Source organism: Python bivittatus, unplaced genomic scaffold, assembly GCF_059951505.1.
Source record: "Python bivittatus isolate LINGU-HERP-01145 unplaced genomic scaffold, Pbiv_v1 ctg000980_np1212, whole genome shotgun sequence".
Taxonomy (NCBI): domain Eukaryota; kingdom Metazoa; phylum Chordata; class Lepidosauria; order Squamata; family Pythonidae; genus Python; species Python bivittatus.
In genome coordinates this window covers 44,709,579-44,997,936 of record NW_028277125.1, presented here as the reverse complement: position 1 = coordinate 44,997,936, position 288,358 = coordinate 44,709,579, and the positions used below count along the sequence as shown (strand labels likewise).

Here is a 288,358-nt window from a genome sequence, read left to right as displayed (position 1 = left end):
ATAGAATGTTGTTAATATGGGCTACAGAACTCACAGAGCAGATTTTACTATCAATACAACTGTTTTTTCCAAGTATAAAGGGAAAACAAAGGGATGTACTTAATGTCAATATTGTCATGGAGTCTAGTGACAATTAGAATCAAGGGTATTACTGTATTGAATTGTAATCCTATAAATGCCTGAAACAGATTACCTCTTTGTTTATTTCAGTGGAGCTGCAAGTTGGAAAAGCTGATTTCTTCAAACTCTTAGTCTGAAACAGATACACTATATTATAAACAATTTCTGTTTATAAATACCTCAACATCCTTTTGTCATATCTAAAATATACAAAATGTTCAAAATCTGAAAAGAAAAGGTTTGGGGATAATTTATATTATAACTCTTGAATGTAAGAAATTAACTAAATGATAACTGTATTCCATAAAGTTTCCACCAATGTGGAAATGTCTTCATTGAACAGCATTCAAGGGGTTTTTTTGCAAAATAGAATATCTCTTTATTACAGTCCAAGACCAGTTTTCATGCGTCTTTACATAGGTGTGATACAATTAAAATGCCACAGAAGTTATCATAAAATGTATTTCTTTTATAACAAAGGTTTGTTTAAAATATATCAACAGCTTCTACAAGCCTGAACACAACATTTACTATTTTGTAAATGATATTGCTTATCCATTAAAAGAAATCAAATATTAAGCTTCTAAGTATGTAGGATGGTGTAGTAGTAGTAGTAGTAGACGTGAAATAAGTTCCATACAAAATTACTAGTAAAAGGAGCAATATAAAAGATGTCCAGTGGTTTTATCTGCTACTGATTCACAGAGGAAATTACATTCATGACACAATTTGTTGTTGAATTTGCCCTTTGGCAGAGAAAGTAGAAGTACATTAGAGTTTAAAAAAAAAAAAAAACTCCAGAATTTGAGTATAGACAAGTGTTTAATAGGTTGCCTGGGTATGCATGAGCTTTGGTTTCCATATTTGGTACTCTAAAAAGTACTAGATTGATTTGCAGTTCTATGTCTTTGATGCACTGTATAAGTAACTCTCATAGACATAGATAACTGATGCTCTGGTCCAAGTTTTGATAACAGTTATACACTGCAGTGCAAACCACCTAGATCATAGCTTATCCATAAAGTAAAGTTGAAAATTAGTACATATGCTTTTAGTCTTCAAGTCTAGAAAACAATTAGATGGCATGGTGTACATCCAATTTATCCATTTTGTTTTTATTTCCAAATGTGAAAAAAATGTTTCCTTATAATAAATAACATGCATCCCCAAACCCATCAAATTTTGCAAATTTGCATCACATCTATCCCACACTGTAATCAGCAAAAAGTCATTGTCATACACTATAACTACTTGGAATGCATTTAGTCTCACATAGTTGCAAGCTTCCTCTTTTTTTTTTTTTTTTTGGTAATGTCCATTCCATCATTTAAGTGTTTCCTCAGGTTAATAAACTTGCTTTTTTTCTCTTTCACGTGACTATAGCATTAAAGGCATGACTTTCATTTCATTTGCAGAGTTAAAGACAAGAGTTTCTATTGCTTTCAGTCACTCCTGCCACTAAATTGCCACCGCTCGGATCAATTATAAGCATAGGAAGTTGTCATTTAAATTTGAATAGTCTCACTAGTATCTGTCTTCTGATGCCAGAGTTGCTGAGCTTTCAGGCATTATTTCAGTTTGAACCAACCCAGCATTTTTTTAAATTCCAAGATTTCATAGAATTTATGAAGAATGGAAGCTACCCATCACTAATCTGTCTTTTCTGGTTCCTTTACTGTAATTTGAACTGCTTTGGAGTAAATTATATGTTTGCGATGTAATAAATAAGTTTCAGCTGAAGGCAGAAGCAAAATTACGACATCAAAGTCCACATAGGAACACACAATCAAGAGATGACAGGAAATAAAGCAATTTTGGAATTTCCTGCATAACAACAATAATGAAGATAACTCTAGTACCTAGCCTTGTCACAGTTTAATAACATTCTCAGTACTCCATATAAAGACAAACTTTCAAAATCAAAGGAAAGATTGAAGAGTTGTTACATACGTTTGTGTTGCATACATTTCTTGAAGATGGCCTGGTAATATATCTGTGAAATAGATATATATACATCTTGATATAATCAAACATGATTAGAATCAGTTTGGTACAATTAAAATCAGTTTTAACAGGTTCATGAATATAAAGAAAATTATTTTTTAAATTAAAATCCTGGACTTTCTCAATTTACATAACTGCAGTGCTCTTATAGGTTCTGCTATCATAGGCTACTTCTATAGAGTCTCAAAAGAAAATAATCAGGAAGAATTATTCAATTAATGTGTTCAAAATATTCTGAACCCTTGAAGATAACAAAATCTTGAATTCTGACACAGGCTCCTGTATCACAATGGATACTCTGGGGTGCGAATAGAAGGTTTTGTGATATTCAGATATTCTGAAAAATATTTAATCAGGAAATAGGACTTTACTATAATGGAAATGAGAGCCAGTTTGGTATAATTACTGGAGTAGAATCCAGGAGGCTGTGAATTCTAGGCCTACCTTAGGCATGAATGCCAACTGGATGACCTTGGGCCAGTCATTCTCTTTCAGCTCTAAAAAGGCAGTGGCAAACCACTTCTGAAAATCTTGCCAAGAAACCTACAGGGACTTGTTCATGTAGTAACTAGGAGTCAAGACTGACTTGAAAGCACCCACACACACAAAGCAAAAATATTTCTAAAAGTGGCTGGACAGTCCAATCATTTGCTGGGGCCTATTTTGTGTATTGGAAAATTGCTGCTGCTTGGAATATAGAAACTCTTTAAAATGTTTACAGTAAGGAAGATTGTTAGTTCAGGCTTCTTAAGAGCAATCTGAAACAAACATGGTCAAAGAAAAAAAAATGAAAATTAACTGTCTATAATTGGCGTTAGAATTAACCTATTATATATAAAGATACATGCTTATCCAATGATACTCTGGAATCTGGCGAACTTTAATTATTGAATATAAAGTTTGGATATGAGTTCAGTTCATGCTATAATTATGATTCGTTGACTTTCCTAAATATAAAATCATTAGAATACAACATTAATATTGTACACATTTTGCAGCAGCATGGTAATTTTTCAACATTTGTCATTTTTTTATGATGCCTACATTTCAGTGCCTTATACTGCCACATCATGCTGTCTGACCATAATAAATGGGGGAAAAAATGATAGCCTTATTTATTTGTTTTTACATTATTCATATAATAATAGTAATAAGTTTATTACAGTCATAGACCAATACAACTAAAAATGCACATAACATGTCTACTTAAATATCTTAGATATAATGATATCAAGTATACATTATTCATATTGGAAGTGATAAAACTAATCAATACTGTAGTACAAGTACTACCGTAGATGATTAGGTTTACTGTCTTAAATATGCAGAGCCTAAAAGAGCACTGAGCATTTGTGGGGCTTCTGCTGTCATTATATAACTCCAAGTTATCTTTTTTTTTTCGTTTGTATAATTTTTTATTAAAAATTTTTTAAAAGATAAAAACTAATACAACCTAATATCAAGTGAGGGAAAGAAAATGAAATAAAAGAGAAAGCTAAAAGTGCAAGAAAGGAAAAAAATAATAGGAAAATAGGAAAAAAAGGATACAAAGAAGTAGGTTCCGATCTTCTTTACAGCAGTTATAAGTACAATTATAAATTTACCTCTTAGTCTATGGTTACAACATAACTCTGTTCTTTCTGTAATCTATTCTGTCTAATTATCAAAACTATAAATCATAAGTTCATTTTTTTATGTTTCATGCAAAAAGTCTATAAGGGGTTTCCAGTCAGCAATAAATGTAGATGTCTTTTCTCTGATAAAGTCAATTTAGCCATCTTAGCAAGTTCCATCATCTTCACCAACCATTCCTCCATTGTGGGTAATGCTGAATCTTTCCATCTTTATGCATACAATAATCTTGCTGTAGTTATCATGTACAAAAACAAAGTTCCACAACTTCTTTCCAACTGTTTGTCCATCAGTCCCTCCTCCCCAAAAAAACCTCTGGTTTCAGTTGTATATTAATTTTTAAAATCCTCTGAATCAGTGTATGTATTTGAATACAAAATTTTCTAGCTTTTTTACAGATCCACCAAACATGATAAAATGTCCCTTCTTCTTGTTATTGTTAACGTAGATAATTGTTGTAAAAGCTTAATTTGTTGAGAAATACTTATCTTCTCTGGAAATGTCTAATTCTTCTTTTCTCTTTATTTCACCCAAAATAGCTTATATTTTTTCTTGACTCTTATTTTTAAGTTCACTGTTACGTTGTATAAAATAACCTCTAATAAAAGCTTTACTTGCATCCCAAACTTTCTTAAATCAGTGCCTTTACCTACATTATTTTCAAAAAAATTCTTTTAATTTCTTTTTACAGTCTTCCACTATTGCTTCTTTCTGTAGCAACATTTTGTTCAGTCTCCATCTAAAACAATTAGATTTTCTTTTATAAACCAAGCTCACAGGATTATGATCTGAAAAGGTATTTGGTAATATCTCTACTTTAGAAACCTTAGTAGCCAAATTCTTTGAAATCCAAATCATGTTAATTCTTGAAAAGGATCTATGTCTTTCAGAAAAGTAGGCGTACTCTCTTGAATTGCCATTTTCTGTCTCCATATATCAACCAACCCTAAATTGTCCATCACATCAAAGAAAACTTTTGGTAATTTGCCTTGAGTGATTTTAATATTTTTCTCAGAAGTTCTATCCAGTTGATCACTCCATTCCAATCCTCATCAAACACCAATTTTCATAAGAGAAACCTATTAATCTCTCCATAAATCCTTTATACAACAGTACTTTGTTCTCATTTGTGGCATAAATTCCCAGTATCAAAATCTTAGTCCCATGCAAATTAACTTTCACCCCAACAACTCTACCATACTCATCAGTCAATACAAGTTATGGTTTTAGTTGGGGATTTATATACAAAACATCTCTCTCTCCCCCCCCCTTTCCTTCCTTCCTTCCTTCCTTCCTTCCTTCCTTCCTTCCTTTTCCTGCTGGAATAAATTCTTCACCCAATTTTTTATAAATCAAATACTTTATGTCCTTTTTTTCTGATATGTGTCTCTTGTAGGCAAATTATATCTTGTTTTAATTTATTCAAATAATTTTTTTAATCTTTTGAGGAGCATTTGCTCCATTTATATTCTACATTAAGCATTTGTAATCCATAATCAAGCCAAAATTTTAGAAAAATCAATACCTGTAGTTCCTATTCAGTGTCATCCCTTTCAGTTTCCTGTTGCACCTGTTGGAGTTTTTGTGTAGTCTCCTCTGACACCTCCATTTGAATCTCCTCCAATTCTTCTTTGAATTTTTCTAGAAATTCAGTCACCTTTTGGACAGAATTCAGTTGAAACCTCTGCTGTTTAAAAGTAAAAATAACACCTTCCAATTTGTCCCATCAAAATGGGATCTTTTTCTACTTTAATCTCTCAGTAAAAAGAAAAAATACTATTTTCTCTTATGTAAAATTCTGATAGGATTTAAGGACAATTACAGTATATCTGTATTATCAGTCTTCAGTCTTGTATTAAAATGCTGCTGCGAAACTTGATCCCTTGTCTTCTTCCTGACAAAGTACACCAAAACATCCCTTGGAACATTTCTTGTTCTTGCAAATCTTGAATTTATTCAATATACTTTATCAATTTCTGCCTCAGTATCCTCCTCCTCCCAATCCAAAAAATGTGCCAAGACTTTAATAATCTTTTCTCTAATATCTTCACCAGAATCCTCTGAGATTTGTCTGTGTGTCAAACAAAATTCCTTCTCTCTCAATTCCAATAGAGCCAGATGAACTGTTTCTCTTTCCAACTCTCTATCTATAACTTCTTTCTTGCTCTCTAAAATTTTCACTTTGTCATTAATTTGTTTTACCTTTTATACTTGTTTTACAGAGCTTTCCATTTTCTTAACTTCTTTCATCTTCTTTCATCTCTACAAGTTTTTCATTCTTTTTTTAAAAGCTGTCAATTTAGTATCAAGTGATTCTAACTTATTGCCCATTTGCTCAAATAATTTCTGAAGCAAATCTGGTGTAATTCCTCTCTCTGCAGGTTGCTCTAACAATCTTCTCCTCCCCTCCATTCTTTCCACTTTTCTAGTGGTTGCCATTATGATATTATGTGATATCTTCCAAGAACGGAAGCGTCTCAAGGGAAAAAGAAAAGGCAAGCTTCCCCCCCCCCTTTTTTTTTCTTTTTTGTCTTCCTATGCCTTTAATACTTTCATCTCTAATGGCACTCCATAATTACAGTCAGCATCACAGTCAACATTTCCATAGTTATAATCAGCATCACAGTCTGGCTCATATTACCTTTATGATTTGTTTCGTAAAATCCACCAATTCTCTACACTCTTTAATAATAAACAAAAAACATTCCCATGAAGGTCCAGTTCATTTGCCTAATTTAATTCTAATTTATTCAAAAGGACTTTCACCAAAAATAATCCTTCAAAATAATTGTCCCCTTTATCCGTTTTAAACCTTCTTACATTGGGTCCCTGTTAAGCTTTTTGCCAAAAGTTTTTGTCTTTAAAACTTTTTTTCTTTATTCCTTTGTAATCCAAAAAAAAACCTTACCAAGTGGAATCTTATGCTGCCACTCAGAAAATCTCTCTTTAGTTATAAATTAATTGCATCCAAAAGTGGTTAAGAAATGGGGCTCTTGCAAACCTTGTGTCCAAATAGGCTACATTACAGCTCTGAGCTTGGTTGAAATCCCTTGACCCCCAGCCACTCAACTCATGAGCCAACTGAAAAACCCCCAGTTCCTGCAGTCTACTCACAAGGAGCAGTGGTCTGGAGTGCAAGTGGGTGAACTAGATGTCCCCAAAGGAGTGGGGACAGCATTGCAGCAGAGATCAGAAGCAAGACAGTAAATTCTGGCCAGCAAGGTCTCTCCAGAAAAACCCCAAGTAGCTTTCAAGCAAAAGAAGATGCCTTTCACAGATACAGAAAACAGGCTACTCTTGTATGCCAGCAGAATCAATCTATTAGAAAAATGGATTTGGTTATATTTACAGACTGGTTACATAGTTTTGTTTCTTGGCCACTATGAGAAAGTAGAATTTTGGAAATGAGATAAGATACAGATGAAACTGGTTAAAAGGAAGCTGAGAGGAAAAGTTAGCAAGGCCCAATTTCTTTGAAGTACATGGGACCTTTCTAAAGCAGCAACTCTGGAAGCCCAGGCAGAATGCATACCTCAGTGCAGAAAAGGAAAAAAAAAATTATTGAAGAGGTCCATATGGCTGACAAATTCAGTCGAGGGTATGAGAGTTCCTTCAGGAATTGAAAGTTGACTGCTGATTCCTTTTAGCAGTCAATTCTAAAAGTCAGAAGCAATTTATCACTTCAGTATCTTCATTGTCAATTGTTTGGTCTTCTTTATATTTAATCTTAATCCATTTTTTCACTGTGCTCTTTGGCTTTCATTACTAAAGCTTGCACATCATTTGCATTTTCAGCTATCCAAGCAGTGTCATTAGCATAGTGTAGGTTATTGATAATTCTTCCTCCAATTTTAAAACAATGCTCATCTTCCAATCCAGTTTCCCTCTATATATATTCTACATAAAGGTTGAATACGTAAGGGGAGCATTTACAATTTTGTTTCACTCCTTTGCTAATCAGCAGCCAGTTTGTTTCACCATGTTCAGTCCACACTGTGGCTTCCTAACCTGTGTATAGGTTTTGTGTGAGGACAATGAGATGTTCTGGAATTCCCATTTTTCTAAATAGATTCTATAGCTTGACAACACAATTGAAGGCCTTTCTATAATCAATGAAGCAAATACTGACTTCTTTTGGTATTCTTTGGCTTTTTCAATTATTCATCATTCATCAGCAATAATGTCTCTTGTTCTTCAGCCTTTTCTAAAGCCAGCTTGAACATCTAGAATCTAACCTATGTGGGATGATCCTAAGCATTATTTTGCTAGTGTATGAAATTAAGTATGTTGTACAATAGTTTGTACATTCTGTTAAGACTCCTTTATTTGGTAATGGTATGTAGACTAACCTCTTCCAATCTGTTGACTACCATGTCATTCTCCAGATTTCTTGGAATAGTTTGGTTGGAATCTTTATAGATTCTTCTGTTGCTTGCCATATTTCTGTAGATGTTCCATCATTTTCAGTAGCCTTCTAACTTGGTAATAACCACAATGCTGGTCTATCTTCATCTTCTAGTACTAGTACCTTCTGGGCCCAACCAACTGACACTCCTTAGCCGATGGAACCCGTTACGCACCCTTCCTACCAGATCCGATAGGACAGGTAGAAACAACTGGAGAGAGACAGTCCCATAAGTAACCCAGCTCCAAGCCAGGTGACTACCAGCACCTTGAATTGCACCTGGAAGCATACTGGTTGCCAGTGCAGCTCACAAAGCAGTGGTGTCACATGTGCCAAATAACTGATACCACTAACTGCCTGCATCATGCATCAGGGCAGCCCCATGCAGAGTGTGCTGCAGAAGTCCAGTCGGAAGGTCACAAGGGCACGAGTTTGATATATAACTGAGTTATTCTACTGTCAGCCCTTCGAAATAGTCCAGACAGATAACCAAAACCATGAGTACTAATATACCTTTATTGTAAGATTACTTTCCAGAGAACTAGGAAGGGTCCCTTCTGAGATGCTTTTCCACCCCCATCCCTCCTTTGGACTTACATTTCTCTTATCAGACCATTGTCTAGGCTGTGGCCTTTCCTCCTGTCTCCTAAGGTTATTCTTACAGCTCATTACATTCACCTCCTTGTACCAATAAAATATATATAGTCGATTTGATTTCTGTGTACTCCATTTGGTGATAACCATGTATACATAGGCATCATTTTGGTTGTTGGAAGACTGTAACCAGTGAAGTAATCATCAGATTGACAGAAATGTATGAGTCATTTTCCTGCTTCATTTTGGTTTCCTAGGCCATATAGCCCAAATATATTTTCCTCTTTAATATTTCCAACTTTGGCATTCCAGTCTCAAGCCACAAGCAGCATATCTTGCTTGCATGTTCTGTCAATTTCAAGTCAAACAGGACCATGAAACTCATCAACCTCCTCTTCTTCTGCACCAGTGGTTGGAGTATAAATTTGGATAATCATCATGTTAAAGGGATGTTCACAAAGTCTAATTGATATTATTCAGCTATTGATTACACTGTAGCCAAGTATTGTTCTTGTACCCTTCCTAACTATAAAAGCAACACTCTTCCTTCTTTTTGTGTGTTTGTCCTTAGTAAACAGTATGGTCAAATTCCAGTCCATTTCAATTTGTTGATGCCTTAAGATGTCTGTATGTCATAGATTCATTACATCTTTCACTGTATTGAGTTTTCCTATGTTCATGTTTTTTACATTATATATTCCCATTGTAATTTAACTTTTCCTGTATGGCAATATCGGCAACTAGACATCCCAAAGGCTTTCATCTAGCTATGTCATAAACATCATTACTTTAATTTAGCCATGTCATAAACATCTAAAATATCCTGAGTCTTCTTCATAGCACCCAACCTAAGGGGCTCATCATCCAGCTATATAATGTCCATCACAATGTCTATCCATGTGGTTTTCTTGGTAAAATACAGGAGTGATTTACCGTTACCTTCTCACATGCAGGATGAAATGATACTACTGCTGTTGTCACTAAACTGATCATCCACTTCCAGCATCTTCCTATATCATGTTGACCAATACAGCTGGGCATCAGGGTCCTTGATGAGATTATATATCTTGGTGTACATTCCCAGCGTTCCTCGCTCATCCCTCCCAGAAACACCCATCACTAACACAATGAGACAACATAGCAGGACTTAGAAGGTATTGAAATGTGAAGGATACTCTAAAAAAGGAACGTAAGACCCTTCCATATAATGAAACATCTCAACACTTGACTCTAGTAAAGGGTCTACAGACTGTCCATGTTTAGAATTTGTTTTTGGTAAAATACTTTAGAAGTAAATTATTAATCAGTTTATTCTCCTGTCAGATGAAACAGATAGGTCTGAATTCCTAAAACACACTTCCATGAAATATTCTGATTTTGATATGATAACTTCTTAATTTTACAGTTACGTTCATGCTGCTTGCAAATTATGGGCATTGGCATCTATCATGACTGGAGGGAACCATTTGGAAAAGGCTATTCTAACATATGCCTCCTCATACCAACCTAGTAAGCCAATCTGTTTGTAGAAAAAGCAAGTCACTCTGGCTTGTTATTGTTAAAACTTTAGCAAGGTGTTCCGCATAGAATAGACTGGATTTACTTTCTTCTATTAAGTGCATGGCTTTCACATTCTATGAGAAACAGAGAGTTATAGTTGCGAAGGGGTCAAAATTGGCACTATCCTTGACATTTAGATCATTAATATCTGGAGAAAGTAATAGGTTTGCCACACTCAGCATTATTTATTCTGATCTTTCAAGATGGAGGACAAGTTGATCTTCCGATTCATAGTCCCGTTAGCTATTCAGACATAGACAAAGGTCATTATTGATTTTTATGGAAGAAATTGATAGATGTGCAACTCAGAAGATTCCGTTTAAAAAAAGAGAAAAGGAGTACAGGATATTCTGTCCCCATCAATATAAGTGCCCTTCTTCAGGATTCAAACCATGTTATTTATTCTTCCAGAATATTGGCATGAAGGGGCTCAACCTTCCTACATCACAAGATTAGATTTTTCTTTGACAACTCACACTAAATATATTTTGGCTCATAGGCACATTCAGTCTTCATTGAATTCCCATTGGGGAGGTGGCTTGTTAGGTGTTCTAAAGCTGTTTCGTATGTTTGCAGATCTTGGAATTCCCTAAGTGTGCTGAATCCTCTTCTTTCACAAAGGTAGAACTAGACATGCCTTTTGCATTTAATATTCATATAATAGCATTAGTTGAGGAGGTAAATGAGCAGATATTTAATAGGATCAGAGAAGGCAAGAAGTGGAAATTTAGCCATTCCATACAATGATCTTGAAGAAAATTCATCTTGCAATGAGAGAAAATCCCCTTTGGTGCCATTTGGGAATTATCCCTGAGGAAATAACAGCTTTCTCCACCAAAGGGGAAAAAGTAATTAAAATTCTGTCCTGTGCTTGTCTTAATTCTGTGAATTAACAGCAAGAAATCTAGAAGTGTCTTGGTCCTTCTGACATAAGTAATGTTGGAAGAAAATTGGAATGGTCATAGAATATATTGCTCAGCCTTAGAATTATTACAGCAGTTAGAGGAAATATATGACTTTCCTCTCTCACCTAGAATAACCACCAGAGTACTATAGTCAAGAAAATTTGAATAGACAAATTCCTTCTCTCTTCTTCTGACTGGCCCACTTTCAGTCAGGCAGCTGCAAGAGCCATGTAGTTTGACTAGATGAACCCTTATATTCCATTTGGTGCTTCTGCTAAAACCAATTTCTGAAGTAATGGCAATGTGTCGATTAATGACTTGCCTCCTTCCACACAACACACAAAGCCACCATTCCCTGGTTTATGCCCCTTTTAGGCTACATTTAATTCAGCCTACCTTAGTTCAGCCTGAAGTGTTCTGCAAACCCAGCCTGTGTGATTAGTTTATGTGAATACAGTTTAAACACACTATTATGGAAAGTTAAGGTATGTAGGTAGCAATAGATGTCCATCTGCAGGGATTGGTCACACTCTGGTTTGTATATAGGTCTATGGGGTAAAAATTAAGTAAATACAAGGAGGGGGAGCCAACCTAATCAGATTTTAGATAGGAGAGAAAAATCTCAGTTATAAGGAGGAATTATCCCACTTGTGTTCTAAGTAAGTAAATACTCTGTGATAATAAGTTATTAGATCTTATGTAAATTATCTCCCAAAAATAGGTTTCTCTGGATATGTCAGTGGCTGCTCAAAAAAAAAAAAAGGACAACAATCTTTTTCTTTTAGGTATACAGGAATTTACATAGCAAGCCCTGTGTAATGCAGTACACAAGGTGGTTTGCAGAACTTCTAACAAATATTTGCCCAATTTAGTGCCTTTCACATTGTTGGGCTGAAGCTTCCCATCTTCCTAGCCAGCAGAATATGTAGTCCAATATATCCAGAGGGCACCCAGTTAGGAAAGATATTATAACCAAAAGTCACTAGGCACTATATTGAAGAATTACCTCTTCACTACCTGTCATTTTTATTTGCAGTTCATTTTTCAAAGACCTGCTCTTTATGCTGCTCAAGCTTTTTACCTCTTCAGCAAATGACACTAGCCATGCGGATGAGATTTTTCTCTTTTGTTTTTCTTTCCAGCTAACACTTTTGTGTATTCCTGAAATTCAAGACACCTCTGATACTAGTGAGGTACTTATCTGTAACGCCATCACTTTGAGGGATTAAAGCCAGTTACTTGTTACACACTTAGATCAAGAGTTATCTGAGTAGAGAGGCTGTCCTGTTAGGGTTGGGGAAATCTGGTTTTGATCTTGAGTTGTTTTGATTTTCTCTTGAGAGCAAAACCATGTTATTTTAACTCCTGAATAAGGTGGGCTACCTGGCTGAGTCCCTCTCTTCTTTGGCAGAAAGGATTAGAAACTTCTACAGAATCGGCTCTCTATTAAAGCAGAGTGCTCTCCATTGAGTGGCAAGGAATGGAATTGTTTTCAGATTATATGTGTGTGCATGCGTGTCTTTCCCACATCAAAGACTTTGATGGAAGTTGTTCACGCTATTGTCAGGAATGCAGGCATCGGCACAAAGGTGATTAGCAAAATTGCTTTTCTACTAGAGAAGCACAAAAAATTATCAAGGGATTAAGGGGGATAAAAAAGGTTGCATTGAATTTGGGGTGCAGTCTTCTCCAAATTATGCTTCATGGATTTCACTTCTCTACAGAAGTAGCAAAGCAAATCAGAGCAAGAAAGAGAGTGAGAGCTGTTCTGCATTTATGACATTTTTAAAAGTATTATTTATAGCTATCAAGATAGAAACCTGCCCCAAAGCCCAGTCCTCTGAACTGTTGAGTAACTGCACAGATCTGAGTAACTTCATTCATTAAAAAATTAAGACCATAGAGCATTTTCCTTCCATTGCAAAACACACCAAATTTGAAATCTGAAATTAAAAAACAATCATAACATTTTGACCATAAGAAAAATTTGGAATATCCCTGTAAAAGAACAACTTGGATCAATAAAAGGCACAGTAATTTTCTACTGTTGCTCTCTGAGGATCCTATTCTAGTAAGATTCTGTACCAACTAGTCCAACCAAGATATAATTTCTCTTATATGTTTACCTAATCTTTCCCAGCTATTCAGATTCTGTCTCCAGAATATACCAGCCTTAGGTATTTTCAGGTGTTTGAAATATTAAGCATGATGAGAGAATAGGACAAGCAGTGCCTGCACTCCAATTTTCTCTTCTGAATGGGAACAAAATAACCATGTTCAGCTGAATATGGCTCCAGCTTCACTTTAGATGCCACCTAACCATATTGGGAACATCCCTGTCTCCTTTCCAGACTTAACATAGAAAGAAGTAAGCATTAATAGCCTTTGAAAGATATGGAAACAGATATGTAGCAAAATCTGAAACAATAGGCTTGGTTGGTCAGTGGTCTAATGTCTGTTCCTTCCAGTAAATTCAATATTATATCTACAGTAACTTAAGATTGTCTGTAATCCACAAATCTGTTTATAGCTTGCATAAACAGACTGAAGGCCTACTATGCATTTCTGTATAAAAGAAAGTTTAATTTAGTTCAGTGAGGTTCACTCCTAAAAAATAGTTAGTAGCTGTAAATCCCATAAAATGCATCAACCCTTAGGTTTAACCAAATATGTGGTTAGACTATTTTTGTGTGCCATTTTATTTATTTATTTATTTGTACGTATGTATGTATATGTATATATATATATTTAAAATTTTTAAAAGAGAAATAAAAACTAAAAGTAACTAATATAGAGTAAAGAAAAAAGAAAAGAAAAAGCCAAAAGTGCAAAAAAGAAAAAAGAAAAATACAAAGAAGTAGCTTCCAATCTTCTTTACAGCAGTTATAAGTATAGATAGAAATTTACCTCCTACACTATGGTTACAAAAGTACTCTCTTTTCTATAATCTTTTTCTTTCTTTCTTTCTTTCTTTCTTTTTTGGTAATCAAAACCATAAATCATAAGTTCATTTTTTTTTCTGTTTCACGCAAAAAGTCTATAAGGGGTTTCCAGTTGGCAATAAGTGTAGATACTGTCTTCTCTCTGATCAAAGAGATCAATTTGGCCATCTCAGCAAGTTCCATCATCTTCACCAACCATTCCTCCATTGTGGGTAGTGTTGAATCTTTCCACCTTTGTACATGTAATAATCTCACTGCAGTTATCATATATAAAAACAAAGTTCCATGACTTTTTTCCTGTATATCCATTTAATTTTTGGACCAGAGTTCTTTGTTATCATGCAAAACTTTCAGCCCTGTTTTTGAATTTTATTTTATTGCCTCTTTTTAACCAAAACGTTCTTAAGTATCTCTTCACAAGGAGATCATTTTAACTTTAATCCAGACAATGTCATCTCTCTCTGTGCCCCAAGCTATATCAGGCTGTCACTCACCAGCCAGCTGTGGAATTCTGAAAGATTCCATTTAAAATGCTTTACAATTCCAAATGCACAATTTCTAATGCCACAGTGTGACTGCCACACAGACTGTGAAACGCCCCAACCCTTCAGGCTTCAAAGGCCGGACATCCTTGATCTCCAGAAGGAATGTGTTTGAATCCTGGGTCTTTTTAGTGGGCTCTTACAAAGATATTTATTTTAGGAGAAGCCTCCCCCCCTTCACACTTGAAGCCTGACCTTGCTTTTCTAGAAATCAATAGCAAAATCCCACCTACTCCTTTGATAGCAGAATTGGGCCCATTTCAGTGAACATTTTTTGTGGGTTGCTGAAAGCTTTTGTCATGAACAATTAGAACTTCATAGAAAGACTGCTTGAGCCTACTTTCTATTTACTGCAAAGGCAAGAGTCAAAGAAACAGTCCATAATATGTCCCCCCCACAAACACACACACAAGATCCATAGCGCTTTTAAAGCTTCTCATTTGTATTACTCTCCTTAGGCATGTCTCCTTTAAACATAAAATTATGTTCAACATTTTTTTTTCCTGCTTAATTAAACTATAAATCCCCTATATTGACAAGTAAGAATTGATTTAGTATGTTATATTCCCAGAAGTGTATATCTCAGTATAGTTTTTTTGTATTCTCCACAATAATCTTTTCTGATCAAGGTGCTTATATTACCAACTTTCTTTCCTTTTTCCTATAAACCCTCTACAGTTTAAAAAAAAAAAAAAAAGTTAACATGTTAGGATGAAAGATGGGAAACTTTTTAATTATGCCATCCTATGTATATCTACTCAGAAGTAAGGCCTATTAAATGGGGATTAATATTCAACATATTACTAGATTTACCAACATACACATACATTTAAAAGTTTATTCCATGCTTTCTATATAGTAATGAAGATTAACCTTAACATCCAGTTTTAGACTTTATGATTCATAGAATCATGTTTGCAAGATTCATTTACATTACATGAATTTATACAACTAAAATAATAAATAAATGAATAAGTTTACATTTGAGAAGTCTAAATAAAGTGTTTATTATAGAAATGATTTATATTAGTACTAAATGTAATTGTGTGATGGGATGGCACTGGGATAGAGTTATTATAAGTTACCTTTAGTAAGAGAAAGTGAGATGCAAGTTATTAAACATCAATATATCTATGCAAGCCATGACCAGAGGCCAAAAAAAGTTGCATTCCTTCTTTCATTTTTTAAATTTTGATAGAATATACAGTCTTCCTTTATAGCCATAAGATAGAGGGGGTGTGGATTAATGGAATAATCAGGTTCCTTTTCTTTATGACAGATTGTACAGATTTTATGGAACTCTCCTTCATTTGTTTGGTCCAACTTCTGAATTTTCATCAATAATATTGAAGGAATAAATTTTTGATAGTACATTTAAGAGTCCTTAATAATATATCAGTTTTGTTAGAATCATGTAATATGTCAAACCTGCCACAGAAGAAGCATGCTATTTTTGTGTTAATTTGTTTATTTGTTTAGATCAAAAAACAACCCCCATTCTTAAATAGCAAATGTTTTTCTCAGGGACTATGAGGACTGTAAACATTTCTGATGGTTTTAACATCTGTTGTCCAATGGATGGGTGGCCAGGTCACACAATTTTTTGACATATATGTGTGCAGTATGTTACTATATACATTTTGGAAGAAATGGATGAGGCTGCCTTTCCTTGTCCAGACTCAACTGTGTTAAATCTCTCTTCCGAAACAGTAAAGCATACAAAAATTCAGGGGCAGAATATTGAATTCTTTAGGGCTCCATTCCACTCTTCTGTAGTTTCTGTTCTGAATATTTGCAAAATGCTACAGATTTAGCATTGAGTCTAAACTGAATCAACTATTGATGATTAGATCAATTTCTTTATTCTTTTTGATTCCAACAATGCATGATTCTTATATACTTAAAACTATTTCACTCATTTGGATTAGTTTTGTCATGCTGTTCTTAGAAAAATAAGGTTAACAAAAGGTTAGCCTTTACAAAAAATTGTAAACAACCACTAAAATAATGTTATATTCTATGCAAGTTATATTTGGAGTGCAAAGGAAATTTCGTATTATATGATCTAGTGTAATGTTTATTTACTTATTTATTGCCTTCAAGTCAGTATTGACTCCTGGCAACTGCCTGGATTAGTCCCTGCAGTTTTCTTGGCAGGATTTCAGAAGTGGTTTACCATTGCCTATTTCCAAGGCCTAAGAGAGAGTGACTGGCTCAAAGTTACCCAGCTGGCTTTCTGCCTAAGGTGGGACTAGAACTCACAGTCTCCCAGTTTCTAGTTTGGTGCCTTAACCATTACATCAACTGGCTCTCTAATTTTTAATTAATTTTGAATAAACATTAGATAGTAGTAGCAATAACAACAACAACCGCAACAACATAAGATAATCAAAAACCTAAAGCAAATTCGGACCATACTTTTCATCAGGGAATTTAATTAATATTGGTAGGAAAACTGTACTAGTCAAAGTAAGATATTCTCCTATACAGTCTGACATTTATGTACAGACATGAAAATAACATTTTAAAATCCATTGAAATAAAATATAATTAAAATCAGTATTAACAGACAAGAAAATACGTTAGGCAAGGCTGGCCAGTTTAAAAATCCTGAGTAAATCCTACATGATATTAACATTAGAGCAATCATACCTCTCTGGGAAGAGTATGTCACAAATTGCCATAGTTACTTAATGAGCAAAAGGTACTTCTGGAAGGTCTTAAGATATGGGAAAATAGCAATAGAGAGAAGTGTTTCTTTGAATAATTAGCCTTAAATTGTTAGCATTTTAAAGATAAGCACCTGTACCATTCATTGGTCACAAAAACAAATGGGTAACAACTGCAGCTCTTTTAAATGTGGTATAATATGATCTCATCTGACCACATCTATAAATATTCCATACTACAATAGTGTGATCTTCTGACTCGTATCTTCTTAACCAGTACAGTAGGCTGGTTAAGGACATATGAAAGCATAGCTAACTATGGCCAGACAATCTCTGTTCTAGAGCTGGCATGCTTCATGAATCTCCTGAGGATAATAATGAGCACTTTGAACCTCAAAAGTCAGTTCAATCCAGGTGACAATACTGAATCTAGGAAGTCACCCAAACTCTACACCTAATCTTTTAAGGTGAATGCAAACCTGTCTAAAACATTGCACACCCAACTCCCATAAATATGAATCACAGAGCTTAAGTCTTGTCAGGATTCAGCTTCAATTCATTGGTTTAATCCGGTTCATTTCTGAAACCAGGTACCAGTGTAGCTTTTCCTGATTGTAATGATTAAAAGATACAGAATTAAGTTTCATTAGCATATTGATTATACCTCATTCTGATTCATCCAGTGGATGAAGAAGAGAAAACGAACCAGCTAATGACATAACCTTGTAAACTGAGGCATAGAGAAGTCTAAAGGAAGATGGCTATCTGTTTCAAAGAAGACCAGTAAAAAGAATAGACATTTTCAAGGATCTCAATATCTTTCAAGTGAGAAAATGGCATGAGATGTTATAGAAAGCAGATTCAATGTAAGACAGAATACTAAAACCAGAATTAGAACAGAAAAAAATTGAAATTGAAAGCCCCATAAAACTAGAGTCAAACTTTAATGTTGTCAGGGAGCTCAAAGAGAGGATAGGTTTTTAAAAAGTGTTCTAATAATGATGATTTACATATTAAATCATAATTGGTTTAGCATGATATATCAGTTCAACCAATGTGGTTTTTAAAACTGTAATTTATGGCTTAACATGATGTGTGAAACTAGCAGTTGTGGCTTTCTAAACAAGCTTAATATGTAATATTGCTTTATATCAATGCAGAAGAACTGATGATATGAGGGGGAATAATAATATAGCAGAGGGGAGAAAAGAAAGGTAGAGAGACTGCAGTCTTTACCACCTACTATAAACACTAAAGGAAAATATGGAGATCTGAATGGAAATTAAACAATGGAAGGAAAGCATGAGGTAGGCCTTAGGATAACAAAGAGAACAGGGTTCATGAACTGTGTTAATGGAATTGAATTCAACTATTTTCCTGCAACCAGTATATCACTGGAAGAAATTGTTACTACATTTTTTTGGCTCACAATTCTGCATAGTTTATAACAGCATATATCCAGCATTACAACCATAAGGGAAGGGAAGGGACATGTCTGTATGAATAAATTGAAGAAATCAAGTGACCACTGAATGAATGAAGAACAGCAACAACAATAATGGGAATGCTAAACATCAGTAGTTTGTGTTCCAATGGAGCCACTATACAGTATAAGAGTAGATAATCTATGGCTGTTTCATGCCTACTGTTACATAACAGAAAATAAGTTTATGAGGGAGATATTCGGTTGGTATATATACGACCATAAGTGATATGTTACTAATAGGCAAACTTGACCAAATCAGTTTTCCTACTGGCTTTCTCAAAGGTATCAGAACTTTTAAAGTTGCACATACAAAAAGACAAGATTGAGATCTTTATCTACCTGACTCTGCTTCACCTTTATGCCAACAAACTAATACAAAAGTTCAAGCAGATAGGTAACACTTTACACTTTTGTAAGGCATGCTTCACATCTCTCTGCCTCATCTCTCTTGCACCATCCCTCCCAACTCCACTTCAAACCCTGGGAAAAACCTCACTAAAGAGATTTGCCGCCTAAGGGACCATTTCGTTGCATTGTGTTTTCTAGCTAGACCTGAACAGACTGAAATCAATGCAGCTCCTTCCTTCTGCCCCCCTCTCTTGTGTCTATTTTTTGTTCTTAGTTTGTGCCCTCTGCCTTAAACAAGTCCAGTTTAGTTACATCCCCATAGCAATGAAGTGTCCAGCAGCTTCTGTTTCTTGTAAAAACACAAGGTCTTTTTCATAGGTTTCAAGTGCTTCATCAATTCAAAATGCTCAGAGTAGGGAGGGGCGCAGTTTGCAGAATCAGAATGCAGCTGTTTTAGGGATTTCTAATGCACTCATCACCATGGTATCTGAGTGCTTTTGTATTAATATAATACATGACACCAGGCATCCATTGTGGTACAACACTGGAGATCAGATTTACTAGAAAATTACTTGCAAAGTTACAAGAAAACAAATGTGCAACCCTGTGTATGTGTGTACTGATAGCTAGCAGTGAAGTTCAGGGGATACTTATCATGAAGTAAGCACCATTGAACTCAACTAGACTTACTTCTGAGTAAATCTGATTAAGGATTCTACTGTAGGGCTACTATTTGGGATTTTGTGTAAAATCATCAGTTACAATGGAATGGATCTTAAATTTGACTAATAGCTTGATATCACAAACATTTAAATTCACAAATGTAATATTCAAGCTTAAGAGCATTTTACAGTGAATATACAAGTCTGCTTAACCTGTGTTCAAGTGCTTTGTTCTGTATCACTTTTCTTTCTCTGCTAAATGAGTATAGTATTGTAATTTGAAGGAATTGTGAGTTTGCAAAATTCCTGTTCCTCAGTTCCTGGAAAGGAAGGAAGCAATCCCATCAACTTGATCCTGTTGATGTGGTGTTAATGCAAAAGCACATCTAATTTGTTAAAGGAGTTACCCCATCACCACCTATATATATAAACTTATTTTGTAATATTTTATTGAAATTTTAAAGATACATATTTAAAAGTTAGAAATAGAAAAGAAAGTTTGAAATACAAAATATAAAGAAAAGGAAAAGAGAAAGTAAAGTAAAGTAAAAGAAGAAAAGGTATGAAAAATAGATAACTTCCAATCTATCTCTGGTCTTAATAAGGCTATCATAAGTGCTAGTTTTTAATACATTAAATAAGAATAATTCTTTGTCTAATATATCCCGTTACATTTATAATCTAATCTTCAAATCCCCATGTAAGCTTCACCCCACCTGCATTTTGCAAATAGTCCATCAATGGTTTCCATTCTTTAAGGTAGTAATTGTCTGAGTTTTCTTTTAATAAGCAAGTCAGTTTGTCATTTTCTGCCATGTCCATCAGTTTTAACAACCATTCTCGTCTTGTTGGTAGTGTCTGGGTTTTCCCAAATTGTGCGTAAAGAAGTCTTGCTGTGGTAATCATGTACTGAGTAATTCTAATAAGATGTTTACCTATTTGAAAGTCCATTATCCCCAACAGGAATAATTCTGGTTTAAATGGAATCTGTATTTGTAATATGCTCTGCATCAACATTTGTAATTGAATCCAACATTTCTTTACAATTTTGCATGTCCACCACATATGGTAGAATGACCCCTCTTGTTGATTACATTTCCAACAAACGTTGGAAATTGTCCCATACATCTTTGATAGTCTTTGGGGTGTCATATACCATCGATACATCATTTTATCGACATTTTCTTTCAAGGTATAACATAGGATAAATTTTAATCCTTTAGACCACATATTTCCCCATTGCTGCGTATGTATATTATGACCAATATTTTTTGCCCATTTAATCATGCATTCTTTAACTTGTTCTTCAACCATTTCTTCTCTCAACAATAATTTGTACATTTTTGCTATTAAATGTTCATGTTTCACATAATTGGATTTCAGATTCCTATTTATTCTGTTCAAATCCAAATTCCTTTTTACCAATGTTAATTTTTTCTTTATATTGCATATAGGAAAGCCATTGAAAAGTATATCCTTCTAAAACCAATTGTTCTTTTGATTTAATTTTGTATTCTCCTTGTTCTTTTTCTAATAAATCTTGGTATCTCATCCATTTATCTTTATCTCTTGTTTCAGTTCTATAGAAAGCTTCTTGTGTAGAGGTCCACATTGGCATCTTAGGGCATAAAAGTGGTCTACATTTAGTCCAAACTTTTAATAAAGATCTTCTAATAAAGTGATTTTTAAAATCCACATTAACTTTATCATATCACAGATATCCATGCCATCCAAATCTCAATTCGTGGCCTTCTAAATTTAATAATCTTTCATTTCTCAAGGTTATCCATTCTTTAAGCCATATTAAACAGCAAGCTACATAGTACAATTTCAAGTCCGGAAGATCCAAGCCACCTCTTTCACATCTTATAAAACTTTATATTTTATTCTTGGTTTTTTCCCTTGCCATATAAACTTGGAATGCCACATTGCCATTGTTTAAAAGGTGCTTCTGAAGTCAATATTGGAATTGTCTGTATATAAACTTATTTTGGAATGACTAGATTAATTAGGCTGCCCTGGTTATAATTTCATATCCTTCCATTTATAAATTACATAAATGTGTTTATTATTGTTTATGCAACTATTAATGAAAAAGCAGGAAGGGAGGAAGATAAGACAGATATCATTATCCCTGCATTCATTCAGAAATGGTATGGTATTGGAGCTATGGTAGTTTCTTTCTTTTTTTTAATAATATTTTTATTAGAATTTTACATAGTTAAAAGCTAATACAGAATTAGAAATGATGTACAAACAAAAAAGAAAAGAACAAGAGAAAGAAAAAAAAAATATAAGAAGTGACTCCCCCTCCTTCCAAACAAGTGTAAGCATTTACAGTAACTTAACACCTTCTCTAATACTACAGAAATAAAAAAAAACTCTTCTTCCCATTTCTCATCACTAAACAATAAACAAATTATAGAAAGATTCATCAGCCTTACTCAGCAAAAGCATTAAGTGTACCAGTAGTAGTAACCTATATGTTTTAAGCTTAGACAAATAAAGCTATTTTGCATTTTGACTTACAACTTTCTCTAATAAGTAAGACATAAAAGATTTATCCCCAAAGGTATAAAGAATATCAATAATAGTGACATACATATTTTAAACTAGATCCAATAGGTCCCTTTTACAATCTAACCCATAACTTTCTCTAACAAGTAGGAGGTAAAAAATTTGTCCCCATATGAAAAAGTCTTTACATCGTCTTACAGTACTGGTTAAAAAAAAAAAGATTTCAATAACAACCCAAAATCAAAATTTATACAATTTAACCCTAGTCAAATAAGTCCACTTTGAACTCCTTTTTCTTCTTAAGAGGCTTAATCTTCAGTCACTTCTTCAAATAAAGTTCCACATAGTGATTTCTTATCATTTTCTCCCTGTCTGTTTTCAGAAACAACTTCAGAGATTTAGTACTTCCCTTCTATGGATCCAAAGTAAGATACTCTCCAAGTCACTCTTCTGATTTATAATCAGGATATCCCTTTTAATTGCCAAAACATCAGCCAGCATAATTATATATCCGTTACAACTTCTTTCTCCATGTCACTCTTGTCAAATATTTTTAAGTCCAAATCCACAACATATTTTTCCATATCTTCCATATCTCTTTTATGGTCTGGCAATTCTTACAGTCCATTTTAAAATCCCTATTCAAATCATCCTCAGCTTCTGTTTTATCCAATAGAATCTTTTCTTCTATAACCTCTGTTAGATCCAATTTTAAAAATAAGTCCTGAATACATGTTCCAAAACAGATTTATATTCTTCTATAGTAAAACAATGTTCCTCCCTTATGTTAGGAAGTATTTTTTCCTTTAATTGCTCTCTGGTTTCCTCTAGTTAACCTTCAATGCCTAGTCTTATCTTTTGGTTACTTTCAGAACCAAAACTTTCCCACAATAAGTTTTCTTACACCTAATTCCAAAATCATCTGCTGTATTTTCATAAAATTTAAAACAGTCCATAGAAAACTATTCTTTCAAATGTATCTGGTCCCTTAACTGTCCACAGCCAATATTCTTAACTCCCTATCACTGTTTTCCAAAGGTTAACATTTTTCTTTTTAATCTTTAAACTTACTTAAATCTTCTTTCTCCTAGGATAGAAGGAAATTCTCCCAGTGTACAGCAACTTGCCTTTCAGAAGGTTTTTAATTCCCAAGTAAACCGCTAATACTGTAAGTAACATTCCAATGGCTGGTGTGGGTCTTCCGGGCTGTGTGGCCGTGTTCTGGAAGTTTTGTTTCCTAACGTTTCGCCAGCACCTGTGACCGGCATCTTCAGAGTGCAGGAGCAGTTCTCCAGGGACACAGAGAGAACTGCTCCTGTCTGTGCTCCTGCACTCTGAAGATGCCGGTCATAGGTGCTGGCGAAACGTTAGGAAACAAAACTTCCAGAACATGGCCACACAGCCTGGAAGACCCACACCAGCCATCGTATGCCGGCCGTGAAAGCCTTCGACAATACATTAACATTCCGATGTTAATTAAAAGAGGAAGTGAACACAAATCTAGTGTCTCTGGAGGTTCTGAACCTTAGCTTGAACTCAATATTTCCTGCAACTCCCAGAGCACTCAATGCATTGGAGATTGCTAAATTGCGATCTCTTCACAGGAAGCCTCTATAAGGAGTACTTGTGAGTGATCCAGTCATCTCCTTTGTCTGGAGTTGGTTCCAAAGAACTGGATATTTCTACAGCTCCTCTTAACTGCCGCAGTTGTCATCTCCGCAAAAAACAGAGCCATCTTCAATCCGCCATTACTCCCTCGGAAGTCCGGAGCTATGGTAGTTTCCGAAGCCATGTACAACTAACTACATTATATTAATTCCTTCCTTTTCTAGGTGCACACAGACCAAAGATTTTCTATAATCAATGCAGGTATATATGATGCAGATCAGAATCAGCTTCCTGTTTTGAAAAATAGCTTGTGCAAACAAGGCAGCATTAAAACTGATGGTACAGTTTTGATTTATATTTTCTGGTTTCCCTTATTTCTAGCTTACCACATACACTACAAATATTTTTAAAAGCACAAATAATAAAATACCCCACTTATAAGCTAATTGCATAATAAGTACTACAGTTCTTAGGTTTAACCAAATCACTAAAAGCCCTCCCAGATTTCTGGATTTGATGAGTTTCCATGAGAATAATTTTCTAAAACTGTCAGAAAGATTTGTGCATACTATCATCTCTCTTAAGAGTGAAAAGATAGATATCAAAGTGCAGTAGTCTTTGCTCATCTGTAAAGATAGGGAAAAGTATAAGGAAAGAATCCCAAGCTGATAAAAGCAAATAGGAAGTAACATTACATCACATTACACTATTTACCCACCTAGCCCAGTACTGTCTTAATCTGATTAGAAGAAATTCTCCCAGGTCTTTCCCACTACCTGTTACATGGAAATGACAGTACCTAAGTTTGAGGCCTGCTGTGTATAAAATAGTTGTTCTGTCCCTGAATTACAATCATTCCTTTATATTTTCAGCAGGCTTGATGTAGAGTGCAGTAGCTTCTGTTAATAATGAGCTACCCAATGGATATTAAGAAATTACTTTAGCTCAGGAATGTGCTTTATATGCCAAAGGCCCTGGGTTCAGTCTCTAAAGCTACAGTGCAACCAATACAGGCAGCCCCACAAATGGTTTCTTCTCATAGCCTACCTTTAGTGCTAATGTTTTATTTCATCCCAGTTATCTACAGCCAAAATTATGCTATTGTGCAAACATGAGTTGTTCAGTAAATACAAATGATATATCTTCTTGGTGGAATTAAGCAAGTTATTGTCGTCAGGGAGGGTGAGATGGCTAATATTATTCATTAGATTTTGTTCTATATTTCTTATCACTGGGAGAGAAGAAAAAAGTTTGGATTTTTTGCTTCAGTGTCAAAATAGATTGGACTTGATTTGGCATCAGGCCAAAAAAGGGAAATAAAAATATTGAAAGCTAACAAAGTTAAGTAAAGGTAAATGTGGATGGAAGAACTTTTAAAACTCCAGCAAACAATATTGCAATCAAATATAAATCCTCACTATGTGGGAGGTAGAAAGGGATAACGATGATCAGAATATTCATATAGTTCAAATCCTATTCTGAGCAGCCAGGTTCTCTGTATTCCCAAAGGTAATAGTTGTAATATTCTATAATAGCTATAATAGTCCATTGTGTATGGTCTACTGATTTTTACAAGAATCCCCAAAGATACCTATTTTAAGACTTTTCTTTAAAACCTCCTGTGATGAAATGTTCAGAGTGTCCCCAGGCAATTATTTGATCCTTTTTTCACCTGTTTTCTTGATGTTAACTTTCACTTTTATTTAACACCAAGCTTTAAAATACTGGAAGGCTGCATTTTTTCTAAAGGAAATGCATTCTGCCTTTTTTATATGACAGTTACTCCCTTTTATCGGCTTTATTGTTATACTTTGAATGCTGATTTGTTAGAGATAGAAGCAAAGTTTAAAAAATAAGGTTGGGGCCGGTTTGTTGGGCCTACTGACCTTTTCCCACCCAGCAATTTCTTCTGTCCCAGTGCAGAATGACAATAGAGTCCCTCGGACCGAACCACTAGAATTAACTGTTGACACCACAGCAGATTTAGAGCCATTTTCCCAGTCCCCCAAAGCACCTTGCAGCAGAACCAGGCATAACTTCCCCACTCACTCCCTTTTCTGTTGTTGTTGTTGCAGTGGCTGTTACTGTTTGTTTCCATTCGGTCCCTTTTATTCTCTGTTTCTTTCCCCCATTCTTGACTCTGACAGGGGCTCCCTTTTGTGCACAACAAGCCCTTCTGATCTCCATGAAAGGCTAGCCCATGTCATTCTTCCAGATCATCATTGTATGACATGTTTTTATATCAGCCTGACAAAGGAGCTATTTGATCAGGGGGTATGGTGTGTGATTGTAAGAAATTCAGCTTGCTGGTGGTAACTATTGTTCCCCAAAGCGGCTCCCTGACCCCATTCTATTCAAGGGAAAACTCCCTTGGAGTGGCCCCTATTCATTGAGAAACACCAGTCCACAGTCTCACTCTGGGAGCATGTTCAATTCAGATGCATGTCACTGATATTGCCCATTGGCCAGCATTTAACCCTTTTGCTGGCATTAGATTTCCAGGACAACAACTGTTATCATAGCGATGGTCTCAAGGGGTTAGCAAAGCATTCCAGCTCACTTTGGCTCACTTTATCTTGAAGAAATTGAGCCTCCCTTTCAAAAGTCAGGTTGGAAGATCATTTGCCTGCTGCTTTCCATCCTGCCAGGCTGAGTTTCATGCTCCCACCATAATAGCTGAAGGCATTTCATGATGAATCAGCAAATGGCCCAAGAATAAGCACTGGACTAAAAAGTGATTTTAAAAATCAGTTTGTATTTCATAAAAAGAAACTCAAATATCCTGTAGAAAATGCTATTCATGTTTAAACACAGTTATCCTGATCCAGCAATCAGTAGGAAAAAGCACTCTGATCCTGGCACAAACTTTCCCACCCAAAAGCCATTCATTTCAGTTGAGGGGACAATTAATCAAATATGTTTCTCGCATTCATAGAGCTGCTCCTAACCAGTGAGGACTGTAAGGATGCAAGCACTGTATGGAGTATGGCCCACAATAGATCTCCAGATTAAAGTAAATTGAATGTCTTCCAAATATTTATTTATGCTTTTTAGACAGTAATCAAATGTATCTTCACAATATAATTTGTATGAAGACAATCCAATACTAATTTTGAATAGATAAAATATAAAAATTAAGATTTATTTATTTATATTTCAAATTTGTCACCACCCATCTCACTACAGAGCAACTCATAAGATACATAAGTACACTAACAAACAGGCAGGTAACAGTCCTATCTGTAGTGTTTTGATATTGGCTAATTATAGACTATTTAATTAATGGGCTTTTCTGTTTTCCTTGTTGCAGGACTACCTGACACAGTCACAACATAACTTATTCTTCAAAGGTAGCTGAGCAAGGGCCAAAAGCGATAGCTCCTCTCCCAAGGAACACAACTGATTCCACTTCCACTTTGGCTTATGAAGAATAGTGGCTGTACTTTACAGGGTCTAATACATGGGTCTTGGTGAAGAACAGTCTTTTTCTATTTATTGTTTAAAATGCCTGCAGCATTCGTTTCACACTCCTAGAACTTCTTATAATATCAAAAACATAAGATTGCCGTAGTAGAATTGCAATTTGAGTTCTTTTTTAATAATATGAAATTAGTTTACAAACATTTTGACTACCAACATTCTTTAGTAAGAAATCAGACAAGATATAGTACAAACAAATGGGAAAAATAATAAAATCATTAAGTATTAGCAAAGAGTAATATCTGTATTTTAAATATGTGGCATTTATTCCATATACTGTATTCAATTATTTCTCTAATCAAGTATTTTGTAAATAATAGAGTATGTGCTTCAATTCCAAGGACCAAGCTATTATGACAAACAACCCTAACTATTTTTCAGATAAAGAATATCAGCAAATTGCTGTTAATACAAAAAAACTTCTTTTGTTTTTCAGAACATTTTTCAAAGTTCATAGAAAAAGAACTGCAAGTTGAAATATAGCTTTTGTTTTAATAATAATCTGTTTTATAGTACAGCATTTTTATACCTTAAACATCTAAGTATAAAAACTTATTGTCTGTCTGAGAACTTTCTAACAGGTTTATTCCCAGAGATGCTACCAAAAAATATGATGTCCTTTTTTTGCCAGATCTACATGATATTTATCTCAGTTTACTATGGACAACCTAAAATGCTGTTTGAAACATCTACATTCTGATACTTGCCTCGTAGATTGTTTCCACCTTGACATCTACTGGGTCAAGCTGAGGAGTAATATTTGTGATCGTGTGAAGGGCCAAATATTGGAACTGGTAGAGGAAACTTACCCAGAATACCTGCACACCAGACATTCCATGGGATCAAATGACAATGTCAGTGGGGCTTATGTATCCACTGAAGATCTCTTGAGTCTGTAGTATTATTCCCAGCACTTCCTCTGAATGCTCAGTTTACAGCTGATTTTGGATCCAGTGTTGCTCTTGCAAAGTCAGATAGCAGCACTGGCCAGAAATGTCTTTGATTTAATCTGGTGCATCAGCTACATCCATTCTTGGGGTAGAAGGTTTGGCCACCTCTCATTTAGATGATTATATTGCATTTTATGGCTGCTTTCACACAACATGCTACACTAGGCTAAAATAGTGGTGGATAGTGTGTATTTCAGCATGTTGTAATAAAAAACCAGCCGTTGTCTTAGTATGTTGTATAAGCCAGGTTAACTTATTTAGTCATACATAGTTTATTTGCATATTGTGTTTTGTTAGTATTTTGTGTGATCCCATCTTATGTGGAATTTCTCTTGAAGAGTATTCAGTAAATACGTTTATTGCAAAATGCAATGGCAGGACTTTAGTCAGGAGTGATATTCTATAAATCATAGTATACTGTCTTGGGCAACTTTCACTAGCTTTTTTGTTCATTGCTAGGTACAGTTCAGTCTGTGAACTGTTAGCCAGGAGATACAAGAAACAGTTTTCCATACAAATCTGCATATAATTCAGCAATCATAATCTGAGGCCCCATTACATGTTTTACTACCTAGAGAGGCTATGTGGTAGGCCTTTGAGGCAAGTACTTTTCAGAGGTAGCTCTACGTACTATCAAGGGTCACTTTCCTAAGCATCGTGAAATCAACTGCTTGCTTTGCTTTCTGTTCCATTGGGCTTTACGAGTGTATGATAGTAAATAATTGATTTTTATTCTAAAATTCCACAATGAACCACAATTTTATTAATTTAGTTAATTAGTTAATAGATTTCTAAGGCTGTCCACTTGGCAAATGACTGGATGGCTTCCAGCGGTAAAAACAGTAAAAACCAAACATTGCATTAAAAGCTGATCATGCTGAGGAAGAAAATCAATTCCAAACAGTATACATACCTAAAGATTAGCAAGCCATATCCCATTCTAACTCAGTGCCTGCAGGAACAACCAGGTCTTAAGTATCTTTTTAAAACCAGCAAGGTTAGAGCTATATGGATCTCAGCAGGATACAGAAGGCATACCTCCTGGGTTCCATATGGTGGCATTATTTAATTGATGGGACATGAGGTGTGCTGGCCTTGTCTGATTTTCTAGGGCAGGCAGAAACAAAAGCAGGGGAGGTATCCAGGCCCTTGCTATTATAGGTGATCACCAACACCTTGAATTGCACTGGAAACCAAATGGTAACCATGTAGCTTGCAAAGTATCAGTGTTACTTGAGTGTGCTTGGGTTACTCATACCACTGCATTCTAGAGCAGCTGTAGTTTTTAATGGTCTTCAAGGGCAACTAATGTAACATGCATTGCAGTAATCCAGCCAAAATTGGAAGGTACTACAAATTAGTGGGTATTTGGCATTTTTTAAAATCCAGGACATAGAGAATATACTTTTTTCACATCAAAATTGTTTTAAATTAATTTTTTTTCCTTTACCTTTTCTGCTTCAAGTTATGGACTCTTCAGTAGATCCCATTATAATCTCAGACCGCATCTGAGTACTCTAATCCAGAAATATAAAAATTATAAATCAGTCAATTCCAGATGGCACTGACTCTTTTAAGAAACTCTTATTTTTCAGTATATCAAGAAAGAAATTTGTTCTTTTTTTCAAATACTAATATGTTAATTCTCTGGGAAGTGTTTGTGGGATCCATTCTGGGACCTATTTTGCGTGTGCAAAAAAAAGAGATTCAGAGATTCTAATTTTATATAGCTGGAAAAGATGGCTAAAGATTCAGTTGTGTTACATGCCAAAACACCACAGTCAGCCCTTTGGGGTAGACAAGATCAGGAAACAGAACCCATTAGAAGACTGGAACTATACTTCATTGAGATAGAACATAACAGAATCTTTCAAGTCAGATTGTGCTTTACCTCCCCTTCATCTTATATCCCAGTGAATCAGAGAGGTTCCCTAAGTCTTTTCTGAATATTATCTTGCTTCAGTCAAGATGATCTCCCTACTTTCTACACAGATGAATCATATCAAGCATTTTTAGCAGCAAAGCTTAAATTGGGGCCATTCGTCTCAGAAGAATGTGAATATTCTTTGAATACTTTCACTACTGAGTATCAGGAGAGAGAGAGCTGGAAAATTACTAGCTTATCATTTGAAATGGCAAAAGCAACACAATTTTATATCTAAAATTCAGGCTGCTGATGGACAGTTATTAACTGACACAGAATTTAGTAATTTTCAGTTTTATGATTGTTCTACTCAGTTATATAAATCAGGGACTTTTATAACTGGACAGCAAATTGCAGAGACAATTCAATCTATGAACTTTGGGAAACCCCTTGGCTAGATGGACTTCCAGCTGAATGGTACAGAACTTTTATAGACCTATTGGCACCTATATTGTTAGAGGTCTATAATCAATCATTTAATCTCTTATTTCCTCTATCCTTTTATGAGGCTTATATTACAGTAATATTAAAGCCTGAGAAAGACCCTACTGGATGTGTAAATTATAGACCAATATCTTTGCTCAACATGGATACTAAAATATTAACCGTAACACTAGGCAAGAGGCTACAGAAAATAATACCATCTATAATCCACCCATCTTAGTCTGGGTTTATAAAAAATAGACAAGCATCTGGTAATATCTGCCTGATGACTGATATTTTGGATATCAAAGCAGATAAAATTAGAATCAGCTGTTCTAATTTCATTATACGTTGAAAAATATCTTTGATATGATTCAGGTCAAACTTATGAAATGCATTCTAAGAAGATACAGGTTTCTACCATCTTTTTTTCACTGGATTTCAGTGTGGTATCTTCACCCAATGGCTAGAGTTATTTATTTGCTTGCTTGTTTGTTTAACGTATTTCTATGCTACTGCAATCAAAATGACTCTCAATGAATGTATCAAGTGTTATTGTGACACCTAGCAAAGTGCCTTTTGTCTCCTTTAATCTTCAGTTTGGATCATGAACCATTGGCTTCTTCTGTTAAGATAGTCTTAAGATATTAAGAGTGTACTAGTACTTGACATTGAATATAAATTATTCTTGTATGCTGATAATATGGTTATTCTGGATAATTATACAGTCTCATTACCAAAGCTTATTAAAATAGTACAATATGGTTTATTCTTATATCAGAGTTTCTGATACAGTGGCTATACCACTGTTTCTTATAAACCATATAAAAATGGTTATACCATTAAGCAGAAAAAGTCTAATTTGATGCCTTTGGGAATCTACTATATCTATAGATTACTGGAAAGATTAGACTTTACAATTTGTACAGACAGTATAAAATACTTAGGTTTATTTTTTTAAAATATATCACAGTATTTGAATTAAATATGTCTGAATGTATAGATGCAATTTAAGTAGATGTAGCTTGATAGTTAAAACTTCCATTAAGTTTCTGGGGCAATATTAATGTTTTAAAATAGATATTACCTCAAGATTAATGTATATTTTAAGATGGAATCTAATGTTAATCACCATTAAATGCTTTACACAGATAGGTAGGTTAATGAGAAAAAAATTATGGCAAGCTAAAACCCCTCAAATATCTTTGTCCAAAATGAAGAACTTATGATGGTGGGGGCTTTAACCTATCAAATTTTCAACTATATCGCTGGGCCTACTTGGACACTCAGTGTGTAACACCTCTGAAATGTTGTTAAGATTTAGGGTCCAGTATGTTAAACAAGAATCCTTGTTAATAGCCTTGAAAGCTGCTAGTCACCCTTGGTCATTAATAGGTCAGCTGTCACATTTTGGTCCCAAATCACATGAGAAATTGGTGTGGAATAATCCAAATTTGAAAATAGCTGGAAAGTTGTTTTATTGGACTGATTAGGAATAAAGATATCAATCCAAACTTTCTCACTCCCACCATAATCTACAATAATACAAAACTTAGTGGCAGTTGTACAGTATTGGTAAAATACAGCTAAAAATATAACATTAACTTGGAAGAGCTTTGAATTATTGCTGAAGAGGGGTGAGGGTTTGTCCATATAGTCACCAGGAATCAGACCCAACTTAATAATGCCTAACTATAAGGAACATTAGGAAATTCAGAACTAGAGGGAAGTTCCACGCTGTTTGGTTTCTCATAGTCTTAATTTCTGTCTTATAAACAGAGTACTGAGATGAGACACTGTGATGCTGTCTGGAGGAAATACCTAAAACAAAGGGTACTTGATCTGCATATGTTTCATTATTACTTTGACCTTGTTCTTTGTTCCATATCCACATTACAGGTGTATTATTTTTTGATCCATTAATTATTAAACTTGATAGTTTCTTGGGGACTTCTGAGGAGTTATGGCAGTTTGGGTTATTTTAAGACACCTGCATGAACTATCAATAGATTGGCTTCCTGCTCAACTCATATTTCACACTGTCAGTATTACCTCTTTGTATCCTTCTCCCTTGCATCCATCCTACTTTTAGTGCACAAAATTAGACTTTTACAGATGTCTTCTACTCATGGTCTATCTCTATTTCTCTTGCCTTTGCTTCCCAAGTTGCAAACTTCAGTGCAGAAAACAATATATTTGTTAATGATGTAGTGCTCCCTCTGCTGGCAAAAAACATAAACTATGGCCATGGTTGGCTTGGTTTCTTGCTTTTTCTAGCAGATTAACCACTGGCTAGTGTTTCTCTTCCCCGAGCATTCACCTCTACCCTCCTAGCTGTATAAGGAAAGTACCACCTGATGTATCTTTACCATTTGGTATCTGAAATTCTCACAAGATAGGAATGGTGTTTAATTAGGGGGTGCATTCATATGGAAAGCAGGGAGCATAGGGGAAAAAACCAAAACTAATAGTGGACAAAACCAAAACATAAAAGTACATGTATGTTTTGTGTGCAGTAGGTACAAAATGAAATGGCAACTTCAGTGTATCTAGACAGTCTTTTTAACCCATGTGCACTGTGCAGAAGGCGAGACAATCAGTGATCCCCACATTTATCATGAAACAACAGTAACAGAATATAGGATTTATGGATACTTAGTGCACTGAAAATTCTAGGATTGTAGGCTAGACTGGGAAGTATAAAAAAAAACATCTTGGAAGATGGCAATGGTAAACTATTTCTATACTGTGGCTCAGATATCTTAGATTTCCTGAGAATATAAAAACAAAGGCTTTTTTTTTGGTCTCAATTTCCTTTTTCAGGAAGGGATCATGTTAGATTCAGGGCTATTCTCCATTTGAGCTAATAGGATGAGGAAGGAGTCACAGTAGAGAGTGGTGGCTCTTATTTTTGCCAGATTTTACAGCTGACCCACTATTTGCACAGAAAGTAGTCCTCATTCACTCCAATGAGACCTTTTTCCCCTTTGCACAAATAGCTCCCCAGTCTAGTTTGGGACTCTAGTGAGGGGTTTAAAGACTCTCCACTATGCCCCAGTCTTGATCCATTTCTCTTTCTCTCTGTTATATACAAATATCTGTTAGCTGTATGAGAAAGAACAATTTTCTACTTAAGGACACTATGAATAGCATCATGATAATTTTGTGCAAGACCTTAAGTAATGCGCAAATAAAATACCTGAGCTTTTTTCGGTGGCATAATGAGGAGGAAGAGGAAGAAAATCACAGGACCATGTATAGGAATTTTAACCTGGAATCTCATGATCCCTGTAAGAAATTCCCAGAAATGTCCATCTTAAACTGGAGAAAGACTTCCAAACTTGGTGGGGGAAACTTAGTGTTGGAAACACTTCACGTGTTCCATCCCACCAACTTTCAAAGCTGGTTCTTTCTGACTTCAGGGAAAAGAGTGAAGAAAAGGAAAAGAAAAGAAGGCAGGTCAGACATTGGCCAAGGAGCACAGCAGGAAGCATGAGTTTTCTAGAGCCAAAGCTCACTCTCAAATACCTCCAAGCCTTTAAACAAGATCAGGAAGAGTCTCAGGAACAAGAGAAATCTCTGGGAGGGGACATAGGTTGCTTTACTCCTTGAGCTATTTACCATTTACCAAAAGGGTAAAATTTTGTATAACTTTGGACAGTAATTGGAGGTACATTTGATGAAATGGAGAAGAAAATGTTCATACATCACATATTGACCAGAAGGCTAGAATTCACCTTTAAAATACCTACATTTTTATCAAGAAGGAAATTCTTTTCCATTTTAGGGAAATAACTTTCGATCATGCACCTCTTCTCCATCCATACTGCACTCTGAAATGGTGAACTCCAGAAAGCCTTTCCCAACTTAGAATCCTTGAATGATGCTCTAGTGCTCTTTTTATATAGTTCAACTTTTTAACTAGATTAATGTGGATATTTATATTTTTAACTGTTTTGGGGTTTTATTTTAATTGTGAGCCACCCAGAGTCACCCTCTGGGGGAGATGGGCGGCATACTGTATAAATAAATGAATAAATAGTGCAACTCCCATTATCCCGAATTCTTGACACTGATGCCTGTAATCAAATAACCTTATCTGCATATCCTAGGCCTGGAAAAATTAGACTGGAAAAGATTTATCAAGTCAGTAAGAACTAGCTATCAGCAAAAGTTTCTCATCTTTCCAATAATAAACTTATATATCATTCTGGAATTGTTTAAATTTCCATAACAAAATCCATATGCATTTTGTTTACATATGTCCTAATGTGCTTTTTATAAGCACAGTTTTGTGTAAAATATACATGTTTGTATGCCTAATGCATGCACTTTGCAAGTGATTTTTGCTAGTATATTTTTGTGTGCGTTTTCCCCTTTGAATCGTGTATTTATTGTAAATTTTGGGAAAATGGCAATTCTGATATATAAATGCATAACAGCTCACATATTTATTTATTTTATTTATTTCAAGATTTATAAGGCCGCCCAACTCAGTGTGACTCTGAACAGCGTACACCATAAACACACAATAAAAATATTGTGTATTTTATATACATTATAAAAAAAACCAAATTGGGTAAATTTGCATTAAAATGTATTCCAAACACGTTTCTCCCCCATCACTAATAGGAAGTAGCTCTCTGACTTTTCATTTTACTAAGATGAAAACTAAGATAAAGTGAAACAGTTTGCATGACTGGGATCACCATGTGAGCTAAAGAACAAACCCTAAAAAGCTAAGCTGTAGCGATCAGAACTTTTCTTCCTCTGTGCCTTCCATAGATCATAGCAGTTGTGAAAGCTAATTCCAAACTCTGGGAGACATTGACTAGGTTGACACAAACCATATTAGGTTGTAATATAATGTGTTTGAGCTTAGTACAGGGATGGGGAACCATTCAACATTTATATGGGGTAGGAGGGTGAAGGCTCCAGTCACTTCATGAATCGTAACAGGCAAGGACAGGCTTACACATGTAGCAGAACTAAGATTGGCCATGTATATTGATTGCTATAAAAAATAAATATTTCTTTTTTTGTGATGGGAACGCTGGGAGTGAAAAAACCACTGTCAGTTCTTGCCAGGTATGCTAATCAATGTTGGTAATAGAGTCTGAAAGGCCCCTGACTTAGCATGATATGCAAACCTTTCTGTTGTGGTTTGGGAGCCATGATTTCTTCCTTTCTTGGGATGAATTGCAATTTAGAGCGTCACACTAAGCCCCCCGCCCCAAATGGCTTAGTATCACATGTGCATCAGATCACCATACCAAACCCTGTTTCTATACTCTTGATAATCATTAATATTCTATTTTCCAAATAAAAGAGTTCAGAGTTCTGGAAGTTCATAAATGCCTTTAAGTAAAAAAAAAACTAATGGACAATACTATAACCTGTTCCACAGTCTAAATGTCAAAAAAGTATGGTGAAATAAATGTGAGAAAGTCAAATAAACATTGATTGGAAAGGCTGCACTAAAACTGTGTAAGAGTGAAAACTCTTGAGGTCATGCATCACACTAACCCAGGAGCTGGCCATTCATGCCCATCAGCACCACGTCACTCACAACATTCTCATGTGGCATCTCTGAGACCTCAGATTAAGTTCTTTTTTTAAAAAGCTGAAATGTCACAACTTTGTCAAGTTTTGTATGATTTCAGTATTTTTGCTCAAAACCTTTATTTGGCTTGAGGCCTCTTGTGTCAAAATCTCATGAGGCTTGGCAATCCTGAATTATTTTTTTAAAAAAATTAAAGGTGCTGGTGTTACCATAGAAAATCACCAGCCATAGTTGTCTGGTTCAGACATCATGCTAAAACCAGACAAACTACATTATGACTCAGCATGATATGAGAATCCCATTTATACACCTTACAATGCACCCATTGTACTCCTGGATACCCACTGAATAAGGGGCTCACTTCCCATGTAAAGTAGCATTAGACTGCAACCTAAGGTTCTTTGGAATTTTTTTCTCTTGCAGCATAGCATATAAGCTTTTCACCTAACAAGTATTTCAATTAGTTACCAGCTGGAATTGGATGAATGGCAGAACTCATATTGTGCTGCTTATGTTCAGCAACAATACAGAAGAAAGACAATATGTAGTACAGGGTAAGGCAATGTTTTGAGTTCTTGGAGTCATACTTAATATTTCTGGGGTATCCAAGAGCCACAGGGATAATGATGCTAAGTGGGAAAAGTGAAGATGTGTAGGGAAGTTCTCAGGTTTGGAGGAAATTTGGGGATTTTCCACTATGTCAAGCCTATTGCAGAGCTTATGCTGCAGTTTTTGAGTGTTTCTAATCTCAAACTAATCTCATCAGTTTTAGCAGTTATGCCAGAGGTGGGTGCAAAACTGGCTTTGGAACCAGCCTTATGTGGTTTAGAGGTTTCAGGTTGTCCATTCCTGGATAAATAAGAAAGTTGTTAGCTTCTTTTGTTTTTTAAATCCACCTAGCACCTACCCCTCTACAGATTGTCCTTTTTCCTTTAATTGGCAAACTGTTAGATGCCAAAAGACAAGTGAAGTGGACAGTCCTGATTTCTCTGTCATTCTGTAATATTAGTGAGATAATATACATTGTACTAACTTAGAATGTGTGGCTGATTTTGGCTTACTGTGTAGTAAGAACCAAACTAATGTACTTTGTAGACCATGGTTTATAGTTTAGTACAGCAGTGTCCAACTTTAGAGGTGAGTGGGCACATATGGAATTTTGGGAACTTGTTATGGGCATTCTCATGGTGACCATGCCCATCCATGAAACACCCATTTACCACATGAAAACATTGGTGAGGTTGCTCCCTACCCACCCTCTCAATCTGCAGGATTCTCTCTCCCACCTCAGCTATTAACCCACCCCAGCCTAGAAGGCAAGCAGACTTCCTAACAGAACACTAGGCTTCAATCCTCTACCATTTTTTAAATATAAGAATGTCTCAAGGGCCCAGATGCACTCTTGGAAGTAAATATTTGCTTAAGGAAAATTATCTAATTATTAAACATTTAAAAAAATTTTTTTAACTTTTTTCCAAATTAAACCTTTAAAAAACAATTTTAAAAAATGGTGTACAGATGGCCTGGTTGAAGCCAAAGAGGCATCTATGGATACACTAGCAACTCCAGTACCCTGTTAGAGATGCAGAATTTACTGTATTTCACATTTTCACAGCCACTTATGGCTAATTCAACAAACTATGTTTAAGGAAACTATGGCTTACTGAATAAATGGTGAATAAATTCAGTCTTACAGGGTCCCATTGGAGGCATCTGGCTCTCAGTAGCTCAACTTCCAAATTTATCACCTGTAGGAATTCATTAAGTTCCAGGAGACTTTAGCACACTTGTTTATCTTTGAAGTGAATTTTCTATACTTAGTTGTTCCTGTTGTCTTTCCTCTGCTCTGCATGTAGATAACTGACTTTTTTCAAATGTTACTAGAGACCTTCCATCTCCACTTAGCACCAATCAAGAAGGAAGGATTCATTGTCTCTCTTTTTTAAAAACAGGCATTTCTCATTCTCAAAAAAATTTCAGAGGCATTTGAAAATAATATAGGGCTCCCATAAGATATATTTTATGTTATAGGTGCATGATGGATGTGTGTGTACATGTAAAAGTCAAACAATGTGTGCTCTGGGGAGTCTACCTATCTATATTGATATTAAAAAGCTGATTGATTCTTCAGAATTAAAATAAGTTCTCATTTCTATGCACCCTAATCCTACTGTAAGTTTTAAAATAGGAAATATACTTTGCTTTAAATACTTTCTTTAGAAAAAATGTTTATCTCCTTGCCAGAGTTTCTGTACCTTTCACAGACGTCTGACAAGGATAAATTCTACAAATAAAAGTTGAATAAAGCATAATTGGTTGAATTTGTCCTTGTCCTATATTTGTTGAAGACCATCTGTCGGGGAAAAAAAATGTTTTTGCATATAAACAACAAAGAATCTTATGGCATCTTTTAAAAATCAAGAAATTTATTACTACATAATTTTTTGAATTCTACCCATTTATTTTGTTGTTGTTGCAACAACCTACTGCAGATAGGAATTTGAAAGGGTTACACAAGTATGTTCTTTTGAACCGAATTTACAAAAAGTCACCAGAACTCTACCTTAAAACAAATAGAAGCTTGCAACTGTCTCTGGGAGAGAAAACCAAGTTTTTGTCCTCTCAGTAATCCAAAACAGCACCAATCAGCAACGGTTCACAATGACTCTATATGTTCTCAGTAAAATTGATAGTGATCACAACTAAGGACAGATCCACACTTTCTGCTTGACCCATCACTAGTACAGGCTACTCATTGCTTCCTGAGTGCAGGAACAGATGATGTCATACCCCTCCCACACTCAGTCCATCACAAACACAGCCTGCACCTGTGTTCAAAACTGCCGACCCGAGCCACCTTAAGCCCTTCAGGGAGAATGGTCCCCAGCACTTCATTCCATTCTAGCAGTGACCCCAGCTCTGACTGACTCTGCTGCCTGGCACACACTCTCCAGCAGCTAGTCACTGCCCTATGCAGCCATTTTGTGCTGGGGTACTGTGTTTTCTGCTGGTCAGCGGTAGCTGTTTCTTTTATAATCTTGTTATTGATCCAATAATAGCCCATTAAGACAATATCCTCAAACCTAGAAGGCCATGCTCCATTCAACCCTTACATTTCCCAGTGGGCACCTTTTCCATTTCTACACCCAAATTTTCCTGGCCCCTTCCCATAGTACTGCAGAATTTCCCTTCCCTTTTTAATTTTTTTTTAACATCTTAAATGTTGCAAAGTAGGAATGTTGCTGTATACTTTTTATAAAGCTGATTGATCAATTGTCCTTGCTATAAAGTTTACATAGATCTATATAGGAAGTAGCACCAAAAGAACAACCTCTTTCCTGTTGCTTTGAGTATTGTAGCATCAGAACTGTGATGGTACCATAAAAGAAAAAAGAGTCTGCACTGGTGTCAAAGAATATTTGGGGGGAGGGGTGGGAGGTGCTGAAGGCATCCATATGTGCAAATATCTGGGAAAGCAAAGTAAAGGCACAGGTACTAATGAGGAGGGGAGCAGTCCCCAAAAGGAAAGGCAAGCACTGGTAGACCTATCCACACAGGAGCGAAGCAGTAAGGCTTGCCTTCCCTGCACAGAACAGAAGGACCAGAAGCAAGAGAACAATAAGGTCTTGAGGTGACTGTAATCCAGACTTGGCACTAACCCAGGCCTGTTGCCAACCCATTGGAATCCAGATTGGAATTTCACAAGTTGGCTTTAAAAAACAGCTGGGAGCAGCATGGGGGACGACAACATCCTACTGTTTTCAGTATGAAACAAACATGTCTAACCTTTTCTTTTGAGCCTCCAGCACAATGTTCTCCAATGTGAAGTTGTACCTGGGACTCATAATTCCCATCCAGTAGAGACTAGCCTCTAGGATCAGCCTTAAGAACATTACACTTGGCAGGATGAGGATGCTGAGCTGCAAGGATAAAACTCCTGTCCTCTTTACGAGTGTGCATGTGATGTCCCTTAGGAAGGATTTCCCACCACTGTTTGCAGCCTGTCCTTAGATTGTGCTCTTCAATCAGTTTACTTCAGGCCTGCCTTTATTATAATTGTCATATATATGAAACATCCAACCTCAGTTCCTAAGTACCAAAAGGAAAAGAGAGAGACCTTGCCCGGAACTCAGTGTAAATAAGGAAACAAAACTGTTTGGAGGCTTTTCCAAATCTGTGGACATGTATGCAAACATGCCTTCTTCTTTCTCTGGCAGGTACCCTCACCTCAGGCACACAATATGTTTGCTTACTTATATCTTCTCCATGTCCATCTCAGGGATTCTCTGTGTCACCTTGAGATATTTCTTCTGATAAGACCAATGGCTTGCTGAGAGGAATCAACTCCTCTTTATCAAAACTTGCATCTATATAAATTAGATGAGAAAAAGAGTCTCTGCTGAGATACATTCAATTCCTCTTACATGAATGGGCCTGGGGAGTCTCAATAAAATATGAACATAGCTTTTTTTTTTTTTTTTTTTTGCCTGCATAACTGATTCTAGTGTTCAGGCTATAGCTGTTTTCATCCTAACCTTGTCCCCGGCTTTCAAGGGAGAAAGTGATGTTGCATTTCTGTCATAATTTCTGATGCTCCTGTTGATCTTGTAAACTAGAATCAACTTTAAGATTCAACACATATGTCATGGCTAGCAATGTCATTCTCAGTAGCCATCACATGAATAGCTGTGTGGAAACAAAATCTAACCAAGGGTTTAGGGGGTTCTTTTGCACTAAGTGTTTTAGTATGTGTGTGTGTATATATACACATAAACAGAGAGCGAGAGAGAAAGTGTTCTAATTCAACTTGGTGAGACACTTCACCCTAGGGAGACAACATGACTCCTCATTAAGGTGAGGAAGCACCATTGTTTTTCTTGACAAGATTCTTTGTATCAACTTGAGACCTCATTCAGCAGTTGCAGTTGCTGGCAGGAAGAATCAGAAAAGACTTCAATAGATGCACAGCACATGCACAGAAACCTCTTCTGGTAACTAGAACTCCTGGATGAAGTGCCAAAGCAAAGCAACTCAGCTGCTCCATTTAGCTTTTAAAGGTGGGGAGCCATGTTGCTTCACAAAGCAGTTTTTGAAGGATGTTTCACACAAATCGTCATCAAAGCAAAGCACCCTTTTGAAGTTTTGAAGCTATATTCCATGGCAGAAAAAAGTTGCCTTCAGGTTTACAGCAACCATCACAAAATGTTCTGTCTTTCATATGAAAAATTTCTACAATTTGGAAAAGTAGTCTAACATCTATGAGAGAGCTGCAGATCTATTGGCCAAAAATATCAATAGCTTTCAGTTATGGCAGGTGTGAAATCTCATAGGGAATAATTGGTTCACTGTGATTGGTTGGCTGGAATGCTTGACATGGTTAGCAATTGCTGACCTAATGTTCTTTCAATACATTCATGTTAAGCCAATGCATCAGTGTCCTAGTATGTGTTTTGGGCCTTTTGACACCTTGACATGGTACATACTGAGTCTTAGTGTATGTTCTCTAGCCTCTCTGGAATGATGATTTTGTGACCCATCATCACCATGTTATTTTCTGTGTGAATGCTTAAGAGGCCTTGAGGGATACACCTAATCCTTAACAGTTTGTGTCTGCAAGGCCAGCCACTGCTGTGCAGTGCTTTCAAATCCTGCAGATATATGCTTGGTATTATATGTTCTTGCCATTATTTAAGCATGTGATCGCTGAGGGATCTCTGTTGTATAGGCCATCAATTAATCTGTTCTCAGTCAAATGGTGTATGTCTGAGAAAGGTATATCTGACATCACTCTTGACAATGTATCTGTTACAAGCTTAATCTTGCCCTTTATATGTTGAAGCTGAGTGCCATATTTCTAAAATTGCATGTTGTTATTGTGGGCCCGAATCGGCTGCAGGATGAAGGCCTTTTCACTGAAGGTCATGCACCATAATAAACCATATGGGTCCAATGCCAGTTGGTAAATAGATTTTTTGTACTTCCTGGTGGGGTTGAGAGAGAATGATTGGCCCAGTCATTCACACAGCTTCCAGGCCTAAGGGAGGATTAAAACTCCTCACTCTTCTTCCAGCACTGTTACCCACTACACTACACTACACTGGCTTTTCTTTACTTATTTATTTATTTGTTTGTTTTTGGATAGGATTGGTTGCTTGTAATGGTTTGTACTCATACTGAATAGGTATCTGACACAAAATAATATGATGGAGCTTTACCATTGCAAAGAATATTGTGAAGTGCTCCTTTTGCTCTTTGTGTGCAGTTCTGCTCAGCCTTGGGAAGAGCATGGGATGCATGCTTAATGGACCTGTCTTTCTGCAGTAAGCATACCTGCAAACCATCCTTCAAGCCTTCATCTGGACTGTTAGGTTTTCTGTGGGGTCAGAGGACTGTAGAATTTCACAGAATACCATAGCAATAGTTAGTTTCAATTTATCAAGAGCAACTTGGTGTCCAGTACCACATAATGTGATTCCTCAAAAAACAAAAAATCAGTATGGACCTTTTAAATTAGATTATTATACATGTCCTGAGCCAGGTATTAGATGGTGTCTGAATCTCTTTTTGTCTTGACTAGGGAAGCAGTTTAGCAGTTGCTGTCATATATTATCTACACACATATTTGACACTAAAGAAAAGAATAAATAAGATCTATTTTTGCTCACTGAAAATTTAATTTTGTCCTTACTGAAAGCCTTTTTATCATATTCTTGTCACATCCTTCTTTGCTGCATATTGCAATTATCATATCATCAACAATGATATGAACACCTGGAATATCACCAAGGCAATTGTAAAACTTTTATTAAAAGACCTCACCAGCTGACTTGGTACCAAAGAGCAGCCTGTTGAAATGATATTTCCCTTATGGCATGTTAAATGAACATTTTCATATAAAATCATGAATAACTTCTTGCTGGGAGTATTCTTCTGCACACCTTCCACAGTAGAGATTGAGAAGTGTTGTTTGACTGCCTTGTAGAGATTCCTGAGGTCTGTGGTGTTAGGGTTTCAGTAGCAAACACCAAACACTGAGAATCACTGGCTTTATTCTGCACTTGTCCCTTTACACTCCAGAGATAAGATGTGTAAAAAACGAGAAGGTAGGGAAGCAAACCTAACCTGTGAGGAGCCTCATTTCTCAAACACCAAAGTATAAAAAGGGCCAACTTTAAAATATTTCCATCATTTTTCATTTTCACTATGTCATGCTAACATTGGCTTTTCTTCAGTTAGATTCTGGGAGCCTGCCTTCACCTCAGTAGTGCAGGAAATCAAGACAATCAGCTGAGGGTAAAGTAGTTGAAGTGCTGCTCTGCAGGAAACTGCTTTCTAAAGTAAAATTTACCAAGTCTCTGTTGTTTGCACAAGATATTTCCACTTGACCAATGGCTACAGTAGCCAAAGAACTTACAAAAAAACTTGGACATCTCACAGAGGGAAGTGAAAATCAAAGTCCTAAAAATAGAAGAAGATGAAATTATGGTTTCATTCAATCTCACAGCACCCTTTACGTCCGTAGATCTAGAACTAGTGAAAGAATCCATGGCAGCAGTAGCCCACAACACACCTGACCTAGCCAAATACACTAAGATCAAAATACCCAGAATCATAGATCTCATCAACCTCTCCCTCCCTACATACTTTCAGTCTGATGGACAAATATACCAACAAATCAGAGGAACACCCATGGGATCACCACTCTCAAAACTCATAGTAGAGACCATAATGCAATGTCTAAAAACTATACCACTCCTACACATACAACCAAAATATGGATCCGGTATGTAGATGACACAATAAAAAAGGAATAACTAGAAACAACGACATCTTCAAAGGAATAAAATTCACAAGGGAAGAAGAAAACAACACACTATCCTTCCTGGATATCCTGTTCAACAGAGAAAATGATGCCAAATTAGAAAGGCAAGTCTATCAAGAAACAACCCACACTGACCAAGTGCTTTGTTACCAAAGTAACAAGCCAACCTTCCACAAAAAGAGCTGTGTAAGAACATTATTCAGACAAGCACAAATGCACTGCAGCAACCCAGAACACCAGAAAAAGAAACAGACCACCTACATAAATCTTGCAACAAAATGGATACCCACACAACTTTATCAAAAAGTGCCTGATCCACTCAACCCACTACAGCACAACCAACATAAGTTATATAGCCCAAGAAGAAAAAAGGAGTCATCTACAACATACAGTGTAAGGACTGTAACAGCCACTATGTAGGGCAGATAGGCAGAACACTAGCAGAGCGCATCCATAATCAGCTAGCAATTAGAAGACATGATGAAAACTCCTTAATCTCACAACACATGAACAGACGCAACCATAGTTTCAACTGGGAAACTCTGAGCATGCTAGACCAAGTTAAATCCAAAAATGCTAGGGAATTCCTGGAAGCTTGGCGTTCAGACAAATCAGCCAACAATAGACACAGAAATAAACCACATTTACGGACCATTCAAAAGTGAAAATAAAAGCTAAGAAGGAAACAAAAAAGACTAGAACACATCCTCTCCAGCAGCCAACACCTAGATAATCAGGGATTAATACCAGGTAAACAATCAAGCAGAAAACAATACACTAATCAAGGAACTACCAAGGAGAAAACCACACTCCCACCAAAACTGGCAGAGCAAGCTACTGCACATAAACAGGGAGTAAACCCCTAACTCACTGGCAGTGGGGATGTTACCTAATTGGGTAATGAAATGTCTGCAAGCAAATAACCAAGCTCAGAGAGCATCAAGGACTCCACAGTTCAACCCTGAGCTACATATATTCTCTTCTATTTCTAGCCTTCCTCAAACATATATTTACAGCTCTGTTTCTGTTTCCTGACCAAGAGATCCTTTTAACTTTTGCATTCATTTCTGTAGATTTGCTTCTCTTCTGAACTGAAAAAATACTGCAGATTCATACTGAGAAAATACAAAATTCTAGCAGTTTTTTGTATAACTTTATAATTTAGATTGAGTTCCGATATTATTGGCTTATCCTTGTTTTGCAGCTGCTCTTGCTGTAAGTCAGGAGTAGAGAAACTGTGGTCCTCCAAATGTTGCTAGGTAATTCTTGTGCATTCCCCAAATCTGCTGCAAAAGTTCACTAAACTTCTCAGAACAGATTTGAGGAGGTTACATAAGAGATGTAATCCTTTCTATGTGAGATGGTCATTCTACCAGTGAATAGATACTACTGGATACAATCCTAAATATTTAAAAGATTTTCAATGGTAGCCTCATGTTTTGTTGTCAATTCTGTTTTTTTACTTTAGAAATAAATATAGTCGCTATTGTGAAAAGGAACACTTCATTCCTAAACATGGAATCCAAATAATCAGTTTATGCAGGCAGACGTTTACAAGAATCTACATAATTTTTTTCAGTAGTCCTCTTTTTCATCAGTAATGTACCCATGCAAATAAAATATGTCTAGTTTATGCCTATCATTATCAAGTGGTGATTAAAATACCAAAAGTGTATCAAAACAGTTTTAAGTACCCTTTTCCCCAACAACAAAGCAAAACAGCTCAAAAATGCTTGACCAGGATTCAGAATGTTAATCTGAATTCACAACTTAAAAAAAAAAAAAAACTCTGTTCTTCAGGTTTTTATGGCTTTGAGAGATATTGGACCACAACACTTTTTGTTGCTTTGGTTGCAATCAATTAACATAGCTACCATTCCAAAAGATGCAGGGTCTAATGGGCTGAGAATGGAAGGAGAAGGATTTTGTCCATTCCTTCACTCAGGAAGTGGTGAATGGCCTATACTGGTGATAGGTTATGCAGAAATATGTATCTATCCAAAAGGAACTCTACCTATTAAGCTTGGGGGGGGAAACTTAAATGGAAAATAGTGGTATCTAAAGATAAGGCTGAGGCATTTCTAGTCAAGATGTATGCACTAATAAGACAGATTTGGATACCCATATCCTGTTTTGATCCAAGATGAAGAATTTAAGTTATTAAAAAGTAGAAAGAACAACCAAAATTATGTTTTTTATTATTCTTTTACTGCTCTTATTTGTATCTTTTGCTGCTTGAATTTATCTCTTTCAATCAGATGTGCTTACAAGAACCTAATTGTAGCTTCATTACTGCATTATAGGTAGTCCTTGTTTAGCAACCACAATTGGGACTGCCAACTCAGTCATTAAGCAAAGCAGTCGCTAAGTGAGACCACAACTGTGCTTATTACCTTACTTCAGCTTTTCTTTGCTTTACAGACCTGTGAAAGTCATAAATGTGAAGTTTGGTCTCAAAGTTACTTTTTCTTTACCGTCACAACTGCAAATGGTCACTGTCTGAGGCAGTCACTAAACAAGTATACACAATATTATTTTCTTTTCTGAAAGTGCTTAACTATCAGGAATCCAGTCTGTTCTCTTTGCAATCATGCTTCATTCATGGTAATTGCGCAGACTCTCATTGCTCCATGGTTTTCAAGCAGATGAGCCTCAGATGATGAAAAACTGTGTATGAATTTACTTTTTTTTTTTTTTTTTGCTACTGGATTGCATTTACTTTCTCTTTCTCCAATTCATGACATAATCTGAAGCCATCCTGCTTAATTTCCTGCTCTTTCACTGTATTAGTAATGTTTCCTAGTTATCTGTGGATTGTATTATATCAGCCCACTCTCCTTCCCCAGCATATCATTACTGAATATAACAGAAAGCTGATCCCTGAGAGACTCAACTAATCCTTTCTCTGCCTGCTAGAAACATGTTTCCACAATTTGTTTGAATAATAATTTATGTTGAGTTATCAAATATCATTAAAATCCAAATGGATGCAATCCAGTAGATTTCTTTTTTCCAGGAAGAAGCCAGTTCCAGAATGAGGAGGAGGAGAAGAAAGAGGGGGTGAAGATTATATGCTTCAGAAACCTATGAAGTTTTCATGTTGTTGCAGTTGTTTCCTTTCCCTTTGACATTATCTGTCAGGACTTACGTGTTCTTGTACTGCTTCTTTTTCATCTGAGGGGTTATGTTACATAATTTCCATGTGGAAGCATTTTTAATAGGGCCAAATTAGACATCCTTTACTTGGAGGAAATCCCATTCAATTCAAAAGCATGTGTTCCCAATAATTTCATTTGGGGATGAGGTTCTCAGTGATACTTCTACATCATAGATGACCAAAGCAAAATGGGTGATAGGCACTGCAGCTCCTTTAAGTAATTATGTAAGTGATTAAGTAGTTACTTAAAGAGGCAGAAGCAGGCAAGTGACAACCACCCCAGAAGCTTACTGATTTGGACTTTACCTTGTTGCCTCAACTTGGCCATTGCTACCAACCATCCTGTGATAGGAGAAGGATCCCTCCAGAGAGATGGAGGAAAGCAAATAACAACCATCACACAGTCTGCTCATCTGGACTCTTCCCTTATGTCACCCTCAATACATAGGGCCATTACCACAAACTACCCTGTGGGAAGAATCCTGGAAGTTGGTTTGTTTTTCATTATATTTACAACATTGTATTTTGATTTACAATTATTTATATTGCTTATAAGCCAATTTGGGAAGACTATTAAAGGCATGATATAAGTAATTTAAATAAATATTATTATTGCTAGATGAACAGAGATATTGTATCCTTAAATCCATATTGAAGTTTATGCCCACAATATGATCCCATATGAGCACCAGCTCAACTGCTCGTCCATAAGTGGATTGGCATATGATTAAATAAATTCCTGTTGCCAAAACCATGTTGCAGTCAAATCATATTTTCTTAAGGGCTAAAATCCTAACTGGAAATCTAATACGACTTCAGTCAATGCTGCCATCAGAATATCTATGAATATCTAAGCCATTGGATTCTTGGACTGGGAATATGAGGAATACACAAACATAATATAAATGTAAACTTACTCTGTCTTCAGCTTAGAATGGACTTATCAGGAATTGGCACTTGATCCATACTGAATTTACACATGGATTTGCTACCATGTCATGTGTAGCACAGTTTTCAAATCTCTAACATTTTCTGCTCAAATGAAGTCACAAACTGCTTAGCGGTTTTATTCCCTTTCCCCAAGAATTACCCATAAACATGACAATATGTTGACAAAGACAGTGTCTTACAAGTCCAGTTCCTGAAACAGAAGTTGATACAGTAGTTCAAACTGCATTGTCTGCTTGCTACTCTTTCCTTAGCAAGGAAGGGTGGTATGAACATCTGGGTAGCTATATCTCTTTACATTTCACAAGGTCAGGGATATTCCATTGCTGCAGCACACTCTCTCTATTTTCTAAATATTTTCAAACAGGTGTCAGCCTCTTTCCACTCCTTTACATGCTACAGCTTGAACTAGAGGCTTTGATCATATGCGTAAGCAAAGCTCCTAAGTACCAGAAACAATGCTGTAGAGCTCACAGTCAGTCTGAGATATATCAAGTATTGCTAGAGACAAGAGAAAAGCAATAGACTTGGGCAGATTAATAGCTGACCAGAAGCTTCCTTCTTCCCTGCCCCCCATGAAAAATTCTCTTATTTGTTTTTGTAATATTAAAAGAAGATTTTTACATTTAAGTAAAAATGTGGACAATTTCTACAAATATTTTTGTCTCTTCTGAATGAAAACAAGCCCAGAAAAACAAATTACATCTGTCCCCCAAACATTGCAAGAATCTTTTGTAATAATCTGTTCTCAGTCACACAGTTTTACATTCTCACTCCAAATAAATACAGTGAAAATTGAAGCTCCCATTTTCATTTCATGGATAGTTCAATTATATTGCAAGCTTATTATGCTTAGTGCCCTGTAATGTTTTCAATGGTATATGAAAATCTGAAAAATTCACCCTATTACCCATAAAGTCTAGTTTATTTATAAATCCCTTTTTACAACAATTGTATTCAAGATGGGTTCATGATAGAGATCAATCTGTTTTACCTCTGCAAACAGAGTAAGGAAAACCTTTGATTTGTAAACATATATAAGCCTTTAATTAAATTTACCATTACTTTCAAATTCTATCAATTTCATGACATAAAGCTATTTAGCACAGAGACATTTTTGTTCACTTGATGGACAAAATTTCAGGCTCTTTCATAAAGTAGGAATTTTACAATACAATAGATAATTCAGCTGAAAGGCTGTAACACAAACATAAGAACGTCTCAGATGTCATTTTTTTTTTATTTTGTTCAAAAAGAATCATTGTCTACATTTTTAAGGGCTTCACCTAGTTTTATAGACCCAGAAGTTCAAAAATTGGAGAATTATATGGGGTTTGTGGATATTCAACTGACCCAGATGTCTGAGCACTTTCAACCCCCCCCCCCCCATGTAAAAACAAATTCATTTCAAGATCAGAGTGGAATTTTGGTTTTTTAACAAGCAAATATGTTAATGAAATATAATGGAGAGCCAGGAGCTTTGGGCTACTCAAAATTCCCCTTAACTATAAAGTTCTCCAGGAGATCTTCAGCCGATTGCTGTGTCTCAGTCTAATTGTTTTATGGGATGATTGGTAAACCAGAGTAAAGAATTATACAGGTGTTTAATCCCTTTGAAGGAAAGATGGTAAAAATAATTGAAGAAATAAATGAATATTATCTCAGGGCATTTCTATGTCAGCAAACAATGGTTATCTACTTCAGTGTCTTTTGCCTCACTTAGTATAATCTTTGGAATTATGAATTCCATACCAATTTTTGTCTTGTATTGAAATTAAGAATATCTCACTTAAAATGAGATTCTGAATGTTGAAGGCAACTGTGTATATATATCAAAAAATATAAATCTCTCTTCCAATTTTGAAAGGTCTCTCTAAAAGCTATATAGCATTCATTTAAAACTAAAATTAAACAAGCACTAATACATGCACCACAAAATGCAACATATGTAAAAATCAACTTGAATACAAATACTAAACATAAACCCTCTATTTAATGGCCATGAAGATCCCTTTTGAGAATGGGGTTCACTGTTGGTAAAAATGACTGAAGGAAGAAACCAAACATATCTTCCAAGAAGGCAATTTTCTAATATTAGGTAAACCAAAACCATAAAAACAGATTGAATGCCACAAGAAAAAGTTCTAGTCCTGGCAACAATTGCAGCATAATAATAATGCAATAAATAATGTATTTTGAGATAACTCTTAAGAGCTTTGGAATGCTACATGCTCCCTGGCCCTCATACCACTACCTATGTCCCCAGGGGAAGGGTTTGTTTTTGAATCAGTTGTCCATCACGTACAGCAGCCTTCCCCAAATTGGTGTCCTCCAACTCTGTTGAACCTCAGCTCCCATAATTCCCAGGTAGAATGGTCTAGGAATTTGGAGGCCCGCCAGATTTATTGGGTTTCAACTTCCATCATTTCCAACTATGCTGACAGGGAACTAGGGAAGTTGAAGTCCAATAGATTTGAAGGGCACCAACTCTGGGAAGATTGATTTGAAACTTGGAGCTAACTATTTTATTGATTTAGTTTCCAGTTCAAATACAGGACCTTCTTAAATGCCTTGAGATAGTAACAAAAATATGCTGACACTACTGTATCTTAGTAGAATAGTGTCTGCACAAAAATCCAGTGTATCAATAAATACTGAGATAAGGAAAAATATTTTAAAATTCAATAGAATAACCTTTTCCAATCTGTAACCCTTCATTTGTATCAGATTTTACTTCCATAACTCCCAAAAAACATGATCTGGGAATTATGTTTATGTGGATAGAAAATCCCTTAACTCCCAGCAAGACATTCATTTCATAATTCCCTTGATAATTCTGACTAGAATTATGAAACAAGGTATTTGGCAGACACAAAATTGGCAAAAACTCCATGGCCCATGTCTTCATTGTCCATCCACTTGCAACAGTTGAAGAATCAATCATTACCAGCTCCTGATGGGCTGATAGTTAACAGGCTGAACTGAAGCCAACTGGTGGTTAATTGCAATAAGGGCTGGTTTCCAGCAGTTGCTTCACAGAGACATGAGGTGCTCAGCAATTTACCTTGTGTTAAAATTAGCAGGCAGGGCTGTGATAACAGGCAATAAAGAGAAGTTCACAAGCTATTAGCAAACGGTCTCTCTCTCCCAGTTGGGTATCACTTTATGTGGACTGTAAGCAGAAAGCCAATGCCTTCAAGATAAAAGATGAATCTGGTGCTTGATGACTTTATTGTGGATTATTCAAAGTTATCAAGTAAGACCACCTTTGGGCTATCACATTCAGCTTAAGCGTTGACTCTTTAAAAAGTGTGATTTTGTCCAGCACTAGAAAAGTAATTAAATGCCCATTTTCTTCTCTGAAGTTAAACTAGTGTTGGCATGAGGCTAGGCACATGGAGGGAAGACTATACTTGGAAATCTATTAAACTACCTGTTTTTGTTTTGTCTATGTCTTCAGGAAAGGCTGGTAGCAAATAAAATATCTTATAACTAACAAGTACAGTGCCAGAGTCTTTACCCTTCATTAAACTGGTATCATCCATCTAGCCTGGGATTCTAAGAACTGGAGTCCTACCACATCTTGGACTAAACTGAAGTAGTTGAAGAGACTGAAGAGATGATTAATCACAGTTTTTATGTCTTCATCTCTCTCTCTCCCCCCCTCCCCCCTCCCCCCCCCCATATGCACCCTTTGATCGTACAGAACTGTTTTTTTGGCTAATGATAAGCTTTATATGCACCTCAGGAAAGTGCAGAGGAAAATGTAGGAGTGAGTCCAGATTGCTTGGAATATGCAGGAAAACCCACTGGAAGCAAATGAAAAATCCCAGGGTGGGCCATGCTTTGTCATCACAGAAGGTCCTAAGAGCCATTTTGAATGTCAGTGTCAGAACTACATTCCTATGAAAATCAGCTGCTTCAGTAGGATCAGGCCTAGTGTCAATCTCCAGCATTCAGACTTTTTTAAAATCTCATACTGGATTATTAGTTCACTGTAGCAACATGCTAAAAATGTAAGCAGGGTTTTTTTTTTAATTAGAAATATATGAATGATGCAGAACTGAATTATTCTGTCTGAATTATAGAACTGTCTCCATTACTGATGGCATCATATTGGTAATATCCAATAATGCCTCCAATGATGCATTGGCTGGCATAGAGAGGAAAATCCCTTTTCCAATACAAGCCATAAAATCCATATAACAGGAATACAATTTGGAGGGAAAATATCTAGAAGTTGAGCATGAAATAGGTAGAAATTAGGAACTGATTGTCTGGAAAGGATCTGCATGCCTACTTCCTTTAACTTTATTTTGCCTTCATTCTTCAAGAAGAGGGTAAAAATCATGTTAAGTAATTAGATGATGATAGCATGGCATTTTTAATTTACACTAGAAACACTAAGAATTGTTAGCAAAGTAGCTGTGAAAACACCATCATGTTCGACATCCCCAACAATCAAATCTCCTGCCTGTAATGCCTCCTGCTGCTCCACTACCATCCACAGGAAAACCCCAATCCATATCATGACAATGTTACTTTGAAGAACTAAGAGGGAGTGACAAACAGTGAAAAGGCGTTGAAAATACATTAACTTAGTCAATAAGAAAAACTGAAAGGACAAGTGAAAGATTACAAAGTATAGTCTGAGTCAAGCAGCTTCCAATATACATTGTTTGAACCCACTTCTCCCAGTCTGGATGACACCATTGCTCACATTTGTCCCCAGTCCTCCAAACGTGAATAGAGTACTGTAGTACCTTTGTAGCAGTCTATCAGGGCCAACCCACTTGTGCCAGCAAGTATGAAAATGACTTGTTTTGGCCACACAGAATGTTTGATTGGACTTTTATTTGAGCTCACTTCTTGGATCTTCCCCTCTACCACTGGTCTAGCTCCCCACCTACCCACATTACTGTTTTCACAAAGGTAGCATAAAATGCACCAAAATCAGACCAATTGTTTAAATGTTCCAAGTTATCACTTAGTGGAATGGCTATATTTTAGAGACCTATGAAGTGATACCTAGTCCTAGAGTTATCATTCAGCAATCTTTACAAAACTACAAAGGGTAGAACTTCTGGGCAGCATGATACAATCAGTTGGCAATGCAGTGGGGTGTGGGGAACAAATCTTGGATTTCTTTTGCTAAGCATGTTATCATGCAACCACCCTCCTTTACTCATGACATTTTCTGGAGGATCCACATAGCACATCATATTTGTAACTCTTCTTTGTTTCCCCAGCACTTCTTTTGTCTTTTTTCTTGACACACATACAAGTCAAGAAAAATAAAAAAAAAATCTGTTAAGGAGAAGTTGGAATAAATGCACAATATCTTTTGAGAGCTAGGGATAGAAGCACCATTGGTCATGAGTAGGATTTCAGAGAGATAATGTGGGAGCTGACCTGAATCTAAAGAATTAACAGAGAAAATACATCTTGACTGGCTAGGCAAATGTGCATTTTGTGTGTTGGGTTAAATTGGTTGCGCAACAAATCCAAACTCAGCTTGCTGTTTGTTTGTTTGTTTGTTTGTTTATTGTGGGAGAGGAGGGTAGTTTTCTTCTGAATAACAAGAGAAATGTAATGTTATGCATTCACATATTGCTCCAAATATATATCTGATTTAAACAGCTAAAGAATCTGGTCTTTAGCTTAAATGCCAGGTATATTCTGAAAGTATCCATGTATGTATGTTATAAGCTCCAGTTTAAATCCAATTCCTGTTCACCTGCCCTCCCTACCACCAAAAAAAAAACTTTGCAAAGAGAGATGTATAGGTAGATTTTTTAGGCTGCATCATTCTCAGGGCCTACTTTCTACTATTCTACAAAAGTAAAAAAAAAAACTATATGAAGTAAATTCTGGTCTCTTCCTGACTTTTGACACATGCCACTTCTAATGATGAGCTGATTTCAGATATATTTTCATAACCTTAGTTTTAATAGTGATCAGGATGAAGACAGGAACAATTTGATGGCTCCATCCTGACAGGTGCTAAGAGTATAATATGCTCTGGGAACATTCAGCAGTTAGCAATACTGGGACAAAAGTTTGCAAGTTGAGCCAGTTTGAAGTGGAGAATGGAGAAAGGGAATTAATATGGAATTTTCCAGGTGGGATTTTTACAGTGTCTCTTTTTAGCTATAAACCTCTTGAAAAGGAGGGAGGTCTTTAGAAAATCCAGCAGAAATTATCAGCAAACCCCAGGACTTCTCTATCTCCCTTTCCCTCCCCCTTCAATTGGAATTGCTCTCAAACAAATGAAACATGTGTAATTAATGGAGCAGGGGGTTGGACAAGTCCCACATGAAAGCATTTCCTGGACTTCTCCTTCATTTGCATGGCATCAGAAGCTGTTCAGAAGGTGTGACTTTTCCCACGGGGAGCCGTTGGCTCTATGGCACAATAAAGGCAGCACTTTGTAACTAGAATTAATTAAAGGACTAGGGAGGGCCAGTGGAGCAAGAGGAGGACACAAGGACTAAAGGGAAGATGTTTGAAAGCTGAGTCCTAAGCAATAAATAAATGTTCTTGGCCTGTTCTTGTAGAGTCAGGGCACCCTGGAGATTTAACTCAGGAGCTTCCATCATGATCCATTTTGTTCTGTAATGACTCCATTTTATAAAGAATAGGACATTAGGAAGAAGCTGAGGATGAGATGTTCAATGTGCCTACAAAAAGTTCTGCCTGAGAAGCTTGCATGTCATTGAACAGCAAGAGAAATTAATGGAATTACAGTATACATCTTCGCTTGCTTTGTGCTGTATGGCAGTACAGTAATCAGGGAAGGCAAGATGCCAAGAAAGGAACTGCATAAGACCTTTTCTCCTCAAAAGGAAATGAACCCTCAAAACAGCAGGAATTCCTCACAGAAAAATTGGGCTATAAGGATTCAAAGAAACCTGGAATATTATCAATGTCTGTATATGATATCAGCTGTATGAGAATCTTACAGCTTCAGCATAACATTCTGGTGGTTCTCCCCTTTCTTCCAAGTGCTGCACAACTTGTTTGATCTTGATACTTGAATATAATTCATACAGTATATTAGGGTTAGTATCATTCAAATAATTATCCATCTTGAAGGGAATTTTAAAAAAGCAGGGGGAGAGAAAAAGGGATATCAGAAAAGGAATCTTAGTAATGGCCACAGTTTATCAGCTTCTGTTAATAGTAATTATGTCAGTTTTGCTGTAATATAATGATAGTGTTCTTCCTTACACAAAGCAAAGAGATAAAATTCCTAAAAGATTTCAACTGGTCATTCATTATTTCATTTGATTTTCATTTGATTTACACTGTATCCCACCTTTCTACTGCTTTGTATAGTTGCAGGCTGGGAATTATAGGGGTTGAATCCCACATGTCTGTGTTGAATACACCAACATGGAGAAGAGTGAGCCAAACAGTCTTTGGGATATTTATAGGTTCACACTCAGATCTTAGCCTCTTTTTTCCCAAGAATTATCTACAAGGCAATGTACTGGGATTCTCTCACAGAATGTTCTTCAAAACAGCAGTACCTCTCTCTTTCTCACATGTATACATGTTGCCAGTAAACATCCTTTCACTGCCCTTCATAAATGGTGTTGGGGGGAGTACAGTGCTATACCTCATTTATCAGGGTCATATGCTAAGAATCATCAGAAAAAATCCATGGGTTCAAATGGAGAGTTATGTTAATGGAAGCACTAGTATTACTGGGTAGTGTACAATCACTTCTTTTAATGCAGCTGCAAGTAATAGCTATAGGTGTAGAGATTGTCATTGACTTCAGTGGATACAGCAAGGTTTTAAAGGAAGACCATCCTTTGAAAGGTAACTGGAACAGGAAGTGTTGTATTAAAAGGCCCTCAAGTGCTTTTCTGCAAACTGCGTATGTTAAACCTACTATATGTTCTCACTTAATTCAACTCAGCCTCAAAATTTGCCTGGTGCTTAATATTTCTAGACCCGCAGCCTATGTTTCAATGAAGTAGGATGCTTGACTTCCAGCCACTCACAGATCAATGCCTTGAGACTCAACTTTTCCTATTGGGATCTTGAAGCCTACTGGGACTTATCACACACTAACTTTTCTCAACCTTCATCCCACCCCATATCTGATATCCCTTTTTACTATATACAAAAACTTATGCTGCTAATAGAGCTATCAGATATGTTTTTCTAGTTTCATTTCAAAGCTGTCTGTCCTTCTGACAGCAAAGTCTGTAAGTTAATTATGCATGGTGGCTATATCTAACAGCGTAGATCAGAATAATAAGTAGCTTCTTTAACAGAGTAATCCAAGGCATATTTATAGAAATAATAATAACCCATTGAATTAAATAGAATTTACGTCCATGTAAGTACATGCAGGATTGCAGTTTTAAATTCGTGTAGTGCAAGCTATTAAATAATATCATTTTAAACATATTTATGGAATTAGCAGATTGACCATTCCCAATAATTGAAAGAAAAGGATTTCAAAATTAAATTGCTGAAGTTAATTTAAATCATTAGCCAACAGAACCCACTCTCAATTACTGAAAGTCGGCATTTGAAATTTTCCTGCAATTATACTTGCTACTCTTCTAAAATTCTTAAGGGTCTGGGCAGAACAGCAAACATTAAAATTAGCTCCCCAGCTGAATGGAATTGTCACAATGTCCGCAAGAAATGCAACCAAACTGGTGTGATGCCTCATCCCTGGAGACCCAAAGTCAGGAAGCAATCCTGAAAGATTCGCAGCCCAGAATTTTCTTTCCTCAACAAAGTTGTTTGCAGATTGGCTGTCCTCAGTCTCATCTTCTACTCCTAGAAGATTCTTGCCCCTGCAGTAAATCATACAGCCAGAGAGTCAAGCTCATTTGTACTAGTAGAAATTTTAATGTACACTTAAATAAATATTTCCAACAATTTCATATTTCAATTTGTATACAGTAACCTTTTTTCAAGCCCTCAAGGAGCAAAAAGAGAAAGATGTGCTGTTACAGCAAGGTTGTTCACAGCTTTCATGCTCTTTTTTAATATACTTTTTTTTCCCTATTGGTGTTATTTAAATACACTTTTCAAATCAAGTATGTGGCACAGAGTCTCATCCTTCAGAGTTAGCGAAGCCTTCTGAAGTCCTCTCTGGACACAATATGTCATCCTAGACCACTGCAGATTTGAGTACAGTATCAAGATCTGTTTTGCCCAGATAAAGAACTAAACCAGGGCACAGACAGGAAGCAGGCAACATCAGAATTCCACATAGTAATCAATTTGAAGTTCAGTCAAGATAAAATGGCAAAATAATGTTCCTTGGTAGATTATGAATGAAAAATTCATGAGCATGGTGGAAAAGTCTAATTTTGCTGCAATGCTTGCTTGGTCAGGAAAAGTTTATCTTTGTGAGAAATTAAACCCTTTGAACTTGCAATATCTCTCATGTATGATTCCACCACCACCACCACCACCCAGTTTTAACCAAATTAGTGTATAAGGGAAATATTTAAAAATGTCTAAACTTACATTACTGCCTTAAAATCCATCATTTAAAAACAGAACAGAACATAATCACAACCCTAATAGATTATTAGTATTGCTATGTTTGTTCAGTGACAACTAGCAAAGATGATCAAAACAGCAAAATGTCACTTCTAGATAGTTCTCCAGTTGACATGAATATGTCACTTGAACCCCATTTGAAGCACACACATACAAGCACCTACATATACTGTACGTGCGTGTTTGTGTTTCTAATTGGGCATAAACATTTTGACTATACTAATTGGCAGCTACAGGGAATCAGAACAACTGATTTGTGTTAACAATATGGTAAGGAAGAATAATCACTAATCAGTCCAGTTGCTAATTTTCCTCAAAGTATTTTTGAGGAAGTTGGCCTACGAATAAAATTGCAAAATTGCAAGACTAAGGAAAAACCTTCAAGGACTGAATTTGGGCCAGGGGTTCCAAGTTGCCAACCTTCTGGAAAGGAGTCTTGTTTTGCCCTTTTGATTGCCTAGGGACCGAAAGCACCCTTGGATCCCTCGTATATGAGAGAATTTTATTCAGTCTTATGGAATATCCTTAGAAATGGAAATGTAATGGGAAAAATATCATTTTTAACTCAATGGCACTTTATTGACAGGACAACAAATACAACAAATCTACAGGTTTTTGTTTTTTTTAATTCAGACCTTTGGAAAAATTATCACCATTGAAAGAACAAAGCAAATCAACACCCTTAGCATCTCCTCTGGCAAGGGCAGTCACTATGTTTTCATCATCTCCTCCCTCTTAGCAAAAATGAAAACAATGACTATGTCCCATCTGGGTAGGACCTAAAGGTCTTATTTGAACAAATTTGGCTCCAAGGAAGACCACCGTCTGCAGATATCAGAGACATCTCACACACATGCAAAAGACATACCCTCCCCCCCAAAAAAACCCACCATGTGTACAAGAACTGGGGATGGACTACATCCTCTTAAGTTACTTATTTTATCTGAGGTAGAAATTTGGACCCAAGTGTATATATTTATTGAAGAGGGCATATTCTATGCTTATGCCTAGATCAACTACCTCCTACCAATCCCTACCCCACATTAAAAACCAGTCTAACAAAACATAATGCATGCCCCCTCCCAAAGAACTCAAAATCTTCCTACGTGAAGAGCAACCCTCCATGAGTATTGGAACATTATACTGCTTTTTCTTAAAAAAGCAATAAAGTTGAAATACAAAAATAGAGCCTCTTTTTTGTTTTTTTTAAAAAAACACAAAACAATTATAAACAACTAAATCAAGTTTTGTTCCCCCTCTTCTTCCATTCCCCCTTTGTAGTCATCATCATAGGTAAGTCTCTAGTTATTGTCCATTCACTGAGTCTCTGCACAATGTCCTCCAGCAAAGGGAAAGTGGTCCTGAGTGGCACAAGGTGAGGTGGGTCAGGGCAATGGCTTTGGGCTGGAGTTTCGAGTCCTTTTACTCCTCCGGTTGAATGGATAATTAAGAAATTCGAAGCGTCTGTGAGGCTCTGTTGTTTGGTGGCCTTTGGGCAGCCTCTTCATGAAGTGCACCTCACGCTGATGCTGACGGGTCTTGGAGCCTTTGCGGGGACGTCCCTTCCGGGTGAAGGCCATATACCATCCTTCATACTTCGCATTTTGTAATGCTGTGTAGTTGTTCTCCAGCACAATCTCAGTGAAAACACAATCCTTGCCTTTGCCATTGCTCTGCAAGTGAAAAGGAGTGAATAATTTGACACTTTTCATTTTACCCATCTCTGCTGGCCCTAAAGGTTGCTTGGGCGGCATCAGCCCCACACCTAGGATAAGCCTCTTCCAATATATCATTTTAGGTGTCTCCTGCTTCCATTTGTACCAGAACATCAAACTATCAGTGCTTCATTGTGCCAAGCAGCTTGACTGAAGCAAAGACCAGAATGATCATGATACGGCATAATTTCATGACTGAAGAAAAATCTTTTCTTGGTAAGTTCTATGATCAGTTACAATTCACAGAGTCTATGGTAAATAGTGATGGCAGATATAGTAACTAACAGTTTTTGGGAATTATACAGAGATTACTCATAAGCTATGTCTTATGATTGCTTGTTCCTTATCACATTTTGACTATCCTCTTATCCATACAAACTAAGACAAGTTTTTTTTCACTATTCCCCAAAGCTCCAATTTAAATAGAAAAAGACAACCTTTTACTTACTGTTGCTCACCAAAATCACCTTGTACAATCAGAATAGCAACAATTCTATGCGTAGTGATAATATCTGCCTATACTTTGACCATCTTCTGTGCAGCTAGATGCCTTAAGAACTGGATGCCACTGAACCTGCAACACTTTATATGATCTGTACTCCCTAACGTTTTCAAACTTTTTCTCCTACTTTTGTACAATTAGGATTGGAATTCAGAGTCTATGTGAACAATTAAGCTATTAATTTTAATGCTGGGTGTATTCAGTAGCACAAATAAGTTTCATTTGGCTATCTGTTCAACACACATATTTCCAGAAATGTATAACTCCTAAGTAAGGGAAACTGAAAGAGGCATTTGATATGACCTTGTCTTTTGCTCCTTTTCCCAGTTCTTTCACTCTCTCTTACATATACATACATGCATAAATTATAGTTCGCATAAACCTATTTCCTTTCATTATGTTTTATTTAATAAAGCTGTGTCTAGATACAGTGGATCTTTCCCTGCCTTAATACTTAGACCTAAAGTGATAGAGAAGACAGAACCTCACAGAAGGTGCCAAGTGTCCTTAGCACTTATTATAAAACATGGCAGACTTGGGGTGTTGCTAATTAGTGTCACTTCATTTGAATGCAGCCTAACTCATTACAGATTTATAGGAGTGTTTGGAAGCCGAACCCTAACACTTTACACCAACTGGCAAATCCAGGGGGGGCCCAAAAGGAATCACTTTGATTGTGAATTCCTAGTCCTCCACATATACTAAACCTTCTGCCAAGAAAGAAAGCATAGGCAGCTAGAATGTGTATGATTAATATATAGTTTAGATAAAATGTTCCCCTTAAAAGTCAAAGAACTGCCACTAGAAGAATGCAGATTCATTCAGAAGATAGAATATACCACAGCATACTCATAATAGACCGAGTGGTGATGCTATTCCTGATTGATAGAGGTATTTAGGCTTCTAGGTGGACATCTCAGTGGAAGCCCCATCAATTCTGCACTCCTCTGTTGCTGATCCATTCTAACTTATTTAAGTCTGACCCCATAATTTGAGCAGGGAGAAAGCTGGAAACTTTGCTTTAAAAACCAACACATCTAGAAACCTAGAAACATGGATGGATGGATGGATGGATGGATGGATGGATGGATGGATGGATGGGTCCTATATTCTAGTGTAAGAATGTTTCAATAGGAACATGGAAAGCAACTTTATACCAGATCAGATCTTGATCCATCTAGCTGTATACTATCTTTGCTGGCTAGTAACATTAGCCAGTCTCAGGCTAAAGTCTTACCTTGGTTGATTAGAGATTAAACCTGGAATCTTCTGTGTGCAAATGCAAGGCACCACTATTGAGCTACATCTCCTCCCTACATCTTGGAAACATTGTGGAACTTTCAACAAAGAGCAGCAGTGGAGTCTATGGGGAATGTCCTTTGCAGTGGAGATGGGAAGAAAGGAATATACGTGGCAAGATATACACAACAACCTTCACTTTTACAGTGTTGAGCTGCCCCTTTTTTCATCAGCTAATATAATACAACTTTTGCATCTCATTAGCAAATACTTTTCCTGATTTCCCTCAACTATGTCATGTCACTCAAGCCTAGCTTTCAACCCACCTCTAGGTTCTGTTCCAAGAGCCTCAGATATCTTCATCACAGAGTTCTTTATAAAAATTGAGGAAATACATAGGACCAAAAATTGCTCTGAGACAGAGCACAAAAGAGAAAGGAAAACTTGCAACCTTATTTCATGCTCAATGTACAGACATCATAAACATCTCTACAGGTTGTCCTCACTTAACAACGCTAATTGGGACCAGATACTCCATCATTAAGCGACATGGTCATACATTGAAAAACCACATGATTGTGCCACTTAGCGATGGCAGTTCTGGCAATCCTGGTTGCCATCATTAAGCAAGGATTTCATGTGACCACAACTTACGACTTCCTGTTAGCTTCCCCACTGACTTTGCTTGTTGGAAGCCAGCAGGGAAAGTTGCAAATCGCGATCATGTGACCGCAGGGACACTGTGACAGCTGAAACTTTGAGAACTGGTCATAACTACCACTTATTCAGCCCCCTTGTAAGTTCGAACAGTCGCTGAAGGAGTAGTTAAATGAAAGCCACCTGTAGTTCTTAATAAATGATATTGTTACTGTAGTCAATTCCAAATCTCCCTTCCATACACAGACATTTTTTTTTTTAAGTTACAGTGACTTCTGAGTCAAAATAAACTCCTTACAGACACATCTATATAGGGTTTTTTGACACAATATGTAAATAGTTTGTCATTGCCCATTCTAGGATGTTTTCTCAACTTTCCAGTCTATCGTAAAACCCTGGTATGTCATGGCAGTCTCTCATCCAACTATTAACCAGGTCTGACCCTGGTTAGCTTTTTGAGATTACATTTCCATTTTAAAAAATTAACAAGCTACAACAGTAATTTTCTACTCTGTAGGTTTCCTATGCCACTCCCTGCCTGTGAATGAGACATACTCATATGGGATTACCTTGCAGCATTGCCATACACCACAATTAGTGCTGAAAATAGTGTTTAATTCCTTTTAGAGTAAGAATTTACCAGAATTTCCATTTTTTCCAGTAAGCAGAATAGAAAGAACTTGTTTAAAAAAAATTCAGAGAAAATGAAAGAAACTGCTTCATTCTTTCTTAATGCAAGAAAGAATGGAAATTGGGAGTTTTCATTTTTTATTCAACTGCTCAAAAGGTGAGAAAGTGCAACAGGAGTTCTCTGATCAACAAGTCCCCAGGGTGGGGAGAAATGCAGGGGGAACAGGCAGATCCCCAATGCCAAAGAAAGAAGTTTAAATCCTTTCTTTATGTAATCTAGCAGACTGAATTCTCCCACCCACAACACATCTGAATTAGGAAAGCAGAACAGGAGAAAATATTAAATCTTCCTAGGATATCTCTCCAGGACTGGAGCTGCCTTCTTCAGAGTGGCTGTACATGCAGTTGGTTTCAGCTGTGGAAAACCTTCTCATAGTTTTCATGGGAAGGAAGAAAAATCTTGGTTATTTAATTTATTGCTACTTTATTTTTACACTAGGAGAGATGACTCTGGGATTTTCTGCCTCAGGTACCAACTAACTCAGCCAGGCTTCATCTCCCCGGATGTTCTCTGGGGAAAGACTGCATTTACCCTTCTACTTCAGGCAGTAAGGTAGCTTGGTCTAGCTCTGGGGCCCAGGCCTTCCTCAGTGCTTTCTGGTGGCTGCTTGGTCATGCCCAGTGTTGTCTTTAATCCCTAAGGATCAGGATGCCGATGTTGTGTCTAGCTCCTCAGGGTTTAATTGGAAGGAACTGGCCCTACCATCAAGCAGACTGAACTAGCTGCCTCAGGCAGCCTATGCTGTGAATCTTGAAGAAAAGATCTGGGTGTGCCACTCAGCCTGTCCCCTAACTAGCCTGCTGTCTACATCTTTTGTAGATTCTCTTCTTAAAAGTATACATTTTAAAGTTTTGATTGTTTTGAACTATTTAATTTATTGTTTTAATAACATTTTAAGTTCTGTCTTAAAAAGTACTTTTGCTTTAATTATATTTCCATAAAGCATTAATTGAGTAGACAGCATGCAAATACTTCAAATAAATATATAAAAAGGGGAAAATTTAAAAACTCACATGCTTCATAATACTGTGATTTAAGATAGCTTGAAATATAATAGCTTCCAGAGTGGATAAAGGGGCTGTAAGGCTAACGTATTACTACACTCTGCAAATCACTATTTTTATAAAGGCCAGCATGATTTTCTTTTCTTAGCAAAAGATAAGCCACAGTTTTCAAGGTCTTCTTGCAAAAGGCCCTTAAGTTTTATAATCTCATGGCCAATTTATATAAAAATCAGCAGAAACACACCCCTTCAATGTTTTCACTTAAAATTCATCAGGGTACTTGTATGTACCCTAATAAAAAAAATCTCCCTCCTTCTTGTTATGGGAAGGAAAAAAGTAGAGCCCTAAATATGTGGTCTCAAAAATATGTTCCACAAAGTCCAGTGATATTTCACTTGGGTTCCTACAGGGCTCAAAGCCACAAGCCTTTCTAGAATATGAATACCCATACTCTCCAGCAAGCCTGTGCAGACTTAAGGTTAAAATAGTTGATCTTTTAAAATGAATGATCTGTGGTTTTAAAAAAAAAATCTAAAGTATCATGCTTGTGATAGATCTTATTGTGCAATAAGATTCAAATATCTATACACCAATAATAGAGGGAAGGAAGATGTGCAAGAGTGGACCGAAGTAGAAGTAGACTTTCTGTGACGGTGACATGAAGAGTAATAACTAACTAGACATCAAGTCAAAGGAGTTGGATGTTTGTCATGTCTATCCTATGTTTTCCTTTGGTTTGATAAATAAGGACTTTTTTTAAAAAACCTGAATTTAGAGGTAAAATGTTTATTTGAATCCTCCCATCCACTCATATTTTACACTGCATCTGAGGCTGATGTAACTTTTTCTTGATTGTTTTTGACCAGTGAAATCAATGACACAGTAAAGAGAAGCATGGGGGAGAACAAAATACTAAACAATTATTGGGATTATATTTTCCTTGCTAGCAAATAAGTGTTTTGTGATTGGTCACATCTGCCATGGCAACATTTTGTAAATAGTAAAGTTTCTATCCCCATATAACTATTTAGTTAGGAAATCCACTACATGTTTTCATCATTCCAAATATTCCCCTGGATTCAAAAAAGTCACCTATTACTAATTTAAATCCATTTTCTCTCTTCTCCGCCTTCTAAAAGTGGGTTTAAACTAAGTGCTTTAACTGTGTCTAGAAGCACTAGATTCTTGAGGTTAAGGAGACGCATGTTGCATGAACGTTTCCCAAACAAATGAAAGTATGCAAATGAGCAAACTTATAGCTTCAGTTACATGCCCTCCTGCTCTCACAAGGCTATTGTCCACTGCTGCATCAAAAGCCACTTTACCCACATTCTTAAAACCTTCCAGAAACTTTGCTTGTCTGTCTTCTTACCTTGCCAATCAGTTTTCCTTTCTTGTTCATGCAAATATAGAAGCCTGTCTCCGCTCCCTTGATTCTTACTCTGCTCCCAAAAGTATCAGTCTCCACAATGAGTTTAGCTGGAAAGAATAAGGCAACAAAGAAGTCAACAGAAGAAGTTACGTTACAAGATCAACATCACATAGAAGTCCCAGAGGGAAAAAAAATTGTCAAGCAGAATGACTCTTTTCTGTTGTAGCAAGGCATGCAGAACAATGAAAAGTAGTGACAGGGCATGTTATTGGGTATTCTGTACAATGACAATAGAGCCAAGAAGAATCCAGGGCTGTGCTGTTCTTGTCATGAGGAACAGAACTCTGGACTATGGATGCAAAGTCCCCTAAATTTATTTTTTAATGCACAGAGCAACTTGCATGCTAAAACTCCATCCCCACCAAATCACATTTAAGAGTCTCCGCTGGAAGCAAAGGCAAAAAGGAATATATTTTACAAGTAACCAAGAACCGTATTGTATATTACTTTTTCCCCGCTGATATGGGTGTTAATTGGAGTCAATAGAAGAATGGCATGAATAGCACCAATATGGTTTTTTTTTCCAACTTGGCACTGAACAATTGGGGAAGTTTTTATCCATGAAGAGCTTATGTGATAATAACTTGGTTAATTTTTAAGGTGTCACAAGTTTATTCTTTGCATTGGTCCTTGTTCTATTTATCCAGCAACAGAAAAAAAATTCATTTTAATATTATAACAGCAGTCTTTAATCCAAGAGTTAGAATAAAGAAAGCCCAAAATGTGACTATTCTAAATCTCCTATATCTGGATGCTCTTTCTTCTTAAACTAAGAACTCTTAGTATTTAACTAACCAGGGGAGGCAGCAGGTGGGGAGGAGGAATCTGTGTATATGATGGACAGCCTTTCATCACTGCTGAATTGAAATACTATCTACCCATCTTTGAATTGGCAGAAAACTAGACCAGCATGAAATTGGCTGTCCCCATAGCTGATCCCTATCCTGCATCGACTCTCTGTTTCAGGTCACTGCAGTCATCTGACTATCTTCCAAGGTAATAGTAACACAACCTTATAGATTTTATACACCCTGATACTGACCTTGGACAGCGTTGAAATAAAGAGAAAATACTACATTAATACTGGTACATCTAAGAAGACCTTACACCTTTCTGTCTCATAGTCTGGAGACGAGATGAAGGCAATGTCATGGGAACACAAAAAAGAAAAAGAAAATATTGGCAGCACATGCTTATGCCATGATCAGGGGCAAATGGTGAAAGCCCTATGGCACACAACATGGGGAGACAAGAAAATCAGAAGTTAATACAAAATCTAGGTCAGCAATAAATACAAAAATAATGGTATCTTCTACAGATAGCACTATGGTCTGTGCAACAATGAGGGAATTTGGAATTTCTTGCTTATTATCTTGTCTTCATTACATCTCTATTCTGTGTAGGCCATGAAGAACCAGAAGACAGTTTAAGACCCTTCTCTGCCTTCTTCTCTCCTTGCATGGATGCTGATTTTGCAAAGAGTAAAGCTAACCCTTTAATGCATTTCATCTTTGTGAGAGTTGAGAGGGCATATTGATTTAGTCTCAGTTTTTAAATGGGCATTGATTGACTTATGGAGCTGCTATGAAAATTACAGATCAATAGCTTGTCCCCTTCTTCTTGCTTTTGCATGAACCCCAAAGATCTGGAGCAAGCTGTCCTCCAAGAACTATCTCACCAATCCAACTCTGTGCTAACATTGTGCCTGAAAGAATTAAAGGATTCCATGTGAAACTTCTGTTTAGGGTGCCCAAAATTCCTATGAAGAACTGGACATTGCCATTTCTGACCTTAAAATGATGATATATCCCTAAACTGGACCCCAGACTTCTTTTTTTTTCTGATAATACTTGAGCCATTGCAAATAAGACCCTTTGCTGAAGAAGGGCAAATTCAGAGACTTTAAAACCTACAGTATTTGCACCAGTGACTGGAGTTCATTGTATCTTGTATATAGGTAAAACAGCTCTTCTTCTGTGATCCATATTTGATCCTTTCTCTTGCTCTCCCCCACCCCATTCTATCAAGGGCCTGTTTTTAGTATGAATATAAAAAGTTCTACTTTGCAGCTCAAGTCCTTTCCTATATTCATAGTTCCTACAAAATTTGTATTCCTAGCCATTGTGATTCAAAATCCTTTTGAAATAATTTTTAATAGAAGCAGGCAAGTAAGGTTTGGGATGAGTCCACAGGAGGTGCTGTTTCACATTTTTGTGACAAACCAGTTTTGCTTAAGCCAGAGTACGTCATGTTCATATTTAAAGCAGAAGTGGAGATACATGAGGAACCAAAAGGATGTACCCCAGAGCTACAATCATATAATCAGGAACAAAGGTACTGAACAAGAGTTTCAGTATTTAGTCTCTGTAAGTCTATATCTTGAATGTCTATTAACAGCTAAGACTATCTTAAGCAAGTATTTGAACTTGTTATAATAGTTTATAGTACTCTGACCCTAGCTCTAAAATCCAGAATTTGAAACCAACTGTGTCTAATGTGTTCAGTTCCCAGATGTCATAGAATGACTCACACAAGTATTATACCTTCTTGCTGTATGCAGATTGTGGCATCTGGACCTTGCCATATTCATAAATAAGAATCTAAAGTGGATATGCAGCCTAGTGTCCTCAAGATATTTCCTACTGTCCCTTGCCAATAGCCTTGATAGCTAGAGCTGAAGAAAATTGCAATCCAAATATCTGGAGAGCATGAAGTTACCTATCCCCTCTCTAAAAGGACCTTGAATGTTGCTGCAGTGAAACAGCTTTTGTGCATCACCTTTGATCCTGAATTTCTGCCCATCAATGCAAATCCTACTTCACTGAGGCTCTGCTAATCACACTAGGGCAAATATAAACACAAACAGGCTCAGCCAACCAGATGATCAGTTTTATGGCACTTCAGCCTTTGCAGAATAGCTCTGCAAGGCCCTTTCAAAAGCAGTACAATATTCACCTAGTAATGAATTTTAGGGAAAGAGAGGAATAGCATTGCAATGGAGATAAGCCAAGTGCTTTCCAAAGTATCCACTGCCCCCCCCTTTTTTTATTTTATTTTTTAGGCTGGATGTCAAGGCACTACTGTGAAAGAAGGGAAGCATTCAGAGTAGCAAAAGGCTGGTGGACTTGCAGAAACAGCTGGAACCGAATAGGCTCAGTGTAAAGTTTGGAGAGGCTTACTATTTTACCCCAAATGCTACATTCAGCTAATGTCTTCAATATAAAAGGATATTTCCATCAGTGGCACAAGAACAGAAATATACACTAGGGACAAACACAAGAGCATGAATAGGAGAAACTGCACAAATTATTTAACCCTGATTTATTCATTCTCCTCTGCTAATGATCTTTCCCTCACTTCCCTCACTTTAATCCATAATTTCTTTAATCAGTTTCCAATACCAGACATAATTCTGTATAAGGAGAAGAATAGGGCTATGATAGGGTTATCAGAGCTGGACTGCAAAAATCTAGGTGAACATTGGATGGTAAAAAAAAAAAAAAAAGTTAAGAATTCTCTGTCTCTCAGCTGCCATGTTAACATCATCTGCATTTTTGCAGTCCAGCTTTGGTAGCCATTGGGAAGAACCTGTGGGTCCTGGAGGATTAATCTCTGCCTTCTCCAATACTCTCGCATTTGGTTGCATTTGTTAACATGGGTTGAAACACCCACAGCCATACTGTCTCACTCACCATCGTGATGCCTGGGGGACAGTGGGGGAGATTGTACTTTTTTAACCAACTATTATAATATATAGCCACATTCTCCAATCACAGTTGCTCTGCTAACAGAAGAGAAATATCTCAGCCTTCCCCCAACTAGATGTGTTGGGACTACAGCTCCCAGAATTCACAACCAGTATTGGTAACTTCTAGGAATCTTAAGTGTTTGAGGAATGCTAGATTGGGAAGGATACCTTCTTTTCCTAGCAACAATAAATTACCACATCAATTTGATTATCACATCAATTATCCTATCAACTCTAAGATGATGTGATATGCTTGCCTCAAACAGAGGAAAGATCCCAGTGCAACAAGCAAGAGTGTACATTTGATAAATAACTAAGGAGAGGCTTTTTTAAAAACCTGTTTCAGGCTTGGCCTAGCCATGTACCTTCTCCACAAGCAACAAACATTTCTACAGGTACTGTAGTTTATTGCAAGCATAGAACCTTCAGTCTCTTTTTAAAAATAATTTCTGCCCTGCTTCTTGTACCTACAGCATGTGATGAGCTAAGTGTGAACCATTTCCTTTTCTCTTTTCTCAGGTAGGAGAAAGAGGGAGAAATTACATAGAATTATCAACATTTTAGTGCCCAGGCTACAATATCAATACTGAAACAATCTCTACAACTTCTGTACTTAGGAACACTCAAAATCTTTATCAAGTCTTGGGTTTTATTCACCTTATTCAGCTTGCAATGCAAGAACTTGTTTATTTGTTATATACTCCATCAATTGCTCCAAAGTCAGCATATAAGGCCTGCAATGTGACTTGTCCAGAACCTGGCCCTCTACTAGGCTAAAGAAATAAATTAATGGAAGCCAAGATACTGCCATCATTAAGCCAAGGCTCTTACACCTGCTACAATAAGTTCAGGAATGTCCTGAACCAATGGAAGCTAGTTATTACTAGAAGCTGGTTATAACACTTGGCAGGATGTTATTTCACAGGTTCCTGCAGTTCATCCCAAACCTATCCCTTCCATTTTTATGCCACAGAGTTGGACAACATATGACTTACATGTAGCCCCTTTTTATTTAATCTCTTGGACTCCTCCCTCCCCCCTGCCCCAGTTCCAATGCCAATATTATTAGTTTTCTAACAGGCAGAAAACAACATGTGAGGTTAGGCAAAATTATTTCCAGTACTCGGTTAATCAGTACTGGTGCCCCTCAGGGATGTGTGCTTTCTCCACTGCTTTTTTCCCTTTATACCAATGACTGCATTTCAAAGGACTCTTCTGTTAAAATTTTGAAATATGCAGGTGATACAACTGTCATTGGTTTAATTCAAAATGGAAATGAGTCAGCATATAGACGGGAGGTTCAACAGCTGGTCTTGTGGTGTGGTAGTAATAACCTAAAACTGAATACACTTAAGACCGTGGAGATGATTGTGGACTTTAGGAAGAATCCTTCTCCTATTCCTCCCCTTACTATACTTAACAGTCTAGTATCAGTGGTAGAGTCCTTCAGGTTCCTGGGCTCTATACTTTCCCAAGACCTGAAATGGACGTATAACATTACAGCCATTATTAAAAAGGCACAGCAAAGGATGTTTTTCCTGCGGCAACTTAGGAAGTTTAAATTATCCCAGGAGCTCTTGGTGCAGTTTTATAGGGGAATCATTGAGTCTGTTATCTGCTCCTCTATAACTGTCTGGTTTGGTTCTGCAACCAGACAGGACAGACTCAGACTCCAACGAATAGTTAAGTCTGCAGAAAGGATCATTGCAATCCATCTGCCTTCTGTAGAAGAACTATATACTGTGAGGGTCAAAAGGAGGGCAGAGAGGATATCTGCAGACTCTTCTCATCCTGGGTACAATCTGTTCCAACTTCTTCCTTCAGGACGGCGCCATAGAGCTCCTTATGTTAAAACATCCAGACATCAGAATAGTTTTTTCCCTCGTGCCATTGCTTTGCTGAATACCATGTGATCTTTTTTTTGCTCTTATCCAAACGCACCGTTGATTTTGCTGTTATCACCGAAGATAAATTCCTTGTGTATGTTTTATACTTGGCCATTAAAGTATTGGTATTAAAAAAAAAAAAAATCATCTCAGAACTGCCAAATAACAGTCCAAGTAAAGTAATTGGTGTATCAAGTCCACCTTGAGGAGATATTGTTTTATTTTAAAAATATTTTAAAAATACAGACTCTCCAAAATGAGAAGAATTCTCTTCTTCCCTGGTACAATCAATGCATCGTCATAATAACCATACCCTGTGACTCTCAACAGCCAAAGTGAAACTGTGATTCCAGTGACAAAATAGACCACGTCTTTTATAAAGCAAAGTTTGTGGGCCGGACTGAACTTTCTCCAGATCCCCACTAGGAACTTGCTACATCTTCTAGAGTCATCCAACTATTGTGGGGCCAGAAGAGAGATAATGAGGTGGCTGGGTGATGTTAGAAGATGCTACAAGTCACCAGTGTGAAAATGCTTTTAATATAGGAATGGTCTCTTTTTTGGATGAGGACACCATCCATGGAATGATGGCGGCTACTATAAGATCTAATTACTTTGTGCAGGGAGCAGTTTTTCAATAGGGTTAAAAGAACAGAAAAGAGAAGATTACCTGTTTCCTCCATCAATGACTCCCCTCCAAAATCTTCCAAATACCACTATTAAACTCTTTAATAGCCTTCCCCACCACCAGGAGGAAGCACAAAACTGGCCAAGTAGGGAATCCCTTTAGGGTTCCAACCAACCTATGGTCCTGATGTTAGCTTTCCCTATCCAAGAGATCCACATGCTTTCCTGCAGAAATATAGTCTGTTCCATAATGAAGACACATTATTCTATTTTTATTCTAATAAAAACATAGCACAATTACTGCTGGGTCTGATCAAAAGTCTGTCTAGGACAGAACCCCATTTCCCATAGTGGTAAGACATGAGTACAATAGCATCCCATTCTTGTACCATGGTATTTAGAGAATACTCTGCCCAATAATGTAATATTTAATAATAATGCAGAAACAGCTACCTTGAAATTTCTCAGCAGCTTTCTTTTCCTTTAGAAGAGTCTTCTGTTTTTCTACTTCATTCTCCAGATCCTTGAGAACTTCTTTCAAAAGAAACTATATTTTTTGAACTAAATTCTTACTGGAAATGGTAGAAGATGCTACTAGTAGAAACATTCAGGGCATTTTCTGCATGGCACCAATTCAACCACTGAGATGGATAGCCAATTTTTCCATAAACCTGATGAATCCCTTTTTGAAGCCATCTAACCTGATGTCATCACCCTCACCCTCACATCTCTCTCTCTCTCTCTCAACTCTTGCTACTTGAAACTGCGTAAGACCGGTTCTTTTCCCTGGGTGCATGTTGAGCTGTATATGGATTACAATACTGTAGCCTTTTCCAAACTAGCTTTGGACTTCACCAACCATAATCCCCAGGTTGAAAAATGCTAAATTCCAGCATCACATCACTTCTTTTTCCAACCTATTATAAGCCATTTAACTTTATTGCTTCTTTTGCCTATAAAATATTAACATCTGTAACCTCCTCCTTGCCCAAGGACAATTGGACCCCTGACTCCTTTTCATTGAGCTGCATAGACAAGGTTCCCTTATTTATCTGTCTTTGGGGGACACAAGTAAGGGAGGTCGATCAAGAGAGCAGTTAACATTTAAAGAGCATCAGTTTTCATGCTCTTCCTCTGCTGACTGGTGGAAAGGCATAGAAAAGCAGCTCCAAACACAGGCAGAAAAACCACATGCTTTTTTCTCTTCTACCTTTTCAAAGGCCTTTTTCTGATTTATTGCCTGTTGGTCAGCTTTACCACACGAGCCTCTTTAGGGACAAACCCTCCAACACTGAATTGCTGCTTGCCTGACAAACGCAACTGGTTTGAAACTCTGCTTTGGCAAAGAGATACAGATTGAAAGCAGAGCAGAAAATTCCAAAGAGCTAAAGATAACCTGCCTGCAAGAAAGCAAACCATCAGAATGCCCATCCCAACCCTAAAATAATAATAAAAATTATATAGGTAGCCCCTCTGAAGATGCAAAGTCCCCTAAGAGACACAACCTGAAATAAATGCAACAATTATCATTCACTTCTAAAACTACTTCCTCTCATAATGATATAGTGATTCAAAGTCAGATTGCAGAGACAGAAGTAGACCAAGCTTTAAGATCCATGGGCTTCACTCCTAATTAGAAAACTGAGTCAGATATTGACAATCAAGACAGATAACCAAGAAAAATGGACCTGACATTAAGTCAGCCGTTAAAATGTCACAGCAGAGAAAATGGCCATTGGTGGAAATAAATCACAAGAAAGAAAGAAAGAAAGAAAGAAAGAAAGAAAGAAAGAAAGAAAGAAAGAAAGAAAGAAAGAAAGAAAGAAAGAAAGAAAGAAAAGCCAAACAATAACTAAAAAGCAAAACAAAACAATTTGAGGTATGTTTAATATAAGGTGTGAAGGGTGTGAAAAGTTGATTTTGTTGGTGATGGGGTGAAAGCTTAACATTTCTAACTCTATTCTTTCCCTTCAGTGACAGATTTATCCCAGTAAAATTATGTTTCATGCTCAAACTTTGAAGGGAAAGCGGCTACGTAAATGCAGAAAAAATGCAGCGAGGCACACTTGATCCCCTAACTGGACTGCGAAGAGGAGAAAGTATTCAGGAAATGTTTAAAAAGGTGAAAGTAAGAAGAGTTTTAATAGCTCTTCCAGACATGGGGGTCTCTCCAGAGATTCATATAGAACAATCCTGAACCTCTATTTTAACATTTACAGACTTGCAACTCTCCTAAAACCTTACATCTGAAAAACTGCTTGTGTTCTCTTTCTTTTTAGATCACTGCTGAGTTTGCTTCTTATGCTTCAAATGCTTAACCATTTTTAATAGAAATATTTTCTTTTGCAAGTCATTCATTCCAGTCTGTCTTAATGCTGTTATTTAAATGTTAAATAACTTTTTAGAGAATTATATGATATTTAAGGAAGGGATGCACTCAGTTTTCCTTTACTTAGAATCAAACTATATATTTCCAGTTATGGCTGGGAAGTTTTCTTGAAAAGCTAAGAGGCATACCTGGATACACATGCAAACTCTGCCCTCACTATCACTGCCTGCTAAAGATTTTAATGACATCTACAGCCAGCCTAAATGTAGGCAAACCTGCATGATTCTCAGATAATGCTTTGACATGAGAAAGGAAAATTGTGGCTAATGTGAGAGGTCAATAATTGTAATCACAATACAAAAATATAGAGATTCAGCACTGGGATCTACATTACTGACCACAGATTGAAAGCAATGCAGTTGTGGATCATCTCACTTAACATTATACAGTGTTTCATAAGTATAAGAAAAGTTAGAAAGCAGAACACAGGCGTATGGTTTGTTGTATATTTCTGATGATCTGTCTGAATATAACTGACCATTTGTAAAGCTAAGTATCACTTAAAACTTTAAAACCAATCCTATATTCTCACACAGTTTTCTTTTTGGGAAAGATGTTTCGTGCATCCTAAAGGCTTATTTTCCCAGCACAGCCTTCCTGAGTTGAAGGCAAGACCTGCCTGTGATTCTAGAAAGTTGGGGGCTAGTATCACAGAATGGGGACATCTTCCAGTTTCCTTATTTCCGTTGCAATGTTAGGCTGGAGCTATACTGCAAAAAGGCACCTATTCTCCCACAGCCCCATGGTCATATTTCTTAAAATTTGCAACTCTTCCCACCATTTCAGTGGTCAGTGATCGGGTGTAAAATCAAGCCCACTCTTCTCCACAGAAGCTCTGGCTCAATCCTCAAAGGGAAAGCGTTATACTGTTATTGCAAATATTGATCCCCACGTTCTTCCGTCACAAGCTCTCTGCATTCCAAATGCTTGTAATGATTTCTGGCAAACAAAGGGGACGGAAATCATCAATTACTGGGCTGCATGCATGTCCTCCCCCCCCCCCCCGCCAGTGCTGCTGCCCACACATACAGACTTACCATGAGCATCTCCATCCTCCGCCATGGCATTGATTTTCTTGTTGTCCAGGATTTGAACGTGCTTCCCACTGGTCCGACTGTACAGCTGATAGGTCCGGACGAGTCTCCGGCTTAGTTGGTCGGTCACCAGGCTCTGCTCCCTCACATGCTGTGTAAAATTAGGTGGGGACTGAACAGTTACCTTTAGGAAATTAAAAAATATACAACGCACCATTATAATCTCTACTCCTCTGAGAAAGGCTATCTTGGCGTGCTCCTGGTGTACTTGGAGAGGGCACCAAGCAGGGCAGAGTGAAGGGTCTTATGGGTTGATATAGTAACGCCCGGCATTCTAGCAGTGACTGAAACATTGTGTGCTGCCCAGGAGTTTATCATTGGAAAACAAGCATGCAAGAGAGGAAATAAAGATGAGTCTGGACTGGAATCGAATACCAATATGGCTTGCCTTTGGTTTCAAAGAGATGACTCCAGACTTATGCAGATTTAAACTAGGTTGCAAATGTGGTGGCCTTGTTTCAGGCATAATCTCAATCCTGTTTGTGACATTTAAAATCAAGGAAGACTCAGCAGGGCAAACAGAAATAAAAACGAATGTGTCCCATCATTCATAACCACATCATGCAAGACGCTATAAATCCTGGAGTGGCTTAAATACAACCATGCAGAATACAGTGCATCCTGCTTGCCTGGAAATCATCTCAAGGCTTTCAATCCCTGGACTTGTTTCTACTGCTTTGATATTGGCTTTCCAGCTATTTCAACTGGTCCGTCTGAGGGTTTTGTCCTGCAGGGCTCAGAGCAGCTCTGTACCCTGGACCAGAGTGACCAGTGGATGGGGGTGGGGATGGGGGGAGCTATATTTTATCCCCTTAAACAGGGATCGGTTGTGTCAGCAGCCAAGGCAGTTCAGAAAGGTCTTCCTTGCTAATATTTACGAGCCCTTCCATACAGAGAGACATGCCGTGGGTTTCCCTCCCACCCACCCACATTCAAAGTTATCGTGAGCCTGTTAGCCGTAGGTTCAGCGATAGAGAGAATGATTTGAGTTCCAACTGCAAACCTGCAGTGGCTTTGCCCCAGCCCACGTCTGTTTCTCTCCTCTCTTGCGTTGCTCTTCTTCCACCCGCAATATGTCTCCAATTCCTCTTTTAAGTCTGAAGGGTTTGAGTTTGCCCCTGACATTTATAAAGATGTATTCTGAGCAAATGTTGAGGAGATTTGTTCCTTTCAACTTCATGGGGTGGTAGTGCATGAAAAAAGCCTCTTTCCTCACTGCCTTTCCGCCCCCCACCCCACCCCTCCTCAGCCCCATATCAGCTACTAAAGTTGTTCCAAAGAAACAGGGAAGCAACCCCTTCCTGAAAGATAGAGTTTATAAAAGTCTTCCCTTGATAATTTATCTCTCTTCCTTTGTGTGTGTTGTATGTGCCTGCGTGTGTACACAGAGATACCCAATATGGGTTTCCTATAGGCATTTCTTTCCATAACATCTCTAGATTGCCTTGCCTGCTCTAATGAGTAGACCATGTGGCTAACCATAAACCTCTCTGATTTCTATCTCATATCCCCAAATCTTACAACACTGTAAGTATACACCCTTTTGCATTCAGTCCCACTGAATTCAGTTTGATTACTCAACTTTATAGAATTAGGGAATCATTGCAAATTTAATTCAGAATCCTACACCTGTTCTCTTTTTCTTGCAGGGGAATGTTTCTGCAAGCATTTGGCTTTAACTCTCTGGATTTGCAATCAATACTGCACCAAAAGGGTTATAAATTCCACAGTATCAGACTGTGTTGTTCCATATGTTAATGAGGTTTCAAATTTCTAGGAAGCAAGAGTATTACTCAGGTCTTTTCTATTATTAATTTATACCTCTTAAGTATAAATTTTTTAAAAAACATAATAATGGAAGAAATGTGCTTCCTATTTAATCCTGGAAATTGGTTGGAGAAACAGTTCACTAAGTTTTAAATGAATCATCACCAATTTCCTACCGGGGATTCTTCAACACTGTACAATTTGGGGGTTCAGCGTACATCTACTCTTACTTTAACCCAATGTACGCTTTCACATTTTGCATTTTATGCTTTACTCCCTTCATTTGGTTGCTCACTTAATCATCAGGGTTCCTTTTACTGCATCACTTTTTTAAAAAAGCGAGGAAAGAGAAAAAGGCTTGGCTCTATCAGAATAAAAGCATCGCAGCTACAGTATTTAGAAAGGATTAAAACGATTCCTTACCTGTGCCTGCAAGCAGAAAGCAAACAAGTGCAGTAGCCTAGAATAATGGAAAAGGGGGGGTGGGGGGGAAAACAAAGTAGATGGTGAGATGACTTTTGCCATTGAAATGGAGCAGAAATAAAGATGGAAAATCGAGGAGACTGTTTTTCGGGGAGGGGAAGGGAAATCCAAATCAGTCAGCAAACAGCCAGCCTTAATACTTACAAATAGCTGAATATGGAAGAGAAGAGATTCATCCTGAGCGATTTTTACACGGCGACTTGATTGGCTCTCGGCGCAGAAGCAGGCGCTGGGGGCTCCGGCTTTTCCCACCGCCCCCCGGTGGCTTGTGTTACCGGCGGGGCTGCGGAGCGGGGAGGCTCTCGGCTGCTCTCCGCGCGCGTCCTTTTCCCTTCCCGAGGCGGCGCTCTGCCCGCCGGGCGGCTCGACCTCCTCGTCAGGGCGAGGGGCTCCTTCGGCGCTCCCGGCCCATCCCCTGAGGGCGTCCCGCAGCCGAGCGGCAGAGAATCCCCCGGAGCTTCGCCCGGCGCGCCTGAGGCAGCGGCGCTGGCTGTCAGAAGGCTCCGGGGCCAAGCGGAGAGGGCAGGCTGCGCTGACAGCTCCGCGCCAGGAGCAGGAGAGCTCGGCGCTTCGAGGCTGGCGGCTGCGGAGCTCGGAACGGGAGGCAGGCGCTCGGCCGGGTGGGTGTGCGCTCCTCTCTGGGAGCGCCCGAGGGGCAGTACGCACCGGCCGGCCCTGGTCCCTCCTCTTGTGTGCTGCTCGCCAATGTGCCAGCCCCTTCTCATCTGTCCGGGGATGGCCGTAGACCCGCGCCCCCTCCCCCCCACCCCCACAGACCGTCCCCCATCATCCACCCCTCGACGGGACCCGCCAGCGGCGCTTGAAAGCATCCCGCTGGCGAAGATGCGCTGCCTTCGAGAGACTCTGGCCTTCTCCCTCCTTCATTCACCCTCGCGGCTCGGCCGGGAAGAGCGTGCGAACGGGAGGCCGCTTGCAAACGCCTCGCGTGTTTCTGGGGTATGCCAGTTATTGCCTTGGTGCAGAAAGAGGCTACGGACACGTTTTGGGGTCCCATACCTTTCTCTGCCTACCGGTGTAACACTGGCAGCCGCGGCGTACAGGCACGCGAACAAGTTTGAGGGTGAAGGCCGTTTCAAGTATGCGTAGAAGCTGCCGCGATTTCCCGCTGAAGGTACTGTGCGCAGGTTGGGTAAACCTCGGGCCTCCCTTCAGCGGAAAGGTGGCACGCACATGTAATGCCGGACAAGTGTGGCCGAGCATCAGCTTCGTGTAGCCGGTTGGAGAAGTGGGCAGCAATCCAGCGGCTTGGGAGAGACGATGAGTAAAGAGGGAGGCCAGGCCATACGGAAATCCCCGCGAAAGTACCGCGCGGCGTGCGCCTGGGTGGCGCTAGGAAGCCCAGCAAGCGCGCCGGAATGCCGGCTTTCCTCCGGGGTTTCGGGGCTGTGTCTCGGAAGCACTCTCGAAGGGGCTAAAGGGGAAGGGGCTGAACAAGGAACGGCAGAGCAAAACTAGGACACTTCTGAGTTTCCAAAGAGCCGCTGAGTATTTAACATTCCCTCCATTTACATCCCACGCTGCCAGAGAAGTTCTTCAAAGCAGCAAGCTCCCTTGAGCATTGAAACGTGCATATAAACCGGAGTAGCTAAGCTGTGTGAACATGCATGCCCACCCAGTATGTGCCGGGCTAACCAATGGTGCTTTGTTAACAGGGAGCATGTGAAGAGCAATACCAAATACCCACAAAGACCGGTAGTGGCTTCCTCATCCTAGGACTCCTTGGAGAAACACACACACACACACACACAAAAACTTGCTCTTCAGCCCTGGAACTTGGACACCTGAAACCATTCAGTGCTTCCAAGCCAGGACAGACCATTTTCCCAACCAATGCATGAGTTATAGAGGGAAAGGAGTGGGCAGGAGAATAGAGGCTGAGCTTCCACACAAGCTTGAGCCCTCCTGCATTTCGGAAATTAACCACTGTGAAGATTAGAATACAGTAAGGATGGTGAAACTGCTCCTCCTCCTCCTCCTCCAGAACAAGGAAGCTTTTCTAACTGGACAGAGAAAATACAAGGTAGGGAGCAAGTGGAGCCAACTGAATTCCCTTGGCCCAAAAGGAGCTTGAAATTACCAGTAGCAAAATAATTGATTAGGTAGTAGTAAGAAAAGAAAAAAGAAAATAATTGAATTCAAGTACTTCATACAATTTCTACATTCATATATAATATTAAGCCAGGGTTTGAAAATGGAACAGATTAAAACATAGTGGCCTGGTTCACTCATGATGCTAAGTCATAGTGAGTGCATTCACACATCACACTAAGTCAAAAGCAAACTACATAATGGTTTAGTACAATGTGTGAACTGGCTTAATTCACTGTATAATGAATTAATTTCATTATCACAAAATGCAGGTAGATCTTTCAATATCCCAATTATTGCATAGGGATAGATATTCCACAGGGAAAGATGTCCTCTGAAGATCAAGTGCTGGGAACAAATGACTGGAGAAGTCTGTTGTCTTCATTCACTGCTTCTAGACTTTCTGAAGATATCTGAGCCACTGGGGTAACAAGTGAGTAGTTGGGGCACCACTTAAAGTATGTGATTCAGAAGATCGTTCTCATCTTCTTAGAAGATAAAGCAGAGAGAAGGAGGAATATATCTTGTTTCCAATGCATAGACGCCTTCCCCAACATGATTATCTCCATCAGACATGCAGATGGGAACTCTAGGAGTTGTGATCCAGTGAATTGAAGCTCACCAAGCCTGGAAAAACTACGTAAAGCAAGGGGGTGAGCAACCTGCAACTACAGCTCTCAGAGCCCCCTCTGGCCTTGACTGCTGAAAACTGCAAAATCTCCCTTCATGTTCATGTAAGAAATAAATGAAAACAGCTGGGTGAGTGCCCAGAGTTAAAAAAGAAAGAAAACACCCCAAACTCCCCCGTAAATCGAGCTCTGCCCACACCTGTAATGTGGCCCCTCACAGTTTGCAAATCTTACACATAAATCCCAATATTAAGCATGGCCTTTGGCCACCAAAAGATTGCTTATCCCTGCTCAAAAGAAGCACAGCAAATTCCAAGTAAATACTGAAACGGTTCAAAGGAACGTGGGGAAAATATCTGATTATTTCACTATTATTTCACTATTATATGCTATCTTTCCAAAACAACTGACTCACAATATTGATCCCATCACAATAAAAACAAAGCAACTCTCAAAGAGCAGAGAGTTTTACAGCATAACTAAATGGCACAAACAAGTACATGTCAGAAGAAGCTTATGCAAATAAAAATGTTTGTTTACATTTAATCTGGTGTCACCCCAGAGAAGCCCCCTGCCCCCGAAGAGGTCCTCAAGAGTTGATCTTTAAAGAGAGGTGGCTTCATATAGGAATGCCTCCAACTATATTGGTTCCAGATTGTTCTCAGCAGAAGGATGGGATGTTCTGTGGAAGATTTCTGTTGCTGTTGGACAATAGCTCTTATCAATCTGAAGCACTGGTCATGCTGGCTGAGGGTGATGGGAATTGGAATCCAAAAAGATCTGACCGCAGGTTCCCCATCCTTTCTGTTTAAAAGTTAAACCATTCATTAAGAATTACTTCCAGACATTGATGCAGTCAGTAACTTATGGTCTCCCTGCCTCCCCACTGCCCTGGCTTTACATAGCCATGCACATTACTTTGGAATACACATCATTTAGTTGTGGGAAGAAGTAAACGTATTTTTAAAATAAAAATATTAAGATGAGCATGTGCACCACTATTCATGGTGCACTTACCTATCAAGAGTATAACATAAGAGAGAGGGAGAAAGGGAAGGAGAACAGCAGCTGCCAGGATGCAACCCATCATGTCTTTGCCAATTGACATATCAGTCTGGGCATCTTTGCCCATCTCCTGCAATTCTTTTGGAAACACCCCCCTCCCCCCCCCCCAAGATTGGGAGCCCTGGACTTTGGTCCTGAGGCCCAGACTTAGCTAGATCACTGCATTCAGGAACAACAGATCTGTAAGCAAGAAGAAGATATAATTAGTTCCAAAATGATCACAGTAAGACTCTCACAAATCTAGATACGAAGCTGGGAAGGGAGACACTTGCATTCCTCCCCCCACCCCCCAATCCAACTCTAGGAAAGCAACTGTGTTTTGCTGAAATCTGATCCTATTGTACCCAAACCACAGTTTTGTCAACAGAAGGCACAAGCAGAAGGCTGTCCTGTATTAGCTGCTTGGTTGGTAGAAATAAGGATATTTGTCATGGATCAGTCCCAGAGGCTGTAGACAGTAATAAGAGTATGATCACTGATATTTTTACAATCACTTTCTCAGGTCATCCTGTGAACCTCAGCATAGAACAATGTTATATCAGAAAACAGATAAGCTCAGCACCTGTCAAAGGGACCATTCTGTAAACAGCATCTAAGAATCTGTTCACTGGATGATGAGATAATATGTTCAGATATACTGTAATTTTTCCAGGATGACTTAACAATTTCTTGTGCAACTCCTTAATTTGGAATTTAGAATGCACAGTGTTACCTTCTGGAGCAGGTGTTTTTGTTCTCCCTGTGAAATTTGGTTTCTGACAATGCCAGTGGAGAACTATTTTGGGGAAAAATGTTCATACACTGAAAATCAAATGGCTTGTCATGTTCAGTACTCACTGGCAACATCATCTGCAGTTTTAGCCCACGCCATATTGCAGGCCTCCGGCTCTAGAGGCCTCCCAGATGTTTTGAATGTTTTGGCCCAACAGATCTGCATGGCTCAAGACTAGAGGCGGCTGGGTGCTCCTATTGCTGCCCCACTGCAGAGCTGAAGCAAGGTGCTGGACTTGAATCATTATGCATAGAGCTGTGAAAATCTGGTTTTGTGGATTGAGACAGTCCATGCAAGCAAACTACAGCAAGTGGTAGACATTCAAAGGATTAGAGTAAAGAACAAGAGTTTCAGGAGAGGAAAAACATGCTACTAAACAAATAAATAAGCCACCAAACCTATTATCTTCACTAAGTCTCATTATCCGCTTACCTGACTTCTCTCACTCTACTTTTAAGGCTGGCTGAGCTAGATTTTGGGATGGGGGAGAAAACTGGTGGCATAAACACCAAGAAAACCATTAAAGTGTTCCAAAGTAATAACTCCTCTTGTCTGCGAAGCCAAGATCAAGCAAGGATACAGTTAGCTAGAGGGCTAGAAACAGCAGAAGCAGCCCAGCTTCTGTTGGAGAGGTAACTCGATCTGCTCAGCCTGCTGATAAGGCCAAAAGTGGCAGCCTTTGCTAACTTCGCTGGGAACAGAGGAGAGTAAGAGGCACGTATAAGACAGAACATTTCCTTCCACGTACCTTTGTATTTGCAGACGGCTCTGGTTTTTTCTTTATTAGTGAAAACAAAAGCCATACTTACATATTCAGTTTTAAGCGATTCAGATCGAAGCGTAACTCTTTGAAAGATCCATGGGGTCAACCTGCAACAGCCTAAAGAAGTCTTGTCACCTTAAATATTAACTTTTTTATTAATCCCAATACGTTTGATAACTTTTAAGGTTAGGATAAGACTTTGTTGTTATTTTCTCTTTACCCAGGTATCAGTTTATAAACAGCTCTCTCTCTTCACTCCAAATCAGATTATCTAAATGTTTCGTTACCCTTCCCCAGCCAGCTGGATAAATGAGTAAAGACTGAATTTGACATTGAAAGCTCTTTTCTCATTATTCTGTTCCAAAGCCAAAACTTTGGAGATATGAATCTTAGATGCAACCAAAAAAAAAAAGGGGGGGGGGACTCCACAAAAGCAGTATAATTCCAGGCAATTTGTATGTAGAGTATAGATATCTGTCAAAGCTTTTACAAAACCCAAAGAAAATGAAAAGAAAGGTATTTCCATTTAAATGAATTCGGAGCACTCAACTCTGTGTTCCATCTCCAGGGATATCCATTGTTACTTTGAGGGGGACACACTTTATGAGAACCCATTGGGCCATTAAATATATCCCTTCAAAACACTTTGTGATGTAGTATCTAAGGAGGGGTCAAAAAAGTCAAAATGGCAGCCACAACCATGCACTTGAAGTTCTGCCCCTATTTATCGTGTGACATACTGTACATAAAAGAGGCAAAGCTTCAATTGCACAGTTGTAGTTTTTGACCCCTCCCCCCAATACATGTCCCTGTTTAGTGACACCTTGAATTTTAGCTAAAACTCTTAAAATGTACATTTTCAACCAACTCCCAATAGGAATACAATAATAAGAGAATCCACATAATTTTCTTTTTAAAAACGTAACAACATTGCAGCTTTCTGTTTCCAGTTACTATTAAGATGACAGTGAAATCAGCTATTTCTTTAGAGAAAGGAGCAACAAGGAATCAGTGCTAATATTAATCGAAAATTAAAAAGAGATGTTAGAATAGCTTCTCCAATATGTACGACAGAGAACACACCCCAGCCTTCCTCCATTTAAGTATCCTCCAGATGTGGACGTTCTCAGCAATGGCTGTGCTGGCTAGAACAGCCTGGAAGTTGAAATCCACATATTTGAAGGGGGCCCTCAGTAAGAAAAGCTATCCTCCTGTACAAAGGCATAGCCTTATGTGGCTCCATACTTCCATATGGAACTACTGTACTGTATACAGGGAGCAAGCCCCACACTCCCTCGCAGTGATCGCGTTACCTCGTTGGGTAATGAAACGTCTGCAAACTCCACAACTTCCTACAGCAAGAAAGTATAGATGGCTTATCTCTGGAAGTTGTTTCAGTGATTCAAAGCGGTCTGTGTGATACCCTTCTTCACCGTCTTTCAAAAAGCAGGAGCAAATCTTCACTTCCCAAAGCTTTCAAATGAATAAGCATTGTGTGGGTTCATTTGCTCTTGTTCAGGTGCATCATTTTAAAAACTGTCTGCCTTAGTTGTTTTGTGTTTATTTATTTGTTTTTGTATTTGCAAAGGCAGGCTTTTCAGGGGTGGTGCAGAAGCACATCCTTCTTCAGAGAAACTAACTGGTGCTGTAGTTTGGCTCCTTTTTGCATGTTGTGAAGACTTTTTTTATTTTTCTCTTAAAATCTTACTTTTTAAAGATCTTGTCCAAATACAGGTACTAGTTATGGTCAGGTTTTCTGCTGTGCATTTTATCGTGTTTTGGAGTTTTGCTTCTTTTTTAGGGTATTATTTTTTTCTATTTGAGAACATAATAAAAGGCTTTTTGATATATATTGTATCCATTTACTGTAGTCAGTCACATTGTACATCATTTAGAGAGCTCTGATGGAGTGGCTAGAATAGACAGCCTTTATACTGACAAAGAAATGGGCACTAATTCAATGTACAAGGAAAACATTGTGGAAACAGGTTACCAGAACCAGTGGTATTTTCTGCTGCTAAACCAAACTGTGTGTGTATGTGTGTGTAAGAGAGCAAGAGAGACGTATAAACCTAAACAAAGCTCAAATGTCTTAGAGCATGCATTGTGGCTTGATTTCTTTCTTTGATTAGGGATGAATTTCTTCCACATATTGGTGATGGAATCATCAATCACATTACAGAGCATGGTACATACACATTGCAAGCAGCAGAAGAAATTGCACATAAATGTGGCAGCACTAGGACACATAACAGACTGTCTGATCCAATCTGAGTCTGCCTGCTCTGTAAAGGCATCTCAAGAGGACCCACTTAAGGTATTGCCTTGGCAAGAAGTGAGAGGAGTATGGACCGGAGAGCGGGCCTTCTCTGTGGTAGCCCCTGCACGATGGAGCACTCTCTTCTAGCATTGAAGAAGATACTGAAACCCTTCCTCTTTAGTGGCTTTTAGTGCTTAGGAGCCATCATATATTTTATTGTTGGGTTTTAATTGAGGCAGTTGAGATGTCACCTTATATTGTTGTACAATGCCCAGAATCTTGGGACTGAGAAATATAGAATGTTATAATAAATAGATACAGGTAGTCCTTGTTTAACAACACTAATTGGGACCAGAAACTCTGTTGTTAAGCAACACGATCGTAAGTCAAAAAAGCCACATGACTGCACCACTTAGCAGTGACAGTCCCAGCAGTCCTGGTTGCCATCATTAAACAAGGACCACGTGGGTCGTTAAGCGAGGATCTCATGTGACTGTGACTTGCGACCTCCTGCCGGCTTCCCCATTGAGTTTGCTTGTGGGAAGCTAGCAGGGAAGGTCACAAATCACAATCAATGACTGTGGAGACACTGTAACAGCTGATGGCCCTGTGCAATTGGCTATGTAAACAATAAAATAGAAGAAGCCATAGCAAAATGGCATAAAAACATTGATGTGCAAGAATATTAAGGGACACATTCTGAACAAGAACCACCACCCCCTCTCCTAAAGACATGTTAGGGTTTCAAACCAGAGAAGAGCCTTCATAGAGCTCTTTCAGAACTAAATGGCAAATGACCTCACAGGGATACGCTAAGCATTGATAATTAAAACACGTGCAAGAAATGAAATGAGAAGTAGAAGACTTAAGTGAGGTCCACACAACAAAAACATGAGAGATGTTTTTGTTACAGTGCCAGCTAATTAGCTAACTACCACTTTGATTTCAATCTTTGCCTGTTTACTTAGAAGTTAATCCCACTGAACTCAGGCAGAAATTATTGCTGAGTCAGGAACCCCAGAAATGGACTACACAGCACCAAGTCATCCTTTCAGCACTTATTCCCAGATCCTCCAGGCCTGCACTGATTTCAGAAGGTGGTGAGATAGGCATCCCATTATTAAGGCAAATTGTTCCCTTGGTTTTCAAACACAGGTTGCTCATAACAAGATAAGTCCTTGGCAGCGGAGGGGAACAAGAAAAGGAAGAGGACAGTTCTCACTCATTTAAGGAAGATTAAGGATAGCTTTCCTGAGGACATGCAGATTGCAAGTGTTACCATTGATCAGGAGGCTGTGGTGTGAGTGTCAGTGAATCAGTGAAAACTCAAGTGAAGGTCTCTCGTATCACTCAGGGAGAGAAAAAGGGGGTGAAAAGAGAGAGAGGGACCATCTATTTTCCTATCATAGGTCAGGTGTGGGGCCATTCACACCTGTGCAATAAGTGCAGAATTTGGGAAGGAAAAGAGGATTCTTCTGTGGCTAAGATGCCCTCTAGCTCTTCTACCTTATAAATAAACTATCGAGCAAAGGGTGCCCCCACTGCCCTCCTGCCGAGGGTGGAATGAGTGACAGCTGCTAATTCAGTGTAAATGGCTGGTGATGGCTCAGGACTCTCCCCTCCTCCCCTCAGAAGGCCTTATCTTATCAAGGCCCGTAATTACAACTGCTATTTTGTTTCCTCAAATCAGCAATCAGTGCTTTTTGCCACCAGGACAGCTCCTGTCAGCCTGAGCCTTGAGTGACAGATTAAAGAGCTGGTGCCCTGCTTCTCTCCCCCACCTCTCTCTCTCTCTCTCTCTCTCTCTCACACACACACACACACACACACATATAGAGGGAAAGAGAGAGAGAGAGAGAGAGACCCAAAGAGCAAAAGAAGGGCACAGCTTGCTTCAACTCTTCTTTGTTTCCTTCCTTCCACCTCCAAATAAATGCAACTTGCATTTTCATTTTGGCCTCTTATTTAAAAAAGAAAATAGAAAAGTATTTTGGATTGATGGATTTTTTTAAAGTTTCAGATTCTACCCCCTCAAGTTTTACTTTGCTTAATAAAACATTGCCTCAGATTCTTTTGAAGTTTGGAGGTAAAAGTATCCTATCCTACTGGGTATTATTACAAAACTGTTGGATATCAAAAATGTTGAACACACGAACTAGGTAAACTTTAAGGAATCTGATTGCTGGTGACTGTGATACTTATTCCAGTTAGGATTGTTTCTAACAAGGATGACGCTGGATAGACCAAAGAATTAATCCATCTGTGACATGAACTAGAGAGCCAGTTTGATGTAGTGGTTAAGATACCAGACTAGAAGCCAGGAGACCATGAGTTCTAGTCTGGCCTTAGGTACAAAGCCAGCTGGGTGACCTTGGGCCAGTCATACCCTCTCAGCCCTAGGAAGCAGGCAATGGCAAGCCATTTCCGAAATCTTGCCAAGAAAACTGCAGGGACTTGTCCAGGCAGTTGCCAGGAGTCAACACTGACTTGAAGGCGCGCGTGCGCGCACACACACACACACACACACACACACAAATGACATGAAATATGTAAATGTCCAAGGACATGCAAAGGTGTCCCTGTTCCCAACATCCTTAAAGGGAGGAGGACAGAATACTGTGTTGTTATGGGGACATCAAAGAAGAGTTAATTGGTCCATTCATCCAACCCCAAGTTTTTTAAGTGTAGCCCCAAATAGACCCAGTCATGCACAGAAGTAAACTACCTGCACTCAGTCAATCATAGTGTAGCAACTCCTAGTGCTGGTCAAGTGACAGTTTTGCCTTGCTAGTCCTCCAAGAAAAAGGGCTGGAGAAAAAGAGCGGCTGAAAAGCAAGTCTCTCTGTTACAAAATTCACTGTCAAAACCTGCCAGCAAAGGACATACCTCCCACTGTGACCACACAGTGCCTACCGTTGTCTTGTTGACCAACAGAGATGGACTACAAATGCTAGGCAGCCTTGCCAATACTCTCCTGGCACAAGAACTCATGGGATATCAGGCAAGTCCTGGAGAAAGTGGTGAGGTTCCAGAATCTCCAAAATATTTACTACTTAGTATGACTATGTGCTGGCAGAATCACTGAAATTTGACTAAATTAGCGGCTAACTGGATTGTAGTAATAGGATTTTAGAGACTCTGGCAGACTATAAAGTCTTCCAGATTAAAATGCAGTCCTGATAAGATAAGCTCCCGGATGATCGTCAGTATCACATGGGGGCTTGCAATAATGACCAGTTCTGATAAGTTTCTGTGCCAATAGCATTTATACATGTGTGGAGGAATGAGATTTCAAGGCAGCAAATGTCACTTCCTCCTACCTCCCAGTTCCTTAGATCCCACTGTAGCAGCATATGAAATACATGTGAAAAAAGGGGTGAGGTTTTGACTGCATGGTTGAGCTGCCATTTTGCCTTTTTTAATGCCCCTGTGGACACCTCTGTTGGACAGCAAGTAAAGGAGCCCAAATGCAGGAATGTTGATACATAAATACGGGAACATGCCAGCATGAGGAGGCTGAACTAGACTATTGTCCAGTTGTTGTATAACCAGTGAGCACTGGCTGGCTGGCAGTTCTTTGTGCTCAGCTATTGCCACATAGAGACAAAATACGAAATTGCAGAGACATCACACTGACAAGAAAGGTATGCCTTATCACAATGATTATTTTTCCAATTGTAATCTATGGCTGTGAAAGCTGGACCTTCACAAATGCTGAATAAAGAGAAATGGATGCCTTTGAAATGTGGTGCTGGAGAAAATTGTTGAGAATTCTTTGAACTTCAAAAAGAACAAATAACTCAATATTAAAAATAATAAAACCAGGCTGCTCACTGAAAGGACAATAATGAAGCTAAAAATATTTAAATATTAAAATTAATTTTATAGAATGAAGCAAGTGTCACTAGAGAAGATTCTGACTCTTGGGAAAAAAATTGAAGAATATAAAAAAAGAAGTTGACACAAGACAAGATGGCTAGGTATTATCACTGATAACCCAAGCATGAGCTTATAAAGACTGAAAGAAGCAATTAATGGAAGACAATCCTGGAAAAATTATGATCATACTGTAGGTCATGAAGAGTCAAAAGCAACTGAATGGCTAAACAAGAACAAATTGCCAGAAAGGGCAGGCAATGGTTAGCTAATTGTTTTCTGTGAACAAAAGATCCATAAACATATAATTGTGTCCATGCATCTTGATGCTGAAAAAGATCTTCAAATGGTCAAAAAAGCCAGAACCAAAACCAAATGCATTATCAACTGGATTGAGAAGGATTGGGAGACAGAAAGACTGGTTATCTGGAAAAGCCAGCCTCAAAATACTATCCGATATATGCAAGACAAACCTTTACAGAACCCTTGTAAATAGGACTACAGTTCCTATTATTTCCAGGTATGGCATGGCTATGGTATCTGAGTAGGATGGAAACTAATTCCACAGACATGGCGATCAGCCTGTTAGAGAAGGCTGCTCGCTGTACAATTGAGTGCCTAAGTCACCCTTGCTGTAAGCTTGGTTGTCCACAAGGTGGCACTCATGCCACTCTGAAGACATTTTACAGACCTGAAGGAAAGCAAACTCCAAACCCCAAATAATTTTAGCTCCCTTTCTACTCTTTTTGCAATATATTTCATAAGGCGTCTTCCATTACCAAACTTGTTTTGCTTGTTTGGATTTATCCATAGTCTGTTTGTTTCCCTTTATCTTTTTTTTAAACTTCCCTCTATACACACAACTTAGTTATAACATTCACTTGCCATTGGTCTTCAAGTCTCAAGACAAGCAATTTCCTTTTGAACAAACCTTTGTTCTTGGTTTTGCCCTAGTTAGCATTCATCTATTTTTAATCACACTTATTTTCATGATAACCAGAGTTAGCAGCAGCAGCAGCAGCAGCAGCAGCAGCAGCAGCAGCAGCAGTCCAACTAGGCCTACTTCATTGACACCAGAGCTGTGCTTCTTGCATCACAAAGCTAGGCCTGATATTAAAATGTACTACAATCCCTGGTGTAAAATTGCTTCAGGGTATGGCGGGTAATTAAAATATGAGACTGTTCACAGCTACTTGTCTGCTGGACGCTGATGGCGGGAAAAGCAGAGAAAGTTCATGGCCTTGGGGATGGGGCTGATGGGTGGATTGAGATGTTCCTTGACTCTGAACCTGGCTAATATTAGAATAAACCAATAAGCAATTTTCTACCTGGCAAAAAACAGAAAAGGCTTCCCCCCCCACCCCATCCAGTAATTAGCAAATGAGCAAAGGACAAACTGGAAAAGATTATCCCAATTATTAGAGGAGATTCTTTTTCCCAATTGCCTCCACATATAGAATCAGCTGCATATCCAGAGATGAGTTATTCCAGTTATCTGGAATGCATTCTACAGAATAGACCAGAATAGACGTTGTTACATAATCTCATAGGGTTGCTGGCTGTTTAAGTCAGCCCATGAGAAAAATTCAAAATTCATCCACATTTTGTGTCAACAGGGTTGGTCATAACTACTCAAATATGGATTCTGGGTGGACTGGGGCTATGCGCATCACCTTGTTTTATGTCGTGCTGCCCAGAGTGGAGCCTGTCTCTTGTCATATTTAGGGACCACAATATTTGCCAAGCTCAAGTTTACTCAGTTCATTTTAAGCACATCTGTGTAATTTCCATATCAGTTTGTTCAAGGATCTGCATGAAAGTTCCTACACACTAGCGTGCACACTTCACTGGAAGCACCATCATGGATAAACCTTTTCTTGATAAACAGTTTGGCATACTTTTCCTCGTATACCCACTTTTTGTGGATATTGTTTCTATTATACTGTATATTTGTGATTACTCCCCAACATAGACATTTTGTACATAATAGCATCCCTTTTGCCACTCTAAATAAAAATCCCTGGACATTCATATAATGAAGAAAAAAGTAAGAAATGAACATTCAAGTTCTCAGCAACAGAAAATTAATGATTATGCGATAGATACATTTTAACAGATCAAAAGAAAACACAGCAAAACGTTTTTGAAGCACTTAACCAGCCATTACTGTATATGCACCCTTACCTGAGACAATAATAATGTTCAGAATATATTGTGCAAATGTATGTACAAGCTAAATATGTTGAGTTAGTAGGGACAAATAAAAGGAAAAGCTACATAAAATTAACAAGCTATCAATAAGTGTCCTTTTCATATAAAGTGATATTAACAGCGGTTACCAAACATTCGTATGTTAAAGAATATCGTAGAACACCTTAATAAGGATTCAGTTGCTGTGAATCAGCTGTAGAACTGAGGCATCACACTGTTATTAAGGGTTTGTTACAGATTCCATGAAAATGGGAACAAGAAGTATTAGTGTTTGCTGAAATGGGGAACATACAGCTAATACACTTCTAACATAAGGAAATAATTGGGGGGGTCTGAATAGGGAAAAGCAGACCAACTCGGCACTAACAAGACTGAGTGGCTTTGAGTTTTAGGGCCTCCTGGATCCAGTAATTTTCCATCTTTAGTTCTGGATGGGGTTGCATTACTCCAGACAGACCTGGTGTGCAATCTGGAGGTCTTCCTGAACTCAAAGAGCAGGGGGCAGCTGTGGCCAGGAGGGCTTTTGCACGACCTCTGTGCTGTGCATCAATTGCGCCTCTTCCTGGATCAGGAGGCGCTGCACACATCACTCATGCTTTGGTCACCTCCTGGCCAAATTACAATGGGGCAACCCTTGCAGAACATATGGAAGCTGCAGCTGATCCAGAATACAGTGGTGCAACCAATTCTGGGTGTGCCTCAATATGTCTATGTTACACCTTTGGTTCATGAGTTGCACTGGCTCCCCATGGGCTTCCAGGTGTAATTCAAGGTGCTGGTTGTCACCTATAAAGCCCTTCATTGCATGGGACCAGGATATATGAGGGACTGACTATCTCCAATTGTTTCCACCTATCCCATTAGATCTAGCAGGAGGAGCTTGCTCCAGGTCCTGACACGTAAAGAATGTCATCTGGTGGGAGCCAGGAAATGAGCCTTTTCTCTTGCAGCTCCTGCCTTTTGGAACACCATTTCACTCAAGAATTATTGGCCCTGACCCTGCTGGCCTTCTATAAATCCCTTAAGACCTGGCTGTTTTCCCAGGCACAGGGGTTGGGAGGTAGTTGAGTTTGTGAGTTGTATGATCTTCAGATGCTGATGGGTTTACCTTCAGCTGCCATTTTTTTCTGTTGGTGAGCTACATGGGTTACCAGTAAGATTCTGGCTGCAATTTATTACCTTTAAATAAATTTATTACCTTTATATAAATTTATTACCTTTATATAAATTTATTACCTTTAAAGCCCCACATGGCATAGGGCCTAGTTATCTGAGGGACCATCTATCACTCATAGAGTCTGCCTGTCCTGTATGATACAGCAGAATCGGCTTGCTTCAGATCTTGTCAATTAAGCAGTATCATGTAGCAGGACCCAGGGAACAGGCCTTCTCTGTTGCTGCACTTGCCCTCTGGAACAGCATCCCCTAGAGATTCATATGGCCCCAGCCCTACCTACCTTTAAACAAGCCTTAAAAATCTGGTTCTTCCCCCAGGCCTTGGGTTAGCATGTGGTCAGGCCGCTTTTAGTTGGAGGATAGGATGAGGTATTTCATTTTGTTTTTAATTTTCTGTGTCTGACCAACTGTTATTCTTTTTTAATATGAAATTGTTTTCTATATGAACTTAATTGTGAACCTGCCCAGAGTCATTCTGGAATCAGATGACCTATAAATTTAGGAAGGGAGGGAGGGTGGGTGTGGAGAGATATAGTGCTGACTTTTCTCTTCTATTATCTCCTGACTTTAATTTCTTTTGCTTCTCATTTCTTACCCTTTTCCAGTTATTTCCATAATGTTACATACCTCAAAAGGAAGTAGCATGATGGGTTTGTATGTATGTATGTTTATGTCAAAGAGGAGGATTTCTTGCATGGTGTGTAAAACTACCTTGGCTGGCTTTGTTAACTTTTATTTGGGTGGCTGGGAAGGATCATTTGGGCAGCAAGACCCCTTGGCTGGCCTTGGCCTCCTAGTTCCCAAGGGCACATCTGAGAACTGATATTCAGCTGAACCCAAGACTAAACCTCTCAGGATGATGGTTGGCCATCTGGGCATTGCACCACAGCTATGCTTTCTCCCCCCTTCTCTCCTCTGCCTTCTCTCCCTTAATAAGCCAAAATGTGGAGATCAAGGTAGATCTTAGGCAAGGAAGTACCTGGGCTAGTGATGGAATTGGGTCAACAAAAACAACAATCTCAGAGTTCACAGCAAAGGCAGTGATCTCTCCCACCACCTCCACAAAGGGAGAGCCATATTAATGGAGCACTTTAGTGACAACAGCACAACTGTGCCATGGCTGGGTGACTCCTAGTTGCCGCAGGCAAGACTGTAAGACCAATTAATGTTGCCTCTCTCCCAGGCTCATAGTGTTCCCTCCCCAGCCTTCTAGGGCATGATCCATGGGAATGACTTTGTTGTTTGTACCCACAGCACAAACATGGCCCCAGGGCGGCAGCAGCCATCCATGGGAGCAAGTCTTCATTTACCTGCTTTGATTATTAGGAGGAAAACACACAATAGCCAGCATTTTCAGGGAAGGGGATCACCCCTTGAAATGTCAGTACTCCTGTATTGGCTTTGCTTATTCTGCTTGTATTTTGGATTCCAGAACAAGGGACTGACTCCAAAGTGAGCCAATATCTTTTCAGGAGCAGGATGGAGCATCACTAGGCAAGAACATTTCCTAATATCCGTTCCCAAAATAATGTAGGCAATGATGGCTTCCCTGCACACTTACCTGAAGCGAACCATGCATAAGCATCACGTGCAGGAGGTGCACTATCAAATTTCTTCTTTCATTTGCCACAGGCATGACTTCTGCATGCAGACCACAGCAATGTAGTTCTGCACAGAGGCAGTTTCCAATGACAACCTGTGTGGAAGTTCCAGAAATGAAGTAAGAGAAGCTGTGTTGATACTGCAGTAATTTTAGCTCTGCTGAGTTTAGGGGTCTGGAGATCTAGAGAAGAGGCCTCTTCTCCCCTGTTGCTATTACTTCTGTTGACTTGTCTTCTTCTTCTGGCCTAAGTGGGCCAACCTCTTACAATGACCCAGATGAAACAAGTAAGAGAAGTGAAAAATTCTTCTCGTTCTTACACAGTTAACATGCCTGGAATGAGAGAAGATGCAGTAGCAGCAGCATGAGGAGAAAGCTCCAGGGATTGGAAATGGGCCCCCTGTGGGAAGTTGGGCCTTGGCAGATGCCCTATTATGCTGATTCTTGACACCAGTCCAACATTTAGGATAAAACGCTAGCCGAACAGCAGCAGCCTTCACGCAATTGAATGTTCAAGTGGTCACTACGGGACAGATTATGTGTGTCAGTCTGGAATGTATAGGGCTCAGGTAAGGATCTGAATCAGACCATTATGAACACATGCAATTCGTGATGAATGGCTATTTGGGACAGAGATTACTAGGGTTGTGTATACTTCAAAAATGATTCAGAAGCCTGGGAGAAAAGTTGCATTTGCTTTAAGACTTGCATGTGAGTCAACTTCTTAAAGAGCAGTATCTCTTTTGCAGGCTTGTGGGGAAATATGAAAAAAGATGGACTATTTTACGGAGCAGCAGAGAGATGCTACATTTGTGCAAGGTCTGAAGCACTTCTCCAAATCATTGTTGAAGTGGTGCAGCCTTAAAGTAAAGGTTCATTTTCACAACTAGACCAATTTTCAGCTTGAAGACGTTTCCCCCCTTCATTTTTTTGCGGATGTGAGTAGCTTCATTAACTCATGAACCACAGCAGTAGTTCCTCTGAAAGCATTTTCATTAACTGTCCTCTGTAGGGACTAATTTCATAAAGGAGGAAGTGGAAGGAAGATCCACGATAATCTCTCTACCTGTATCTCTGCAGTTTCTTCCCCTTCGCTTTCTTCTCGAGCCGCTATTTTAGGGCACCTCCACTCAACTACTGACTTTATCTTGAAGGTATTTAGGAGAGCCGGCACCAGACCCTGATCAGCACTCTCCTTGTATGTGGAAAGGGACCTATCTTTACAGACACAATTTTTTAAGTGCCTCCTAATAAGTGGTTTGTATGAAGTTTGCATCTATGCAGATCCTTTCTCTCCGAGCCATAAGGCATATGCATACCACCATATGAGCATGAAAAAACAAACATGAAACAAACATGAAAGAGAGCTTTTACATTCATAAAACTATGGACAGAACCAACTGCTGAATAACCAAGGATCTCCAAGATTGGTTAGGGATCAGGGTTATTATATAAGTTAATTATACAGGCAGGGGAAACTAATGGAGTTTTTAGATTTCATTAATGCCTCCACCATCCCTTCCACCTCTGGAATACTTATAGCATATAATAGCAAGTAAAAAAAGTATACATGATGACAATTTAACCAAAAAAATCAGTCTGGAACTGTTTAGGAAGCACTTTGGATCATTATTTTAAGCCAATCTATTTCCCATTTCACAGAATTAGCCACGTGTATAGGAACTGAAGCTGTTGCCTAGAGAATCAGTTGCCTTCAGAGTGATAATGTTTGGTATGTTCAAGTCATCAAATGTAGAAGTGGGCGGAACAGAATGGTTCAGACAAATGTCACAGTGAGGGAAACTGTAACTTGAGACCTGTTTGTGTATTTAATAAGAAGCCTAAACAAACTCTATCACGTAGCCTTCAGGGCTCCTGCCACAGTTGTGGGTGAATTACTGAACACAAGAGTTAGCAAAACACTGGAGCATCACTCTAAACAACCTAGTCTGCAGGCAGTGCTGTTTCCCTTGGAAATATCCCATTGTCCATCCCAAATCACTGAGGTGTACATCTATTTCCTTACGTTAAAGCCTGGAAATTGCTGGGTTGGGAGAATGGGCAAAAATATATTCAAGATCTCCAAATTAAAAATAGTGGCAAAAATGAACTTGGTTCTTTTCTTTTCTTTTATAAGAACTTACAAGAATTCACAAATATTTACATAACTAGGATGCCAAAAAAGACATGAGATTAAAAAGAAAATTGAATGCAAGAGAAAACACAACCATTTCTACTGGGAATGTAAGTCCATTTTAGCTAAGGCTGGCTGGCTAATCCTCTGTTTTTTCTGTTTTTAACCGAGAGGAAAATGAAATTTACAGCATAGTATCCATGCTACATGTCTTATGAGAAGCTTGTTCTTGCAGATGCTCTTGTCTGGTCTGGTGGTCCATCTCTCTTAATTTGCTTATAAAGACTTAAATCAGATCTCTAATGGAGATGAGAGAAGGTGCCTCTAGTTTCATGTTATGATTTGGCCCAATATCTTCTATAAGACCCAATCAAAAATTGTACAAGGAATGCTGAAATATACTTTTTAGGGCTTTACACCATTCAAGACATCATTAAACTGGGCAATCTGGGTAGAATTAGTACGTCAAACAAAATACTTTTTAAAGCATTCTCAGATAGAAATAAAGCAAAGACACACGGCGTGTGTGTCTTTGACTCCTGGTGTCTACCTGGACTAGTCTCTGCAGTTTTTTTGGCAAGGTTTTTCGGAAGTGGTTTGCCATTGCCTCCTTCCTAGGGTGGACAGAGTGTGACTGGCCCCAAAGTCACCCAGCTGGGTGTCTATGACAGGACTAGAAATCAGAGTCTCCCATTTTCTAGCTGTATGGACTTCAACTCCCAGCATTCCCCAGCCAGCATGCTGGCTGGGGAATTATGAATGTTGAAGTCCGTACAGCTTAAAGTTGCCACGGTTGAGAAACATTGCCTTAAAGGATATCCATATCCTTTAAGAAATGTGGTTGCAATCCCAGTAACATTTCTTTATAAATCAGGAGGTAAAAATCTCTTTCACAAGTCTGTTTAAATCCTGGGATTACATTATCTTTTTGTGCTGTGACATTCATGCTAGGAGCACTTATAGAACATATTTATTTGGGAAAAAAATAGGGTTTCTGTTTGTTTTCTTAGTCCCAGTAAAGCAAGAGAAACAAATATGCCCACATGTATATCTGTTCTTCCTTGGGAAAAATAAACTAACAGCTCCTTTTCTTGGAAAGGTTTGCCAAAAGAAATCTGTGACACCAAGATCTCCTCTTCCTAGACAATCCTCTCTGTTTGCGCAAGGTATTTAAGTCTATGCTGATAGCATCATCTTTAGAGAAGAACCCATTGCCCCAGCCTGACCCTCTAATCCCATTCTTCCCCTTAAACATGGTCTGCATAAGCAATCTCTCTCTCTCTTTCCCTCATACACGCATACATATAAACACCCACACTCCTGATGACAATCTCAATATAGATGTTTGAATTTGCAAAGGTTAAATATTAACTTTAGATTCTTAATACACAAGGACTGTTGGTAAAGTGTTCATCTAGACATCAGAGTTGATACACCAGGAAATTTGCAACATTGGGATCCAGCTTCACCAATTTCATACATGAAAAGCTTTATACATTAATTCTCTGCTCCAAGGATTCATCAAACACAAAACAATGACTGCTGTAGACAATGTGGTTAAACTGATCAAAGCCCTGGACAGCATTTGAAAACAGGTGGGGTCTTGGATGGTACAATTTACCAGTTACCATTTTGCATCCTCTTCCTCCTCAAACACTTGAGCAGCTTCTTTTGTCAGCCCAGGAACATTTCCAGCCCCCTGGAAACTGGCAAAGAGCCCACAGTAACGCTGTGTAAGTTTGGTGGGGATGAGAGAGGAGGAGAGTTGCCTTTGCAAAAGTAATGGGAAGACAGAAATTAAAATTGATTTTATTCTATTTACACTTAAAAGCTGAAGTAAAAGTTATATATAACAACATGATCTTCACCCAATTGTGTATTAATAATTTCCCATTCTGTTACACAAAAAACACAATTGGGGTGAGTCTCTGGGGGCCTCACTAAGGTATTCAGGAGACATATAGGTAGGTCCTGGGGCCTCAGGAGTTCACTTCAGTCCTACATTGACAGCTGCATCTTTAATAAAACATGTTTAATAAAATATTGAAAGGAGAAAGTTTTTTAGATTTTCCAATTTTAGGGAACAGTACATACTGGGAGGATGGACAGAAAAATGACACCAAGACCTAGATCTACCCTGGCCTTGCATAAAGTATTCCCAGTGAAGTGAATGGAGTAAAGCTTGGACAGGGAGGAATAGGAAGAACAACAGCTGAAAGAGAGTGGGACAGATTTATGCGAGAAGGTGGAAGCAGCTGATTCCGCAAAGAGAAGCGGTACAATGAATTCCTCCTGCCTGTAAACAAATTATCTCAGCAATAAGAATAATTTATTCAATTTATAAGTCCACCAATTAAAAATGACTCAAGAAGTCATGCAATGGATTCAAAACATCACAAGAAAACAAAGGAAGCAAATACAGTAATAGGGCAGACTGGGAAATACACAGAAATCTCCAACAACAATTCAAGTAGGATCACATATTATTGTTTTAATGGAAGTTATAATCTTTTCTTGACCGTTGATTGATTATGCACCATCAAGCCAGCATCGACTCTTAGAGACCACCTAGATAGATTATCTACTCCTAACCTGGTCCTTTAGGTCTTCCAAAGGCGCACCCATTACCATTACAACTGAGTCCATTTACCTCACTGCTGGCCATTCACTTTCTCTTTCCTTCCACCTTTCCCAGCATTACAGCCCTCTCCAGACAGCTAAGTCTTTGCATGTCTCAACAGAAGGATAATCTGAGCCTGGTCATTTGTGCCTCGAGGGAGAACTCTGGGTTGATTTGTTTGATGATCCATTCGTTTGTTTTCTTGGCTGCCCTTGGTATTCTCAGGAGTCTTCTCCAACACTCGTATCAAGAAAACAGTACAAGGAACTGCAATATTATCAACAGTCTTTAAAGGACAGGGAACCCAATATTGTTGAAAATAGTTTATGGGAAAGGGTGTGTCACCGGCCTAGTCTTCATAAGGCTGTTCTCTAGGTTTATGAGGGAAGCTGATGATAGAAGATACATGGATAGTCCCATGTATTCAGACTGGCAGAAGCGCACCATGTGGTGCTTTGGAATTGAGGCACTCTAAGCAGCTTTTAAAAGGTTTCAAATGAACTGAGAAACAGGCAACAGTCAGTAAATGGGATGGATGTCCAAAGCAATGTAACCTACTTACAAATTTTGGCTGAAATAACCAGTAGAGATTTCTCCAAGAGTCCCTTAAGATGATGTGCAGGTAACTTTACTGCACTGGTACAATTTTTCTCACACATCCTGAACTCCATCCAAGACCTTTGAAGAACGTGTAAAACTAAATCCTTCATTCAAAGTCCCTAGAAAGAAACAAGTTTCAAGGATGTCTTTGCTGATAAGGCTGCCATCATGTGGCTGCATGAAGAATCTGCTCTTTCATGAAGAGCTACTGCTTAAAACTGAGAACTACACTCTTTTGCTTGTGGAAGAAATTCCCATGCTTTCAGGAAGTGTGTTGCTTCTGCTACCCCTCTCCCCAAATCAACTGAATCACAAACCACTTGGAGGCCTTCTTATCCTACTGTCTAGCAAAAAGGCCCTTATACAATGAAGTATATGCAGGACAGGAAACATGAAAGAAAGATGCGTTAACAATTAGAGATGGGAGAGGAATAGGCATGGAGCTGTACCATTCAACACATCTGGAGCCATCTTCCCTAGCCTGATACTAGGAATTCTGATAGTTGTTGTGCCACTTATCTAGATAAAATCAGATTGGGGGAGGCTGATTTGGAGATTGACCTAAAAACTGGTTTACACAAACTCCAGTGATCCTAATCTTCTTGGTAAGACTTCCAACACCAAGCTATCAGCATCACCCATCTAAAAATCTGTCTGACCTCATCTTTTCCCAAAGCTTTTTGTCCCAGAAATGCTGTTATGTTAGATTTGTCAGGCTTTCAGGGATATTGACAACTAGAGCAAACCACAAAACACTATATCTGATCACCCACAATACCAATGAAACTGCCCAGTCACTGTGTACACTATCATCTTGAAGTATTCAACCCAAGTCTCTAGTTAATGGAGTTAAACGTGGATTATTTCCCAAGCTCATCCTTCTTTTGCAATCTATTTCTTGGGCAAATATTCAATAGATGGTTGCATATTTGATTCAATCTTGCACTCTCTGAACGCACTGGATTACAGCCCCTATTTTCCCTCAACCAACACAACCTGTGCTGGCTGGAGATGATGCAAACTGGTAGTTCAATGGAAGCTCCAAACTGGGGACAGCCACAGTAAAGAACTCCAGCCAAGAACCAGTAAAATTTGTTTTCTCAGACCTGGAATCAGATGTAATCATTGGAAAGGGATTAAGTAGAACTATTGCTCAAAAACTATTGATTTTGTTGGTGTGTGCTTATGTATATGTGAATATATACACCCCACCCATACACATATCCAAAAGGAGACAGGGGAATTCCACACTGAAGCAATTTGTTATCTTCACCAAAAATAGAAGCCATAAATTTCAATAATAGGGTGTCATTTAATTTTAGGGACCATGTTAAGAATTCATATTTTTTCTTGATTGCTTTAATTAGAAAAAACTTCCCAATAATTCTTTGAACTGTGCAAATTGGCCATGCTGGTCCAATCCTTAGGGCCACCTGACAAGGATTGCTCCACTTCTCTCTACCAGCAGCAGATCCAGATCTTCTGGAAGCTGCAAGTCCTTCCCTGTTAAGTAGATTCAGTCATCCTAGAATGGACCATAATCTCTGTAGTGTCTCTGCCTCCCTCCCTGCCAGCCAGTGGATAGAAAGGCTCTGACAGAAGGTGCTGCTGGAGTGGGTGTGGGAACAGAAAGGAGACGAGACCCAGGAAGATGATGTAGGATAGCGAAGAAGTTGCTGTAGCATCAGGAAACCAAAAGACAGGCAAGCAGAGGCAGCTTGAAGTGGCCTGGAGAAAAGAAGCAGCAATATTGCAACCAAGCAAGCAATGAGGAAAGATAGCGCTGAAGTGGGCTACTGAGTAACTCATCCAGTAGAGACAAAAAAATGGTTGGGTAAGCGTCTGTGGGATAACAGGGCCTGAAAGTGAAAGTGAACAGAAAGAGCTGGAGCGAATGCCGCCACACTTAAGCAATAAGCCACCCATTTTGGCAGAGCCTGTTAAGAGCTTGATTCACAGGCTACTGTTTGCATTCCTCAGACAGGGCTGGAAGAGGAAAGCAGATATGGGACTCAGCACGCAAAGCTAAAGCAGCACTAGAGCGCTATGTAAATAAGCTAACAGGTTAATAGGAATAAGCCTGGGGATCAGGAATTTGGATGAGATAGCACAGGAGTAGCAAATAATTAGGATTAAAACTAAAGTTTTACTTTTGTAATTGCTGAGCGGTAAATAAATCCTTGCAAGGCTGAAACAATCCTGCTTGTGTCAGCATTATCCAAAATGAACCTGTGACAGTGACCACAGCTTTGATCCCTTTTAGAAAACACTAAAAATCTCATTAAACCTGTTACATCTATAAGGAAGGGAATGAAATGAAATCCTAGATAAATAAAGTATATTACTTAATTTTGTACTTTTCAACACTCAACATCTTTCAAGGAAAAAAAAAGCAAAACAGCACATGTATAACAAACATGTTTATTCAAAAAAAGTAGGACACTGTTAACAAGGGCAAAATATACAGGCAGCCTTCTCAATTACCTATCAAGGGGCAAGAACCTGTTTCTCTCCAGCTGGTACTGAATTATAAGTTGTAGTAACCCCCACCTGGCCAATAGTGAGCAATGTTTCAGATTTTATGAAATTAAAAAATACATCTTTATTTTTTCTCAAAAAGTGAATCCAGAAAGTATCTTCAATAACTATGAAATATATCTACTACTGCAGAGAATGTGGCTCATATAAAAGTAAGATTAGGAGTCACACAAGATTAGTAAAATGGACTCAGTAGCATTCCCTGAGAAATAGATAATGTTCACTAAAAAAAATTAACCTTAAAAACAGATATAAAAACGCATTTGGAAAAGAACAGCCCCTGCTTTTTACTTGGAGGAAATAAATACCATCAGGAGCAAAGGGCTTATAACTGGACAGTTTTCTTAGTATCAAGAAAATCTTAAGAAGCATCACAGTATTAATTTTTTTTTCAAGAGCGGGAATTATATACTTTCAGTTTTCCAGCAACTCCTCAGTTTTTTCCACAGAAGCAGCAGCATCTGTTACTTCTAACAGCCACCAGATTGAGTGAGCTTTTCAATTCAGCACCAGTTGCATCTCGATAAATTAAAATCTGTAGCAACTGTCACAAACAAAAGTCCCGATCGCGGCAGCATCCACATCCGGGACATGGGCACCCATTTCTTTAGCTCCACAGCTAACCACACCCAGGTAGCTCTACCGCCCCTCATGCCTTGGGGAGAAGCAAAGATCCCAGACCAACTTAGTCAGGCTGCTGCCATGATTGCCAGTTCTCCAAGATCGGCACATAGGTCTGTAACAGTACCATGACAAGGAGAGCTGCGCACTGGAGGGTCCCTACCGTAGTCCTGCAGATGGCTACTTTCCTCGTCTATCTGCTATAGCAAGTTCTGTTCCACACTACCATGCTAGATTATTTAGAATATAAAACCAGAGATAGGGTTAAAGAGCAAAAAGACATAGTGGTAGACCATTTCCTGCTCACAGCCTTTACTTGAAAAGGCAGTTTGATTTTTAAATGTCAGTGCCATTGCTGGGAATGGAGAACTGCTTGTGGCATCTTACGATGAGGTAACAAGCTTAATTAGTGAAAACCAGAAAAACAAAACAAAACTGCATAATACTCCACTCAGGGTGAGTATTCTCAGGCATCTGGAGAGTTACTCCCAGGGAAGCTCAGCTATGACTTCTGTTGCTTCTTAGCTGGCTTGATAGGAGAAAGCTCTTCCTCCTCAACGGATTCCTCTTCGTCATCAATGAAGTCATCATCTGAGAGATCCTTCCTGTGAACTGAGAAACAAATCAGCTTGTTTATACCATCTAGAGAATTCCTCAAGCCTCTCTCCTTCCTATCACCCATTAATTTCATTCTAAAAAGAATGAAATTTAAGTTGGCAGAGCACCCCATATTTAGTAGCATGTTCACATAATATCCTCAATGGTTTGCACTGCTCCAAACCCGATGCCAGTTCTGTCAGATACCAGTTCTCTTTTCCATGTAAATGACAACAACCAGCCTATACCCCACACCAGGAAAAGCCCCAGAATCCTCAATACTGGTCATGCTGGCTGGAGTAGCTGAGACATTTAACCTGGAATTGTTGGCTCTCTACTCCAGAAACAGCTACTATTTTTCCCCATCCCTTAATTACTATGGCACACTCATTGTATCCAACAGCTTCTTCAATCCCACTCCCAGGTTCTTACAGATTTGATGTTGTCCTGCAAGATGAACAGGGCCAGATCCTGAGCGTAGACGAAAGGTCACTGGGGGCTGGAACTCAAAATTATTTAAACACAACTGTGAAAAAATAAGGAGAAAGGGGAATTATGAAACAAGATGAGTATCTCCAGTTCTCATTTAGTTCAACAGGTTTTGAGGCTTATTCAACTGCTTTGTTACATCTGTGGCTGGCTGGTTGGCTGTCTGTCTGTCTTCCTTCATTCCTCTCTCTCTCTCTGAGCCATGCCATCCGCATACAGTTAAAGAGAAATACTGCATTCCTAATTTGCAAATTTAACTCTGGTTAACACCTTTTAAACCAGATCAATATCTCCAGAGTTATTCTAGCGATTCACTAAGTATTATGTCACGCCACCTATTTAAGCTGATTAAACAGATATGATCTAGAAGGATATGAGTCAAAAAAGATTTTCTGACCAAATATTAAATAGTATTTCACTCAGAATGAACATTTTTTGGCATACTCTAGAGAAGCCATTGAAGGCAGGTTTTGGAAAATCTGGCTGCACATCTCAATCTTTGGAGTATATCAGAGGGGCCACAGTATTGCCAACTGTGTCTGAAAGAGCAGAGAATTTTCCTATTCTTGTCAAGTCTCTCAAGTCAACATCCTAGAACCACTGCACACCAATTTTCTCCCCAAGACACCCACATTTCCAAAAGATCATTTTACCCAGGGCTGGCACGACAGCTTCAGGTTGGCCACAGGCACAGCAACCTCCTTGTTCTGATAATCACGACCTACCACCTCCACAACGTTGCATTCATCTTTGGCGCCCTCAGACAGACAAGCCTTGAAGAGGGAATGAGAAACAAAACTGAAGAGGCATGCTGAGGAATGCTTCGCTAAGAACGAAAAGCCATCTTAAGCTTTAATGCTGAACTTCTTCAAGTAAGCAGTTGGGAGCAGGATAAGTACAAAATCATCCAGTAACAGATAAACAACGAACAGAGTAAAAAAAGTAAATTAGCCAATTTGCAGGCTGGGTAACCCATCCCATTAAATAGACCCTGCAGCCTTCATGCACCTAACCTCAAAATCTGCTCAGGACAGTACAGGATGCCTCTGGTGCAGACTGAGGTACAGAGAGAAGAAACAATACATTCAACAACACTGGATTTATATAGGTTTCTAATCCTCCTGCAGCAAAGTTCCCATCAGTGCTAAATTTACCGATTACAAGAAGTGTGCAGAACCACAATACACCTAGGAGACTCCACTCTAAAAGCACAATTCTTGCTTTATGATTCTAACCAATTAACATTTGGGATGCTACAATCAGAAAAGGCAGTCTTCAGCACAAAATACTTGATTTTGTGTATGCATGGGTATGCACAGGCATGCGTTGCATTCTGTGGCATAACCAGAAAAATACAAACAAAATCAACAAAGACTCAGAGCCCTCTTGTCCAGGCAAGAGATAATATTAAAGCAGCTTTGCCAGCAAAGCATTTTATCAAATACTGCGAAGCTAACAGACTTTACTTCCAGGTTGGCCACAGAAGATGTGGATCTCCATTCATTGTAATCTGCACAGAATTCTACCTTACTAACAGGTTACTGAAAATAAAAATCTTCTGTCACCAAGTACGACAAAGACCCAGCCAGCCATCCCCTCTTCCATCAACTTTCCACATTTCCCTATTAGTTCCCTAGAAAGGGAGTCTTCTTGATCTGTAACTAGGATAGAAATCAAGGAGGTTGGCAGAAGAACTAAGTGATCCATCCTCTTCTCTCTACCACCTTTTCACTTGCTTGCATGGTTTCTTCATTGTTTCTGGCAACGAGATGGGTTTTTAAATTGTAACTCGGTGTGTCACCCAACTATTATTGAGGCCATGAAACAGTAATGAGGACCAGTTTTATTCTGCCCCAGCAATGGCTAGTGATGCTGTAAGTTACTAGTGGGGAAACAGCCTGTCGCTAGTATCCCCACTTCAGAGTGAAATCTCTTACCATATTCAGAGCTAGGAAATGATCTGAATCATCTTCTTCCGAGACTTTGAAAGTATAGGAACGGACACTGCTGTTCAGCTCGCATCCTGGGGAAAAAAAATCCAAGTGAATATTATACCAATTAATAAGGCAAATTGCAAAAAACAGCAGCAATGATTCCCTTAAATGGAAGAGGTAAGTTTCTCCAACTGCAGAAATGCTACATATTTCAGAATCTTGCATATTGCAGAAGCCAGAAATAAATCCAGCATGATCAAAAGCTGAGACCAAAAGCTTTTGGTCTCTGAGCTGAGCTTGATTTCTGCTACCTCATGGAAATATCCATCTCATTTTCTTAGCAACAATACAAAAATGGTTTGCCACTATCTTCTGCAATGCTTTTTCAACTTGCTTTGTAATGATCTCCAACTATGTTCCTCAGCTTGTAAAGATGGAGCACCATCTTTGAGTCTTCTTGTAAAGCCAAAGGAATTAAAAGAGTATTTTTGATTTTCAGAATAAACAGGAAGATCTAGAAGTTTTACCAAAACTATTTTAGCATTGTATAGAAAAACACACGTTTCTTGGTTATTGGTCTACTACTTCAAAACTGCTGCCCAGACAAAATTATCTCTTATTAAGAATTTTGGAGATAATTTTCAGTTATATGTTGTGTTTCAAATCCCCCATCAACTTCTACAGAAGCCGATTAAAAAAGATACAACAATCTCTAGTGTGCATTCACTTCAATATTCCCGCATAAAGAAAACACCACACAGCAATTTTTAACAGCTTCATTTTAGATTACCAACGTTAGAATACTTTGCTATGCAACTTCTCCAACATGAACTGGAGTTGAGCGAGACTTACAGCCTGCCCTGCTCTATTCTTTCCCGCAATTAAGTTTCACCCTGTTCAACGAAATTTGTTCCCAACGAAACAATACGCCACGTTTATTCAGCAGATAAGTTATTTGCGGTGCAGGAGGCGCAAACAGCACGTGGCTGAAGGCCTTCCCAGCCTTTCTCCAACGCAACGAGCCGAGCCGCTCGCAAGAGCCGAGCTCGGGAAAGCGAGCGGAATCGGGGCTGCGTGGCACGTGCTGTGTCCATGTGCTCAGCGTTCCAGGGTAAGACCCGAAAAAAACGGGCCCTTCGCCTAACATACCGTTGTCACTAAGCCACGATTTAAGTAACCATAATGATAAAATTAATCCATTCTTTTGAGTTCGCACAACATACAAAAGTGTAAAGTAACCAGGATTGGGTTCCCACTAGGCTAAAATGCGGTTGCTTAGTTTGCGGTTCAGGGTACCGTGCTAATACAACCATTACAAGCCCTATTTAACTGATCCCAGCGCTATCAAGTGCTCCCAAACAATACCTACTGCACGAGCAAATACCCGTCTCCATCAAAGCCCCTTATTTTGCCTCCGATCCCCCCCTCCCCCCGATTCTCAAATATGACCGCCAGCCGAAACTTCCGGCCTGCGAAGTCCCCGCACATCTTTACCAACCGAACACGAAACGGCCGGTGCAAATTGGCGGCGTAGCTTCGTCAGCCATGCTCTCCAGGTCCAAGAAAGAGGCCATGCCTAGCCAGGAAGCGCGGAGGAGAAAGGAAAAGGGGTGACAGGAAGACGCTCGCGTGGCGCCCCGCCTACTGCCCGCCCCGCCGGGGCAGCTCCGACCGGCAAAGCAGCTTTTCTCCAATTACAAGCTTGTCCGCTCAACGGCGCCTCGTTCATACGGTACTAACTGCGGAGGTCGTCTGTCCCTCTGGGCCGTTTTACTGTTTTTTTAAACCATCCTTTCTTCCTTAGAAAAGTTCCTTTTTTCAAAAAAAAAAAAGAAAAAGAAAAAGAAAAGAAAAAAACAAGTAAGAAAGATTCTGAAACTAAACTATGCAACTGTAGAAAGGAAAAAAAAAAGTAGGGGACCCTGTTGCAGGAGACAAATCTTATCTCTGCTGGGTGCATTGGCATTAGGATCCCAAAACTATGAAATCCAAAGCTCTCTAAAAGAAAGGTGATGCAAGGGCTGTAGCTGATGGAAGTTCTCAGATTCTAGCCCTTACCAATGAATGTTATCAGAGTTTCATGTAGGGTGTACTAAAGGGAGCGTGAGCGAAGTTCTCACCACACAGATCCTAAAAACAGGTCATGTCCTGGTCAGAAGGAATTTGGGAAAACTTCTTGATGCCTGTCAGTCTGGAAAAGGGGTTCCACCAATCCACATGTCAGAGATACTGTCTTAAAATGGATAATAGAGAGACAAAAGAGAAATTGAGTGGCTATCCTATCAAAATCATCCGTAAAGTCATACAGATCATGAAAATAGCATCCAAGGATCTGTAGGCCTCTTTCACTTTGACTAAAATCAGTATTCATCACTCCAACATCAGAGAAGCACTGGGTAAAAATGGGATTCATGGGAGAGTAGCAAGTTGGAAGTGATTCCTTTCTAAGAACATAGATGTTTGTCTATGATTTGCCAAAAAGCACCTAGATGACCCTCCAGATTTCTGGAGGAATATTTTTTGGACAGATGAGTCAAAAGTGGAACTTTGGGGTGTTGTTATGTCTGGCAGAAGCCAAGCCTTCAACCAAGAATCTCCTACCAACTATCAAGCATGAAAATGGTAATACCCTGGACCTGATCAACTTGTCCTCACTTAAGGAAGCATGACTTCTGCTTTGTATCAGAGACTTCTACAGAAGAGTATGAGGCCATCTGTCAGCTGAAGCAAGACAGTAATCCCAAACAAACAAGCAAATCTATAGCAGAAAGGATGAAGAAAAACAAATTCTGTGTTTGGAATGGTCAAAGTTTAGACCTAAACTCAACAGAAATGTGGCATGAACTGAAATAAACAATTATGTTATAAAACCCTGAAATATTACTGAGTTGAAGCAGTTCTGCATGGAGAAATGGGCCAGAATGTCTGTGATTTGAAAGACTGATGACTAATTACAAGAAGCATTTGACTACATTTATTGCAACTAAAAGTGCAACCAGATACTAAATCTAAAGGGGGCAATTACATCACATGTTTATACATGTTTTATAAAATAAATGAAGCAACATCAACCTTTGGTGTTATTTGTTCATCAGTGGGATCCACATGAAACTGATAGCATTCAGTGTCAAAAATTCAGACAACCCTAAAAGGGAGGATGAGCAAATAGTTTCTTACAAAACTAGTCTCTGAAGACAGACTTTTACAGGTTTGGAAAGAAGTTAATGCTGAGCTCCAAGGAGACTTTATTTCCAAGTAAAAATGTAAAGACATTCTTAACTCCTGATAAAAATCAACCAACAACAAAGGTTGTTCATAATTGCCTTCAGTATTAAAAAAAAAAAAAAAGCAAGCCAGGTAGAAGCTGCAGCTACATTTGAGAAGACTCTAAGTTATACATTCTTTTCAGTCACCTGAAAACACCAGCTAGACTGGATCAATTCTTTACTGCCATCTGGTGACTGGCAAGGTCTGAGGCCAACAACACAGGAGAAAAAGAAAGGGAGTACTTACAGATTGGTAGGAAACTATGACAGTAGGGGTCATAGTAGGGGTGCTATTCACAACCTCAGATATTTCTACATGTATTCATGGAATATGGGAAACAAAGAGAAGCTGAAATCCTAACACAGGAGGACAAATGAGATGCAACAAGCAGCTCTGAAAGCTGATGAAATGACTCCTAAGAGTGAAACTTAACCCTGGAAGGCTAGCATTTTTCAAAAAGAAGTAAGCTTAACCAAAGGGGAAGCAGTATTGTGCTGTACTTAAAAAAAATAATGTGTGGCACCTCTCAAATTGGAGCATGGAAATCATGTTAAGTGTCTCTTGGTAAGAATAAAAAGGGAAAGAAACAAATGTGATACTGTATAGGAGTTTCTTCTCGAAAGGCAGAAGATACCGATGAGAGCTTTGTCAGATGACCAGACTTTCAAAGAGGTAGGCTGTAAAGACAATGGGACATTTCAAGTATTTTGATTCTGTCCTCTCATGCTAATTTCATTTGTCTGAAGGTGGAAGAAGTAACAAGGGGATCTGTGATCTTGGATCTATTCCTGATTAATAGGGAAGAATTGACTGAGGAAATTTATTTATTTTGAAGGTGACTGGAATCTTGGAAGATAGTGACCATGTTATATTTCAGTTTATGTTGTCAACAGGAGGAGAACAAGAGTGAAGACTTGATTTCACAGGAGTAGGTTTTGATGAATTCAGAAAGCAGGTCAAGTCTAATGGCTTGAAATCATGAAGGAGAAAGGTGTCTTGGAAGGATGGAAAATACTGTAAAACAAAATACTGCAAAAAAATCCTACTGTAAAGAAAAATGGGAGATATCTAAAAAGACGACCGTGGATGCATACAGAGATTTCTAAAATGCTGAAAAGAAAAAGGGACATGTATAAGAAATAGAAGAGGCATATAAAAAAGAAACACCAGAAATTGTAAGAATTGTGTCAGAAAGGATAAAACTGAAAATGAACTGAAACTTGCGAGAAAACAAAAAAGGCCTTTTTGGGTATGTTGGAAATGAAGGGAAAGCAGCTGTAGGTCTGTCATGAGGAGAAAGAGATAAGTTGGTCATGAATTGTAACAAGAAGGCAGATTGTCTTAACTTGTATTTATATATTTCCTCTCAGAAGAGACATGAATCCATAGCTGGCCATTATTATCCCACTAGTGAAAGAAAGGAGCTGCAGTTCAGGATGGACAAGAGAGAAAGAATTATTTTAACTAATGTACATGACATCAGAGCCAGATGAATTATATTGAGGGATCTAGTACAGGTGACTGCAAAATGGCTCTCTAATCTTTGGGAACTCTTTGGGAATTGTGAGGTCCCAGAAGACTGGAGGAAAACAAATGTCCCTATCTTCAAAAAAAAAAAAAAAAAAAAAAAGAGGAAGGACCCAGGAATAACAGACTTTCAGCTTGATATCTTTATTGGACAAGGCCTTAGCAGATTTTACATATAAAAAAATGTTACCCTTGGATAGGGATGCAACAGTTAACAAGAGCCAGCATGGGCCTGTCACAAACAAGTCATAACTTAATCTAATTTTGACAGTCACTAGCTTAATAGATTCAGAGGAGTGCTGTGCCTATAGTATTGAGCTGAGTCCACAGGGTTCTCTGCTGAACAATATTCTAAATGACCTACTGTAGATGAAGAGGTTGTGTCGTGATCCCGCTGCACACACACACACAAAGGGGTCTATGATCCGATACAATCCCCAGCTTGCCTGACAGCAGCGTTGTCCAGTCCAGTCCAGTCTGGGCAGTGCAGTGCAGGAAGCAGGAGCGCAACCAGTCCAAGACAGGGCTCACAGCAGCAGTTTCCAGAGGAGACACAAATGAGACATGAGCAGTCACAAGCGAGACACAAGTGGGTAACTAGACGGTTATCATTACCGAAGACTCCCCTTCTACTCAGCCTTATTTTATGACGGCAGCCAGTGTTCCTCATTTCTGACAGCGAGGTTCCCTTCTCGCGAGCAACCTCGCTGAAAGCCTTTGCAACATTCTCTTTTCAGCGCGTCTCATTCTAGCATCAGGTGGTTTCACGCTTTCTGCCTCATTATCTGAGACTGACTCCGGTTGTTGCTCACTGTCCAATCTCGCCTCTAATGACTGCTCAGCCTGCTGTTCGTCCGGTACTTGCTCATACTCTGACTCCTAATCAGACTCAGAGCAGACCATGACAGGCTGTGGGAATAATTAACAAGTCTGCACACAACACAAAACTAGGAGTGACTAATGCTTTATTTTTCATTTGTCATTCAGTGATTAGGATGCTCTGAAAATAAGAGAAATGAGATGACAAAATGTGCTTAAAAAAAGTATTAGAGATGAAATACTCCAAAAGGATTAAGATTTCGTTTTTCACTTGCTCTGAGGAAAAGTAAGTACCTGAAAATAATTTCCTCAGAGAAAACAGAGTACAAAAATAGCCATTCTCTACATTCTGAATAAGAGTTAACAGATACCTCCCTACACAAAAACAGACTACACTCCTACGGTCACTCTGTTCCTAAATAATAACCTACACATACTGTGTTTTAGACTACATGATCTAGCCAAGACTTGGAGGAAGGTGATGGTCCATTCAGTGTTTCAAGTGGATAGTACGTTATGTGTGTTACCTTCTGCTGTTACCAGTTTTATGTTACAGAAGGTCATCTGTTGAGGCAATTAAGGTTCCTTAAGAACACTTGAGACAATTATTAACTTACCAATAATATTTCTACAGGAACATCATGGCAAGAGTTTTTGTTTCTTCTGTGTTGTTTTGAGAACAGATGAAGTTCACCTCTGGCCTTCTGGTCTTGTAGAGGCAACAGCTGTGCTAAGTTGAGCCAGGGACTTGCTGCTTTGGAGCAATTTAATAACCAATTAAGCCCAGTGATACAACTTCTCAGCGCAGCAAGAAAATCAGTTCACAAAGGTAATTTAGGAGACCTGGTAGATTTTCTAGCTATGAAGGGGTGGGGAGTGGAGTTTGCTGAATGTCATATTTATAGCATTTTATTTCTGTGGAGTAAAAACAAAAGTATTACCCCAATGAGATACGAATGAGTTTTCCTGTAGCTGGTTTATACCTTCCCATCTTAACAGATAAGAAGGGATTCCAAAATGCTTGGAATGGAGCAGTCCCAAAGGTACCACTGGCAGAAGCAGACATCATATTCTTCCTTGCAGCAAAGCAGTTTCCTTCCTGTTCTGTCAAGGAAAGTCCTGAGAGTTTTGAAGAACAAAGGAGCAGGATGTTTGCAATTGAACTTGATCTGCGTAGCATGCTAGTCTTTGTATTGTCGAAGGCTTTCACGGCCGGCATACGATGGCTGGTGTGGGTCTTCCGGGCTGTGTGGCCGTGGTCTTGAAGTTTTGTTTCGCGAAACGTTAGGAAACAAAACTTCAAGACCACGGCCACACAGCCCGGAAGACCCACACCAGCCACGCTAGTCTTTCTTCATTCTATTTTTCATCAACCTGGACTGAGAAATCTATTATATATCATTTGATATATCTATTATATATCAAATACAAATGACATATTCTCTTGTTTTTCTATCCTGCCTTATCTCCTAAGTGTTCATGGGGGGGGTCTCCCCTCATTTGATCCCTTCATTCAGTATAATGATCTAAATCAGCACAACAGCTTGAAACTGGGATACTGTACAAAAAGTCACTCTAGCCTCAGATAATCCCCTCCATTCTCCCTCCTCAGGCTGCCCTATGCTTTTTTTCGGTACAGAAATCCTCCACCTGCCCGGCTTGTTAATATTTAAAGTACATTTGTTCTATATCTAAATTTGTTCATTTTTTTTTCACTCTTCAGAATTCTTTGTTCTACTTTAAAAATGAGAAGATAACACACAGAACACAGTTGGATTATATGTCCATGTTATTTTATTCAAATATCCAAAATTGCTACTACCCTTTCTCTGAAGGCTATCAGCTTAACTCCCTATACACATTTCTCTGACCACAAAGGAAGCAATACCCTCTCCCTCTCTCCCCCTCATTTTTAAAATTTTCTATTTCATGGCAGTATAAACTACAATTCCTTTGCTATGAAGGGATTATAAATAATTTACAATTTCTGAAGACAAACAAGAAATAACTTTTTCAGTAGCCTATGTCACTCTTCCAGAACCAGCTGCCTAAAAATGTTTTGAAAAGTCCAAAATTATGCCATTGTTGAAAGTGTGACTTTGGGCCAGTCACTCTTTCTGAGCCTGACTCACCTCACAGGGTTGTTGTTGTGGGGAAAATAGGAACAGGAAGGAGTATTAGGTGTGTTGTTGCCTTGAATTACTTATAAAAATAATAAAGGTGGGATAAAAAATGTAAAAAAAAAAAGGCACTGCTGCCAAGGACATAAATGTGCAACCTAGGAAGAGGTCAAACTATTACTGTACCAATCCATTCGAATAACAGCCACTCCTAGGAAGAAGGGACAAGTGCCATTCTCCTCAGAGTAAATCTCTGTAGAACAGGAGAAGGTAGCTTAGAATTACTGTAGACTCAGTTTTCCAAATCCTTTCAAACTACTAGTTTTCAACTCTTTCTACTCTTCACTGAAAAGCATGCTAAAATGCTTGAACTGACCTCCTACCAGAGAGAGTAATTACTAGCTGACTCTTGTCATTACATTGTGTGCTAAATCTAGTCTCCTAGTACAGTGGAACCTCGAGTTACGAATTTAATCCGTTCCGTGACTCTGGTTGCAACTCGAATTGGTCGCAACACGAGGCAAATTTTCCCATAAGGTTCAATGTAATTACCGTTAATCCGTTCCGGTGTCCGCGGACCACGCATCAGGGCGGAAAAACGGCCGCGGACCATGTGGAACGGGTGGAAAATGGCCGCGGACCACGTGGAACGGGCGGAAAATGGCCGCGGACCACGTGGAACGGGAGGGAAAATGGCCGCGGATCCGGTTTGTAATTCAAGGTGGTTCGCAACACGAGGTAAATTTTTGGGGCCGGAGCTGGTCGTATCTCGAAAAATTCGTAAGGAGGGGCGTTCGTAACTAGAGGTACCACTGTACCTTCCTTGGTCCAGACCTACAGTACAGAAGGAAGACATTCAAGGAGTAAATACTTGGGCAGGTAAGAAATACCTATTCAACCCCCAAGTTCCAAGTCAAATATTTTATTAAGCTTAGGAATAGGAACTAAAATATAGAACATGAAAAAAACAGACAAATGACAAAAGAGCAACAGTTGACAGTTTCAATTTTATATAACCCAATTAGTACTTATCTCCAACCTTTATAAAGTCCAAGAAGGCAATTTTCTACAAGAAATGGTTTTCTGTTCAAACAGTATGAAATTGAGAGAGAAAAAGTATGATATATATACAGCTAAATCTGGAAAAGTGAGCAACTGACGCACTTGGGATCCAAACAAGGAGGCAACTGGAATTTCAGTTTGATGCCTTAATTGGCTAAGTCAGCTTCTATTATCCAGATGTGTTAAGGCTACAATTTCCATAATTCCCAACCAGCATAGCTAATGAACTGACCTGCATAGCAAAGCTTATTGTTTATCACACTGTCCACTGTACTGCAGCAGGATAGAAATGGTACCAAAATGACATATATCATGACTATGTTAATTCATATGTAACACATTTTTACTATCTGAATAGAAATTTAATCCCATGATAAGATCTAACCATTAAGCATTCTGTTCATCATGCTACAGATGCTTCTTAATTCTAGGGTGAATTAAAAAAAAAAAGACCCAGACATATTAAATGAAGTTTTTTTTCCTCTCTCTCTCTAGAACAAATATCTAATAATTATGGAATCTGAGGATTTGAAAACATATCACTAAAATGGAATCAAAAGGATGGTACCATTGTTAAAATTCAGGTCCCTACATAGTTCCCCCCACCACTTTCTTTTTCTTTCAGCTATCTAGAACTGTCAGCCAAAGAGATGTAATCTTCAACAAAGAGCTGTGGTCAGCTTTTGACCAGCATACAAGGGTCCACATTATTTGGAGCAAGACAAAAGTAGGACTCACTTTAATTTAATTTAATTAAATTAAAAAAACATAACATTATTACTCCCACTTTCCATTCTGCCACATTGAAAATTACTAATTGGTGGGTTTCTTGGAGCTTTTCTTAGGGCTTTGGAGGGGTACAAGTTATACACTCCTGCTGTGAGCCGTAAGTGGCCTTGATCACATATAGTGGTAAAGGGCCATTATTACCTGGAATTACTATTCTCTTTTAAATCAGAAGATATTGTTTGTGAATTCTGAATATGAATAAACACCTACTCAAATAAGCCTTCAGTAACACCCATCCATTTTCTTTCCGTTACTAATTGTATTTACAAAACAGTATGCCCAAGAGAAATGAACACAGGAGGCAAATTTGCTATACCCAAACCTGCAAAGTGGAGCCAAAATATGAACTACCCACTGCTACCACACATTCATTAGAGTTATAAAACACAACAGGAAGAGTATTCTTGTCCACTTACTTTCCTCATTCTCTAACATTATACCAAAACATGCCTTCACATTGACTTTGCAATTTATTCTATTTTTCACATGGTCTCCAAATACAGTTTTACAGTCCGTTGTTTTGCTACAGATACAGTAGATCTAAAGACAGTCATGAAAGTGGCATTCCAACTGTATGCAATGAAAACTGATACTGTAACTCTGAAAGTTGTGTCAGTGCTACACTTTACACACGCAGAACAAGCAACTGACTCAAACTTTCAAGATTCACACAAGTAACTTAAAACAGTGATAAATTTATAACAGTTTGTGTTAACAGTATAAAAAGCCAGATGCCCTCTCCCCACAAAATTGTTATAAATCCAACTATTGTATACACGCACTGTGCCTAGTCAAAACTAAATGAAGTGGCTAGCTGCTTAGCATTCACTCAAAACCATAAAAAAATTCATGAAAGTCCATCTGTTCATTGTTTTGCTCCTCAAATGAAATGTATTTGCTGCAGCTGAACTTTTCTGCTTTTAAAAATTCACAGTGAAAATCAAATATCAATAAGCAACTATAACCAAGGCCAAACACCAGCTTCTATGAAATGGGTACAAATTAAAATGGCAGTAAACCGCCATATGAAACGGTATATGAAATTTCAGATTGTTTTTTTTTAAACAGGATCAGTGCAATTTCCATTCTTACTAAAAAGAAATAGTTTCAAAGGAACCAGAAGTGATTAATTGTAATAGGTGAAAATAATGAAGCATTATGTTGGCTAACAGCCTGCTTAGAACAAGGCAATAATAGTGCATCCGACATCCTTCCTACAAGTCCTAGCCATACAGATTCAGTTTGTCAGACTGAAGTAAAAACCTTAAATGTTTGGAACAGGCAGTAATATTAAAATTAGGTAACAAATAATACATAAAATGTGCTTTTTGTTATTCCCCCCAGAAGTCTGTCACAAATATGTATGACTTGAAGACCCTGATTTAATCAGACTGAACAGGGAAGAATGAGGAGCTATGAGTCACAGTATTTTTCCATCCACCATCATGGGTGAGCAATTCACTGGCTATCATTGAAGTGACTGTCAACAAGTTGTTTTTTTTCCTTGGTAGGAAGCAATATCTACCCATTTTCTGAAAATGCATTCTCTAAAGGATTGACCCATCTAGATCAGCACTCTTTTTATTCAAACTGGCATTCTAACAAAGGGCATGAAACATAGCAGAATAGACCAGAAGTAATGTGGGCTTCAGCCTCTCTGTTTTTTGAAATTATTCAAAGGTGCTGTCTCAGAATACCGCTTTGCTTTGGAAAGCAAAATAAGTACAAAACAATTAAACACAAAGTGTCAGCATACAGCAAGTTTATATATATTTACACACCGAAATGTACACTTCTGCCACTGAGTGACTTTGCCACAGACAAATGCACAGTTTATCCCTACAAAGCACAAAGCTTAACCCATTTTCTTTAGAGGTGATGGCCATTTCCCTACTAAGCAAAACAGCCAACAAAACCATGAGTTATCATTCATCTTTCATAAAATGACCTGCACAGGTACCCTGTGTTTCTCTATACAAGATCCCACTTCCATTTTGCATCCCACTTCACAATACAGAGGAGACGGCCATTCTGCTGCATAGAGATGGAAGAGCCCCCAGTCCTTCTTTGAGAATTGGTGTGAATCTTTTCCCGAAGCTACATCATTCGCAGTATCCCTTGGCACTTTGTGTAAGACCAGGAAACGATGACCAGTATCCATTCTCGAAACTGTTTTGAGCAGCATATGAGAAAGTGTAATGGGTGATTCTTTCCTGTCAGGCCAGCTGACTGCTGCCTTTGAATGGGCAGACAATAACAAACCTCAGGCTCACTACTCTCCAACCGTTAGATGGCTCCAGTCTCACAGGTTCACTAAAAAATCTCTTACAAACTTCTTCCAAGGATAACAACATCTTTTGGAAAACCTTCCATTTTGGCTATTTCAAAGCATCCCAGCTTGCTGTAAAATTCCAGGATTCTTTTATCATCTGGTCTCACCTCACAGAAAGCCCCACGGGAGCCTAAAAAAGAAGAAATGGGAGACATTTGCAAACTGAGTAAAAGCAGAGGAAGACATTTGGGAAGGGAGTAGGAGCAGGGAGAACCAAGATTGATGAACAAACACAGAATGGCACAGATCATTTTGTATGTTCCATCCTACAGTTTGATCCACACACCAAGCATGCACAGCAGAATGATCAGCTTTTCAGTCAGCATGAAATTGCCTAGCATTCAAAGAGCCACTTTAAGCATGTTCTGGAACTTTTCTCAGGGTTTTCTGGGAATCACAAAGTTCAAGCTCTTGGGCATATGGAACTAGCTGTAACTGGACTAACTGTGGGCCTCACCTAGGCTTTCTCAAAAGCTGGAGAAAAAATGTGAAACACAGCTATTCAGGACATGCACAGGTGATGTGTATTAATTCCAACCTGCAAAGAGTCACACCTTTATAGAGTCCTTGGGGTTCTCTCAGCTTGGTTGTTTTCTTGCAGATGTTTCACTATTTGACTAGGTAACATCTTCAGCTAGAAGGGACTGGGGTTGGCTCTCTGTTTATATACAGTAACTTGTCCTGTCAGTGTTGGATGGGGTGTTTTTTTTTCTTGGTAGTTCCCAGATTAAGCTGTTGTTTACTGCTTGATTCTTTGTCTGAGTTTGTAGTTATCAAAAAACACCTGACCACTCAACCCACTACAGCACAACCAACACAAGCTATGAAAAGGATAACACTGCCATACATCAGAAACATATCAGAAACAACCAACAGACTATTACAACCACATGGCATCACCACAGCACACAAACCAACTAAAGCCCTCCAAAACATCTTAAGTAAACCAAAAGACCAAGTACCCACAAAGAAAAAACCAAACTCATCTACAACATACAGTGTAAGGACTGTAACAGCCACTATGTAGGACAGACAGGTAGAAGACTAGCAGAGTGCATATGTGAACACCAACTAGCAGTCAGAGGACACAATGAAAACTCCTTAATCTCACAATACACAGACAGACTCAACCATAGTTTCAACTGGGAAACTGTTAGCATCTTAGACCAAGCTAAATCCAAAAACATGAGGGAATTCCTGGAAGTCTGGTATTCAGACAAGTCAGCCATCAACAGGCACATAGAGCTAAACAACATTTACACACCATTCAAAAGAGACAATAAAAAGGTAACAAAAAGACCACACCACCTAGCCAGCAATCAACACCCAGATAAACAGGATTAACACCAGACAAAACAAGCAGTAAACAATACCCTAATCAAGGAACTCAGACAAACTCAGACAATCAAGCAGTAAACAGCCTAATCTAGGAACTACCAAGGGGAGGGGACAACACCGTCTCCAACACTAATAGGGCAAGCTACTCTATATAAGCAGAAAGCAAACCCTACTCCCTTCTAGCACTGATGATGTTATCTAGTTGGGTAATGAAACATCTGCAAGAAAACAACCAAGCTCAGAGAACCCCAAGGACTCTACAGTTCAACCCTGAGCTACAATATATTCTCTTCTATTAGTCACAACTTTTTCTGTGTTTAAACAGGGTATCGAAACATTGATGACTCTCTGTTTTTAATCCTCAAATCCTTGTATTTGGTAATATGTATATGTCCCTGATAGCTTCTCTGGAGGATTTCCCCCCCTTTTTGATACATTAAAAGAAGCAGTAACCCAAAGATAATGCATAGTTAAATTGTCCAGCCTTACTACCTGCAATGATTCAGCACTAGATTGCTACAGATTAGAGATATTCATGTTTGTGAATGGAAACATAATATGCAATTTATTCTATTGCAATGCTATATGACAAAAGGTCAATAAAAATGAATCTTCCATAAGCTCATTAGCAATACTACTATAGGTGCCTTTTAGTATTTACAACTCCAAAGGAAGTTAAGCAGCCAAAAGTCCATATGAACCAAGATATTTAAGGAAACTGGGCAAAGTGTTCCACATAAAAGTTATAACCACTGATCCTTTCTTGATAATCTCATAGAACTTCAGATGCAAATGGATTAGTAGGCTTTCCAAGATGGATTTTAAGACCTTGTGATGGAGAGGCACACAATAATAAGTCTTCCTTATGATACTGATATCAAGCATCAAGTAAGAAAGTGAACTGCTGAGGAGCAGCTGCTATTTCTAAACACTTTTGGAACGTAGTTTCATGTGAAACTCATTACAATAATTTAAACATAGATAATACTGCATATCACTCCTAGATTACAAATTTGACCTCTGTACTCTATACTGGAAGTACCAATAAGAACGAACATGGTTTGCACATTCCTGATTATTTACATACCCCACCTGATATTAAAGTTTGTAAAGCTATTTCCAGAACTGCAGAATGTGATGATTGCCCTCCATATCTCAGTAACTTGAAAAGCAACAACAGCAGCTTACCATTTGCCTTGAGAGACGACAGCAGACAGGCCATCATGCTTTTAGCAACACTTGGATCTGTCACTTTTTTATGAATATCTATCTTTATCAGTGATGGGAAGTTGGCAAGGAATGTTTCTGGCAGGACTTCTTGCTCCTCATGAAAGCTCAGCATGATTTTCTATAATATACAAAATAGAAACATGTTTTTACTATTAACAATGTACATTAGAAACATTATGGACACTTGCTGAACAAGGGCCTTCAGATGATCTTATGGTTAGCCCAAACACTTGACCAAACTCCACAGAAAAGATGCTACACTAACTAAATGCTATGAATGCTGAGCTGTCCCTTTCTTCATTTGATCTATGTTTTAGATTAAGTGCTCAGCACTAGAAAAACAGCAGGAGCTTTCCTGTGAAAAATGTTTACACTTAGGAAGAATGTTTTTCCTCCAAATAATTACTTGTGAATGGATAGAGTGGAGGAATCTGCTTATAAAAATGGAAGAAACTATTGAAAACAAAGCAAGCAGTATAAAGATGTAAATGCTTGCAAACCTCATTGCTGTAAAATATGGATGCCTTTAACATTAGCTGCTACTAGTGTGGTTTGTTTAATCCTTTTTGTAAGGCTTTAAGGAGCTTATCATTTTTTGCCCATCTATCCATATTCCCATTATACATTCTCATTCCCAACTTCCTTTCCAGTGCAGTTCAGTTCTGCTTTCTCTTTACCCATTTTCTGTATGTTTTCTTCTTATGATTTTGTTGGAAGGAAGGAGGGAGAGGTATGTATGTGGGCAGGAATTGTTTTAATGGTGAAATGGCTAATCTAAAACATGTCCATATGCAGATATCTAAACATAAATGTCATAATAAAAACATCCCTATAAAAAGGTTGCTATGACAGGCAACAGTTCAAGGTAATTTGTAAGGATAAAATTTAACCTTTTCAATTCAAATTCAAACAGTGCAACTGGAGATATATTAATGGGGATTTCTTGAGGCAAAGAGCAAAATGATTTTTAGTAACTTTTTATCATATACATTATACATTCTGTAAATTTAAAATTTAACACTGGAAAGGACCCGCACAAATTGCTCCCACTTTTGTCATCTAAGGATGAAGTGGAACTGAAGCATGTACTCATATTATTGTTCAATTAATACATAAGCTGGCATGACTAACCTCCGCCTCTGATAGTTCCTTATCGCCGCTTGGCTTGCTATATTTCTCCTGCATGAAAGGAATCCAGGCAATTTTACATTTCTTAATGAAAGGGGTTACATCAACAGTACCCAGTGCATAACCACAGATGCCATCTTCATCTTCCAGAACAAAGCAGTAATCTGGACTGAGGGAAAGCAAGCCACCTACCAACCTGACAGAGAAGGAATAGTGAACCTGAGACCAGAAGCAACAAAAATCTGATTCATGAAAGCTACATTAGATAATAGACAATAGTTACAAAATACATCTACAGAAAAGCAAAACCAGTATGAGAAATAAACCTGGAAGACATGAATTAATGAATTAAATCGATAAAAACTGTGCATATTATACAACAACACTTTCAACCTAAGAACATGTTTATTACTATGATTAAGGGCCAGGAGGATATGTATTATGCATTCTAGTGAAACTGCATCTTTAAAAAGTTAAAGTAACTGGTAATATGTGATGGGAAATTTGAAAAGACTGTACAGGTAGTCCTTGCTTAGCGACTGTTCGTTTAATGACAGTTCGAAGTTACAATGGCCTTAAAAAGTTATTTATGACCTATATTCGGACTTACGACCATTGCAAACCACCACCACCGCCCACGGTCACGTGATCATGATTTGCAACCTTTTTTTTATGATGGTGTTAAGCGAATCACTGCAGTCGTTAAGCAAATCACATGGCCATTAAGTGAATTCCAACAAAAAACGTCCATCGGGGAAGCTGGATTTGCTTAACGACCATGGTGATTTGCTTAACAACCGCCATAAAAATGGTCACGAAATTGGGTCTGGTCATGTGGTGACTCACTTAACAACTGCTCTGCTTAACAACTAATTTTCCAGTCCCTATTGTGGTCATTAAGTGAGGACTTCCTGTAGAGGTAATGGCAGAAAAAAGAAGATGAGGCCATGTCAGTTCAGGAAAATCCATGCCAAAGTGGGATTTAAAGAGCATTTGGAAAAGGCTGCCTTAGTGAGAAAAGAGATCTAAATTAGTCATTTCTTGAACTTGGAGCTCTAGACTGAGCATGAAGGGTGAAAGGACAAGTAAAACAGTAAAGCTGGATCTACTAGGAAATAGCACAACAATCTCTTCCACCTAAATTATAACACTGAATGAAAGAAATTTCTGATGAACAATTTTGATAGGATATCTGCCTTTTGTACCAATATCTTCATTGATCTCAGCATTCTAGTATTAAGACCTTGAATATGATGTGGAACAGATATAGAAGATTTGAACAATTATAATGACAAGATACACATACTATCCTAGCAGACATTCCACTTGAAGAAAAGCATTCAGCAGAAAACCAACAAAGCAATAGTTAAGGTATTAGTTGAGACAAACCTCAAGTGGTTCCAGTTAGGGACTAACACCAATAATCCTATTTAAGCTAAATGGCTTAATAATGAAATAACTTTTTTTGTATGATATTTCAGAAACCAAACCAACTTAATAATATGGATCTTTCTTTGTTATCAGGACCTGTAGACATCTATACATCCATACAAAGTCCTCCTAGCTCCCTCTGGTAATTTGACTTCTTTTCTGACACGGCTCCTTCACATTGTTACTCAGTAGTTAATATTGTAAGTTAAACTAATGTAGCAGCAAGAATAACCTAATGAGGTGAGATTCAATGAATCAGGGGTCTGCATGACATGGGAAATGTGTTTTGTTTCAAACACAAAATATACTGTATCTCGGAAATTTGGCTGAACTGCTTAGCCAAACTGAAACCCAGAACATGTCAGATTTTTTCTGAAAAAAATAAATCTGGATGGGTCTTAAAGGACGAGTAAAACAAGGACCTCTCTTCTACCCACTGCTGCGTGCCACATGCACAAGTTCATCCACCTATCTTTCCAGCATCTTCCTTTCCCCACCGTCTCCACTGCTGCTCCTGAATTCAAGTGCAGCATATCCAACCAGCTTGCACACCTCTTCCTGCTTCCCAGCACTTTTCTTTCCCATCACCCTTTAGCCACAAGCTGATAGCTTTGCCTTTATCCTGCTCTTCCCACCCTAAAACACTTCTGCCTGGAAAATGGATGTTTGGGGTCCATGTCTGGACCAAATACATTTCAATCCAGACACAGACTGGGCTACAACTGGTTGCTACACGCAGATAACATTTTGCATGTCCCTACAATGACTGTATATCTCTGCCTCAACTTAGCAATAAATAAATAGTCCTCTCTAAGTTAACTGTAGTATTAGCCTTTGCAAGATATCCAAAGTTTATTAACTTCAGGGCAGATGTTTACTGTGTATATTGTATTCATAGTCCATGTTACATGAATCTGTTTGCTTCTAACTCCACAACCATTTCCCAATAGTCAGATACATGACTTCAACTTTTAGGGCTATTTCCCTGAGATTTTTAGTTACTTTTAGAAACGAGTGTCTTAGACATTTCTAAAGTATGATCAATAGTTAGATTATTTAACCCCATGTCACCATGGCTGAGAAAACTACAGAAATGTCACAATGTACAAATGCAATATACAATGAATTATACAGTAATACCTCAGTTCACGAACGCTTCTGTTCACGAACAATTTGGTTCGCGAACAGCAGCGTTCGCAAAATTTTGCTTCCATTCGCAAATTCTGCATCGGGTGATGAACATGACCCACGGCCATCTTCCCTGCTCTGACACGTGGTTGTGGCTTCCTCTAGGCGAGATTGCAGTCGCAGACAGACACTTGCTATGAAGCTTTTTGGTGTCTCCTCAAGCAAGGTTAGTGTTCTCTCTCTTCATGCTGTACTGTACTGTACTTTGTTTCATATTTTTGTGGTTAAAAAAAAAATACATATGGTTCAGAACGGATTAACCTTATTTACATCGAACCTTAAGGGAAAATTTGATTTGGTTGGCGACCAATTCGGTTGGCGACCACATTCGTAGGGGTCAGAACGGATTAACCTTATTTACATTGAACCTTATGGGGAAATTTGATTCGGTTCGTGACCAGAATCGTGGAACAGATTAAGTTCGTGAACCGAGGTACCACTGTATTACATTTCTAGATAGCAAGAGGTATAGTAATGCTATACAAATAGAATATATCAATTGAATTTCTGTCAAAGTAATACATACTTGTCTCCAATTAGGTCTGGTTGACTGTGAAAAGGCTGATCAGTTCCATCATCATACATTTCTCTACAAATCTTGTACACTGATGCCTAAAGACACACAGTACATAAAAAATTACATTTAACTTCCCATGACAGCATGTTATTTTTCTTTGGGAGTCATTCCAAAATGAAACAGGCATGCTCATTTATTAGAACCATTGCTCCATAACAGTTCATATTTCATAGATACTGCAATTACTGACAATGGGATGTAGTGAAAATTAAGTTGGATTTGTAGTCAGAAAATTACTCTTCAAAACCCCACTCAGCAATGAAATCCATTGGACAGAACCGGAAGGATATTAATGTACAACTCTACATTAGTTTCCCAGATTACAGAACTCACAATTAGTTCAGACATGGATAGTTTTCAGACATATTAGAGGTATGTGAAGCTCTGATTCAGGCATCTGTTTCAATCAGATATACAAATTTTGAATTGATTCAAATTACTAGAAGAAATGATTATCTGAATTGGGTAACAGTTGATATGCATGCTGTATGTATACAAACACCTTTTCATGTTTATGTGTGTTTACATGTGCATGTGCATATATATGTATAAAATCATTATTTGGTGCTATCAATATAAAACAATTACACAAAATGCAATATTTTTCTTGGAATCAATTGGCTTATTAAATGAAACTATTTGAAATTTGAATTTATTCATATACCTATAAAGAAGCATATTACATTCAATATTAATATTCCTTCTTCAACATTAATTCAGGTCTTATTTGTCAAAAAAAGAACTTGAGTTCAGCACATTCAGTGTCCCTGTTTAACTTCAAATATTATCAAGGTCAAAAGTATGTTAGTTATTTACAATCTTTTTAGAAATAATAGCAAGCTAACTATATTCTACAATTTGGGAAAATATTGATTTAAGTAATGCCAGGGCTACATGCGATTTACAATGAACCTGGAGTGAATTACTGAAACTTACTTCAATAATAACCTTTCCTATTTGAGTCACATCTTTCCCAGGCATTCAAAAGATTGACTCTTGAAAAAGGAAAGGAAACAGCTGTTTTGACCAAGATACTCTCTCAAACATCAAGTTTGCATAAGACCACCAAAGAATTTAGGTTACCTCATCTTTAGGAAAATAGGGTCTGATGGTGTAGACTTTGGAAGTAGGAGTCAGAGGAGGGGGCTGAAAGAAGAGGTCATTTGCTCCTTCAATAGGCAGCAAACGCTGTGAAAATAAAAAGTTAATGTAAGTGAGAAGCAAGATGCAAAACATTCTTGGGTGTGCACTGCAGACTCCCAAGATAACTTTTGGTACTGCAGGCACCCCAGAGGAAGATAGGGTTTTGCAGGCTTTACATACGTAAGGACCATTTTATCTGAATAGAAGTTTAAGATACACAACTGTTACAGCACTTAACATTAAACTCATTTTTTTCTTTAGCATTATCTTGCCAAATCTCATCTATGTTCTCAGCATAAGATAGCCATGTGTCAGGAGGAAAGGTTTGGTCTGAAGAGGGTTAACTGGCCAGAGACACTAACCCAAAACAACGTGCTGACTCAATTGGCTGTGCGCAGAGAGCACCTGTGAGGGGGAAGAAAGTAAGCCCCTGAAAAATCCATGAGCAAATTCAAACACAGAACAAATCAACTTTTAAAACTGATTCGCCAATTGATTTATCAAGTACACAAACAACGTTTGCTTTGAAAGAGTTCTTAACTACACTGTATCACAATCTCTTTGCTCATGGAGTTCTCACTGGAAGACAAGCAGGCGCGCATTGTGCAATTGCGGGCGCAGATAAAAACGCTGTGCGACCTGCAAAGAAACAATGTGAAATGTACAACTAAAGCCGCTGCGCTTCGCAGGCGCGTGGGAATGGCAGCATCTCCTTGGGATATTACTGTAGAAATGGGAGGAAAATTATTTTAAAACAAGCTGTCGGGCTATTTGGGTTTTGAACCAGAAAGCCTTCGGCAGACCAAGCCTTCCAGCCCTCCGATGCGCAATAAAAGATTTCTCAAACAAAGACAATGTCATTCAGTTGCGAATTCATATTGATACCTGGAACTCTCCTGCTAGACCACCTCTAAAGGCCCAGGGTTCTTGGTCTCCACTTAAGAACTGTGCTGAAGATTGACTACGACACCCTGTGGAGATCAGATCCAAGCGGAGAACGTTACGAGAAGGGGGATTGTCCTGAGATACTAAAATGTCCAACAAGCTAACACACACTTTGTGGGAAAAGCTCTCTAACTGAGCTATAATCCAAGAGCTTGCTGGGCTGTAATAATGTTGCACAGTACATAGCTTCCTACTCATATGGTGCTTGTGTTCTTATTAATAAAATCAAAAGAATGTTACAACGATAGCCTTAGAGCGCAGACAGTTTACTACTGCTAAAAGCTGCTAAGATGCTCCATTTCATACAGGTACATGAAATATACAACATATAAGGAAACAAATGCCTAGTTTCACCCAGTAAGGGATGTACAGTAACTAGCCATTACCACAGCCCTTTAAAAATACTTGGACCTGTCTGAAGTCACATTTTCATGTGGTTTGAATCTTGCCAGAAAACTAGGTCTGGTATGGGATAATATAGCCCAAACAGCTATGTGGAAGAAAAGCCTCTTTTTCAGAGATTAGAGACCAACACTATCTACTTCTGCAACCACACAACACGACATATAACTCATTACCAAGAAAGGCAACGATGGCTTCAGTTACAGTCAGAACATTTTATTTGACACACCCACAGTTATGTCAGAAATGCCACAATTTCTGACAGCCAGCTTTTAAATTTTCTGCACAATTAAGGAGGAGGCTGTAAATTTTAAATGATGACTCAACTCTGAGGACAATTCTGTTTACTAATTAGAAAACCAATCAGTATAATTAAGATTTTAAAGAGGAGATAAGGCAGCTGAATAATTGATGCGAAGAGTACATGACCATCTAGTTTTCTGATAAGATAAGCTGCGCAAGTTTGTTTCTTCTTGTGGACAGCGATCTACTTCCTGTTCAAGTAACAATCTCAGATCAGTAGTCACACACATCATGCTAGCCAGGCAGTCTCAAAGCGAATAAAACTAGATATTGTTGCTTGGTATCAAATTATAAAAGCAAGCCTTTAACACAGCAAGCTTGAAGTGACCCAAAGAGCCCAGTTTGAGCTTCAACTGCTTCTATTTGCCAGTCTCTCATATACAGAGACTTTATACGGTACCCTTTCACAGGTAACTTGAAATATTTCTCCTTTGAGATTACGCTGTAACTAGCACTTCAACTATTGTACATTTTATAGAGCTGCATGAATGAAGAGCTGTATGAATGAAAATCAAAAGTTAATGCCTAAGTCGCTGCGCAAATGTGACTTCAGCCCATGCCTACTACCCTAATCTGAACTGCCTCACAATCAGAACTTTCCCATCTTAAATTTATTAATCACGACACGCTGAAAGCATCTGGCGTGGTCCATCCAATAGCAGTAGACACTTGTGCTGAAGATTCTCCCATCTGCACACATTGGGGAAGAAGACAGTAGAAGGCATTAGTAATCCATAGTAGTATTATCTACGCTAGTTATATAAACTGAATGCTAGCTGGATTGCAAGAAAAAGTAAGGAAATCAGCCTTCAGTGGACCACTAAGCATTTTAACATTTAATGATACTAAACTGTTCTGATTTAAATTTGTATATTGTATTTTATATGTTGTTATATCTAATAATGTATGTTTTATTATACAAATCATATCAACTAAAAATCATTATTTCAACCATCAGTATCAGTCAGAATTCACTATCTTTGAAGAAACTGTGGGGTTAAAGTGTACAGTAGAACATGAAATGCACTGAACTGATGATCAATTACTGTCAAGGGAGCACCAAGTGAAGCAATTTGTATGGCTAAAATATAAAATATGTATATTTTAGTGGATTTCATTTATTTATTTTAAATTTTGTTTATTAAGCTTTTGGATTTAATTTAAAAGCAAAATTATTTCAAGAATCAATTAATGGCTTGAAAACCTATGTTACTTGCTATTACAAGTATACAACTCTCAGTCTGGCTGAGTTCCACAGAAAAATAGGACAACATACTTAGTTCATTGAGAAAATGACTGCTAGGTAACTTTAGAGTCTTGATTTAATGACCACGCAGCCTCCCAGCTCCTCCTATTTAGAAGGTAATGTGTACTTTTCAGTTACTTCAAATATGGTAAGCAAGCTGCCTTATATTTTGGAATCCTATGCTCATTCCACTGATTTCTACCTCAAATTCTGCCCTATGGAAACAATGTCACTGTTTCCATATTACATAGTGATACCATGACTTGTTGTATGCCTGTATTTGTACTTATGAAATACAATATGCTATGAGCAGCATAGATTTGCCAGCTTAGATAAGGTATACAAGTTAATATTGTAAGGTTTAAAGTTTTGTAAAGTTAAAGCAAACAAGGCAAACAAAACTGAATATTCAGTTTAAGCAACTGCCCACTCCTACCACCAGGAGATACATGTTAAACTCCTAATTGTTTACTTTGTATTTCTGACAATTTAGAAGCTGAAACAGTCTATCTGTGGAGGCTGTGGGTTCACCATCCCTGGAGGTTTTAAAGAAGAGGCTGGACAGCCATCTCTTATAGATGGTTTCACTGATTTTCCTGCACACAGCAGGGGGTTGAATTAGCTGATCTATGTGGTCCCCCTCAATTATACAATTCTGTATGGAAATTTTATATTTCTAGTCCCGTATATGGGCCTTTGTTATATTTGTAGAAAAAGTTTGGCTTTTATCTTTGGTTTAACTGGTCTACTCTTTTGACTTGGTTAGTTTGTCACTGAATCCAATAAAATGATTGTAGAGACACTTTAAACTTCAGCTTGAACAGAAATCATAACTTTAGTTTACATAACCATGCAGTGCTGTTCTTGCCCTAGCAAGCTAGCTGACAACGTTTAATGAGTGGTCAAAGGATAACTTTGTTTATCCAGCTGTGTAGCTGGAACTATTTCTAATGTGTATATCTCTTTTTGACTTTATAATAGGAGAAATACTCTTGAAGTCAATAAGGATTGCCTGATGCTATTTTTTTATTCTTGTCCTGGAAGTTACCAATGACCTCTAAGCATAGTCCACAAAGAAAGTGGAAGCAAAAGATGACAAACTCATCATAAAAAAATTATTCATAGCTGTAGACAACATGCACTATTCTAATGCTCTAACTTGGAATGATTCCCTTTTTTATTTGAGAAAAGTTACTTCCATTACAAAAACTCTACATACTATTGCCCCAACTCTCAAACTTTTGCTAAAAACTCTAGGTGTTGGCTATCTTAACAATCAACCCAAGATTCTATTTTATATGACCATTTGTACAATCTTAATGACTTATGTGATCCAAGAACTGTAGGTTGATCCACTACTGAGCAGTGGGCTTATGAAGACATTTGTGACTACTACAGAAATGGTGACAGGAAACCATCAGTTTTGCTGCCTGCTGTGTACATCAAACAAGTCCACAGCATATTCCTTACAGCTGGATTGAAACCTGAAAGTGAAATGAGGTCACTAGAGGAACCCAGGCCATGCTGGTGCTATTCCCAAAAATATTTAATTTTTAAAAAGCTGCAGACAAAAAAAAAAAAAAAAAAAAAGCTCTTGGTTTTGGCTTCAGAGACCATCAGTCTAGCATAAAAGCAGACTCCAGAGCTCTGTAATTTCTTACCCTTGCCCAAAATTAGGCTCCTTGCAAGTGTCAAAGCAAATCACTTTTGCACCAGAATAGCCTTATGCTAAAGCTCGCATGCGCAGAGAAAGGCTAGAAGGCTCGGCTCCCTCTTGGCCAAGCCCAGTGAAAGGTCACATCTGCAACTGTTCTGTTGAAGACAGCAATAACATTATTGAAACAGAGCAAGCAGCAGATAGCTGAGGTATGGTCACATTTCATAGTGTCATTTCCAATTTTGCTATAAGCTTGAAAATACTAAATGATGTAGTCCAGTGTGCATTCAGTCTGAGTCAACACTCATATTTCAGAGATAAACTTTTAGATTAATTAGCCCAAGAAAAAAAAAATCTAAATCAAGAGATATTCAATATATGTTCCCTTGTGCTTTTATTACCAGTTTTATATTAAATCATAAATAATGCACAAGAATAGAACTAGGAAAAGAATTTAAGTTCAAAATGATCCCAAGATTATATTCAATAGACTGTCTTTTTCCCGTGGGCTAATTGAAGACAATCATATATGCTAGTTGCCACTATAATTGGTTCCTAAAGAACATACCTAGCCATTGCACAAAAGATTTCACCATTGACATGATGCTCTTGATGTCCCAGACATATGAGTACATATCATAAAGGATTGTCCGGTTGGCACAGTTGGAAAGACGAGTGAACATTCCCATCACCAAGCTACACATCTCTTCAAACTTTGCTGCTCGAGCACGCCATTCTTCAATCTAACAAAAGATTTTAAAATTTATTCAAGTATTTACATTCCATTTTTATCAAGTAACTAAATATATATACTTAATTCCATCCATTTTGCTATTTTTCCCTCAAGATTCATTCAATGTTCATCTAACTCTTCCATATCTATCAACAGTTAATCAAGGTTTAGGGATAACCAAGGAGATGGCAATTCATGCAAAGTGTGACAAACTCGTACAGGCTTTTCTAACTGGACATATTGGTTTGGAATTGAACATAATAGCTGGGAATTCTGGGAGTTGTAGGCTCAATGTATTGGAGCACATCAGGTTGAGAAAGAGAATTACAGGACAAGGCAATGGACATCCATCTGTCTGCATGCACATTTTCCTAAATCTTTATACATCGAGTTCACCTCAGAAGTTTTCTTTAAAGTTGCCAGATATATTTTCTTTGTTATTGTGTCATACACAATACTAAAAGATAATAAAAGAGTCACTCACTTTTTCAGAATCCTTTCCTTTACAATTCACACTGACAACACTGCTATTTGCTCTAAGCCACTGGAATTCCCGCAACATTTGAGCCCCTTTAGGTCCATGTTCATAGGGCAGATAGAACAAATCTGCAAGTAACTGTAGATCTTCTAGAGTCACTGGCTCAATAGCATATAATGGCTTCTCATGGGGACCGGGCACAAACTGCTCCTTGTTAATCTGCTCATCTGTCTGCATTGGTGCAATATCACTACCACAGTCATCCTGCATCGACATCTCTGGAGATTTTGATTCAGCTATGCTCTCTTTATCAGTATCCATTGGTTTTAACTCCTCTGACATTTTTGCTTCAGCAATGTCAGTCAATATTTGGCTGATATTCTTGTCAGCATCCTCTTGCTTTTCCACCACCATGTCCATTGGCTCCTCATCTAACTGCTTCTTCTCTTCCTCCTCCTTCACCAGAGTCTGTGACTCGCTGCTTAGTGTGGCTCCTTGACTCATTATGGGCTCCTGATAAACAGTAGTAACCACCGTGGTAGAATTTAAAGAGGATGGTGCAATTAGAGGTACATCAACAACGCTTGTTTTAGCTCCACTGTGGGCCACTTGCCTACCTGTGAACACAAAGCAGACGGGCAATTTTTATTCTTAACTATTCAACTATTTCACAGAAATATTTTCCTTCATATATTTAACCTCTACAAAAACAGGCATACAGTATGTAGTGTTCATTTTGTCATAGAGATTTCCTGAAATGTCCCAGTTATTCAATTTCCACAATATCATGCACATTTTCTTATCTCTTTATATAAAAGTAAGAATGCAATATGATCCTTTTGGAACATTGTAACTTAAAATCTGAGCCCTCTGACATCAAAGCACTCAAGCTTTCTCAGAAACATAGAAATAGGAAGAAATAATGTACTTCTTTATTCACCCTCTTCCTGGCCTTAAATAAAGCATTTCCCTTCTACTGCATATAATGGGAGGGGATATATTTAGACTTCCCCATAGGTCATGTGTGGCAAGAGCTTGTGGAACAGGGGTCTGCAGCACCTTCCCTCCAATAGTCTTTTGGGGTGTTCAAGGACTGCATAGCCTGACTTCAGAAAGAATCAGCCTGACAAGCAAGCAGGCTAGGGTAGGAAAATCTGATGTTTTATTCATTCTTGCTATGACAGAGTCAGACCCGAGAAGCCAGAAAAGCAAGCAACAATGACACACCTAGAGAAGACTGCATGTTAAGAGACAGCCCCACTTCAAACTGTTCAAATAAAGTTCAGTTGCCCATTCATTTGAGGAATATCAATTCCGTATTTGTATCGAATCTATTAAATATTTAGGCATGTCTATACCAAAGGATATAACTCAGGTAGCAACATGTAATATAAATAAAATATAGAGAGAGGTTTCTTCAGATATCGATAGACGGGAGTCATTAAACCTCACCCTTTGGGGAAAGGTGAACACTCTCAAAATGGGTATTATTTCCAAATTCATTTATATTCTGAGAGGAATTCCAGTTTTTAAATCTGGAAAATATTTTCAGAAAATAAATTCTTTGTTTAGAAAATTTCTATGGGGTTCTTCAATTCCGAGAATACCTTTACAGAAAATGCAATTACCAATTAATGAGGGAGGATTCGGTCTTCCAACTCTGGAGCTATAGCACCATGCTTATTTAGTGACAAGTGTTAAATACTGGAAGCCAACAAGTGGTGCTAATTTTCTGATTTGGGCAACTTTGGAATCTACATATATAACACCTTTGGTCGGATGGACAGTATTAGGATCAAAATACACTAAAGCTCTAATATCTCTGGAAAATACTAAAGGTATTCTGTATTGCCTAGACAATGGGAGAGTGTCTTAATTTCTATAGCAAGAGTGTCAATGGATCTTAAACTATGAGCTATATAACAAAAAATAATATTTAGAATTTATAGGACTCCATTACGTCTATACAGAAAAGGATTGTCAAAAACAGCATTTTGTTGGAGATATAATAAGGACAATGCCTCTTTAAAACATATGTTCTTACAATGTCCTATACTTATTAAGTTTTGGGATAAAGTACTGGACTATATAAATATGATTGTGCAACAAAAGTTAAATTTTCAGAAGATAATATTCTTTTGAACTATATACCTAGAATATAGAATATAGGTATATAGTTGAATTTGACAACCGGACAATGTAAATGGATTCTCTGTGCCCTTACTATGGCCAAAATACTGATATTGCAACACTGGAAAGATAAATGTATGGCCCCATTTAGTCAATGGATTGAAGACCTGATTGCACTTGCCATCTATGAGCGGATTGCCTATAGACGTAGACTTTGTATGGACAAGTACAGTGGTACCTCGGGTTACGAACGCCTCTGTAAACGAACTTTTCAGGTTACGACCAGCTCTGTCCGCAAAAATTTACCTCGGTTTGCAAACTCCGCCTCGGGGTATGAACAGGATACGCGGCCATTTTCCCTCCCGTGACATGGTCCGCGGCCATTTTTCCGCCCCTGACACGTGGTCGGCGGCCATTTTTCCGCCCCTGACACGTGATCGGCGGCCATTTTTCCGCCCCTGACACGTAGTCGACGGCCATTTTCCGCCCGACACATGGTCAGCGGCCGTTTTTCCGCCCCTGACATGTGGTCTGTGGCCATTTTCCGCCCCTGACACGTGGTCAGCGGCCATTTTCCCGCCCCTGACACGTGGTCCGCGGCCATTTTCCACCCCGACATGTGGTCGTAGGGAGGGGGACTCTCCCTCCAAGCAATAGCCGCCTCCCTGTCCTGCACGCCAGAACGGATTAACAGTAATTACATTGAACCTTATGGGGAAATTTCCTTCAGGTTGCGACCAATTCGGGGTGCGACCAGAGTCACAGAACGAATTAAGTTCATAAACCGAGGTTCCACTGTATAATGAAATAAGGGACTAATTTATACAAAATACACTGGGTTAAACAAAACAAAACAGGATAGTCATATAATTCTATTAGAAATATATATGTACTTGAATAATATTTGTATTAGATAAGCATATAAAGAATTGGAACTGTGTACTATTATGATGTACTTTTTGCTGTTGCTATATTCACTTTTATGTTAAAGCACTTTTATGTTTTTCTTTCCTTTTTTAATTAATAAAAAATTAATAAAAAAAACCCCAGTTCAAATAAAATTCAAAATATTTTGCATGGTTCTACCATAGAAAACAAGGGCAACTCAAAACAAACTTCCTCACTGTTTGTCCTTGGACTGCAAAGTCAAGTGTTTCTATCTCTAATTCTGCAGAAACCTTACCAAAGATATATTTTTAAACAAAATGTAAACATTTTTAGAATTCCCAGACCAACAGTGTTAGAAACAGCTGAGCAGTTTTTGCAGCCAGCACCTGTATAAACAGCTGCAGAACTGGGTCCAGCAAAGAAGCTGTAACCATTTCAATGATGACCTTCAGTAATATGGTAACAGCAGAACTACATTTCTCTGGTTGTTTGCTTGAAGCTTTTTCCTCATGCATATTCTTACACAGTGCCTACTTTCTGCACTTAGCCCTGCCTACAAAGGTGAACTAAAAAAACACCATACTGCTTATTTTTGCATTTGGCTACCTGCCCAAAAAAGAAAGCACAACACAGAGAAGACTAAAGGATCATTATATTACAACCCATAAACCCGTTATCAGGAAAGTTATTGTGGTATACATGTGGTTATAATTTCAAACTAGGATTGGGAACACCCAAGTTCCCTTGAGCCCCAGAAACTCACTAGATCTCCCAGCCCATCCTATCTCATAGAGCTGCTATTGTGGGGATAAAATGAAGGACGATCCTCACATAAGCCGCCTTGAACTTTTGAGGGGAAGGCAGGATATAAATCTATCAAACAAAAGTACCAGATAGATAGAAGTCTTTTTCTTAGAATAAAACTGCTTAACTGAATCTCCTTTGCCTCCACACTCCCTTCAACTAGTTCTGGGGCATGGCAGCATTGACATAACCTGTTTAAATCAAATCTTTGTGTCTCAGTGGCTTGGAAAAGTTAAGGTTTGGATAAAATTAAGAATACAGAACACACACAACACAGCACACCCCAAGCTGGTGTTCTGAGCTCAAAGTATTTTGCAAACTGCAACAGGTTACAATAATACATATGTAAATGATATGGCTTTAAATCTGAGTCTAGATAACAATACTTGGATTTCTAATCTGGGTTTTAGTTGAAAGACTAAGTACTAAGGAGTTTGAGGACATATTTTAGTTCATCTATTTAGTATTTGTTACTTTTTTTTCTCTGGAGTGGTAGACATAATTTTGAGACAAAGAGTGAAGTGCCCACTTGAACATGTAACTCACTAGATGACTTTAAATCATTCACTATATCCCAATCAAACCTTTCTTAACCGTGTTGTTATGAGATAAAGTGAAAGATCTCCATGTATGCTCCCTTAAGATTCCCAGTGGGAAAACAGGATATAAACATAATCCAAAATAAATAATTTATCATTTGAAACTAAAATAGCAGCAGAGGAATTTCCTTTAGCATTTTTTTCCCGAGAGCATGGAAATCATAGTTCATTTGAAGTACATTCTTCATTCCATCCAATGCTTCAAGCTGTAACAAAACTATAAATCTTTCTTACTGCTATATTGATGGGGTACTGCAAATTCCTGCAGCCATTCTGTTAATGACAACTTCAAAGCCATCTGTGGGCTATAAAGAACATCTGTTTCAATATCTTCATCACTTCCTTCATTTTCCAGTTTAATCTGGATTGATACTGTACTGTCTTCAGTGTCAGCTGCAGAAAAGAACAGGAAACAGCATATTAAATAGTGAAAGCAAGAATCAAAATTGCCATGTTTGGGTTTAAATAGAACTGCTTTAATCATTGTTAATACCACCCACTATTTTAAGAAGATTAATATAATTCTGCATTGAAGTAACATAACTAGAAATTATTCTGAAGTCTGACCTTGCCATTAAAATGATCAAAACTGGTCATGCAAGATGTCCTACAAGCAGCTAGGAGATGAGGTTTGCTTCAAATTAATAATTCCAGAACACACACAATTAATTTGGTGTTTTGCACAAAAATCAATTCTTGATCACTTTGGTTAGAAATCCCAGCTGGACATTAGAAGCCTAAGAATTTTCTAAACTGCACCTTTGTCAAATGATTGATCTAATAAGAAACCAGTATCTAAACTGTAATCATGATCACCAACAGCATTTAATCTATTCTTTTCTTTTGCTTTTTTTCCTTTCATTATTCTTTTCTGTCAACATTTGAAAGCTCCATTAATATTGGCTGTGGGGAACCACTATACTTCAGATGTTATGTACAATTTCAAGCCAGTATGGCCAGGTGATGCTACGTATTTTAATTCAGCATTACCTGGATGGTCAGATTCCCCTTTCTGATCTTTGTATTTCACTCTTTACCATAACCTTCAGTATTTCAAAGTTAGCAATCCTTTTAATTATTAACTGTATTGCAAAATTCTCCCTGATGACTATTGACAATATGCTATCATGTTAGATAATGCATCATATTTCCTAAGGAAAGCAATTTGATTTGGATGTAAATCTTCCTATAAACATTATTCCATAAGACAGTGTGCATTATCCAATCAACTCACTCATCACAACATCTTTCCTCACTCCATTCATGTTGGATTTGTACCAAGTTGCAAGAGTGTGAATTGCAACAAAATTAGCTTCAAATTCACAATTCGGATTGGTCAGGACCCCTTTTAAGCGTGGGATGAGTTCCGTTGATCGGCCTTTATACGGCCCAAGGAACAGTCTTTTCTGATCATAGTCATTAGCGTGAATGTTGTCCCAGATAACAGGAGCTCTGCGAATTATTTTTGAAACCTCTTCAATAGACTCCACTGAAATTTCTTTAGATACCACTTTGGGACCTATAATGGAAATAGATGGATTCAGAAATGTGCATACAGATTATTCAAAAGTAAGAATAATCTAAAAGAATTAAGAATTGCACTAAAACTTTCATTTAAAAAGGCTGAATTAAGATGGTGATCCTTGCTCAAATTAGACTGGAATTCTGATGCTCACCTGTCCATAGTACATCAATTGCAGGTAGCAGTTTTTCTCCTACAGTTCGTAAATAAGGAGACTGAGAAACATTTGGATAACAGAAAGTGCCACAATATTCTGGAAGAGAGAAAAAATAATTTTAGGTTGAAAGCCCAAAACAGACAGACAGCCCTTTCAGGCACTGATAGATATCCTTGCCGATAGAATTACTGTAGGTCTTGGAAACCAGCTATATAAACTATGTATCTATATCTTAATATCTCCTCATAATTATTGAAGCAGCATTTATAATATACAGACGAAAAATATGCATCAAAATAAAACTGCCTTATGGATTGAGGACCTACTACACCAGTGTTTCTCAACCTTGGCCGCTTGAAGATGTGTGGACTTCAACTCCCAGAATTCCCCAGCCAGCCTGCCTGGGGAATTCTGGGAGTTGAAGTCCACACATCTTCAAGCGGCCAAGGTTAAGAAACACTGTACTACAGGAATAGGCTAGACTTTCTAGCTATTATGTTAGCATGCTAAGAGAGTCCACAAGGATTATATTCTCAGAATTCTTGGAGAATTCTTACACAATACAGCATAGTTAAAGATGTTTTATCATCAGCTGTGCTCTCTTTAGCTTTTTATAGGCTGAAAAGGATTTTCAATATATCTATATATATCTCCAGTCACTTTTACCTTCTCTAGCTTTTTCCAAATCCAATAAAACTATCCAGTACAACTTCCTTCCGTCCTTCCCTCCATCCCTCCCTTACATATATAGACCATCTTATGAAATACAGCTCAACACAACTCTGGGTGGCTCAAAACAATAAAAAAACCCAACACAGTAAAAATGTAAAACCTCACACCTAACCAACAATCTCCAATCCATCAAACAACACAATCCTCAGGCTCCAACCTCACCTTATCCAATGCCCCGGGGGTGGGGGGGGGAGCCAACCTTTTACAGCTTGCCAGAATGCTAAAAGGTTGGGGGCCTGCTGGATCTCAGGGGGAAGGGAGTTCACAGGACAGGGGCTGCTATGGAAAAGTCATGCTTCCTAGGTCCCACTGGATTTAAGGGAAGGGAGCTAGAACATGCCCATCCTATCTAACCTGATGGGGCAGGCAGGTACCCTCATGGAAAGGCAGTCCCACAAATAACATGGCCCTGTGCAATGTAGAGCTTTAAAGGTAATAACCAGCACTTTGAATTTGAGAACTGACTGTCTGAACATTAGAACAAATCTCTAACTGACTGAGTCAAACACCCTCTTTTCTCTACAAGGCTATTCCAATAGCCCCAAAATTGCTCTAGGTGCCAATCCGCCTAATGATTCCTGGAGTAAATTTGATATCATTTCTGTTGGTTTGACCACTTTGCCTAGGTCACCATTGAAATATCTGTACTGCTGATCCTATTTACCCCAGCAAATGCATCTCTGACTACCTCTGAAAGGAAAAGGATTGGTAGCCCACTCTCTGGGTCAAAAAGAAGCTGCTGGCTTCCTTCCTTCTTACTTACTGAAGGCCGGTATTTAGCAGGATCTTGATCAATAATACAATCATTTATTATCCTCTAAGAAGGGACTATAGTATATACTGAATAGGTTACTGCAATTAATGATGTTCAGGCTTCAACATACTACTGCATCTATGGCTCATATCAGCCTACAGATTTGTGGAACTTCCAGAGGGTGGCTAAGGTTAAAGGTAAGTCTATGACCTACTGGATGGCTCCTGTCAATCATGCTACTATTGAAAAGGCTCTCCTTGTGGCTGTTCTACCACCTAAAGTGATTTTGTACAGGATCTCTGACAGAAAATGTACACCAACTCAATACAGCAAAAAGGGTAAAGAAAAGGAGCCAGCCAGGTTGGGAGTGGAGAGAGCAAAAAGCAATATCACCATCTACTTTAGAGACTGATAAAGCTGCTCCCCTCTACCCTCTGCTCCTTGTTGTTATTTCCTAATTAGATCTCAATCTTTGTCAAATGAGGGTGAAGTCTACTACCTTTTGACTGAAATGAAGCTGAGAGGAAAGAAAAGCCTCTCCTCATTATCAGAACACAAAGCTGAGTCAAGACAGGCTACCTTCCAAGATGCAGGAGTCTTAATGCATTTGTTGTCTGCTCCATCTTCAGTGGATAACCAGCCTTCCATTAAAATTATAATAAAAGCCCTCCCATAGGAACCACTCCAATGGCATTGGAGATTAACTGCTCTTTGTAAACATTCTGTTTTCAATGTCTTCCAAAAGGTCAATTAGTGAATATAGTTAGTGGAGTGAGTAGGGAAAAGATCTTTGCCCCCAGTTTGGGGATTCAATGTTAGGGGGTCAATCTCATAACATATTGTATGTTTCTAATATTAATCAAAGACAAAGAGACAAAAACTGTGATTTTATAAAGCACTGATTTATCAAGAGCATAAATAACTCCAGAAAGAGATTAAAGGGGTAAATAAAACAGGGTAACTGGCCATACCATTTTTATTAATTTATATATTGTATTTAATTGCAATCACAAGACTCTCAGAGATTCACAACTATAACAAGCGACAAAGCATTTAATTAAAATGTCTGTGGTAGGAACTAGAAAAATTAAGTTCTAAAACCATAAAATCATAAAAAATCAACTGGATGTTCACCAGAGGCTCTCCAGAATAACTTAGTTTTCAAAAGCTTCTGGAAGGCCAGGATAGTGGAGGCCAACCTAGTTTCTGAGAGGAGTTTGTTCCATAAAATAGCTGCTGTTACTGTGAAGCAGCACCTACAAGCCTCCATATACACCTTGTATCTTTTGGAAATGATGGATCTTCAGTAGTTCCTTTCAGGACATATGGGTCAGGTAAGTCAATTCCGATTGGAAGAGGCAGTCCTGTAAGTACTTCAGTGCCAAGTCACACAGGGCTTTATAGGTAATAACCAGCACTCTGAATTGTACCCAAAAATTAATAGGAAGACAGGGCAGGGCCAGCATAGGTATAAGACCTTCATGGTGACAAGTGCCAACTAATGCCTGGGCTGCTGTGTTATGCACTAATTGAACCTTCAGAAGCAGCCTCAAATAGAGAACACTGCAGTAATTCAAGTGAGTGGTGACAATGGCATGAATTATTGTTACAAGCTCCTCTTGCTGCAGGTAGGGTCATAACTGGTATACCAGTTGGAGCTAGGCAAAGTCCCATGTCAGGCCTTCAACTGTCCATCCAGAAGCAACTGAGTCCAGGAGGACCCCCCTCCCCAACAAGTCACAACCTCCTCCTTCAGGAACAGCACTACCCCATCAAGAGACAATCATGGTTGACAGTATCAAAGGCTGCTGCAAGGTCTAAAAGGATGAGAAGTGTGATGGACTGGAATGGTGGGAGGGGAGTAAAGAATGTGCTCTCATCTCCAGAGGAGCGAGGAAGAGATAAGCAGAGGAAATTGGCACTTCCCTAAGAAATCCCATCGGTGTGAACTGACTGAGCCTGGGAACTGGGCTTCAGTCTGGGAAGATTCTTGTAAATGGGTTGTAGCTAATAAACCTTGCTGGATAATTTCTGTATAGTCTCCTGGATTTCCTTGGGGTAGGCCTGACAAGAAGGGCTATACTATCTCCATCTAAGGACCAACAAATCATTCACAAAAACAACCAAGGGTGCCAAGCCTGCACCCTGACTGAAAAGGATCCAGATATTCTATTTTCCCTAGAGTGCTCCATAGCTGTCTAGTGACCACAGTCTCAATAACGTGTCCCCCAAAAGCAAGATTAGAGATAGGGCAGGAATGGCTGGGTCTGGGGAGGGCCAATTAATGAAGTACCTCTCAAGGCTGCAGATAAAATCCTTCTTGAAATGAGGCACTAATAATCTCCTAGCAGCCAGCCCATCATGGATCTCAACCCCTGAGGGAACCAGGAAGGGCATGGATCCAAGCCACAAGTGGCTAAGTATGCATCAGAGAGTACCCTATTCATTTTCTTGGAGTCCACAGGTCATAATGAATTCCAAGTAACATGTCAAGGTGCTGCCCTTGTCACATCAGAATCTGTCCATGAAGAAACAAGAGGTTGGCCAATCTGAATAACTATCAACCAGGAAACATGTAAACTGGTCAGAATTCAGGCAAGAGCTCTGCTTGATGCCCACTCCTCAAAAGGGAGTTGGCTTCCCTAAATAATTCAGAATTTGACTTAGTAGCTTACCTGTTGGGCAGAAGAGGAATGTTTCTGGTTCTCCTAGATACTGATAGATTTCATTGGTGATTGAAACTTGAGCATGGGCAAAGGAGCTGAACACTTCTTTATCTGCTGCACACATGTTGTGATCAATGTCATCAAACAACAATGCAAAAAATTTGCAACCAAACTGAGAAACCTAAAAGAAAGACAAAAGGCTGAGCTCTGGAATTAAGAATCAGCAAATCTATCCCATAGGTAATTTATTTTATTTTTAACTCTATCCTTTAGGTAAAAAGACTCACCCCTTCCCCCAAATACTCTTTTTTTCCCATTACAATTGTACACAGGTTTACACAGGAGGAATAAGGGATGAGGAGCAAAGGAGAAAAATGAGAATATATACATCTCACCTCATTTCATACAAGGCACCTAATACTATGTCACATTATTTCTGCTTAAGCAACTTCTATGTTTGATAAAGTACAGTTCTTACTAATCAACAAAAAAGTTTGAACAAATGTTTCTACTTCTTCCATAAAATCAAAGATGGAAACATTTTTAGTAATAACAATACTGGACTTGTGTACATTCAATAACAATAGTTCATTAATTTTGTCAGCTATTTCTCAATTATAGCATGAAGCTGAAAACTAATTTGAGTAAGTTACAAAATTCTCCAGACCCAAGCCACAAAATGATGTTGATGCTGCATTTTTACAAAAGCAACTGGACTGTGAGGCTGACAGCTTCCTTCAGTAGCTCATGGATATTTTTTTATTTTTCAAAGAGAACTCTTTTGACATATATTTATAGAGAAATACAGGAATCACATAACACATATTTTGACAGTGTATGACACTGTTATATCACTGTATGTCTCAAACATTCTTCAACTATTATATCCTGCTTTTTTTCTTCCTGAAGATTAAAGCAATGCACAAACTCCCTCCCTCAATTTTATCCTTACAAAAACCCTGAGGTAAGCACATAGTACAAAAATAGTGCTGAAAAACTTGGGCACATAGTAAAAAATCAGAAAAATCCTTCATAATATCTAATGAGCACATACAATAAATTTCAACTGTCAGCTATAAAAAATAAATACAATTGTTTTAATTCTTTGATTCATGTCAGATTTCCATTGTTGCAACAATGAGCCTAGATTACAACCAATGATCCATATTACAAGTTAGCAACATAGTGCCCAGTATCTCAAACAACGTTGCCCATGAATAATTATAATTATATAATAACTATTATATTTTAATGGTGATCTCATTAACATTTTAAACTACATAATATGGATAAATGGTCAATACCTGATCCAGCTTGCGTTTCAATGTAGATACTTCTTTGGGGTTTGAGAAAGTAATATCAAGTCCAGGGGAAATGGCATAAATAAATTCTATCTCATATTCTTGAGCTGCTGCAATCAGAGTCATGAGTTGTTCTAAAAATAAAAACCAATTATTTTAGCAAGAATTGACCATAAGAAAGTCAATCTATTTCATCAAATTAAATACATTATGAGAATATATACACATATATAAAGCATATAATGGATTTAAATACATTATATTCATCATGTTAAATGTATTATAATGAATTGTAGGTGACTAGTTTTATTTTTTATATATTTTTAAAAGGGATTAAGAAGCATATTAATTGGGGTTTATATCATGTTTGTGTACATTATGCAGAGTCTGGATTGGGGAGGTATATAAATAATGCTTTGCATGGACTTTACTAGTTTGTGAACTAGTTACTACAGATGGCTGAAAGAGTCTATTGGTAGGTACCGAAACACATTTGATATAAGGGAGTGCAATCCTTTTGGTAGATTATGATGTTTGTGTTATATTCAGTTGGGTGAACATGCACTTTCTGATGTAGTAGTGTGGGTATCTGTTGTGTTAAAGGAAGTCTTGCAGTAATTAATTCTGCTTTTTGTAGTTCTGCTATGCTGCAGTATATTATAGCTCATCTTAATATGGTTTTAATGCAACTTTTTAAATGTGCAGTGCAGTTAAGTTGTAACTGTTACAGTTGAGGATCTGACTTGGATGGGTAACTTTCCTGTAGACTTTAGTCTCAAGTATGCTGTTTTCTTTGCTGACGAGGACATCAAGGAAATATAGTTTGTTATTTGCTTCTTTTCGGAAAACAATTCTATCAAATGTGTGGTTCATTAGGTTATACGTGCTTTCTGTCTGTTCTTTTTGGATTATGATGTAGGTTGATTGTATTAACAGAAGGGTTAGGGTTTGCAAAATTTTCAAAATATTTTTGTTTTGTATATTTCAATTTTGTCTCTCTCTCTTTTACAGTTAACATAGATAGTTGCTGTTGTAAAAGCTTAATTTGATACAAGATGTCAGAATCTGTTGATGCTTTTTGTAAACTTTCTTCTTTTCTCTTTATTTCATCTAAAATAGTTTGAATTTTTTCTTGATGCTTCCTTTTAAGCTCACAATTATATTGAATGAAATAATCTTTTATCACTGCTTTGCTGGCATCCCAACAATTTTTAAATCTCTTTGTCTAAATTATTATCAAACTATTCATTTAACTTCTTTTACATTCATTTACTACCAATTCTTTTTGTAATATTGATTCATTAATCTCCACCTAAATGTTGTAGATTTCCTCTTGAGTATCAATTTAACCAGATTATCATCAGAAAATCTTTGCTGACGAGGACATCTAGGAAATATAGTTCGTTATTTGCTTCATTAAAACGATTCTATCAAATGTGTGATTGATTAGGCTATATGCGTCTTCTATCTGTTCTTTTTGGATTATGATGTAGGTTGATTGTGTTAATGGAAGAACTAGTTTCTACCTCTTGCATTACTCTTTCTGCTATACATCTTGAGAGAAGGGGGTCCAATCCAAGTCCCTCTGATCTGTTTTTAAATTTAACCACTGAACTGAATATACGTGGTGAGGTATAAGTCAATGATTTTGGGTATTTTGATTTTTGTGTATTCTGTTAGATTGGGTGGGTGTGGAATAGTACTGTGATCCCTTCATTAGCTAGATTAAGATCAACTGATGTAAAGAGAGCAGCAACACTGAAAGATACCATGATTTTGTCTTTTGCTACTGTCAAGTATTTTTATTTTCCCAAGACATTGTACTAGTGAGCCGATGGAGTGTTTGCAGCTATCTACTACAGATAGGCTTTGCTTACCAACTACCTTGTTCAGCAACCGCTCAAAGTTACAACAGTGCTGAAAAAAATAACTTTATGACCAATGCCTGCATTTATGACCTTTGCGGCATCCCTCAGTCATGTGATCATCCCTACAGTCAGTACATGTTGACCTGTACCTGACTTTTTCCCTTTTTCCCCTCCTTGCAAAGCGAACAGATAGGAGAGGAAGAGATGTTTTTTGTAAGTCGCCCAGAGTCCCCTATTGTGGGGGAGATGGGCGGGGGAGAAATCCAACAAATAAATAAAATAAATAAATTACAGGAGAGTAAGCAGGCACACAATGGGGAATACACATTGAAAGGAATGTAGTGGCACCAGCAGCCCTGAGCATGCTCAGGGCTGGGAGCCACAAGCATACTATGCAAACAGCCCAGTGTATTCCTCATTGTGTGCCTTATTCTCTTGTAATCCCTTCCTCTCCAACCTCTCTGCTCTGGTGGGGGGGGTGGAGGGAAGAAGAAAAAAATGGATCAGGCACAGGAGAGATTGCCTACAGATCATTCCAGGGTGAGCATTCCAAAGGGCGGGGGGCAGACCAATCTAATGGGTCCAGCCTCCCTGCAGTGGATAGTGGTACTAGAGAATCCCATGGAAATCAGGGCATGATCTGACCATGACAAGCTCTTTCACTCCATCCTCTTCCCCCTCCACTAGCTCAGCAGTGAATGGAGCACACCACTGAGAGAGGGAAGGGGAAAGAAAATGAAGCGAAAGAAAGAGAATGGAGCGAAAACTCCCCCAATTTCAGATCATACAGCCACTACTCTGAGAGGAACATCAACTCCAGAGTGTGATCACTGTCCCATGTTGGGCTTTGGTTGACCTGGGATAGGCCCATGACTGTCATGGTGGCCATGAACTCCCAAGCCACCTCAGACCCCACTCCCAGAGAAGGCAGACTGAAGCCTCCCAGAATCATAAGTCTGAGGAACTCCACTACCCCAAGATGGAGTCAAGGAGCTCAGGCAGGGAGGTTGCTATGCAGCATGGAGGCTGGTACAACAGCAACTGTCCCAACTGATCCCTAGAGCCCAATTTAATGAACAGGGTCTCACATCTGGGGACCTGTGGGGCAGCATTCCTGAAAGACGTAAGGGGTTCCTGGATGACAATCGCCACACCCTCATCCCTGCCCCAGAGTTTCAGGTGATGCCACACACCCAATATCCCCACTAAGCACATCAGAAAGGGCTACCCTCCCTTCCAGACCCAGCCAGGTCTTGGTAATACATGCCAAGTCGGCCCTCCCATCAATGATTAAATCATGAATGATGGAAGCCTTATTGCATACACGCCCCAAACAGGGGCAGCACGAAAAATGTGGCCAGCCAAGCATTCCAAAACTCCACAAAACACTGCAACAATGCCGAAAAGCAGCAAGTGCAGCAACCAACAGGCGTGGCTGTCCTCTGCTCTGCTTCACTCCATTCCACTCCAGCTCCACTTGTCCAACCCATGCCACCACTCTCCAGCCCAAGCGGTACCAGACAAGCACCCCCAGCAGCATCCTTAGGACACAAACGACACAAACAGCAAACAGTGACAGCCCGAGAGCTCCCTCTCTCGCCGCCATCCTAACTGCCATCTTATACAAGTGTGTCTGTTTGTATATGATACAAAAACCCAAGTAGGCCTGACTAGTGCCAGAATAATAACTGAACAAAGGGATGGGAGAATGAATAATGAAATACAGGTAGTCCTCGACTTACGACCATTTGTTCAGCAACTGTTCAAAATTACAACAATGCTGAACAAATGTTACTTACGACTGGTCCTCAGAGCTCTGGCCATTGCAGCATCCTCAGGGTCACATGATCACGATTTCTAACATTCCCTGTTGGCTTCCCAGAAGCAAAGTTAATGGGGAAGCCAGCAGGAAGTTGGAAGTTGCGGTCACGGGAGGTCCCCACTTAAAAAGCTGCACAGTCCTCCCTTAATGATGGCAACTGGGACTTCTAGAACTGCCACTGCTAAGTGGTGCAGTCACATGACATTGCACTTTACAACCACGTTGCTTAGCAATGGTAATTCCAGTCCCAATTGCCATCAGAAGCTGAGGACTACCTGTAAATAATGTTCATTTACTGTAACACAACATTGTTCTTTCATTATCACTTCTCACTGAAGAACTTTGAAAACACAAAGAGGTTAATTACCAGCTTCCTCTACAGAGTACATTTCTCGCCAAAACATACGGTGCTTGTAGTCATCTTTTGGAGCGTATAAGTAAGTATTTAGTCCCCATTTCTGAAGTCTACAAAGTAAAAAGCAGATAAAAATGTCATTAGGAGAATATTTGTACAAATCTAGAAAAGGATGACAAAGCCAGATAGGCAACTGTTTTAAGAAAGATAGGAGGCCCAAATAGACAAAACAACAATTCACTGACCTTATTGTTCTGTAATTTTCATTTTCTTTTTACATATGGGCCCTTTCCTCCACTTTTCACATTGTAGAAACATAGGAGCACAATCCTAAGTTTCCTTACTTAGAGGACACAGGGATATGGTACCGCTTCTAGTGGCACAATTACACATCAAACTTGTTTGAAAGCTAATACTCAGTCAATTTGGAATCAACCACATTCGGCAGTACAAAGTTGAGAATGCAACTGCTCATCAACTATGCTAAATTGTACACTATTAATTGTAATAATATTTATATAATACTATTATATAATAGTATAATACTAGTATAATACTACTAGTATAATAGTATAATACTATTATATTATTACTATATAATGTAGATCTACACATGCTGTTTTTTGAAAACTCAACAAATCCACTGCCACTGAGCATCACTGCCACCATCTAGTTTTTCACTGCAACCAATGCGAGAGGCACACTGCTGAACGCCTCCAAATCTTACCAACACTGTCAGCTCCATCGCTGCTGCTACACTGCTAGCTGCCAAACAGCTGATTGGTGCATCAGCTATTCCTCTGTGGCCCGTGATTATTTTTAATGTATCAATGTGGCCCTTTCCCTTCTATGAGTTGTGTCGGCCTGCTATGTATGTTTCTCATGTAATGTACTGATGTAAAATACAATAAAACATATTATACAAAACAATAATAACAAAAACCGAGATAATAAAAGGCCAAAAAAAATTATCAGTTTGCAAAATGAAAAAATAAATTTTTCACAAATCTTTTGAAGGCCAGGATGCTGAATAAATATTGTGGAAGCAAGTTTCATAGTATCACAGCTGCAGCAGGAAAAAATCCTGTTCTTACATCAACTACTGTAAATATAATGTTGAAAAATACTCATTAGAAAAATTAGGAAGAAGGCTCTAGTTAGATCTCCTGATATAATGAAGTCCCAGACTATGAGCTTTAAAAACCAACAACCAGTGAAATGGGATGAAAATTATAGTTTCAAAAGGAACCCCCCCCCCAGTATATTAAACAGACTAATCTGGAAGTTAGAACAATACGATTAATAGCAGTCAAGGATACATAGACAATTTATGAATTGGAGCTGAATAAAAACATTCTGGACAATAGAAGTCACTTTAAATTACTGAGCCATTCCAAGTCTGGCAGTATTGCCATCCTATTTACCTAACATTGCAAAGAGAGAACTTTGTCCCTAACAGACATTTCTACAACCAGTTTAACATACTGATACTTACATTATGATCACCTTATCTTGCTAAAGCTTGTGTTTGGATTTGTCAAAAAGGAGAAACATAGCTTAATCAGATTCTATTTCAGCAGAATATCCCCAAGAAGGATGTTTATGAGCGCAATCAAAACAATTAAAGGCAAAATACATCCTTCTCACCAGTTCAAGCTATATTACTATAGCAGCATGTTTGGCTTATTTGTGGGTGGGGGCAATCAAATGAATAATGTATATCACATCAGTGAGGGATGGGTCAGGCAATTCCTTTATTTATTCCTCAATCAGATATTCCTGTCCCCTCCTTGTAAAATTAATGTTCTTACTACTGATAATGCTAGTGGCTGGGTCAAAACAATGTTGTGGGTGGAACTTCATTCAGAATCATGTTCCTAGTATCAACAGAATTACCCAACTTTCCCCAAACCATTAGGTTCAAGCCAATGTAAATGTGAAATACAATACTGAAGCATAAGGAGCAACATTGCCTTAACTCCATATGCTGCAACCTACTCTTACTAATATTTAAGGGAAGAAAAAAAAAAAAAATACCTGTATGTTTTTTTAACCACAAATAATAGATTTATTAATCTTAAAGAGAGGTCCACTTATAAGCAGTTTGGAAAACTTATTGCAAGTAAATAAAGGCAAGAACTACATGATTTTGTAATAACTTACTATTTATTATTTGGTTCTTTACACTTATGCTTTAATTGAATTTTGGACAATCAAACAATTACATAGCATAAAACTGCAGAACAAACACTATGTCATATACCTTCTAAACAGCTCCTTCCTCTGTTCCATAACCCAGGGTCTTCCATAAAAACCTGTGGGAAATATTGAACGTATAAATTTTAACTATTAAAATTAGTTTGAAATAATCAACTTTCAGAATATAAAAGCTTTGACTAAATGCATGTTTTGTTTCAGAATATTCTGATCAAATAGAATTTAAAACCCTGTCTTGTCTACCAACCCACCTACCTTCTGCACCTATGGGAAATAGTTAAAACAGAAATCCTATGTGAGCAGATGTAACAGCAGATGGAGTGTACTACTTTGAAGAACAAGAGTGGAGTTTACGAGTTCTCCTGGACTAAATGCTACTTAAGGTGGCTCAGATTACAGCAGCAGCCAAGAATTATTGTCACCCTGTTATGACTATATGCTAAAGTCTCATTTGGAGATGTCTGATCTTAGCCTCAGTTACCCATGCATATCTGGTAGGAATGTTTTAATATGCTCTATGACCACAAAGCTTTTGCTAGTTTGGTCAGGACTACACTATTGCTCTTTAACTGTGCCATTTGAATTGTTTGCCAGAAGTGACTGAATTATTATTGAAGTCTTAAGCAGTTTTTAACAAGTTATTTGAAAGACTGCTTCACCCATATTAACCTACCAATGGTTTAAGATTCACAACAGTATTCTTTCTCACATGCCCATATTATGAAGTAATTAGGTTAGATGAGAGAAATACAGTGGGGCAAAAAAGTATTTAGTCAGCCACCAATTGTGCAAGTTCTCCCACTTAAAAAGATGAGAGAGGCCTGTAATTTTCATCATAGGTATACCTCAACTATGAGAGACAAAATGGGGGAAAAAATCCAGAAAATCACATTGTCTGATTTTTAAAGAATTTATTTGCAAATCATGGTGGAAAATAAGTATTTGGTCACCTACAAACAAGCAAGATGTCTGGTTCTCACAGACCTGTAACTATTTATTGAAGAGGCTCCTCTGTCCTCCACTCGTTACCTGTAGTAATGGCACCTGTTTGACCTTGTTATCAGTATAAAAGACACCTGTCCACAACCTCAAACAGTCACACTCCAAACTCCACTATGGCCAAGACCAAAGAGCTGTCGAAGGACACCAGAAACAAAATTGTAGACCTGCACCAGGCTGGGAAGACTGAATCTGCAATAGGCAAGCAGCTTGGTGTGAAGAAATCAACTGTGGGAGCAATAATTAGAAAATGGAAGACATACAAGACCACTGATAATCTCCCTTGATCTGGGGCTCCATGCAAGATCTCACCCCGTGGGGTCAAAATGATCACAAGAATGGTGAGCAAAAATCCCAGAACCACATGGGGGGACCTAGTGAATGACCTGCAGAGAGTTGGGACCAAAGTAACAAAGGCTACCATCAGTAACACACTATGCCACCAGGGACTCAAATCCTGCAGTGCCAGACGTGTCCCCCTGCTTAAGCCAGTACATGTCCGGGCCCATCTGAAGTTTGCTAGAGAGCATTTGGATGATCCAGAAGAGGATTGGGAGAATGTCATATGGTCAGATGAAACCAAAGTAGAACGTTTTGGTCTAAACTCAACTCGTGTTTGGAGGAGAGAGAATGCTGAGTTGCATCCAAAGAACACCATACCTACTGTGAAGCATGGGGGTGGAAACATCATGCTTTGGGGCTGTTTTTCTGCAAAGAGACCAGGACGACCTATCTGTGTAAAGGAAAGAATGAATGGGGCCATGTATTGTGAGATTTTGAGTGAACACCTCCTTCCATCAGCAAGGGCACTGAAGATGAAACATGGTTGGGTCTTTCAGCATGACAATCATCCCAAACACACCGTCCGGGCAACGAAGGAGTGGCTTCATAAGAAGCATTTCAAGGTCCTGGAGTGGCCTAGCCAGTCTCCAGATCTCAACCCCATGGAAAACCTTTGGAGGGAGTTGAAAGTCCGTGTTGCCCAGCGACAGCCCCAAAACATCACTGCTCTAGAGGAGATCTGCATGGAGGAATGGGCCAAAATACCAGCAACAGTGTATGAAAACCTTGTGAAGACTTACAGAAAACGTTTGACCTCTGTCATTGCCAACAAAGGATATATAACAAAGTATTGAGATGAACTTTTGATATTGACCAAATACTTATTTTCCACCATGATTTGCAAACAAATTCTTTAAAAATCAGACAATGTGATTTTCTGGATTTTTTCCCCCATTTTGTCTCTCATAGTTGAGGTATACCTATGATGAAAATTACAGCCCTCTCTCATCTTTTTAAGTGGGAGAACTTGCACAATTGGTGGCTGACTAAATACTTTTTTGCCCCACTGTACTTTCTTCAGTAATAGCCCCCTATTTGAGAAATGTATTACCAACTAGAATTTAAAAGGTTCCATCATTTCAGTTTTTTAAAAAAAACTTAAGTGATTCATTTTTCGTTGGGGGGTTTCATTAGATTGCCGAATTGCTGCTTCTTAGCATGGATTTTGAGCACACTTAAGTTGTTTTTATCTTGGAAATATAAAAGCAGCTTGAAGATATTTAGCATTTTAAAAAATTATAACATTAAATATATAATAGCAATCACAAATTATGGGAAAAATTATTTTAAAAATAGAGCTAGTTTTGCCCTAAGTTTAGAACTTTATAAATAAATTGGATTACAAGGCAACTGTGAAGTCAGTAAGGCTAATTCAAGACTGATGTTTTACAGTCCTGTAAAATATATATCAGACAACAATATGGCCCCCATATTTTGCATTAGCTGTACTTTCCAATCACTTTAGGGAAGCCCTACATAACAAACATAAAGACTTAAGATACATGAAGGAATACCAAGCTTCCACCCGATGTTCCAAGAGCAGCCTCAGATCCAAGAGTATTGCAAAGCTGCACACACAATAAAATATAAAATTATAATCTTTTACCATTACTGAAAAAATGTATGTTCAGGAATTATATAAAATTGGGGAGTTGTGCCATATTTGTAGCAAATTCAGTGAAAAAAGTGAGGGCTACAAAACTGAACTATCAGCACAAATTTGCTCTACACTTTAAGCTGCACTTAAAGATTTTAAAAATTAGACCACTAATCGTAAGGTTAAAAAGTTTAAGAGATACCGGAAGTAATCTATATATATTAGTACAATTACACATGAACAATCTCCAACTTTTCTTGTATAAAAAAATATACACTAGGACTTGTCCCAATGTATTTGAGTAAAAGTCAATAAGCATTTTAAATAATTAAATATAATTTCTAATTAAATAATTTCTAGTTGAAAATCTGTTCTAATGCATATTCTAATATATCTTCATAGTGACATTGGTATTAATTATCATAGCCACATCTTCTGCCACAGGCAACCATGTGGCTACTCAAATTGCTAGTAAGAATGAGTCAAATTTTTTGACATTACATGGTTACAAGTCTTGACAGAACTCTCTCAGAGATTACCTCTCTTGCTTTGATCCTATTCCGATACTAAGTCCTCCAGCAGATATCCATTTAAAGATGGAAGCCTCTAGCATTTTGAGGCTTCTCTGATGTGAAAGTGGAAGAGTATCTTCTCTGTGATTCCAAAACCACAGATTGTGCTTCCTTGGGTACTGCATTTGGTCCTGACTGGATCCATGAAGACAGTTTGCTTCAACCAGTCTCTTTTCAACTATTAATCTCAGAAATGTGAATATTCAAAAAGTAGGATCGCTATCACTAATCATAAGGTGCTCAATTAAAATAGCTAAGGAGACAACTCCATCTGTCTAAGCTGGGAGGAATATCTATTTCTACATTCATCAGCTCACCAACAAAACAATGTGTGTTTTTATTATTCACCATCCTTTTTGTTAGTAGCCATTGTGAATCTGTTCTGCATTTTATTTTTCTCCATTGTTTATAATCATTACCACCATAACTCAGAATAACATGCTACATATAACCCAGAATGCTTATACTAAAATAGTTTGAAATCTTTAAGGTACTACAGTTATAAGCCCAAAAACTTCAACAATTGACAGTATGGAAAGCTGTTATACTCCTCTCTGGTTGCCAAAACCATCTATTTGGCATTTTTTTTATTAAAAGTTTTTTATTACAAGATAGGGCAGGGGGAGGGATTAAATCTATCCAGCCTAGCTATGATTTAGCACAAGTGGAATCCAATAAGCATGACATATATTACAGCCTCAATTGTTTAATAATAATAGCTTTCAATAATAGTTTGAAATATACTGTGACTGATATAATATTTACTGCACACCTGGAAATATCTGCTAATCATCTAAATTACCGCATTCCTGAAGTTTGCACAAAGCAATTATTAATCTAGATGCATCTTCAAAATCCTCCATATTATGACTGAACATAAGCTTATTTTTCATCTTTATATATCACTGCTTCTCTGTTTTGATACATATATTCTGCTACAGCATGAGCCAATAAAGCAAAGTGTTACTTCAGCCAATATGGTTACTATGTGGGTGGAAAGAAAACCAATCCCAGGTTTGAATGATATCCTTAGTGATGTTTTTTACACTCACTCCAGAATAGAAAATGGTACAATGGCTAAAGAGAAATACTGTATTTCCTAAGCCTGCAATAGTCTATTTTTGTAGGGAACGGTAATTCCAGTAATTATATAATGTGGGCCTTTACTATTAAAATAACCAATTATCTATATTATATATTAAATGAAAGCACCTTGAGTTAGTCACTTTAAAAATAATTTTATTGCTTCCAATGTATAGAAAAGATAAAAACCAAAGATAACAAAATAAAAAGGATAAATACATACACATATACTAGAATTCACAAATAAGAAAATCTCAGTATTTTTAATAATTGATTAAAACAAACACACAGAAGATTATCGGTCAACGTTTGCTCAGTGCTGACAAAGGAAAAAGTCTGTGAGAATGAGCAGACACAATCAATTTAAGCCTCATAGACAATCATGAGGTGGGCACAAATCTACCTATATCAAACATCTGTTTATTAGGTGCAGTTAATACTACAGCCTAGTGGGAACAATCTGCTAACACTCCCAGAAAGTCTGTAGCTCAGATAATTAGACTTTAGAGAGAGATGACTCTGTTGCTTGGGTGCACATACTTCTGTAATATTGTTTTGTGCGTTCATCCAACCCCCTTCAACATGAACCTCCGAAGCTGACAGAGTTTGGTTTAAGATGATCATCAGCATAACTCATCTGACCTATATTGCTGCAACATTTTTTTAAAAAAAAGCTTATACACAAAAAGCGTTTCACAAACGATGCAATCTGTGACTGCTTTTAAAGACTTAATTTCACGCCTGATATTATGTTAATCACCAGGCTTCTACCCCACAAGTTTACAGAAAGCGATCAACTGAAACTGGGGAGAAAATGAACCAAATTAACCTCCCTCCACCGTCAGATTTGACTGCTAGGGCGGAGTCAGACGCTACACAAAGAGGTAAAGAGCAGGGAAGGCACGGCGGCAGGAGGGGGAGCAACGCTTTGTTCAATGGCGGGTCCTCTTTTTCAGCGCTCTTTATCCTGACCAGCCCCGGGTCCCTCCCGTTTCCGAGATCTCCCCATTACCTTCCACAACGCCGCAGAGGAATCGCCGTGCTCCCCCACTGCCCACAGCTCCGGCGCCACTCTCGGGAACCGTTTCTGGGCCCGAGGGGTCCGGTCTTGTAGGGGGCGACTCACTTCGAGGTGAGGAAACGGTCGTAGAACTAGGACCGGATGCGCTCTGAGATTCCCCCCGCGTCTCAGCGACCATCCCGGCCAGATCTGCTCCAGGACTACCGTCCGCCGCCATCGCCCTTCCCCGCACTCTAACCGGGATAGGCTGCGCTTGCGCGGAGAAAACCAGCCCCAACTGGTCCAAGCCGGAACCAACCGCTCTGTTCGCTTGATTGCCAACCGGGACCGCGGTTGCTGATCACGTGCAGCTCCACCTCCCTTCCTCCGCGCGCCAGCCAGAAACATGAAGCGAGAGCAAACCAGTCAACACATCACTGGCTTCAGAGAACGAACGGACTAATTGTAAGGGTGGGGGAGAATGACAGAAAAACTCTACAGCGCAGGCGTGAGGGGCTGGCAGACTATAAACTGCGCATGCTTAACAGGGTCAGAGGAGGAGGGGCACGCCTGTACGCACGCGCAAAAATTAAACGGTTGTCTACTGCGCATGTGACCGGCGTTGGCTTCGTCTCAAGGCGTTATGGCGCATGCGTAGTTACTGTACTGATGCCGGCAGCGGGTACGGCCCAAGTAAGAAGGGAAATAAACAAAGTAGCGGGTGTTAAAGCGCAAGCGCAGAATTTAAAGCGCGAAAGGGAATGATAATTTTGTTTAAGCTAACGTTGCGCAAGGGGGTGGAGTTTTGTGTAGGCCGAAAAGTTCAGCGGCTTCCTTCCGCCTGAGTTTCGTTTCATTACTTGTGTAAAAGAGAAGGAGGAGCTTTACTTTCCTTATTTTGTTTCTGGGTTGCTGAGCAACATTGAGGGCGCCTAAGGGAGGTACTGCATTCCGTCAGCCATCTAACCGACAAGATAAAAACGAAATAACTCAGCAATACATACTAGAAAAGTTGTATTTCACCGATAAACCAGAAAGGATCTCTTTTCGATTGCCGTATTTCTAAGCGGTAAAAATCCTGTCCTAAACCCTGGAGAATTATCGGCAGTCAGGCAGCCCTGAGATAGAATGGGGCATTAATTTGGTTGGCTTATTCAGTAATTGTCCTGTTTCTAATTTTCACCGGAGAATCTCGTCTTTCCAGTATCAGCTGGCTATATTGCCTAAATATATTACTTCTTGGCCAAAGCGGGAAAAATGTAAGCCTTCCGACTCCAGCTCGACTGCTGATAACTCCTGGATGATCTTGGCAACTTCGCAATTGCCGCCTTCCGTGATGTTTTTTGGACTTCGCAGGCTCTGAGTTTCCTCGCACGAGAGAAAGGGTAATGCCGGTGAAGTCTGCAGCGGATTTGGTGGATTATGAGGAACGAGGAGTGAATCTTGGATTTAATTAGTAGAACCGTGCCAATCTAGCTAATTTAATACTGTTAATTTGATAATCGTTTTACACCTAGAATGGTAAAATACTTGGCAGCATTGATATTGTTTATTTACATCTGCAGTAGCTTTATATATTTACCAAGGTTTAATGGAGCAGGAAATACAAATGCTTTTAAATAAAATAAATATTACCCAGTGTCAAATACTGATATTAATGGGATAGTAATTGACAGAAAAAATATTAAAAATAACCAGTCGTTTGAAAAATTGATTGGAAGGATACACTAAAGAATTGATGGGTAATCTGAAGATAATGTGGCATTGGCCTAATTAAAAAAAAAATCCAAGTTTGGTTGCTGTTTTCTTACAATTTGGTGTGAGATTTGTGTTGAGTGTGTAGCTTTGGATTCACGGATCCAAAGTTCTTCTCCATGTCCCCCACCTAAATTCATGCAATCCTTTTGTGACTTTTCAAGGTTGAGATTTCAGAACAGGTTAAAAAAAAACCTGGAGTCTCATAGCATCTTTTCCAACTAACACATTTTATTAAAAGGCATAAGCTTTCATGAGCTGCAGCTCACTTCATCAGGTGCATAGTGCATCCTACATAATTTATGTAGGATTTAAATTTGTAGGTGGAAAAGTTAAATTTTTCTTCTTTGAGACTGGTACTTCTTTTCCAGTTCTGAAAAGGAAAATCGGAAAAAAATCTCCTGGGTTCCTAGGGTCGCAATCAAACAACTCCAGAGTATCAGAATTACTTGAAAGTTTGTAGTTGTAGTTTTGAAAATAGAGCTGGCTGTCAGTTTTTATAACAACATAGATTTCACCAGCTTGTGGGTTCACAGCATAGCTATTTTGTTGTTGCATTCCCTGATCTTAACATATAAAACAAGAACTTGCAACCTATTTTTTTTTAGATATTTGTTAGAGAACCCTCATATTTCAGTTCCTTTTTTAAACTTAGCAATTCCAATTATTTGTAAATGAAGGAAATATTACAATATCACAAATTTTATCATTCTAGGCTTCTTTGCTGATTGTTACATTTTGTCATTTCTGCACTTAGCAAGACACTTAGGAAGTAAGAAAGTGATGTGAGACCTGTTGTCTCACAAACACGCTGCATTGCCAGTCAGGTAAACTCCTGTTTTAACCACCATTTTGGGTCAACCTTTTTTTCCTCTGTACCTGCAGCACAGATAGGAAGGTCCAGTTGCAATATTGTCAAATAGTTTGGGCAACATGTTTGCAGTAGAAGCAGGGATAGTACATTATTAATTATTGCTGTCATTGACAAATATAAGGATCTTTAAAATTGAACATCTTTACTATTAGTTGTCTTTCTCTTCAAGGAAGACGATTTTTCACATAAGAAATAAAATGCATGGCAGCCTAGCAACATTTCTACTTTGCTGGCTATCCATTCAACAGGCATGGGGAAAGGATTACAGGAAGATATTTTCTATATCAGTAAATCTACTTATAAAGACCTCATAATTGGCACTTTGAGAAATACCCCCCCACACACACACACACCTATACATGAGCAATAGGGTATTGGACAGGGCCTTGGAAACCAATCTTCAGATTGCCATGAAGCTACTTAGATACCTTACATTGAATCAATCTCAGCCTAATCTACCTCATAGTTTTGTAAAAATAAAATGTGATTTTGTGGCATGGAGAATTTAACAGAACCATGTATTCTGCCCTGAGTTTCTAGAGGACAGCCGGGGTATAAATGTAAGAAAGAAAACAAATTCCAATTCAGAAATTGTTTACTAGTACTTCAAAAGCTAGCTGATCGTGGTAAGTTTTAGCAATTTAATTAGACAAAACCCAGGCCAGCAACATATTTCACAAAAATGGGATGTAAATGTACTTTTAAAGGAAATAAAAGGTTAAAAATTTATTGGAGGAAAAGAATAATTGAAGCTTGAACATCTGCAGAGTTTATGCAGTTGGGATTCAATGCATAGAAAGTGAAATGACAGAATATTGAATTGTATTATGAAATAAAGCTTCACATCCTTTAATGAACCCAGGCAAAAGAGAAATAGAAGCTGTGGCTGCATAGTTTGCACATTTTTTGTTATAGAGATCATATGTATATTTGCATAAATTTACATAATACATTCACCTAGGAAAACTTAGATATTCTGAGATGTGTTGAACCTAAATGTTTACTGTTTCTGCAGACAAATTGTGAGAGTGGTTATACCTGAACTGATAATGTCTAAAAGTACAAAATAGATCTGAGTTTCATCAGGCATTAGATGTGTTCTAATTATGATTGTAATTGGCAGCACTACAGTTGTAAGCAAAATATAGTTAGGACCTATTAGCATCTAATTTGGAGAACCAGAAGTTTCACTAGTCAGAAGAATCAGTATCAAATATTGAAATAGCTACTTATTCCTCACAAAAGGGCAAAGGGAACAATCAATACAGCCAACAAGTTTTAAAGAGATTTTATATAGAATCTGTAAAATTTATTATAATTGTGGAGTCCTTGGGGTTCTCTGAGCTTGGTTCTTTTCTTGCAAACATTTCATTACCGGGATATATATATAATATATCTATAAATGTATATATATTATTGATAGATAGATAGATTATATATATTGATTATACTGTATTGTGCTATACTTTTGAAAGCAGACTTTTTATTAGAAAATCTCACGACCTTATACTGAAACAGGGAGATGAGCTAAGGTGGAAGTAACCATGTTTCAATGGAAGGGACACTGAAGAGTAAAAGGGAAGAGCATATATTCCATTTGAAGCACATTATATCCCAAAACTCATTGTGAAAAGAACATAGCAAAGCAACAGTAGCAGAGGCCATGGTGTTTGTGCATAGCCATTGGGGGTGCATTTTATTGTCATATCTGATTGTTATTGTACAAAATATACACAGATGAAAATGCAAAGCTGATAGCAGAGCTCGTGCAGTGGAATTAGGCTGTTTGGCCCCCACTATTGATTGTAATGACAGCACAGGTAGAAGGAAGCAGCTGGTATATGAGTAAGGAAGGAACAATGAACAGCATCATCAGTCTCCAACTTCTAGAATTGAATATAGCCTCACCCATGTATTTAATATCTGCTCAAGGCATAGTGTAATTGCAGTAATCAATAAATAGGACGGAGACATATTGAACCAATATGTCAAGATGAAAGATAGATTAGAGCAGACTTTTCCAAACTAACCCCTCCAGATATGTTGAACTATCAATCCTATCATCCCTCTCTAGTCTAGCGGACTGCTGACTGGCAGTGATAAAACCTGAACACATCTGGAGGCACCAAATTAGGAAGGAATTATATAAGTTTTGCAGAGTCAAGTTATGAATCAAATCAAGCCAATATGATCGGAAAAATAGCAAATGTAATGCCAAATGAGAAGGGCACCTGACATCATGTTTTATAGAATAATTGGTTCATGTAGTCATAATCTCTAAAGCAAATTGAAACTCTTTATTTTACCCATAAACATGCATTACAGGAGCGATAGTGGGTAAATTTATAAATTGTACCATCTATAATTGTGAAAACTTACTTTAATTGGATGTTAGGAAGACAATCTGCATTCAAACTGAAATGTCATATATAGCCCAAGACATTATTTTCAAATGTAAAATACCCTTGCATGGGGAATTGCTTCCTCAGAAAGGGTATAGAAGCCCTTATTTTAACATTATGGTAAAAGATCTGGGTTGACTGTAGAGTTCCTTGTGATGAGAAAATTTGTGTGAAGTTCCTTATTTGCTCCCAGGATAATTTCCCATGGGTCTAAAATTGCATCTGAATTAAGAGAAAATAGAGGAATTAGCTCACCTGTGTGTGCAACAAACTGTGATGATGCCAAAATGATGACAAGTGCATAGTGGTGTCATCACATAAATCTTGCAATTATGTACTTAAGGTCCAGTATCTGACACAAGTTGTGGTATTTGCATTATGACATCACAATGCACATTACTTCATTACCCCCTCTCTATCTATGAATAGGATACGTATTTTAAAAGTCCAGATTTGTTTTTAGTTATAGGATTTTTATTTCCTTGGGAGTGGAAAAATATCTCCTGCTGAATTGATAGAGAAGGCAAGACTGTGATGAGTTGGATGGGGAACTGGGCTTTATATGTATTGGCCATCTTGAGTGTTTGTGAATAAAAAGCATATGCTAGTTTAGGCAAAATAAGCATAAATTATTTTGGTGATAGTATTATAAGGGAATGATATATAGCAGCCATGCTTCTATCTATCTTGGTTGAGGAATTCCTCTCACCGAAATGTCATTTGGCTGTTATACTGAAAACTGTTCTGTGGGAACAGCCAGAAAGGCTACTCATCTGATTTTGCCCCAGGTATATTTATCAGCACCAATTTAAATATCCTGCCCCCCACATGACATTTCTCCATGTTGAGCATAGAGCATAAAGTGTACATTTCCCCCATACTATGCTGAGCTTCCATACCACAGCAAGACATTTCTGTCCATAGCAGTATGGAAAACTTATGTATGATGGTAATATACTGTGCATATTAAGTTGAATGGTCACTAGACAGAACCAGCTATTTCCAATGGCATCACATACCAATTTTAGCAACATATATCTCTTTAGGCAACTGTTGTAAGGAGACAGAGAATAGTAAGGCAATACCAATTATTTTGGCTGACCTGAGTGGCCATTGGGGATAGTCTGGGGACTGAAGTGATTTTTTCTCCCCCACCTCTGCTCTTTCTGCAGGCCTTTGGGAATTAAAAGACAGTATTTGAATAGCCTTCCATTTGAGGTTAGTTGAACAGAAATGTTGAAGATTGCAGAAATGAAGTATGGAAGCTAAGAAAATGTGTTGTAAGCAAAATAGATTTTCTCACAAGAGAAAATTACATAATATTAAGAAACTGTTTCTTTGAAGAAAATCCCTTTGTGGAAGGAATGTTCTTGAGGAGAATTAAAGTAAGGTGGGACTAGTTACATTCATTTGGAGGCACAGGTGGAAGTATATATATGCCAAAGTAAAATAACCTTTTAAAATGATGGAATAGTCTATTATTTAGTCCCACATAAAATAAAACATCTAATGGGTGATACTGAATCTGCCCTAGTCTTCAGAACTAGATTTAAGTGATCCTTAACAATATACATAAAAGAGGATCTAGAAATGATGGCATAATGGATTAGCAAAATGTAAAATAGCAAGGGGAAGAGCCATATCTGGGCTACAGTGCACATGGGAGTCTGTTTGCATAGCTAATAAATCCTGAGCCAGCCAGTTCCATTTCTAGACTCACTCCATTATTTCCTGTACTTCTGTTGGAGTCCTGAAATATTTACTCCACTTGCAGTTCCTATAGTAGAAAGCCTTGGATCTTGCTTTGTGTGACAAGGTACCTTAATGCTTACTAAGAGCTGAAAAAAAAATCTGAAACTGAAAAATAAACATCAGAAGTTACCAGGGCTGGTTATTAAGAGGAGATATCAGAGCAGAGTATAATTCAGACTGCCATTAAAGAAGAAATGTGGATTAAATTTAATATTTGTGTATTAGAACAAGCTGTTTATTTCAACGGAGCTAAGATGAAAAATAGTCATCTGTGCCATCTAGCTATTAGCTGTTGCATCCTTCCCAACCTAGTGCCTTTCATATGTATTAAGACTGCAACTTCTATAATTTGGCCATGCTGACTAGGAGTTCTTAAGAGCTGCAGTCGTAACACTTCTACAGGGTACCAGGCTGGGGAAGGTTAGCATGTCTCTTCCATTAGATTTTTACTTGATCTCTTGAGATGCAACAGTATTTCCCAAAACACTATTTTCAGATGTATCGTAGCCCAGCCAATTTGTGGGCATCATTTTGGGGGAAGGCTAGTATGTATCGATAACACAGTATATTTTGGTATCTTCTTTGTCTGTTATGATTCAGCTTTGCCTCTGTTAGAATTTTCATGGTTGCTTTCATGTTGTTTGGTTTCATGGTTGTTTTCTTTTTGAATTTAAATAAAGCCTGCCTATTTTCCTATACCCCTTGTCTTGATTCAATATAATATCTTCATTACTTCATTCCCTCCTGTTGGGCGTCTTCCCTCCAGACTATTCAGGATGTCTCAAGTAGTCTCATCTCTTGTCACATTACATTTCTCCTTAAATTGACCCTTGTCAATGTTGTATTCAATGTTAAAGTTCTACTCTTTCCTCATACTTTTACTCCAGACTGCTTCTCTTCCTCTTTTACTTAGTTTCCATATTGTACTCTTGAGTTTACACAGCTTCTGTATCATCAGCACCCTTGTATTTATTTTTATTTTTACTTAAACCCTTAAAAAGGCTTTATTTTTTTCAACGAAGTGTTTTATAAATGATCTAAGTTTTATCCACTTGTTCCTCTACTAATACTGATTTTTCCCTAGCACTTCCCAATTACTGTCTGTTTACTGCATCCCTGTTGTGGCTATTTAGCATGGCTGCATTACTGTTATGTTCAGTACAGAACCTGGCACTCCTTTGGAGCAAAGCATGGTCTGAAGTTGCTTGTCATTCATAATGCTTTGGCTACTGAAGGGCCCAAAGGCTGTTTATCATGGTAATATTGTAGTGACAAAACCAACAAACAAAATCACAGAAATAGCACTCTGCAAGTGCTAAGAGAAAGTTCCTTTGCAGAAAAAGGAGATTGTTGACACAGGAAAGGAACAGCCAGATATATCTCCCCCTATTTTCCCCTAGATTTTTTCCTTCTCTCATGTGGTTTCTCTTCCACTCCAATGATACTTCTGTTTGTAATCTGTCTATTCACATAATTCAGAGACAAGGCACAAGGTTGAATTCTGCCCTGACTAATACCACAAGAGCCCAGAGCCCTCATACATGGATATTACCATGGCATTAAGCATATTGCTACTCAAAACTCTTAGCTGATCCCTTGGTTTCTCATTCAAGGAAGCTGGAGCTCTTGGTACTTCTGTAGAGAATCTAACTGTAGAAAGTAACTAAAAGTAATATAACATCATCATCTGGAGCCACATGGAAACCCATCCAGTGAGGTCACATAGAAACAGATTTAGATTCCATTCTGACCTAAATATTTCCACTAAGTAAGTTCCCTTGTTTCTAGTTCTGTTTTCACCTTATTTACTAAGACAGGGAGCAGTGAAAATCTTTGACCCAATTATTTGGCTAAGCGCTCTGTCTAGCAATCCCAACATAATTCTTAATTTATCCCCTAATTTCTAAACAAAAGCTAATGGTTCTTTTGCACCTAGGTCTTGAGTGATACAAAGTACCCACTCTTTTTTTGTGGATGCAAACAAAAGAATTCTCAAAGCGAAATAGCGTTCTTCTGCAGTTTTCTCCAGAATAGCTAAGAGTTCAGTTAATTGTAGCAGCAGAATTGCAATATATCTTGACACTGAAAAATATTGCCTCCACTTGTTGGAAGCATTAGAATATTACCCCATGTGCTGTGAGAACCTTGGTTCAGATCAGATAGACTCCCTTCCTTGTAGGTAGGAGTGCATTTACAAGAGTTCTTAGCAATTGATGCTTACATTGCCATTTGAGAGTGTGAAAGCCCTAATGAGGGATCATAGGGTTGCTGTGATTTTAGAAGTCCTATGGATAAGCACATTATATATTGATAGGTCAGTGCAGTTTTTGGGGAGGCAACAAGTTGATTCATTTTGTAGTTATTTTCCCAGAATAAGTGCTTGTAAATTCTAGGACACACTCCTTGCTTAGCCTTATCCAATCCAGACAAAGACTCCCACTTGATTCCCATTGTAGGGACTCCCCCATCCCACCCCAGTTGGATCTTGAATACATGAGGATTGTCTCCACAAAATGGGGCTGCTTTGTCCATGCAGCCAAGGGAAGAGTGCCTCAGGATACGCCAAGGAAAGAAGCCCTGGTGTGTGTGTGATGGTCTTGGCTCCAGGTGTGGTCAGCTAGATCACATTGTCAAAAAGCTTCATGGAACTCATGATGTTTTCATCCTGCCAGAGAAAAGATGGCATCAAGGCCTTAGAAAAAGGGGAAATTAAGGTGTAGCTTTACTGTTATTAAACATGATGTTTCAACTCTATTTCCCCACAACCTACCTTGGATGAAAGGGTATTTTCCAACCTCTTCTTCACCCCACTCCCCTAATTGCACCACAGGAATAGTAATATGAATCTAGTGCCAGTAGTGAAATATCACATCCTGATCTAACTGATTTGATGGTGGTGATAAAAAGTTCTCATCTGTAGAGCAAAGAATAGGACTGGCTGTGCACTTTTTACTTATTCGCTGCTATAAAGAATTACGATGCCAGGAGGACAATGGTGTTACCTTCTGACAGGACTCAATGAATTCATCAATAGTCACTACACCATCTCTGTTCCGATCCATTTTCTGAAATGGAAATGAAAATTGAAGAAGAAGCAAAGTAATTTCCTAGGAGGATCTTCAGATGCAGAGAAACACCCTATAATATCTAAACTCAACACAGATCTCCAGCCCAAAGGCAACTGGTCTGGTGACATGTCTGTGGTTTAAAAAGCACCACCAGTAGAAAATGGCTCTATATCTCCTTAATGCTATTTTGAAAATATTTAAGGAGACAGAAATATTCAAGTTGTAAAGAAATTCATAACATAATTATAGGAATTATATTATAGGCAGGGCCTACATTGAAGGAACCAAAAGTAAAAGGAAATTTGAGGAGGAAGATGAAGGCTTTGTCCTTCCAAAAGTGGACCAAAATAATTCATACTCTTGGCCATGAAAAGGTTTTCACAGGTGAAGTGTGGGATACTGACATGGAAATATCCTGATACTAGCTTACCTGGAAAAAATTTTCCACATGCTCCTGGGGTGCCTCTTCTCTCATAGCTGGATAAGTGTACTTGCCCATCATGTCATAAATGGATTTCATTATATCCAACATTTCCTGAAAGTCAAAATGCAAAAAGAATTATTAGCCAATTTGGGCCAGAGAATTGTGACTGAAGAAAATTCAGCAAAGTTCATCATCTTCTGGCCCTACTGACTTCTACTGTCTGTACCTCTTTGGTGATACAGCCATCTTTGTTCAGATCATAGAGATTGAAGGCCCAACTGAGCCGATCATCTATAGTACCACGGAGAATAATGGACAAGCCAGCCACAAAGTCCTGCAGGAGAGACAAGGAAGTGAAGAAAGGATGAAATACAGCCGAAGCACTACTGCAGTTGTGATATAAGACCTGGCTTTCCCCCCAAGCACCAGGATAGGGTGAGATGGACGAGAGGATTTAACGATGGACATGTGGAAGCTTAACTTTGGTGCCAGGTTTTTAATGTTTGAGGTTTTAATAGATATATGTATGTATTACGTTGTTTTATTGCTGATGTTTTAATTGTTGGTTGGGATCCACCCAGAGTTCAATATAAGATGGGCAGCTATATAAATGTTTTAAATAAATAAATAATAAAATATATGCTGCAGGAATGTAGGGTAGATCCAGTGGCTACAAACTGCTAGATTCTATTCATGGCTTCCTTAGAGGAGAACATTCTGGTGAAGATAAAATTGCTCAATATTCAGTAGTTTAATACTTATAAAACAGGTACGGGCAATTATATTCAACATCTTCTCTAATTAGAATTGTTGGAAATCCGTGACACAATTTCTTGTCCTATTTTTGTATTGTCAGTGGTAAACATCCCTTTTCAAATATGTGTTCTGTCATGTGTTAAACCCTGAGGCACAGAAATACAGATTTTGTTAGTACCAGCAGGTGGCCTCAATGATTAGTTGAATGACAAGGTTCAAAAGTACAGAAGTACTTATTCCTTTAAAAGTTTTTCTAACTGTAGATATGGTATTTATTTGAACACATAACATTCCTGGAGGCCAAAGTAACTTCCATCAGCAGTTGGTGTAAAATCCTATTGCAGCCCATCTTTATGGAGTGAGGTTAGAGGAGGTTATTGCTTTCTTGCAAATTTGTGTTGTTTGTGCTTCAATTTGTCTATAAGAGCCCTGGCTATAACTGCTAAGAGAAATGACATTTCCTCAATAATATTAGTTACTCTGCAGAAGGCATTTATCCTTAGGCATCATTTCTACCTGCCCCATCAGATCTGGCAGAAGAGACATGCTATGAGTCCTGTCAATTAAGGGGTGCCATCTTGCAGGCCCCAGGAAAAGAACCTTGTCTATTATGACACTTCTCCTTTGAAACATCATTCCCCTAGATAACAGATTGGCCCCAACCCTGCTGGATTTTCTCAAGGACCTGTTGTGTTCCCAGGCATGGGGGTCATATTGTCAGAGCCTGTAAGATGGTTATTTTAACGGCTGTTTGACTGGTTTTTATCTTGACAGTTAGGTATTTTATTTTTTTGTTGTGGCTTTTGTTTTTAACTGCTGTTTGCTGCCCAAAGTCACTATGGTATCATTATGTATGATAAATAAATACATAATTAACAAGAGTAGGTAGAGTTGCTTTTATTCAGTAGTTTGCCCAGAGAACTTTGTGTTATAGGGACTCACATATAAATAAATATGTGGAATCTTACCTCAAAACTGACAGAGCCATCATGGTCAGTATCAAATGCGTTGAAAAGAAAAGTTGCATATGTACTAGAATCTAAAAAGAGATACATCAAACCAAGTAAGAGGAAGTATCATATATGCATATTTTAGCTGATTTTATCAAATTACTTGGCTGTCAGGAAAGAAGTAGAGAAAATAGCTAAGTTACAACTTTTTTGAAGTTGTCGATGTTATAACATGATGGTCTCTCACTCTTAGATGCAAAAGCTATACTAATTTCAACATTTATCCCCCACCTTTGTATATGCAAAGGAGTGTACTAATACAAATGCATATCAAATTAATAACAATTCTAACAATAATTCTAGCAATAATTAGTGAGCAGTAGTAAAACAGCACTATTAAAACTCTATCAGCAACCAATGCACCATCCTGTTATTTCACTTTCTGTGAAAGTAATTGAGAGAGCCATGCAATATAGTGTACTATCTTTTACATGTCAGAGGGGAAGTAAACAAAAAAGTACAAAGGCCACAACTAGAGGTCTCCCAATGCAGTGGCTGAAAGTTCCACCGCTATTCTGGTTATGCTGGTGGTACTCCATTAGAATTGAGAACACAGTATTCTAAGACTAATTGGAACACCTTAAATCCCTCATTTTCTAAATATGGATCAATGGTTATGCCAGCCTAGAACTGGCATAATAAATTCCCTTTATTAAGGGAAAGTTAAAGGAAAAGGGAATAAAGCCTCTAGCTATGGCAAGCCTTCAGGGTTCGGGGATAGTATAGCAAGCACCACTTTTACAGAATTGTTCTGTAAAACATAATCACGAAGTTTGGTTTCAAAACAAAGCCTAGGGCTGCCCTTGAAGACCATCCAGAAGTTGTGATTGGTCCAGAATGGGGTGTTATGGGTAGTTATGGGTGCACTACTACTTCATGAGCTAGATTGGCTCCCAATAGGCTTCTGGATGCCATTCAGGGTGCTGTTTATCACCTATAAAGCCCTACATGGGCCCCATTAGGTAGACCAGACTAATGTTAGCCCTATTAGGTAGACCAGACCAGGCAATCAGCTCTACATAAAGGTTAAAACTACTTTTATTAGACTGAGTATAATAACAGAATCTTGCAAGTCTGATTGTATTGTACCTTAACCTCCTTCTTATAGTTCAGTAAATTAGGGAGATGTCTGAGTTGCTTCAAGATGTTATCTAAACATTCTGGACTTAAATGGTTCAGCACGTTTTGCCTAGGTAATGGTTCCTTCATATCTCTGTTAAGGTCATCTTTCTTACTCTCTGCACAGGACCAGGTTATTTGCAGGACTACCTGCCTTTGACCATTTCTGCCCATCCCATCCACTCTCACAGGATAGGCAAGCTCCAGATCCTCTCCATGAGGCAATGTCATCTGGATCTAGGAATTGTGCCTATTCTGTGGCAATGTCTACCCTTTGAAATTATCCCTCCCTCTGAGATTAGGATGGCCCAAACACTGTTAGCCTTCTGGAAAGCTTTAAAACCTGGTTTCAGTCCCAGGTATTGGGCCAGGATGATTGATGAGCTTGTCTTCTGGAGATGGAGTGTGTGTTTGGTTGCCCCTAACTCAGTGCTACATTATGGATAACATACTATTCTGTATGGTTTCTTACCTGTAATTGTTGTTTGTTTGGTTTATATTTGATAAACACTATCCGAAGACATGATTATATGAGTTGAACAACTATATACACCTTCTAAATAAGTAAAATATCCATTTAACATTAGGCAAAGAAAGTGGTCATATTTAAAAGTGCCACAGTTGTCTGAACAACAGCCAGTATTCCTTTGATGTATGATCCAATGAACAGTGTTCACGTTTTACTTTGTGTTTATCCTGTGAGGGAAGGCAGAGGATTATTCCAGGGATATATGTTTGGCACTGAAGGTAAGGAAACTATAACTAGATGAGAATGTAAAGTCTCTCATGCAAATATCCCCTTTTATTTCCAAAAACAGCCAGGCTACTGTCCTTACCTGGCCTTGCAACATTTCCAAAATATTAGCTCTCCTGATGAAGGACTTACCTCCCTGTGGGAAGAACTGTGAGTAGATTTGCTTGAAGCTCTCTTCATTAACAATCCCACTAGGGCATTCCTAGTGTATAGAAAAGTGTACATTGTTCACTAGTTGGGATAGCTAATCTACAATATCCCAAGTGTGGCATGTAGTGTAATCAGTAAAACCTTTGAGAAGCTGACTTTAGTTTCCCCATCAAACTAATAACAGAAAGAAGAATTTTCACCTTTTGGAGAACTTGGATACTAGTTATCTCCTAGGGTATTGGCAGTGAAAAAATGGGAAGGCCAAACTAATGTCAAAAGGTTTAGCAACCAACCTTAGAATTGGCAATGAAGATACTGAAGTGGATAGCTGCTGTCTCTCAGAATCAACTATTAACAGCAAAGGACCCAACAGTCAAGAAATATGCTGCAGACTAGAATTTGATAGGATAGCAGTGAAGGCTTGAAAAAGAATTTTTTGTTTGTTTTTTGATGCCTTCAAATCAGTATTGACTCCTGGCCACTGCCTGGACAAGTCCCTGCAGTTTTCTTGACAAGATTTCAGAAGTGGTTTGCCATTGCCTGCTTCCTAGGGCTAAAAGAAGATGACTGACCCAAAGTCACGCAGCTGGCTTCATGCCTAAGGTGGGACTAGAACTCACGGTTTGCCGGTTTCTAGCCTGATCCCTTAACCACTATACCAAACTGGTTCTCAAACTTGGTAGGATAGCAATGAAGGCTTGAAAAAGATATTTAGATGCTATGATATATCTGTACCTACAAAAATCAGAATTGTGCAAAGGTTTTCCTTGTGACACTCTATGAAGGCAAAAGTTGGACTTTGAAGAAGTAGGATAGAAAGTATTGATGGTTTTGGTGTTGGAAAAGATTTCTGAGAATACCATGGATAGCCAAGAAAAGAAATGAATAATTGAACAAATCAACTCAGAGTTCTCAAACCAGAATGACCAAGCTCAAATTATGACATGGGCACATTATATAAAGACCTAGTTCTCCTAAGAACTCTATACTGCTAGGAAAAGTATAAGGAAAGAGAAAAAGAGGACAGCTAGCAGCAAGCTGGATGAACCCCATTACAGCAGCAATGGGTACACTGTTAGAAGACCCAAAGGATTAGGTTGGGGAATAAATCATCCTAGAGAAAATCTATCTGTGGGGTCCCTGAAAGTCAACATTGAGTTAATTGCACATAATCAGTCCACCTACCTACCTATCAGGCTAGTGGCTGAAGTTTCAGAGCTATGTTTATGAGTGTTGTATGTATACAGAGAGAGGAAGTGTTTGTTGTATATCTTGAACAGCCAGTTTTGTGTAGTGTTTAAAGGCATCAGACTAGAAACCTGGGGACTGCATCCTAGTCCTGCCTTAGGCACAAAGCCAGCTGGGTGACTCTGGGCCAGTCACTCTCTCTCAGCCCAAGAAAATTGCATGAACTTGTTCAGGCAATCACCAGGAGTCAAGACTGACTCAAAGGCACATATGCATAAAAAACTGTTAAGTACAGAAAATATTGTCACCACCTTTTTTTGTATCTAACAATTTACAATGATACAGATTACCTTTTTTTCATTCAACCTGCTGATAACAAATGATGGGAATCATACTTCTGGGGTATACCAGGATGGGGAAGATTAATATAAGAGAATGTTCTAGTCAAAATATAACCAACATGACAAGAACAAGGAGTATTTGTACAGGATCAAAGGAAGCCATAATGTCTATTATCCAAACTGCAAAAAGGTATCTCTACTATGGAGGAAGAAATTAAGTACTTTGAATTACATGGAACTAAGTGTTTCAAAGGCAAATGGTATAATTGCAGCTCTGTGTGGAAAATGACACAAAGCCACTTCTATAATAATTATCATTCTATGCTGTTTTATAATGTCTTCAAACTAACCAATTTGATGTGTTAAATATATAGCAGGCAGCTATCCTTCTGGGTTTTTTTTCCTTATGCTGTTGTGCATGTGTGGGATTATGTTGATTAAAATCAAGAGGGGAGGTTTATGCCTCCCCCCTCAGCTGCCACTTCCTCTGTAAAATTCACCCATCATGTTCTGAAAAATTCCAAACTAAATTGGCAACAATGGAAGGTGGATTTTTCATCTTGTTTTAAACTGAAGAGAGAACAGGAGATTTTGCAAATAGAAGATTAACCCTTCTCCACCTGCATACCATGATCTTCCTCAGGTCTCCAAATGCTTAATGGGGGATAAAGTAAAATGAAGAGCAGCTGAATGCTGTTTAACCTTCAGAAAGAGGGGGAGATATATTTATCTGGAGTCCTAATAAAGACAGATATCTATATGTGGACATTGGTTCTGAGGAGAAAAAATTGTTTCCAGAATGTGGTCTTAGATTAGATAATATAGATAAAATACCTTATCACAAAAAAGGCTTGCAGAATAATTCAAGTTTTTAGGATGTAGATAAGCAAACTACCAATGGTATAACAACATGAGTATATAGTATACAAATACTTACAGTTCTCTGTCCATGAATTTGGAAACAGTCTCTTTTATTTTCAAAATATGTATATTTTTCATTAAAAAGAGAAGCAACCCAAGAAGGAAAGAGTGAAATCACACAAGAAGGAAATGCCAGCTAGAAAGGGAAGATTCTTTCCAACTCACATTCTTGAAGCCTCGGTATAAGACTTGTAATTCCTTGCGGCTGAACTTGGTTTGCTCCTGTAGTTGTTCCAGACCCTCAGGCCGATGACAAACAGTGGAGAGCTCAAATTCATCCTCTACACTGTCTGCAGGGAGAAAGAAGAACCTCAGAAGTATAGTAAGACAGACCCAACCTCTGTCTCCTCCTCCCTCCCTTCACTGCATCTTCTTTTCTCTTGAAGATACTCAATTTTTTTCCAATCCCCACATTGGCACAAAAAGACTCATTACACTTGGCTAAACATAAGAATAGATGTCCCCTTTTAAGTTCCTAGTAGAAGAGCATATTGCAAATATGTATGTATGCATGCTACAGAACTTTCTGTAGATACAGTCTTAAAATAGTAGCATAGTCAGAAATCCAGAGCTCCAGTGATACATTATAGCCTAGAGGAAATAGAGGAAGAGTAGACCTCTAGTCCATTCATAATAGGTATGTATCAACCAACCTCCCCTACTTGTTGTGTTTAAAAGGGATCAAAATGAGAAAAATAAATTTCAGGCCAGGTATCAGTGGGAATTGAAGACCATGGCTTATCCTATCATCCATGAGCACAAGAAATGAATAATGTATGCTTGCCACTTCCTGTACAATAAGAACTTTAGGGATTTACATTCATTTAGATGAGAAAACACATGAAAAACCTGGAATGTTTTTAGACTACCTAATGCATATGAATCTACAAAGACAGTGGGGGAGAGAGATTCTTATAGTAGGCAGCAAAGCCACAAATATACTTTGGATTCTCAAAGAGCTGTTGCACCTCAAAGATATTCCTACATTAGCCAACTCTGCACTAAAGCCAAACTCTACACTCTCCTGGTGATTTAATGCAAACACAAAACAAAGTGTGTCACCTTGTAAGACAGAGGGTAGAAAGTTTCAGGCATTAAAAACATTCAGTCTTTTTGTTAAATTACTGATAGTTGCAAGGCAAGTAAAACCATAGACTAATTCACAATAGCCAAAAGAATAAATATAAGAGGCACAGCACACAAGCATAACTACACATTTCCCTCCCCACCAGTTTTCTGGACTCAAACCCAAATATGCAAATAGAAATCTGAAGCTGTGGAATTCTAAAGCTTAACCTTTAGCGACTATGCATATTGACATCTGTAAATCACACACAGTTGTAAGATATAGTGTTGACCATCTGTGAGATTCCCAGAGGTATTTGGTCAATCGCAGCATAGAACTTAATAGGCTATTGAGAGTTACAGAAGAACCCTTGCATTCTCAGTTTAAGACAATCTTCAGTACTTTCTGCTCAATCCACAGTATATATGGAAGGGATGTGTGTGAGTGTAGATAGATACATATACAATAAATACATTGCGCATCTCCCTTCCTTGAGACAATACTTTTCCTAGGGGCTAATTTTTTTTAAAAAGTGTTTCAAAATCAAACGAGTAGAGAGAAAAGCAGTGCATTTCTTATCATTTGGACTATTCAAACTTTACACAAATCACCAAAACATCCTGGAAGAGTATGCTGTCTTTGGCAGTAGCATACAACTATTATTACTGGTAATGAGTTGAGCAAACTGCTGACTGTGGACATTAAGAATGTTCTTAACTTGTATCTGGTGTGATGTTAACAATGACACAACAAACTTGTCTACAAAGCTTGGTTTACAGATAGGCAAAGGAAAGGATCCATCTCAGAGCAAGAATTAACCACTATCTTGGGATAAAATCCACCATTTTCATTCCCATAATGGTTCTGCACACTGTAGTAAGAGCTTGCAGAAGGTAACAAAAACCCAGTTTTGCCACAAATCAATGGTGCAGTATAAGTGGCTCCAATCAGAAAATCTGCCTTTGGTATCCATTTTGTATCTTCTTATGTATTACTAACATATAATTCTTATTATACATTTGATCTAAAGTTTGCTTCAAGGAAAGTATCACATAAGGATTTTATATAACTTCTATACAGAGGGAATCCTTTCTCCCCCTTCCTGGATGTTATAATGTCACAGCACAGAAAAAATAAAGAGGCACAAAGTGTCACTTGCTTTCGCTGATTGAGGGGATGGATTTAGGCTGGCGGCAGCAGGGGAGCAGCTTGAGGAACCGCTGCTTCAGGGCTTTTTTAGCATGACCAGATGGATTGCCTGCAAAAAAATGACAATCGCCAACAAGGAATTAACATATCATGGCATCTTTCATCTACCCCAATCATTCCCTAAGTGTCAGTCATAATAGACATGGAATAAATCAGAGTAGACAAACATGCATAGCCTCAGTGCAGCAAAAAAATGAGTCCAACTCAGTAACAGCACAAAACTCCTCTAAAACACAGAATCATTCCTAACAATCAAAATGGTATTTATAGGAAATTGTGCAGTAAAAAGATGAGAAAGAAACAGAACATAGCTGTTTATGGATCCTCTTTTTCCCCAACAACACTTAGAAGTTTAAGTAGTCTCAATTAAATAGTGTCAAATGAACTTGCTGAGCATGCAGTGACATCATGAAAAAACTGCATACCCAGGGACCCAAGTGTAGTACATTCCAACACATTTTGTGGAGTCATGGAATTGACACTTGAAAACATACTGTTGTTCCTGGTTGCACAACTAAAAGATAGTTAGTAAAATCCAATGAATAGCATAGTTGAATCCTGCCACATTCTCAGCTCTGGGTGAAAATCACACAACTGCAAGATCACTTTCTGTTTATTTCTTCCTGTTTGTAGCATTGTACATTAAGGAGGTGCAAAACTGTACCTTTGTGTCCATACAGATGCCTGTCTTAGTTTTAACATGTAATTCTAAATATGAGAAAACCGAAAGGCAGTTAGAAATACATGCATATGGAGCAGGTATGAAAAGATTTAAAACAAAAAATAGAAAACAACTCCATGGTAGTTCATTTGAGCAAAAGCACTGAGAATGCAGCAACTGATCATGCATTTCAAAAGTATAAGTGGTATAGGAAACCACTTATACTATATTTCATTTGTTTTTGCTGTCCTGGCTTTCATTACTTCAGCACCTACTCTCTTGGCACTATTTCAAACCACAAATAATTGCACTTGAAATAATAACTTTAAAAACTAGTCACTCTCTCACATTTTCACACACACGTTTTTGTCTTCATTATGATCTAATGCACATATCAAACCAGTTGATTTCTATCAAGATATTAACTAGAAAGAGATGATTCCTACCCAGAATGGAGTATATACATCATTTCTCACCCTTTTACAACCACAAACCTAGAAAACTTAGCTATGTTTGCAGTAGTTGATGGCCACACAGCTTTATGATCAAATGGCCAAGAAAACAGCCTCTAAATGGGTAATAAATAATAAATCAGCCCAGGAAGCAAATATAGCTTCATCCTGGTCTGCGTGTTCTAGATCGAATGCACTGCATAAGAATCCATCAGTTTCACCTTCCATGGTTAGAGTTCCCATAAATTGCTTAATGATTTCTGTATGTTACGCATGAGGCATGTTAGGTAGACTACTAAGCATGGCTTTGGCTAGCCATGTTTTTTGCTAATGTATCTTTAATTTTCAGAAATGGCTACAAGAATTATATTATTTCTTTGCTATCTTGACTAGAAATCCATCACACTTCTTTATCAGCCCATCCCTGCCCCTAATGCTCCTTGGCCCTTGCTAATTCTGCACTGTAAATATTTCCACCCTCATTTCTCAGCAGTAACCTGAGTAACAGAAACTTCCTGCTTTGGCCTCTTCTTTCATGCCAATTTTTCCCATCTGCGATCCTTTGTTTAGTCTCCTGTGCTGCTTCCTATATGCTAGCTCTGGTGACTGGACTTTTGAATCCTTTTCAGTTTTGATGCGTTACCCTTACATTTAGTGGTGGGTTTATCCCTTTCTGATACATGCTACAAATTCCTGTTATAGGATTGCTTGCTTCATGGCATAAATTTTAAACTCTCAGCTAACCTGAATCCTTTTTTCTCCTTCTTACAAAATAATCATATGAAAAATGTTATCAATGAGATTATACCACAAACTAAAGCTTAAAGCTTAAAGGAAGTCAGGATGCCAAATACAGAATTTACTATGAAACTTCAAAAGGAACCCAGCTACCCTAAGTACCTACTTCCAGGTTCCTAACCTACCACTTTAAATGAATGTAGTGACCCCCCCCCCCCGCCCATGATAACCTGCTTTACAAGACTGATAGAGCTAATGTTGTGTAGTGGTTAAACTAGGACCAGGAAGACCCAGATTCAAGTCTATCCTTAGCTATGGAAACCCACAGGCTGATTTTCAGCCAGTCCTCCTCTCTTTGCCTAAGCTACAGTACCTGAAATGCTGATGTGGGAATAAAATGAAGGGAAATACCCAGGTAAGCTGCCTTAAGGTCTTGGGGGAAAGATGGGATATAAATCTAACTTATTAATAATATACTGCCTACTAAACAGTTCTTACACCCCCAGTGAGGTCAGCCACTAAAAATCCAATTTACCCCAGAAAATTCAAAGAATGTTCAAAGAATAGAGTGAATTAAACTTATTTTAATATTTTTCATATTAAAGTCAACTTCAGAAAACTAACAGTTCACTTAATAAGCCTCTGTTAAGGTGTTCAGCACTCCAAATGAATATATAGGTGTATTTGTTGCAAGGAAAGACAAATTTCTAGACTTGGGGGAATGTGGGGAGGACATAGAACAAATAATGCAGCTCTTCTTAGTGTTGACTACCTTTGTAATTTAATTTTGCTATTTAGTACATACAGAGAAGCAGATCACAACAACCAAGGCAACTTTCCTTTCTTTCTAAAAAAAAAAACACAAATCAAACTTTAATCAAACTATAAAGTACGGAAATTTATCTAAAGTCATCCACGTAAAGAAATCTATTGTACAACCATGCATCATGCATGCTTTACAAACTGTTGAAAAAGGACTTAAGTTCATTTTTCGTTATTGAAATGAGATGGAAGCAAACTTTTTCCGTGTTGTGGAGTTTGTTTGTTTGTTTGTTTGTAGGACTTATATGGCCTCCTATCTCATACAATGACTCTAGGCGGCTCACAACAATCCATAAAACATAGTTAAAACATACCCTTCCCCCAAAGCGCCAGATTAAACATCCTTACAGCTCAACCTCCAGCTCAACCAGTTCTTTCTTTAAGTATCCAATATTGATAATATATTATTTAAAATCAGTGAAAAGAAAATAATTGAAAGGGGGAAGGTGTAATGACTGAAGTAGAATAAAAGAAAAGGCTACATGGCTTAAATAGTAGCACTAACCAATTCTATATTTTTTGGAAACTCTTGAAGACTGAACTGTTTCAGAGAGCTTTCCCCTGATGTGAATGTCACCACCTCTACTTTTACTTATTTTTATCTTATATTGTATGTTTTTTACTTTTGTACTCTCTCAGTAGCTGTTTTCATTTTTTACCATAGATGCTGTAACTTGTACTTTTTCTTTGTAAGCTGCCAAGAGACAGGAGGAGATCCCTGGCCTTGGGAACTGGGAGGATTGGTTTGGGGGATGCTGATACCTTTGGAGGCGGGGTTGGGACGGGTCAGAACATCACGGTGGTGATGGGCATGAGTAGATATGGCAAAAGACTGGCAGCAGGATGTTCTCGCGGAATGTGGGCCCGGTATCTCATACCAGTTTCACGTTCTAGCTCCCTGATCTCAACCCCCTGTGCCCAGTCAGAGGCCCTGGCTTTCAGCTGCTGCTACTAAATGCCAGGTCAGTCTGTAATAAGGCCTCCCTCATCTGTGATTTAATCACAGATGAGAGGGCCAACCTGGCATGTAATACCGAGACCTGGCTGGGTCCAGGAGGGTGGGGTGGCCCTTTCAGAAATGTGCCCACTGGGGTTTTGGGTGTGGCATAAGCCAAGACTCCTGGGCAGGGGTGGAGGTATGGCAATTGTCATCTAGGAGTCTCTTAAAGCTTTCAGGGGCACTGCTCCTGAGGTTGCCAGATGTGAAACTGTTCATTGAGTTGGGCTCTAAGGATCAGTTGGGACAGTTCCTGCCATACCAGCCTCTCTGCTGCATAGCAACCTCTCTGCCTGAGCTGCTGGACTCCATTGCCGGACTGGCGGTGGAGTTCCCCAGACTTATGGTTCTGGGGAACTTCAATCTGCCTTCTTTGGGGTGGGGTCAGAGGCAGCTCAGGAGTTCATGGCCACTATGACTGCCATGGGCTATCCCAGGTCATCCAGAACCCAACATGGGACAGTGGTCACACACCTGATCTGGTTTTCCTGTCTGAGCAGTGGCAATGTGATCTGGAATTGGGGGAATATCTGGTGTCCCCCTTGTCAAGGTCAGGTCATGCCCTGATTACCATGGGGTTCTCCAATGCCACTGTCCACCTCAGAGAGGCTGGACCTATTAGATCGCTTCACCCTCGGCGACCGATGGACCAGGATGGGTTTCAGAGGGAGCTGGGGGTTATGCCTGCTGGTCTGCTGCACGGTCTCTCTGAGGCTTCGGATGCCACTTGGAACAAGAGGGCTTCCGAGGTGGATTGGATCATGCCTATGTGACCTCTCCCCTCTCATGAATTGCATCACTCCCCATAGTTTATGGAAGAGTTGAGGAAGATGAACCAGGAGATGTAATGGAATGTATCTATGAGGAGGAGGAGGATGTGGGAGATCAAGGCTATCAGGAGGGAGGGGGTGTATTCCAGGAGGGAAAAGGAGACAAGAGACAATACAGTTTGCAGGGGAAGTATGAGAAACGAAAGAGGTTCAGAATAGCCACTCCCTAGAATCTCCCAGGGTATATCCACTAGTTGCTGTAGTATAGATTTAGTTTTGCAAGATTCTGTCTATAAGGCGTAAGCAAATAAAGGAACTTTACTCGACTGGACCATTTCACCATTGTTCTTGGGCTGGGCCTGACAGGAGAAGAGATGTCTAGAACACCGCTGGCACTCAATGAGAGATGAACTTGATCAAACATGGGTGAGAGTCACTATTAAGGCCTACCTCATGGCGGTAAGGGTAGCAAAGTGATAATACTTCTCTGCCCTTATTGCATCCACAGATAGTCATCCCACAGTGCAGTTTCAGGTGACCTATGTCCTCTTGAGTAGAGGGGGCTCAGAGACCCTCCTGCAGGGTTGTGTGGAAGAATTTGCTTAGCATCTGTCAGATAAAATCACTCAAATGATTTTGAGTGGCAGGTCATGGGGGGATACCTGGGACAGAGTCTTGCCCTGTTATCTGGGAATGGTCTGAACCTGCTGGGCCTGAGGAAGTGGACAGGGTCCTCATGACTGTAAGCTCTGGCACTTGCTCTTTAGATTCATGCCCCTCCTGGCTAATTAAAGCTGCCCAGGGGGTGTCGTGTGAGTGGGTTCTGGCAGTGGTGAATTCTTCCTTGGGTGAGCAGATTGTTCCTTCACCTCTTAAGGAGGACTTGGTTTGCCCCCTCCTCAAGATACCATCACTGGACCCCCTATACTGGGCAATTTTCATCCAGTATCTAAGCTCCCCTTTTTAGGGAAGACGGTAGAGAAGGTGGTCATGCAACAGCTTCAGAGGACCCTGGATGAAGCAGGTTATCTGAACCCCTTTCAGTGAGGATTCAGGCTGAGTATGGGACAGTCATGCTTTTAGATGATCTCTGGCAGGAGGAGGATGGCGGTTCTGCATCCATCGTAGCTTTGCTTGACCTCCCAGCAGCCTTCGATACCATCGACCATGATATCCTTCTGGATTGGCTCTGGGCATGGGGGGGAGGGCGGGTGGCACTGTATTGTGCTGGTTCTCCTCCTTTCTCCAGGGTCAATACCAGTCGGTGGTGTCTGGGGAGGAGTGATCCCGCCCTTGGTCCTACTGTGTGGGGTGCCGCAGGATTTGGTGCTCTCTCCACTCCTATTTAACATCTACACGAAGCTGCTGGATGAGCTCATCCGTTGCCATGGGGTGAAGCATCATCAGTATGCTGATGATACCCAATTATACATTTCTGCCCACAGCAAATTAAGCAAGGTTGTTGATGTCTTATCCCAGTGCCTGGAGGTGGTGGGGGTCTGGATGGGGAACAACAGACTTCAATGAACCCTGGCAAGACTGAGTGGCTCTGGGTTTTTGGGCCTGCTGATTCTGGGAATATGCCATCTTTGGTGCTGAATAGAGTTGCACTGCCCCAAATAGACCCAGTGTGCAACTTGGGGGCCCTCGTGGATTCATGACTCCTGCTTGAAGAGCAGGTGGCAGTTGTGGCTAGGAGGGCCTTTGCACAGCTTTGTGTTGTGTGCCAGTTGTGCCCGATCCTGGATTGGGAGGCTCTGCTCATGGTGACTATGTTCTGGTCACTTCCTGGGTGGATTACTGTAATGTGCTCTACATGGGGCTGCCCCTGAAGAGTATCTAGAAGGTTCAGTTGGTACAGAATGCAGCAGCATGGGCAGTTATATGTGCCCCTAGACCGCCAAATGTTACACCTCTGCTCTGTGAGCAGCATTGGTTGCCAGTTTGCTTTTGGGTCCAATTCAGGGTGCTGGTTTTGACCTTTAAAGCTCTTCATGGCATGGGGCCGGGGTATGAGGGATGGGCTCTTCCTGATTACATCTGCCCATCCCATTAGGTCCAGCAGAAGAGGTATGTTGCAGGTCCTGTCTGTTAAGGAGTTACATCTGACAGGACTCAGGAGACGAGCCTTTTCCACCATGGCCCCCACCTTGTGGAACATCATCCCCCCTGAGATGAGAGTAGCCCCATCTTTCCCAATCTTCCAGAAGTCCCTTAAAACCTGGTTGGGCCCACAGGCCTGGCCATCGCCAGAGCCTGATAATTTGTTTAGGTGGCTCCATTGTTAATAATCTGATGTTCTCTTTTAGCCTTTTATAATAATATTATTTTTTTTATACTTTTTGAATGTTTTTAAAATTGTTTTTATGGTTCTTTTGTACGCTGCCCAGACTCACAGTATGTGAGATGGGTGGCCATATAAATATGATCAATCAATCAATAAGAGTCTTTTTTATTCCAGCAGCACAGAAATGTGCTTCATAAATAAATACATTTATCTGCATTTATAATTACTGAACTCTGGTACCCACACTGCTGGTGATTTTCATTCAGACATGTTGCATGTGAGGTGTGGCCTCATTGGTTACTCAGTTGACTCAAATTATGGCTTCCAGATAATTGACTGTAATTCACTTGACACTAAATTTAGCACCTACTGTATTTTAAATATTTTTAATGCCAGATGAAGACATTATTATTCTCAAATGTTTTCAATGGTTTGCTTTTTACTATGTATTATACTGCTGTTTTATGGCTTCTATCATTGCCCCTTATTCTCATATTAAGTACTTGTATTTTAAGTGCCTTTTTGAAATGACTGAATATTCTGATGAATATAAATGAACATGTTAAAATATATAAAGCATATGAATAAAATATCAGAGAAAAAGCAAGGAACTCAGATGAAAAAAAAATCCTCAATATTTTTCATTTTAAAAAAACTGACAAAATATACAAGGAATGGGAAGATAAGGATTTTACAGAATTATATGCTTAACTATAAACAGAAACCCTGTTATAGTTGAATATGCTTTGCAAAAGGGCTGGGAATTTGGAACAGAACTGGTTAAGTTACTCCAGTTTTTCTGCGGCACTTCTAAGTCCCTTGAGCTTTCACCTGTGACTTCAGACCCTAGAAATATAAACTAATGATAGTGACATTATCCCCTTCCTGCCCAAATGAGGATTTATACCTCTTGCTGTCCATGTTACAATTGTATTCCATTTTTTCCTGCACTAACTTTCATTACAGTGACAGGTTCCTTCTGTTTCTAGCCACTTATGACTGGCGAAAAGAACTATGCCCTCTCTATATTTTTACACTGCCTGAATGCAAGGGCAAAAAGGTATAATTTTATTTTAAGTCCTAAAGAAATATGATATTGCTAACATTGGTCAATGCCCTTACAAAACATCTAATGCTGCTGTAAGGATCAGCTTATATGGAGGTTAGGTGGCACCAAGTGGACCACCAAATGAATTCCTTGCAACTATTCATCTCATGGCAAGTATGATAGGCAAGGAAGACAAACATAATACTGAGAAGGTGATGAGACTAAAATAAATTTAAATCTTAGAGAGGGCAAATGAGAACAAACCTGGAATGTGTGTAGTCTTTGTTATCCCATGTAAACATTCTCAGCATTGTTTTGGCTCTTTGCAACTGGGCTTGGCAGCTTTTTGATATGGCTGAAAATTCCTCTTTAAAGTGAATGTGATGGAGAGTTCTCAATAATTATATTCTGTATTTGCAAAAAGTGATGAGAAAGGTATTTCTTTTCTATTTTTAGCCCAATAAAATGTGTGCATTTCCTTAAAAGAGAAGTTTAATGTACACTAAAATTTACTAAATTTTACTAAATTCATAACTTAGAATTTCATAATAGGCATTATGAGAGGAAGCTGCTCCACATTGTGCATCAAGTTATTCTCAGAAGCTCCATAGCACCTAATATTGTCAATGTTTATGTTGAACATGATATCCAAGCAAGAAAGCTGCAGCTTAAGTACAAGGCAGATCTTGGAAGTGCCTCTCCTCTGATCTCTCCAGCAAGTGGTTGATATATGCCAGCCTTCCCCATCCCTCATCCAAAATGTTCTAGAAATCTGCTGGGAAATTTAAGGAAGCACTAACTTATATCTTTTTTGTGGGGGAAGATCATCCCCTGATTAGCGGTAACTTCTTTCCACCTTAATTCACATTTTCATCCCTCTGCTGGTTCTCTAATTGAACCCTTCCATCCTAGCATGGGTAATCACTCTGTCAGTTTCAATTGGTACTTTTGTCTGGTATTCATTGCAGACTTGATTATGTGCAAGTTTCTCCTAGTCGGGCTTTTATCTCCTCTTTCCTCTCTGCAAGCTCTGTCACATCCTCACTTATGCACACGCTTACTCAGAGGCCTCTTTTTCCTGCCAATTGTTCTTCTGAATTATTGATGCCAGCATTTTAAGAGCCACAATCAATAGCACCAGATTTTTAATCTGCCCTGTAGCCCCTCTCTTTTCCTGTTAATATTGTCCAGGTTTTGGGCCACCAATGAGTTAGCCAGTTTGGGGCTTGTGGATATAGCAAAGATGGCAATGGTCTCTAGAACAATGGCTTCCAAGGACAGCACTCCAGACACCATTAATCCCTGGCACTGCATGGCATGGTTTGTGGTGATGCCTCCCTAAACGATTAAAGCACAATATTTTGTATCCATTAACAAAGAATTTTTCTCAGGAATTGAGTAAAGTCAGTGTTTTTTTGGATTAGCTTCCACTCACAGCCAACCTATTCAAGAGCTCATAAAGCTTTTCAGCAGCTATTATGAGCCACGACTTTGCTAACTTGAGCTAAACTTGCTCCTAGCAGTTTCATCTCAGACTTCATCTCCATACAAGATCAAAGAATGCAGTGGAAATATCTGTTGCACAATATTCCTGAAATGACAATTGTACTACTTTCTCTCTGCATTAATAGATTGGTCAAGAAAAGAAAGACATGGGGGAAGATCTGGGAATAGATTTTTCCCGAGTTATAATAAACTGTCTTTTGCTTACTGTGATTCCAATAAAGGTAAAGGACTATATTGTATTCTTTCCCAGCTTAGTGCCCTCTGGATAAACTACAACTTCGATTATTTTCTGACAGTATGATTATGTCATATCATCACTGTGGTCAACACTGTATAAAGTTTTCAAGGTCTATTTAAAATAATAAACAGAAAGAAATCAGACATCAGAAATCATAATTTCCAAAAATCAGTGAGGGAATGTTTCACCACCCCAGACACCTCGTTGCTGACCTCAAGGTAGACATCCTTGAGAAAAGAAACCATGAAGATACATTATATAGCTGAATTCAGTTTATTAACAATTATTTCTGAATCACCTTAATCTTTGCCACCATTTCTTACCACCATACACATTAACTCACTGATTCACGACTGTCTATATTACATTGAGCAATTGTTTTGTGAATGATAGCTATCAATAAATAAATCACTGTTTTTCCCTTCTCATTTTATTTTCCTGTGATTTTTCCTTTTACCTCTCCATCAACTTATCTCTCAGGAGCCATGAAAGCTTATGCTATAATAAATGCATCAACTCTCAAGATGCCAAGGTGCTTTAAGATGTAACAGAGTAACACAACCAGCTTTCTGGAAACTTGTAGGATAGGAAGATGATCAGCTGTGTTACTTTTTTTCCTGCTCCATCAAACGATTGAGCAACTACCTCGTTCTGTCCCTTTTTGTGTTGGGCAGCAGCCAGAAGAAAAACAGCCCACTCTTTGGCATAACCACAGAGATAGGGTGATTGATTGTGGTGAGCTGATGGAGGGACTCTATCCATTAATGTCTCTAAGCCATTAGGGGATTTCATTACACTGGGGAGCATGATGCAGCAATGCCTGGGAGCAGTCTTATGATCAAAAATAACACATGGAGAGAGGTAGAGACACTTTTGAGTGCCAGAGACACGAGAATCAGTTTGGGCACGGATGCAGGGAGGAGGACTGACCTTTACAAATGTTCCCTAAGCGTGTGCTTCCTTGTTGGGAAGAAGGAAGTCCATATATGTCATAGAGAACAGGAGCATCAATATCTCTCTTTTAAAACACACAAATCAGAAAGTACTTTACTGGCCCTTCTTCTTTCTCAAAAGGTCTTCTGGAGGAATAAAAATGCTGGGCAGCTTTGTTCTAACTCTGGTAATGAGAGAAATAACAGAATTCACCAATTCACCAGTTGGGGATTCAGTCTCTCAGATAAAATTATCAGGCTAATGTTTACCAGGAAAAAATAATGCACAGAGGAAAGCAATTCTACCAAGGTCAGGAGTGAATAAAGCTTTGATTTCTCCTAATATGATGATGTTATAGGCTATATTTATGGCATTGTAGATAGTATCTCAAGCTGCCTTTAGCAGGGCTAACCCAACATACTTTAAAGGTGGACCAGATGTCACCACACTGATTCCATACACAGAAGCCAACCAGACTAACAGCTGAAACTTGTTGATGCTTATTTCAAATACCCTCCAAAGCACCTGATTAGATTGGGTGATACACACAACCCTAAATCACACCACCATCCTTCCCCTATCTGCCCAACACAGTATTTGAACTATGAGGAGACATTATTCTGTCTAATGGTAAGCAGAATCATACAATTAAAAGAATCCATTAGGTCATAAGATCCAGCCCCCTGCTCAGTATAGGAATCCAAATTAAAACAAGAGATGATTGTGTAGCCTATCCTTAATTATATCCAGTGAAGGAAAGCAGACCACTTCTCAGGGCAATTGGTTCCAGTGTCAAACTTGTCTTAAGAATGTTTTCTTAACATTTAAACTAGAATTTCCTTCTTATAGTTTGAGACTATTAGTCTGAATCTTGGATATTCTAGCCTGATGCTAGAGAATGGGTTCTGACCCCTCTTCTATAGCACAATTTTAAATTATTATATCCAATCTTCTCAATACCCATTTCACTCAGTATCTTATTACTGGATTTAGTTTTCTGTGCTCTGATCAGCTGTTGCCCTTGTCTGAACTTCTTAACATAGATACCTAGAAGCAAGCACAGTACCTGAGGTGGAGTCTAGCTAATGCAACATAGAGTGGAACAATGACTTCCTATGCTTCAGAAATTATATTTCTGTTGATGTAGCTAGAATTATATTTGCCGTTTTTTGCAGTTATATCATACTGCTGATTCATTTTCAGCTTATGATTGCCTACAATTCCAAGATCCTTTTCATATCTACTATTACCAAACCTTGTACTCTCTATATCTACCTGCACATTTTATTTCTTTTTCCTTGAAGAATAGCTTTGTATTTGTCTCTGAAAATGTGGAACCTTTCTATTCAAGAACAATAGACCTTTGATCATCAATGATGAGAAGACAAAATAAGAAATGGACATTGCCTTTATATTCCACTTGTGAGTTTTCAGATTAGTCCTTACCATGGTGCGCTAAACAAGTCCTTATGCCATACTTCTTATTCTGTCTTCGAGTCTTGTTCTGCCACATTTAGAAACTATTGTGACAGAGAGGCTGGTTCTTGTATTTGCTGCAGAAGATTAGAAGATTTCAGAGTCTACTTCCCTCCCTTAAAAGATTTTCTGAGACACATCTAGCAAATTGATTATCCAATGCCTTTTGTTAATTCCTAAGACAGAGCCTGTCATTCAAAGGAGTCATAGCAGATTGAAGATAAAGAGAGAGAACTAGTAATTTAAGGCTGTGCTCTTTTGGGATTTTAACCCACTAGAATTGCCCCATAACTTATTCTCAGAGAACAATATTTGCCCTGTTAATAAGATATATAGACGCACATTTCTCCCCAATATTTTATTGTTAAAACAGCCTAATTAGGGCTTGGTAGAAGTCAGAAACTTGTAATAATTTACTGAAAACTACTATTCCAGTCACTCTGGATATACTTTCTTCCCAAATAATGCAGCATTGGAAATTCAGAAATACTGCCAATAAAGAAGAATGAAGAGGAAGATAGATTTAACAAGTTCACTATGGGCTTTTCCAAGCTGTGGCCTTTAGCTGCTTGTCTCGAATAAACCAGCTGGAAATGAACCCAGCTTAAGAAATCTTTTCCTGATTTTAGCCCCTTCCTCCATGTCAGCTACAGTACTGTAATAACCAAAACTTCTATCCAGTCTCACGTTTAGCACAGGCCCCAGTTGATGGGTCCCTCTTCTCCTCTACTCTTCCCACATGTGCCATGAATTCAAGTGCCAATTGCTCTACTTTCAGTGGACGTGTCTTTTGAGTATCAGTGGAAAACATGCACACACACTACATCAGTGTTTCTCAACCTCAGCAACTTTAAGATATGTGTTCAACTCCCAGAATTCCCTAGCCAGCATCTGGCTGGGGAATTCTGGGAGTTGAAGTCCACACATCTTAAAAGTTGTTGAGGCTGAGAAACATTGCATTAGACAGTTCTTCTGGTCAGTTGGCAAAACTCTATCAATTTCACTCAATTCAAAGGAAAAAACAAACAAATGGCCAGCACTTCTTCATTCTAACCGTAACCTTTTAAAACAAAACAGTTTTATAGTTATCCATCACTTAGTTAGAATGGGAAACCTGGCAGAATTTTGGTCTGTTTTTGCCAAATAAATAAATAAACCCTTTCTCTTCTGGAACTGGGAAGGGAAAGGGAAAGGGAAGCCAGCCTTTTAGTGTCCCGCTACTGGAAACAAGCAAAAGTCTGGCTTTTGAAGGCAGGAATTCCAGTAGTGCAGCAGCCCAGAACAAAATGGCCATCAAAGGTAGACTGGTGGTGATGGTGGTGATGGGACACTGGAATACAGACCAGCCTGATGAGCTTAAAGGCTGGGACGTAACATCTTTTGAGGAGAGAGGAAAAAGAAAGAACTAGGGAGGCAACTAACCCAAGCTGAAGACAAAGAGAAAACATAAGGTAGAAGAATCTGCTGGACTTCTCTATTCAGGCCTCTAAAACTCCTCCAGTCCTTTCAAAGATAACCGAGCCATTCCCTTGAAAAAGAATGCCACTTGGAAAGGAGAGGAGCTCACCTCCATAAACAAAAAGGACAGTCTAATCTTCTTCAGCTGAGGCTGCCATTACAGACTTGCAAGTCAAAAGAACATAAACTGCTACTGCCAATATGGCTCATTTCTTCAGGTGAACATTATAATTAGATTTAATAGTTTGACAGACGGAATCTTCAAAGGAGGCTGTATTTGTTTTAAAGCCCTATCACAGAGAGCTTAAAGAAGCAGGTGTGAATAAATTAATCTCCCTACTTTGGGATGTCCAGTGTGTACCTTCCAAAATTTGCAACTGCTTGTCTGCTCCTCTCCTCTCTAAATAAAGGGATCAACTGTCCTTTTGCTGAGGCAAGCAGGAAGTGCAGATCCACCCTGTGTCTATAAAACTGCCTAATTAATTATAGTCTGATTCAAGAAGGAAACTTTTTCTGAAATTTCTTTTTAGAAAACTGGCAGGAAGTTGCTTGGAGGGGAGCGGGGACAGATTCAAGGAGCTGTGAATGTAGTTCCTGAACTTGTCACTAAGTTTATGTGTCCAGGTATAATGGGGTGGCAAATAGTTTTGTCTTTTTGCTCTGCAGGCTCTTTTCAACTGTATTTCCCAACCTGACAGTTCTAAATGTGTTGAATTGCCATTCCTTTCACTCCCAGCCACTGTGATCTAGAGACAGAAATTAAGTTTCTGGTACTCAGAATGATACAGTCCAACATAACTTTATAAAATCAAGTTGGAGAAGACTAATCTGCAGCCATGAATGTCTGTAACTACAGAGGCATATGAACCAACTAATATAGTGGTATTATAAAGTTGTATGAGAAAAGAGAATGGAGCTCTGTAGAACCATTTGTATTCTCATCCAGAAATGCGAGTTTTCTATATCTCCTACTGTGCTATACAGAAATGTACTTATCAGAAAAAATGGGTAACATTCCTTTTCAGCTGCAGCTTTTGCATCTATATGTCCAAATTTGCGCATGCATACTTTATACAAAAACCAAATTCTCACATCAGCTGACCTGTTATGACAAACTGTGCCATAACTCTCATCATTCTCAAAAAGAATAGCCATAAGCATGCTAGTTGGGGATGATGGGCAGTATAATGCAACTCCTTTGCAGGGCGTCAGGTTGGGTAATGCTGCCACAGACAGTATACATGATGAACAACTGCATTCATTTTGATATTAAACTTATCTAAGTAACCCTGAGGCTAAAGTCTGGCTTAGTTCACACCCCAATTACACTGTTTCCTTTAATTAAATCACCTGGAAGGTCAGTGGTTGTTCTTCTCCAGCAGACAAATCTCTAGAAAGTTCCAATCTCAAACTAATAGAATTCTGGAAAAAAAACTCTAACCAAGATGTGCATAAAGAAATAATACAGTATCATCAACCCTAAAGCTAAGGGGAGAAAAGCATGTAATCTGCTTTAATGGAACTTCTCTTGTGGTAAGGGGTCTATTTCTCCAAGCTAAAAGTAGGAACTGAGAATCAGAATGCCTCCAGATACATTGAAATTGATTATCTGGTCAAGTCTGAAGAGGCTGAGTGGAAATCCAGGATTCCCCTACTTAAGAAAGTCCTTTAGGAACTCCCAGGACCCAGAAACAGACTTGCCTGAAGTAACACTCAAAAGAAACTGATTCTGCCACAGGAGGCCAATAGTAGACAAAAGTCACATGGGATTTAAATTCATACAGGTATTCATGGGCAAGCAAAATATAAACTGGCCTGCAGCCCTCTCATTTACCCAGTTCTTGGAGGTGGATGGCTCCTTTAATTTTATTTAAAGGGTTATAGGTCATGCCCATAATAGGTAATTGTCTAACCCTCAGGCAGGAAGAGAAAAGTATGCAAGCAGATCATAATTCAAGAAAATGCACGAGCTAACTCTTCATTTGCCCCATATCTTATCCCTATACTAAAAAAAATCAATAGGCCCACTTAATTCCGTAGAGACCACATTCTGTAATGTCTCAAGTCCTCCAGTAAGAGGACCAATGAAGACCCTCATTTTTTGCCTATCCCCCAGAAGTTCTAACTAGAAAAATGCTCTCCTGAACCCCTCTGAAAAAAAAAAGAGGACAAACATGAAAAAGGGAAGGATACTTGTGGAGGGCCCAGCAAACTTTCAGCAATGTATACAGACTTGCTTCCTACTTATTAATAAATACTCTAGAAGATGCTCTCTGGACAATCAGTCCTACCACTTTGCATCTCCTAGCAAAATCAAAACATGCGTATAAAAAAACACCAGGCATATCATTTTCACCATATACTTCACCTATTCATATACATCATATTGGTTATCAGTCCACTCATCATTAAACATGCATACCCAAAATATTTTTCACATGTGAGTGAACATAAGAACAAGATACCAGTTTGGCATACCTATTCACATAACAGGCACAAAGTTAGAGGGGGTACTGAAACCCAGTACAGCCCTAAAAGTTTGCCATGACCAATGCCTATCTGACGGACCTGCCTGCTTTGAAATTTTGTTTCCTCAAAGCTCATTTCTACAACCCTCATATGAACACTGTGAACTGGGAGAAAACACTGTGGAGTTTCCATTTCTCTCTTCCAAGGCTGGCTTTGCTGCTCCTTCCCTGAATATACATCCAACAGCATATCCTTTGCTGCTTCCACCCCATATGGGCTCTGCTCTGTCCCATTTCGATATCCCTTAGCATCCATCAAAGTCCTTCAGTAGAACCTGTGCAAGTGTCTTCACTATTTAATAAAATTTAACTACTCATTATACTGATTAGCATGATTACTTTCACTAACTGAGGCAGACTCTGATACCAGCCTGGAAGTATGGCATTACTTCCCTCTCCCTCCCTTTTTCCCTGTACATTACCTTCCAAGGAGACAGGCTCAAAGAGCCCAAATTGCTCCAGCACTTTAATGAAGAGGACCAGAACCACCAAAACAGCGATCATCTCCAGACCTTCCAGGTTCATGGTGAGAGGGACTCATGGCATCCAGCCCCCAGCCCACCCCAATCTGCTCCCTCACCCCAGGTTAGTCAGGGCTACCCACACAGTTGTGGATTCTTGCATCCTGTGAAAATATACTTCTGCTTTCAGTCCTGCTGTGGAAGATCACTCTGCATCAGAATCAGTGCTAGGGCACCTCTGGCCCTCCCCAAAGGGCTTTGCCTAAGGAAGTCACAGAGGAGAAGAAGGAGAGGGAGTTTACTCTTATTAGCTCAGAGGCTGTGGAGTCTAAGCTACATTTGCTTGGCTTACAAAGAAAAAAAAGTGAGGGAGGGAGTGTGGTAGCACCAAGAAAAGAATATAAGAGCGGGGGGGTGGGGGGGAGAGAGATGTGTAGGAGGAGCCCTGCCCTCCCATCCCATTCCAATGACACCAACTAAATCGATTTGCTTAATGCAGTTGCTAAGGAGATGGGAGAGTTAAGAAGGTCTTGGCTTACGCTCAGGGAGGTAGAGTGTAAATGGGGAGGGAGTGTTATGCAGAGTCCCTCCCTTGTGTGACACCTCAGTATATCAAATCCCAGCCTTCCGCTGAGAAGAGACTTGGACCCAGATAGACTGCTCTGGTACAACTCCTGGGGCAAAGGAAAGAACTGAATTTTGCATGCTATGTATTCTCAAATCCTGCAAACTTTCAGCACAGTCTCAGCACTCGGCTAGCTATCCACAATTCCCGCCACTCCCGACCCCCATCTGACACACACACACACTCACCTTATTGCATGTAGCCTCCTCCCAATTCTTCCTCCAATTGCTCTTCATAATCCTTTTAAACAATTTATCCATCGTTTCAAGTATTTTTGCTATCTCCCCTGGGAGTGTCTACATGGCAGGCTGGGGGGGTGGGACAATAATACTACTTCAAACTAGTTAAAATATATAAGAGTCATCAAGGTCAAGATAACAATGAAAAACCAAACCACTGGACATAGAGGAAACCCTAACAAACTGGTTTTTGAAGAACTGACCTCTGTGGAAATATTGCAGATTTCAGGGTTTCGTCTTCAAGAATGTCCCATACAGCAGTTAAAGGGATAACTGGTTTGGGAAGATGTTATATAGGCAGGTATATTTTCTGATGCTGCTTCAGCTGCTATCTGTAAATTAATACACAAAGCACGTACCAAAATTTTAAAAGCTGCTACTTCTTCAGCATGGTAAAAGGAAATTGGCAAAAAAGATCTAATAGCATCTGTCAATTCTGTAAACACAAAACAATCATATCAATGTTTGTGAGATCCCTTTCTTGTTAACTTGCCAATTACTTCTATTTCAACTTTCTATAGCCTGATACAAAAGAAAGCAAAAGTTGTTGTTGTTGTTGTGGTTGTACCGATGTGTCAGCAATCCCAAGGTTTTCTAATTACCAGCATAACTGACACTTCATTCAACATGCTGGAGGACCTGCCTGCACCAAAGTCAAAAACAGTGCCAGGCCTGGTGCCAGGATTCAGGAAAGGGGGAGGCTCTACCCAGGCTCTGCACATCACTCAGACAAACATAGCCTAGGGAAAGTTGCCAGCCTGGCATTGGCGTCAGCTTTGCAGAGAGAAGAAACTTAAGACAAGAGCCCCAACTCTGCAAGGCAGGAAGAAGGCAAGGGTCCTCCGCATCACAAAAAGTAGTTGACTTCAATTGGTTGGTTGTTATCTCTTGAATAATCTTACTCTCAATCACTAACATATTGCAAAAAACAAAAGAGGAGGAGGGGGAGGAAGAGGAGGAAGAAGTCATAATGCCTTTGAACAACAGAAGAATGAGTGAACAGGTAGGGGTCTGTGTGTGTGTGTGTGTAACACCTTCACTTTGGTTTTTGCAAAACTTTTCTAGATGTTCCAAGATCAAGAATTGGATGTTACAATGACAGGGCTGGCCAATAAGGTCAGAGGGAAGTTAAATGCAAAAACACATAGACTGAAATAATTATATTAAATCTTAAATATATGCAGAATAATTATAATTACTATTCACAATCCTGTATGGATGATGTAGCAGATAGCCTGTTAGAATAGGTAAAATTCCCTAAGAAATGACAAATGTAGGAAAATAGGAAGGCAAGCCAGGAGCATGAGCAGCTATAAAACCTAAGTTTGAAGAATTAGACCTTTTTCCCTGGAAGATGAATGCTGAACTGGTGCTGAAAGATATGGGAAAGCTTGATCTTTCACCTAGTGCTCAATAGCAGTACCCATGTGTCTTTGCTATAATCAAGCAGCTTGTTTCTATTTCCTTTGTAACACTTTTTTAAATTATTTAATTTTTACCCCACCCAGTGACTTATAAGGTAGCTAATATAATTACTAAAACACCCACAATATATGTGAGAAGTACCCCCATCAGACAGTCCCATAACCTTTTGTACATGATTTATTCATCACCTGAGTGAAGTATAGTAAAAAAACATTTTGGCAAAATATTGCACAGAATATACAAGGAAGACAAAAGCAAGGTATCACCCTGTGAGTTCATACTGTAGTATTAATATAAGGAGCCATATGAACACTGGAAATCTTAGTCCCAAAAGTAAAATAAGAGGGCACCATGGTGATAGAGCCAGATCCAGCATATGTACCAAAATAATGTACAATTTTTTTTAAAAAAAATGGTGCTCTTATGCACAACATCTTCACTATTAACATATTGAAGAACAGCTTTATATGGTATAAAAATGTATTCTCCAAGCTGCCCACACCAAATAACAGGACAGCAAATAAATAATGTTCTCTTTCCTGGAGGTAAGAGACCTTGAACAACACTAAAAATCTAAATGCTGCCAAACAGGATTCTTCTTGTATTTATAGCAGATATAACACTAATATTTCCAAATGAAAGATTCTCTGAGAAGCTTTACAATGCACTCTACTGGCATGAAAACTCTATGTCACTGTAAAAGAGAGATAGAGTCTACACCAGTACATAAACTAGGCTGATTTCTTAGCCATAATGTCCACAAGGGAATCTGAAGTTTTGAATTAGCTACAGACTCATTAGTACCAGATGCAATATTCAACACCCAATAATTGTTTCCAATGGAGCAAATCTTAGTGCAACCATCCTCTGCAAAGATGAATCTCCCATAGCTTCTCACATCTCCAGCCATACAAGATTCTGAGGCTTCAGAATTAAAGAACCTCTTTAGGAGCAGATTCAACATCAAACAGGACTGGAACTACAAGATCATCAGGCCTTTTTAAAAAACTTCTGATTGCAAACTTTTACTGGGATAACAGATCTTCTAGTAAGAATAGTGAATAGTTAATCTGATCTGTACTACTCCCAACAAGCTTCTGTTGTTTCTCCCCATCTCAAAAACCAGGCTGCACATGCTATTCTAAGCACTTCTTAAAAATGTTCATACAGCGATGTGGCTTCCTTAGCGCCCTTGGCCAGGGCAGAGCAATCACCAATTTGCTTACAGAATCAGAATTCTGTAACTCTGGTCTGCTAATCTCATAATAGCATTTAATAAAATACAAATATTTCACACAAATTTTAATGCAATCTAATTTAACTGCTATATTGGTTTGTAATGTATGTTTCTATAATTATTAGTAAAATTACCACCACCAATAAAAGTATAATTTTACCACTTTTATAATGATTGTAGAAGTGTTAAAGTAAGTTAAGGTGCTAAAAGACTCTTTCTACAATCAGGCACATTTCTGTCTGAATATAAATGAATTCTAAATTTTATCACTGTTTCTCTTCTCCAAATTCAAAGCATATTAAGTTCAAAAATTACGCAAGGAAATTATGTTTCAAAGAAAGGTCCTTGATTGAGTGTAATTAAAAATAGTTAAACATTTCAACTTCTATCAGTGTCTCTCAAACTCTGATTGTAGATTCTGAATTCTTCTGCTTCCTTCATACTGTGTTCTCCATATTAAAAAAAAATTGGGTCATCTGTCTGACTACAGTACAATATGTGGCAGATGAAGTGTCCAGGGTGCTGAAATGGCTGTTCATACCTGTTCCAAGAACAGGATTCAATACTTTAACGATGTACCTACCTGAATCATAAACCATACTAAGTTGAAAGGAATTGCATTTCTTTTATATTCCCTAAAAAATTCACATCCTCTTGTGAACGCTGTAAAACTGCAGGAGACATGAATTGAACCTAAGAGGAAAACGTTCCAATTTCCAGGACAACCAGGCTGTGTATCCTCCTGTGATCTGGTGCTTTTGGACTTGCATCCCAATACTGTACATATCCTGCCCTAACTGGTCAGATAAAACTATACTCATCTAAGGCTGGACATTTACAACTCCAGTGGACAAGAAACCAGGGAGCATTGCAGATAATTAAGGACACACTTCTTTTTCTCTCTCCCTCCTTTCATTCAGATTTAGTGCAATAGGAAGAATATTTTGGTCTGATTGGCATAGCCACCAAATCATACCTGATATGATATACAAAATCATGTTCACTATGTGTTTCCTGATTGAACTGTAATCACATAGAGAGGAAAACAGAAGTAGTCCAGAAATGGCATCACACCTGCAATATACAGGGCTGAAATGACATTTTATTTATTCGTTTGTTAGATGTATATCTTCTTTGAGGAGGTCAATGCAGTGTGCATATCATTCTTCCTCCAGTATGTACCCACAGCAACCCTATGAAATAGGTCGGACTGAAAGAAAGCAGCTGACCCAAAGTCAGAATGAAAAAGGTTATTAAAGAAGGAAACTTTGTTTCAAAAAAGAAATTTGTTTTTCATGCCACAAGTTAAAATACACAGAATTGTCAACACAGTACCAATATTATTGATTTATTTATCAAATTTATATGACTGCCCATCTCACAAAAAAGTGACTCTGGGAGGCATACAACACCTAATTTTAAAAAAATGCATATATAAAAACATTCATTATAAAAACTATAAAAAGCACAAAAACAAGAGAGGATGATGTTAGCTGCAGAAAGGGAGCCATCACAAGATCTCCCTGGTCCCCTGGGACCCCCAGGCCTGATGACATAGCCAGGTCTTGAGAGACTTGTGGAAGGTTAACAAGGATGGAGCTAACTTCCCTTGCAGGGGAAGAAGATTCCATAAGGTGGGCACCATGGCAGAGAAGGCCCACCTCCAGGGACCCGCCAAGTGTAGTTCCCTAACAGATGGGACCCGCAGCATGCCTTCTCTGGGACAGGCAGATATAATCAGGGAGAGGTAGTCCGTCAGAATACCCGGTTCACATCAGCATCTTATTTATGAGTGATGCTATATCCTCACCACATATTAAAACTTTAGTAGATAAATGTACTGTATCATATTTATACATATACATAAAGTTCCTAATATTATATGAAAGCTAAGCAGCATTTTCTTATTTAACAAAAGAATATCACCTCTATCTCACTGCCCACTCTTTCAAAATCTATATTTAAGTCAAGTACATAAAGCAGTTTGAGACTTATGTGTGTTAAATTTCCTGCTCCTATTTTCAGGTATAATTAGTAAGCTCATGAGTCAAGTGCCTGTAGAAACTGTCAAGACAGTCTTATAAAACTGCAAATTAGAACAAATGACTGCACAGGGAAGAAGTTTCTCAATTAGCATTCATTAGGAACTAGATTTGAACAGCCACTGAATTTACAGTAGACAGAGACAATAAAAAGAACCATATCTGATAAGCTGAAGATTCAGATTTGGTGGTTTTTACTCAGTTCTACTTTCAAGGTGGCTTCACCTTGGTTGAGGAAATGATTGCAATTAATATAAAAGTGGAGCACATCTTTTATGATGCCTGACCTTATCTTATGGGGATTTCACTGATTCTTATTATTAGATATCTAATTGATGGAAATCTCAACACAGCGGATAAGCTGTTAGTAGAAGTGTCAGAGACACATATTTTATTTTGGCCATGCTGTCAACAAATTCTGGAAACTGTAGTTCCAGTGGATTATCCAGTGGATTAATGGTGTGACACCAGCCGAGATGCCAGGGCGGGGGAGGAGGGGTGGCTGTCATCATCCGAGAGTCTCTGGTGGCCTTCAGGGGCATTGCTCCACAAGTCTCTGGCTGTGAGACACTGTTCCTTAAGTTGGGTTCCTGCGAACAGTTGGGAGTGCTGCTACTGTACCAGCCTCCCTGCTGCATGGCAACCTCCCTGCCTGAGTTGCTGGAGGCCATCTCAGGGCTGGTGGTGGAGTTCCCCAGGCTTATGGTTCTGGGGGACTTCAACTTGCCATCCCTGGGATGGACCTCGGAGGTGGCTTGGGAGTTCATGGCTACCATGACAGCCATGGGCCTGTCTCAAATTGTGCGGGACCCAACCCGAGACAGTGGCCACATGCCGGATTTGGTTTTCTTGTCGGAGCAATGGCAAAGTGATCTGAGGGGAGACTTACAGCTTTCCCCATTGTCATAGTCAGATCACGTCCTGGTGACCCTGAGTTTCTCCTATGCCACCCTCCTCCGCAGGGAGGCAGGACCCATGCGATTGGTCCACCCCTGGTGCCTGATGGACCTGTCAGGGTTTCAGAGGGAGCTGGGGGGTATTCCTGTGGATCTGCTGCACGGTCCAGAGGAGGCCTTGGCTGCTGCTTGGAATAGGGAGGCAACCGGGGCCTTGGACAGGATCGTGCCTATGCAACCTCTCTTGCCACATTGGCCCCGACACTCTCCATGGTTTACGGAGGAGTTGAGGGTGCTGAAGAGGGTCAAGAGATGTCTAGAGCACTGCTGGAGGAAGACAAAGACCAAATCTGACCAAACACAGGTTAGAGCCACCATCAAGGCCTACATTGTGCTGATAAGAGCAGTGGAGCGCCAATACTTCTCCACCCCTATCACGTCTGCAGAGTGCCGCCTGGCAGCCCTGTTTGGGATCACTAGATTCCTCCTTGGTAGGGGGGATCTGGGGATTCATCTGCAGGGCCATGTGGAGGAATTTTCAGAGCATCTGCAGGATAAAATCGCTCGGATTCGTTCCAAGTTAGATTCTGAGTGTGGTGCAGGGTCTGGAGAGATACCAGGGGATCGTTCTTATCCAGTTATCTGAGAATAGTTTGATCCTGTTGTTCCTGAGGAAGTGGACAGGATCCTCCGGACTGTGAAGGCCGCCACTTGTCATCTGGACCCATGCCCCTCCTGGCTGGTGAAAGCAGCTCAGGAGGTGACATGCAGTTGGATCCAGGTGATAGTTAATACATCCTTGTGGGAGGGAGTGTTTCCAACTGCCTTTAAAGAGGCATTGGTGACCCCCTCCTCAGGAAACCCTCCCTGGAGCCTTCTATACTGGACAATTTCCGTCTAGTCTCCCACCTCCCCTTTTTGGGGAAGGTGGTTGAGAAAGTGGTGGCATCACAGCTCCAAAGGGTTCTGGAGGAAATGGATTATTTGGACCCTTTTCAGTCAGGTTTCAGGCCCAGTTATGGAATGGAAACGGCATTGGTCGCACTTATGGATGATCTCTGGCGGAAGCGGGATGGTGGAAGTGCAACCATCCTTGCTCTCATTGATCTCTCAGCGGCTTTCAATACCACTGACCATGGTATCCTGTTGGGACGACTCAGGGAATTGGGGGTGGGTGGCATGGTCTTGTGCTGGTTCACCTCCTTTCTTCAGGGCCGATCCCAATTGGTGGTGATAGGGAGCGAGAGGTCCCATCCTCGGCCCCTCCTTTGTGGGATGCCGCAGGTTCAGTTCTCTCTCTGCTCCTTTTCAACATCTACATGAAACCACTGGGTGAGATCATCCACCATCATGGGATGAGGTATCATCAGTATGCTGATGATACTCAACTATACATCTCCATCCCTGGTGAGGTAAGTGATGCCGTGTCTGCCCTCTCGCGGTGCCTGGAGGCTGTGAGGGTCTGGATGGGGAACAACAAGCTTCAGCTGAACCCTGGTAAGAAGGAGTGGCTGTGGGTTAATGGCTTCTCTGTATCCGGGACTTTGTCATCTTTGGTGCTGGATGGGGTAGCACTGCCCCAGACAGACCCAGTGCGTAATCTGGGGGTCCTCCTGGATTCACAGCACCTGCTCAAAGAGCAGGTGGCAGCCGTGGCCAGGAGGGCCTTTGCACAACTTCGGGTTGTGCATCAGTTATGCCCTTTCCTGGATCAGGATCCCCTTCGAACAGTCATTAATGCCCTTGTTATCTCCCAGATAGACTACTGCAATGCGCTCTATATGGGGCTACCCTTGAAGAGTATCCAGAAGCTTCAGCTGGTCCAGAATGCAGCTGCGCAAGCTATTTTGGGGGCCCAAAGGACCCACATAACATCATTGCTCCACGAGCTGCATTGGGTACCGGTTTGCTTCCAGGTCCAATTCAAGGTGTTGGTTATCACCTTTAAAGCCCTGCATGGCATGGGACCAGGTTACCTGAGGGACTGCCTCTTCCCCACGACTTCAACCCATCCCACCCGCTCACACAGAGAGGGCATGCTCTGGACCCCCTTGGCAAAAGAGCTCTGACTAGTGGGGTCCGGAAGGCGGGCCTTCTCTGCTGTAGCCCCCGCCCTTTGGAATATCTTGCCCCCGAAGGTGAGATTGGCCCCCTCACTCCTAGCCTTTCAGAGGGATTTGAAGACCTGGCTCTGCCATCTGGCCTGGGGCAGGGAGGGAAGTCATCAAGTGTGGGGTTAGCTAACTCCTTAGAGGCCTGGTGTTGCTGCCCTGAACCATCGGCCTCCTGGATTTTTTTTTTTCCCTTCATCTTTTGTAACTGAGTTGTGAACCACCCAGAGTCCCCCACTGGGGGGAGATGGGAGGGAACAAATTTAATAAATAAATAAATAATCTAGTTGGGAAAGCCTGGTGTAGATCATTAGTAAAAAGTAATTAGTGAATTCCATCTGTGCCTTTACAATATTCTATATTCGTTGTGTGTATAACATTAAAACAAAAATGAAAGAGGAACATTATTCTGTTGCCGCTGGTTTATTTAAAAATGTCCAGGTGTTCATGGAAGAGAAAATAAAATCCACAATATATATATCTAGTATATATTAAACAAGGAGGAACTAGCACCCCATACGTAGATGGTCAAGCAATTTTCCAAGCACAAGTAACTGTGGATGAATAGTTTTATTAGCTAAGGATGCAAGTACATAAATGCCCATCTTTCATCACATGAGCTACCTACCTGGGTGTGTTTTTCTGTTCTCTTCTGCTAACTGAGATTAGCCAGATGATAGCCAAGAAGAAGGTTATAATAGTTCTGGCACTACAGGTATGTAGTGACCTCACCAGAGAAGCTTGCTGGCACCAAGGTTAATGTTAATCTGACATTAACCAGATATTTAGAGTTCAGCTCTTACAAGGGGGAAAGTGGCTTGATATCTTTTCAGTTCTCCCTCAACCGAATTGCTGGGATTTGTGAGTGTGAGAGAAAGTGTACGTACTCTACAACTAAATAAACATGCACAACAACATGGAGTAAGGATATGGATGGCTCTGTGTGTACAAATAATTTCTCTTTTTTTGCGTGGAGTGGGAGTAAGGTGACTTATGTTAGTACAAGACTTGCAGCAGCTTTGGGGACAGCTATCATTTTTGCTCCTTGTTCTCATCATTTCAATGTCAGTAGGTCAAAGTTGATTGCAGAAAACCTTCAATTTATTTTCTAGGACTGGGGAACAGAAGTGATAGTGTGAATGTGCCCTATACCATTTATGAAAGTGAATGCATATTCATTCTTTTTTTAAAAAAAATGTCTAACATGTGCATTGTCCGATTAAAAAAAAGTCATTACAATAGTGGTGACTTTGGAATAGCATCTATAGAGGACTTGTTGTCCTTAAATCCAGCAAATCCAGGATATGGAGGTTTTACCTACAACATAGGACTTTATTTAGGACAATAGAATGAGATCGCCTAATCCAGTTCCCTACTCAGTACAGGAATCCCCAGGAACAAATACATTGGATAAACACAAAAAAACTTGGCAGCATACAATAGCGATTTCCCTCCTTGTGCTCCACTCATGAAATATAAGGCCTTGTCTTAATTGTTTCCAGGATCACTGGCTCTGTATACTACCCAGCTCCATGTTTCCTGCTGCATCGATCTTTTGGACAGCTACCCACTGGTTACAAATGAACTACTACAAGGTAATCATCAGTATCACTCCTTCCTTTTTGGCAGTCCCTCTGGGCTCAGTCAAGAGGATGTAATTTAGTATAGTGACACTCATACGGACTTCCCCCCAAAAGCTGAAACTAGAGGCAAGGCATAAAGATTTACTAAACTCCCCCACTGCAGCTTTCTTTTTTCCCTTTCCATTATATAGAACCTCAGGATTTTCCCATTACTGAGATGGACTACGCAGCTATTAGCATTAGCATTAAAAAAGGAAGGGAGAAGGAACAAAAAGATAACTCCAGTTCTATTACATATGAACAGGATAATACTCCTGGCACCAGATCTAGATTTGCAGGGCTATCCCACTAAAAACATCAGCATTTTGATAATGCAGAAATATCTTTGATCTCAGATCCCCATCCTTATACTGGAAGTGGTAATGACCTCCTTCACAGAGATATTGCAAGCAATGAGATAATGAATAGTAAAATACTTGGCACACTGAAACTGAACAAATTATTTATAAGAAGTGACATTACTCTGAATGCATTATACCAGATTCATGAAGAAATTATCAACAAATACCTCTGTTAATGTGGAACACAAAATCTACAAATTAGGTAGGATGAGATAAGACTCTGAAGTGCTCTTGGTAGTGACTTTCTACCAACATTTGTTTTCCTAGTTAGACCTGGTCTCCTAGCCTGACTTGATCTCTTAGCATCCTTCAGTATCATTGACCATGAAATCTTTCTGAGCTAGCTGCAAGGATTGGGGAAGCAATGTTTTGCAGTGGTTCTCTTTGCCGAATGGTCAGCTCCAGTCAGTAGGGATGGGTAGGGAGAAGTCAAGCCCTCAGTAAATCTGTTACTGAGGACTTGGTCCTCACTCCTCTGGTGTTTAACATCTTCATGAAGCTGCTAGTAGAGATCATCAGCTTTGCGTAAGGCATCGTCAATATGCTGATAATACTCATTTATACATCTCCACTCTGGGCCAAGCAGACCTGATCCAGTGCTTTGAGGATGTTAGGGTCTGGATGGAGAGAAACAAGCTTAGACTGAATCCCAATGAGTTGGAGTGATGATGGATTTGAAAGACAGATAGGCAATGGGGTTATATTCTCCAAGCCAGAGGTGGCCTGCAATCTAGGTATTCTGTTGGATTCACAGCTTGTGCTGTGAGACTAGGCAGAAGCTGCCATAACCTAAAGATGGAGCAGGCATGTAAGCAGAGAGGACAAAAAGCCAAGAATTTTGTCTATGAGGCCCCTTTGGGAAGGTAGATAAGAAGAAAGCAAGTCATTAAGGAAACAAAGGAAAAATGTGACCTGAACCAGACAAAAGAAGTTGGGCCTGAGCGCATGGAAACCCCCACCCAAATCCCATCAACAGCTGCCAGTCTTGTGAATCAACAAAGCAAGGACTTTTGGGTATAAAAGGGGTCCCAAAGCCCGCCTACTTCTTGAGTCATCTGAGTCATCTAAGTCATCTTTGGATCCAGACTTGGTGGCTTCCATCTCTCTAACTAGTGCCTGGCAGCCTAGTTGGGAAAGATGTGGGTAAGTGTGGATGAGTGTGTGTGTGTATGTGAGAAAGAGCAAATGTACCTTGCAACCAGTAAAGTTTTGCTGTTACTTTAAATTCACTGGGTCTCCGTGTATTACAAAGAACCTCTTGTGCCTCAGTGTTCGGTTGGAAGTGATTTGTGTGTGTCCCTAATTATTTTCCGGCTGTTGACCAGGGCTGTGTGTCTTGTCTGCTCTAGCCACACCTATCTAACCCAGATAGAAAGCAAGAGGGGCTGACAAGATCCACGTGCCTCAACAGGCTGTGAGTGTGTGAGTGAGTGACCATAAGCCGAACCTGGGAGCAGCATGTGTAACAGTGCTTGATCCACAAGTGGAATCTGTGGCCAGGAGAACCTTTAGACAATTGCATCTTGTACACCAGTTGCACCCATGTGTGGAATAGGCAGGTTTGCTTATAGTCACTCATGCCCTTGTCACTTCAAGGCTGAACTACTGCAACTCGTTCTACATGGTGTTACCCTCAAAGACTATTTGGAAGCTTCAGCTAATTCAGCATGCTGTGGTCTAAGTAGTTATGGACATACCTAGGTTTGTGACAATGTATTGAGTGAACTCTATTGATTGTGGTTCATTTAATAAACTATGGTGATAAAAACCATGCTTTAACATGATGCGTGTGTGCAACCTTAGGTTGACATGCATTTCCTGGATTCATAGTCTTCTTCATTACCTGGGCAAGAAGCTAATTTAGCTGTTGACAATTCAGGAATGCTTTAAAAATAGAAAGTGGATGGCAATTTCAGCACTGAACTGGTTAAATCAATGTGGTGCACAGATGGGGCATTTTATTGGTGCTTAATGACAGTGGGATGGGACTCCAGGCTGAGAGAAGGCAGCGTCCATATGCCAATAATCTGGTCCCTCCCAGTCATTTGAATAGCCTCACAATGCCTCGTTATTTTACTAATGCTGCAGCTTCTCCTGAGCCTTGTAGCCTTTCACTTTGCTGAATACAGTCTCTCTCTTTGGGAAATGGGGTATCATCCTGATGCAGAAGACAAGATTCCACTCTCCAATTAACTGACAAGCTAAAAAGCCTGGCCGGTGTAACTCTTTCAGGCTAGTCTCTCCCCAAATTCCCTTCTATATGTAAGAGAGAAAATGGAGGCATCCCTGTGGTTCAACCCTCAATGAAGATAATTCAGCATCCATCTAAAATCGCTGTTCATCCCTGTCCTGGAGACACAATCTTTTTTGGCTATATCCAATCCCTAAGCAATCATTTTTTTCTTCACTTTTCAATATATTCCCTGTGCATGCATTCTCATGTTCATGCATACAAAATTGTACTGTAGAATAAAATGTTAAAAAGAAGACTTGGTCAAAACTTCTCCAAATTGCTATGCAAAAATGAGAAGCAGGAGCTTCTCCAAAGAATGCAGAGCAAAGGAGATCCCTCCCCTCTCCAATATTGCCAGCATCACAGACTTTTAATGTGATGGAAGAGGAGATTATGGCAACTCTCTATAGAGTGTCAGCTGAAGCAACCCTGGAAAATGGATACAATTATATTCCCATCTCCAGGGGTTCACAGAGTTTATGGCAAATAATATCTACAAACCTCACTTTTACAGGAAAACTGGTGAAAACAAACTATGTTTCCAATTTCCCCAGCTCTATTCAAAGTGAAAAATATGGAGAAGCATTTGTATACGATGCAGATAGTTCAGTCTGTGCAGTTCCAGGAGCTGAGCTAAGCTGAATACACAAAACATTAAGTTCAGAAGCTAAGTTCAGTTAACCCACAGAACACAGTCATTAATAACAACTAAAGAGAGCATGTTCAGAATGCTTTTTTCCTTCATGACAAGTGGTACTGGAATTTAGATTTCAAGGTTTTCGGAACAAAAGAGGGAACTGAGCTCCACAAATTCTAAATTCAGGAATTTAAGTATAGAGAATGTCCATCAGATTATAGGTCGATTTAGGACATGGAGTAATATCTTGACATGAGCTTTTTAAGAAAATAGGAACTCTTCTGGGTCAGAGGGAAGGCCTCTATAGTCCAGCATTTTGTTCCCACTATGACCAGTCAGGGCAATCCATAAAATAAAGTATGAATAAAATAGCCTTCTCTTAATGATGCACCTTGGCAACTATAGCAAGAAGGACATTGGTTTCAATACAAAAGCTGATTCATGACAATTATATGATAATCATCATGAGCAGAAGCCATTAATATCCCTGAAAAAAAATTTAAGTCCTAATTCTGGGTTGCTAGCTTCCTACATGGAGGGGATATTCCCAAGAAAATGGGTACCTGAGAAAGAGGGAGACGCAACTGAAGACAAGTAGTTACACAAGAAACATGCTCATAGTTCAGAATGAAAAAAGGACTAAAAGTAAGGAAAAGAAACTGGGAATGAAAGAGATTGGGGGCCCCCATTCCCACTTCCATAGACTTGCCTTCCTGCCTGCCTACCTGCTATCCAAGAAGACGTTCCTTTCTGCCCACTGCCAGGGCCTCCCAGCCCACACCTACCTTCGATGCCACTGAGGATCTTGAAGCATTTTGTAGTGAACCAGTAGGATATGATCAGGAGAATGACGATCAGGGAGGCATACAGGAGGCTGTCACTATGGGGGGATTCCTTCTCCATATCTCCATACCAGGTATGTTTCCCCCTCTCCTTTTGCCTTGGCTCCCTGAGTCTCTGTTACATTAGCTTCTCCAAGGCAGTCTTGAGCTCTCAGCCATGCACATGAACCTGGCTCCCCAGACCAATTACATTAATTGTTCTCCTCCAACACATGGCGCCTATCTAAAAATAACTGGCTGGCCCGGGGGAGATGGGGGGGCGCATGCAAGAGATAGGAAGGAAAGATATGTTACTGGATCAAGACTGGGCCCTGTTCCACTGACACTTCCTCCATGAATTGGCTCCCATTCTTATATTTCTAACGCTTGAGTCTTTCTCTGTTCCACAGCAAGCATTTCTATCTGGCTGATCAGATTCCCCCCCAACCCTTTATTCTTATTGAGCTTTAATAATAATGAATTGGAAGATCTGAAGCTGTACTTAATGAAACTGCATGCATTTAATGATTGCAAATGCCTGGCAGTTAGTGGGTTTTTCTTATTTTCCTAAGCCAAACAGGCATGGGATTGGTCAGCAGTTGGATACGAGACCACCAGAAAATCTTATGTATACTGCTCTGAAATTCATGATAGTAGAAAGATGGGATCTAAATTTACTATGTATAGAGATATAACAACGTTAGATCAAAGTTTTAACTAGCTCAGTACTAGTAATATACGTCTAGAGTTTTGACTGAGAGTCTTTCTCAGCCATACCTAAAGAAACTAGGGATTGGATCTTGGATCAACTGCTAGTGCAGTTGTATTGAAATTGCAAAATCCAGAAGAATTCTTTTGCAAAGTTACATGTGTAAAGTGTGTTGGTACACAGAGTCATTTAATTTTCACTCGCCTCCAGATATATAAAATCTTTGCATCCAAGCTAGAACAATAATCAAAGAAATGGACAAAAACAGCTCAATGGAGAATAAAGGCATCCAGTATGTGAATTGCAATATTGGCTCCATCAAAGTAATTCCCTTGTCTCATGTTTACAATCATTAATCAATCTTTCACATCACACAGGTCTCTTTCTTCTGGCATGTGTTCAGAGATAATGATAATAATACATCTAGCTGATACTTAAAAGGGTCATGAGGGAACTTCAGCAGTAACAGCAATATTTGTTTGCATAGGAAATATCTTGGAGCAATACCTAGACATCATGGAGCAGTCCACATGACTAAAGAGTGCCACCACCTTCTCCTTTACTCACACAAACACAGCATTTATATAACACAGATGTTCTTTATTTCATTGTGGCTACAGTGAAAGGCAATCTCTATCAAGCTACAAGCTATCGTCTAAACAGTCATTCCAAGTAATGTGTATGGTAACATAAGGAGAAATAAGGCCAAGAATAAACGGGTGCCAAATGAAGGTGGACTGAATACAAAAGTGAAAGAAGTATGGAAGAATATGTTAGAGGTAGTTTGGTTAGATAGAGAGAATGAGTGAAGATATCGGTGAAGAAAAGAGTGAATGATTTGAGAAGAAGGGTTTGATTATTTCACATATCTGTGAAGTTAATTTTGACTTTGGCGCTACAGGGGTTTGTGTTTGTGCTATCTTAACTTATTCTTTTTTCTGGATATTTTTATTATGTGTGTTTCTTCGTTATTTTTAATGTTGTTAGTTGCCCAGAGTTGCTTGTGAGTGGGCAGCCATGTACACTGAGAGAAATTTTAAAATGTGGGAGAGATCCCAAAAAAGACAGCAGTGAGCACTTTTAGGAACAAAAATTTAGCAATGTATGAAGCAGAGGATGAATATGGTAAAAGTAAGGATGGCTGGCCAGGGCAGAAAGATATGGAGAGGTATAGTGAGTAGTGTTGGTATAAACTAGGTTTAGCTGTATTCTCTTTCCAATTTTTTTTATTTCATGCCAATAATTTCTTGGATATACTATTTCTTATTTCTTTTCCACACTCTCATAATACAGCTTATCCTGGAAAGGAATAGCAGGAGGACCATGTATATACATATGCAATTCAACTGAGGTGTATATGTATTTAGTATGCCAGTTGTAGGCAACCTTTTTCAGGTGAAAAGCTAAATTCCAACACGAGAAAAGTTACTAGATAGATAGAAATGTTACTAAATAGATAAAAATGTCTATTCATCTGAAAAAGCATGAAAGCCTCTCCTGAAAAGATGCCCATTCCCAAGCAAAATAATGCTTATCCTGAGTGAGTTTATGCTTTACAACTGAAGTAATATGGCTGTAGAAATAAGATAATTAAATCTAGTGTATACATTTATCTTACCGTACTACTGAACACATTGAAAAACAGCAAGCAAGTTTAGAGGGTTTGGGACAGGCCCTGCGATACGCGTGCCTCTTGCTAGCAACTTGCCTCTACTCCTTATGCACCTGCTCTTAGCTGCCACTTGAAGCAGTCGCTTCACTCTGCTTAATGAGAGAGCTGGCCTTACTATCCTGCTATACAACAGCCAAAAACCAAGACCCCCCCCCGTGCCACAAAACCCCTTAAAAAGAACCCAGACCGGTCATCTTTGCCACTTCTGCACTCTGTAGAACTCATTCAGCTTCATCAAGTCGTAGACATGAGCACATCAAACCTTCATCAGGGACGTCTTTAACCACATCCATCTGGAATTGCGAAGCTGCTGCTGAATTCTGAAAAATGCTGAATACTGAGAAACTAAAAGGAATTCTGGGAAATGATGAGAATGAAAAAAAAGCCATAAAGAACTTCAGAGGAAAGCAGTGACTTTCAAGGAAGAATTAAGTCATCAAAAAAACTCAGACTGAAGTCAGCAAACAGGTAAAATTGTGGATGAGCAGGGATCATATTCCAGCAATCTCATATCGCAACAGAGAATGGGAAATTAAAAAAAAAAAAAAGCAAGCAAGCAACCATGGTGCAAGGGGCAAGGTGGGAGAGGGCAATTATGCAGTAAATAAATAAGTATTGGAAGGAAACTCGCATAAGCAACGTTGCTTCCACCATCCCTTCCCAGTGACTTGTTTGTGAATAAAGGACATCGAGATTCTATTCTCCACCTTTCACCCAAATAATACTGATAGGTTTGCACAGGGCTTTCAAGTGCATGTGCCTTATCTAGTTGCAACTTTTACAACAGGAAGTGGGGAATTGTGACCTTCCAGATATTGCAGAACAAAACTCTCAGCAGCCCCAGACGGTATGGTTAGGGGTGAGGATGATGGATGTTGTAATTAAGCAGCATTAGCTTCCCCAGCCCTGTAAGCAGTTAGCATGATTATTCTCTTTGGTGCAGGTGGCAGGATCAAAGCTCAGAGAGAATGGATGAGCTAAAGGTACAAAACTAGCTCATGGAAGAAACAATATTTGAACCAAGGGCCCCTGGTTGCTAGCACAATCTCTCAGCCACTATGCCAACTCCTTCTATATCCCCTTTCCATTTAAAGAAGCATAGCAGCCACAAAAATACATCTAATCAGGTCTTTCTATTTCCTTGTATTGCAACAAAATAATTTCTGGGCATCCTTGCGAATAGCTCAAACCCAAGAACCAGGTGCTACTGTCCCACTGTTCTCATTTCATCTGTAAAATATAGCTAAGAATGTATTCACTTTCATTCACATGCACACACATACACACACACACGTACATACTGTACATACATACATGAATACATGAAAAAAATTATATATATATATATATATATATATATATATATATATATGAGAGAAATACTGGAGAAATATGCCCGGATGATAGTAAAGAGAGGGAAGGTAGTTAAGACCAATGGGGTGGAACTACCAGTGGGCAACATAGCAGACATAGAGACCAGCTACAAGTACCTTGGTATCCCACAGTCACATGAGATGACAGGAAGTCAGCAACATCCAAGTACCACCAAAGGATAAGATAGGTCCTGAAGAGCCAGCTCAACGGGAAGAACAAGATCCATGCCATCAACATGTACACCCTGCCAGTCATCAGATACCCTGCTGGTACAGTGAGCTGGCCAAAGGAGGATATGGAGGCTGCTGATGTGAAGACCTGGAAGCTCCTCACAATGTACGGAGGTTTCCACCCCAAGTCCAACACCCAGAGACTGTACACCAGCCGCAAAGAGGGTGGGCGGGGTCTGAAGAGTGTCAAAGCCACTGTCTTGGATGAAACCCGGAGCATCCAGGAGTACATCAGTAAGATGGCACCCAAAGATGAGCTGCTGAGAGAATGCCTGAGGCAGCAGCAGACATGGGAGGAAGTTCAAGTGGAGGAAGTACCATGGCAAGACAAGCCCCTGCATGGAAGGTACCATCGACAGATAGCTGAGGTGGCTGACACTGGGAAATCCTATCAGTGGCTGGAAAGGGCTGGACTAAAAGACAGCACCGAGACACTGATCATAGCAGCACAAGAACAGGCACTAAGCACCAGATCCATAGAAGCAGGGGTCTACCACACTAGACAAGACCCAAGGTGCAGGTTGTGCAAAGAGGCCTCCGAGACAGTCCAACACATAGTGGCAGGGTGTAAGATGCAGGCAGGAACAGCATATACTGAATGGCACAACCAAGTAGCTGGCATTGTGTTCAGGAACATCTGCACAGTGTATGGGCTAGACCCTCCCAAGTCCAGATGGGAGATTCCACAGAAGGTCATGGAGAATAACAGAGCTAAGATCTTGTGGGACTTCCAGATCCAGACAGACAGGCCAATCAACCAGACATCGTGGTAGTAGACAAGGACCAGAAGACAGCAGTGGTGATAGACTCAGGTCCTCTACCAGAGGCCTGGGAGTTTGAGCGTTCTGCGCAGTATCTTAGCTATTCCTAGCACTGCACTCTTCTGGACAGAGAGCTCTGATGTTGTTCCTGGGATCTGTTGGAACCACTCTCCCAGCTTAGGAGTCACAGCCCCAAGTGCTCCTACCACCACTGGGACCACTTTGGCCTTTACTTTCTACATCCTCTCTAGTTCTTCCTTCAGGCCCTGTACATCTCCAGCTTCTCATACTCCTTCCTGATGTTGCTGTCACTTGGCACCGCTGGTAGGTGACTGAGTGTGTGTGTGTGTATATATATATACACACACACACTCAGCCACCCACCAGTTCCCTGGCGAGACAACACTGGCATAGAGCTAAAATTAGCCAGTCACCCACCTGTCTGGGTATAAATAGAAGATAAAAACAGCACATAAGCAAGGTTTCAAAATCTATGAGCCCTAGCTGGATACCTCAATGGTCCATTTCCATACCAGCTTGCACTGTAGCATGTCCCTCCTGTCAGAAAGGCACAGGCATTTTGAGTTGAATGTGCTTCAGCAAAGCCATTGCTGTTAAATATAAGAGCCACCCAGGGCATAGGTTTTCTTCCTTCTGCTGTGAGCACAGGAGAGGCTGGAGGCACCTAGTAAAAATTCTGCTTAAATAGCTTCCAAATAGGTGCACTCCAGACACGTTGGACTGTAACCCCTGCTAACCACCAGCTTTGATCCTCTTTGCTAGTTAGAGACAGGAGTCTTAGTCCAGCTCATTCTGACAATGCCAGTGGAGAGAGGATCAACTAAAAATGCCAAACAATTGATTATCCTTGTGACAAACTCATAACTTTTGGTATGGCATCATAGTGGCCCCTAAAGCATCTGGTAAATTATTCCCACGATGAATAATTGGAATTTATAAGCCTGTGCAGGGAATAGAAGAAACCTCATGCCCAAAGGTTCAGATACCAAAGAGTTAAAGAAAACCCAGAATCTAATCTGTCAATGTAGGTAGTAGGCAGAGACTGACAGAGGCCAGGAAAACTAAATGCTACAAAGCCAGTTAGAAGCAAGAAGGTCAGTTTTTAAAAGAGAAGAGATCAAGCTCCATGTTATCTTTATTTTGCCTTTTCTGTCTGGCTCAGAGCTACATAAACAGGGCCTAATGCCCAGGAGAGGAATTGGAGATTCAGGAAATATACAGCAATTGAAGAACTAGTGGAAACTAGATGCTGAGTTTTATTTTATGGAGAATGATTTGAGTTGTGTTGCCTTTATTATCCATTGTTTTATTTTGTTCTATTTGTGTTCTGCATACAGTATACATATTCTTGGTTGGAGGAGCAACCACTGAGATAAACCCTATCGACTTCAGGGTTTTTTCTCTCTTTCCTTTCTTCATCTTCCATTTAGTTCTTTAACCTTGATATTCATAAAAAAAATCTCACATTTCTTCATGAATCTGCCCTCTCTGCCTCACCAGGAATTTAGGCTTCATCACATGTTCCAACTGCCATGCTAAGCTACAGAAAAGGAGGAAAAGCAGAAGAAGATGTCATTTTCTTCCTCCTGAGTAAAGCAGTGCAGAGAGGGATGTTTTTTTTCCCTGAAATAAAGGAGGTGGGGGCAGCATTTACTGATTAGGCTCCCCAGAAGTAGCGAGAAGGTGTAGGAACATTGTGGGCGGAGCATCTACAGAACCCCTAATGGGAGCCAGGCCATCTAGTCCACCACATTCCTGTGTGGGCATGTGCAAGCATGCTCCCTTGCAGCCTGACTAAATGGAATTCAGCTTTTGTTTCCCTAAGAAGCCTCTCCCATGTAATCCCATTTACACAATGGCAGAAGACTTGCAAATTAGACTACCCCTTTCTAATTCCACTAAGGGTCACTATGAAGGTAGGTTTAGCCACCAGATAACTCCTGACTTTTTTGGCTAAAGATGACTACTCAGAGATACAGTTTCCTTGCTTAGACAAAACAACGCAGTCTCTCCAAAGGGAGTATTTGGTGGTGGTGGTGGTGGGAGATAAGGTTTATCAACATCCAAGCTAGACACCCAGAGGATCTTTTTGCAACCATCCTCTCTGCAATGAATTCTGAACATGTCCCGATATCCAAGAGCTTATTCAAGCAAATAAAAAATAACTAGTTTAGTTAGGCTGACTGTAGATTTTACAGTCACATAGGTTGGGTCAGTATACAAAAATGTGAAATAAATAAAAATTTGGAATTCATTGTCTTTCTTATATTCCCCCTTTCCCAGTAAATTCTTTTTTAGATCTACAGATTTGGTTTCATTGATTTAATAAGGGAATTTCTCATTAAAATCTCACATGGAACACTATGGTTACTTGGCTATCTCTTGTCTTTCCTCCCCTTTTCTTTTCTTTCCCTAGGGATGAGCTGAAGGGAGAAGTTTTAATAGAAGGACTACAAATAAAGGTGGACTGGCTAGGGGGCGTCAGGAAGTTCAACCTGATTGGTGGTAGCTTGTCATATTTTATTGGAGAGCTTTGGGAAGAAATTATCCTCCCTCTAAATCTGTAACAACCGCAGATCTTCATAATCTGACCCTCAGGCCCCATTCAGAAAGAAAGCCCAAAGAAGTGATCTGCACACGTGTGCGCACGCGTGCATGCATACACACACACAGATAACTTGTTTCACCATGCAAGACTTTCTCAAAGAGGATACTGCACTATATACATCATTTTATAATTTATATAAAGGCAGTGGATGCCTTAAAAAGTCCCCAGTTGCAACATGGATCAAGACTTAGTGACACTTATCCAGCTTTGGCCATACTTAGCTCAGCCTTCTCCGTTACGGTGCCTCCAATATGTGTTCACTTGCATTTCCCATGGTTCACAACTACTATGACAAATGACTGTTAGGAGGGAAGTATTGGGGTTGAACTCCATAACGTCTGGAAGGCATCATGCTAGGAAAGGCAGGCTTGGCACTGTTGTCATGAGCCCTTTTCCCAGAGCAGCTCATTCATCCAGATGATTTGTCTTTGCTAAGGTGATCTAATGATGGATATATTATCATTTTTAGTTTTTTTTTCTTTTATCTGTCCATTATCACAGTTAAATTTAGGTCACTGACAGCTGAATCTTATTATAGAACTACTGATCAGAGTGGGAGCTGATTATTAATAAAGTACATCCAAATATTGGCAAAAGGCTATTTTTAGCTACTGGTGTTACTGCTTCAATCTGGTTATTCAACTGAGAATCTTTTCGCTTTGCCCAGTGTCACCTACTCTAAGCACTCTACAGCATACAAGGCTGACTGGACTATGTAACACCAGGAAAGCCAGTTGCTGTTCAACACTGTAATATGTGAATGAATACTAAATATATTTTTTTTTAAATGCACACTTTTTTTCATTCACTGTAGAATAATCACAATCTGCCCTTAGTTAGATAGGATTTCTTGAAAAAATCCTACCATGAAAAAGAACTGAGCTTTAAACTTATTTGAATGTTAGTAACTCTGAAGCTCCTTTAAGAGGTAAGTAAAATACCTAATTATAAAATAAGAATGCAATCCCAAGGTAAAATATGTTTCACAAAGTCAACCTATGTAATATTTACATTTAAAAAAAGCTGGTTACTTTGGATGACACCCCTGCTTACATTTTTGAATCTCTGAGTCTACCATATTACTCTAGCGTGGCCAATCCTACAATCAGGGCAGATAACCTGTGCTGCTGCTGCTGCTAGCCCCTTTTAATAAGTAAATTCTTGTTTCAGAAAAAGAAAGGCAGGAAGTAAAGATGGAATCTATGGTATCTTTATTCCAGGGCAGATGTTCCTTATTCCCCTTAGCTGTGTAAGCGACAGGAACAAAGTGGATCTGAAAACCTGCCTTTCTCCTGCTTTCCACTTTATATAATATGAAGTTTAAAGGAGGCTTAAGGTTACAGAAGATCAAGGGATATCTATCACATTCCTGGTACCACTTCACCCTCCACAGTAAATATATTGCTTTTGATCAAGTGCCTGAAGATGTATCTTTTATCTTTCACAGATTGCTCTCATTTGCAGCTGCAGTTCAGTTCTCTGCAAGCACAACCTCAAGGGGTCTGTCCTAATTTGCATGCCTTAGTGTCAGGTAGTCATGATAAGGAACATTTCCCAGAGCAGGACACAAAAACAAGAGATAGTTTAAAGATGCAGGGCCAATGGAAAAAGTCTAGGGAATTTTCCATTTCTTTCAAAAGAATGCAAAGAAGTTCTGATCAGGGATCTTAATCCAACATTGCCATAGCTTAGATTCCTCAGAAGAGGCTTCCCCAAGGCACTTAGAAGTTTTCTCAAAGGTGCTACCCAGGTTTTGGAATGTCTCTCCTTTAAATGCTCAAAACTGGATTACAGTGACTGGGTTGCTCAACCATTATATAGTTTTATAGCCAGTTTACGCTTACTCTGTTTTGTCATTCATATGCTTCTACTTTGCTTTTAATTATGAAGTTTGATCATATTGGGTGTTCTCTGTAGGGGGTTCTCTCATATGAAACAGCCTGCTCCCCGCCAGGAATGGAAAGCCCCCATTCTCATGACCTTCAGAAAGTAGTAAAGACCTGGCTCTTCTAGAAGGTCTCTGGAGATTAATTATGGAGCACTGACACCTGCATTAGTTTTATAGGATTGATAGGATTGATAATGTATTTTATTACACTATTATTATTGTATTGTTACTATACATAGCTGTGAACCTCCTACAGTACAACTAGACAACAGACAGACAGACAGACAGAGAGACAGATAAGCACTTCCTCCGCTTGAACTTCCTCCCATGTCTGCTGCCACCTCAGGCATTCTCTCAGCAGCTCATCTTTGGGTGCCATCTTACTGATGTATTCCTGGGTGCTCAGGGTTTCTTAAGTATCCCATTCCCATTACTGTGAATTTTCTTTTATATTTCTACTGCCATACTCAACTCTCACTTCTGTATAACAAAGTAGGCAGAAACAGGCACTTATGAACAACTATTTTCATTTCTTTTGTTAAACATTCATTTCTTTTAACAGGGCATATTGCATCTACCAGCATTTCTAAGTCTTAAAGTTTCTCCATCCATTTTCCCATTTTTAACAAACATTCTACCAAAGTACAAGTATTCATCTACTTGTCTTTTGGTATTTATGTATAATTTCCAATCATTCACTTAATTTTCCCTGTCAGCTTCCTAGGTCTCTGATACACTGATCCATACTCTTTGTTATATCATACAATCTATCTAACATTTGCTACAAATTATTTGGGTTCTTATCCAATGGTACATCTTCTGCACACATTTTCAATTAACACATTTCTAGTGCAACCACACACATTCCCAATACATTTATTCATAAATACATTAACAATCAAGGGTCATCATCCTCCCTGTTCAGTGCTGAACCATTCACTAAATATTCCATTTACAGGTCATCCTCATTTAGTGACCACAATTGGGTCTAACCCAACTTGGTCATTAAGCAAAGCAGTCATACGTGAAACTGCAACTGTGCTTATAATCTTACTTCAGCTTTCCTTTGCTTTATAGACCTGCGAAGGTCATAAATGCAAGGACTGGTGGCAAAGTTACTTTTTCATCACCATTGTAAATGTGAATGGTTGCTGTACAAGGCAGTTGCGAAATGAGGATTACCTGTATTCTCACACATGCTTTACTTCATGTACTGCTCTTACCACATTCAACAGCCAATGTTCAACTCCATAGTTTCACAAAATACTCCATACTTTGAGCCTGTTCACTTTATCCAAGTATGCATTTCTAAATCAACAAACCTGCAGTACACTTTCTTTCTCACCTTCATATGTTTCTCAATGACTTTCTACACAGTAAAAATCTGGTGTGTATACCTTGTAGCCTCATAAAGTTGAACTGTCCTTCCCAATTTTTATTCATTGTATCCTCTTACACCCTTTCAGTCAGAATCTTTTGAACACCTTCCCAGTCATACTTAAACAAATCCCTCTGTAATTTTAGCGTTTACTTCTCCTACCATTCCCTTTGTATTGGGGAAAAAGAACAACATTCTAATTGTCAGATCCTGATGCAGTCTTCACATATATATTGAATTAGCTGCACAGCCCTTCCATAAGCAAACTGCATCCATATTGTAACCTTTCTCTAGTTACACTATACCTGAAGCTCGCCATTTTTCAACCTTCTCACAACACTTACTACTTCTGTTTCTACAGTCTTCCTTGTACACTGACATTTATATCATTTGTTTCTGTTCCACTCTTTAGCACATCACTGTCATTCCCATACAAATCTCTAAAATACTTGCCCCAGCATTTCCTCAGTTTAAAACTATTTTATAACAACAACAGCAATAATGATAACCACAGATAGATATGGAATTAATCATAATATAATGATGCTGTTGGGGCTGAACAAAGAGAGAGGGGAAGAGATTTTTCACAAGAGCTTTCTACTGGAAAACCATATCCCCTCCTTTTACTGAAAGGGCCGAAAGTATTTACAGCACAGCACCTGTACTTTCCAACTACATCTAAATTAAACTAAATTACATTTAGAATGAGAACAATGTAATATGGAGGGAGCTGTCCCTACTATGAATCGGCTTAGTGAAGTTGCCCAAAGTAGTCCTTTTTTAAAAAAAAGTAATAATACTGAATCATTTCGTCAGTCAGGCAGCAAAGATACGGTGAACAGTACAACAAGTGAATATAAGTGATCTGTGTTTGTTTAAACCTCTAGAAAATATTACTTATACCCCAGAAATATTAATATGTGAGTATTTAATACAGATCCATTGTGAAAAACAGAATTCATGTTATGTAATGTTCACTGCTCAAAAGTGAATGCATCAGTGTTCAATAGTCTTACCACCTAACATATGAACTGGCTTTTCTTAACCATAAAAAACAATATCATAGTGACAATACAACTTCAATATCAGCCCCAGCCATCCCTGTGCTTTCTTGCTTGTGCACTGAGATAAAGTAATTCTGGCTGTTCCCCTTCCTGAAGAAAAAAAAAAATTGCACAAGTCTGACAACTCCCCAGTGGCTCAGAGTATGCCTGTTGCTTGACTGAGAACAGAATGCATAATCTTCTGAGGCCAGGAGAGCACATTTGGCCTTTGAGTGATATGCTACAGGCCACATTTCCCAGTGGCTAGCTGGGGCCAGGGCACAAACTACAGTGGGATGTGTGTTCTCAAGATGAAAGTAATTACCATTCTTAATCAAGCTGACTTCCCTTGTATTTGTTGATTTTTTACCCCATGTCTTTCAGGGGCTGCATTTGGCTCTGAGGCCTCAGTAGTAGGAAAACCAAGGCAAGAATCTAGGACAGTATTTCCCAACCTTGGCAACTTGAAGATGTGTGGACTTCAACTCCCAGAATTCCCCAGCCAGCTATGCTGCCAAGGTTGAGAAACACTGATCTAGGACGACTTCAGGTAACAAACAACACAGTTACAGGTTTAACATGCTTCTTTCAGAGTTTGGGCTCCTGGTTCATAGCAAACCCCCAAATGATTAAAAATAGATTTCTGAAAATTCACTTACCATTTGAGCACTAAGCAAACTGTGGCAGATACAGACAAATGGAGGATGGAAATGACAAAGTAGAATAAATTGCAGGCTTATTCTAGTTTAACTATAAAGCACCCTATACTGAGATCAACAGGACATAAGGCAGGAAATTTCCTTTGCAATATTATTAAACACTTTGCTCATATATTTTAATATGATGCTCACTGACAGAACATTGATGATCAGCATCGATGTCTCAATGAGCACATATACAGCCAAAGATACTACCATCATTTAGACTTTCCATTTCACTCTCCAGATCCTGGATGTTAACTTAAAATAGCCCTCATGATAAATTGGAGTTACCATCTCCACAAGACAAAGACAGATAAATTTCATGTATAAGCAATACATCAGAAAGCTATACTATTTCTATTGCTTGTTCAGGAAGAACTTGCCATATTTGGAATAAAATAAGCATTATATACTAAAGTTGGAGCTGGGAGACACAGCAGATGGATGATTCTGCTTCAAAGAGAAGAATTTTACAAACACACACAGAGCCGCCCCTCAGTTTTTCAAATAGCAGTCCCCAACATCATACTATACAATGCTATGTGTGTATCACATGTTAGCCCATGACATGGTTTCCTGACTTAACCCAATTTTCTCTGTTAACATGGTACCCTAGACATAACATAACCTTATCAGCTGGGTTCACACACCATCTAGGGCTAACATGTGCTATGGTATATCATGTAAAAACACCCCATTTGAGCCTGGACCTGTTGGTTTGCCATCGGTCCAGAACAGGCTCACTTATGCAGTCATGAAACATTGGACCCCTCCATAGATAACAGAGCAGAAAGGAGATCAGATAGTCTACCATCCCTTTACAGGCTCTGGGAAGTATAATTAAGCAATGGAGATTCTTTGAAAATTACTGAACAGTCTGGAGAGAAAAGACCAGAGTGCAAGAATGCAATGATTCTGCAAATTAGGGAAAAGGTAGATTAGTAAAAGGGAGAAGTGCAGCATTAAATGCTAAAGTAGGTCAGAGGCAGCCTAATATATTTCCCATCAACTACCCCCTTCAATTTGGGGATTATGCATGGAGGATTATGGGAATTGTAGCCCAATGCATCTATAAAGCATCAGGTTGGAGAAGGCTAATGTAGGGTTACTCTGTTCTAGCTCATCTACTTTTCCCTGATACAGATAAGAGTATAGACTATCGGATGTAAAATCAAAGGAGGTGAGCTCCAACCCAAAGACTGGATCCAGCAGATCTTTAGCCTGACTCTCCTCCCAGAGCAACTCTTGGGTAGATGCAATTTCATTTTAGCAGCAAAGTTTCTGTCTATCAGTGAAGACACTTGACTAATTGCTTTGTAGAGAGTGGTGTGGAGAAAGGACATGGAAACCAACACAAGAGCTCTTTCAGCATGAAAGGATGAGTCTGAAAAGGGTGAAGCATGCCTATTATCTAAACCCAAGCTGAATTTGGAATAATTCAGACCCATAATTTTGCTCCCCATGATCTTCAGGTAATGTCTACTGTATGCTGTTTTCTCCCTTTTCTGAAGAACCACAATGATCTACAACTATAATGGGGGTACTGGGCAAGCTACAGTACTTTTCCCGTCTATTGCCTGTAGAGCTCAGCCCTTTTTAAGACCCACCACACAAACACAAAATATGCCTAGGCTCTCACCATCCCTGCACCTGCTGTGGAACCACACATGTCCCAGTCCATCCCTCCTCCAGAATGCTGGGAACTCCTACCTTGAGACAAGGTCCCAGTGACAAACTGGTAGAAGAAACGGATCGCCCGCCCCAGCTGCTTCTTGCACCGTTGCTGGCAATGAGCCATGGCACTAACAATACAGTGGCAGGGGGACACTTGGCTGTGGACCCCCAGGCTCTCAGGGCCAGGTGAAACCTAGCAGAACTTGGAGAGAAGAATGCCTTCTGCTCTTGGCTATCACACAGTCAGTATCCAGGCAAGGAAGTCAGAGCCACCACTGAAGGCAGAACTGATCTCAAACATGAAAGTTTGGACTGGATTGAGACGATCCAGCTGAGATGGGTGTCTGCTGAAGGCTCCGGAGTCGCTAGGAGAGCAGAGATGGGCAGCCAACAGACACGCCCAGAGCCAGAGCTGGGCTGCCCTCCCAACAAGCCCAGAAGGTCGCAGCGCGCCTGAACGCTGGGAGCGAGCGTAGGGACTGGCAGCGGCCGCCGCTTCAACCCAGAGGCGCTCGACTGAAACGCAGCCGAGGATCCTTCCCCGGACGCTCCACTGAGCAGGAATTCCCAGCAAAGTTGCAGCCGAGAGCGGACGGCGAAGCTGGAGCCGCCAACCACGCAGCGCTAAGCGGCTGCCCCGGTTCCTAGGAGAGGGCAGCCAGCAGTTTCCCACTCCAGGCAAATGCCTCTTCGGATCCTTGGTCGCTTTGCCTGGCATGGCATCTTCCTCCGCCACACCCAGTTCTCCACAAGGCAGCTGCCAGGAAACCAGAGGCAGTGCTAGGTTGGCATGGCAATGGTCTGACTCCACAGGTCCTGCTGACCAATGGGGTGCTGCCTCCCCCTCCTCCTCCCGACTCTTCTACTGGAGCCTCTCGGGGTGTTCATTCCGAAGCACGAAACTGCTCCGGACAACAATGGAACGCGTGCAAAGTGACTTCTCCAACTATCCGTGTCAGCAGAGAGAAGAAGCTACAGATGGAGAAGACAAAAAGCCTGCGGGGAGGCAGCGGCGAATTATCAAAGCGCTCCGTATCCGAAAAAAGACCCAACACCACGGGAAATTTGCACTCAGAACATTTGCGGGAGCGGCTGGCACACCCGAACTCTGCTGCTGCGTTGGAATAAACTTAGAGAAGTTTGCATATTTTAAAGTGGGGAAAGGGTTGTTGAGGAACTCATGGGAATGGTTTCTGAAGACAGTGTGTAAGCGAGGGGTTGGGTTTGCGGTATGAAAGAGAGAGGACTGCAGGAATCACAAAACTAAAACTAAAACTGGCTAAAACATGTTTTTCCTGCTCAGACTCAGCTTAATTTTTTAAATTGACAAGAAATGCAGAAACCCCCAATAATTTGGATTAAAGTAAACTTTCTCTTAAGTGATCCATCTCCTGGGGACTACATGGAGGAAATGCCTTGCCAGTACCTTTCAGAATATATTTCTGACTTCCCAATCTAGCCCACAGGCCTGAAATGTCCTGGTTATTTCCTGGTACTTTCCCATCCAAGTACTAACCAGGTTCAATGCTTAGCTTTTTAAAGATCAGTTAGTGTTATCAACCTGTGGTTTTACTGATATTATCTAACATATAGGTCTGGTTCACACATAACATTAAGCCATGTACAAAGATGCAAACCAAAACACACATTTTGGCTTAATATTATCTGTGGCCCAGGCCCCTTTGGAAAGTATATCAACCCATCATTTTTAAAATCCTAGTTTTGCACTATATATGAACTCAGCCAAAGACATCTATGTAGTTAAAATGAAAGTAGATAAATTCTAAATATTATAAATTAGCACTATGGTCAGAGCAAACCATGCCTTAAGTACTGTGACTCTTGTTGGTCAGACAAAAATTATTTTTTGCCTTGGGAGTTTTAGGGCTACAAAGGCTTTGTTTCAAAAAGTAAGGCATGTAATTTTGCTTAGAACATGCTACGTAGAGGTGCTAGAATGATCAGTTAACATTCTGAATCTAACAAGCACCCAGCAGAATCTCCAACATTCCTGCCTAGTTATTAAGAAGCTAATTAAGAAAGTGCTGGAGAAAAAGGACATCTAGTGGAATCTGATGGAAGTCCTACTCTTTTCTCAAGTGGTTGTTCCCTTGTGATTACAATTACAGGATTCAAGCATAGCAACATTTCAAAGGTGGAGGCCCTACTCACAGTCACTCATGTCTTAGTCACCTCCCTGCTTGAATTACTACAGTGCACTCTACACGGGGCTGCCCTTGAAGAGTAATTGGAAGCTTCAACTGGTGCAAAATATGGCAGCACAGGAAGTTCAGGGTGCCTGTTGTTTGGCACGTGTGACACTTCTGCTCCATGAGCTGCATTGACTGCCAGTCTGCTTCCAGGTATAATTCAAGGTGTTGGTGGTTACCTTTAAAGTCCTTCATGGCTTGGAGCCAGTTTACTTACCCAGGATGGGTAGATACTATTCCCCTGTAGTATCTATCCATCCTGTTAGATCTGGTAGGAGAGGCATGCTCCAGGTCCTGTCCATCTGGCAGGACCCAGGAAGAGAGCCTTTTAGGTTGTGGCACCCACCTTCTGAAATCTCATACTCCTGGAGATCAGACTCATCGCAACCCTGCTGGCTTATCGCAAGGCATCGAAGACCTGTTTTGCCATCAAGCCTGGAGCCCTGGTAACATGGGTGAGCCTGTTTCTTGGCTGTAGTGATTGTGGATGTTTGCTATGTGTCATTGCTTGGCTGCTGTTTTATGTTATATATGTTTTTCTTTATTGTTTTACTGTTTTTAATTGTTAGCTGCCCAGAATCATGCATTTGAGACCAGCGACCATATAAATTTAATGAATTTCGTGAATATCCATTTTGTTTGCCAATGACAACCTTTTCTGGATTGGAAGGCCATTCTCATGTAGGGTTACTAGATATCTGAACAGGCAAGGGAGGAACAAATGTAAAGGAGGACATAGTAACTTTAACTTTCTTGGCATCTACAACAAAAATTACAGTAAAAAACAGCAAAAAATGTACTTAGGCCTACATGTTTATGAAATTATTTTTTCCAGCATCAGAAAGACTGGTTTTTCAATTGTAATATTTTTCCAACAAATCTTTATTTTCTTTTTTTTTTATATAAAATTTTTTATTCTTTACAACAAACACAAAACATACATAAACAAACAAGAACATACAAAGGCATAAAAAAAAAACATCTTCCATTTTATACCGTGTGTCAACCAGTTACCAAATCATTGGTGCCCCTTTCATAATCTTCACTCATTTATATAAATTCTCATATCATCTATTCAAAATATACTTGTATACTTATCAATTATCAATTATTAATCATTTGTAGCTAGTCTATAAGATCATTTATTACAAGAAATTTTAGCTTTCATTATAGGATTTGTAATACATTTTTATCCATCGATTATATATGTATATATATATAGTAATTAATATCAAATTTCTATTATAAAATTTCCTAATCCATTACATTACTATATTTTCTCATCCAACCATTAATAAAACAAATCCCGTATCATATAAAATTGCTTATCTTCTTACTCTAATTTCAAATATCAGTTTAACTCATCTCTGCACATTCCATAATTTTCAATAACTTCCTCCTGCATAGGTACTTTTTCATTCTTCCAATTCTTAAGAGTTACAGTTCTAACCACTATCAAAACATACTTCATTCTTCACTACATGTTTCAACAAGAATATCTCTAGTTTAAAATCTATATGTTACTATGTCCAACCATGTATGAATTTTAGTCTAATATCTTAAAACATTTACAATCAAATACAATTCTTTACTATATATCTCAGTTTTATACCTTATTCAAACGCTTGCATAGTTTTAAGTTCACCCTTTTCATTCAATATCCCAAAATATCTAGCTGTTTATTCCTTTTTCTATATTATTGGATAAGAGAAAGCAATAATAAATGTCCTTTCAAACATTCTGCTTTTTGAAGCTTCTCTGTTCCATCATTGTTGTATTCCCCTCGTTTTTTCTTTAGGCATCTGGAGTAGTTTCTTTCAATATTGTTTTACTTCTTCTTCTTAAGTATTCTCTTAGTACAATTTTCCATTATAATCTTGTATAATCTTTTTCTCACCCTCATTACCAAAAACAAGTCTGTCCCTCTTCATTTATCAATTGATTAACCCTTTTTGATTCTCAGTTTATAAGCCTCAAAATAGTTCTGTTTAGTGTTTCTGATTTCTTGTGCTATTTCTTCCTTTTCCATTGATCCCGTTTTATGTTTAATTAAGTCCATTTTAGCTTTGATGTCTTTTTTTTTTTTTGCGGGAATTTCTGCAGCTCTTCTTCCAGTTTTTTATAGTCATCCTCGATAGTTTAAAAGTCTTTTTCTGCATTATGTTTCGTGTATAGTCTATTATCAAACCCCTTATATAGGCCTTCATTAAGTCAAAGGATTCTTTATCTTTGTTCTTGCCAAGAGAAAAAAGAAAAAAAAAAGAAGAGGAGGGGAAAGGCTAGGTCTCTTTAAAAGTCCAGCTGGGGGGGGGGGGGAATAGGGAGCAAAGCAAAGCTTCTACCAAAAAGAAGAGCTACTGCCACTAAACAAGGCTCTTGTGACTAACTCAAACTTTCCATCTTGAATATTTTCAAAATCGCTTTCAACTCCGCTTTCTTATTTATAGTTATTCGGATGACACCTGTATAAACATGCACATCCCACTATCTTTTTAGAAAGCCCAAAGTCCTTGAGTATACGTCACAATGAAAAAAAAACACTGTATCAAGCCTCTAAATGGCAGTGCAACTTTCTTTCATTTACTTTCTCTTAACTCCACTTTCCCCATTTCCAAAACAAAAAATATGGGTTTCTTATAACAATAGAAAAAATCTTAATCAGAAAAGAAGCTTGAAATAAAAGATTATTGAATATTAAAAAGAAAAAGCCAGTCCAGTTAAAAAAAATTTTTTTTTTAAAGAAAAACATCTTACCAATTCCACTAAAAAGGGAAAGTTAAAAAACAAAGATTTTTTCCCCCTTTTTTTTTATAAGGCTCAATCTCGCCGCTTAATCCACTTTTCTTCACTTTTAAAAATCTCTTTAAGTTACTTAAGGTGTTCTCTAAGAATAGTTGAATAGTAAAGGTCCATCTCACCCGGTTGACACCCCTCTCCTTCTTCTTCCTTTGGAGCTGTCCCGGCTTTCGCAGTCATTAAATGGCTGCCTCTCCTCCGCCGGCTTTAAGAGCTTCTCCTGGATCAATCTGGGGCTTGCGATGTCCCTGAGATCCACAGGACGCGCCCTTTACAATCACCGTCTCTACGGGACGGCTTAGGTCCATCGGGACCATCCGGGGGGGGGAGATATCGGCTGCAATCCTGGGAGCCCAGGATCGCCCGCCATATCGCCGCGACGCCAGCTCCACCCTCCAACAAATCTTTATTTTCAAGAGCATATTCTAGCAACAATATAGAATCAATGATGATGTGCTTTTCAAATTTTATCATAGAAGTGTATGATGAGTCATGTGATCTACAGACTACAGTGATCATAGATTTCAAGGAGGTGGACTGAAGCTGATTGCTGGAATCAGGAAATAAATTAAATAATGTAAATTGAGTCTGTTGACAGACAAGGGAAAGAAAGCAGCAGACAATTTACAAGGTCATAATACATGAAAGTTTGAATGACTACTGTTGTGAGACCAGTCCCCCATAAAAACAAGATACTCAAAAAGCCGGACAATATTTGATTTTAAGCTATGCTTGCTGGATGGAGGACATGAGGACAAAGAGGAGGGCATGTCCTCCTTTTGCTGAACATCTGGTAATCCTATTCTTATGGTCATTCGTGACTTAGTTACCACCTATTTAGACTACTGCATTCTGCTCTACATGGGGCTACCTTTGAAAATCACTTGGAAACTATAGCTGGTCCAGAATGTAGCAGCACATGTATTTAAGGGTGCTTCTTGTTTTGCCCATGCAATGCCTCTGTTTCATGAGTTGTACTAGGTACCAGTGGTCTGCTGGGTGCAATTCAAAGTGGTTGTCACCTATAAATCCTTTCATGGCTTAAAACCCAGATATGTATAAAATGGCCTTTCTTGTGTTGTTACCTCATTACCAGAAAGATCTGGCAGAGTTGGCTTGCTCCAGGTCCCACCTGTAAAGTAATGTCATCTTGTGGAATGTAGAAGAGAGGCCTTCTCTGGGGCTGAACTTGCCTTATGGAACAGCATTCCCCCTGAAGTCCATATGGCCCCAACCTTATTGTGTCTTCATAAATCTTTAAAAATCTGGCTCTTCTAACTGGCTCTGGAGCAGAGTGAGATCATCTGTTCCTTGGTACTGGATTTCTTGCCTTCTAGTTGTGATTGGATTTCATTTTGTTCTTTTTCCTGATGGGCCATTGAAGTATTATGTTTATGGTATGTTTATTATTTATTTATTTATTTATTTTATTTATTTATTACATTTGTATGCCACCCATCTCCCCCAGAGGGTGACTCTGGGCAGCTCACAGTTAGAGTAAAACCTGAAAACAATTAAAAAAATAAATACCCACATTAATTAGTTAAAAGTCAGACTATATAAAAATGATCCTATACATAAAAAGACTAAAAACATTCAAGATGAAGGCGGGGGGGGAGAATCAATTACCCCACAAGCCACTTCCACTGGTGCGAGCCCCCATCCAGGCCACAGGCCATCTGGCATAGCCAAGATTTCATGCTCTTCCTGAAGGCCGTGAGAGTGGGGGCACACCACACCTTGAGTGGTAAGTTGTTCCACAGAGTGGGGGCCATGGCAGAAAAGGCCCTCTTCCTAGACCCCACCAGTCAAAATTCCTTGACTGGTGGGGTCTGCAACATGCCCCTTCTGCCGAGTGGGACAGGCTGATATAACAGGGGCTTATTAGTACTTTGTTCTTTTTAGTCCTAATATGTAAGCTGCCTGGAGTTCCCTCTGCAACTGAAGTGGCATAAAAGTTGTTAAATAAAATATATAATAATCATTTAGGGTTATGTCAGCTTTTTCTGATCCAGTGTCCTCCAAGGCATTGATTGTGAGCTCCCAGAATTCTGGGAAACCTGGAAATTACCAATCTAGCACATATAAATAGATTCTAAAAGGCTGCTCTATATACTTATAATGCTTAGAATATGGGAAATAAACAAATGAACTTGAATTCCTTTATTACATAAAGAGATGTATGTCTGTGTCTGTATGATTTCATATGTATAACAAAGAATGGGAAGATTCTCATGACTGGAATACAATTTAAGGACAAATGCAACTGGGCACAGGTAAGAACTCATAATCAAGCCAATTTTGGATAGGCTTACTTCCCCACTTTTATTGCATCTGAGATGGTCATCAGCAGACTTAAAGAGACCCATTCTGTCTTAGGGAAAGTGGGGTTGGAAGAACTGCTGCTGAATGATTGTGAGGAATTTGTTCAGCATTTGGAAGATAAAATAGCTTGCATCCATACAGAATTGGATGCTAGCTGGGCAGATCCAACTGAGGTGACAGAGACATTGCCCTGCTTAGTTATCAGTTTGCAGCAGTGATTCCTGGATAGCAGCACTCCCTTGGATGAAACTGGCTCGCAACTTGTGGGTTCTCCAGGACTCAAAGCTCCTGCTTAACTGTGGCCAGGAGAACTTCTTCACAATTGCATCTGGTGCATCAATAGTGACTATTTCTGGTACAGGTAGTCCTCAGGTAATAACAGCATTTGGGACTGGGAACTCCATCACTAAGTGACACAGTTGTAAAGCATGACATGATGTGATCACATTGCTTAGCGACAGCAATCCAGCAGTCCCAGTTGCTGTCATTAAATGAAGACCATGTGGGTCATTAAGCAGGGACCTCATGTGATTGCTACTTCTGACTTCCTGCCAGTTTCCCCATTGACTTTGCTTTTGGGAAGCTGGCAGGGAATGCCAGAAATTGAGATCATATGACTGTGGTATGCTGTGATGGCTGGAACTCCAAAGAGCCATCATAAGTCCCCCTCATTCAGTACCATCATAACTTTGAACAGTCACTGAATGAATGGTCATAACCCAAGGACTACCTGTACGGAGGCATTGAATGTGGTCACTCATGCCCTTGTCACCTCACAACTGGATTACTGCAATTCACTCTATGTGGAGCTGCCCTTGAAGACCACCTAGAAGCTTAAATTGGTTCAGCATTCAGGAGTCCAGGAAGTGTCGAGTGCTTTGAGATTTGTTGAGATAACACTTTTACTCTGGAAGCTGCACTGGCCACCAATTAGTTTCCAGATGCAATTCAAGCTGCTGGTGATACCTTTAAAGTTTCACATGGCTCAGGGTAGGGCTATCTCAAAGCCCACCTGCTCCAAAGCAAATCTGCCATGCAATAAGATCTGGGAAAGAAGTCCTGGTGAATATTCCATTGCTGAAGGATCTTGTAGCAGGACCTTCTCAATTGTGGCACCCATCTTGTGGAAATATTTGCCCTCACAAGAACTACCTCCTTTCTAATGAGGTGTTGTAAAGAAGTAAAAACTAGGCTGAGAGAGACAGCATTTGGAGGATGTTAGGGTTTTTTTTTTAAGATCTACCCCTGCTGATTAGTGCCATGATGAAATATATTGCTTGTTATTGTTTTGCTATTTTTTATCCAGTGTTTTTTGCTGTATGCCACTTGGAGAGTGGCATAGAAACACTAATAATAAATAAATTAATAGTAACATTAAAAAAAACCCATAGATGACAGAAAAGATTCACTGAAGGGCAGATATAAAGATTGTTGCAGGAAGACCATGAAGGGGGAGGAAATCAACCAAGACTCCATTGACCAAGAGAGCATTACCTACCACCCAGCTCCAGACTCCAGGAATTCTGCTACACTAAGACCAGAGACTTTAGTGGTATGTCTGTATCTGTATATGATTTATTCTTACTATTGAGAACACATCATTATTTATGGATCTCTGTTAATGTGGCAATACAATTGAGTTGGATTAGAATTACACATCTTGGTCAGCTTGCATTTCTCAATCTCTTTCTCAAAGTAACCTCACATTAAGATTTTATCAACTCAAACCCAGGGCTTCTTTAAAGAAATGTTAACTGCATAAGAGAAGAACTGGAAACTGTGGGGAAATGTGGCTTAATAATACTAGAATTCTTATTAAGAAAAAGCTGATGGTAATCAAATCCATAGCCTAGATTTCACGAAAGCAGATTTTAATAAACTCAGAGCAATGATAAATATGATTCCGTGAAGAGAAGCTAATGAGAAAAAAAGGTCAACATGGGCAGGAGTTCCTTTAAAAAGGAGACATTAAAAATATAGTTGCAAACAATTCCAATGGGGGAATAAGGAAGATACCAGAACAAAGTAATTTGGCTTTACAAAAAGCTTAGCAAAAAATTGAAACTCAAACATACAAGAAGTTGAAAGGGAGACAAGTCACTACAGAGGAACACATGTAGATTACACCAGAATTGTAATGAAAGTGTTGAGAAAGCTAAAGCTCAGAACGTAAGGATCGAAAGGGTGTAGCAACAACAAAAAGAGCTTCTTCAGATATCTACAAACTAAAAGGAAGAGCAGAAAAATCAAGGTAACCCTGATCAGTGAAGACAGCAAAAGGGCATCAGATAACAGGAAAGACAGAACTACAGAGTTCATATTATAGTCCAGTCTTCTCTAACAAAAAAAGGTATGTGTTCTATCAGGCAACTATGAAGATGGTTGAAAGAGTGGGATGACACATAATGAGGAAATACCTATTACTTTGAATAGTTTCAGATCCTCAGGGCCACATTACATCATTTGGTACTGAAGGAACTTCCTGACGGTCTGGCTGAACTCTTAGGTATTATCTTTAAGAAATCTTGGAGAATGGCTAAAGTGTTAAGATGTCTGGAGAAGAGCAAATATTGTCCCTTTCTTCAAAATGGAGAAAAATGAGGACCCAGTAAACTGTAGACTAGACAATGTGACATCCATGCAGAGATTATTAGAAGTCAGCATGGACTTGTTGTCAGACTAATCTTATTTCCCCCTTCATGGATCACTGCCTTGTCGTGGCGAAGGGGCTTGCGTAACTCAGTGAAGCCATGAGCTATACCGTGCAGGGCCACCCAAGACGGACAGGTCATGACAGAGAGTTCTGACAAAATGTGGTCCACTGGAGAAGGAAATGGCAACCCACTCCAGTATCCTTGCCAAGAAAACCCCATGGACAATGTTAAAAGGCTAAAAGATATGATGCCGGAAGATGAGCCCCTCAGGTCGGAAGGTGTCCAATATGCTACTGGGGAAGAGCGGAGGGCATTTCCAAGTAGCTCCAGAAAGAGTGAAGCGGCTGGGCCAAAGCCGAAAGGACGTTCAGCTGTGGATGTATCTGGAAGCGAAAAGAAGGTCCGATGCTGTAAAGAACAATATTGTATAGGTACCTGGAATGTAAGATCTATGAACCAAGGCAAGCTGGATGTGGTCAAACATGAGATGACAAGATTGAACGTCGACATCTTGGGAATCAGTGAACTGAAATGGACGGGAATGGGTGAATTTAATTCGGGTGACCATTATATCTACTACTGTGGGCAAGAAACCCTTAGAAGAAATGGAGTTGCACTCATAGTGAATAAGAGAGTGGGAAAGGCAGTAATGGGGTACAACCTCAAAAACGACAGAATGATCTCAGTGCGTATCCAAGGCAAACCATTCAATATCACAGTAATCCAAGTCTATGCCCCAACCACTGATGCTGAAGAAGCTGACGTTGACCGCTTCTATGAAGACCTACAACACCTTCTAGAACTAGCACCAAAAAAAGATGTCCTTTTCATCATAGGGGATTGGAATGCTAAAGTAGGAAGTCAAGGAGTAATCGGAATAACAGGCAAATTTGGCCTTGGAGTACAAAATGAAGCAGGGCAAAGGCTAATAGAGTTCTGTCAAGAGAACAAGCTAGTCATAGCAAACACTCTTTTCCAACAACACAAGAGACGACTCTACACATGGACATCACCAGATGGTCAATACCGAAACCAGATTGATTATATACTTTGCAGCCAAAGATGGAGAAGCTCTATACAGACAGCAAAAACAAGACCAGGAGCTGACTGTGGCTCAGATCATGAGCTTCTTACTGCAAAATTTAGGCTTAAATTGAAGAATATAGGGAAAACCACTAGACCACTCAGGTATGACTTAGATCATATTCCTTGTGAGTACACAGTGAAGGTGATGAATAGATTTAGAGGATTAGATTTGGTAGACAGAGTGCCTGAAGAACTATGGACGGAGGTCCGTAACATTGTACAGGAGGCAGCAACTAAAACCATCCCAAAGAAAAAGAAATGCAAGAAAGCAAAATGGCTGTCTGATGAGGCTTTACAAATAGCTGTGGAAAGAAGGAATGCGAAAAGCAAGGGTGAAAGGGAAAGATATAAGCAACTGAATGCAGATTTCCAGAGAATAGCCAGGAGAGATAAGAAGGCCTTCTTAAATGAACAATGCAAAGAAATTTAGGAAAACAATAGAATGGGGAAGACTAGAGATCTCTACAAGAAAATTGGAGATATGAAAGGAACCTTTAGTGCAAAGATGGGCATGATAAAGGACAAAAAGGCAGGGACCTAACAGAAGCAGAAGAGATTAAGAAGAGGTGGCAAGAATACACAGAAGAACTATACAAGAAAGATCTTAATGTCCCTGATGTCCACGCTGGTGTGATCACTGACCTTGAGCCAGACATCCTAGAGAGTGAAGTCAAGTGGGCCTTAGGAAGCATTGCTAACAACAAAGCTAGTGGAGATGACAGTATTCCAGCTGAGTTATTTAAAATACTAAAAGATGATGGTGTTAAAGTGCTGCACTCAATATGCCAGCAAGTTTGGAAAACGCAACAGTGGCCACGGGATTGGAAAAGGTCAGTTTACGTTCCAATTCCAAAGAAGGGCAACGCCAAAGAATGCTCAAACTATCGCACAATTGCACTCATTTCACATGCTAGCAAGGTTATGCTCAAAATCCTACAAGCTAGGCTTCAGCAATACATGAACCGAGAACTACCGGATGTACAAGCTGGGTTTCGAAGAGGCAGAGGAACTAGAGATCAAATCGCCAACATTCGCTGGATCATGGAGAAAGCACGAGAGTTCCAGAAAAATATCTACTTCTGCTTCATTGACTATGCAAAAGCCTTTGATTGTGTGGATCACAACAAACTGTGGCAAATTCTTAAAGAGATGGGAATACCAGACCACCTTACCTGTCTCCTGAGAAATCTGTATGCGGGCCAAGAAGCAACAGTTAGAACCGGTCATGGAACAACCGATTGGTTCAAAATAGGGAAAGGTGTACGACAAGGCTGTATACTGTCACCCTGCTTATTTAACCTATATGCAGAGTACATCATGAGAAATGCCAGGCTGGAAGAATCACAAGCCGGAATTAAGATTGCAGGGAGAATCATCAACAACCTCAGATATGCGGACGATACCACCCTAATGGCAGAAAGTGAAGAAGAACTAAAGAGCCTCTTGATGAGGGTGAAAGAGGAGAGTGCAAAAGCTGGCTTGAAACTCAACATTAAAAAAACTAAGATCATGGCATCTGGACCCATCAATTCCTGGCAAGTAGAAGGGGTAGAAATGGAAGCAGTAACAGACTTCATTTATTTGGGCTCCAAGATCACCGCAGACGGAGACTGCAGCCATGAAATTAAAAGACGCTTGCTCCTTGGGAGGAAAGCTATGGCAAGCCTAGATAGCATATTAAAAAGCAGAGACGTCACCTTGCCAACAAAGATCCGCATAGTCAAAGCTATGGTTTTTCCAGTAGTAATGTATGGCTGTGAGAGCTGGACCATAAAAAAGGCCGAGCGCCGAAGAATTGATGCCTTTGAACTGTGGTGCTGGAGAAGACTCTTGAGAGTCCCCTGGACTGCTAGGAGGTCAAACCAGTCAATCTTAAAGGAAATCAACCCTGATTGCTCATTGGAAGGATCGATAATGAAGCTCAAGCTCAGATATTTTGGTCACCTAATGCGAAGAGAGATCTCTTTGGAGAAGACCCTGATGCTGGGAAAGATTGAAGGCAAAAGGAGAAGAGGACGGCAGAGGATGAGATGGTTAGATAGCATCACTGAAGCAATGAGCATGAAACTGAGCAAACTCAGGGAGGCAGTGAAGGACAGGAAGGCCTGGCGCAATATGGTTCATGGGGTCACGAAGAGTCGGACACGACTTAACGACTAAACAACAACAACAATCTTATTTCATTTTTTGACTGGGTAGATTTCTTAGCAGCCTATGGAATAAACATTGCATAAATAATATATCTTGTCTTTAATAAAGCATTTCACAAAGTACCTCATGAAATTCTGATTAACAGTTAAGCATGAGTTGGATGGCATGACAATTAAGAGTATATATATCTGGCTCAAAAATCATACTAATGGAGTTCTCATCAATGATACCACATCAAACTATAATAGAGCATACTGCCACAAGATTCAGTCCTGGGCCTTCTAAACATTTTTATTAATAACTTGGATAAAGATGTAGAAAGAATGCTTTTTAAATTTGCAGATGACAAAAAAAATGGGTGGGTTCAATAATACCCTAGGAGATGGAGATAACATTCAAAATAATCCAAATAGGTTACAGAAACAGGCTAAAAACCAAATAAAATTTTACAGTGACAAATGCAGAGCTCTTCAATTAGTAAACAGAAATCAAATGCAAAGATAAAGGATGGAGGATGCATTGTCTTATAACAGTACTTGGGCAAAATCTGTTGAAATAGAAGTTGACTGGAAACTGGAAGCAAATGGAATGTTATCAGCATTTTTATAGTTTCCAAACTACAAGAAGGAAGATCCCAGTATTATCTTGCATTGGACAGATCCCACCCTCAATACTTTAAGGATACAGACAAAATAAAATGATAAAGATGATCAAATTTGAAACTAAACCCTATGAAGAGATATCAAAGAACTGGGACTGTTTTGTTTTGAGAAGACTAAGGAGAGATAAGCTCTGTTCTAATATCTGAAAGGATGTGATGCAGGAGTCAAGGCATGTTCTCTTTCACTCCATATTCTAACATAGAATAATAGTAAAAAATAATTAACCAATTAGATTTCAGGTTCTATAGCCCACTTTGTAAGCGGACAACTTGACTTAGATGCTTTGAGTCTGTTGATTTGGTGGGGAGGAGGAGGGGGGGTAGAGAATATGCTGCTTTTCCTTTTGAAGTGAACATACAATATAGATTGAAGAGACATAACATCACCACAAAGGGGCACTAGCATCCAAGAAACTGATACAGCTAGATGGCTAAAAAAAAAAGCCTATAAAAGCACAAATAATGCTGGGGCATCTGACACTAATAATAAGAAGCAATAATTATATAGTGTTCTCTCAGGCTTTCACAGTACTATGTACTGTTTCTTTCCTTCCTTCAACATACTGACATCTTTCAATTCTATAGGTATTATTGGTTGCTGCTTCACTCTCTTCAGCAAGAAAGCAAAAGGTACACCTCAAACTGTATTTTGGGGTTCCAATTTAGATATTTTACTAACAGAAATTATAGTACAGGAGCCCTTGGATCTATTTTTCATTGTTATTTAAAAATGCAAATATAAATTCTAAGTATTTTTTTTTTTTTATTATTTCCCCCATGATAACCTCATCCTCCCAGGATCCCTTTCAATCAAAATATGTTCCAGCCTTTCTTCATTTCTTGCTGGTTCTATAACCATTGTCCTCCAAGACCAGCAATTTGTCACTCACCTACCTAATGTGGAAACCCCACATCCTTAGCCAAGCAGAGGCAATTGAATATCTGTTACAGATACAAAAATATGTTAAGAAAGCATATTAAGATTCAAAGATACATTCAGTGGTAAGGGATGTTAATCATGCTGACATCCACTGGGAAACAAACTCTCTCAAGCATGGTACTTCCAGGAAATTAATGGAAAAAGGAGATCAACATGGGGAGGAGTTCCTTAAAAAAGGATAAATGGGTTAAACAATTACAATGAGAAAAAAAGACAATAGCAAAAGAAGCCAATTTTAAAATACTTAATGAAGAACTGGAAACAAAAAGGACATATACAGGAGGTGGAAAGAAGGACAGATCAATATGAAAGAATACACACAGATAGCCCAGAAATGTGCAGATAATGTCAAGAGAATGAATTGAGATTGGGGAACAATGTGAAGAATAACAAAAAAGGCATCTAGCATAAGTTCAAAATAAAATGAAGAGAAAGAATCAGGAATCCTATTTTGGGTCAGTCTTCTCCAGCAAGAAGGTATGTGTTCTACAAGGCAATTCTGAAGAGCAGGATGAAGGAACAGGACACAGAATGTCAGGGTCAGGAAATAACTCTTTTCTTTGAATATGTTTACATTTCCCAAACCAGATTAATTGCATCCTAGGATGCTGATGGTTTGGTTAAACGGTGTCTATTAATTTTGACATATTCTGGAGAACTAGTGAAGTATCAGATGACTGGAGAACAAATTTAATCTTTATCTTCAAAGAAAGGGGGAAGGGGGAGGGAGAGAAAGAGAAGGGAGGAGGATCTGGAAAACTATAATAGTTTGGAAAATTCTACAGCAATTCATAAAAAGATTTATTTGTAAAGCACCTTGCTGTATTATCGGAAGTCACCACTGATTTCTCAGTAATAAGTCTTGCCTGACCAAATTTATCTCCTTGGCATTGGGTAACTTACTTAACAGACTGAGGAAATGCTACACATGAGAGAGAGATTTCAACAAAATATTTCACAAAGTACTCCATGATGCTCTGATTAGCAAGCTGTTTGACTATGGGCTAGATAGCATGAGAATTAAGATATATAGGTGGCTTGAAAATTGTATTCAGAGAATGTTCATTAATGGTTCCTCATCAGTACCTGAAGGCTGTTGGGGCCTGGATGGGAGGAACAGGCTCAGACTCAACCCTGGTGAGACCAAGTGGCTGTGAGTCCTTGTGCACCTGGCTTGGGGGACTTATCACCTTTGGTCCGGAACAGGGTTACCCTTACCCATTCAGGACGTGTGTGCAATCTGGGCATCCTTCTGGACTCTCACAATTTACTATGGTGGATGGGGAAGATCAGAGAAGTAATCTAAATTATCTGAAGAGCACCAGGTTGGTTAAACCTGTTTTAATAGATTCCTCAACCTCAGTAGTTGCCTAATTTTGTCTGACTAGCACAGAGTCCAGCTCTGTGTGACACAATACAAGTCTTCCTGTCATCATCATGGAATTTGAACTCTAGTGTTTCCATTAAAATTCTAGAGCAGAGACAGCAATGACCTGTCTGTGAGTTTCCTCTTCTTGCAGAAAACACATTGGACAATGATAAGACCCTTGTGAGCTACAGTACCTCTTGGGGACTCCATGTTTTGCCATCCTTCTCCTTCCCTGTCATCCTTTCCTTTCTCTCATTATTGTATGCATCATAATGGAACCTAAAAGCTGGATACTATGCATATTTTCTCAGATATACAGCATTCACAGAAGTGCATAGAAGGGCAGACCTTACAGTTGGACTAATACAGGACCTTGTTTTCTATGTTATCCTTTGAGACTCTTGCCAAAGATATTGCCAACTTTGCACAACCTTCAGAGACAAAGAATCCATTCCAAAAGCATCCTGATGGGACACAGAATGCATAGTTTTTGTTAGCAATGAAATACGTATTAGCACATCTGGTAAGAGCAGAAGAAGAAATACAAGTGTGAAAAGGTGGGGCTACCAGGGATTAAGTGCTGTAAACTAGGCTGCCAAAACTGTCCAGAAGGCCAAATCTATGCTTGGGAGGAGGGTCTTGCCTCTCAAACTATGTGGGAATATCAGATACAGGTTAAAATGATTTCACCACAAGATGCATTAAATAACCTGAAGTTAAGAAGGAAAGAGAAGGACTAATGGGCATCCTGTTTTCCTGTGCCAAATCATATTAACATTTATTCTCCGTTTGCCTAGACATAGATATATCTATGTGCAGTGGCCACACAGTCCTGTGACTTTTAATTCCATAGGTAGCAACTTTCAGCTGATACTCACCAAAGAAGGAAGTGCACAAAATTTCTGCTTAACCTAACATGCAAACCACACCGATGACTCTGGGACTGGCCACCCAGCTTCATCAAAGACTTTTGTTGAGCAAGAGTGTGCATTTGCTTCCAAAGGTTAATGCACTCCAAATGCATTGGATTCTAACTCCCATAATCGCTAGCTGATATTAGCCTGGGGAGCACTGAGGGACTCTATATCTAGGCAGAACAAAATCTAGGTAAAAGGGTGTCAAATGTTTCATACTGTGAAGAATTTAAATTGATACCTTCTTGAAAAGCACATAATTACTAGCCCCCATAGTTGCAGATGTAAAATTCAAAACTAATATATAAAATAATACAAAGAACCACCATTTCATTTATTCAGTGACAAATTATTTGATGAAGAATGCATTTTTACACGTACTTAATTTTATGATGCAAATCTAAAAAGGAGCCAATTGGACTGGGATTTCAAGAGTCAAGAGCAGGATTGATTATTTATTTATTTACTTATTTATTTTTCAAATTTGTCACCGCCCATCTCACTGCAGGGTGACTCTGGGTGGGTTTGCAGTAAATAGAATAAAAATGAATTAAAATACATTACAAGAAGGCTTCCTATATAAATAATAAACATCTTCCAAGGAGTTATTAGACTCGTTATTATACCTCCAATTTTGCAACTAGTTCTGCCTCTGAACTTCATGCTTTCCTATTGTTCTACCACCCCACTGTTTGCTTTGGTCAAAACATTTCAAAGACAAACAATGAGTTGTCTAATTGAACCAAACTGAGCTATCTAATTTAGTAGAAGCACAGAACTAATGTTTGCTAAAGATTTGTTAAACCCAAAGTTAGGGAGTAAATCAATATAAGCTGGGACTGTCCAATTAGCCCTTGGTGGTGGGGGGTTATCCCAGCAGCAGTATTATTCCAGGCTATACATCCATTTATTATCCAGTAATACTAAAAGCTAGCTATGTCTCAAAGAAAGCATCACGCATGGAGTCAATGTACAGATTCAAGGAACTTTTGAGAAGGGACCTACAGTACAGCCAGAAGATATTTGTCAGCAAGGCCAGACATGCTTCCTGAGCCACTTCAGGACTGCAGTCGTGACACCATCTTCCACCCCTGCCCCCAAGAATGACAGCTAGAAAACCTCACTGAAATGAAGGAAATGTGAGACCAAGAAAATAAATAGGGCAGATAACAAGGTTATTTGCATAGCTATTAGCCTCCAGGATTTGCAATCATGCTGATGCTGAGTGTGCTGTCATTACATGTCATGTCATCACATGCAGGTTGGGAATTAATCATGGCTCTCCTCTTTACATTTGTAGAGAAAACTGCAAACATTATTTTGCAAAAGGTGCTCTGCACATAATAGATAATTAAGCCAATTGTGCATCAAGCTCATTACTTTATTACCCACCCCCTCCTGCCAGCCAGATCACTTCACCACTCATTTTTTTGCACTCGCTGGTTCTTGCAGGAAGTCCCCAGCTGCTCAGAAGAACCAAGAAATCCTAGTTATCAGGTTCTCTCTTCACCTAATTCAGACTTCAAGCTTCTGCCCTTGAGATGCGTTAGGACTACAATGCTCCAAATTGCCAAACAAAGTGGCCTATGAGAGTTGCAGTTTGAGAGGTAGCCAAGTTAGGGAAGGAGATTGAGAACCAAGTCTGCTTGTTATTATTACATAAGGCAAGGAGAACACGTGGAATTATTGTATCATAAGTCTGGAGATGTCTTTCTGAAGTTGTCTCTCTAGACGAGTCAATCCTTCTCATATTCAGATCCAGTGATGTGAGAGAAACTAGCCACAATCTCTTGGTTCTCCATTCAGACTATGCACCATTAAGTGCATTTAGCCCCAAGTATGGAGAACTAAAATAAGAGTGCCTTTAATTGCACTGTGACACCCATTACATAAAGCTAACACACCCCTGGCACCATGTTGCAGAAGAGTGTTCTATGTGCTCTCTTCATATTAAAAGACTGAGAGGTTTCTAAGCTACTTTAAAAAAGTCTGTTCAAAAACACAGAACTAAGCAGACTAGGACGAAACAGCCCAAGATAAAACAAAAATAAAATCTCAGCAAATAATAATTAATTTAATCAAAATAAATCAGACATATATGAAAATAAAACCTACAAACAACATGCTAATTTAGCTGAAATTCTGACAGCTAGGAATAGAAAGGAGTATGGTGTCAACTAGAAAAATGGGAAATGCAATTTCTCCTCAAAATATTGGAATAAATGCCCCAGAGCAGGGATAAACTCATCTTTATTCCTTTACAGACTATCCAAAGGAATAATTGGAAAGGAATATGATAATCATCTTCAAATGTGTGAAGGATGGTCATAAAGGGATAGGTAAAGGACCTCTTTTCTGTTGCTCCAAGTCACTAGGTTCAAATTACAAGAAAAGGACTTAACAAAATGTTAATATGAAGAACTCTCTGATAGGAATAGCTGTTTAGTAATGGAACTAATGCTAGAGGTTTTTAAACATAGGTAGGTGGCCAGTTATCAAGATTGTTTGAGCAGCAGATTTCCCTACCTGGATAACTCATCAGTGTTTAGCAGCTCCTCTCACCAGTTAAAAGGCTGTTGATATTTCTCCCAACTAAAACTGAGCTTTTGTTTCCTTCATGAATTATATAAAACTATTGGGCAGTTACAGTATGTCTTCTTCCATTTGTTTTCAAAAACCCAGGGAGTCATTGGAGTCATGAGCATGTCTCTATGGAAATATATATAAAGTTAGATGTTTAGTATATATACAAAGTTAGATATTTGTAGGTTTATGTTTTTGTATATATTATGTATTTTTAAATGTTTATTTTATGTGTAGAATTTTAATAAAGTTTACATAGTTGAAAATGTGGCCCAGTAGAAAGCAGGGGCTGCTAGACTGTCGATGTTAGAGTCCATCAGACATTTGGAGCAAATAGACATAAGGTGAGCACATTCAAAAGACATGTGCCTGCTTTAGGGTCAGGCTTCCACAATGATAGTGCCACAGAGTTAATGTGCAATGCTAATCTGGATTTGGCTGCAGAAAAACTGGGCAAAAGTTGCCTCCTCTAACTGACCTGTATTTTCCAGTCAGTTTTATTACATAATTTAGGGATTTACATGGGAAACTCCTGGCTCATCAGCCCAGGTTGACTGACATCAAATAGGCAAGAAGGCTACAGCATGTATGAACAGAGAAATGTATCATTTCTACTTCATCACACCAGTTTAGCAAGGAGAGAGAGTAGATTCACCAACTGCCTTGATTGCAGCTAGTACTGAAATCAGGAGTCAAAACCCAAACATGAAATTCAGCCAATGCTGGGTCCAAAGCACCTGGCAAGGGCTGGCAGAAATACATCCATAATATTAAGTAAAATCTGTAGAAGTAAATGGAGATGCCATAAACTCTATGAACAAATTCATCATGCTGTTCCCTTTGGGGTAAGCAACATTATGCAAAATGCAGAAAAGAAGTAAGAAATTAAATTAAAGGCACAACAGAAGAAAATGAAATATGGCTAAATCTAGTTTACACTAACAGTAATCAAAATACCTCTCCATAATTTTCTATCTATGCAAACCATCCTTGCTTTCACCATGTCCATATACCAATGTGTGCATTGCCTTTCAACTTCTCATTAAGTCCAATCAAACTACAACTTTCTCCATCTTCCCCTTATTCTTGACCCAATCTTCCTTCATATTCTTGGTTTGTAATTCAATCCTTATTCTTTCAGACTCATCACTCATTTTAGTATCCAATCCACATTCATGCAGACCTATTCATTCGCGACCCTATCTCTTCTCATTTTCACTCACACCCTACTTAAGTATCCTATTCCCACTGCATTTAACTCAGTTTTATGTTTCTCTTGACAAACCTAATTCTCACTTCCACAAAACAGAGTAGGTAGAAGCATGCACTTGTATACAGTCATTTTTGCTTCTTTCAACAAATATTCATTCTTCGTAACAGGCCACATACTACCCACTATCTTTCTATCAGTGTTTGCAAGTCTTTAAATTTATCTAACAATTTTCCAATCCCTAGTTAACATAGTAACAAGGTACATATATTCATCTACTGTACTTGCTTTAATGTTTTGCCATTTATATACAATTTGGGATCATTCTCCCCATTTTCTCTGTCAAACAAAATTACATTTGTTTTTGATACATACATTTTCAGATCCGTAGCAGTTGCATCATACTACATTCCAGTATCGGCTGCAAGCCATTTTGCAACCAAGAACAAGGTGTAATCTGTATTAAAAAGTAAGTGTACAATCACATCTCCAGCCAACATATCTCTAGCATCATTACAAGAATTCTTTTTACATTTATTCATGCATATATTAAACAATCAGAGGGACATCACCCATCCTTGTCTTAATCCTGCACAATGCTGAACTATTCACTAAGTATTTCATTTATTCTCACATCTTCTTCACTTATATCATGCATGATTCTTATAAAATTCAATAACCAACCTTCAACTCCATATTTGTATAAAACGGTCCATAATCCAAACCTATTCATTCTATCATGCACTTGCAGGGATACAGGAAGAGCCAGCAAGATGCTGTGGTGGAGATCATCCTACAGACAGTCCAGAAGATGGCACTGGAGCAAACTCTGATCCCAATGATTCCATTAAGAGACGAGAGGGGGGGAGAGAGAGAGTCTCAAACTAATATTATGAAGTACAGAAAGATTCTCTAGAAACAGCATAACTTCATGAACCCACTTGGATGAAGGCCAAGGTTTCAACAGTTAGTTGTGTGACTTATCAAACCTAGCACAACCTCTTGGCTAAACATAAATAGTTCAACCAATGTCTTCTACATAAATAGAAGAGTCCAGAAACAGATGTTTCCTCTGATAGATTTTCCCTTTTCCTGAGCTTCCAAACTTTAATCGGAGACTATGGAAAATGAGGGTAATCCCCTGCTTTTCCCAGCCTTGGTTCACAGTTTTCTCCTGTCCTGCCAAGTTCTTCCTTTCTCTTTAAAAAGACCAAACTGTTTCTGTCTCAAGCAGAAGGAGGGTGTGTGTCTGAGTTTGTTTGTGACCTAGAGAATCTCTCTCTGATGGGGGATGTGTACTGATGGTCTGGCAGGAGGGGCGATTCCCTCTCATGGGGCTGTGGAATGTCAGAGTCTGGGCACTCTTCTGTGTGCAGCGTTTGGGAAGAGAGAGCTGATTCTCTGTTGCATCTAGTTGAAAGACATGCTCACTCAGGATGACTTGCAAGGTGTTTCTAGTTCAGCAAAACATTTGTCAATTTCAGGTATTTAGCCCCAAAGCAAATTGCACACTTGCTCATATGTGTACCTGTATTTGGCCACAATTAATATGACATGTTACAAAGTACAGGATAATACTGAGAAATAAGTATCCCCACAGTAATCCATATTTCGATTTTGGAGAGATCGGCATCCCAAGAGCCACTTGGTAAATTAGGTGGGATGAGCATTACTTCTGTAATAATACCCAGCCCAAAACACTTAAAATCAGCAACTACATTATCCTTTGGGAGAGCAATTAAAACTTTGATTATGAGGTGCTTAAATTAAGAAATCCAATTGTACTACTAAGTTATACTTCTGCCAACTTCCATTCTGTAATCATCCAACTCCTGATCCCAAAATATCAATATTCTCCCTCTCTCACACAGGCATACAATATTTTTTCTTGAACGGACATAGCTCTAAACATGTCTTTTTAGGTTTAAAAACCCCAGATCAAAACATGCAGTTTTACTTACCCAAGAAATTATGCATTAAAACAAAAAGAATGGCGATAAACACCATAGAGTTGCTACCGGACCCCTGTTACTGGGGAAATGAAAAAAAGTCTTTGAGGAATATAAGAGTTACCTAAGGGAGGGGAGTGTGTTTGTTTTTTAAATACAAGACTACCAGTTGCCCCCCGCCCCCCCGGCTAAAAATTGGACCTGTAGAGCCAGCAGCTGCCAGGACAGTTTCCATAAAAAGCATCTCGGAACTAACATTGGAAGCTCAAAACCTGTCAACACGTGTATCTCAGTGACAAAGTTCAGGCCTTCTCTGCACGAGGCCCTGGGTTCAAGCTCTTGTATCTCAAATTGCACACCAGGTCTGTTTGGGGCACTGCAATCCCATTCAGGACCAAAGATGGCATAATCCTAGAACTGGCAGGCCCCAAACCCAGAGCCATTCAGTCTTGCCATGGTTCAGCTGAAGCCTGTTGTTCCCCATCCAGATTCCCACAGCCTACAGGCACTGGGATAAGACATCAGCAGCATTGCTTAATTCGCCAGGGGCAGAGATGTACAATTGGGTATCATCAGCATACTTGGCGACAGATGAGCTCACCCAGCAGTTGAGCTCACCTCACCCCTTGGCAACAAATGAGCTCACCCTGCAGCTTCATATAGATATTTAATAGGAGGGGAAAGAGCACCGAACCCTGTGGCACCCACATAATAGGGGCCAAGGGCATGATCTCTTGTTGTCCTCAAGCTCTTCTTCCTATATTGATTTCTTGACATGCTTTGCTTTGCTTTGCTTTGCCACAAGTATTACTTGCATGGGAAAACATTTTTCAGGCAACAGTTTGTTCCTTTTTGCTCCTTATGGCCTTGAAGGACTCATTCTCCAAGTTCCAGTAATAACAAGCTTTTCCTTTCAGATCAGCTGTTGCCTTTTGTGTCTTTGAGAAAGACAGAACCAAATGTGCAATCATGACAGCACTCCATAATACCCATGAGACCAATCCCTCCATGTGTTGGTCTATAGAACAGTGCTAGACCACTGATATTGCTTAAGCATTCTGATTACCTACCTAACTAGAGCTATCCCTTGCAAAGATAACCCCATAACCAGAAATCTCCCTCAGTAACACTTTCTCATCCTCAGAATTGTCCCTCCTAGCAAAACACTAGCCTTTATGGCCAAGAACTAGTCCTGCACAGCTACCAGCCCCAGGGTCACTGCATCACTCCCATCAAGGGTGAGATAGACATTTTGAGAGTCCCCAGTTTTGTTTGTGTGCAGATACACTTCTTGCTCCCACCCATCAGCACTTTTATAGGGTATATATCATTCTTTAGGGGCTCCTAAAGGTGGCTTGTATCATCTTCTCATTCTGTACAACAGGACCACAGGAATGCAGCCCAGAGTTGTCAGTGGCATCTTTGTTGAATTTCCTCACTTCCATTGCATAGACACTAGTTGATCCAATTCCAATTTGCACTTTTTGTATCTCTCTCTTATATTGAATTTTGGGCCAAATCTTTGCCAAACTGCTCTATGCATCAGGAAGTTTGTGTGTTTTTGCCAAAAGGAACAGTTGTGTATGTTCTATCTGAGAACTATAATCTTAAATTTTTTTTTACTTGAGGTATTTCATTGCCCTAAAAGGATGGTGATCTTGCCTTTATTCACTGCATTTATATTCTGCCATATCTATAAAGGGCTCCCAACAGTATACAACAATGAATCACAGACAATGTTACCTTAATTATATCCTGAAACTATCTTGCTTTAGAATTATTTTCATTATTTCCTTCCTGTTCTTCCAGCAATGGGGAGTGTGATATGAATTCATTTATTTTACACAACACCTATTTCTATATATATCCATTGTTCCTTTCTTCTCTTCTTCATTTTGTGATGGATGGTCATAATTATCAGTTCTGCATTTTATAGTTTTTTCCAACGTATGATGGCTGTTGTAGCACATCTCTGTCTAATGGTCATCATGCTGTACCCTTATTTGAATAGTTGGGTCATTGTCAGGGGGTTCGGTTTCAGACTGTCTTGCCATGTATACATTACTTGTTACTTTGAGTCAATATGAGAAGCCTTCTTTTGTTCTCTCACAGTTTATCCAGTTCATAGGGGCAAATATGAATGCCACTGAAGAAACTGCTTTTCTCCCATTGCCTTCAAGTTCTTGCATGTGGAGTCACATCTGTTTGAAGGCTGAAGGCCAGCATAATTTTTTAGTTCATTAAACCCTTGGCAGCTGCTCCCGCTGGGATATAGTTCCCATGACTCTGAATGTTTCCCTTATAGGTGTGGTACCTTTATAACATTCCACTGGGTCAGATGCCAGATGTCTCCACCTCTCTATTCCACCAGAGATTAATGAATCCTTTATTTGGTGGCTGAGTATGACAACCTCACCAAAGGTATAGCCTCTGTACTTTCTTCACTGAAACAGATCCTCATTGGTGAGGCATCCATGCTGGGTTGGAGAGTGCATCTTCAGTTTCTTTGCATCCAAGGTATCTGGCTGGTACCCAAACCATCACGGCATATCTCAACAAACTACATAACTCTATGTGATGGAATGTCTAACAGACCCTGGGAACATGGAGTAGGGAGCAAAATCTCTACAAGAGGGAGCTGGACCATTATAGAAAAGATTTCTTAGCCTAGGGAAGAGGGAGAAATGTGAGAAAGAGACTCACAGTAGTTCCACTTTAATCATGATAGGTATAAGTTGACCTGGATAATTGCTTTGGCAGGCTTTCAAGATTGATGTCAAGTCCTTTGAGGCTGGCAAACTCAGGAGAAAAGAATCACTTAAATTTCTGGAATGAACATTATTGCTAGTAGGGCAACATAACAAAATCTGCTTCATTCAAAAGGATGTATTTGTTCTTGGCCTTTCAGAGACTATCTGTAAGTGTTGGGTTCTCACATCAGCATTTCTCCAAAATGGATAAAAAGCACTGTTGGGCCTTTTATGAACAGACCAAGCTTGGTATCTGAGGGCATTTCAGGACCTATTTCAACATCTGCAGCTTTCCTTCTTAGTGTTCCTTAGTCAGAGCTTGCTGGTCAGTTACCTGGATTTAGCTTCTATATTTTTCAAAGTTATCTTTTGGACCTCCGAGCCCAGAGAGATGCAGCCTAACTACTCACCAGTTGTCTGAATCAACAGAGTCCACAGTGAAAAAGAACTGGGTACTACATGTAATTAAAGATATTAGATTGTCATCTGTGAATTCATATAACCAGCCCTCTGGCTCCACTTGATGTCAAATAATATCACGGTTTCTTGCTGTCAGATCCATTACATTAGCCTTAGAAACTATTAGCAAGAGGCATGCATAGTCATGCATAATATGTGTGGAGGGCAGAACTCTTGCCAAATCTCTGTAAGCTCTAGGAGATGTAGAATGGATTCTCCGCAAGTGCATAATTCATATGTGTGAATTCACATTTGATTACTAAAAGAACTTCAGGTACAGATAAGTAACCAGTTCTTCTTGCACTCATTTAGTTTCAAGGTAGACTAAGGGAAGAATATAAGTAAGCATTTTTTGCAATTATTTAATTGCATTCTGATAAATGGGTGTGAAGTTTTCATTTTACTTCAGTTTAATCCCAAGGGAAGACATCATGAGGGAAGCCTTCCCAGAGTGAGAGAATTACAAGTAATGCAGGAGAATATAGATAGAAATTCCTTCCACCATATCCAACTATAAAGTACGTTCAAAAACTTAAAGCCAAATTCAATAGAAATTTACAAGCATCCCAAGAAGATAAAAAAGAGAAGTTCATTTTGCACAGAAAGAAAGCTTTTGAGAAAAGGCAAGGCAAATTTAGGCACAGCACTAAGCAGAATCCTGATGAATCCAGATGTCCATTCACCATTGTTGAGAATGGATCACTTTGTAGACCTTCATGGGGTAAGTATATCAAAATTTACATTGGTCTCTAATCCAAACTAGTGCCATCATTAAAGAATACATTATATTAAAAATAAATCAAGTTTTTGGTTGATTAATACCAAAGAGTGATACAGCTATGATAAAAACTCTATATCCGTTCCTTATTTAAGTTGGCAGACATTTTTTTACCATCATTGACAAGAGCATTTGCTGCTTAGATTTTAAAATCATCCCTCCCTGCTCATTGCTTCTTCACTCCCAATTATTCCTCCCAGAAGCAGCTTTTTCTGTTCAAAAATATCAGGCTATAAAAACGTTCATCTGTATCTATGATGTGTACCTGGTCCCAATACAGTAAAGACTCCCTTGAGTTGAGCTTCATGGAGAATTCTTTTAGTAAAAATACAGAAGTCGTCTGTCAAGGCCTTTTTCTGAGATTTTTATGACTTTCCAGTCTAGCTTATAGCCCTAGTACTGACTGGTGGTCTCCCATCCAAGTACTAACAAAAGCAGACCCTGCTCAGGTTTTGGACATCAGCAGGGTCATTTTAATATTTTCTTGTTGGGGATCCAGAAAGGAAAATAGTACTCAACATATAATATTAGCATTACCTAAGAATTTTCATTTTGCTAGGGTACACAGTGAATTATTGTATTACACAGAAATAAATGCAGAGATGGATTTAGATAAGAAGACTACAAATCCATTCTGAATCAGTTATTAAAGAGTTACATTTCTTGTACCCTTATTTGTGGGAAGATTTAACACTTTAAATACTTGTCTAGTGGGTAGAAAGCATATGTTATTTATTTATTTATTTATTTATTTATTTATTTATTTATCAAATTTATATGACCACCCATATCACACAAGGTGACTCTGGGCAGTGTACAATAAAACCCACAATTAAAACATATTATAAAACCATTTAAAACACTGAAATAATTAAACATAAATAAGAGCAAGATCACAAGAGGGTTAAAATCAGAATGTTATACACGGTGCAGCCAATGCTTGGACTTCCTGATGCCAGGGGATCCCCAGGCCTGATGAAAAAACCATTTTGAGGGCTTTCCAGAAGAACATAGTGTTGGGGCCAACCTCACCTCGGGGGGAATATGTTCCAAAGGGCAGGTCCCATAGCAGAAAAGGCTCATCTCCTAGGTCCCATCAGATGGAACTCCTTAGCAGACAAGGCCCGCAACATGCCTCTCCTGCCAGATCTGATGGGACGGGCAGATATAATCAGGGAGAGGCAGTCCCTCAAATAACTTGGCCCCATGCCATGTAGGGCTTTTAAGGTCAAAACCAGCACCTTGAATTGGACCCAGAAACAAACTGGTAACCAATGCAGCTCACAGAGCAGAGATGTGACGTGTGTTTTCCTGGGGACACACATAACTGCCAGTGCTGCTACATTTTGCACCAGCTGAAGCCCCTTGATACTCTTCAAAGGCAGCCCTATGTAGAGCATGTTACAATAGTCCATTCAGGAGGTGACCAGGGTGTAAATAACTGTGAACAGAGCCTCACGATGGCCACAACTAGCACACAACATGAAGTTGTGCAAAGGCCCTCCTAGCCATAACTGCCACCTGCTCTTTGAGCAGGAGTCATAAGTCCAGAAGAACCCCCAGTTTGCACACCAGTCTGTTTGGGGACCATCCAGCACCAAAGATGGTAAAGTCCCAGATTCAGAAGGCCCTAAGATCCAAAGTCTTGCCAAGGTTCAGCTGAAGCCTGTTGTTCTTCATCCAAACCTCCACAGCCTTCAGGCACCAGAACATCAACAGCATTGCTTAATTCTCCAGGGGCAGAGATATATAAATGGGTATCATCAGCATTCTGATGATACCTCACCCCCTGACATTTTAACCTGGAAGGGCAGTGCTTCCTCAAAATGCAGATGGATTGTGCATTTGAATGTTTATCCATTACAAAATATCCCTGCATGCAGAAAGCAACTGCTATAGTTTTTCATTTGGTCTCTTTCCCTCAAGATTAATGCTTTCTAAACATATTGGTTGTACCACACTAATTTTCTGAACATTAAGTTGGCACAAAGCATAACAGCATGACTTGAAACAGTGCTGTCCCTCTGTGCACAATTACATGACTGCCCTCTGACAATACTCCAAGTGAAGCCTTTTGATACATGAAGTCAAAACCAGTATTTTGAAACTGTCATACACTACAAAGAGGTACAAAAGCTAATTCTGATTGCACAAGAAGTCCACACCAAAATAGAATTCGCATCTGTTGATCTAATGGAAAGCCAGGCTGCCACTACTAATCTTTTTCTTTAAATCATAGTTAACTTTGTCAGTGTGCTAAAAATGGACAGTTGATATAATGTGGCCAGCCCAATGTTCTTTCTGGCTGAGAAAGGTTTGGGCCCTCCACATGCCGCTTCTGGATAGAAAATTCGATGAAAAGTTATCAAGTGCTTTAGGAAACTCCCACAGAAAGGTAGCAGATTTAAACTTTATTTTTAAAAAGCTGATACTTCATATGTGAAAATATGGGGAGCAAGGAAACAGAAAAACAGATCTGACTTTTCAAACAAGCTCTGTAATATTTTCTGATCCAACAGGAAGGATTCAGGTACTGTCCTACAATTATTCAAATAAATCACAAATATTTTATAGATCCAACACAGCTCAGATTCTGTCTAGCTGACCTGGGTGTTCCCCCAGCCTATCACACTCTGTCTTCTTTTGTTGCTCTCAAGATTTCACATGGAATCCTGGATGAGTTTCCAAATGGATAAAAGGTTGGGGAGAAAAGCCAAATTAAAGTCCAACTGTGTCCTACCAGCATAATTTATGCCTGTTTTCTTTGGCTTTGCAGATAAGCACGCAAATAAGCATGTTAATAACCACTAAGCAGGGAGCCACTGCTCTGACTAGAGGCCTCAGGGGTCCAATTAGTGGCACATTTATCCTACCTTCTCGGTGCTTGGGTGAGACACGTTAAGGTTCCTGAGGAAGCAGAAACAGGACTGTAATTATCCTCTGAGATATGAGTGGATTATCTGCATATTGCATCTCACCCAGCAGATAGGCGAGGAATGGTTGTTGGGTGACATTTGAATTTCCCAAGTGCAATTGACTGCAGGTCAGCAACAACAAGAACAAAACAATAAACCATACAGATAATGCACTAGCAGGATGTTATATTTCACTGCAAAACAAGAACGAACTTAGGTCTTCAGCAAATGCTGGGCATCACATTCACCAACTTCAGCTGAATTTGGAGAAGACACCTATGTTCTTTTTAAGTTTTCTGATGGCTGATTTATCTAGATCTGCCAAATAGCTAGATATGCTGGCATAGGAGGATCCCTTGTGACAAAGGATGAAACATTCTTCATACAGTGAAAGGCTATTTATTAATTTAGTGCATGAAGCTATAAAGCCATGTCCTTTGAATATTAAAAGTAGAGTTGGGCAACAGATTTGGAATGATAACTTCTCCAAATTTCTCCAGAGGGAAGAGAAATTTTCCAGCAATTCCTCAAGGGTAGGACTCCCCCATAGTGGTGACAGTATAATCACTACTAAGCAAAGAAACAGCAAAACCTAAAAAACCACACATGGGAGAATTTCCCTTGTGATGTCTTTCTTTAGGATGTAGTCAAATTAGATTTGTCACTGTGATAGGCAGTGACTGGGCAAAGTTAGAAATTTTAGCCGGATTTAAAATTATGGGACAAACCAGAGATTGTGGATCTCTGAGCCTGTTCACAATGGCAAAGGCCCTTTCTGCACACAAGAGACATGTAATTATAAGAACAAAGGTGTACTTGCACATCCCCATGATGCCACGGAGTTCTAGCAGTCTTGGAAAGTTGAGTTATATTGACCACCAGCAGGCACCACATAACTGGTGTTATCCTTATTGGGACTCCTCAGACATGGGCAGTCAGATGTTATTCTATGGAGTTCAAAGCCTCTGCCAGGAACTGAACTCACAGACCTTCACACTTAGTTGACTATATACAGTACATTAACTTCAGAAGATATCCAGGTCCTGGTGCTCAGTGGACACAGGAAGGGATATACAGAAAGTTTATCAGAATGGTGTATGCAGCCCACCTGCCCTTAAGCTCTTAGAGCAGAGAGATTCAGATGTTACATTACATCATGTCCCCATGTACAGGCTTTTACCGGACTTCCGGCCCCTATTTTTTCACAGTGTATATCCTGTCTGGTATTTTTCAATTATACTGACCATCAGGAAGGCACCATATAACTAGTTTCTTCCTTACTGGGACTCCTCGGATGTGGGTAGTTTCTAAAATAAACGAAAAGTCCATGCATTTAGTTCCAGGTAGAGGGTTTGAACCTCACAGAATAACATCTGGCTACCCACGTCTGAGGAGTCCCAGTCACACAGTGCCTCCTGATGATCAATGTAACTGAAAATACCAGACAGGACATACATTGTGTAAAAATAGAGAAATCTCCCCTCTCTTCAAGGGGTGATGGTAGTGGAAATCATGTAAAGCTCTGCACTGTACATGGGAGCATGACATAATATAATATCTGCATCTCTCTGCTCTGACAGCTTAAGGGAAGATGGACTGTGTATACCTTTCTGATAGAGCTTGGACAGTTGAGGTGATTAGCTGGAAGTTAACTGGCTCAGCTCCTGCTCCAGAGGAAATGCTGTGACAACAATTTCTCAGACCTGCCCCTGGGCCTGTTGAATGGGCAGTTTCTCATCAAAAGGAACTCCGGCCTTGCCATCTACTACTTCCCAGGATGCCCCACTCTCTCCAGCATCCAAGATGCCATGGCCCCTTGGTGCTCCCAATCCACCACCCTTGCATTCCTTGCCATGTGCTTGCTTGTCATCTCCTTCCCTATGGACACCAGGCAGGATGAGATGAATATGGAGAATGGGGTAGGATGCTGGTCACCACTGCTCTGCTGAAAAGAGCACTGGCTGGGTTAATAGTGAGCTATGGAGAACACTTATACGATACTGTGGAAATAAGAGGGAATTTATGGGATTAAGCCAATGGGGCAAACTTCTTGTGTGGAAGTGTTCTCAGGCTGAGACAGTAAAACACAAACACCATTGCTAGATTCACATGGAGATTATGCCTGAATAAATAAAAGGAATGGAGTTACAGTTTTACAGTATAGGAGGAAATATATTCATGACTTTAGTTGGAACAGAAAGAGATAGTTCAGAGATGGAGATGCTTTTAATAAAGAGTGTGTGACTCATAAAAACGGGGGGAGGGGAGGATTACAGTACATTTAAAAGAGCATCTATTTAGAATTCAAATTATCCTTCCTGCTATAACAGCAAGCTAGTATGTTGTGTTCATGTAAATCTAACCAGTTTTAAACATATATACGTGGAGAGCCTCAATTAGAGATCAGTTACTCCTGGTACTCAGCAAAGCTCACCAGGCTCAACCGTGAGCAATTTCGTCAAGGGAGGATCTGGGTCCTGCTCCCAGCAAACAACTGAACTGTTATACCATCGCCTGATTTTGAACCGCCAACAGAACGTTCTTATTCAACAAACCGAGACAAGGCTTCTAGTTAAGCTGGAATTGCAGCTTGTGTATATAATTACATCAGAATACCTGATGTAGTTCCTGGGATTGGGAAGAAATTTAAAGAGGGGATTTAATGGCTGCAGTAGGTGCCAAATGGATGCTCACCCTTCCCTTAGTACCGTTGCTTGATCCCAACTGGGTAATGTGTGGTTAAAATTATGCTGGGCGTTCTAATCACAAAATGTTAGTATAAGCTGTGTAGTTCTGTTCTGGCATAGTTTGATATTTTATTTACTGAAGAGTTGTATGGCCGCCCATCTTAAAGCACAACTCTAGGCAGCTCACAACAGCAATAAAACCACAAAACCATAAAACTAAAACTAAAAACCCAGCACCTCAGTCATTCTCCTGGGATGCCGCAACAACGAGCCACAGACACCATCACTCTACCCGAGGGCCTGGGTTCTATCTATCTATCTATCTATCTATCTATCTATCTATCTATCTATCTATCTATCTATCTATCTATCTATCTATCTATCATCTATCCCGCCCCCCCTCCCCCAATAACATTTACAGGCTTGGAGGAGCATAAGCAAGCTGGACCATACGGAGGCTTTTCTCTTTCTACAGAAATCATTCAGGGCTTTCTAAGGACTTCCTGGAACCCGGATCAGAAAACTGGGAGGACATAGCAGGAGGGGAATTGTGGTTGCCTTCTGTTCAGACTGAATACTTCACAAGTTGTTGCAAGAGTATCTCTATTCAGACAGGATTTTCTAAAACTGGCTCAGGGTCAAACCAACATAAGCACAGGCTAGGAACAGCTTAAACCAGTGTTGTCCAAACTTGGCCACTTTAAGATGAGTGGACTCCAACATGCTGGCTGGGGAATTCTGGAAGTTGAAGTCCACTCATCTTAAAGTGGCCAAGTTTGGACAACACTGGCTTAAACAGTAAATGAAGATACGCCACTAGTTGCATTCCTGCACTTGGTTTATCTGGTGTTAATAGGAGGTGGGCTAGTTGTGATTGGAATGTTCCAGTGTCCTTTTCTAATGATCTGACTGCACAAACAGATGTTTTCAGATTCAGAGAGGCCTGAGTCCCTTCCATTTCCCTTGTTGTTGTTGTTGTTTAGTCGTTAAGTCGTGTCCGACTCTTCGTGACCCCATGAACCATATTGCGCCAGGCCTTCCTGTCCTTCACTGCCTCCCTGAGTTTGCTCAGTTTCATGCTCATTGCTTCAGTGATGCTATCTAACCATCTCATCCTCTGCCGTCCTCTTCTCCTTTTGCCTTCAATCTTTCCCAGCATCAGGGTCTTCTCCAAAGAGATCTCTCTTCGCATTAGGTGACCAAAATATCTGAGCTTGAGCTTCATTATCGATCCTTCCAATGAGCAATCAGGGTTGATTTCCTTTAAGATTGACTGGTTTGACCTCCTAGCAGTCCAGGGGACTCTCAAGAGTCTTCTCCAGCACCACAGTTCAAAGGCATCAATTCTTCGGCGCTCGGCCTTTTTTATGGTCCAGCTCTCACAGCCATACATTACTACTGGAAAAACCATAGCTTTGACTATGCGGATCTTTGTTGGCAAGGTGACGTCTCTGCTTTTTAATATGCTATCTAGGCTTGCCATAGCTTTCCTCCCAAGGAGCAAGCGTCTTTTAATTTCATGGCTGCAGTCTCCGTCTGCGGTGATCTTGGAGCCCAAATAAATGAAGTCTGTTACTGCTTCCATTTCTACCCCTTCTACTTGCCAGGAATTGATGGGTCCAGATGCCATGATCTTAGTTTTTTTAATGTTGAGTTTCAAGCCAGCTTTTGCACTCTCCTCTTTCACCCTCATCAAGAGGCTCTTTAGTTCTTCTTCACTTTCTGCCATTAGGGTGGTATCGTCCGCATATCTGAGGTTGTTGATGATTCTCCCTGCAATCTTAATTCCGGCTTGTGATTCTTCCAGCCTGGCATTTCTCATGATGTACTCTGCATATAGGTTAAATAAGCAGGGTGACAGTATACAGCCTTGTCGTACACCTTTCCCTATTTTGAACCAATCGGTTGTTCCATGACCGGTTCTAACTGTTGCTTCTTGGCCCGCATACAGATTTCTCAGGAGACAGGTAAGGTGGTCTGGTATTCCCATCTCTTTAAGAATTTGCCACAGTTTGTTGTGATCCACACAATCAAAGGCTTTTGCATAGTCAATGAAGCAGAAGTAGATATTTTTCTGGAACTCTCGTGCTTTCTCCATGATCCAGCGAATGTTGGCGATTTGATCTCTAGTTCCTCTGCCTCTTCGAAACCCAGCTTGTACATCCGGTAGTTCTCGGTTCATGTATTGCTGAAGCCTAGCTTGTAGGATTTTGAGCATAACCTTGCTAGCATGTGAAATGAGTGCAATTGTGCGATAGTTTGAGCATTCTTTGGCGTTGCCCTTCTTTGGAATTGGAACGTAAACTGACCTTTTCCAATCCCGTGGCCACTGTTGCGTTTTCCAAACTTGCTGGCATATTGAGTGCAGCACTTTAACACCATCATCTTTTAGTATTTTAAATAACTCAGCTGGAATACTGTCATCTCCACTAGCTTTGTTGTTAGCAATGCTTCCTAAGGCCCACTTGACTTCACTCTCTAGGATGTCTGGCTCAAGGTCAGTGATCACACCAGCGTGGACATCAGGGACATTAAGATCTTTCTTGTATAGTTCTTCTGTGTATTCTTGCCACCTCTTCTTAATCTCTTCTGCTTCTGTTAGGTCCCTGCCTTTTTTGTCCTTTATCATGCCCATCTTTGCACTAAAGGTTCCTTTCATATCTCCAATTTTCTTGTAGAGATCTCTAGTCTTCCCCATTCTATTGTTTTCCTAAATTTCTTTGCATTGTTCATTTAAGAAGGCCTTCTTATCTCTCCTGGCTATTCTCTGGAAATCTGCATTCAGTTGCTTATATCTTTCCCTTTCACCCTTGCTTTTCGCATTCCTTCTTTCCACAGCTATTTGTAAAGCCTCATCAGACAGCCATTTTGCTTTCTTGCATTTCTTTTTCTTTGGGATGGTTTTAGTTGCTGCCTCCTGTACAATGTTACGGACCTCCGTCCATAGTTCTTCAGGCACTCTGTCTACCAAATCTAATCCTCTAAATCTATTCATCACCTTCACTGTGTACTCACAAGGAATATGATCTAAGTCATACCTGAGTGGTCTAGTGGTTTTCCCTACATTCTTCAATTTAAGCCTAAATTTTGCAGTAAGAAGCTCATGATCTGAGCCACAGTCAGCTCCTGGTCTTGTTTTTGCTGTCTGTATAGAGCTTCTCCATCTTTGGCTGCAAAGTATATAATCAATCTGGTTTCGGTATTGACCATCTGGTGATGTCCATGTGTAGAGTCGTCTCTTGTGTTGTTGGAAAAGAGTGTTTGCTATGACTAGCTTGTTCTCTTGACAGAACTCTATTAGCCTTTGCCCTGCTTCATTTTGTACTCCAAGGCCAAATTTGCCTGTTATTCCGATTACTCCTTGACTTCCTACTTTAGCATTCCAATCCCCTATGATGAAAAGGACATCTTTTTTTGGTGCTAGTTCTAGAAGGTGTTGTAGGTCTTCATAGAAGCGGTCAACGTCAGCTTCTTCAGCATCAGTGGTTGGGGCATAGACTTGGATTACTGTGATATTGAATGGTTTGCCTTGGATACGCACTGAGATCATTCTGTCGTTTTTGAGGTTGTACCCCATTACTGCCTTTCCCACTCTCTTATTCACTATGAGTGCAACTCCATTTCTTCTAAGGGTTTCTTGCCCACAGTAGTAGATATAATGGTCACCCGAATTAAATTCACCCATTCCCGTCCATTTCAGTTCACTGATTCCCAAGATGTTGACGTTCAATCTTGTCATCTCATGTTTGACCACATCCAGCTTGCCTTGGTTCATAGATCTTACATTCCAGGTACCTATACAATATTGTTCTTTACAGCATCGGACCTTCTTTTCGCTTCCAGATACATCCACAGCTGAACGTCCTTTCGGCTTTGGCCCAGCCGCTTCACTCTTTCTGGAGCTACTTGGAAATGCCCTCCGCTCTTCCCCAGTAGCATATTGGACACCTTCCGACCTGAGGGGCTCATCTTCCGGCATCATATCTTTTAGCCTTTTAACATTGTCCATGGGGTTTTCTTGGCAAGGATACTGGAGTGGGTTGCCATTTCCTTCTCCAGTGGACCACATTTTGTCAGAACTCTCTGTCATGACCTGTCCGTCTTGGGTGGCCCTGCACGGTATAGCTCATGGCTTCACTGAGTTACGCAAGCCCCTTCGCCACGACAAGGCAATGATCCATGAAGGGGTCCATTTCCCTAAGTACAATGAAATGATAGCTTATCAAGACAAAACATCCCCATCAAGAGAGAGATACATTTTGATTTTTTAAAAATAAAAAAATAGCAAATATCTAAATTTGAGACCCCCTTTGAGCTTCAGGCCCAGGCCAAATGCTCAAAGAGGGCCTCAAACTTGCTCATGCTTCTGGATTGGCTTGTGCATCACAAGTTCAAAGTTCAATGTGAGCAGAGACAGATGTATTTCTGCAAAGGATTTCTGCAAGCATCTCTGGGGAATCATAAAAGAACAAGATAAGAGAGTTGATGAATACAGACTAAATAATCAATTGGCACCATTTAGAGCTGATAAACTAAAAGAAAAGTCTACCTATGATGACTGCACAGCCAGTAGTAATAAACACATTTTTTTCCTTGAAAAAGGAACTGATACATCAGAACAAGAAAATATGAGGCCAGAGGAAAATAGAAAAACTTGTGAGAACCAGTATAGATACATGGCCTGGGTACATATGGTGCTGGAAAAGCTGAGATTCTCCTGCAAATAATCTTGTGTGCTGATAGAACATGCTCTAATAAAGCAGTTAGAGAATAAGTGATCATGCTCATGGTTTGTTTTATGTGACTTTCACTGTCTAAGCTCTCACACTGCATATAAAATCCTATATGGTTTTTGTAATGAGTTACAGAAAAAAACTCATACTGGATTTAAGATTTAAAGCCCTAGCTGATCCATGCCATTGTTGCTTCTTTTTTAGGCTAAGAGTAGAAAGTGTAAATGCTGCAGTTAAATACTTTCTAGGCTTCAGTTTCCAGACTATATTACACTATCTCATCCCAACCTCACTGGCTTAGATCTTGTTCCGAATCCAATTCAGGCTAGGAATACTGGCATAAAAGTCCTAAATTGGTTGGGATATGATATTTGGAAAACTACCACCTTGCACACAAACCAGCCTGTAGGTGATGAACTTCTGAGAAGGCTAGATTGCTAGGGACTTGGGTGTTTTTCTGTAGCAGCATCTTGGCTCCCCAAAGAAGGTTCAGCTGGCTTGTTCCTTGTTCAGTTTTAGGTTAAAAGTGAAAACAAACAAACAAACAAACACTTCTACACTTCCTTTAATGGGTTTTAGGATGTGGATATGTGATTCTGCTCTTCTGGCAAGATTTCATTTTGTTCTCTTTTAGTCTATCTGCTTGATGAAATTTAGTCAGATGGTGTATTGTGTATATTGTTGTGGTGGGGCTGTTATGGCCAAAGGGACACTCCCCACCCTGTCAATCATCTTGTAAAGATTAGATGTATATAAACATGGAGACCTCAGAAACTGCTTGCAATCCACTTTAAGGAATTAAGGCTCTCATCATTAATCTGCAAAACGGCTGCAGGGAACAGGAAACAAGCGTTTTCCACTGTGATCTTTAGACTGTAGAATATACCTTCTAAAAAGAAGATTTTCTTATCTTTCTCTAACCTTTTTTTCAGCTCTTAATTATCCCAGCAGGCAATTTTCAGTCAGTGCTTTAAAGGATGTTTTAGTTTGCTGTTATTGTAGATATAATTTACATGGATGAGGGGAAATTTAACTAGTACGAAGAGTAGGCAAAAAGGTTAAACTCTCCCCAAGCCAGATTCCCTGTAACTGTTATTTTTAAACTGAAAATACCTGCACAGCAGCTTATTTGTACATAGTAGGTATCATCTCCTTGGCTCTGTCATTGTGAAATTCACGAGAGGTCTGTGGCTCCAAGGGTTTTACTAGGAGGCAAAAAGCAGATGGCAGTTTGCTGTCAAGGCACCGGACTTCAGGAAACAATATCCTGAAATGAGCCATATTTTTCAAGCTTTATGGAATTTCAGCAGCGATGGAACCTCAGATTCAGTTTTAGGAGCAAGAAGCAGAGCTGAAAGGTTTAGGAATGAGCACAGGAAAACCACAGGCAGAAGAAGGTATATACATGTTGGTTAGCATCCTACTACAAACTGCCTCTCAACCTGTGATGGGTAAAGCAGTGTTCCTTTGAAATAAACAATCAGTCTGTGATTGTGCCTGAAAATGAAGCGTAAGCCAGTTTCCACAGACCTGCCAGTTCAGTAGACAGTGCGGCAATATTCAGCCAGTATTTTCTGATTCTACTGCTTACAAGCCAGTTTGGAAACATGGTCCCTCTCCCCGGTTCCATAATCAAATTCATTGTCTCTGAGTGGGTTGGAAAGGACAGAAAGAAATAACAGGGAGGTACTTGTCTCCGGCCCCTCCAGATGGCCTGGAATCGAGGAGTTTGCTTCGTGCTATTTCACTGTCGCAACCCGTAGGCTTCAGAATGCTGCCCTGTGCTACTTCCGGTGCTCCAACAGCCCAGCCTTACAGCAAGAGCAACAGGTTGGCAGATGTTCCAAGTATGTTCAACTATCCACTCATTGCGTGCCTTTGGATGAGCCCAGCCTACCTCACAGGGTTGCTCTTGTGTGGGGATAAAATTAAAGGAGGGCCTCCAGACCGTTTGAATTCTCTGAGAAAGGCAACATATAAATTTACTTCTTTATATTTCAAATTTAGTCACTGCCCATCTCACTCAGAGAGTGACTCTGGGCAGTTTACAATAAAAATAAGAATAAAAACCAATTAAAATACAATAAAAACAGTGTTCATAAATAAATAATAAATAATTAAATGCTATTATTGTAATGATTACCAATACTCAAAAAGTAGGAGTAATATGAGGGCTGTATATTATACAGCTGGGCAGAAATAGTTTTTCAAAATTTGCCTCAAAATTTGCCCCAAAATTTGAGGATAGAGAAATTGGGTGAATGAATTCTTCAAAAATTCCTCAACCATTTCTCATGGATTGGTGCCTCTACTGAAAAAGCCCAACAGAAGGAGTCTCCCATCCCGTCTTTTCTTGGGATGGAACTGAAATAGGAGGAGCCAAGGAAGGAGGCCAACTCTGGAGAGATAATTTTGCAATGGAAGAGTTGTACCCCTTGGCCAGTTTGTAACTAAACAGGCAGAAGAACACTATACTCCACTCACTCTTCTCCTTTGAAAGAACATCTGGAAGTAGAGGAGAAAGAAGAGTAGCAGACGTCTCCTGGAGAAGGAAACACAACCAGCCAGGGGTGTCTACAGGTATGGTAAAAAAGTCAAGATGTCATGAGTAACAGTGCAATCAAACCTCCACTCATTTTTATGTGTGTCACACACACAGTGCACATAAAAAAATGGACAGAGCATTGATCGCACTGTTGTGGCTGCCATCTTGACTCCTTTTTTTAACCACATTCTGTGGACACCCCTGCAACTTACTTACTTTACCAGGAGCTATAGGATGGTCTCATTCCAGACTCTAATGTAGCTTTAAATAAGGATGAACAACCTTGAAGGAGAAGCCTAACAATGGTTACTAGTCAGACTAGCTATATATTAACTCTAATGTGAGAAGCTGTTTGCTTGTGAATAACGGTTACTGGGAGATATGAGCTGGTAGATGTTCTTTATTAGTTGAGCAAACTGTTCACTTAGATGGTCTTCTGGTCTGATGTAGTGTGGTTCTTCCTGGGTCTAATATTCATTTATTCATGCATATTCAGCCTTTCCTTAAGGAGGGATGGACAAACCACAGTCTACAAGTAGCTCCTTGCATCACATTTGTAGTCTCCCGTATCCCAAGATTGAAATGTGATCCTGAAATAGCTAATTTAGCTAGCTATTGTGATAGATTTTTGTCTTTGATTTTGCAAATGTTACATGGGAATGTGGGTGGGAAGCTTCTAGGAGACAAAGTTCTTCCAATCCAACCTAAAACATCTCAGAATTTGAGCTGAGATCATGCCAGCAGGCTTGGCCCATTGTAGCACCAAAACCAGCAGCATTGTTTGGGGCTGTGTTTGTGTTTGTTGGGAAGATGAGGATTAGAAGGAAGTGGTTGGCCTGCCAGAGGCCTCTGGCTTCCATTCTCATTCTGAACATGGCCCAATATGAAAAACAGTAAGCCAAAAAATTCAGGTCCATCACAGCATCTTTAGCCCTCAAGAATGACAGGAAACAGATGTGCAGCTCCAGACCCCTCAAGTGTTGCCTGCCCCTCCTCTAGAAGCTGAAGGCAATATGCAAAGGAATTTCCATATATTTATTCTCACAACAGCCCTGTGAGGTAGGTTGGGCAGACCAGTAGTGATAGACTCATAGTCAAGGTGGGAACAGAACCTGAGTCATAAAATATGAACATGCAAACCGCTAACGTGTCTGACAACTACATTTGCCAAGAGGCCACAAGCTGTTCTCAGCTGTTGCTAAGGTGCCAGCTATTCTCTATGGTGTCCCTTTTGATCATTCAGCTGTTCACAAGTCATTCATTCTCCTGGTCCCCTGTTTCTTCTTTGAAACTCTGAATGAATTCTCAGTAACGCTTCCTTTCTTTCTGACATCTAGGAGTGGGAATTATGCCATTCTGCATTAACCCTTTGCTGGGAGGGCCTGTCTGCATGCTTTCCCCCTTCTTTCTGAGTTAATTACCAGCTTCCAGAATCCCCAGGGCCATAAGGTTTGCTTTTACTGTCAGCTAATTAAATAACTGGGGAAGTGTGAGACCATAAGCACTTCATTAGCTAGAGTTAATCACATTATTTAGTAAACCAGGAAGCAGGGATGACTTGGGCTACTAGAGCATCCAGGTCAAAAGGAGATATCAGTCCAAGATGGTGAAAAGAGGAGGTAGGGAGGAGCTGACTCACTCTTTTCTGGCCCAACCAAATGTTTTAAAAACCGGCACATTTATTATGCTATATTTTGTTGTCCCTCTGGAATCTTTTCTGGCACGAATTCTTTCTCCTGTTAGGGCTGTTGTATTTTGGTTGCATGAATTTTGATGACCAGTAGATAGAAACAGGGAGTAACACCCTTCTGACAATACCCTGGATTTATCAGCCCAGATGCGATAGTTCGATCTCCTGCCCTTCTCTGCATTCTTGCCAACCCCTTTCCCAAACAATTCTCCATGAGGTTACTGAATTTCTGAGGCACTAACACTTAGGTATCCACATTACCTAAGAGTAAAAAGGCAGAGATACATTATCAGGTAGGCTTAGGCTGCTATTAGATGAGCCAGGCCAGGACACATGGAGTCAACTGTAATATACTGATGGCAAAATGATGGGGGTTGGAACTTCATCTGCCACATGATTTCCAACACAGAAATCCAGGCAACATCATTTAATCATATGACAAATTACATGTGTCTAAGTTCAGTGGCCTCCATTTTGAGTGTGTGTCTGTGTGTGTGTGTGTGAGAGAGAAAAAAGTCAAGATGGAGAATGCAGCAGTGGAAGCCCCACCCCTTTGTATGTATACAGACATGTTTTCACTTTTTTTGGCTCTCCCTGCAGATGCCACTAGTTAAAATTTGCATGGATCCTGCAGACACTTATAGATTGGGCAAATTAACTTCTTTGGGGAACACTGAAAATATTGCCATGGTGTTATAGAGTTAAGGTGTTGGACCAGCATTGAGAATATCCAGGTTCAAGTCCACCAGCAGCTATGAACAGTCTCCGGATGACTTTAGCCAAGTTCCTCCGTCCCAGCCCAGTTTACCTCACAAGGTGGTTATTGAGAGGAAATATGGGAGGAGAGAGAACTAAGTACACAACACTGAGCTCCTGAGGGAAACCAACAAACCAACAAATAAACATGTTCAGCATTAACAGAAAGTTCCCTTTGCAACATGGATGCATATACCCCAGTAACAGTTCAGGTACTACAAATGGAGAACAGGTCAGGCCCAGCATTTGCTCCAAACAGGAAACTACCTTGGAAGAAGGCAGTGAGGGGGAAAACAGAGCCATTATTCAGAAAAGGAAGCTTTCTGAGTAGGAGAATGGAGGGTTAGGCAGTTGCTAGGCTACACATTACCTTTATCAAGCCAGCGCTGTGAAACAACTTCATTGTATAGGCTAGCAACCCCCAGCAAAACTGCCAGGGTGGAGGCTCTGCAGGTGCTGCTTTGCCATCTGGAAGGGCAGGAGAAAGGGAGCATCACCTCCTAGCAAAGCCTCCAATCCTGCAGCTGCCCCATTTAGGCTTCAGGAACAAGTGTTCACACTGGCCACAGGGCCACTTCACAGGGTAGGCCAGCATTCCTCACCCCCAACAGGAGCATGCCACCTATCTTCCTAAGACAGGGACCTGTCCTTGGGCATGATTTAACACAAATGCTTTAGGAAGGAAAAAGATAGCACATTCATGGCAGGTAGAATATGGGCACATGTGGAAAGCCATCCTATTTCTTGTGGAAGGGACTGGCTCTGGCTGCAACCTAAAACGGCTTCAAGATCTGGTTCAGTTCTAAGGTCTTGGAGAGGACATAGCAGGAGAGACAGCTGGCTCCGTGGCTTGCTTTGCAGCCTTGACCAACACTGCCTATCCCCTTACTCTTTTGCTCCCTTCTTTATATTAAGGAGGAAAAGAAAACCAGGTCTGTCTCCCAGGCAGGAATTCACAGCTGCACCTAACCCAGCCTTGGGATTCAAAAAAACATCCACAAGAAAAAGCCTGCAGGTGAAAAACTAATCAAAGCTATAGAGCTTTGCTGACCTTTTTAGTTATGTAACAAACTAGTTATGAACCATATTAACAAATTAAGAGGAACGCAAGGGGAACCTCTGGCTTATCACAGGGCTTAAGAAAGAACAAAGGAAGAAGAGCTCATAACCAGCAACAGAATACATGCTGGGAAGAAGCTGGGCTCATTCAACATTCAAGTATTAAGTAAAATAGGTAATCTGCCTGTGGCTTTTCAGATTCTTTCCTGAAGTGCTTTCTCTGTAGAAAATGAAGAACATGTGAACAGATCCACAGGGACCATGGGTCTAACACATGAGGAATAATCTACCTCTGCAAATTAACACCACTGCCACCTCCCTGTCCATCACAGGTCACCTCCAACAAAGAAAGAAAAGAAATTTGTGGTGTGGCAAATTTCTTAAATCTGCTACTTCAATGGTACCTTTACAGATGGGAGGGCTGTCCCCAAACCTTTGCTTCTGGAGGTGCAGGCACTCACACAGAATCTCCATCTCTTTGTTTTCCAAGTGAGAAGGCTCATTCCCTGCCATATATTGTCCTTCCAGCCTGGAGTTGGTGGCAAAGAGAACAACATACAGGATCAGTGGAATAGGGGTCAACTTCTGAACTCAATTGGTTCTGGCCTAGCAGGGTTCTCAGTATTACTAGTATCCATAGGCAAATTTTACTGAGATGCAGACAGTGCATTTCTCATCTTGCTTTCCTACAGAAATTGAGGAAGGTGCCTCTTGCTTTTGAAATAACTTTTGAACTGGCCCTTGACTGAGTTGCCTTCTGCTGGAGTGCATTCCTTTGGCTCCTTTATGTCCTCAACTGACAGTCAAAATGGAGCATTACAATCTTTAGGAAAGTTTCACATCTTCACTGCTGCTGAGTACTAGGTGCACTCTCAAGGGAATTCAGACTTCCATCATCAGAACTCACACCATTTGGAATTCATCGGCATTTCATTGGAGAAAGTGAAAGAATAAGCAGATCTGACTTGAATGTCAAATCAGCCCAGGTTCTTGCCAGCAACCTCTGAACCTAAGAGGCTGCAGGATGGTATGGCTGATGAGGGAGAAAGACCAGTTTCTGGAACAGCAGGAGCAATACTTGGAGATTGGCAGAATTGTAAGATTGCCTGGATTAAAGCTTTACAGGGATCTCTAAGGCTACAGGCTTTTGAGAAAGCCTCTGACAATATAATATGAAAAAAAATCTAGAAAAAAGCCATGTGATTATCCAAATGGAAGTTAATTTATCTAATCCAGTTAAGAGACAAGCTCTGGTGCTGACCAAAAGATAGTTAGGAAATAACTTGCTAGGGAAGTTGTGGACTTTCCAGGCCCCCACCCTTGCTTGGGATAAGAAAGTTAAAAATCGATCCATATGTTTGCCAGATCTTAGAGGAAGTTAGGCTAATTTCCACTGCCTTCCTTACACTCCATATTCCTTGTCCTCTTAGCATGAGGTGAAGAACTGCTGTTCAGCTACATTTATGCAGATAAACCAACCAGTTGCTAAGGGCTGCTGTGTATGTAATTCTTTGGGATACACAGTATTGACACAGCGAAGTAGGTAAGTCTGCAGATGAAGAGGTAAATAACCCCACTATAAATCTGATTTAAAGTGCAACTTGGAACTGGAAGCAGCCTCATTTGCTTCCCTGTTTATTCCTGTCTGCCTTTCCCTTTTTTTCACATTTATTTCTTTTGTGCTGAATTTTACATTGTAAGTTCCTTCACGCAGATTTGTATGAAAAGCAAATAACTGCTTTTGGTACTATATCAATGAAGACATGTTAAGGTTATGACTGAAAGAAAAAAAAAACTCATGTTAAATGGTTTTTTAAATAGTAGATGCTCAATCAGCTAAAATAGGATAAAGGGTTGAAATGAATTTTTTGCAATGATTTAATGGAAAATAGTTTATAGTAATTTTCTGTGGAAGCAATCTAATTTATCCTTTGGTTGTTGGCAATGATGCCACATTAAAATAAATGCAGTGGCCCATGTAGTAAGAACACAAATGCTCTTGTATTGTCAGGTTCCTATCCAATTCATATCCTTTAGAGACTCTTCAGAGGATGAGGCTGGGATTTACACATAAGACTTGCAAAAGAGATTCAGAGGAATTCATAGTTCTTCAAAGGCAACCTGAAGAATTGTCTTGAGTTGTACTTTGGTCCTGATATCCATCTCTTATTGCATCATTCCCAAGAATGTGGTGAGAATAGATCCAGTCAGAAATCCAGTATTGTTCAAAAGAGTAGCAGTTGGCTGCCAGAAAGCAGTAGCACCAAAGACCTCCTCATCACAAAAGAGCTAATCATTTAGAAGATCTACTGAGAAGGAAGGAGAGACATCAATACACAAGGATTCAATGAAGACCAGGAAGTCTTTGTGGTGGTGGGGGGCAGTATATAAAACAATCACTCTCCTCTGAATTTTGGCTCTACTAACATCCATCAGTTGCCTATTTCTGGTTTCCAGCACTCTTCCTGTGTCCCTGGAACTCCTTGGTGTAGCTCCAGGTTTCCCAGCCTCCATTTTAGTCCTAATTCCCACATTAGGTATGGTCATGAACATGCATACGTGTATTCTGGAGCCAAATACTGTCTAAAATAAAGAAAATAATGAGAATTTAGATGCTACCCAAATCTTTTGGTGGTGATCAAAAAGTGGAATGGGCTGGTCCCTTGGCAAGTCTGGCAGTCTGGCTGTATAATCTCTTTGCCTATGTATTTTCAACTCATTAGTTCTGCCATCTCAAGAAACTGGTAGACAGGAGCCTTAGCTGCTCTGGAAACTGGCTGCTTCTCTACCTTGAACTATGCTACCAACATCAGGTCTTTCAGATTTCCAATTGCTTCTTCTGTACTTGATTCATGCCAGCTCTTAATCTCAAAGAGGTCTGATGCATCCCTTTTGCTGGAAAGAAACAGATCTGATGCAGACATCAATTCTACCTTCAGATAACCAATGCCAAAAAATCTACATTAGAGAACTAAAATGGATTGGGGAAAAATCCTGTCAATTTTTTGTTAATCCCATTTTAGCAAGTCTCCCAGCCAAAACATACCTCATATCCCCTTGCTGGACTTGCTTGTAAGAGTTCAGTTTTGTCAACTTGTTTAAAAAGGATATGAAAGGCAAGTGTGCTTGAAGACCTAAGTAAAATAAACTATTGTCCTTAAGTTGTTCAAAAAACAGTCCCTAGTAAGACAAACCATTCAGGCCTAACACCTTGAGCAATCTGGATTATAACATGCACTCAATTTCTGGATCTCAGCCTCCAGTTTCCAAAGAAATAGATGTATTCTGTTTCCCAAGAACTTTTTACCACTTTCAGCTGCAACCAGTTTCACAGTTTCCCCCTGCTGTTCTCTCAGTAGCCAACTTCAAGGACATGATAAGTTTCAACTGCAGTGAAAGCAAATGTACAGAGAGAGATTCTTAGGATAACAAGAAGCTCCAGCTTTACTTCTACCTTTTTAGTTCTTTTAATGATCTTTTTCCAATATTAGAGAAAAAATAATCTCATAAAGCTTTCCAGAATGGAACTGGGTTAGCAACGAATGAGGCAGCTGTCTTCAATTCTGAGGCTATGCTCCATTGTATTCCCATACTAGGTGTCCTCCTAGTGAGCTGGCCTATAAATCCAATAAACCTTAGGCAGCCTGGCCAAAAGTTACTATAGCGTTAGAGAAGCCTGACCTAGTAAAAGTACAAAATCCATAGGCAATATATTTATTAGGCCAATAGGTATTTTGCAGAATATTTATAAAGTATTTTAGTTTCCAAGATCTTATCAAGCGTGATTGTTAGAAACCAAGGGACAAAAAGAGTAAGGGAGAGACTGCAGAACTTTGAGCCATGTCTATACCAGGTTATATTCTTAAACAGCATGAGGGACAGTCTCCAGACCTTCAAACTGGGTCTGATCAAGTACATGTGGTGCTATATGACACTAGGGTCTCTCCCAGAGTTTGCTGGAAAAAAGAATTAAGTAAAGGTTTATCAATGTATTGTCGAAGGCTTTCACGGCCGGCATACGATGGCTGGTGTGGGTCTTCTGGGCTGTGTGGCCGTGTTCTTGAAGTTTTGTTTCCTAACGTTTCGCCAGCACCTGTGACCGGCATCTTCAGAGTGCAGGAGCACAGACAGGAGCAGTTCTCTCTCCTGCTCCTGTCTGTGCTCCTGCACTCTGAAGATGCCGGTCACAGGTGCTGGCGAAACGTTAGGAAACAAAACTTCAAGAACACGGCCACACAGCCCGGAAGACCCACACCAGCCATCTAAAGGTTTATCAGTCCCTCATTTTGCAAAATATAAATTATAGCTTGCAGGCTAGGCCTAAATGCTGGCTTAGAATAATATTAGAATGCAACTTCCATTTTTCAGGTTCAGGGAAACAGAAATCAGAAACTATAGCACCAGAAAAGTATCAACTGTCTTCTCAAACAGCCAATTTTCATCTCCCAAGCTATGAAACTATACCTTTCCAAGTGAGTCCATGCTGATTTCAATCATGCATTAAGGTATTTACATGCAACCCTGACAGGATTCATTACTTTTATTGTGAACTGTTTTTGGCCCATTATCTTGAGCATCCATGTCCCACTGTTGCACACCCAAAGAGAATCTAGACTCCTGAATTCTCATAACCAGTTTAGCAAATGGCAGGAGGAGCAGCAGTAATGCTTTTCAGCAATCAAGTTGTTTTAAATTTCATTTATCCTCACAACAACCTCACTAAAACAGATTAGGTTGAGCTAAGAAAGCTATTTGTTCAGATTCATACTGTGACCGTTATCATAGCACAGGGTTCCTCTGTTGGATCCAAGGAGGCAGACCAGACAACAGAAAAATGCAGGGATGGAGAAGACTTATTGATCATGCATTGTATGAGCCCTAGGCCTATACTGTATTATGGTCATTACAATACATATTTCTTTAATTTCTTTATTCGACACTCAGTCACAAATTATAGCAAAGAAGGAAAGAGGAAACAAAAGAGAATGTATCTTGTTGGCTTAAAGCAGGTGAGTGCCTCATTATGAAGAAACTCAAATCAAAGAAACAATGGACTATACTAATTTTTAAAATTTCCTTTCACAGACGTACAGTATTTTCCAATTTAAAAACACTTAGTAATGCATTTGCTAAGAAACTCTACATTTCCTTCTTTCTGTATGTACTGAACCATCATTTTAAAAGTAAGATGAAGGTTGATCCTAAATAGGTTGTACAGCAAAAAGAATTAAGATTATTTGAAGTTCATTTAAAACACTATGATGTCTCAGTTTAATCTTTTATGCTATTTAATTGGATGTTGCTTTATAAAATGAAATAAAATATATTTAAGAAAAAGATAAACAATGTCTAAAAGTATTGTGACAGAACATCAGAAGCCTCTTGCAAAAGAATAAAATGAGGTGGCTGGGAAGAACTGTTTGTGTAAATATCATGGATTCAGCAATTCATATGAGTTGCTGGATTTTTGACATGTGTCTATAAAAAATGACTGGCATGAGTCTGGCTTGAATTATCTTTATATGGTCAATGCAAATTCAATATCTTTTTGAATAAGCAGACAAAAATACAACAAGGACAACATAATAAAGGTGACAAAAATGGCAACTTCCAAATGTAATATGTAAATATTAGAATATGATATAGTCTCAATTATAAGAATGTAGGTACTCTGTGTGTTTTGTGTGTGCATGTACATGTGCACCTGCACATTCATATCAGGATTGCCCAGTACTGTGTTAGCTGTAGCAGAAAGCCTGTTAGTGTGGGAAAGAACAATGATTCAATACAGTACAGGAAAACCATCTTCCACAGGCCAGTTCATTCTTCTATATATGCAAGATACATATAGAATTGGTATGAACAAATCAGTGTAAAGCCCACAGGGCCATTATCATCAATGGCCCTGAAGAGAGGAAGAAGGACAGGGACGGCGGGCAAATATGACAAAAGCCCACTTAGCTGGATTCTCCCACATGTACACATCCCAAAGATATTGCCACTCATTTCCCTGTCTTAAAAACCGTGTGTTAAGAATCTTAAACATTGGATGTTTGCTTTTAAATTATTAATTAATTATTTTTATTTACATGCATTTTATTTACATATATTTTATTTACATGTGTTACATGTTGCTTGCAGCTGCTTTGGGATAATTTTTATTTTGAAAAGCACCAAGCAGGATATAAATATTTGTAATAAATAAAGATGTATGTAGAATTTGTAACAGTTCTGAGAGCAAAGTGTGAGCCAAGATGTATAATCTAAAGACCAAAAGCCATGGGAGGTCTCTAAAATCTTGGATGTAAAAGTTCTTGAAAAGTGGCCATCAATTTATGTTGGATGTGAAAAGAAGAGAAGAGAAAGAAGAGAAAATAATTAAATATAAGGGAAGCAATCATATTGGCTCTATTTAATTAATTTAATTAAATTAAACCTAACTTTCATTTCTATGAAAAAGCCCACTCTTTGAAGTATGGCATATCACTCAAGTGAAGCTCTAGGTATGAAAAAAAAACCTGTTGTGTGCTCTGGCTGTTTAACACACTTCACAGGCTGTTCTATGGACAACTTGGGGAGAGATAAGAAAGAATAAAGGAATGAAAAAGACCTCCATGTCTTCATAGGAAAGTCAGTAGACAGGCCATAATATTTATATTTTGGGGATCTGTTACCAGTCACATCAAAATGGCAATACGCGTGTTACGGCATCACTGTGCAAATGACACAGTTACGTAATTGCATCAGTCACATCATGAGGCCTGTGTTTCCCTTTGCCCTCTCTGACCCCCATGGAATTGCACCATCTCTCCAGCCAGCTCCTGCAAGGAGATGTAGGTGTCTACAGTCTCCTTTTTTGGTTCAGTCACCATATATGCCAAACAAAAATGGTGGCCAAGAGGAGACAAGAATGGGAAGTGGTTCATCTATCAACTATCTACACTTCAGGGAAGGGCTTTTTCCCAGACTGCATAGAACAGAACTCAAAGTACGAAGTTTTCATCAGCAGAAGTGAGATCGATAACAAAATGTTGAAATAATGAATGTGGCTGTTCAGAATGCCTGCCAACTCTTTCCCACAATCTTCCATTTTACTCCCTCACTCTACCCCCCACTCCCACCCCATGGGCCTGAATCTCATATCATGCTTAACCATGGTTTATCAAGCCACAATTGACTGGGATTGTACCACATGCTAAACCATAAACCATCACTTACAAACCTTGTGTCTAGATTCATATGACACACAGAGCCCAAATCAAACAACCCTGGGTAATGTATTTATGTGATATGGACCCAAGGAACCCATTTACCATGCTCACACCATATCAGGCTAAGTTTTTGGTGATTTTCTGCTTAGGTATTTTTGTATTTCTACAAACCTTGGGGTCACCTCACCCCTAGTCTACATATACCTTCCTTTGTAATCTGACAGCACTACCTTAGCTTTGTAACTGCAATTAGTTCCAAGCACTCTAAATGCTTTACTTATTTCCATAAAGTTAATGTCAGCTTCTACTTCTTTAAATGGGGGCTGCTATTTATTCCTGTATACAGAATGGGCAATCTGTAGCTGGTCAATAGTTGTTGAGCTAAAATCTCATTAGCCCAGCTCAGGATAGCCAATTATGAGAGTTGATGGAAATTAACATTCAGTAAGACCTGGATGCCACAAATTGCCCATTCTTACGCAGCATCCTTTACCTGCCTGGCATCCACTAGTTCCATTGAACTACGACTACCATAAGCTTGAGCCAGCAGAACTGGCAGACTGGCTGAGCATGATGGAAGTTGTAGCTTAATACACCTAGAGAGCACCAGACTGGGAAGCAATGCTCTATATAACAACGCATTAAAATTATGTACAGCACAGGCATATTAATTGATAAGATAACGAAGTCATCTTCTAAATCTTAACCAGCTAAGCCATAAATATATATTCTGTGCATATAACCACAAAACTGAAAAAATGAGAGGGAAAAAAAATCCTTGTCCAGAAATGATATCATCAGTAAAAGGCAGTGAAAGATAACTCTGCTTTCAGAAAGCATAGCATTTGTACATGGCCTCTTCACCCTGTGATAGATGCACAATACTGAGCATGTGTGTTTTTTTTTTCAGAAGGAGCTGAAATTTTGGTTCTGAGATATAGCTTAGTTTTACCTTCACCACAAAATATATACATTTTATACTATCTTCTTCATAGTGCAGATTCAATCCTACATAAACATTGGAGAAGTACAGGAGATTATTCATAAGCAATTTTGCTTGCAAAGTGCCCCTTGATCTTAATCTCTTAAGAATCCTGTAGCTGTTATTCCTGTTGTACAGAATCATAGATTTGGAAGAGGCCATTTAGGGCATCAAGTCCAACCCTGACCAGGACAGGAATCAAATTAAGACACTTTCAACAAAAGGAAATTCACCACCAACCTCAACAATTAATTTCACTGCCAAACTGTTCTTACAGTCAAGGATTTCTTTCCTAATATCAAACTAGAATCTGCCTTCCTGCTTGTTAAGACCATGATTCCATGTCGTGCTCTCTAACACAACTGAAAATAAATCTTGATATTCTTCTGTTTAGAGAATGAAGGCGCCTTTTAAAAATTAACCTGCTAAGCCATTTTCAGATACTGAAAATTACAGTTACAATCTCCCACTGCCCAGTGATTTCCCCTCCCCCCAAAGATTAACAATACTCAGTTCCTACAGTCTGCCCTTGTAAGACCTAGCTTCTAGTCTGCTGATTATTCTTGTTGCCCTTCTTTGCAACTGTTCCAGTTTCTCTGAATCTTTCTTAAAATGTGGCACCTAGAACTGGTCACAGGTACTCAAAGTGTGATCTGATTAATGCAGAACAGTGGAACTATGACTTCCCATGATTTGGAAATTCAATGCAGGCCTAAAATCCATCTATCCACCCACATATGACTCCATATGGATTTTAGTGGATTACAAGAGCCCACATAAAATCAGAAGTCACAATATACAATACAGAATCCAGCCAACCCTGGCATCTCAATAAGCAATCAATATGTTTAAAATGTAATAATCATAACATTGCGCATTAAAAATTCTGCAGAAGAACTGTATTTTGACTGCCTTCCTAAACATCATCAGGGAGGGCACCATCCTTAATTGCATTCCCCATTTTTAGCAATGCAACACTGCTGACACATATTCAGCTTGTGATCAGCCACGATTCCAGGATCCTTTTTACAGACTATGGGCTTTTCCCCACACCAGTGGCAACATCCTTTCCTCTTGTCTCCCAGTTAATCAGAAAAACTGCTGCCTCAGAAGCTTAAGGCTTGCTGCAACTCTGGAACAAGGTCAGTGAAATTGCTGCCCTCACATTCCTTGAAGGGGATTGGGCAGGAATCCTGCTGGAAGGAGAATATGCACCTTGAAAAAATTCTAACTTTTTCTACAGCTGTTAGAATGAGGAGGAGGAGGAGGAGGAGGAGGAGGAGGAGGAGGAGGTGGATGAAAAAACAATAAAAATAACACTGCAGATTTAGACAATCTTAAGATGATGATGATGATGATGATGATGGTGATGATGATGATGATGATAATACAGCAACAGACAGCAAATGCCCCCTCTGCAAAGCAGCTGAAGAAACAGTGGACCACCTAGTTAGCTGCTGCAAGAAGATCATACAGACTGACTACAAACAATGGCATGACAAAGTAGCAAAAATGGTGCATTGGAATATCTGCAAGAAATACCATTTGCCTGCAAGCAAGAACTGGTGGGGTCACAAAATAGACAAAGTAAAAGAAAATGAAGAAGCTAAAGTGCTCTGAGACTTTAGAATTCAAACAGACAAGCACCTGCCACACAGCACCCCAGACATAACAATTGTTGATAAGAAAGACAAAAAAGTCTGGGTTGTGGACATTGCAATACCTGGAGACAGCAGAATAGAGGAGAAAAGAACTGGAGAAAATCACAAAATATAAAGTCCTGCAAATAAAAGTAGAACAATTATGGCAAAAGAAAGCAAAGATAGTACCAATAATTATAAGTGCCTTAGGTGCAATCCCAAAACATCTGGAGCACCACTTGAAGACCATCAGCATTGACAAAACTCACCATCAGTCAATTACAAAAGGCAGCTTTACTTGGAACAGCTTATATCCTGGGACAATATCTTTAATACCATCAAACAACAACATCTGCCTTTCCCAGGTCCTTGGGAAGGACTCAATAGTTGGATACAAATGCCAAATTCAGTCTAAACATCTGGCTGACCATGCAACCAAGAATAATACATTAAATTTATGTGCTGCTCAATTCCCAGTGACTCTGGGCAGTTTAGAATTGTTAAAACATTTAAAAAACAAAGAACAATATCAAAAACATAAAAACAGCACAAGACAAAGGGACAACAACAGCAAAGAGGCACAGAAAGGAAGAAAGGGGCGTCAATCATCCTCTCCAAAGGCCTGGTTGAAGATCCAGGTCTTTAAGGCCCTTCAAAATCCCAGTAGGATGGGAGCCATTCGAATTTTGGAGGGAATTTCATTCCAGAGGGCAGGCGCTACCATAGAGAAGGCACGCTTCCAGGGTCCTGATAGTTAGCATTGTTTAATCAATGAAACTCAGAATGCACCAACCCTGCCAGATCGAACCAGTTGGGCAGATACTATGGGAGACAAGTGGTCCCTCAAGTAACCAGGCCCTATGCCCAGTGACCAGCACCTTGAATTGCACCCTGAAGCAAACTGGCAACTGGTGCAGCTCATGAACCAGAGATGTTACATGGGCCTACCAAGGCATGCCCTTCACTGCCCATGCTGCTGCATTCTGGACCAACTGAAGCCTCTGGGTGGTCTTCAAAGGCAGCCCCATGTAGAGCATATTGCAGTAGTCAAGCTGTGAGGTGACCAGGGCATGAGTGACTGTCTGAAGGGTCCCCTGATCTAGGAGAGGGTGCAACTGATGCACCAGATTTAGCTGGGCAAAAGCCTTCTTGGCCACAGTTGCCACCTGCTCATTGAGCAGGAACTGTGAGTCCAGGAAGACCCCCAAATTGTGCACCACCCTTGAATGGAGAAGTGCAACCCCATCCAAGGTCAAAGTTGGAACATCCCCAGATCTGGGTGGTCCAAACCCGTACAGCCACTCAGTCTTGGTAGGGCTGAGTCAGAGACGGTTCTTCCCCATCCAAACCCACACTGGAACAGAACCTTGACAGCCTCACTTGGCCAGCCTGGAGTTGAAAGATATAATTGGGTATCATCAGCATACTAATGATACCAAACTCCAAACCAGTGGATGACCTCACCTGGTGGTTTCATGTAGATGTTGAAAAGGAGGGGAGAGAGAATAGAACCCTGCGGCACCCCACAAGTGAGGGGCCTAGGGAACGATCTCTCCCCACCAACCAACATCCACTGGAACTGGCCCTGAAGAAAGGAAGAGAACCACCATGAAACAGTGCCCCAATCTCCAACCCATGGAGCTGGCTCAGAAGGATACCATGTCTGATGGTATTGAAAGCTGCCAAGAGATCAAGGAGCACAAGGAAGGAGCACCACCACCATCCTGTCTCTGCCACAGGTCATCAACAAGCACAACCAGAGCTGTCTCAGTACTAACTCCTGGCCTGAAACCTGATTGAAATGGGTTTAGATAATCCATTTCTTCCAGGATTCTCCTCAGCTGCAGACTGACCATCTTCTCAACACCTTCCCCAAGAAGGGAAGGTTGGAGACTGGTCTTGAGGAAGGGGTGCACCACCACCTGCTTCAAGACTGGGAGCATCATCCCCTCCATCAAAGAAGCCAACACTACTGCATGGACCCAACTGCAGGTCATCTCCCTGGCCCCTTTCACAACCCAGAAGCAATCCAGAGCCAGCAAACAGGTGGCTGAGCTGACAGCAGAGAGAGCCCTGTCCACTTCCTCAGGAGATCATTTAGAAGATGATCCTATGAGCTGGGCTTTGGAAATCTGCACCTTTGACTGCTAAGTAGGCATGATCATCGGGACAACCACCCTCCTCTTTCCCAAGACTCCCAACATCCCGAATAGAAGCCCTGGTCCTGCCTGGTTTGTGCAGAGATAGGTACCCCCAACTGGCTCAGGAATGTCTCAATCCAATGCACCTATGCTTGCCACTGAGCCCCTGCCCCATAACTCAGTGGGGCTAAATCTAATCTACAGCAAGCCTGTTGAATTGTTTTTCAACAACTTGATCTGGCACGCTCAAGGCAGGTACTATGGGAGCCACTACTGGCACAGGTATTACCACTGGAATTGCTAGTGTATGGCTATAATGACAACCGGTCCCTTATTTGGGGGGGAGGGGAGCACAAATGGGAATATCAACCTTGTGGATGCTATTCTACAAGATCAATATTCTCCTTACTCCCCATCCCCCACCCCCCAAAATGGGCTACCAAGACTGTTTTCTTTGGCAGTGAAAGCATGAATGGTCATGGAGGCACAGAGCCCTGCAGCCAGGTGGGAGAGGTGGTCCTGCAGTAAGCCAATTGGAGCGCTGAGATGGAGGCTTTGCTGTGAAGACCTCAACAAATGGTAAGCAGCTCATCTCAGTGCTAGGGCAAGGGTGTGTGTGAATGAGCCCTATAACCAATCTAGATATAGTACACCTGTGCATTTGATTTATTTTTTCTAAATGAAAAACTTCACATTTGCTTGCTATTAAATTTCATTTTGTCCTTTCAACCACTTTTGATTTCCCCCCTCTCTTCTAGGTTATTAGCTATCTTATCAGTTTGTGTCATTTGCCCATTTGGTAACATTTCTTCTACTTCTTCATCTAAGTCATGAATGAGTGCCGGGTCAGTAGCATCTCACTTGATATCTCACTCCCGTCTGATGAAAAACCATTGACTTTGGTTTTCAAGCATCATTAACTGTGGCTCCATCTAACAGATATGCCACCCAGCCCATACTGAACAAGTTTGCTGATCAGCATGACAGGGGGTTCTTTTTCCAATGTTTTGCTGAAATCAGAATATAAATTTAAAGCATTCCTACAATCTGTGAAGGAAATTATCCTTTCAAAAAATGAGATAACGAAAGGCTGGCAAGACTTGTTCTTGAAAACCTTTGCTGACATCTAGTAATTGATGTAGTATATTTAGGGTGCTTGCAGATTCATCCAGACTGTGAGCAACTTCTTATAGGACTGAAAGATGCAAGCCATCTAGCCCTGAGAACTGAACTCCTGCATAATTGCCTGGTAGAATGCATCTCCTCTTCCCAGAGAATGCTGAACCAGAATAGGATTTGTCTTGTCTTGTCTTGTCTTATTATTTCTTACCATTTTGCCATTTCACTGATCAGACGGTACGTGGTTTCTTTTTCCTTCCTTTATTTTGAACACGTACAATCCTTCTGTAACCTCTGCTCATTCTGAGCTTTAGCTTTTCCAACAACAACTCTATAAATCTGGACTATCCTATGCGCCTTTTCTTGATGACCTGTCATTTTTCCACCTCCTATATATGTGTCGTTTTTGATTTTCAGATTTTTGTTGAGCTTTTTGTGCATCCAGATTGTCTTTGTCTCTTGTCTCCCTTTGGAAATGTTTATCCTTCTGCTCTTAGTATCTCCCCTTTTAAGGAGCCCTATTAAAAATCCTACTAAGGCTTAACAGGTAAGAAAATGTGACTAAGAAAGAACTGTCACTGAGCCCTTTGTGGCTTTCCTGAATTTTGCCCACAGTCTCCCTTTGGCTTACATAATTACAGTAGAATGATCTCCCAATTAAATTGCTACTCCCTAGCCCAGGAAGGTATAACTGCATGAACTGACCATCTGTATTATATGGCTATGCTGACTCTGGGACCAGCTTCTTGCAAATGGACATTTCCTGCAATTGCTGTTCAGTAATGGCAATAAGTTATCCAATCTCAATGGTATTAATAGCATCTCCAGTTTCCAGGACATCACCAAATTTGTCCATAATTGTTCCAGGGTCCAACAATCTTCGGAGCCCCTTTCAGCATTTTACTATATATACCAACTGTAAGAAGAGAAGAAGCTATCAACCCAGTTGATTAATCACCAACTTTTCAGGGTAGCAATCTGCCTTAAACCAAACTAAAAGCACTTTGCTTAATGAAACCATTGCTAATAAAAAAAGAAAAGCAGGAAAGGTGGGAGGAGGGGTGGGATAAAATGCCATTCATTAGAATAGCCAAACCAATCTCCCTTTACGTTAATCTGACCCAAAGTTCCCCAATGAGTAATTTTCATTTTAATAATCTCATTTAATAATCTTTCAGAAATTATTTTCCAGAATTATTGGTCCTCTTTAACGGCTACATGTATAGGAACAAGTCAACCAGAACTCAGATGAGAGAATATACCTCATAGCAAATCAAGAATTTTATATTTCTCCTTGGTGTTCACCCATGACTTGCCTAGATTCTAATTTAAGTAAAAGGATTTTACCTACCCATCTTTTAAAATGAATACAAGTTTATGCAACACAGCCTCTAACAAACACATCTGCAATTATGGATAGGGTTAGAGTTGCTCTTTCTCAAGACCTCCCATATTCTTGATACTGTATGTCAATATTTATGTATTTATTTATTATTAAATGTTTGCCCCCACCTTTCTGTTTATGTACATATTTAAGATGGCTTTCAACAATAAAATATGAAATATAAAAAATAATAATAAAGTCACTCCAATTAAAATCAAAATTAAATTAAGACCATTAAATATCGTTGAAATATCTAACAATTAAAAACTTAGCAACAGAGGTGGATATTTTGCCATTTTCCTAAATCCAGGGAGAAGAGAGGCCAAATGCACAGCTTTCCATACCCCAGGAGTTATACAAGAGACAGCCCTTTTCCTTGTACAAGAGGCAAGCTTCTGGCAGCAGGGGTATTTTCAAAAGGGCTTTCTGTCTTGATCTAAGCAACCAGACTAGATCATAGCATGAGAAGCAACCTGTCAGATAGTTAGGCCCTAACATAGTGAGCTATGTAAATCTTCAAAGGTTAACAACATCATGTTAAACTGACCCCAGTAGGCAATTGATAGCCAGTGCAGATGTTTCAGTATGAGGTTCATGTGATTCCTGTATCTTATATTAGTTATCAGCCTGGTTGCTGTATTTTGTACCAACTACAATTTCCAGATACTTTTCAAGAGTTACTGTGCATAAAGCAGTTTGCAGAAGTCAGGACAAGTTGTAACCATGTTGTGTACAATCATCACTAAGTCCGACCAGTTCAGGAACAGTCACGGTTGGCATATTAGCCATAGCAGCATAGCACCACTCCTTGCCATACTTGCCACCTGCAAATCCAATGACAGCTGGAGCCAGAGTCAAGTAATACTCCCTTACACCCCTCTTTCTGGGAAACTGCCATCCCACCCAAGAAAGGCCTCACTTTCCTTAAGTTCAGCTTTTTCATTACTGAAAGAGCATCTTCATTTTATTCTGCCTCATCCAGTTCATTATTGAGATTAAGCAATGTTCAAGGGTAATGATTACTTCCTTGGAGTTAAAAAGTAAGGGTAGAGAAAGGAAGGTGACCTTGACAGAAATATGCAAGCACTGTAGCCAGGATGGTGAGGGGTAAAACATAGTTTAAGACCACAGCAGACAGATGATATTCAGAAAAGGCTCAGGCAGACACTTCCCTAATTCACTGACCCATAAGAAGGAAGAGGAGGTACAACACAATCAGACTTGCAAGACTCTGTTATTATAGCCAATCCCAATAAAAATAGCTTTAGCCTTCCTGTGGAGTTGATTTCTTGGTCTGGCCTACCTAGTGGAGGTGACAGTAAGGAGCAGCAGAGTTGGATGTCATTAGCATATTGGTGGCACCCTACTCCAAAGCTCTGAAGGACCTCCTCCAACAGTTTCATGTATAAGCCAAACAGCATGTGGGAACAAGATAAACTAATTACCTAGGTGTCAAAGAGAAGTCCTCCAGCACTGCCTTCTGGTGTATCCAGAGAGGAAGGACTAGAACTTGCAAACAGTGCCCTACCTCCATGAAGGTAGCCCAGAAGGATACCATGGCAGTATGAAAAGTTGCTGAAGGGTCCAGGAGAACTAGCAGGATTGCTTTTCCCACCTAGTTTCTGATGTAGGTTATCCAAGACAACCAAAACAATCTCAGTACTATATCATGGATGTAATCTAATTGAAATGGGACCAGATGCATCTAGAGCTGCAAAGCTACTACTTTTTCAGTCACTTTATCCAAAAATGGAATACTTGAGACTGGCCTATAATTACAGAGATTTTCCAGGTAAGGGAAGGCTGTTCAGTAGAATTCTTAAAATGGTCTCCTCTAAGCATGTGGGAACAAACACCACACTAAAGAAGGCAGAGATCATCAGTTCAGCTTATTTAATCAGCCATGATCAGCAAGGCTTCAGCGAGCAGGTGGCAGACTTCATCTCTCCAGATGCTCTGTACACATCCTCAAGATCTATAAGTTGAAAAGAATCTCAACAAGAAGTTGCCAAAAAGTTACCTGCCAATGACATGCCTCAATAATGGAAGCCAAATTAAGGCAATCTAATCAACTTTATTCATAAAGAATAAGTACTGCTCACAATGAGCTTTTGACTGTATTAGACTCACTCCCCCAGCATCTTAATGGAGGAGATGCTACATGATATGAAAAAAAAAAATTCTAGTCTCTTCAGTGCAGATGCAATGGTGGGACAGATATAGGCCCTCTATGATGCATCCACTGCCATGGAGCAGGACTTCAGATGGGCCTCAAAAAGCTTCCGTATTGCATTCTCAGATCCCTCACAAACAAAAGTGCTCTTGAGCTCTGCTAGAGCAAAGAGAGTGCTTAAGACCAATAGTGTCAATTATTGAGGCCACCTCCATGTTAGATCAACAGGGCTTCATCAATATTGTCAACAGCCAAAACAGGAAATTCTCCAAGCACATATGGGAAATTATCTAGAAACATTAAGAACCTGCATTACATTATTTTAACTGGTCTTCCAGCTCTGCAGAGGTTTATAATAACTACAGTCTGAAACTCATCAGAAAGTGATCTATCCATGACAAACCTCCTCCACTTTCAGACCACTAGCTCCACCCACACAAAAAACCAAATCCAGTGTGTGCTTTGGTGCATGTGAGCATGAAATCCTGAGCCACTCCTGACTGGGCAACTTCATCATGGACAGTGAAGTTCCCCAAGACAAGAGGTCCAAAGTACTGCCGTGATAGAGATTATCTCAGCTAGCCCAGGAAAAGAGATTATCATACAGTAGAGTAGACAGTATTTTAACCCCATATGGTAAAAGTCTCTCTGGTTTTGTTCAGACTTGACAAAGTAATATTTCAGGGAAAGGGTCTCTTTCAATATATCAGGAAAGTAAAAGCAATTATAAATCGCATTATGAAGAGAGGAAACAGTTAAGTGTATGTTTCATAGTAGAAGTAATATACCTGACTGCATAAATGGGGGAAGGGCCATGAGGCCATGAAGGCCAACTATTACTTGACTACACTACTGGTGTTGACAGAAGAACCCCTCTGCAATATTTGTATCTTAATTGGAACTAATTGCATCCTTCTGTTTGTATATTTAGCTCATCCTTTCCTGCACCCTGAAATATTTTTATTTCTCCATGTTTTATATGTCCAGGTCTATCCAAACAAAGGAATTTATTCTCAGATGATGGATTATTCAAGATATTCTTCTTACTTCTGATTCTCTCTCTGATCAATTAGGCAAGTTGACTGGTTCATGTGTAACACACACCCAACAAGGCACCAAAGCCTGTGTATTGGCCCTGATAGGGTGGGCTCTGAGTAATGCAAGGCAGGAGACCTCACCTTTGTATTTCACCAAAGAGAGACCTTTTAGGGATAGGTGTAAGAGAGAGAAGTTGCCTCCTCAATCCCAGAGGAGAGGAACTTTGAATTTCACACACAAGGTGCCCTTTGAAATAATTCATAATCTCTCAACTATACATTAAATAGTATGCCCAATTCCTGTAGTAGATCATCAGCCAAGACCACTGAAGAGTTTGTATCCCATAATATGACCAAATCCAGATTAAAATGAATCTAGATATCCCACTTCATCTGGAGAACCTGGAACTGAGGCACCATCGCACACTCTAGCACCTAACCCAAGCATGGCATCTTAAGACTGAGCAGATGATACCCAACGTGTAACGTGTAGCAAGTTTGGGTAGAAATAAGATTTCTTTTGGAAAAGTTCTGTACCACTGGATTGCCACGTGCAGCTCCATCATATTTGTTAATCTGACCCACTGCTCTTTCTTCTATTAAAGATGCCTTTCTCTATTACCACTGTTTAAAGCTCTTTAAGACAAGGTCCAGCTGTACCATTGAGTCTGTGCCATTTGGCTGCTGAAACGCCTTGTTGTCCTATGTAATATCTTAGTCCTGATACCAAAATCAATGCTCTTACAGTCTATAGAGTATCCTGGCATTCCTGCAATAACATCTGATACAAAGAAGTATGGAAATTTCATCCCTTCAGACAGATAACAGGAATAGGAAAAACAGCTGATTCTACTAATTTTGAATTTCCTCAGAATTGCTCATTAATTATGACAGGTGTAAATGTTGTATTAATTTGCATAATTTGCATAATCAGCAATGCAGACATTCTTATAATTATTGTCCCTAATCTCCAGATGAAGGAAACTGCAGCAACTATTTTGTTCAACTTTTGGCCATGTTGGCTGGAAATTATGGGAGTCAAAGACCAATACCTCAAGAAGACGCAAGCTGTGGAAATCTTAAATTAGACAACTTCTATTTTTTTGTTCTGTTTTCCAGAATTTGCACAAAACTATCTTCCCAATGTGAGTAAAATGGCATAGGCTGCCATCACACTTCATATCAAATTGGTTGTTGGACCAATATTTTCCCATTTATTCTTTTGTCTCTCCAAGCTGAGATACCCTGATTAAGATGTCCTTTTGAATTTTTGCCCAACTCAAATAGGCTGAACATTGCAAAGCAGAAACAGAAAATAGAAAATATTTTCCTCCCTTATATCTTGAATAACTCAAATGTTTTACAGCATAAAAACAGCCTTCAGTACTCAACTGCACACATACATCTGCCCACTAGAAAAATGAACATCTCATTTGGAATTAGAGCCAATTCAGTTTGGGTGAAATTACAATGAGATTGAGCAACAAGAGAGTTTCCAAGCCAGGAAAGCAAAAGATACCATAGTCTCAGAAATGGACAAAACACAGAGAAAGGAGGTGGCAGGCACAGAGTACATATATATCTATAATCTGCATAGTGCAAAGTTTAATTCACAAGATGCAGCATCCCCCCTTACAGCAAACTATTTGGCACTTGAAATCTCAAACCAAGTGAGATAATGAGGAATGAGATCGCTTCCCAGTCCTGTCAGCCTCAAGGAATTACCCAGAGATCACCCCCATCACTGAGCAAGTGGGGGAAAGCTATCTGCATGTGAGAACCATTATCCCCACAGACTTTAAGGTGTGAAACCAGCTAGCTCATGGTGGGAATGGACAAGATTTTACCAGAGACCAAAGCCTTGGGGTGTTGAAAAGAGTTAAAATCCAGCAGAAAAATCTAGAGCAACGAATACTGGCCAATAAGACAAGGAACTAATTTTGTATAGGGGTGTGTGAAGGCAGGGGTATGGAAAAGGAGATTCACACACACACGCGCACACACTGCCTTCATATATATACAAGTCATCATAGAACCAGAAACACTTCATACCACCCTGCCTTCTAAATACACATGCACAAAATCTATATCTAATACGATTATACCATGCATACAGTGATCAGATCTCTTCTATTTTGGCCATAGAAAGGGAGGTGACCCTTCAAAATGTGCCACTTTAGATAAGGGGCAAATAGGTGGAAGGCCTGGTTCATGCTACTGCTGCCTGGTAGCCATACTACATATGAAATGCCATCATTTTAATTACATCCTCCTAGGCAGACAAATAGTACAGGGTGGTCATCACACCTCCATTTTTTTTTTCTGCAGAGTGACAGAACCAGACTCCATGCTTCGTCTTACACATGAACAGTATGTAACGGTATGTGGGAATGACCTTGGGAGACAGGAGGGAGAGCCATAGACTGAACAACCAATGTGTAAGAGATATCTCAGCCCACAGAAGGAGAGAGGGCATGGGAAGCATTTCAGAAGGGACCCTCCCTAGTTATCCAGAGAGTAAAAGGAAAGGAGGGGAGAAATATTTGCAAGATTCTGTTAATGTAACCTTACAATAAAGGTAGAGCTAGTACTCCTGCTTGCTTCTTATCTGGACTACCTTGCAGGGCTAACAGGCCTTGAACTACAGTTCTGCTGTGAGAAGATTCAGGACAGATGCTACTTGGCAACCGTATACATAAGCCTGTGCAGCATTCCCAGTGAGTGGTTTGAAAGAAGCAACATGACTTACTGTAGCTCTTTACCTGTCACTGTAAGAGAGTGAAGTAAATGTAGGCCTTGACAAGGTCCCAAGTGCAATGTAGGCTGTTTCTATAGTGATCATTCACCCACTGCCAATGCAGCTGTCTTTGGGTTGATTGCACCAGCTGTTCCGGCAGCAGCTGCATGACAAAGAAGTTCCAAGGCAGCTGCCTGAACACTCTGGGGAAATCAAGGCACAGAGGTGGTGAAGCGGCTACCAAAGTAGAAATGTGTGCACCTAGGATTTGGAGACCAACTTCTTCCTTTTGCCATGTGTAGCTGAGATTGTTTAAAGGCCATGAGGGATCAGGACTTGGGATTTCAATCTACAGGTCATATTTTAGCTTCCTTCACAGTTAACCTCTAAACCGTGCAGCTGAAGAGAAAGTCTGTATCTGGTGTCATATTATTTGTCTGCTACAGGTTTGGACTCCACTGGGGGAGGTTTAAGAGTGAGACAGTCAATCCTTTTCATGAGGTTTGAAGACAATATGATTCAGTCATTGCTGCCTGTAGTGTACTCTTTTATTTATTTATTGCTCTGCTATTATTTCAGATAGAAGGGGCTCTACCGGTGCTTATAGTACTTTGAAAGCCTTAAGAAAAACAATATCCCCTGGGACTATACAAAGAAAAAAGAAATACAAAACACTAGCACCTTCAAGTTGGAGAACAAAAATGTACTGCTTTCCAATGTTACTGATGGGTGACATTCAATTAAATCAGTATAATAACTGTATATCTATAATTAATTGTGCTGCATTAATGCTTATAGATTCTTCCTCATGCATGCAGCAACAACTTGTAGCATTTGGGATGCTTACAGGACCAATTTGAGAGCTTGTGGATTTTCAGGTTGCACTACTGAAATGAATGATATGACATGATATGAAATTCATATAAGCAAACTGCACAGCCATTACTGTAGATACTTATCATTCAGCTTTAACTCGCTGCAGGGTCCCCCTTCCCCTAAAAATGTCCCATGACCCTATGATGGGCTAAAAATACCCAAATATTCATTATAGGTGGTTGCACATATTCAGCAAAATATTTTGCACAGTTGTTTTCAGAGCATATTCAGTCTGTTTTTACAATAGCTGCAAGTGACTATGAATGAATGCAACAACATGTACCTATTTTGTAGTTTATTTTAAGATTTAGTAACAAGATAAGATGTTGTTACTAACATTCTCTTGAAAAAGCAGATTGCTTCTTAGCCATATGTAATGCTAAAAGTGAACTGCATTTTCTATTGGCATTATTGTAATGCCATATTTAGACTCTAAGCATGGGGAGGAATGCAAGCACAACAGTTTTCTTGACCACTAGACTTTCTTTCAGGGATTCTTAAGGCCAATGCCAAGGGGTTGACAGCTAGGGCTAAGAATCACTTCCAAAATCATATGCTTCAGGGAGGACTACATAAACAGAAAGAAGCAGAGAGGATTTTCTGTGCTGGCTTACTCTGCATCAGTTCACATAACCATCCTTAAGATTCTAATAAACTTGGATTAACTTTTTATTTCAGACTTGTTAGTTAAGGCTTCTTACGTAGACAATCAGCATCAAACCTCTCTGCTTCCTTGGAAAACCTTTACAAAGGGGATTTGCAAATGAAGCTTGGCCAAGCCCCAGTCTATACTTGCATACTGACTCAGACTTGACTGGTGAAGAAAACCATTCTTGTTTTTATTCCATGACATTGACAAAGATGTCTGACAAAACAAAAAGGTATGCCAGCATAACAAAATGGAGTACACTGCTGAAGTTAGGTGTTTCTTCCCAGAAGATTGTGGTGTTTTTTTAAAAGAGGACAGTCACTGTATGAAAAGAGTTATTCCAGCAGTTCTTTCTTTTACATTACAGCAAATACAGTAAAAGAATTATAAGATTAGAAGAGAAAACATCTGGAATTAAAACTGGGGTCAAAATATTAACAATTTGAAATTTTCAGGTGGGCATCACTTTGTTATCCCAAAGTAAAGAGGACTTAATTGATTATGAAGAAAGAAATAGAAAGTGAAAAATTCAGATTAATATCAACCAGCATGTTGAGTGAATTGATAGCTGTGAAGGTGGTAGGTAGTTTTGTTTTCTTAAATTTAAGGTGGACAGTGTGCTCAAGAAGAGATTAATCCTAGGAAGGAAGATAATGAACAACTTGGACAAGATCATGAAGACTAAGGATAATTCAATGAGAACAAAGATTAGAAGAGTTAAAGCAACAACATCTCCAGTTGTAATGTACAGCTCTGAAAACTGGACACTGAGAAATGGAAAGAGAAAGAAGATAGGTATTTCAAATTACAGATTTTGAGAAGGTTACTAGGGGTATCACAGATTGTAAGAAGAATCAATAAATTGGATCTGGATCAAATAAAGGCTCACCGATTCTTTGAGACAAAAATGCAGGTGGACAATGAATTAGAAAAATAAGTGTTAGGTAAGATTGAAAAAAGTAGAAGAAAGGGAAAACAATCAATCAATTAGATGGATGGGTTTAAAGATGGAGATGAAGATTCCAGAAATGCATGCTTTGGAACAGCATACCCTCAGAGATACAGATGATGCCCTCTCTCCTGGGGTTCTGAAAAGCCCTTAAAGCCTGGCTTTGGTCCCAGGCCTGGGGTTAATGTGGGGGGGGGGGGAGGGGGCTGTCATGCTTTGTTTTAATGGTTAATTTTAGTCCAGACTGTTTAATTTCATTTTATGTTTTAGTTTTAATTTAGTATTATATTTAGTAAGCCACTCAGAGTCCACTGGAGGCTATATTAAACCTAATAATAATAGTGAAATTACTACAATATCCTTAGAAGATCTGCAAATTATTGCAATAATAATAATAATCAAGCCTAACTTGATAGTGCCCAGATAGCTATTTGGGTGCTACTATGATGGGACACAGGAGCATATGAATTTTAGAATGTTATCAGTTTACTGTTTTCAGCTGTGTTCCAAACTTTTGCACAAAGTCCAGGCTGGACTTGGACTCTTGGAAGAAATAACCATTTCCAATACTATCAATAGGAGAGAAATATTCACAGACTTTTATTTATAGCTCAATTAGGAAATATTTGGTATAGTTCAAGTAACATCAAAACATGAAATAGTAAATGTGTGTAGTCTTCTGAAGCTGTGGTTTAAGTTTTCCAGAGTAAGTATTTTGTTGCATTCCGTGGTCTCTCATTAAATCTCTGGACCAGCTACCTCTTTTTTCACCCATCACACGCAGGAGCTATGCCTAAGAAGCTACAATTAAGATGAATGTGGATGATTCAAATAGTAAGATAATGTGTGTTGGCAGGGAGAGGGGTGACCAAAAATAAAGGAAATAAGAAATGGCACTAGAGCAAAAGTGACATATATTCTTTGCAGCAGTTATGATGTGAACTTGAAGTTCATTCCAAGAGAGAATTTGTCCAGTTGTAAATGGAAATGAAGAGATGACCAGAATATAACATGTAGACAAACATTATATGTATGCTGCATAACTGAGTGTCCAATATCTCATTAGACAGTGAGCTTATTCTTATGTTATTTTTTTTCTGGTTGCCCCACAAATATTTATCTGTTATACAAGAACTGTGATCAGTAGCTTTGTTTAGTAATCTTATCCTTTCTTTGATGCTTATCGTTTATAGCTTTATCTTAAAAATAAAACTACATGATAAAGTGAAAAGAAAGAGAGAGGGATAGTGAATCTATGGTATCAAAAAACAACCAGGGGTAAACGGCTCTCTCTGCTGATTGTGTGGAAGGGAGAATTGAAAAACACAAGAGTTCTTGACTTTAATTCTGCCTTGGTTTCCTTCAGATAAAAAGGGTACAAGGAGATCTGAAGACTGATTAGGATACAGTGAAATCACAGCTCCTACCAGGGTAGCAGCGTATTAATGGCACAAGATCAGGAGGTTCCACAATTAAAGGCCGCAGTTGGGAGGAACTCAACCTTATTTTTAACTTGATTTTGATTTTAAATCATATTGATGTGTTAAAGTCACTCGAGAGACAAGAGAATTGTGTGGGCTTTGAATTCCTACTGAGCTCAAAATATCTGTATGGCTGAAGAGCCAATTTTGCAGGCATTGAATCGCTTGAATGACGTTCAGGGCAACAGGCAGAGAGAAAATTGCTCCGCCATGCGCAGAGGGGAGCCCAGCAGCTTTGTCAAACTTCAGCACCACAGACAGTACCAGACCTTTGGAGGGATTTTGCTAGTTCCTGGTAAAGAGGGAAGGCACCTTGCCTACTAGCCCCCGGGTAGGTATGGGATCTCTGCTTTCTGTAGCTGGCTAAGACCCTCTAACATGGAACAGAGGCAACAGAAAGACATATATGAATTCCTTCTGATTTGAATTTTTCTATTGAGGATCCCGTTGCTCATCTCAAGGGGATCTCATCCAACTTCTACCTTGTGTTAGACACAGGAGTAAGTTTATTAAGATCTCAGAGTCTTGGGGAAAAGCATCACAGCCAATATTAGTTCCAGACCCTGGACCATTTTAAGAAGCCAACCAGAGAGAAGGTTCCATTCTCCAACCTGTAAATCCATTCAATCATGCACACATGCAAACATAAACCTTCACCTACTTTGAGATGTCAAGGGACAAAATCAGTGTTGTAACCCACTCCACCCCAACCCTCCCCCCCCCCCACCTCGACACCATCACTTTGTGCAAGTGGAAGTTTTGTGTGGATATTGAGTAAGGAACCCCTCCCTAGATCCTGACAAAGATGCACGGAGGGAAACACCACCTTTGACAGGTGGTGGTGGGTCGGTAGTAGTTGCAGTGTGGGACCTCTCGCACTCCACGCAGTTTGCTGCTAAAGGGATGCTGCATCTTCCTAGCCCTCCCCCTCCCTGCCCTCCCCCCCCCCCCCCCCCCCCCCACAAGCCAAGGCGGCGGCTCTCAGCAGAACTAGCTGCCAGCTTGGGGGGAACTCACCCGTTAGTTGATCATAGGAACCATCGAGGTCCCGGGAATCGGAGAGGCTCTCCTTCCTGCTCTTGCCGCGCATCTTGCGGAGCGGAGACGCCCCGGGGAGCCGGGACGGGACGGGACCTAGCTGCACACCTCCTTTCGCTTACAGATTCTCCTTCTTGCCAGGGTGGGGCGCCCGGGGCGCCCGGTTCTGATGCCTGCCTCCCTCCCTCCCTCTCTCTCTGCAGATCCTCCTGGCGGGGGCGCAGGACCGGGCAGGGGCAGCCGGCGTCCAGTTCCCCGGCAACAGAAGAAGCGCAAGCGCCTCCTCTCCCAGCCTCCGAGCTGTTCCTCCGCCTCGCCCGCCAGCTTCTGGGCACGGCCGCTTGTTTCTTCTCCCGTTCACACGGGCGGGCTTCTCGTCTGCCCGCTTGTAGCTAAAGGAGAAGAGCAAGACTCCGTTCGCGGGCTTTGTGCCTTTCTCCCTGGGGCCGCTTTGAGCTCCCTCTCGCACTGCCCCACGCCAGAAGGGCGCCGTTTACTCCGGAGCGCCCACCCCGGGCAGAGGATGAAGCGCTCCCTTGAACTCGACCCAGGGGCAAGATGGGCTCCCGTTGGAAAAGAGGGTTTCCCTTAGACACGTGTCTTCATGGGCTGGGAGACACGTGCATCTGTACACAAACATGCACGCCGGCGTCGTTGGGAAACTAGCGCACAAATAGACGTCCTCCTACACTTCTGGCGGAGCCAGAGACCCGCGCACTCAGGAGCCACCCCAACGCTACCCACTGGGCCTCGCGCGGAGATCCGTGAGTAAGAGAAGGCGCGTGCAAAGGGGGGGGCACTCCACCCACGGCTGAGCAAATCACGCCCACAAGTGCATGCGCTTGCTTACACACCCTCTTGCCTTCACTCACTTGCACGCTTCTGAAGGGGTCTGTGCTGGCGAGTATCCTGTGCCTCTACCAACCTTACTCTACCGTCCAGAACAGCAGTTTTGTTTTGCTTTCCTGCTCTGCCACGAATCAGTTTTTGAGAGAGGTTGCCTGTCATTTTGTTTAACTTCTAGAGCATCTGTGTCATTACCCACTCAGCCAGAGCCTGACTATAATGGAGATACTCTGATGGAAACATTACCGCTGTTGAATTTCTGTCTCTTGCAGCTGCTAAAGACACAGGAGGCCTGTCAAATAAAAAAGGCAAGTCCTGGGTCCAAGTGAAAGTGGCGGCGGGGGGGGGGGGCGGGGAGGAGGGAGAGAACTGTTGCTGTACTGGGAGAGGAGGTTCTCACTGACAAAGCCAAAAGGCAGGTAGAACTGGCCTGTGGCTACTACTGGGACTGTGGTCATAGAGGATTTCCCCTGTCCAACTGCACAGGATGGTAAATCTCAGAATCAGATCCTCAGAAAACAAACAAAACTGGCTGGGACTTAGTTGTGGTCCAATTTATCTGGAGAGCTGATCTGAGGGAGTTTCTTCTCAAGATAGATTTCAGATGCCAGAGACCCAATGTCTAGAATGTATTTTGTCCCTATTGTACACATACTGGATGACTGCCTGCTCTGGCTTCATGTCCATTACTCATATAATGAGGAATGACTGGTAGATTGTTATCCCTTGGAGCATTCTGACAAGAAGAGCATACATTTGGATAGGGTTACTACAAGGAGGATCCCAAAGGCCCATAAAAGCATATTTACACCTCCTGCCTTTCTATAATTAGAAAAGGAAGTGGAAGTGAGTTTCCTGCCATACCACAGAACCAATCTCAATTTGTCTCAATTTCACTTCCTTTGAATTATCTAAGTATGGCCTGAAAATGCAGGCAGAACAACTTAATTTCCCGCAATTCAGATCATCAATCTCAGTGAATAAATACTATACTTTATTTATTTATTTATTTATTATTAAATTTGTATGCCACCCATCTCCCCCCAACAGGTGACTCTGGGCGGCTCACAATTAAAATCAGAAACCCCATCAACAATTAAAAATCCCCCCATAAATAGTTAAATAAATAATCCTTTAAAAATCAAATCTAAACAACAAACCCTGTACCTAAATACTAAAAACATTCCCTGCTCTTTGCTGTTCCACTTAAATGCCAGCACATTGATTACACAGCACTAAGCCAGTATGTG

The 288,358-nt window shown here is 39.5% G+C and overlaps 4 protein-coding genes across 5 annotated transcripts; all 4 read right to left on the bottom strand.

The window, feature by feature from the left end:
* Positions 1-59,186: 59,186 nt before the first annotated feature.
* Positions 59,187-77,211, bottom strand: FGF8 (fibroblast growth factor 8). Its single transcript, XM_007425946.1, has 5 exons — positions 77,180-77,211; positions 76,976-77,012; positions 74,729-74,909; positions 64,982-65,088; positions 59,187-59,474 (listed from the first exon to the last, which is right to left on the bottom strand). Exons 1-5 carry the CDS (start codon positions 77,209-77,211, stop codon positions 59,187-59,189), a joined length of 645 nt encoding a protein of 214 aa, XP_007426008.1.
* A 24,046-nt stretch (positions 77,212-101,257) lies between these two features.
* Positions 101,258-106,682, bottom strand: NPM3 (nucleophosmin/nucleoplasmin 3). The gene is made up of 5 exons (XM_007425942.3): positions 106,528-106,682; positions 105,033-105,118; positions 103,749-103,868; positions 103,039-103,132; positions 101,258-102,621 (listed from the first exon to the last, which is right to left on the bottom strand). Exons 1-5 carry the CDS (start codon positions 106,601-106,603, stop codon positions 102,512-102,514), a joined length of 486 nt encoding a protein of 161 aa, XP_007426004.1. The 5' UTR covers positions 106,604-106,682; the 3' UTR covers positions 101,258-102,511.
* A 5,736-nt stretch (positions 106,683-112,418) lies between these two features.
* Positions 112,419-154,641, bottom strand: OGA (O-GlcNAcase). The gene is made up of 16 exons (XM_007425941.3): positions 154,165-154,641; positions 148,606-148,657; positions 146,355-146,452; positions 142,301-142,431; positions 141,006-141,177; positions 136,842-136,940; positions 136,400-136,684; positions 135,400-135,558; positions 130,751-131,361; positions 130,102-130,276; positions 125,866-125,951; positions 124,921-125,025; positions 123,787-123,872; positions 120,645-120,837; positions 119,472-119,631; positions 112,419-117,075 (listed from the first exon to the last, which is right to left on the bottom strand). Exons 1-16 carry the CDS (start codon positions 154,388-154,390, stop codon positions 116,939-116,941), a joined length of 2,775 nt encoding a protein of 924 aa, XP_007426003.1. The 5' UTR covers positions 154,391-154,641; the 3' UTR covers positions 112,419-116,938.
* Positions 154,642-161,526: 6,885 nt separating this feature from the next.
* KCNIP2 (potassium voltage-gated channel interacting protein 2) lies at positions 161,527-286,314 on the bottom strand. Of its 2 annotated transcripts, XM_088132511.1 has the most exons (9): positions 286,242-286,314; positions 172,888-172,990; positions 170,832-171,006; positions 168,199-168,268; positions 166,152-166,222; positions 164,654-164,761; positions 164,434-164,538; positions 163,938-164,000; positions 161,527-163,600 (listed from the first exon to the last, which is right to left on the bottom strand). In XM_088132511.1, exons 1-9 carry the CDS (start codon positions 286,312-286,314, stop codon positions 163,553-163,555), a joined length of 816 nt encoding a protein of 271 aa, XP_087988637.1. In that variant the 3' UTR covers positions 161,527-163,552. The 2 variants fall into 2 exon arrangements, with proteins under 2 accessions (XP_087988637.1, XP_025021013.1); XM_025165245.2 differs by lacking the exons at positions 172,888-172,990; positions 286,242-286,314 and adding an exon at positions 217,662-218,615 and having other exon boundaries at positions 170,832-170,956.
* Between the last annotated feature and the right edge of the window lie 2,044 nt (positions 286,315-288,358).

Excerpts from the sequence above, each read along its gene's own strand:
- KCNIP2 (XM_088132511.1), bottom strand. The coding sequence starts at position 286,314 with ATGCGCGGCAAGAGCAGGAAGGAGAGCCTCTCCGATTCCCGGGACCTC. Across the intron at positions 172,991-286,241 it reads TTCCTATGATCAACTAACGG|GCAATCCATCTGGTCATGCT; the intron begins GTGAGTTCCCCC and ends ATTTTTTTGCAG. Across the intron at positions 164,539-164,653 it reads ATGGCTGTATCACCAAAGAG|GAAATGTTGGATATAATGAA; the intron begins GTACAGACAGTA and ends TTTGACTTTCAG.
- OGA (XM_007425941.3), bottom strand. The coding sequence starts at position 154,390 with ATGGCGGCGGACGGTAGTCCTGGAGCAGATCTGGCCGGGATGGTCGCT. Across the intron at positions 136,941-141,005 it reads ATTCCTCTTCTGCCCAACAG|AATATTGTGGCACTTTCTGT; the intron begins GTAAGCTACTAA and ends TCTCTCTTCCAG. Across the intron at positions 136,685-136,841 it reads AATTGATGTACTATGGACAG|GTCCCAAAGTGGTATCTAAA; the intron begins GTGAGCATCAGA and ends TTTCCATTATAG.
- NPM3 (XM_007425942.3), bottom strand. The coding sequence starts at position 106,603 with ATGGCCTCTTTCTTGGACCTGGAGAGCATGGCTGACGAAGCTACGCCG. Across the intron at positions 105,119-106,527 it reads CACCGGCCGTTTCGTGTTCG|GATGCGAGCTGAACAGCAGT; the intron begins GTTGGTAAAGAT and ends TTTTTTCCCCAG. Across the intron at positions 103,133-103,748 it reads AGCTGTCGTGCCAGCCCTGG|TTGTGTTTAAATAATTTTGA; the intron begins GTAAAATGATCT and ends ATTTTTTCACAG.
- FGF8 (XM_007425946.1), bottom strand. The coding sequence starts at position 77,211 with ATGAATCTCTTCTCTTCCATATTCAGCTATTT. Across the intron at positions 77,013-77,179 it reads TCTTCCATATTCAGCTATTT|GCTACTGCACTTGTTTGCTT; the intron begins GTAAGTATTAAG and ends CCATTATTCTAG. Across the intron at positions 59,475-64,981 it reads AAGGAAAACTGATTGGCAAG|AGCAATGGCAAAGGCAAGGA; the intron begins GTAAGAAGACAG and ends TTTCACTTGCAG.